We start from the raw sequence: 257,324 nt of genomic DNA, 5'->3' as shown, positions 1-257,324 counted from the left end.
CACTGAAGTGAGATGGTTATCCAGAGGAAAAGTTTTAATACATGTTTTTGAGCTTCCTGGTGAACTCAAAATGTTTTTAAATCAGAAAGCAAGACCGTGAACCAGACAAAAGGATTTATGTGAAAGAAAACTTGCACTTGCTTGCAGATGAAATTTCATTGTACTTTCCAAATCTACCTGACACCCCATTTGCACTTGCCAGAAGCCCATTCACAGTCAAAGTTGAAGATGTTCCTGAGACAGCACAAGAGGAGTTCATTGAACTTATTAACAGTGATGCAGCGAGAACTGATTTCTCTACAATGCCAGTTACAAAATTCTGGATCAAGTGTTTGCAGTCATATCCTGTTCTGAGACTGTGTTGCGCCTTCTTCTTCCATTTCCAACAACATATCTTTGTGAAACAGGGTTTTCCAGCTTGTTGGTTATCAAGTCTAAATAGAGAAGTAGACTTGTTGTGGAAGATGATCTTCGTTGTGCTCTTGCAAAGACGGCTCTGAGAATTTCTGATCTGGTGATAAAGAAGCATCTCAACCTACACACTGATGTTGGCTTTTTACACATACTGTTGCAAAATGTAGCAATGTAGTTTACTGTTGTTATATTAAGACTGTTACCCATGCTACACCATGCTTCAAGACAAAATTTCATTTATTTGTAATTAGAAATAAATATTTCACAATATAGAATTACATATTGTTTTTGCGATTAATCACTATGCTTTAATTATGTTCAATTTGTAATAATGAAAATACATCCTGCATATCAGATATTTACATTACGATTCATAACAGTAGCAAAATTACAGTTATGAAGTATCAACGAAAATAATTTTATTGTTGGGGGTCACAACATGAGGAACTGTATTAAAGGGTCGCAGCATTAGGAAGGTTGAGAACCACTGCCTTAAGATATCGCTGTTGAAACAGCTGCCTAGGAGAGCCATTGGGGTGCATGACAATGGCACCTGTCCGAACCCTCCCATGAACCACTGAAAAAAAGGGGGAAGGAGCGAAGGCTGCTGTCAAAGGGGTGTGGCTCCCCCCTCCAGAAAACAGCCCGGGAGTGCGAGGCAATGGCAGGCACCCCGCCCGCTCCTTCCAAGCCTCCCCTGAGCCGTCAAAATGAAAGGGGGGGTCTACTGGCAACGTGGCACACCCCCCCCAGAAGCAGCCCAGGAGTGCAGGGAATGATACCCACAGGCTTGTCTTCTATATTTGCCATTTATGGGTGTGAGTGCATGCAGAATTTGAAGGAAGCAACTTATATTCGGGTATTGCCATTTTCTCTCTCCCCCCCCCCCCCGAATTTTAAAGGTGTGGTTTATATTCGGGTGCGGCTTATATTCGGGCCAGTATGGTTTCACTTTTATATCTACACATTTTGGCTAGTCTGTTTGGGGTCATTCCACGCCAAATCATCTGGTGCCATGAGATACCTATGAGATAATCTCAAATTAATGTTTTAAGATTTTTTTGGTTCAAAATTCGGTGCGGGATAAATTTTTGAAAATTCCGATTTCCATGCCATTTACAAAAGGTAAAAAAGGTTAAGTCCAGTCGCAGACGACTCGGGTTGTGGCGTTCATGTCACTTTACTGGCCAAGGGAACTGGCGTTTGTCTGCAGACAGTTTTTCTGGGTCATGTAGTCAACATGAATAAGCCGCTTCTGGCGAACCAGAGCAGCACACAGAAACTCTGTTTACCTTCCCACCGGAGCGGTATCTATTTATCTACTTGCACTTTTGATGTGCTTTCGAACTTCTAGGTTGGCAGGAGCTGGGACCGAGCAATGGGAGCACACCCCATCACGGGGATTCGAACCTCCGACCTTCTGATCAAGAAACCCTAGTCTCAGTGGTTTAGACCACAGCGCCACCCGCATCCCCTCATGCAATTTAGGCTAATGCAATTTCTGCATCAGTTTAGAAAAAAATTCTTGTTATGCTTATTTTTCAACCAACTGGGCTTATTTTGTTATAAAAACAAAGCAATTTTTTTCTCTTTTAAAATAAGGCAGAATTAGGCATGCCTACCTACCTCAGGAGACCATTTCAAATATAAGGAGTCACCAATGATAAGGCCCCACCATTGTATCTCCACCAACCTCACCTCCAATGACTGCATTATAGCCTCTGTTCCCTACTCATGCCTCCTTACTTCAACTATCTTATTTTTCTCAGACTCCCGAATCTCCTTTGCCAAGTTTTAAAAACAGTGGGGACATTGGTTCCCGGGCAAGAGTTGATCACGGTGTGGATTTGCCAAGTGTGCCTTCCTCTTAGCACGTTTCTCCCTTGTGTCCTGAGTTTGAGTGTCTTCAAAGCCCATGACACCTTTGGTAAAGGCTGTTCTCCAACTGGAGTGCTCGCAGGCCAGTGTTTCCCAGTTGTCGGTGTTTATACTACATTTTTTTTAGATTTGCCTTGAGACGGTCCTTAAACCTTTTCTGTTGACCACCAGCATTACACTTTCCATTTTTAAGTTTGGAATAGAGTAGTTGCTTTGGAAAACAACAATCAGGCATCTGCACAACATGACCAGTCCAACGAAGTTGATGTTGAAGAATCATTGCTTCAACACTGGTGATCTTTGCTTCTTCCAGTACACTGATTTTAGTTCACCTGTCTTCCCAAGTGATGCGTAAGATTTTTTGGAGACACTGTTGGTGTTATCTACTGATGTTCTCCCCCTGGGCCAACAGGGGGATACTGTAGATAGTTTTCACTCAGGTCCACGTCAGTTATTTTAGGCGGGAAACCCTGGGTTGTTGTTGATACAATGTTGACAGCCGGCTCCTATAAAAGCAGGCCGGCTGAGCTGTTTGCTGTTCAGTTCTGTCCAGCTACAATAAAGAGCTGCTCTGGAGAAATCACTGTGTCATCTACTATGTTCGCCCACAACTTAACAGTTGGAATCTTTCAAGGAGTTGGAGATGGTGTTTATAAGTGGTCAACATTTTCCAACGTTACACCATTGAGTTGGATTTGTTGCCCTGCCCCCCGCACAACACATCCTGTACCAGATGAAGCAGGATTGCCACTTCTTGCAACGGCATGCAGCGGGTTCACTACCTGTACAGGTACTTCTTTGACTGGCAGGAGCTCTTCCATTTCGCCATCGACCAAGGGAAGTTTGTGGCCATGTTCGCAGAGGAGCCGCCCCACATCCAAAAGTGGGACAAGGACTACCTGCAGGGCTTCAGGTCCATGGTGGGTGGCTTCTGCTGGGGCCACTACAGGATCCTTGGGCCCTTCTTGCACCCGGTTTCTCTCTCCCACACAGACAGACACAAGTCCAACGCCTGAGGCGGAGGAGCCTCTTCATTTCTCCTCAGCGACACCAGAGGAGCAGAGAGAGAAGGAAGAGGGTGGCATTATAAAGGACTATTTTGGAATCCATTTGAATAAATGAATTTAAATGCTGGATGGAATGCAGGCAAAGCAGTGGTGAAAGGGACTTTTTTAATAAAGCAAAATTCCTTTCTAAAGAAGCAGATAGAAGCTCCAAAAGCAAGAGATATGAACAGAGATTACGAAGAATGAAAATAAAACCCCCGATAAACGAGGGAGCCCAGGGAAACTGCCGCCTGGTCTGCCAGGAATGGGCCTCCTTGGCGCCTAAAACTGAGGGGAAGGTAAAGTTTCGAAAGGCGGGAAGTTGGGAAAAGGCGGGAAAAGCCGTTTCCCTCAGAGCAGGCGCCGCCTTCCCGGCGGAGGGGCGGGGCCAGGGCTGTTTCGTCACGGGTCCTTGCCCCGCCCTCCCTCCGCCTCCCCGCTTCCTGCTGTGAGAGAAGGCCCTGGGGTCCCCCGCAAGGAGCATGCGCAGCTCCTCAGATTCTCCTCTGCCCTCTGTGCGCTCGGCTCGCCAAGGGTTAACTGGAGCCGAGCTGGAATCCTAGAGAGGCCAGGAAGTGGGGGGGGGGTCCCAGGTCCTCCAGAGCGGAAGCCCCTCCTCCTTCATCCTCCGCCTAGGCTGCCTGGTGGCCCCTCCTGGGATCCAGTGAGTCTCCTCTCTCTTCCCCCTTGGGGCGCCTGGGGGAGAAGGGGGGGGGTCCCAGGGCTGCAGGGGGAGGCTACTCAAGGAGGGGGGAGACCCCCAAGGCAGGGAGCATCCAACCCCTTCCTCTCTGTTCAAGCTGCTCCTCCTCTCTGCCTGCCAAGGGGGTCCCACCCTCCCCAGAAGAAAGCCTCTCTCTGTGGGCTCCTGCTCTCCATAAAAGGAGGAACTGGGTGTGCTCTGTCACCCAAGGTTTAAAAGGAACTAAGCTGGATTCCTAGAGAAGGGAGGACAGAAAGGGGGAGGGAGAGGCCCCCCAGTGCTAAAGCCCCCCCCCCCGGTCCTTGAAAGGGGGGGTGTTACTTGGTCATGGGTGAAGATTTCTTCATCGCTATATATGGTCCACACGGTCCCTTCCCATTCGACGATTGTAAATCCTCTCCCATCATTTGTATATCACAAAATATAAATGTGCAGCGATATCTGCGACATCCGTTTCATTATTCGTGGCCACTGTAGTGAGTTCCAGCTTCGTGAATTGGCTGGAAAAGAAAAAGGCAAAACAGGATAGAGAAGAATTAACAGATTAACAATCCACATTCCATAGTCAGACGCCCAGTCAGGAGTCCTTCAGGTTGTGCTTAGATTAAGTGTAAGAGTCATTTTTCCTCTTCTGCTACCAATGAAACAGCATAAAGTCTTGGTCTACTGATGAATTTGGAGGGGGGCGGATTTAAGCAAGGAGAATAATTGCTCTATTGATAAAGAAAAGTTTTTAATGTTTGATACCTTACTGTGTTTGATGTTCATCTTACTGGAAGCCACTGAGGCAACCCAGTCAGATGGGCGGCATAGTAGTAGTAGTAGTAGTAGTACTATTAATAATATTTCTATTCTTATGCTTAAATTTTTATTAGGCCAGCCAGATTGAGCCAGATTCTGATGGTGTGTGGTTTTGTTTCCTTCTGGAGATAATAACTTCTGCTTATATTTAAGTTTAGACCAGCCAGATTAAGAAAAATTCTGATGGTGTGTTGTTGTTTTTCTGGAGTCTTTATTAAAACAACTTACAATCACAGTAAGTTCAGAGTCTGGGCTTTAGTGCAGTGCAGCCTTGATTGCTAGCAAAAGTCACCCAAAGTCACCCCAGACACCCAAAAGTCTGGGGACATTTTTCTGATCCTGACAGAGTGCCAATTTTATAACAAAACAATGCATTTGCTTTGTAGGGTTTGCCAGCACCTCTAATTCAGACACAGCTTTGCAGAAGAAAAAAGGGACTCCTTCTAATCTCTTGGGAGCTTCCTGAGAGGAAAGATGGATGAGCAAGACTCTGCTGGACCTAAAGCAGGAAGAGGCCAGGCCACTGAAGATGGGAGCACTGAGGGATTCTGGGAAAACGCTATGCGGAAGATCCTATGTGAGGAGGACACCCTCCGCTCAGATGTGCAGAGCCAGCAGTTCAAGCAATTCTGCTGCCAGGCAGCCAAAGGACCCCGAGAGGTTTGCAGCCGACTCTACCACCTTGTCTGTCAGTGGCTGAAGCCAGAAAAGAACACAAAAGCTGAGATTCTGGACCTGGTGATCTTGGAGCAGTTCCTGGCTGTCCTTCCACCAGAGATAGAGAGCTGGGTGAGGGAATGTGGAGCGGAGACCAGTTCCCAGGCGGTGGCCCTGGCCGAAGGTTTCCTCCTGAGTCAGGCAGAGGAGAGGAAGCAGGCAGAGCAGCAGGTGAGATATATTTTCCTCTGGGTTTTCCAAAGGGGCTCCAAACCAGAGGGAGAGTATCCCAAAATGCATTACTGATGTCCGATCCCTTTATGGATCGGATCCAAGGAATGAGATCTGGCACCCCTAAAGTGTTTGGCTCTGCAAAATCCTTTCCTAATCCTTCTCTCTATTCTCTCATTTGAGTCTTTGTTGCTCTTTCAGGGAAAGAATCTGATGGCAGAAATGGGTCCTGATTCCTCTGAGGCAGAGAGGACTCCGATGGACACCAAGGAGAGACCACTAGGTAAGGACCGAGTTATTTCTTTCTTTGGTCACATTGTGGGGATTTATAAATTACTGTAATCTGTTAGTTCTTTTCTGCTGTCTGCGGAGGAGCTGCCGGCTCTGGAAGGGGGGGGGGGAGAGCAGGCGGGGGCATGGCTGGTGCGCATCCTGGGGGGGTGCATGGCGCATGTCCGGAAGTGGCCGCGATGGCACCCCACTGGCTAGTGGGGGGGGGGCGCTACACTCCCCTGCCCCTCTTGTCCTCCACCAGTGGAGGCTGTTGTGGCCAAGAACTCAAAGGAGCAGAGCAGATGTATTTTTACACAACTAAAATATGAAGTTTTACGAATGTCTCAGTAGGGTAGACTTCTTCAAAAGTCCACCTGTAATTAAAGATGCACTCCTGAACGTCAGAGAAAAGCAGGCATTCATGGCTTCCCACTTCCCTTTGTCTCTGGCAGGTGACCGGATGATGCCGGCAAGACCTCATGCGTCTTTTCATGGTGGAGAAGGAGAAGCAGCGGCTATAGAAGCAGATCAGGTAGGGGGCATGAGACTTGTAGGGAGAGAGGCTAAGGGGTGGGGCAACCAGAATGCTTGGAAGAAAAAAATGGGGCGTTCCACCCATTTACACAAAGATGAGGACCCATCATTAAAATAATAAACTAATTCCAGCGAGATGTTAAAATAAGCATTCATACCATTTGGAGCATAACAATCCCATTTAAACAACACAACAATTAACAGGCAGAAAACAACGGAGCGATGTGTGGTAGATCATCTTTATGGTGTCTAAGAGAAGGACATTTCCCCTTTTCTTTTAGGGTCTGGTGTGCTTTGAGGATGTCGCTGTTCATTTCACGGGCAAGGAGTTGGCGTTGCTGGATCCTGACCAGAGAACTCTGCATGAGGAGGTCATGGAGGAGAATCGTGGGCTCCTGGATTCTCTGGGTAAGGCTCTCTGAGGATCATCATATCTTTTTTGAAATTCCATCTCTCTCCTTGCGATGAATCTGCAAGGTTTGGCTGGAACTCAATAGCGCCACCTACACCACCTGGAAATCTAACGCCCCCAGAAATCACTTGGAAAAGGAGGGTGATTGGCGGTGTTGTCTGTGAATATCCGTCAGATTGGGTGGGGAGGTTGAAGTAGCTTCTGCCAGATTGTTTTTTGTATATTTCAGCTAATACCAGCCAACAAAGGCAGTGAACTCCATGGTACGAATTCCCATCTAATTCCCTTCAGTTATTCCTCTTTCACAGTTGTTCATTAGCAATGTTGAAGAATGAACAGTTGTGAATGGTTGTTCTTCCTGAGGCTCTAGTTAGTCTATCGGTATATGCTGTATTAGTGTAACAATACTACTCAATACCTATATAATAACTTCTTATAGCCTATAGAATATAATAACCTACTGTATTTTTCACCCTATAGGACGCACCGGCCCATAGGACGCACCTAATTTGGGGGGGGGGGATAAAGAGAAAAAATTATTCCCCCCCCCCAGCCGCAGCTTCAGCGCGCCCCGCGCTCCAGGCAGCAGGCTGCTATCCGCAGCCTAGGGAGCCCTGCGGGAACTTCTGCTGTGGATATCTGCCCGAAGGCTCTGCTTCAGCGTGCCCCGCTCCGTGCAGCAGGCTGTGGGAACTCCCGCAGGGCTCCCTAGGCTGCGAATATCTGCCCGAAGAGCAGGGTGCTCTGCTTCAGCGCACCCCGCGCTCCATGCAGCAGACTGCTTTCCGCAGCCTAGGGAGCCCTGCGGGAACTCCCGCAGGCTCCCCAAGCTTGCTGATAGCTTCCGGAAGCCTGGAGAGCGAGAGGGGTCAGTGCGCACCGACCCCTCTCGCTCTCCAAGCTTCAGCGAAAGCCTGCATTCGCCCCATAGGACGCACACAAATTTCCCCTTCATTTTTGGAGGGGAAAAAGTGCGTCCTATAGGGCGAAAAATATGGTACTTGGTCTATTACACTGCATTTTCCCACCATTTCTCCCTCTTTAAAAAATATTTTCTCTTTTTATTTCTTTCTCTTATCATATAATTTCTTTTTTTGTTAGAGCATTTATCAATTTTCCAATAAAAAACATCCAATCAACATATCAAATCATAATCCAATAAAAATAAAAAAGATCAATTCGTCTTCCAAATTGTAATTTCGATTTTAAGACTTCCCACAGTCTGAACCTCGAAGCATATCCAAATCTCAGTCCTGCATCTCATTGATATTTCCATATCTCGATTTTATCCCTCCAACCTTCTTTGTCTCTGGCTCTGCGATCCTCAATCATCTCAGAAAACAGATAACCTTTCATCCGTCGAGTGCAGATTTGTTTGTGTAATGTACCCTTTCAACTGTTTTTTGTTGTTTTTTTTTTACTCGCGCCACTTCATCTGGCTCCATCCATTCCGGGCTTTTGTCCAGCTCTCTGAAGTTTATTATCTTGGCAGATCCCAAATCATTAATCTTTCCCGTCCAGCTGTTGTCAAAACCTTCCTTTTAAGATTTGTAAATGCAGTATCCTGCACCTTATTCAGTTGTTCTGAAGCAGACTGTTTGCTGTATTGCAATATAGCAGTCATCTGGTGATCAATCAGCCTTCCTGGAAGCCACCCAGTCCCCGCTCCGGGCCCTAGAGGGGGGCTGCTAGACATCCATTTAGCCTTTTCTCTCTTTCATAATGGAAAAAATCTTTTGCAAACAGCTGCACTGTTTATTATCCAAAATATTGTCTCAAACCGTTGTAGTCAGCCAACAATTACAGTAATTCCTGTTTCTCTTCATCAGGGACGGATTTCAAATTTTTCGTAACTGCGTAATAGGGGAGCGCCATTTTAATCCTTTGTTCTCCTCTTTAACAAACATTTCAAGTCTTAAAAAAAAGAAGCTGCTTATGAATTGTAAATAGAAGTCCTTCTGCACTGCATTTTTTTTAAGAAGCAATTTAAGTTCTAAATGAGGCTTAGCATGAAAAACCAATTGTTGATCTTAAGAAAGGAGAATAAGAGCATATCAATCACCTCCGCAATCCACACACCATGATGAGGATCTCTTTGAAGTCCGAGCTTATACACCAGAGACTGTACATTCAGCAGGTCCCCCCCCCAGCTTTTTCCATTCAGACCATGTGTTTGTTTTTCAAATCTATTTTAATTCCCAAACAGATGTGTCTGGCTATAGGAGTGACATCGGAGAGTGCCAGCCGTGACCGTGCTCTTTGACCCCGTGTCCTGTTGGCTGCACCTTAGTGCACGCTGGCAATCTCGGACAATCCGCGGGTCTTTGAGACAGTCCTCCCCTACCCTGGGGAGGCTGCCACGGCTAATTACCCCCATATAAGCCCTGAATTATCAGCACAGCTGGGGTCCGATCTTGTGGGAGTCAGCCATTTCCCACCGCCGGAAACAGGAAGTCATCTTATCATATAATTTCCTTATGAATGAATTATCTTTCAATAACATACTAATATTTAAAACATAATTGTTTTTTTTTTCATTGCAGGGGGTGATGAAATGGAAATTAATAACAAGGGGGACCAAGAAAGAATCCACACCGTAGAGATGCCATATAAATACTCAGATGGTGAAGATAACTTTATTCCGAGCTCCCAGACCACTTCTCATCAAATAAATCCCATCACGAATAAACCCTATCAGTGCTTGGAATGTGGGAAAAACTTCATTCAGAGCATTCATCTCACTTCCCATCAAAGAAGTCATACAGGGGAGAAACCCTATCAGTGCTTGGAATGTGGAAAGACCTTCAGTCAGAGCTGCTCTCTCACTTCCCATCAAAGAATTCATACAGGGGAGAAACCTTTTGAGTGCTTGGAATGTGGAAAGAGCTTCAGTCGGAGCACTTCTCTCACGTCTCATCAAAGAATTCATACAGGGGAGAAACCCTATCAGTGCTTAGAATGTGGAAAGAGCTTCAGTCAAAGTGCACATCTCACTTCCCATCAAATAATTCATACAGGGGAGAAAACCTATCAGTGCTTGGAATGTGGAGAGAGTTTCCGTTTGAATCGTCATCTCACTTCCCATCAAAGAACTCATACGGGGGGGAAACTCTATCAGTGCTTGGAATGTGGAAAAAACTTCACTCAGAGCATTCATCTCACTTACCATCAAAGAAACCATACAGGGGAGAAGCCTTATCAGTGCTTAGAATGTGGAAAGAGCTTCAGTCACAAAGCCAGTCTTTCTTCCCATCAAAGAATTCATACAGGGGATAAACCTTTTCGGTGCTTGCAATGTGGGAAGACTTTCAGAAAGAGCTCAGATCTCACTTCTCATCAAAGAATTCATACAGGGGAGAGACCCTATCAGTGCTTGGAATGTGGAAAGAGCTTTAGTCAAAGTTCACATCTCACTTCCCATCAAAGAGTTCATACAGGGGAGAAACCGTATCAATGCTTGGAATGTGGAAAGAGTTTCCGTCTGAATGGTCATCTCACTTCCCATCAAAGAAGTCATACAGGGGAGAAACCCTATCAGTGCTTGGAATGTGGAAAGACCTTCAGCCACAGTAGCCATCTCTCTTATCATCAAAGAGTTCATACAGGAGAGAAACCCTATCAGTGCTTGGAATGTGGAAAGAGTTTCCGTCACAGTAAGACTCTCATTTCCCATCAAATAATTCATACAGGGGAGACACCCTATCAGTGCCTGGAATGTGGAAAGTGCTTCCGTCACAGCTGCACTCTCTCTTCCCATCAAAGAACTCACTCTGGGGAGAAACCATAGCAATTGCTGTGTTGTGATTGTATTTTAGGAGACTTTAATTTGTATCGCAACAGTGTTCTTGTGCTTCTTCAACGCAGCAGAGAAGTCAGCCTTGCCTCTCAAATCCATGGAGTGCAAACCTGGTGTCCAATATTATTCATACTATGTATCCAGATCTGCAAGGTGGAAGTCAACAGCCAAGGTGTTGAATTCAGACTTTTCTTTGTGGGAAGGTGAGGTCGAGGAATCTCTCACTACTCTTCTCCTTGATCCTTCAAAGTCTTTAGCCCATGCCAGGAGCAAAGAATTGCATCCATGAGGGAGAAAGAGTTCTTTGTGTATTACAGGTTGTGAACAGCAGTAAGCAGTTTGTTTGCTTCAGCCAAATCCAGTTCTCCTCTGCACACATATGATACATGGAAGGAAACACCGAGGGCCTTCTCGGTAGTGGCGCCTGCCCTGTGGAACGGGCTCCCAGCAGATGTCAAGGCAATAAACAACTATTTTATTTTTAAATGACAACTGAAGGCAGCCCTCTTTAGAGAAGTTTTTAATGTCTGATGCTGTATTGTTTTTAATATTCAGTTGGAAGCCGCCCAGAGTGGCTGGGGAAACCCAGCCAGATGGGCGGGGTATAAATAATTTTTTATTATTATTATTATTATTATTATTATTATTTAGCCAGACCATTTAGAGGACATCCCCTACAAGCGTCTTTCGATGCTAGTTTTTGTTTTGTTTGATTGTGATGTTGGCTTTTAACTAGTTTTTAACTTCATGTGTTCAGTTTTATGTTTTTGCCTTATCTCCCAGGTCCTGCACCATTGAATAAAACACACAATCCCGTAATGTTTAAAATGAATTAATAAATATGCACAATTGTTTAAGTTTCAAAGTGAAAAATTTCAAGCCTATAGCACAGTCGTCAAAACAACCATGTGAAATAAAAATAAAACATTTCAGAAGTTCCTGAAAGGAGGGATCATTGGTCCAAAGACGGGCCACAACGCTGGGCTTTGCTGCTGCCAAAGATGAGTCTCGCAGATCACGGTTCTGTTGGAGATTCATTCCCTGTGCCTGCAGTCATGGGATTGTTGTCTATCACATGATGGTGTATGTTTTCATTCCACAGTGTGGGAAGTGGCGGAGACAGGATGTTTTGGTATTACTGTGTTCCGTGATGTAGGAGTATTGTCCTTTGTTCTTTCTCTTTTTGCTGTCTGATGAGAAAGAGGAAGGAGCTAAAGCAGAATGCTCTGAGTGTATTATATGTAAATAAATGTAGATTAGCCAAAATGCTGTGCTACTGAGGTCTGTTACGCAAACTGCGAAGACTGTAGATCCCTGAATGTGCTGATGTCTCCCAAGGCATCAGTCGCTGTGATGTTCTGGTTGGAGAAAGCTTTTAAGCTCCCGATGAACCAGGAGGGAGAGAACATGCCAGTTGGGCATGTGTCTCTGCCAGGGTCCTACACAAGAGTAGGACGATCCTAACAGGTTCCTGTGCCTGGACTGGGACACCCAGCTTCTAAACTGGACTTAAACAACCATTGCAGGAATCATATCAAAAGGTTAAAGGGAACCTCTTCAGTCATCCACAACCCATGGGGAAAACCTCCATAACCAAAACCTGTTGTGGTTATCAGTTGGGACCAGCCTGCACCCATAGCGCTTGGCCCCTTTGCAGCAGAGTAACACGCAGCTTCCAAGTGCGCAGGAGTCCCAGGTCTGGTCCAGAGAATGGAAGGAAATTACAGGAAACATCCAAATACAGACAGAATTCTTTTTTTCTTGGTCCGAGGCCTGCTGGCTTAGCCCTGGGACCAGGTATCTGGGGTTGTGCATCTGACATCAGCGTGCAGTGACATCGGGCACTCATGCCCCGACTGGGCCATGCATGGCCCTGGCACAAAAGCTGTGGGTGCCCAGCCCCTCCATTGGGAGGATGTAGGGGCTGCCAGGGCCCTGGAGAGCCAGTGCCTATGGTCTGTTTTCAGCGAAATGGTTACAAATCATACATAAAGTAAGCATCTTTGCTTCAACACCAGTGATCTTTGCTTCTTCCAGTACACTGATTTTAGTTCACCTGTCTTCCCAAGTGATGCGTAAGATTTTTTTGGAGACACTGTTGGAATCTTTCGAGGAGTTGGAGATGGTGTTTATAAGTGGTCGACATTTTCCAACTTTACACCATTGAGTTGGATTTGTTGCCCTGCCCCCCGCACAACACATCCTGTACCAGATGAAGCAGGATTGCCACTTCTTGCAACGGCATGCAGCGGGTTCACTACCTGCACAGGTACTTCTTTGACTGGCAGGAGCTCTTCCATTTCGCCATCGACCAAGGGAAGTATATGGCCATGTTCGCAGAGGAGCCGCCCCACATCCAAAAGTGGGACAAGGACTACCTGCAGGGCTTCAGGTCCATGGTGGATGGCTTCTGCTGGGGCCACTACAGGATCCTTGGGCCCTTCTTCCACCCGGTTTCTCTCTCCCACACAGACAGACACAAGTCCAACGCCTGAGGCGGAGGAGCCTCTTCATTTCTCCTCAGCGACACCAGAGGAGCAGAGAGAGAAGGAAGAGGGTGGCATTATAAAGGACTATTTTGGAATCCATTTGAATAAATGAATTTAAATGCTGGATGGAATGCAGGCAAAGCAGTGGTGAAAGGGACTTTTTTAATAAAGCAAAATGCCTTTCTAAAGAAGCAGATAGAAGCTCCAAAAGCGAGATATATAAACAGAAATTACGCAGAATGAAAATAAAACCCCCGATAAACGAGGGAGCCCAGGGAAACTGCCGCCTGGTCTGCCAGGAATCGGCCTCCTTGGCGCCTAAAACTGAGGGGAAGGTCAGGTTTCGAAAGGCGGGAAGTTGGGAAAAGGCGGGAAAAGCCGTTTCCCTCAGAGCAGGCACCGCCTTCCCGGCGGAGGGGCGGGGCCAGGGCTGTTTCGTCACGGGTCCTTGCCCCGCCCTCCCTCCGCCTCCCCCTCGCCCCGCTTCATTCTCTGAGGAGTCCGCGAGGGAAGGCCATGGATCCCCCTCATGGAGCATGCGCAGCTCCTCTGTGCCCTCGGCTGGCCAAGGGTTAACTGGAGCCGAGCTGGAATCCTAGAGAGGCCAGAAAGTGGGGGCGGGGGTCCCAGGTCCTCCAGAGCGGAAGCCCCTCCTCCTTCGTCCTCCTCCAAGGCTGCCTCGGTGGCCCCTCCTGGGATCCAGTGAATCTCCTCTCTCTTCCCCCTTGGGGCGCCTGGGGGGGAAAGGGGGGTCCCAGGGCTGCAGGGGGGGGATACTCAAGGGGGGGGAGACCCCCAAGGCAGGGAGCATCCCCCCCTCCTCTCTGTTCAAGCTGCTGCTCCTCTCTCTGCCTGCCAAGGGGGTCCCACCCTCCCCAGAAGAAAGCCTCGCTCTGTGGGCTCCTGCTCTCCATAAAAGGAGGAACTGGGTGTGCTCTGTCACCCAAGGTTTAAAAGGAACTAAGCTGGATTCCTAGAGAAGGGAGGACAGGTGTCTGGGGTTGTGCGTCTGACATCAGCGTGCAGTGACATCGGGCACTCACGCCCCCACCGGGCCATGCATGTCCCTGGCGCAAAAGGTGTGGGTGCCCAGCCCCTCCATTGGGGGGATGTGGGGGCTGCCAGGGCTCTGGAGAGCCTGTGCCTATGGTCTGTCTTCAGCGTAATGGTTACAAATCATACATAAAGTAAGCATCTTTTGGAGCCCTGATAGAGATTCAGCTTAATAACAGTTTGAGAGTAGAGTTCTGACTTGGCTACAGTATCATCAACTATATGAAATGTTTAAAACAGTCACGAAAACATTTTTTGGACCAAAGCTCACCATTTGAAAAAGACCTTTTACAAAACAAAGAAAAATATTATCTATAATGTACAAACTGTTGTTAGATTGGGAAACAAAAGATGAGCTTGTTAAAGCGTCTATGAGAAAGGATATAAATGATAAATAATAATAATAATAATTGTGGCGTTTGCCTCCTAGGTGGGTCATAAGGAAAGGGTTAAATGAGTGTGATGTGATTGGCCAGAGAGAGGAGGAGTGAGAGTGGAGCTGTGTGGAAGTCAGTTGAGAGTTGAAGAGGGAAGAGGGAGGTTAAGTCTGAGAGAGTGAGAGGAATTGTTAGGTGGAGTCTGATAGATAGTTGGAATAATCAGTTTGAAGTTGTTAGAAACGCATAAGACAGTTAAGGAACAAAGATTAAGAAACTGCCAAGAAAAATTAACTGTAACCATAAGTTTGTTCATGCCTATAAATAAACTTGATTATTTGTTAATGTTGTGTACCCGTGAGAAACGGGTTGGTAGCAGCGAAGAAAGCAATCACAGTGGTGGCACAGGGTCAATAGACCGTCAAACGTCCGGGGACCCTGTGTGATCGCCACAATAATAATAATCTGAGCCTCTGGGAAAATCTGTGGATCTGTGGAAGAGCGATTTGAAGTACACAGCATGTAATTCTTTGAAGAACTACCTGAAAATGATTTCCCAATGGTATTTAACTCTGAGCAGACTTGCTAAAATAAGTGCTGGAGATGTAATGAAGTTGAGGGTACATTTTATCATATGTGATGGACTTGTAAAAGGGTAAGAGAGTATTGGGAAATGATATACAGCGTTGCCTCGGTTGTCGAACATTTTGGTTTTTGAATGCCAAAAACCCGGAAGTAAATGCTTCCATTTCCAAACACACCTTAGAAATCGAACAACGTCCGAGGCATTTTTCCATTTTCTCAATAGAATTTGCCAACTGCCCATTGCGCCCCGGTTGTCGAACGTTTCAGAACTGCCAGAACGGATAACATTTGACAGCCAATGTACCACTGTATCATGAATTGGGGGGGGGAAATGTTTAAAAGTACATTTCCAAAAAAACCCACAACCCCAGTGTTATTTTTGTTGGAGATAATTCAGAGGGAAATTCCCAGGTGTCAAAAAAGGCTATTCATGTACGCCACTGCCGGGGCCTGTCTTGTGAGCCCAAAGAAGGAAAATGAGGTCCCAACCAAAGAAGAATGGAAACTTAAACTGATGAGATATGTGCAGCTTGCAGACTTAATTTATAGAACGAGAGCAAGGATGCACGTTTAAAGAAGCCTGGGAAACGTTTACTGAATATATGGGTGTCAGGGGAGTGTCATCGGAACAGGGAAGGGAGGTAGAGGGGCCGTTAGGATACAGGGAGCCCCCAAAGATCTTGCAAAGCAGTTCCTCTTGCTGTGGTGGGGAAAGCCAAGCCTCCAGTGGGGAAGAGGGATCGGGGGGGGGGGGGATGCTGCTGGGAGCTCCAGCACCACACCTTGCCAGGAGGTAAACACGAATCTTCAGTCGCCCACCTTGCGCAGAGGGGTAAAATGCAAGGAAGGAAGAAGGAAGTGGCTGGGGTAAAAATGTTGGGGTAAGAACCAGAAAGAGCCACTCCTGGATTGAAGCAGGCATGAACTTTGGGGTTCTGCACTGTAGTTTTGCACCAAAATAAAACCTGTAAAAGACAGGTTGGAGTCCTGCCTGGTTACTCACAAGGAACCACCGCTGCCACCTGACAATGGGTAAAAATTGTGTTCATTTAAAAACGCTGGTAGCATTAAGATAAATACAACAGTGTAAATAAGTTTTGATGGATGCAATAATGGAATATTGAATGGTTTAGTTCATGTAAAATATGCAGGGATATATGGTATGTAAAATAAACCACCGAAAGAGAAGGGAGGACATTGATTTAAGGCTGTTTAAATGATTATTTTGAAATGTCATTTGGAAAATTTAACAAAAATTATATATACCGGTGTATATATATATATATATAATTTCGCCAGCAAAAGGGCAAACCATTTTAGTTTCTATTCTTGACCCTGTTTTCCTAGAGGGGGGAAAGAAGCAAGCGCCAAACTTACCCTCACCTGGGAGTCAGACCCACCCCATGCATTTTGGAGCATACAGCCTCTCTCCAAAGAACCCTGGGAACTTATAGTTTGTTGAGGTGCTGGGAACTGCAACACTGGGAAGGGGTAAACCAGTTCCCAGGATTCCTTGGGCACAGTCAAGTGCTTTAAATTGGGTGCACGTGACCTTATAAACTTTTATCCTTCTGTCTCCTGGCTAAATATTCCCCAAGCTATTTAGACTTTCCTTGTAAGGGATTCTCTCAGTCCCTGGCAGTGCTGTTTTTAATCAGGTGCTTTTTAATTATTTTATTTACTGGAACATCTTCCCCCCAAAAGAGAGATTCCCTGCCCATGTACATTCTGCCGTTGCCCCCGAGAGTTGATGCTGTGCCCTCTGAGCCCCCTGGGCTGGCCAAGACCCCCCTCCCTCCTTTGCCAGGAAATGTGCAGAGACGGGAAACCCACTGTCCAGGCCCCCCACCCACCCCCCAGAGACCAATGAAGAGACAGGAGCATTGAGAAAACCCCTTTTTATTATTATCTGCACGGGAAAAGATTTACTTCTTCTTTGAGACGCCCACAGTTCTGCCACGACGGCCGGTGGTCTTGGTGTGCTGGCCACGGACACGGAGGCTGGGGTGGGGAGAGAAGAAGAAGAGTTGGATTTGATATCCCGCCTTTCACTCCCCTCACTCTGTGAGGTGAGTGGGGCTGAGAGACTTCAAAGAAGTGTGACTGGCCCAAGGTCACCCAGCAGCTGCATGTGGAGGAGCAGAGACGCGAACCCGGTTCCCCAGATTACATGACTACCGCTCTTAACCACTACACCACACTGGCTCTCACCAGTGTGGGGTATCAGCAAGGTGGGGGGAGGAGAGAGATGACAGGCATGCCCTCCCCCCTCCAGCTCTGTCCTCATGACCCAATTTCTCAACCTACTAATGACTACAACTGGCAGGGAATTTGCCACCCAGCAAAATTTCTTATCCTCCCAGTGTCGCCCCACTGCCCCCCAACACCTGCTCGCCGCTGCTTGAACCCGCACGGACACCCTTTTCTTAGCCCCCTCCCTCTCGGCTACTCACCCCCAGAAGTGGCGCAGGCCCCGATGCGCCCGGATCTTCTTCAGCCGCTCCAGGTCCTCACGGAGCTTGTTGTCCAGCCCGTTGGCCAAGACCTGTTGGGGCAGAGGAAAGGGGTTGGCCATGGGGCAGTTCCCTTCTCAGAACAGAGGCCCTGCATCCATGGGGCAGAGGATACACAGCCGCCACCCACCTGCCCTGGAGGCAGATGTCCACCTAGCATGGCCTTTGGGGCTCGCATGGAAGAGGTCTAGGCAGCCACGCCTGGTCCTAGCCCCTGCTGAACTCAAGTGAGACAATTTCACACCCGCTTCTTGAGTCCCTTTTGCAGATTTTACAAACCATAAGGACCTAGGAAGAGCCCTGAGGTTGAAACAGGCCAGAGGGAACTCTTCTGGACTCTCAGCAGCTAACCAGGTCCCTGTTAAGGGAATCTCGCAAGCAGGATCCAAGCTGAAGAGTAGCTCCTGAGATTCCTAGCAGATAGCATGCAGGAGGATCATTGCCTCTGAGCAGGGAGGAAGTGCAGAAACGGCCTTCACTACAAATCTGTCCAGTCCTCTGGTAGCCAAAGGTATCAACGTTTGTGGGTCAAACTCTTTGTCTGAAGAGGCTCTCCTCCCCCTCTCAGCTTTTCAAGTCCAACCGTCGCCACCGTCCCGGGCATTCTCTTTGGCCAGGTTTCAAATTGACGGCCCACCGGCTGCTCCTCAGAGGAGGCAGGCGTCCTCCTGGCTCTCACCTGGCTGTACTTCCCGTCCTTGACGTCCTTCTGCCTGTTCAGGAACCAGTCGGGGATCTTGTACTGACGAGGGTTCTGCATTATGGTGATGACACGCTCCACCTGCGAGGGAGAGGGCCAAGAGCATCACAGATGCGTTCTGAATCAATCCTAAACATCAGATCGATTGTATAATAACTACAACAGACAAAAGCCCAAGTAGATTAATCATATTAAGTAAAACAAAGAAAGGTCAAGGTACATATATATTTAAAATCCTGTTTTATATTTCAGGAAGTACCAAAAAGAGAGAGAAAACACCAAGGTTTATCCCAACAGCAATGAAAAGTTTAATAATAAATAATAATTTATTTATACTCCGCCCATCTAGCTGGGTTTCCCCAGATGGAATCATTCAGGAAAGCAGGGGAGCATTAGAGGAGGCTGTTGGATTTAGCCCAGCATCCCCTTCAGTGGCCACCCGTTGCACCTGAACCACCGCAGAAGCCATGCCAGTCAGGACACCCAGCTGAACAAGGTGCCTCCACCCACAGCTCACCCTCCAGGCTTTCTGCAGGGACACCCAAGACCCATTGAAGACAGGACACACACACACACTCACCTCATCTTCGGTGAGCTCTCCAGCCCTCTTGGTCAGGTCGATGTCCGCCTTCCTCAGCACCACGTGGGCGTAACGCCTGCCCACCCCCTGAAAGCAAGGAGAGGGGAGGATCAGGAGAGCAGGACCAAAGAGACACTCAGAGAAAAGGCCACACAAAGGGATGCGACAGAGAGCATGGAAGTAGTAAGGCAAATCTGCTTACTCAAGACTGTGATGGGAACAACTGTGCAAATAATTTTTTTTGTGACGCAATGAGTGCATTTGTGCAGTAAGAGCTCGGCCTTGAGCTAGTTTGATAGAGGGAGAAAGGAGGCCCTCTGCTTTCGCCGAATCACAAACCCAGCCCCGGTCGCAGAGGCCTGCTTTTCCCCTGAGAATGCGACTTGGTTCCTACACAGGGGTTACGTAAAGGCGAAGGAACACCATGTCATTTACTGACCGTTGCAGGTCCCCCAATGGCCACCGCTGCCTCAAATGTCACAACTGCTGTGAGAGCGGCATTCCAGGGGGCGGGCTGGACTAGATGACCCACGGGGTCCCTTCCCGCTCTATAATTCTACGATTAACTGGAGGAAATGCGCAACAACCGCCCCATTACGGACCTTGATGGCGGTGATGGCAAAGGCGATCTTCCGCCGCCCGTCGATGTTTGTGTTGAGGACTCGCAGGATGTGCTGGAACTTCTCGGGGATGACGAGCGACTTGGGGAGGAGGAGAGAAGCAAAGATTTATTGAGACTCTGCAAAGGGCAAGAAATCCTGGCAGCTCTGCAAAGGAAACCATCTCCCCATTGCCACCGACACTGGAAGCTTGGAGGGCTCAGAGATGGGGCCCCAGACCCCTAAGAATGACTTAAGACCAGGCTTCCCACGCCCTGAGCGTGTGTAGAAAGTGAAGTCGGGGAAATACATGTTTGCAGGTGTAAACGATTTCAGGCCTCCATTTCACAGATGGAGAAACTGAGGCTGAGATGAGCCACAAGCTGCCCATTTCCAGCCTCAGAATCCAGAATTCCACTTCTCCCAGCGGCCAGAAAGGGAAACCTATAAGTACGTAATAGTAATAAGAAAAAATTCTTCTGCAGTTCCCAGAAAAAACATCGCTGACCGCAGAGACCTGTAGGTCTAGGGTGGTATATAAATTTACTGTAATGATAATAATAGCAGCTGCCACAGGGATTTCCACTGTTTCAGCCTCACCACCACCTGTGAGGAAGGCTAGCCTGACAGTTGCTGGAGCCACCCAACCAGACGGGCAGGGTATAAACAATAAAAGTACTATTGCTGTTATTATTAGAGTATGAGCTTGCAACCAGTAAGCACCAGAGCCCCAAGAGGGCTTGACCCCAGATGAAGCCCCTGCCCACAAATGTCCCCCATCTCCCTCTCTGCAAAGTCAAGACGCAGCACAGCAGATCCCACCTCCCTTGCAGGGCTGTCGCTGGAGCGACTTGAGGACTAGGAACCTGCCAGGCCTGTTTGCCCTCAGCAAACCCTCAGACTCGGTCTGACCCTTATGTTTCCCTCCCCCTTTGGTCTTGATTTATCGGCTACTTTAAAATGAGGCTGTATTTTAAATTGGTTCCCCCCCCCCTTCTCTTTTTCCCCTATTATGTTTTTACTGTGATTTTATCGGTGTTAGAAACCGCCCTGAGCCCAGCTCTGGCCGGGGTCTAAATAAATAATAAGAATAATTGTTATTATTAGCGAAGGAGGCTGAAGTGGGCTGTGCGATTGAGGCTCCTCGAGGGGCAGCGCCTGCCAGGATCAAGGAGGCTGCCCCCCACAGAACTCGGCCAGGCCCCCTCTCAGGCTCAGCGCCCCATTCGCCCCTATTTCCCAATGGGGGGGCTGATCATCACACGACTGGCCTGCCTAGCAGGCTCGTTGTGAGGCTCGCAGCTTCACCGGAGCTCCCAGCTGCGGCCACGCAGGCAGGAGTTCACCAGGTGCAGCGCTTCGCCCGTCTCCATGCTTGGGAGCGAATCTGGGGAACTCCCTCCTTCGCCCACCGGGAAGACCCCCCCGCCCGCCCTTAATAGCTCCCCGAAACCGGAGCCCATGCGGCACCCTCCCCGCGGAACCCCCCATTCCCGCTCCCGGCGCTCCCCCCGCGGCGGATGGCGGCGGATTCCGGGTCCCCCCCCCCCTCGGACCCACCATGGCTGCGGCGCCTGTTCCTCTCTCCTGCTGTGGCCGGAAAAGGAAGTAGGGCCGGCACCACGGCCTGCATATAAGACCCTCCCACCGAAGCGAAAACGACTTCCGGCGAAGGTGAGGGCCTAAGGGCATACCCACTTCCGGAACCATAGAGATAGAAATGCAGAGCCGTGATAGGGAAGCCCTTTGCTCAGCGACGTTGATCGGGTCGTCCCTCTTGAATAACCCCACTCATTTACAAATGTGTCAGGGGTGAAGCGGGTAAAGTGGGGTGCCGCCCCATTTCTGCTGGGAAATGCAATTACGTGCTAAGACGTTTTCTATATCTATGGTCCAGGGAGGAGTTCCTCCAGTTGGCTGTGCTCCGCCCTGCAATGCCCGAGTAGGAAACAAGGAGATGGAGTGGAAGGTTCCGTGAGAGCATATCTCCTCGCCGGAGGAAACTTGGCGTCCTTTTGGGGGCGTCATGGGGAGGAGAAGGAGGAAGAGGGGTGCTCGACGCCCCCCAACCCCTTCGACGCTTCCGCCGCCTCAGCAGCCGACGGAGAGGTCTCCTATCGGGTCACTTCCGCAAAGCGGCCGCTGGGCATTCTGGGGCTTGTGGTTCTTCGTGTCGAAAAACCGGAAGCCGTTCCCCTGGAAGCCCCGGATGAGGAAGGCAGCGGCCCCGGGCGAAGCGGGGCCCGAAGAACAGCGGCGGCGACAGCAGGAGCAGCAGGAGCAGCCGCAGCTCCGGGCGGGAGACATGGACGAGGAAGAGGCGGGGGACGGATCGGTGAGGGTCACGGACCTGCCCCCGTTTCCGGTCTCTGAGCCCCCGACTTCCGGTGTCTCATAAATAAAGGACACCCTCCTCTCGCTCCCCCTCTTTATTTTATTTCTCTTCAATCGCGAAAAGAATATTTGGGCTGGGGGTGGGGAATGTTCTGGTGACCTTTGACCCCGCCCCCTCAGCCCCTCGTCTTTGGCCGATGCGCATGCGCGGTGGGGCTTCCCCCTCTGCACCTGTTGGGCTCCTGCCTGTCGCTTTTAAGCCGACGGCGCCCCTTTGGGCTGCAAAGAGGGAAAGCAGGGCAGAAACGCAGCTGGACAAGCCATCACGGGGAAAGCGGGCTGAATAGTAGTAGTAGTAGTAGTAGTAATAATAATAATAATAATAATAATAGTATTTTACATTATTTGCACCTTGCCCATCTGGCTGAGTCGCCTCAGGCTCTCTGGGCAGCTTCCAGCATATACAGAAACATAATGAACCATCAGACGTTGCAGACCTCCCTCTCCTGGGCTGCGTTCTGCCCCTTGAAAGCAGCCTTTTCCCTGGCTTTTTTCTGGCCCATGTAGGACCAGTCTGGATAGTTGGCCTTGGTGAAGACTTGACGTTTTCATCCCCAAAAAAGTTTTTGATTTGAGTTTCCATTGAAATGAGGTTACATTTTAATGTTGTATTTTTATCTTGTTTTTAAGTTGTATTTCAATCAATTTGTTTTTATATTGGTTGTTAGCTGCCTTGAGCCTGGTCTTGGCTGGGGAGGGTGGGGTATAAATAAAATTTATTATTATTATTATTATCATCATCATCATCGTGGGCACCTGGTTGGCCATTGTGAGAACAGAAGGCTGGACTTGATGGGCTCTTTCTTGCGTCCTTAACCTTCCTTCCTCTGCCCTTTAGGGTCCGAGCGAGGAGGCCTTGCAGCTGAACCTGGGCGAGCTGGACCTGACCTCAGATGAGTTCATCCTGGATGAAGTGGACAGTAAGTTCTCTTCCTTCCCTCTCCTTCAGAGCTACTTGCTTTGGGAAGGGCCCCACAGGCAGGCACCACAGGTAGGAGACTGACCTTTGTTCAAGGGAGGGCCAGGAAACCGTTCCACCTCCTCCTGGAGGGGAAGCAGGGTTCAAGATCAGCGTTTTGTGACTGGCACAGGTCCATTTGCGATCTCTGGGTTCCCAGTTGGCGACTGACATCTCCACCTGCCTGAGCCCTTCCTTAAGCAGGTCAGCAGATTTGGATCAAATCTACTCTTCCAGGTGCCATAAGAAAGCTGCAGAGATAGTGCAGGATAGTGCGCACCCCGGAAATGATCTCTTTCAGCTTCTGCCTTCTGGAAGAAGGTCCAGGGTGATAAAGACTAGGACTAGCCGTCTGAGAAACAATTTCTACCCAAATGCGATTTTGGTTTTAAACGCATTGTAAGGACTCTCTATGGGAGTATATTGTATTTAAAAATGGGGTATCAGAGGTTTTTGGGGCTAACCAGGCTGGGATAGCTGGGATAGCAGGCTTGTTGGTTTTTGAATGTCTTACGTAGATTTTTCAGTTTTGTTGTTCTGTATGGGACAATGTCAATAAAGTGTATCGTATCAAAGAAGAGGTGATTTACTGTGTTTCGGATCCACCTTTTTCTCCAAGGTGTACATGGTGGCGCTGTGCTCTAAACTACTTTTCCCATGGGCTTGCCGATCGGAAGGTTGGCAGTTCGAATCCCCGCGACAGGGTGAGCTCCCTTTGCTCGGTCCCAGCTCCTGCCAATCTAGCAGTTTGAAAACACACCAGTTCAAGTAGATAAATAGGTACCACTGTGGCAGGAAGGTAAACAGTGTTTCCATGCACTCTGGTTTCCGTCATGGTGTCCTATTGTGCCAGAAGCAGTTTAGTCATTCTGGACACATGACCTGAAAAGCTGTCTGTGGACGAACGCCGGCTCCCTCAGCCTGAAAGCGAGATGAGCGCCGCAACCCCATAGTCTCCTTTGACTTGACCATCCAGGGCTCCTTTACCTTCTTTGCCTTACATGGTTCACTCCCCTCCTCCTGTGAGGTAGGTGATGAGACTCTGCGACTGGCTCACCCCGTGAGCTTCATCATGTCTGAGCACGGATTTGAACCCTGATTTCCCAGATCCTAAACCGACACTCTAACCCGTGGGTAGACAAACTAAGGCCCGGGGACCGGATCAGGCCCAATTGCCTTCTATCAGCGTGTTTTTACATGAGTAGAATGTGTCCTTTTAAATGCATCCCTGGGTTATTTGTGGGGCATAGGAATTTGTTCATCCCCCCCCCTCAAAATATAGTCCGGTCCCCCACAAGGTCTGAGGGACAGTGGACCGGCCCCCTGCTGAAAAAGTTCGCCGGCCCCTGCTGTAACCACTACACCCCACTGGCTTCCTAGAATCCTTCCGCTGTGGGGAATTAAACAGGTCGATAAATACGGGGAAAGGCAAACGTCTCTTTGAGAAGGATCTGAAATATTTCCCTCAGAGCTTGACTTTTTTCTGGGTGGTTTCATTTGATGTTTTAACGGGTTGTAAACAGCGTTGAGATTTTTTCCCTTTAAAATATAAAGCAGCATTTTGGGGGCAACAGGTTTTTTTGGGGGGGGGCTGCCTGCCTTGAAAACAAGGGGGGTGTTTTCCTCCTGCTCATGCCCTGCTCTGAGTCATGACCAGTGGGAAAACCTTCCGTCTTGGCACGATTGCTCTGTCACTCCCCCATCAATTTTTTGGGGGGTAGAGGCAGAGCAGCCGTGTCCCCCTCGTGTGCTGACCTTGTTCTTTCTCTCCCCCCCCCCCCCAGTTCACATCCAGGCCAACTTGGAAGATGCTCTGGTGCAGGAGGCGCTGAAGACGGTGAGAGGGGGGAGGTCTGCCGGGGCTGGGAGGTGGGGAAGGGACAGTGCCCCCCCCCAGGTGGTGACCCCTCCCCTTCTGTCCCGCAGGGGGTGGACCTGAGGCACTACTCCAAGCAGGTGGAGCTGGAGCTGCAGCACATCGAGAACGCCTCCATCAAGGACTGTATCCTCAGAAGCAGAAGGGTTGAACGGGGCACCCAGAGGTCCTCTAGCTGAACCCGTGCAAGGTGGAAAGGGCTCACCAGAGCCCAGGAGCAGAGCTGGCTTGGCCTGGCTTTCTGCACGGGGGGTGGGGTCTGTGCAATTTTGGGCGTGTACCCAAATGTTTTTTTGGGGGCTTTCGTTGGCTGTCTCCTCCCAGCAGGCATTTCTCCTTAGCGGCCTCATCCAGACATCAAGGAGAGCAAGAACATTGCATCGCTCCACACACAGATCACGGCCTGCGACGCTGTCCTGGAGGTGAGGAGGGTCCCCCTCTGTAATGATAATAATAATAATAATAATAATAATAATAATAAATATTTATTTATACTCCACCCTTCTAGGTTCAGAAAACTGGGCTCAGGGCGGCTAACAACAAATTTAAAACGCTTAATTGATGCTACAGAAAACAGCATAAAATACGGTATAAAACATGAAGAACAATAAATTCAAAATTCAAAATCAATTTAGGGGGAAAATCCATCCAATGAACATTAGATAATCACCAGGGTTAGCTGGCTAAATTAGTCCTATTTGGGCCAGCGAGGAGATCAGGGTAGAATTAGCTGTGGGATCCCAGAGCAGGTAATCTTCATAAAAAGATCTAAATTATGATTATTCATGGACCTTAAGGTCCTCTACGGGGCAGACCAGGAGAGGCGGTCCCGTAAATACGAGGGCCCTAAGCCACAAAGGGCTTTAAAGGTCAAGACCAGCACCTTAAAGGCACGTTAACTGTTTTTAATCTCTTCCTGCCTGCCTTGGGAAGGGGAGAGGGAGAGTCACAAAACTGTATTTCACCCAAGCACCAGTGTGGGGTGTTGTGCTCTGCTCTCCCTCTTCACGATGCCCCGATCTCTGCAGGGGAACAAGACCCCACCCTGTTCTCACCAAATCACTGTGAGGCTCCTCCCTCCCAGAATCATAGGACTGTTGTTGGAAGGGACCCCTGGCGGTCATCTAGCCCCACCCCCTTTAACACAATCATCTCAGCTAAAGAATTTCCGATAGGTGGCCATCCATTACAGCCATACCTCTTGTTACGTTCGGTTCAGGTTACGTCTTTTCAGGTTGCGTCCCGTGGCGACCTGGAAGTACCAGAAAGGGTTACTTCCGGGTTTCGCCACTTGCGCATGCGCAGACGCTCAAAGTGACGCCATGCGCAGAAGCGGCGAATCGTAGGATGCGCAGACACGGGTTGCGTTCTGCTCATGTTGTGAGCGGGACAAGATGTGCTATTATGGTTTTTGTGTTTCTTATATTGTGATCCACCCTGAGGGTGTAGGGTGATATGCAAAATTGATTGATTGATTGATTGGTTAATAACATCGTCGTCATCGTCCAACCACTTCTTCAAAACCTGCAAGGAAGGAGAGTCTACCGCCTTCCACCCCACGGTCAAGCAGATCTGGCTGTCAGAAAGTTCTTCCTGTTGCTTAGCTGGAATCTCTTTCGAAGCCACGGGTTCAAGTCCTGCCGTCCAAACAGCCCTTGATATATTGGAAGATGGCTCTCCTGTGAGCCCCCCGACGGGGACGCTCGGGGCAGGCAGCCGTCTCGCACTGTCTTTGTCCTCCGCTGCCCACCGGCAGCTCCTCATCGTTCCCAGAGGTAGACTTCTCCTGAGCGAGGAGGTTCTGCTTTAGGCATCCTGGCCGAGGGACATTCCCAGGGAGAGAGTCTGTCTCCCTACGTAGGTCTTGCCAGCGGGCAAGTGGACTCTTTGCTTCCTTCAGCCATTTCTCCCTGAGCACAACCCCGCCTTTCCTTCCTCCTCGCATGTTGCAGCGCATGGAGGCCATGCTGAGCTCCTTCCAGTCCGACCTGAGCAGCATCAGCTGCGAGATCCAGACCCTACAGGAGCAGTCGGTGGCCATGAACGTCCGGCTGCGCAACCGCCAGGCCGTCCGGGGCCGCCTCTCCCAGCTGGTGGATGAGCTGGTGGTCCCCAACATCATGATCAGGTCAGTGGTGCAGGTGGAGGGCGGGAGAAGCGCCAGGCAACACAAAGACTGAAAAGTGCATAAGTTCAGATCCAAGCAATATTCGCTGCTACTAAGTCTTTCGGTGGGGCAGCAATGATGCACTCTGGAACTCCCTGCCACTTGAGTTTCAATCTCTTTTTTTAATCTTATTTTCAATTTTTTGGGGAGGAGTGGGTGGGAGACGGGAAGTCCTAAGGGTGAAGGTATGACACACACACACCCTGCGTTGTCTTCCCAGCACCATCCTGGAGTCGCCCGTGACGGACCAGGCCTTTCTGGAACAGCTTCATGAGCTGAACAACAAGATCAACGCTGTCAAGGAGCAGGCTTTCCGTGAGACCATGGCCTGTACGGACGTGACCGACATCCTGGACAAGCTGAAAGCCAAGGTGAGGGGTGAGGGGACCCCCCCCAGCTGAGCCCCCCCCCCATGACCCCCCATTCAAGGTTGGCACCTTGGTGAGTTGTCTCGTCAAACGCAGCCCCCGGCAGGTATCTTCTATCCATTGGTTGAAGGGTGGATTTTTTGTTCTTCCGGTTCATCAACACCAGTCTTTTTGTTCCGTCAAAAGGGCATGGAGCATCCATCCATGCCCTCCAATGTATACCTGTTGTGTTTTAAGATTTTTCTGACATTGTAAGTAAGCCGGAACTGGTCTGTGACTCTAATAACAAAAATTAAATTCAATCACCCATGCCGTCCCTTAGCTAGACGGGGATGTAATTCAAAAGGATTTTTTCCTCTGCAAACATAACATTTTTCCTGTCCAGTTAATAATTTCTGTCACCCTGTCCCAAAAATTTACCAACGTGGGACATTGAACGAACGTCTTTTTTTTTTTAAGAAGCGCAGTCACAAGGGGAGCAGTTTCTTTTGTCCTTCCCAGAGTCTCCGTTTGGTTGTCATAGAGGCCAAGTTCCTGTTTTTATGTGCATTCTGTGCCCACCTGTCTCCCTCCGGCTAAAACCTCTGTTGTTATTACCGTATTTTTCGCTCCGTAAGACGCACCTGACCATAAGACGCACCTAGATTTTAGAGGAGGAAAGCCCTGTTTTTTGGGGGGGGGGGTCAGCTCACAGTTGTGTAGCTTCTTTTGCAAAAGGGAAAAGCCTCCTTTTTTGGAGGATCAGCTCAAAGTTGTTGAGTTTACTTTGCAAAGGGGGGAAAATCCTGTTTTTATGGATTCAGCTCACCGTTCTGCAGCTTCTTTAGGAAAGGAAAGGGAGCCGTTTCTACAGTTTCCTGACAGATAATCTAATCAGCCAGTCACATGTCACTGGAGAAACAAAGGGCTTCCCTCTGCAGAACATTCAGCAATGGAAGCCTGGGCAAGGGAGCCAGCGAGCGGCCACACATTCGCTCCATAAGTCGCACAGACATTTCCCCTTACTTTTTAGGAGGAAAAAAATGTGTCCTATGGAGCGAAAAATACAGTAGTTATTAAATTTCCACCGTGCCCTTCGTGATTGACCTCCTATGGGGAGAGGCCGTCCTCGCAGTCCTGAGCTTTTTAAGACTTTATGGGTCAAAACCCGCCCTATGAATTGGACCCAGAAACTACTTGGCAGCCAGTGCAGAAATTGGTCAATTCTGAAGTGAAGGGGGGGGGTTGAATGGGGAGCTGCTCACTCCTTGCTCTGCGTTGCCCTGGAAGTGAGGCTGGGGGCTCTTCAGGACGCAAGCCCCCCCCCCCGCCCTCAGTCCTCTTCCCTGACCTGCCCCCCTCTCTCCCCCTCCTGCCAGGCGGTGGCCAAGATCCGGGAATTCATCCTACAAAAGATCTACTCCTTCCGCAAGCCCATGACCAACTACCAGATCCCCCAGAATGCCCTGCTCAAGTACAGGTAGGGAAATGCGGCGGCCCTTCAGGAGTCTCCCAGCATTCCCTGCTGCTGGCTGGGCCAACAAGAGAGCAGCCTCCCAGAATCTCCTGCTTAGTTTCGTTTTCTGGCCACCCGTTGGGGACTGCAACTCCCAGCAGCCCTTGCTCAGCCTGATCGGAAACATCAGGCGCCTGTGTGTGTTTGTGTGACCTGTGTTACGACCACTTTCTTTATTTTCTTTCAGTCTGCAAATGATATGTAATTGACTACATTTATTCCATTTGCATAGCGCCCTTTCTCCAAAGATCCCAGGGCAGTGTTTGATGCATTACTGTATTTTAATATTTTGTTGGAAGCTTCCCAAAGTGCCTGGGGCAACCCAATCAGATGGGTGGGCTGCTGCTGCTGCTGCTATTGTTGTTGGGTGGGCTGCTGTTGTTGTTGTTTATTTTACACAGCATAATAATAAGATCAGCACAGTAATAGTCCCCCCAACTTTCTCAAAGGGTTGGTGCTGACCTTTAAAGCCCTAAATGGCCTCGGTCCTGTATACCTGAAGGAGCATCTCCACCCCCATCGTTCTACCTGGACACTGAGGTCCAGCACCGAGGGCCTTCTGGCGGTTCCCTCATTGCAAGAAGCCAAGTTACAGGGAACCAGACAGAGGGCCTTCTCGGTGGTGGCGCCTGCCCTGTGGAACGCCCTCCCATCAGATGTCAAACAGAAAAATAACTACCTGATGTTCAGAAGTCATCTGAAGGCAGCCCTGTTTGGGGAAGCTTTTAATGTTTGATGCATTACTGAATTTTAATATTTTGTTGGAAGCCGCCCAGAGTGGCTGGGGAAGCCCAGCCAGATGGGCGGGGTTTAAATAATAAATTATTATTATTATTCAATGCCCAAAGACCTGGGAATGTTTTTGTCTGGCACCTAAAGACATGCAGTGATGGTGCCACTGCAGAAAAGGCCCCCCTCTGGACCTCATGGGGAGGGGGACACACAGAGAAGGGCCTTGAATGGCAAACGCAGGGTCTGGGTCAGCTCTTGGCAGGCGACTGGTGTGCAAATCCCTCTGGCATCATCCTGGCTCCTGAATTTCCCAGCATGCCTTGCTCAGGGCCAGGTCTGGAAGCGAAGTCTCCCCACTCGCCATGTCCCCCCATCTCTTTCTCTCCCCTTTTCTCTCTGCAGGTTCTTCTACCAGTTCCTGCTGGGCCACGAGCGCTCAGTGGCCAAAGAGGTCCGGGACGAGTATGTTGAGACCATGAGCAAAATCTACCTCAGCTACTTCAAGTCCTACACCAGCCGCCTCATGAAAGTGCAGGTGACTCTCCTTTGGGTGACTCGTGCCACCGAAGAGTAGGAAAGGACCCCAAGGTCATCTAGTCCACCCCTTGCAACGTGGGAATATTTGTGGGGCTCAAACCCACAACCCAGAGATTAAGAGCCTCGTGCTCTGCCGACAGAACTACCTGATCTTAATCAATAGGAGTATAGCATCTAGATCAAGGGAAGTAGTAGTGCCACAGTATTCTGCTCTGGTCAGACCTCACCTGGAGTACTGTGTCCAGTTCTGGGCACCACAGTTCAAGAAGGACACTGACAAACTGGAACGTGTCCAGAGGAGGGCAACCAAAATGGTCAAAGGCCTGGAAACGATGCCTTATGAGGAACGGCTAAGGGAGCTGGGCATGTTTAGCCTGGAGAAGAGGAGGTTAAGGGGTGATATGATAGCCATGTTCAAATATATAAAAGGATGTCACATAGAGGAGGGAGAAAGGTTGTTTTCTGCTGCTCCAGAGAAGCGGACACGGAGCAATGGATCCAAACTGCAAGAAAGAAGATTCCACCTAAACATTAGGAAGAACTTCCTGACAGTAAGAGCTGTTTGACAGTGGAATTTGCTGCCAAGGAGTGTGGTGGAGTCTCCTTCTTTGGAGGTCTTTAAGCAGAGGCTTGACAACCATATGTCAGGAGTGCTCTGATGGTGTTTCCTGCTTGGCAGGGGGTTGGACTCGATGGCCCTTGTGGTCTCTTCCAGCTCTATGATTCTATGCTCTTGTTTTTGCCATAAAGGAATGCTAAATCATATTTAAAAAGCGCTTTGGTAAAGATCCCGTGACGCGTCTTAAGAGCAGTAATTGTAAACAGAGGAAAATCAAATACCAGAGAAATAAACTGTGAAATGTGGGTTGCGCTCGCTGAGCCTTGGGGACATAGCTTTTCCCTTTTCTTGTGAGGAATCCTATTCAGAATAAGGGAATTTCCCTTAAGAAAAGGGAAACGTTGACAGCTATGCTTGCGGATCCTGTCCAACTCTGCAATTCCATGATTTTAAGTACAGTTGCCCAAGGGCTGGAATAACAAAGTCCAAGTTAAAAAGTGGGAATAAATATTGCATTCACAAAAAGTGGGAATATCAGTGTTACCTGATTATCGAGTCTAGTTCCAGATTTTCCAGGCTCATCTGGAAAACGTGCATGCCGTAAAGGACGGCCAGATCACGTAAAATGTGCTTGGAGGTGCCAGTCCTCATGGAAATCTCAAATTACGCATCATTTCCTCCGTTGTTTCAGTATTCCCGAGTGAGTGGCGTAAGGTTTCGAGGTGCTTCCCAGCAAACTGCAATTAATATTTGAGCTGGCAAGATTACAAGGTTGCTCAATATACCTAAGCTGGTCTCATCAAAAGTATTTTGTTTTAATTTCGGATGACAGCTGTCTGTCTATTCCTTCTTTCTCTCTTTCTCCCTGCCCGCAGTACGAAGAAGTGGCCGAGAAGGACGACCTCATGGGGGTAGAGGATACGGCCAAGAAGGATATCCTTTTGTCGGGGGGGGGGGGGACCACACTTGCACTGAAGGGGCAGAAAAGCAGGATCAGCCCTGCCCCTTTCCCAGCCTGGCCCCTGAAAACGGGGTTGGAATAGATGACCTTCCGGGTCCCCCTCCAGTTGGGCTGGCTGCCAAACAGGAGCTTCAAGAGCTGCCTTGAACATTTCCGTCTTGTGAGGGGCTTGGATCCTGAGCAGAACTCTCATTATCGTCTATTAAATTTATCAGTCACAATTTTTTGCCATTGCAGCTCAGAAAAAGCCACAGGTGCGTCCATTAAAACTGGGCAGGGACTGCATTTGAAACAGCCCACCTGCTCCCAAAGGCCACCATTGGCAGCCAAAGACCTGGCTAGGAATGAAATAATAGCAATAACAATAACAATAATAGTAATAGTAAATTAATTATATGCACCACCCATCTGACTAGGTTGCCCTAGCCCCTCTGGCCAGCTTGAGGAGATGTCGTGATGGCACCAGGTGAGCCTCCCAGGGAGAGATTTCCACTAGTGGGGAGCCACCACCAAGAAGGCCCCGTTCCTGTGCTCCTTTGGAGGGGCACGCACAAGGTCTGGGTGGGGGTCCACCTCCCTGGGCACGTTTCTCCCTTGACTCTCCTTGCTGCCACCACGCTTTTTCTCAAAGCCGTCCCTCCGGAACCGCAACACCATTTTCACGCTGGGGAACCGGGGCAGCGTCATTGGGGGGGCCGAGCTGGAGGGCCCCATCATCGTCCCCCACTCTGCCCAGAAGAGCGACGTCCGGGTGAGTCCCCCTCTTTTAACCCCCTCCTTTCTGGCTCCTGCTTTGGGACTGGGCCCTATGAAAAACATCTAAATATTAGGGATTCTTGGAGCAGCTGTTTGCACCACTTTTGAGCATAGCTGTCAACGTTTCCCTTTTTTTAAGGGAAATTCCTTTATTCCGAATAGGATTCCTCGCAAGAAAAGGGAAAAGTTGACAGCTGTGCTTTTGAGGCTTATCATCATCGTTATTCAGTAAATTTGTATACTGCCCTTTATCCATAGATCTCAGGGCGGTTCACAACATAAATGCTCTGAAGCCCTCCGGTGGGAGGGAGTTCCACAGGTTACGTCCTTTTAATCGGCACTGATTCCACCAGTTCCAGAGTTAGCTCTCCTCCAAGCTGGGCAGGATTTTACAGACTCCAATTGTGTCGCCTTTTCCCAACCCTACAATGTCCCTTTTCGTGGGCTTCTTCCCATTTGGGGACATCGGTTGAGGACAGGCCAGATCCGGCAGCCAGCTCCTCCTCCTTATGGAGCCTCCAGCCCTAGAGGCAGTCTACCTGGTTCCCCAGGTTCATTTGCCCTTGTGAGAAGAGGCCGCTGGCCTGACCTAGCTGTCTTCTTGCAGAAGGAATAGATTGGGGTGCAGAGAAGCTCTGCCTGCTGCTCTCCTGGTCCTGATCCTGACCCTCTTCTCCCCCCCCCCCCCAGTACCCCTTTGAGTCCCTCTTCCGCAGCCAGCACTTCGCCCTCCTGGACAACAGCTGCCGTGAATACCTCTTCCTCTGCGACTTCTTCCTGGTGACCGGGACTCCTGCCCTGGACCTCTTCAACGCCGTCATGGGGAAGACACTCACCATGTTCCTCGTGAGTAGGGGTGCCGGGGGGGGCAGGCTGCTAGGGACGGAGGAAGGAAAGGGACACCCCCTTCACGTTCCCTTTTCCCGCCTCCCCGAAGCATACGCTTCCAAGGAGCGTGTCTTTGGAACTCCCTGCCTCTTGATGCACGGCAGGCGACTTCCCTGCGTGTTTTTCGGTGCTGGCTGAAAACATTTGGGTTTGTCCGCACAAAGAGTGGCTGGGGGAACCCAGCCAGATGGGCGGGGTATAAATAATAATATTAAAGTATACGTACACTTTGCATGGAATATAGCAGCACGTGGAATCCATTTATACAAACTATAGCAGATTAAAAATAAATATATATGGACCTGGATAATGAAAATAATAATGTCCATATACAGTCGTACCTCGGAAGTCGAACAGAATCCATTCCGGAAGTCTGTTAGACTTCCAAAACATTCGAAAACCAAAGCACGGTTTCCGATTGGCTGCAGGAAACTCCTGCAGCCAATCGGAAGTCGCAGAAACCTCGTCAGACGTTCAGGTTCCAAAGAACGTTCGCAAACCAGAGCACTCCCTTCCGGGGTTGCGGCGCTCAGGAGCCAAAACATTCGAGTTGCAAGGCATTCAACAATCAAGGTATGACTGTATTAGATTCGCTTATTCTTCTAGTAATGGAGTATGCCTTTCTTATATTGACTTTCTCGTGTTTAAGGGTTGTTAAAAAATTGGTGATAAAAATAAACATTCATGTTTAGACAACCCGGCACAGATGCTTAGAAACTGGATGTGAATTGCAACCTGTTTTGGTTTCTCAACTGTTGTCTATTTTTTTTTTTTTTTTGACCATATTACCGTTAAATCTTTTTTAAAAAAAAAATTCAAAGAACTTTATTGAAACTTGACATATATGCACAGTAACCAAAATTCCCAATGATTCCTTCACATAAAATATAATATCTAAATTACAACAGCTGCATAATTATACACTTAATTATAAAACCCACCACCCACCCTCTACTTCCCCCCACAGCAATTCGTCTTCTGTATATTTCTTTCTTCCTTTTTCCCCTTGCATTCTATAATAAATTATTTTTGTTAAATTCTGATTTTTCTTTCTTTCTTTATTGGTTTGGTTATCGCTTACATTTTTTATTCAAAGCCTGTTAACATGTCATTTTTAGAACAATATTTTGACATATAGTCTTCGAAATACTTCCACTCCATTCTTAACTTTTGATTTGATTGATATGTTATAACTAAAGTTAATTAATCTTATAATTGAAGTTAATTAATCTTATAATTCGGATGCGGGTGGCGCTGTGGGTTAAACGACAGAACCTAGGGCTTCTGCGGTTCGAATCCTCGTGACAGGGTGAGCTCCCGTTGCTCGGTCCCTGCTCCTGCCAACCTAGCAGTTCGAAAGCACGTCAAAGTGCAAGTAGATAAATAGGTACCACTCCAGTGGGAAGGTAAACGGTGTTTCTGTGCGCTGCTCTGGTTCGCCAGAAGCGGCTTAGTCCTGCTGGCCACATGACCTGGAAGCTGTATGCCGGCTCCCTCGGCCAGTAAAGCGAGATGAGCGCCGCAACCCCAGAGTCGGCTACGACTGGACCTAATGGTCAGGGGTCCCTTTACCTTTATCTTTAATCTTATAATTGAAGTTAATTAATATTATAATTGAAGTTAATTAGTATTTTTTTGTGAACTGCTTTAAAGTGGGGTTTTTTAAAACACACACACACACACAAACAGACCATCAGGGAGCGTATAAATTTGTTGAAACAAATGACTAAATTGTGGGTTTGCCCTTTGGGTTTGTCTCTCACTCTCCCCCCCCAAAAACGAACAACAACGGCAGAAGCACATGGACGCTTACGTGAGCGACTGCTACGACAGCATCGCTGTCTTCCTCAGCATCCATATCGTCCTCCGCTTCAAAGCCATCATGGCCAAGCGAAACGTCCCCGCCATCGACAAGTGAGTGGGGAAGGGGCCCCTTCCCGGGGGGGCGGGGGGTCATAGCTGTCAACTTTCAGATTTGAAAATAAGGGATCAGCAGCCTCACCTGTCCCCGGGACAGTCTACGGGATATCTAACAATCCAGGATAGCAGCGGGAAACGGTGCTGGAATAAGGGAATTTCCCGCAAAAAAAGGGAAGGTTGACAGCTATTGGGGGGGTGGGCATCCAGTCCAATCCAGTTCAGGGATCTCAGCTCAAAAGATCGCTGCCAGACGGCTGAGCACCTCCTCTCCATCCCCTCCTGCTCAACTGCTCCCCCAGCAGAGCAGGATTCCCCCTGGACCCGCCTGACAACGGAAGTCTTCCTCCCAGCCTTGCTCTCCTGCCGGGTTGAGGGCAATCTTCCCCCTGGCCAGCTGGACACTTCCGGTCTCCAGCTTTGAGGGGGTCCTAAGGTGCTGAATCTCAGGATATCTCCGTCAAATATAAATATTAAGTGAGGAATCCTGTCCGCCCTCTCTCCCCTGCTCCCCGCCCCGGACATGCAGGTATTGGGACACGCTCCTGGAGATGTTGTGGCCGCGCTTTGAGCACATCCTGGAGCTGAACATTCAGAGCATCCAGAACACCGACCCCCAGAAGCTGGGCTTCCTCGACACCCGGCCCCACTATGTAAGTCTGGGGAGGGGGCCCCCCACACCATTCGAATCCCTTCCGAGGGAATCGGGAACAGTTTAACGAGGGATATAGTCCAGGGTTTGGTTTGTTCTTGTTCTTGCTTTCAGTACATATTTTGCGTCTTGCGTATATTGATCTCTGGCAGGCAAGCAGCCTGATCAGCAGTAATGACTCTCCGTCAGTTTTATGTACGTTTATTTCCAAGAAAAGCGCATCCAGAGGACGGCTTTCTGCCTGATCTCTGCTGATCATTCTGAATCATCGTCCCTCCCCCAACAGGAAGAATGCCAAAATCCAGCTTTTCTTCCTCTTCCCTTCTGTTGCTCTCTGAGCTTCTCCCGTCTCCTAGTACAGGGACTGACCGGCTGGTCTGCCTCCTTCCCATTCCCAGAAGACACAGTCTCGGACTCTGGCTTATCTGCTGGCTGCCTGGCAACGCTCTGGCCACCTTCCAACTCTCCCTCCTCTCCTTGAGAGCTAAAAGTGTCTTCCCTGGGAAGGAGGGGGGCCGGGCTGTCCTTTCCAGACTCTGACAGCCCGCTCTCATCTGCAGAGTCAGCCCCTTGCTCGCTCAGCTCAATTTCAGAGGCCAACTCTTCCACTGCGCTCTGTGGGCCCATGTTCCTGACATTGTGTTTTTATGCTGCGAGCTGCCCTGAGATCTTCCGATGAAGCGGGTGGTATACCAATGTAATAATTAATAATAACAATAGCAATAACAATAATGCCATTTGAGGCTTCCCTCCTGACTCTTCAGAGCCTGGCCATGGGAAGAGCGAACCCGGAGGATGCTGGGCGGTTTGGTTTTATCTTCCTTAAAAGTTCTGATTTTGTTTGTCGACAGCATTTTGGCCAACCCAAAAGAGGCTCCCGCAACGTGGCTTCCCTACGCCTTAGGGGTGGTGAAGGCAGCCCCTGCACACACACACAAAAAAAACCTCAGGCTCACATCTCCAGTACACGACACAAAAGGAAAAAGGGCTGCGGGGGGATGAGGGGGAAAGCAAGCTCAGACGCCAACCTGCAGCCCCCTCAAAGTTGCTGGGCCTTGCCATTGCCCCTTCCCCATGAGCTTACCTGCAAACCGCCCCCCCCCCCATATTTTATTCAAGTTGGCATCCCTGGTCCTCTCTCTCTCCCTTTCATGCAACTGGAAAAGGCATCCATCTCTGGGTGGGAGTTGAGGGAAGAGCCTGACAGAACCGCTCCGGGGTGCACATTCCCTGCCCCCCCCCAGCATGCTCAGCTCCTAACCCTCTCCCTCCACCCCCAGATCACCCGGCGGTACGCAGAGTTCTCCTCGGCCATTGTCAGCATCAATCAGACATTCCCCCACGACCGGACGCTGACTCTGCTGGGGCAGTTGCAGGTAAGGTGGGGGCTAATTTAGTCATCATTACTTGTATTTAGAGCATTTGCACCCCACTCTCCCAGAAAGGGACCTGGGTTCAATCAAAACGAGACACGTAGGCTCTCAGTCTTAAAAAGAAAAGAAAAACAGCAACAGCATGCAAGGGAAAAGGTACAGGGAGGGAAGAGGAAAAACTAAAACTCAGTCAGGAGCATGTAAACAGGTGTCCCTGTTGATGTACGCTGGCTTATGTCTCCCTGGAAAATGGGGGGCTTTCAGTGGGCCAGGCCCCTGCCCCTGCCCCACCCTATGATGCTGTTGCTTCTTCTTTGGAGGGGGAACCATTTGAAGCACCCACCCCCTGTCTCTCTCTCTCTCTCTCTCCCCCTTCCAGACGGAGGTGGAGAATTTCGTCCTGCGGGTGGCGGCCGAGTTTTCCTCGCGCAAAGAGCAGCTCATCTTTCTCATCAACAACTACGACATGATGCTGGGCGTCCTCATGGTAAGGAGTGGGTCCCGGGGAGCTGGGCTCCTGAGCCCCCTGCACTTGGGGGGCCAGAGGCTGAGATCTTCCAGCCCTGGGGGGTCTCCTGTTGACGGGCAGATGGGTAGCCAGGGTTTCATTTCCTGATCCCGGTGGTTGGACGATGAGAAGCCTTGGTTCCTTTTTTCCTCCTCTCCTGAATTAGGCTGTTGAAACCAAGAGAGCTTGAGAACATGGAGCCGTAGACTCCCAGGGCTGGAAAGGGACACCCCCCCCCAGTAGCCATCTAGCCTATGATTTATTAAATTTACGTACTGCCCTTTATCCAGGGACCGCAGTGCGGTTTGCGGCATAGGACACAAAATACGTAGGCTGTGTATACATATGAACCGCCCTGACGTCCTTTTTTATAATTGACCTCACCTCCAAAGGGGGATTGTTGGGATGATAGTTATAATTATAATTTATTTATGCCCCGCCTTTTCCCCCTGATAGGGATTCAAGGTGGCTTACAGATAAATTATGCATTTTGTTTTTTTAAACATTGTGATTTTATGTTGTGAGATCTATGGGCATTGGGCATTATACAAACAAACCAAACAAAGGTGCTCTCCTCCATCGTCTCCCAAGACAGACAGATGCCAACCAGTGTCATTGAATATATATATATATAGCGGGCGCTTGGGTTGCGAACGTGATCCATGCGGGATGCACATTCACAACCTTCAGAGTTCGCAACCCGCGTCTGTGCACACGCAAGTTGCGATTTGGCACTTCTGTGCATGTGCAAAGCGCGATTTAGCACTTCTGCGCATGCATGACCGCTGAAACCCGAAAGTAACCTGTTCCAGTACTTCCGGGTTTCGATGGTCCACAACCCAAAAGGGCGCAACCTGAAGCGGCTGTAACCCGAGGTGTGACTGTATATACAGCGTACGCTTGGGTTGCGAACGTGATCTGTGGGGGAAGCACGTTTGCAACCTGCAGCGCCATGTCTGTGCACACATGGGTTGCAATTTGGCACTTCTGCGCATGCACAAAGTGCAATTTAGCTCTTCTGCGCATGTGTAAGCGCTGAAACCTGGAAGTAACCCGTTCTGGGTACTTCTGGGTTTGGCGCGGGGCGCAACCCAAAATTGTGCAACCCGAAACGTCTGTAACCCAAGGTATGACTGTACGTGTGTGTGTGTGTGTGTGTGTGTGTGTATGTATATATATATGGCGGTATACAAATTTGATTAATGTTAGCGTGGCAAAGGTGAAAGAGGTCCACCATTCTGCTCCTGAGCCACCAGTTTGCTCCCTTGGGGGGAGGGGAAAGCAGGAGCAGGTCATGTGGGGGAGAGGTCTGCCCCCTCCCTGCCCTGGCGGGGAGAGGACCAGCGAAGGGAGGGGGCAGGGGTAGCAAGGCCCCTTTCCCCCTGCCCCACTCTGTGACGCCCCTCTTCCCACCTTCCCAGGAGCGAGCGGTGGAGGAGAGCAAGGAGGTGGAGGGCTTCCAGCAGCTCCTGAACGCTCGGACGCAGGTAAGCAAGCGGAGTGCGCGGAGGGAGGGCGCAGTTGCACCCATACCTGTGCCCCTCCCCTGGGTGCTGTGGGTGGGAGATGAGCTTGAGGCCCTGTGGAGCCAGGCCGCAGTTTCCCCTCCCCGTCCTTTGGAGGGTTTGGCCCTCCTTCCAACATGAGGGCTAGGAACTTGAAGCCGATGCAGCACGCCACTGATAATTTATCAGCTGCCCTTGCGGGGAGGGGTAGTCCCTGGGGGGGGGGACATGTCCTGCTCCTTTGGGGGTAAAGGTAAAGGGACCCCTGACCATTAGGTCCAGTCGTGACCGAATCTGGGGTTGCGGCGCTCATCTCTCTTTATTGGCCGAGGGAGCCGGCGTACAGCTTCCGGGTCATGTGGCCAGCACAACTAAGCCGCTTCTGGCGAACCAGAGCAGTGCACGGAAACTGTTTACCTTCCCGCCAGAGTGGTACCTATTTATCTACTTGCACTTTGACGTGCTTTCGAACATCTAGGTTGGCAGGAGCTGGGACCGAGCAACGGGAGCTCACCCCGTCGTGGGGATTCGTACCGCCAACCTTCTGATCAGCAAGTCCTAGGCTCTGTGGTTTAACCCACAGCGCCACCTGTGTCTCTCCTTTGGGGGTACCTTGGCCCTATCCTGCACTCAGTTCTCACCTGTGGCTCTCACCTGCCGGCATGCAACAGCAGCCACAACCTAGGGAACAGCTTCGACTGGCCAGCTGAGTCGCCACAGGAGAGGCTTTGGACTTCATTCCATTGCCAAAGACACACCTGAGGTCCCGGTGCTAGAAACTAGGGGAAGCCCTTTAAAACGGCGCTGGAAGCACATGAATGGGGTGGCCATAGGGGGAGCTTGGTCCCCGAGACGCCTGTGGGGCTGGGAGGGCATTTGAGCTTCCCAGAAATTCCAGTGGGGCTCTCCAACAGGGGGGCGGTTGTGATCTGGGTCCCTCCGCAACAGTTCTCCACCTGTGGGTCTCCAGATGTTGGACTACAACTCCCATCATCCCTGAGCTCTGGCCTTGCTAGCTAGGGGTGATGGGAGTTGTAGTTCAACAACATCTGGGGACCCACAGGTGGAGAAAGGCTGCTCCAGAGGTTGACGGACTCCGGATCCCATCACCCCCTGGGTGGCACACTCTCATTGTCTGGGGCTTCTGGGAGGTGGAGTCTAGCGAACGGAGGGCGGCTCCTCTGAGGGGTTTCTTCCATCCTTCCTTCTCCCTCTCTCTTTCCCCTGCCCCTTTCTCCTTTCCAGGAGTTCATCGAGGAGCTCCTGGCGCCCGGTTTTGGGGGGATGATTGCCTTTGTGAAGGAGGCGGAGGCGCTGGCAGAACGAGGCCAGATGGAGAGGCTGCGCGGGGAGGAAGGTGAGGGGCCTGGCAGGAGCGGGGAGAGGCAAGGAGGCAGGAAACCGAGAGTTGGGACCCCAAGGGTCATCCAGCCCAACCCCCTGCAGTGCAGGGAATGTTTTGCCCAATGTGGGACTTGAACCCATGGCCAGGATGGATAAAAAAAAACAATTTAAAAATAAATTAAAAATCGGATTTTTTAAAAATTTAAAACATTTTTTTAATTATTATTTAAATTGGATTTCTGAAATAAAATGCTTTCAGAGCAAAATTTCTTTCTAAATATAGTTTTCTGTTTAAGTTACATTATAGTCCAAAGGCTATTCATCAGGAAACAAGGATTTGTTTTAAGTTTTTCATGTGTGCTAAAACTCAATCTAAGGAAATGATTAGTTTTCTCCTTCCAACAAAGTACAACAGAAAAATTGTCCACATATAAACAGTTAACTTACTAAACCTCACAATGATGTCAGTATTATCGGTCTGTGTATAACCAAATCAGTAATTTTTGATATGACTGTAATAACGACTCCGGAAATTTATTATTCCAAAAAGGAAACCTTCGTCTGGTTGTAAATATTGAGATTATACCAGAAAGAATGAGTCTTTCTGTAAAAAAAAAAAAAAAGATTTAAATCAAGTCTAGTGATTTAAATTGTGATTTAAATCGATTTGATTTAGATCATGGGTAGGCAAACTAAGACCTGGGGGCCGGATCCGGCCCAATCGCCTTCTGAATCCGGCCCGCAGACGTTCCAGGAATCGGTGTGTTTTTACATGAGTAGAATGTGTCTTTTTATTTAAAATGCATCTCTGGGTTATTTGTGAGGCATAGGAATTGGTTCATTCCTCCCCCCCCCCCAAAAAAAATAGTCTGGCCCCCCACAAGGTCTGAGGGACAGTGGACCAGCCCCCTGCTGAAAAAGTTTGCTGACTCCTAATTTCGATCAAATTCACCCTGCGCACGGCCCGGAGGCTGAGAGTCTCATTTGCTGCCGATGAGCGATTTATGGAGTCGCAGGGACGGAAGTGGGTTCACCAAAGGTCATCCGGCCCAACCCCCCCTCCCCCGTGCAATGCAGGAGCTGGTGTCCGCCTGACCTCTGCTTAAAAAACCTCCTGGAGGAGGAAAGTCCCTCTTCGATGCCCCCCAGCCTAATCTCCCCCCTTCCCCTCTCAGCCCGGGTGACGCAGCTGGTGCGCGGCTTCACGGGGACCTGGAAGGCGGCGGTGGAGTCTCTCAGCCAAGACGTGATGCGCTCCTTCACCAACTTCAAGAACGGCACCACCATCATCCAGGTGGGCCCCGTGGGCACGGAAGGGTTAATGGGTGCTGTGGGGGGGGGGAGGGAGGGGGCAGCCCCTTGGCTTGTGGAAGCCCCTCCCTGAGCAATTTCAGGAAGAGCCTGGTGTGACTTGACATTTCCATCCCCCAAAAACAGTTTTTGATTTGAGTTTCCGTTGAAATGAGGCTGTGTTTTAATGTTGTGTTTTAATCTTGTCTTTAAGTTTCAATCCATTTGTTTTTATATCGGGTGTTAGCCGCTCTGAGCCCGGTCTAGGCTGGGGAGGGCGGGGTATAATTAAAATGTATTATTATTATTGTGTGTATTATTGCAGCATCCAGGTTTTCCCCTAAATCTGCCCCCCCCCAAGGTTTTGGCTGGGGTCCCCCAGTTGCAGATCCCAGAAATCATCTTTAAAATCACCCAAGCTCTCTCCCCACCCAATTTCAAATGGTTCTTTCAAACACCCCTCTCCAAAAACCCCCAGCTGCTTCCTGCTTGTAGAATCGCAAGGGACCCCAGAGATCATCCAGCCCAACCCCCCATTGCAGTGCTTAGCACAGGGTGTTTATTTCTTGCTGGTGGGGGGCTCTCGGCTGTGCCCTTGTGTGTTCTCTGGGGGCGGGGTGCCTGTGACCTTCTCCCCACCCCGTGTCTCTTATCTCACCCCCTGACCCCCCCTCTCTCTCCCCACAGGGGGCTCTGACGCAGCTGATCCAGTATTACCACCGCTTCCACAAGGTCATGGCGCTGCCGCCCCTCAAAGCCCTCCCCGTCCGCTCCGAGCTCATCAACATCCACCACCTGATGGTCGAAGTCAAGAAGCACAAGCCCAACTTCTGAGCTGGGGGTGGGGTTTGTGCATGGCGGGTTGTGTGTGTTTTTTTGGGGGGGGGGGACGGCCATATCACTGCTTCCCACCCCCTCCGTGATCTCCACGGGGTGGGGGGCAGCCCTGTTTTGGGACCGCGTCTCCCGTTTGTCCCTTCGTCTTGCTTTGTACAGTGGAAATAAATTCTCTAGCGACTCACGCCTGCGATCATTCGCCTCATTGCCCAGAGGGGGAAAAGGGAGCAGGGAGGTTTATTTATGCGCAAGAGAGTCACAGCGCTGCAAGGGGGCCAGGGGTCATCTAGCCCAACCCCGAGAGAAGGGAGGCATGTTTGTGTGAGGAGGATGAGGACATGATAGGCTCCTCCATGCAGTTCAGCCTCCTGCTCTCGCAGCAACCAATCGAAAAAAGACAAGTCACGGAACTGAGAAATTGCACAAAACAAATGAAATACCCTGAAACGAGAAGTAATCGACTAGAAATATTATCTTGTGGAAATAAACTAAGTCATAAAAATCTAAAAGCTTAAGGGGAAAAATTAGAAAAACCTAAGAATTGAACAAAGCCTTAACGGGATGCCGGCTGCAAACTTCGTTTCACTGAACTATTCGGTTTCCTCAGAAGGAAATAGAAAAATCACAAACTTTAAATGACCAAAATTTCAAAAAAAGGGGTACAAACCCCCAAAATTCTGAAATGTTATAATCCTATCTCGACTGAGGTAAAGCAAAACGCAGTAATAAAGGATTAAGGACTGAAAAGTACAGTTTCGAATACTGAATTTACAAAAAAGGGGTTTGAAAACCTAAATGGCAAGTTTTAAAGAAAGCCCAGCTTGAAGAAAGCAAAGCACAGTAATAAAGGGTTGAGGACGCAAGTGTGAAAATTCTAGGGCTGCTTTTACAAAAAGATTTAAAAACCTAAATGGCACAAAGTCAAAGAAAGGAATACAGTGGTGCCCCGCAAGACGAATGCCTCGCAAGACGGAAAACCCTCTAGACGAAAGGGTTTTCCGTTTTTCAATGCACTTCGCAGGACGAATTTCTCTATGGGCTTGCTTCGCAAGATGAAAATGTCTTGCGATTCTTGAGGTTTTTTTCCACTCCCCACCCCCTTTTTCTAAAGCGCTAAGCTGCTAATAGCCTTTAAGCAGCTAATCCGCTAATCCCTTAAGCCTTTAATAGCCGTTAATAGCCCTTAAACTGCTAATAGTGCTAATAGCGCTAATCTGCTAGCTTCGCAAGACGAAAAAACCGCAAGACGAAGAGACTCATGGAACGGATTCTTTTCATCTTGCAAGGCACCACTGTACAAGAGGAGCTGTTTTAGATTTTAAACAAACTCAAGAACAGGCCTGAAAGGCTCCCATGGTCTAGATGTTACTGCTGATGTTAAAGACTGATCTTTTTGATTTGTATTATTTAGTTTATTTCCACAAGAAATAATGTTTCTAGTTGATTACTTCTCGTTTCAGAAATTTTCACGGTATTTGTTTTGTGCCGCTCCTGCTCTCACAGTGGCCAACCAGATCCCTGCGATCTGCCCTGAGATCATGTGATAAAATAAATTCCTAGCGTGGGAAGCCAGCGATCAGGATTCGAACTCAAGACCCGTCTCCCCCTGCTGTGGTTTCCAGCAACCGATATTCGGAAGCATTTGTTGCCTCTGCCGGGACTCTTCGCCATCCAAGTTGGTCACTTTGCCTTGTGGCAAGAGGTTCCGCAGGTTAACAGTGCCTAAGTCCTTTTTATCTGTCCCGAATCTCCCAGCCTTCATCTTCCTTGCTTGCCCACCGGTTCGCTGGATCCAGAGGCTGGTTGTTGTGGAGCGTTAGGAATCAAGCCCCCCCCCCTCCCTGCCCCACAGAGACCCCTGGGGGGGGATCGCCTCCCTCGACCCCCCTGCAGAAGGCTTTAGTTGACCCTCAACCGGGAGGCTGCATTATTTGCACATTGGGGCGTACGAAAGCGAAACTCCAACGGACGGGCAAAGGCGAGGAAATAATAACGGAGGCAAAGAAAGCAGCAAAATTATAGATGATCTATTAGGCACCATACAATTTCCACAATTAATTACAAAACATTACACGGTTGGGTCGCCTGCTTCCAGCACCAGGGGGCAGCCCCTCGCTTGCTTTTTAAGAAAACAAAAAAGCCAAGGAGGAGCTTTTGTATGGGGGGGGGAACCCCCTTTCAAGAGAGAAGGGGTGGGGGGAAAGAACTTTGCAGGCGGCCGAGAGAAAATAAATTTAATTTTTAAAACTTCCCGAGCACCAAAAACTGGGTGTGAAACTCGCCTTTCTCCATCTTCCGTAAAAATAAAAAGGCAGCAGGAGATGAAAATAGTCTCTTTTTCTTATATCCACTCCTTTAAATAATATAATTAATTTATTTAATTTTTTCTCTTTATAAAAAAAACAAAACAAAACACACAGTTTTCCTTTCTGGTCTTTGGAGCTGCTCTGGGGGCGAAGGGAAGTTGGGAAGGCAGAAGACACTTCTTAGAAGCACGCAGAACACGGGGGAGGGGCTTGAAAGTTTAGCAAGGGGGAGGGGGCTGAATTCCTGGCGGGACACTAATTTGTGCAAAAGGGGGGAACTTTCTCCCAGGGGCAGTGTCTAGTTTTAGAATCATTAAAAAAAACAAAGCTAAGATATGTTTGGGGCAATTGTTGAGGTGGCTAGGGTGGAGATGACCAAGGTTTGGGGGAGAGACGGCCATTGGGAAGCCAGAGCCCCCTCTCTGCTCTTGGTCTCTGAACTGGGTGGGGGGCTTTTGTACCAAGTTTGCCCCCACCCAGCATCGTTTAGCCCTTCTGGTTTCAGCAGTGAATATTCAATCGCTTTTGCCACCTTGTAATGGGAGCTTGAGTTCATCTTGCTTGGTTCCCATGCTCTGTGCATTAGGATGGAGACAAGCAAAGTTGTTCACTCCAGCTGCCTCTTTCCAGCCCACAGGCAGGTTCCTATAGTATCCGCCCCCCCCCCATTTCCTCCTGTAAATGTGGGGCTTAATTGGTGCTGTCTGTTAGGGGGTGAGGGGACTGCCCTAGAGAGCCCGGAAAAGGCTTGTGGCTTCCCTTTTGCAAAAAGCACTCACCTTTTGGGGAGCTGGGATGGGTTGTGGGTGCAAGGGCCAGCAGAGGGTGGGAGTGGCCATTAGGGGTGGGGGCAAAAGGTCCCTGTTATGGGGTGGGCAAGGGTCACGGGGGGAAATGCAACAACTGGATTTGGGACTGGGGAGTTACAACTGGGAAATTCTGCAGATTATGGCTGAATATACCCCCCCACCCCAATCCCTTCCTCCCCAAGGACCCCTGAAGGAATAGGGAAAAGGATGCTTTAGTGCTTTTTTTGGGGGGGGGGAGTCAGACAGCCGCGAGATCAGGCACGGGGTGGGGTTAGAGTAGTGGGTTCAGCTGGGAAAGAGCTACAGTGGGGAGGGGTCCCTGTGTGTTTGGGGAGGGGGCTTCGCTTTGTCACCCGCTACTCGTGGAGGAGAGGTGGGGAGGAGGAATGGCGATAAAATATGATCTGGCTTGTCCCAAACGGTCCACTTCTCTTTGGTCTGCAATGGTGCCCCGGACCCCCGATGCTCCTCGGTCTCCCATTGGTTGGCGACGGATCCGCTGCGTCTTGAAGGGGGGCGTGGAGAGAGGCCGGATCCTGTTCCGTCGCTGCTTGTGGGTGGGGGGTTCCTCTGGAGACCGAGGGCAAACGGGGTTGGGGGGTGGGCTCAGTGAAGTGCACAGGGGGTTCCCGCCGCCTTAGCCTCGGAAGCAGACCGGCCCCACCTCAAACCCAAACCTCTGGCCGGGCTCCCCAAAGTCCGCCACGCGAACGTCCGTCAAAGGCAGCTGCTCCACCTGGGGGGTGTGGACCTCCAGGACGGTCTTGTCCGATCCTTTCCGTGTCTGTGAGGGAGAAGAGACGGCGTGAGAACGTGAGGGCAAACCTGGCCAACGTGGTGGGAAACCCGCGAGAGGGATCCGAGTGCGAGAAAAACTTTTCCTCTGGTGTTCAGAAACATTGCTGCGAGACGAAGACCTTCAGAGGCCCAATGCGCCTAAAAGGTTTTGGTGGCCCCCGGGTGCCCCCCGCCCAGAGGACCCGGCTCCCGCCCGACGCCACCCAGCTGGGAGGACTCACCGCGCAGCCGTCCCGCAGGGCCTTGACGTAGGGGCTGCTGTCGTAGCTCAGCTCGTCCTCGTTGGCGCCCTGGAAGCGGAGGGCGCGCTGGTAGCCCCCGGGGGCAGGCTCCCCGCGGCTGTGCCAGCCGGCCGAACGCTGGCAGTGGTAGGTGAAGTTCTGCCGGGCCGAGACGCTCAGGAGGCGGAGGAAGGTGAGCTGCACGATGCCCAGGGGGTTGCCGTCGGCGTCCGAGTAGGAGAACTGGCGAGGGGGAGAAAAGGGTTAGGATATAGCTCCGTTCCACCTTAAAAGGGAACAGGCATGCCTGTTGTGTGTCACGTGCCTGTTTACTTCCAGCTCAGTCTGCTGGGAACTTCCGTTGCGTGTTGCTTTTGCTATGTCGCAGTTTGCTGGACACGAAGGGAAGCAGACATGTTTTTCCTTTGTTCCTGAACTATGCTGAATAAATGCTGTAAATATGCTTACACATTTCTCTGTCCACCTCTTGTACTGTGAGAAGATGTATTCACTCTGCTGACTGAGCGTGCACGGGTCTCTAAACGTATCTGAGGCTCATGTCGCTGATTGATGCTGTTCCAAGGGAGACCGGTGGTCGCTTGGCTGCTGGCCGGTGGCTGGAGCCAGCTGGGGGCCTGCCTGATGCCCCCGCCTCCCCGGCAGTATCCCAACAACAAGGTATCCCAACAAAAAGGAGTCAGGGCTAGACTGCTGCAACATACTCTGCCTGGGGCTGCCCTTTTGCTCCCCATCTCTGCTGTATTCAATAAACACACAAGACGTAACCGGCTGTATGTTTGAAATAATAATATCAGTTCATTCTCTAATCAGTTTATGCATAAGGTCCATAGATGTGAAAGTGTCTAGTCCACCTGTCTGTTCATAGAGTCCAACAGCCCACAACTTTCACAGAGTCTACTACTACTGATGAAGCCCAAGACGGCAAAACAAGGCTAATATCCTGGGAATCCTTGTCTTAGACTCTGTGAAAGGATTCTGCAACAACCTTTCGTGTGAAATAGACACTTTCACATCTATGGACCTTACGCATAAACGGATTAGAGAATGAACGGATCCACTGGGTCTTCTACTTTTTCCGTTGAACTTTATGAGCTGCTTTTGTTGAAATCTACAACTCAATACAATGACTAGTATATATTATTTTTTCAAACGTACAGCCGGTTACGTCTTGTGTGTTTATTGAATATGTTTCAGGTAACCAGAGGTTTGTTGTTGTTTTGCCCAGTCTCTGCTGGGCAGAGGTTTGGAGGAGAGTCGGGGGGGTGTTGCAGACAGGCTGGGACAGGGGTCCGCAAGGTTGACCTCGCCTGGGCTGGTTCACTCCAGCGGAAATCCCGCCGTGCGCCAGATCGTGCGCATGCGTGAGCGCGCATGCTCGCGATTTCCAGCGTCTGTGTCTACGCAGACGAGATTTCCAGCGCCACGGAAGCGGCTGGCTCAGTTCGGGGGTGGCTCACTGGCTGGTTAAATGACCCCTGTGGGCCGCTTGTGGCCCATGGGCCTGAGGCTGCCAACCCCTGGGCCAGGACACGGGTTCAAATCCGCCAGTCTGGGGGGCGGCCTCCAGTCACTGTCTTCTCTCAGCCTAGCCTACCTCTGTACTGGTGTTATATACCATCTATACATCATTTTCATATAATTTCCTTTCAAAAGAGAGCAATCTGTAAATTTTAAATCTGTTTTCCACAATTTTTCTCAATCTTCAAATAGCATGTTATGATCTATATCTTGTGCCCGTTTTATCATGACCGATTGCACCTCCTCATCTTTTGTTTCCCATTCTAGCAGAATACTAAATGCAGACTTCAGCAACTTCACTTTCCCTTCTATGACTTCCTTTTGAAATCTAGAAGTAGTGTAACTAAATCCTTTCTTGTATTATTATTATTATTATTATTATTAACCCCCTGGATCACAATTCCCTCACCTTCCTGCCTTTCTGGAATTGGCTGAACCAGGTTTGAGGTTTCTCTTTTTCCCACGTCGACATTTTCACCTGGGAAAAGGAGAGAGAGAGAGAGAGACAGAGAGAGAGAAATATACTGGAATGCAACCTTCATTTGTAAAGAATAAGAACGGCAGCAGCCATCATTTCAAAATAGGCTTTCCGTCACGTGAACATCGCACTCGGTCCAGTTGAGCATCAATCAAATCAACATCTGGAGGGCAGAGATTCAAAGAATCGCAGAATGGGAAGGGAACCCCAGAGGTCATCGAGTCCATCCGCCCCCCCCCCCGGCAGAACTAATCCCATTTATCTTACCTCTCGAATCTCCTGGCTGGGGAAGACACAGGTCTCTCCGCCGGCCGTGAAATTACAGTAGACCTTGAAGGAATCTCGCGAGCAGCCCTGGTTGGGGTCCACCCAGTATTCGCCTGGATATTATTATTTGGGGGGGTGGGAAGAAAAAGAGAAAGGAACATCAGAAAACCTTGCAGCAGCAGTTGGGTGAGGCCATAGGGCCCCCCCCCCATCTAATTCTGACAGTAGCCAAAGAACAAGGAATCGAGGTGGACTAACTCTGGGTCTGGATGTTCCCTTAAAGCAAAGGATTCCTCACAGCCGCGCAACTTTTTCTGAATGCTGCACGGAAAAGCACATGGACCTGACCTTTGGAGAGTTTGTAAGTAAACCAATTTTTAGGTTACCCAATTTATGGTCTCTCTCTATGCTTAGGGAAGAGGGGAACTTTGAAAGGAACTTGGAAGGGGTGTAATGGCCTGTATTTCCACACTGAACCGCTGCACGTTTTGAGATTTTAAATCCCTGCTGGGGTTTTCTCATCATCTTTGCCTCCAGGAATTCCCCTTTTCTATCTCTGCCGCCCACCTTGCATCAACAAGGCTAGGAATCCTGGGCTGCCTTCATCCCAAAGGATGCAGCTGGGCTCACTTATGCGAGTTACCCAAGGCTCTTTGTCCTTGCGAGGCAGGAATCGCACCTCCCACCTGCCGCTTTGGTGGCTCGGGCAGGATGGGCCGGGAAGCCTCACCCAGCGGCTTCTGTGACTCCTTGCAATGGCCTTGCCCACCTGTAGACATTGGACTACAACTCCCATCATCCCTTGTGCTTGCTGGGAGCTCATGGGAGTTTCAGAACAACTCAAGTGCGGCTGGACAGCCACCACTCTGACCCAGCCAGATGGGCGGGGTGTAAAGAATAAAATTACTATTCTTATTGTTGTTGTTACTCCTGTCCTCCAGGGGACCCTGAGCCCCCAACCCACCATCAGGCAGGTCCGGGTGACAGAGCAGCAGGTCCTGGCAGGTTCGGCCGGGGCTTTCCTGGGTGCCCAGGGGCTTCCTCATCTGCTCAATCTCCTGCCGCAGGGAGTTAAGGGAACCGTAGATCTCCTCCATGCCCTCCGAGGGCGCCTGGCCTGCCCCGTCCGACGGCGGCTGCTCCTCGGCCACCAGCTGGCTGCCGTCCACTGAACGCTTGTTCTTCTTGGGCCTCTGGATGGGCAGCGGCTGGATCACCTCTCCGGGGGGTCCCTGGGTGGGAGAATGTGAGAACCACCCATCAGAATTCGAACTCGAGAGCCCTCTCTCCCCTCCTGCGGTTGGTTTCCGGCAGCCGCCATTCAGGCCACGTTCCCCTTTGAGTCAAGAGCACGGCTGTGAACTTGCCCAATCCTCTCAGTGTGGGATGTGAAACACAAGAGCAGTCAAGTACAACATTCCTAGAGTGGACATGTTTACACATGGGGAGGAATGTTTGTCCAGCCAGCAGGTCAACTTCCTGTTTCCTTCTGGGCTGGGACAGACTTCCTCTGCATGGGACTAGAGGTGGGTGTGGCCTCACCTGTGCAGGTAACAACAATAGCACAATACCATCTCTCTTTTTTTTACTACATGCATTGAAGAAGCAACATCTGCTTAGCCAAAGATGCTCTCTTGGCCTCCAGCCAAGAGAGGACAAAGGGACTGTCTCCTTATGAGATAGTTTCCAAGTGTATGTTACTTTTCTAAGACAAGTCTGCCTTGTGGGATCCAATTGTGAACAGAATGATGTGTGAGTAAACCTTTTTATACTTTTATAGAAGATTGTGTCGTGTCTTATCTTTTATGAGGGAATAAGGGGGAAATACCAGAACAGTTGTTACAGAGGCTTTAGCGAGCCTGAGCAAACGCATCCGCTGCGAGGTTAAAAGAGGGGAGTGTTACTCTGCTAAAATTGTGAACTTGTTAACACAAGTTGGAAAGGCTATAATCAGACAAAATATCCTCTCCTGTATCTCTGAACATTCCCACATTCAGTAACAATAATAATAATAATAATTTATTTTTTGTACCCTGCCCATCTGGCTGGGTTTCCCCAGCCACTCTGGGCGGCTTCCAACAAAGATTAAAAAATACATTAAAACGTCACACATTAAAAACTTCCCTGGTGGCAAGGAGTTCCACAGTTTAACTCTGGAGAGCTTCTTCCTTTCGGCTCCCCTGAGGAAGGGTGGCTGAGTGGGGAAATCCCAGTTACCAGAACCCAATCCAACAGGTCCACTGCTCTTATTATTACCACAGAAACACAGGTTTGGAAGGGACCCCCAGGGTCATCTAGTCCAACCCATCTTCTGCCAAACGTGGGACTCGAACCCACAACTCTGGGATTAAGAGTATCAAGCACTACTGACTGAATATTTTCCATGAATATAATTTTTTTAAGACAACAACAACAACACAGTTTTTCAGGCCTTTCGAGTCAGGAGGGTTTCGCCTTCCCAGCTGGAGGAGCAGCAACAAACAGACGTTGGGGTGTGGGGAGGAAGTGGGGGATGTGTGGGGTTTTCTTACCGGCCGTCCAGGGGGACCAGGGACTCCGCGCTGACCTTTGGGTCCCGCTTGACCCTAGAAAAGGAAGTTGGCGGTGTGAGTGGCACGTGAGGGAAAGAGGGGCAAGCCCTCATCCCCCTCTCCTCCCAAGCGGGTGGGGGGCTCAATGTGTGGGGAGGCTCTTACCGTGGCTCCTTTAGGACCTGGGGGGCCGCCTGGACCCTGGGGAAGGAAGGAGGAAATGATATATTATGAAACGAAAAGGATGTTCAAAATAACCTTTGTAAAAAATACTAGAAGCTTTCCTTTTGGGAATTATAGGGACAGAACTACCCAAACGGTATAGGAACTTATTCATGTACGTGACTATGACAGCAATAATAATAATAATAATAATAATAATAATAATAATAATAATAATAATTTATTTGTACCCCGCCCTTCCCGGTTCAAAAACCAGGCTCAGGGCAGCTAATAACAAATTTAAAACACTTTAAAATACTTAATTATAAAAGCAGCATAAAATACAATATAAAAACATGATTAACAATAAAAATCAAAAATCAAAAACCAATTAGATATGTTACTTGCCCTCAAAACCGAAAGAAGTCCCAGCAAAGGAAGAATATGTACAAAAACTTACGGACTATGCGGAAGTGTCAAAACTTACCGGAAAAATAAGAAACTGGAAATGGTTTATTGAATATTTACAGATAAAACCATTGGCAGGATTATTGTCATAACCTGCGGTTCTATAAGGGTTATATATTTAAAGTAGAGGAAAAAATGAGCAAATTCGGTTAATTTGGATAGGCAGAAGGTATTAGAAATAAATTTGAGGAACCGCAGAAAGAGGGGGAAGGAAGTCAAGTTTTGAAACGTCAGAATGATTGAAAAATCTGTGAAATGTATGAATCTGAAAAGCATGATTTATTTAAAAAGGTGTTAGAAGGTGCCACACAGGGAGGGGGTGTGGGGAGGGCAAAGGGGGGGGCTCACTTACGGGCAGACCAGGGGGTCCTGCGGGTCCGAGGGGGCCGGTTGGACCAGGGATTCCCTGTGAGGGGAAACAGAGAGAGAAAGGGTCAGTCGAAACAGGCCAGGCCATCTCAGGGGACCCAGGAGTCCTAGCTGGCCCCCCGCCGGTCCCTGAAACCTTCCCCCCATGCTATAGGCACAGAAGACCCCCCCACCCGGCTTCTCCCCCCACCCTCCCAATGTCCCCATCCCCGCCCTTCACTTCTCTCCCTCTTTGTGGCGCCCGGAATCGGCTTCACTAGAAGATTTTGGTCTTGTTTATTCGTTGAGAAACCTTTAAAGGCAACAAAACCCGCAGACAGGTAACAGCGACAAATTATCTGCATTTTTATTCCTGTTCGTTTATCCACTGCCCACCCTTCACTCACCCTAAGGATACAGAATTTAAAAAATAAATCAAATTAAACAGCGAAAAGAAACAAGCGGTGGTGCAAAAGTGTGTTCGGAGGAAGACTCAGGTGGGTGTCGACATCTCGTAGGACGGAGGGTTGTTTCTCTGTGTAATCCTAGAGTTGGAAGGGCCCTCTGAGGGTCATCTAGTCCAACCCCCGCAGAGCAGAAATCCCAGCGACAGAATCTCCCCGGAATGGAGGCCTGGCCACAAATTCTCCTTCATCCTGTGTTTCCTGTTGGCGTTTCCCTGATGGCTCAGGGGTTAGGGTCCTCCGTTGTTTTTTATTCTGGTTTTATTTGGATCCTGCCCGCCCCACTTCTCTGCCCCCAAACACTCACCGTTTCTCCTTTCTGCCCCGCGGTGCCTTGTGGGCCAGGCAGGCCTCGGTCTCCCTTCTCCCCTTGCTCTCCTGGGGGTCCAATCAGGCCGATGAGACCGGGGTGTCCCTGTGGGGGGAGGAGGCACTTACTGGAGGGGCACCAGGGCAGGCGGGGGGGGGGGAATGGACTGGACCACTTCACAAACCACTGAGGGTCTAGTCAATCTCTAGATCCCAAGTCACTGAGGGTCTAGTCAATCTCTAGATCCCAAGTCACTGAGGGTCTAGTTAATCTCTAGATCCCAAGTCACTGAGGGTCTAGTCAATTTCTAGATCCCAAGTCATTTACGGTCTAGTCAATTTCTAGATCTCAAGTCATTTACGGTCTAGTCAATTTCTAGTTCCCAAGTCACAGAGGGTGTCAATTTCTAGTTCCCAAGTCACTGAGGGTCTAGTCAATTTATAGATTCCAAGCCACTTACGGTCTAGTCAATTTCTAGATCTCAAGTCACTTACGGTCTAGTTCATTTCCAGATAGCATGCAACCTGCAGCCCAGTCAATTTTTGAGGATCCCAAGCGACTTACGGTCCAGCCAATTTCCGCAACTTATGGTTATCACAAGCAAATTATGGTCTAGTTAATTTCCAGTTTGCAATCAAACTATGGTGTAGTCAGTTTCCGGATTGCAAGCAATTTATGACTTCATCTGTTCCCAGTTTGCAACCGACCTGCGATCTAGTTACTTTCCAGATCCCAAGCCACTTGTGGTCTAGTCAATTTCATTCTCCCAAGAGAAACCTGGAAAGCACCCATCTCAAGCTACATTTCCCCGCAGATTAAACCGGGCCTGCATTTGTCCATCTTTGCCCATCGAACACGGAAGAGAAGCTTCCTAGCCAGAGGTCTCCCTGACCTAGAGTCACTTTTCTATTGGCTGAGTTTGACGTTCACCGCTTAAGAGACCAAAGTGATGATGTGGCATGGACATCTTGGGGGCAAACAGAGAAGCAACTGCCCCCTATCCAAGGGGGGAACCCTCGCCTTACCTTCTCTCCTTTGGGTCCAGAGTCGCCTCTCAGCCCAGGCAAGCCGGGGGGGCCCTGCAGGAAGAACCGCAGAATAGTAGAGTCAGAAAGGAACCCAAAGGTCATCCAGCTCAACCCCCTGCAAGAGGCCCAACTGCTGGGACCCTTAGCTCTCTCCCCATAGGCTGTCACACCACCCACCACCACCGCCCCCGGCCATGGAGAAGACCCCAGACACTCACCACTGGTCCCGGGGGCCCAGCCTGGCCGGTCGCTCCTGGCTTGCCCTGTGCCCCCTGGAAGAGACGGGGAGGGGGGCAAAAGAGTTCAGTCGGGGTGGGAAATTCAGTGCCCAAAGGCGGCCCTTCCCAGCCTCTCTAGGTGGCCCTCGGGGGCCTCACACAGCCCCGCCCTTCAAAGTGCCTAGTGCTCCGCCCACTTTTGCTCTGGCAGCTGGGTACCAGAACAGGTTACTTCCGGGTTTCGGCGGTCGCGCATGCGCAGAAGCGCTAAATCGCTCTTTGCACATGCGCAGAAGCATTGAATCACAACCCGTGCATACGCAGACATGCCGCTGCGGGTTGCAAACGTTCATCCCACACGGATCACATTCACAACCCGAGTGTCCACTATACTGCCTTCTATTTTTTATCCTGATTGAACATACTTTATTTATGGCCTTTAGAAGCAACCATGTGAAGCGTAGAGATTTCAGCCACCTTCCATTCTGGTCTTTGCTTTATTTCAGGAAAATTAGAATCGATCCAACAACCAATGGATTATCTACTAAACATAAAAATACCCCGTAGACTAAGCATTGGCTGTAGCAGTCTCTACGGAGACCACCTTCAGCCATAATTTTGGCACCTCCGTAATAATAATAATAATAATAATAATAATAATAATAATAATAATTTATTATTTATACCCTGCCCATCTGGCTGGGTTTCCCCAGCCGCTCTGGGCAGCTTCCAACAGAATATTAAAAGCAACACAGCATTATTAAAAACAAAAACGAGATGGTTCTCGGATCGGCTTTCCTGATAACTGCAAAAACCTCCTTGCAACCTGCCGCCATGTTGTTTTGCTTCCTCCACTGCCTTCTTGAAGGTTGGACGTGGTCCCGCCAGAGCCCCCAACTCTGAGGGTCTGAGACCCCTCAGCTCCCCTCACCGTTTCCCGGGATCGGGACCCCTGAGCCAGGCCAACAAGGTGGGGGCCAAAGGTGGACAAACCACCCCAGAAGGAGAAGACATGGCTCCACCAGAGGTGCCACCCCCCCGACACCCCATACGCCCCCCACAAACTCTCCAGCGGTCCCAGGGTCCTGCAACGGGACTTGGTTGGAGGACCACAAGACACCAATCCTGCCCCACTGTTGGGGGTCTTTGAGGCTCCCCTGGTGCCACACGAGGGCCCCCCAACTGAGCCCGACTTCCGTGGACACACACATGTGCACCCGGCCCCTCCCAGAGAACCCAGGCGTCCGGGTCGGTCTCCTTACCACTGATCCGGGGAGGCCCCTCAGTCCGTCCGTCCCTGGCTTCCCCGGGGGTCCCTGAGGGCCCACGGGCCCCGTCTTCCCTGGGGCTCCCAGCGCTCCTGGCTCTCCCTAGAGAGGGAAGGGGAAGAAGGTCACAGGGGGTTGGGCTGGATGACCCTGGGGGTCCCTTCTGGCTGGACAAGTCCACAAAGCGGCCAATCCCTGCCCCCTCACTTTTGTTATGGAATTTTTTTGCATTTGCCCAGACACACAACCCAGTTGCTTTCCTTCTTGCTATTCCACGCTGCCGTTTCTACGGGGATATACGCTCGGTATTTATCACTCCTGTTATACCAAAATCTCCGAATGGATCCGAACTTCAATGTCTAAAACTCCTGGTAGAGGACAAGGATCTAGAGATCACGCTCAGGGTGGCCAAATTCTGTGCGACTGCCATAAAACTCAGGGAACAAGCTGTACTACCAAAATGACTAAGGTTTTAAATGACAATTTTAGGTTATATTTTAGTGCTCAAGATTTAATATATATTTGTAACTGTCGCTATATCTGAATTGTCTCTGTTATACCCAATTGCAATTCAATGTATTCCTGTTGTGTTTTATGATTTTCCTGATATTGTAGGTGAGCAGGAACTGGTGTGTGACCGTAATAATAAAATTAATTCATTCAAGCATGCCATTGGCACACACAGTCTGTCAGCCTGTTCTTACAGCAGCTAACCAGATCCCCCAAACGGCAAACCAGCAAGCAGGATTTATTCTGTATTTTGTGGTTTTTATATTGCATTTTTATGTTGTGAACCGCCTTTAGATCTGTGGAGGAAGGGTGGAATACCAATTATTATTATTAACTATAAGTAAGTAAGTAAGTAAGTAAGTAAGTAAGTAAGTAAATAGAGTAGTTCACAACTAAATAATACATTCACCGAACAGCATTATCATAGAATTGTGCCATCGGAAGGGACCCTGAGGGTCATCTAGGCCAACCCCCGATTTCACAGTTCAGATTTTCCATCTTTTGATTTTCACCCGTTCTTATACGACTTAGAAAAGGAAATGAAAATCTTTACCGATAAAAAACAAAAAAACCCCACCCTACCCAACAGTCCTTGAATTAAAATGCGGATGGGAGAGCTGTCCTACTTTATTGTAAGTGGGAAAGGGAATAAAGGGCTGGGTGGAGTTTTGGGGCTGCCAGTTCTGCATGAGCCCCAACAGTGAAATAAAAATAATAATTTATATTATTTACACTCCACCCATCTGGCTGTGTTTCCCCAGCCGGGGATTTTGGGTGAGGTGGGGTTGGGATTTGCATGGGGGAAAGCCAGCAGGGAGAAAATTAGGCACACACACACACACACACACACACACACACACACACACCCTCCAAAGCCACAAACTCCCCAGGCTGTGTTTCATCTAAAAATAATCAAAATTATGGTGGGAAGGGGTCTGTCCCAGCCTGCTGAAACTGCACCCAAGTCAGTCCTCACCAGCGTGGAATGGCAGACCAAGCTGTTGGACTATGCAGAGATAGCAAAAACGACCGGGGAAATCAGAAACTAGGAGGATCAAAACTTCAACGAAGAATGGGGGAAATTAATATTATACTTGAGAGACCACTGTGAGCATTTGGAGTCTATAGCAGGTCTTAAATAACTCTTGCAATGTTACATGGACTTTGGACATGTAACAAATTAGAGTGATTTACAATATGCAGTTGGAAAGGTTAATTAAAGAACCCGTGGAGGGAAGTCCAGAGATTCGGAAGAATCTTGTGTAATTTTTTATTATTTGTGATTTTGAATGTGAACAAATTTGTAAAACCAAATGATAATTGTTTTTTAAGAAACTGCACCGAAGTCCCTGAAGCAACTCGTTTTCCTGGAAACAGACTGTCAGATTTGTAAACAAAGGCCACTCTTGCACATTGAGATGATGATGACGATAATAATAATAATAATAATAATAATAATAATAATAATAATAATAATTTTACCCCAGTCACTCTGGGCAGCTTTCAACATATACAAAAACATTTTTGTCTCCTGAGAGGGAAGATCCGGAATTGTAGGGCTGGAAGGGAACCCCAAGAGTCATCTGTCCCAACCCCGTGCAATCACAGCTAACTGGTCCTTGTGGGGCGTTTGAGTTGTGCTTTCTGGGAAGAGCAAAACACCTCCGTCTCCCACAGCTGTTTAGCGATGGCGTCAGGTGTGCGAGTCGGTGCTTTGCTGTCCTAACAGCTAGATAAAGATCCCAGAACTTTGTTGTTCTGTTTCAAAAAAACAGAGCACCCGGTTTCCAAGCCCTCTTTGGCTGTTTATCTGTTTTGAGAATTTATAGCCTGCATTTCCATGAAATATATAATCAAGGTGGCCTAAGCGAGGGAGGGCTCCAACTTCATCTCAGCAGGAGATTTTATTTCTGTTCTTTCGCAGCCCCAAGCGGTTTGCAGCCATCGCCCGTAATCTTTTGAAATTACAGCCCAGGGGTTTGTTTTCTTTTTTTAATTGCCGCTGGGAGATGCATCCTAAACCAGCTACAAATCCCTCCAGGGGCAGGAGGAACAGTCTCGGGCCACAATCCTGCCACCTAGCAATTACTTCTGCGTGGGCCTCTCCGGGGCTTACTCCTGAGTAGATGTGCACTGGGATTGTGCTGCCCTGCAGAGTGCCAAAGGAGAGCGACCAGGAGGTGGAGTGGGCTGGGGAAATTCAAGTCCTCGAAGGAGTTTTGGGAGTAGGATTAGCCTGGAGGGAGGGAGGTTAAGAATCATAAAACTGCAGAGTTGGAGGGGAACCCAAGGGGTCATGCAACGCGGGAATCACAACCAAATCTCTTTTTTTAAACAAATGAAAGAGCAGTAAAAATATATTTCAATTGTTCTAACCCCTGGCCTGGGACCTTAGAGTGCAGGGCAAATAAATTCAAATATTACAGGAGCACATGGAAAACAGAAAGGTATAAGCCCCCAACACACACACACACACACACACACACACTGTTGTAAAGAAAAATCTGCCCTATGGTAATAATTTTAAGGTCTTAGATATATAATAAATGTTCATAAATGTACCGACCAAGCACGTACATAGATCAGCACAGGAGGACCGACCTGAAACCATTTTTGATTCCCAAACTGACCAAATGTTTTTTTCTGCAAGGAAAATGGAAAAGCCTCCCCATTGTCTTTTCCTTCACAAATCCTGTCTTAAGGGTATGTCTGTGTTTGAATAGGGTGAGCCTGTGACCTGGCTCAGGAACTAAGTATTTGTCATTACAAAAGACTGGCCAGGCTCCCCAGGAAATCCAATCAAGTAAGCATGAACAGGTAACCTGCCAGACAGGAAATAAACAACAACAGGAGATAAACAACACACTCAGATTTCTGCTGTAGACCGCCCTTTCTGTGATGTATGTATGATGTATGGAGGGGTGGTCTTGAGCTCCAGGGTAGGGAATTTAACATGTCTATATAAGGGCAGGAGCACCTTTGTTCTGTGTCTTCCTCCTTTCCTGCGGGTGAGGGGAGCACCCTCTTGCAACAGTTCAATGAAGATCAGGCTTACTAGCTGCTTTGCTTCTCAATATTCTTGGGTTGGCCTCTGTTATTTTCTCCTAACAATAGGGAACCCACGTAAAGACTCTAAATGGGCTCTTGGATACCCCTCTGATATCCCATAGTTTCTTCTTTAGGGTGGCCAAGCCATCTGCCTGTCCGGCTTCCCCTTCCATTTACCTGGCGACCAGGTAACTCACCTTGGCACCTTTCTCCCCTTGGCGTCCTTCGGGGCCTGGGGTGCCGGCCGGACCCTGTGGAGAGAGGAGGGGAGGCACCGGGCTCAGAGAGATGCCAAGCTGGCCCCCAGGCACAGGGGCACCCCACTCTCTGGCCCCCGAAGCCCAAGGGCCTGGACCCTCTTGAGAAGGGGCTTGTGGGTCAACCAGGCCCCTCCCTCTCCACTCACCCTCTTGCCAAGCGGGCCGGGGGGTCCGTTCTCACCAGTGGGTCCTGGAGAGCCCTGGAAGGGGGAGAAAGAGAAGGGGGTCACGCTGGGCGAGGAGGAGTGGAATTGGGAAGAAGACAAGAAGGGGAAGACGACTCTGGCAGAAGGACGTCTTGGGGAGCCAAGAAGGTGATGGAGACCCTTCACCGTTGGGGAAAGAGGAGGGTGGACTCGCAGGAGGCACCATGTCTGGAACCAAACCCAGCAGAAGATGACCCGGAACCTCTTTCCGGCCAGACCTAGAGCGCTTACCGCCTCTCCCGGCTCTCCGTCTTCTCCCGGGTCGCCTTTGGCTCCGTCTTGGCCCTGTTGGCAAGAGAGGAACAAAGTCACGGTCAGACCCCGGGTCAGATCCTGGCCCTTCCGTGGGGGCTCCTAGGGAAAGGGGTCCCATGACTCACCCGAGGTCCCATTTCGCCAGGGGGTCCCGGATCTCCAGGGAAACCAACTGGACCCTTAAAAAGTGAGAGATAGAGATTAGGCCAACCAAAAGAAAAAGTCTATAAGGATTGGGGGAATCTTTAAAGAATCTTTGGAAAACTCTGGAATAAAAGGAAACATCTTGGCAGAATTAGACTTACCCCTGTACTGTATAAATATAAGTTTGTAGGGAGGTAAAAAGAAATTATATAAGAAATATGTAACTGTAATGGATAGATAAAGTACAGTGAGATTAATTGGAAGTCAGTTTTAAATTTCTTCTCTGTAAGTTTTATACAGTGGTACCTCGCAAGACGAATGCCTCGGAAGACGAAAAACTCGCAAGACGAAAGAGTTTTCCGTTTTCTGAGTTGCTTCGCAAGACGGATTTCCCTATGGGCTTGCTTCGCAAGACGAAATGTCTTGCGCCTTTTTTTTTAAGCCGCCAGTGCATTCCTATGGGAAACCGTCAATACGCAGCGGTGCTTCGCAAGACGAAAAAACTCGTAGAACGGAAAAACTCGCAGAACGAATTACCGTATTTTTCGCTCTATAGGACGCACCAGACCATAAGACACACCTAGTTTTTGGAGGAGGAAAACAAGAAAAAAAAAATTCTGAATCTCAGAAGTCAGCTGTTCTGGCTTCTGGGATAGCTGCGCAGCCTGCATTCGCTCCATAAGAAGCACACACATTTCCCCTTACTTTTTAGGAGGGAAAAAGTGAGTCTTATAGAGCAAAAAATACGGTAATTTCGTCTTGCGAGGCACCACTGTAATTGTGTTCAGTATCAGGAGTATATAGGATGATAATTATATTAACCTTCTTGTATTTTATAGTGTGGTGGTTTGTTTGATTTTTCTGTTGTTTTTTGTTGGATTGTATGTTTGTTTACATGTATGTAAGTCTGTTTCCTCATAAATGTATTTTAAATTAATAAAGATATATTTAAAAAAGAGATTAAGCCCTCCTTCCCGGTTGCCCAGCTGTTCCTTCCCAACAGACACACGGCTTCGTTTTACCTTCTCCATCCCATTCAACGACAGCCCCCTTTCCGATTTTAAGGAACTTCCCCCCAAGAATGGAATGAAATCAAGTGGAGATAGAAACAGAGAATCACAGAATTGTGAGTCGGAAGGGACCCTGAGGGTCATCTAGCCCAACCCCGGCAAGGCAGGACTCGCCCCACTCTCTCTCTGCAGTACCACTTACGGGGTTCCCTTTGGGGCCGTCGTCCCCGGGGGGGCCCTTCCCGCCAGGGGGCCCGGCCACGCCAGCAGCTCCAGCCTCGCCTTTCTCTCCTCTTTCTCCCCGTGGGCCCTAGAGGGAGAGGAATGGTGGTGAGACAAAAGGGCTTCCAGCTCCAGGGGCAGTCTACCCTCCAAATGCCAGGGGCTGTGTAGAGGGAGGGGGATTCTGGGGACGGCAGAGGGGGGCTGGATTGGCCAGTGCAGGAGACACCAGAAGGATTTTCTTTGCCTGGTCCAGCGACCAAGCCCTTAAATTTGGGTATTGAATAGGGGCAGAGAGAAAAGGTGGTCACACTGAGATTAGGCAGTGGGTCGTTTGCAACTGTGGGAAGGAAGCGTCTATGGAGGGCCATGAAGGATTTTAGGGGCCAGGAGGGAAAATGTCAGTTATTAAAGTTCTGTACGGTGAACCTGGATCAGGGCCTGGCAAATGTACAAGTTCTGGTTTTCCCGTTTCTCTGATCTTTAGCCTGCTTCCCCACATTTTCCCACATTTATTATTTTTTTTCAAAGTCCTTCCCATCAGCATTTTAGTACAAATTTCTCCCCCCACGGGCATTTTTGCACGCCGTTTGTGCCTAACCCACAAATTTTGGCAAAGCGACTTCCTCCGGCACAAAGCCAGGAAGGGCAGGGCACAAATTAAATGAATTGATAACAATATTGCCCATTCAGGTAGGTAGCCATGTAGGTCTGATGCAGTTGAAATAAGTAAAAAAATTGTCCAGTAGCCCCTTAAATGTAAAGGTAAAGGGACCCCTGACCATTAGGTCCAGTCGTGGCCGCCTCTGGGGTTGCGGCGCTCATCTCGCTTTATTGGCTGAGGGAGCCGGCGTACAGCTTCCGGGTCATGTGGCCAGCAGGACTAAGCCGCTTCTGGCGAACCAGAGCAGCACACGGAAACTCCATTTACCTTCCTTCTGATTGGCAAGTCCTAGGCTCTGTGGTTTAACCCACAGCGCCACCCTCTAAGTAGCCCCTTAGAGACCAACTAAGAATGTTCTGGGTAGAAGCTTTCATGTGCATGCACATTTGGTGTCTGAAGAAGACGGTATCCGAAGAAGTGTGCAGGCACATGAAAGCTTTTACCCAGAACATACCTAGTTGGTCTCTAAGATGTTAATGGACAATTCCCCCCCTCCCCAATATTGCCCATTTTTTTTCTGTTGTTTTGCACTGATCTTTGCCCCCTCGTGTAGATGAGTTAGCTGGGGCACCTTGTTGAATTTCAAAGGGTGCTTCTTCTGCGCTTTGGTCCCCATATGGTTTTGGGGAGTTGAGGTGGTTTGCCTTCATATGGGGAGAAAATCAAACTCTTCTCCCCTGTCCCTCACCGGGACGCAGGTTTCACTCCTGTCAATCAATCCCATCGGGGTGCTGGGCAGGACAGGTGTTGCAATGGGGGTGGGAGAGGTGGTGGATGGGGCAGGTAAGGAGAGAGGGGGAGGGGGCTTCTTACCTTGCCACCAGGTTCTCCAGGGACACCAGGACCTCCCGGCTCTCCTGCCTCACCCTGAAACGACAGGAGGATATTTAGGGCAGTGTAGGTGTGGGTCTGGTCCTATCCAAAGCTCTTCCCATCCTCCATTCTTCATTTACTCCAAGCCAGTGTGTGTGTTTCTACTCATTCTGAATCTCAGGCCCTCCAGACCTCTCAACCTGGCCCCTGAGGTTCTCTCCAGGACACGCCCCTCACTGCAATATAATATAATATAATATAATAGGCTCAAGAGAACTTTCATCAGGCAGTGGGGGCAATTGGGAGGATTCGGAGGGGATCATGAATATCTGGGGAGTGAGATCCCTAAGTGGGTGGGTGGAATCTGTTTGAGAGACTCACAGCTCATCCGCCATCCAGAGAACCAAGAACCAGGAAGAGGAGATCAATACCCGCTCATCCCCAGATCCCCAAACACACACAGAGATCCTACTCATTGCATCATAGGATCGTACAGTTGGATGTTCATCTTGTTCATTTCCCATGCTCTGTGCATTAGTATAGAGACAACCGAAACCAGGAGTCATTCCCTCCAGCTGCTTCCTCCTCGTTCCCTTCTTGCTCCAGGGAAACCAGATTCGCTTTTCAGAACACACAGGGATACTGGCTCCCAGGACCCACTCCCAACTAAGCTCCCCAGAGGACCCAGGAGTCCTGTCTCCCAGCCACTCACCTTCTGTCCTGGGGGGCCAAGGTTTCCTACGCCGCCTGGCGGGCCTTGGGGACCCTGTGTGGGAAGGAAAAAGAGACCCCAAATTGTTAGACTAGAAGCCCATGCTGAATATCAGTTAATGGCTGGTGGTGGTATAGCAGTTGTGGGGGGTTGTGGAAGGAGAAATACACTCACATTTGCTCCAGAGGGTCCGGCTGGGCCACGTGGTCCAGGGGGTCCTGGGGGTCCCTGCATGGAGAAGTGTATTTATTATTAGCACCCGAGCCCCGCTCTGTGGGTCATCGACGCTCAAGTCCGACTCAAGGACCAATGTGCTGCTCTTAGCAAACACTTTTGACAGGCAGTAAAGGGAGGGGAGCAAGAGAGCCTTGTTGCTTTCATTTCCATAATATTCAAAAAAAGATGTCTCCCTCTTATTCTTAGGCTCCCAAGCTCAAAGGGGCGACACACAGTTTCACCTCTTCAAGAGCAGGCAGAGGACTTAGTCCCCACTCTCACCCTTCTGGTCTTCACACTAAGATCATAGAACCGCAGCAATGATAAAGGGACCCCGAGGGTCATCTAGTCCACCCCACAAGGCAGGAATCTCAAGCATCCCTGAAGCATCAGAGGGGATTGGTCAAGAGCAGGCAGAGGGATCTTTTATGTCCGTATCTGATCGGTGGCTAAAGCTGTAGCGGCTGGGAAGCCAGTTCCCATGTGGCAGCTTTGGCCTGCAGGCCACAAGTCAGCCATGCTTGGTCAAGGCAGCTAACCAGCCGTCTGGCAGATATGTATGTAAAAAGAGCCGAAGAGCTCCAAATCAGCTGGATCAGGACCGACAGGAAACATCAAGGCCCCCTTTCTGTCCTCACAGTGGCCAAATGCTCCAAAGAACCTAGGAGTCGAGATAGACTGCTTCTGGGCCTGGAGGTTCCACAGGAAGACGAGAAGGGCTTGGCAGCTGGGTTAGTTGCCAAAGAGCAAACCAAGGAGCCCAGTGGGAAACCTGCAATCCAGTTAGGAACCCCAAAACACCACCATTAGGGGTGCCTGCATAGGGACAGAACCATCTAAATTGTAGAGAAACTTATTTATGTACGCAACTACAGCGGCAGGAATGTTACTTGCCCAGAAATTGAAAGAAGAAGTCCCAGCAAAGAAAGAATGGACACCAAAACTTATGGAATATGCAGAAATAGCAAAACTTACCAGAAAAATAAGAAATCAAGATAACAAACTTTTTATAAAAGAGCAGAAATGGTTTATTGAATATTTACAGATTAATTGTAAACAGATAAAAATAGAGTTATTGTAATAACCTGCAGTTACATAATATATTTAAATAAGATAAATAAATTAGTAAATTAAGTGAATTTGGACATGCAGAAGATATTAAAAATAAATTTAAGGAACTGCAGGAAGAGGGGGAAGGAAGCCAAGTTTTAAAATGTCAAAATGATTGCAAAATCAGTGAAATGTATATATCTGAAAAGTATAAGTATAGAGAAAAAACACAAATATTGGGGTGCCTTGGAACAGAGAGAGACAGAGATAGAAAAGGGGCAGGGGGGCAGTACTTACCATGGGCCCCACGTCTCCCGTCTCCCCCTTTTCCCCAGACGGTCCAGGCAGACCCTGTCAAGAGGCAGGATCAATCGTGGTTATTTCTCATGACATCTCTCTCCCGCCTGCATTCCTCTGCAGAGCTTGAGGTGGGGTAGTACATGGTCGGTCCCCCCCCCCCCCCCGTTTCACCCCCACAACAGCCCTGTGAGGTAGGTTAGGTGGGGAGAGAGTGACTGGTCTAAGGCCACCCAGGGAGCAGAATGAATTGGGGGCAGGTTGGAGGGTTGGACGGGGGGGAGGAGCAGAGGTGTGACCCTCCGTTCAGGGTGTCCCTGGGCGTACCTGCAGGCCGATGGGCCCTGGGGGGCCATTAAACCCTCGGGTTCCCTCATCCCCCTTTGCGCCAAAGTGGCCTTGGGGGCCCCTCGCTCCAGGCTCTCCGTCTGCGCCCTGAAGGGTGAAAGACAAGAATTATAGAAAGGGCACCCAAGGGTCACCCAAGCTGGAACCCCCCCCCACACACACACAATGCAGGAATCACAACTAAACCAGTTTCCTTTTCTTCTGAAAGATACCCAATTCTTCACGATGGTTTCAAATTTCGTCTTGCTTCCTCCTTAGCGGGTCGCGCAAACCGCTCTTCTGAAAAATGCTTTTGACAGGTTATGGTGGGAAACTTATTAAACTAGTGTGGCTGCCTCCAAAAGTTTGGAGATTTAGCTGGAGGCAACCCTCTGTTCAGATAAAACTGGCCGCTAGATTGAATCAATATGGTCGACTGAGCATTTCATAACTGTGCTGATTTGGGGGGGCATTCTTAAAGTTCCCGAATGACACCAGACACAAGGTGGTAAAATGAACTTGAGGACTTACTGCGGCTCCTGGCTGCCCAAGAGGACCCAGTGGGCCAGGGGGTCCCGGTGGCCCCTGCAGGGAGGAAGAGAAAGAGGCGAATGGCACGGATGGAGAGGCAGGGGAGGAAGAGCCCCACCCAACGCATTTCGTGGCCCTGCCCCACAGGTCTCAAGATGACCCCGACTTACGTGCTCCCCTTTTGCTCCTTTGCCGCCCTTCTGGCCAGGATCGCCCACTTCGCCCTGCGGAGGGAGACAACGAGAGAGTGAGATGGGGTGGCCCAGCTCAGAGGCCGGGGCAATGGGCTGGGGAGACGCGCTCCGGACTCTTACCTTGTCGCCATCCTCACCTGGGCCCCCCGGAGGTCCTGCGGGGCCAGGTAGCCCGACGGGGCCCTGGACGCCATCGCGGCCTGCGGGGCCAATGGGACCTTTCTCGCCCTGGGGGAGAAAAGAGAAAGTGAGGTGGAGGCCCCCGGAGACTCACCCCGGAATCTCAACCGCCCACCCCCCTTTCCCAGGGGCGCCCCAGAGTTCTTGACCCCAAGCGCCACTTGCAGCTTCTGCGTCTCTTCCACAAAATTCTTGCCTTGAAGGGGGTTGGGCTGGATGACCCCTGGCAGTCCCTTCCAAGTCTACAATTCTGGGATTCTAATCAACATGACCCAGGAATTCGGGGAGTGTTGAGGGGTCCTTATTAAATTCCCCCTCCCTCCAGAAAAACTTGGGGGTCCCCTCTGCCGTACCCCACCATCTGCCCCTCTCCCTGCTCTGCTTGCCTTTTTCTGTACCCTCCCTTCCTCCCAAGAAGACCCATAAGTCCTGCCCCTTCCCCCATACTCACAGGCACACCTTTCTCCCCAGCCGAGCCAGCGGGTCCTTGAGGGCCTGGTCTTCCTGGGGGTCCGATGGGGCCACCTGGCCCGGGGCCCCCCCTTTCCCCTGGGGATCCCTGGAAGGCAAGATGAAAAGAGGGTCCTGAAGGGAGGCTGAGTGATGGAGAAAGGGGGCTCGTACCCAGAGCACCCTCTGCTGGAGCCACCCTGCACTACCCCAGCACAGTGGGATGCTCAAAGCTGACGCAGGCTCTTGCCAAATGCAAGATCCAACATGTAGATGACAGACCCATTTAGACAGCAATCCCCCCCTCTCCTGCGTTGACTCTCCATTATTGAAATGTTTCAGTGGGCTGCTTTATTCTCTATTTTAATTGCAGGTGCTCTTCTGTAGGCTGGGGGGAAAAGGCTGGCGACAAAAATTCCTCTGATGATAACCTTGCTGCAAAATGTGGAGAGCTGAATGTGGAGAGCTGGGGGGGCAATGAGAAACTGGGGAAGAACTTAAATTCTTAATAGATATGGGTGTGAATGTGGTCTCTTGGGCATGTGCAGAGCTCCATCGGCACGTCAGGAGGTGCCAGGAGAAGGGCAGAGTTGTGGCTGAGGGCGTGCGTTGGGTCGGTGCCTCAGGGCCGGGGGGGGGGGGGAGGAGACACTCACGGCGGGTCCTGGGGGTCCAGCGGGTCCCTCGTTGCCTTTCAGCCCAGGCCCGCCCTGCAAGGTTGGAGGGAAGAGGTTGAGGCCGGCCGACAAGTCGACACACAGACACAAAACACCCACCCCTTGTCCAGTCCTTCTTCCGTCCCCCGTTTATTTATTTGAAGTGCTGCAGAGACTTCTAAGGGCTACGCAACCTCACCAAAAAGGCAGAATAAGAGAATGGCACAGTTGGAAGGGCCCCTAGCGGTCATCTAGTCCAACCCGCCGCCCCCTTGTGAAGCAGGAATCACAGCTAAGTCAAATATAAACAGCCAGGTGAGCAAACGAAGGATCAGCGCCGGCAGCAGGGCCAAGGCAGCGTGGGAGGTGCAGGTCAAGTGGCAGGGAGTCCCTCTGTTCTGAAGTCAGTGCCAAAGAGGGCAATGTGGGGTTTTATTTTGCCTTTTTTTTGCTATGAACCGCAACCCTGAGATGCAACCATATAATTCTATTTTTCAGTAAAGAAGCTAAAAGAATCTTAAAAGGGTATAAGCAATTTAACAAATAATGACAATAATCATAAACCAAATAAACCAAAGTAATTCTATTTGGGACTCAAGGCACGTAAAATACAAAAAGCTAAAAGCATACAAAGGGTAATTGTTTAATTAAACTCTAATAGAATTAAAGCAAACCTGCTAAAATACAATAATAAAAACAGCACAGCACTATTGAAAAGCCATTTCCTAAAATAAAAAAAACCAAGAAAACAAACCCGTCCAGTTCCCAAAGTCCTGTGGTGAATTTTTCAATGCTCACATTCAAAAAATGAGGGGTCCTAAAAAGTTGCAACAGAACTTGGGAATTCAAAAGGTATTTGGGTGAAGTTAATATGACTCAGTTTTGCTTGGTGAGCAAAATGTGTGTAAAACTGAATAGAAATCATTAAAAATTATTGCCAGGCACTTGCAGTTATATTATATATTAATATTTGTATTTAATAATACATAATATAAATAATAATCATTTAGCAGCACCTGACATTTTCAGAAAGTAAAATTTAAATTCTCTGGTTTCCCGAAAGCAGTTTATGGGCTTCTTCATCTAATGTTTCCCCAGTCGCAAAAATAATAGCAGATTTTAATGCCTCACACCCCAAAACATATTTGTAAGACCCCTCACTGAAGAAATTTGCAAAACTGAAGCTTCGGGGGCCCCCCTAAAATAACACACCTTAAGTGTGGGAATAAAACAGCCTTCAGCTGCCAGCAGAAGAACAACAAGGCAGGAGCCAGTCTGGGTTCCCAAGGCAGGGAGTTCCAAGGTTGCTTGGGAGGAGCCACCACCAAGAAGGCCCTGTCCTGCCCAAGTCTTCCTGGGAGGGTGGTGGGACCAAGAAAAGCCCCCCCCCCAAAAAAAGATCTCAAAACCTGGGCAGCCTTATAAGAGGGAATACAGTTTTTCAGACAGCCTGGCCCTGAGTCATTTTTGCATCCGGAACAAACGGGTACCCAGCAAAGGAGTCGTTTGCTCCCTACAAGATTTTAAAAGGGGGGGGGCACACCCCAAGACAAAAAAGCCCCTTCTCTCTCTCTCTCTCTCTCTATATATATATATATATTTGAGACCACTCCATTGTAACTATCCAGCCACCCAAAATTTCAGCGCCTTGTGCGATGGTTTAACCCCTTTCCATTTTAACAGTACGAATTCTACAAACACCTTCCGTATCTCCTTAAAACCATTCCTTCTGCGTATTCCCCGTCTTACCTTAATGGCACGTGTTAATTTATCGTTAATAGTTATATCCCACACCTCTTTATACCATTCTTCCCTTCTATATTCTGCTTGCCCCTTCCACTTCCTGGCTATCATAATCCGTGCGGCTGTCAATAAACTTGTGAGCAAGTCCTTGCTAGCCTGCAAACCTTCCGTCCCATCGTAAATTGATAACAATGCTACCTCTGGACTTTTGGTCAGCTTTAACCCAGTGATTTCTGTTATCTCATTAAACACCCTTTGGCCAAAAAAAATTTGTACATATTTACACTCCCACCACATGTGAACAGAAGTCCCTGTTTCCTGGCATCCCCTGCAACAGACAGTGCTTAACCTGCGGAACTCTCTGCCACTGGAGAATCAGGGGGCCCTTTCCGTGCCAACTTTCACAGACCTGCTGAAATACTTTCTATTCTTCCCGGCCCATGCAAGCAAATGAAGAGGGACCCCCCCCCCACAAAAACCCCGTTTGTTTTTAACTTTTAACTTGTTGTGCTCTTACTGACTAGATTTGTATTGTTGCACTGTGGGTGTAGCCAAGAGGGAGCAGAGATGGGCAGCTGCCCCCCCCCAATCAATAAAAATCCTTAACTAAGTGAGGTTCTTACCCCCCCCCCAAAAAAAAACCCCAGAAAGCAGTGCAGGATTTGCGTATTTTTCTACCTACATTTAGCTCCTGGCAGTTTAATCTCAGCCCTCAGAGCAGGCACGACTGTTGCCCCGCAAAACGCCGGGGCCCCCCTGCACCCAGGCTACGTCTCCCCAGGCCAACCCATGGAAGGAGCCCCCCCCCCAAGTACGTACGGCAGTTCCAGGCAGGCCGCGCTCTCCGGGGAAGCCTCGCAGCCCAGCCGGGCCGTCCTTGCCGGGTCCTCCGGGGGTGCCGGGGTCGCCCTGAAACGCAGAAGGGGGCAAAGGACACGTTGACCCTGCAAAATCCTGGCCAGAGCCCCCCAAACCCCAGTCCCCCTCTTCTTGGGCTGGGGGGCCTGAATCTATCATGGCAGGATCCTCGAAGGGGGAAGGGGGGCAGGTATCCCGAGGCTCATAATTCTGGGGCGCACTGGGCGGGGCCTGGGTGCTAAGGGGCGGAGCCTGTGATACCAGGGGCGGGGCTTAGAGGGCGAAGGGGATTTCCAGGAAAGTTTTCTTGACCTTTGAAAGCACGGTTTGAGCTTCCAGCCTCCGCTTTTGAGCCTAACTAGCGCAGTGCTTGGAACCTCACAAAGGCACCCCAAAAAGGGGTTCCGCTTTGGATGTTTTCACCCCGTGAGTCCCCGGGAAAGGTAGCGGGTCCCTTAGAGAGGGGGGGCCCACATCTTTAAAGTTGTTAAATGTTACAGATATTATGCATAAATGCATCCTTTCAACTGGAAAGCTCAGGGAAGTTACCTAGCTTAAAAAATACCGTATTTTTCACTCCATAAGACACACTTTTTCCCTGCTATGGAGCGAATGCAGGCGGGAGGGCAGCCCGTCAGTCCCCTCTCCCACCTCGCGGAGAAGCCCCCAAGATCCACACACACGCTCCGCGCAGCTCTTTAAAGGGAGCGCAGTCCTTGGAGGCTTTTCCCTGAGGAGGGAGAAGGGACTGACGGGCTGCCCTCTGTCCCTTCCCCCAGCAAGAGCCGCTGCCAGGCTCTGCTCAGCGCTCCCTTGCAAGGGCTCCCTTTCGTCCCTCATCCCGCTTTGCTGGGAAGCCAGAAGAAGAGGCGCTGCACAGCTATTGCTCTTGCTCTGCTGGCTTCTCAGCGAAGCGGGAGGAGGCACGGAAGGGTTTAAAGCAAGAAAAGCGAGAGCCGTTTACATGCTCTGCGCAGAATATATTTTTTCTTGCTTTCCCCCTCTAAAAACTAGGTGCATCGTATGGTCAGGCGCGTCTTATGGAGTGAGAAATACAGTAATATAAAATCAACTCCTTTGCCAGTTTCCTCCATTTCAACACTATTTTGCCCTTCAAAAAACCGACTCTTTTCCCCGCCACCTGCCCAAGCACACCTCCTACCCCAGGAAGTGCCCAGAGGTGACAATTGCTGAGCTGATTGTTGGCCAAGGAAAGCCTAATCCCATCACAAGACTTGCCAAGGGGCCAGACATGCAAAGGAAGGTCTATTGTACTTTGGGCGGTGGGACTTCAGAGGTGTTTGCCTGTGCTAATCTTATACCTGGGTCTTGCCCTGACATTTCTGCTTATGCTAATCTTGTACCAAGGACTTGTCTGGACACCTTTGCCAAGCTTAAACTAGTGTAACCCCTGTCTAAAAGCTAAAGGAACCCCTGACCATTAGGTCCTGTCGTGGCCGACTCTGGGGTTGCGGCGCTCATCTCGCTTTATTGGCCGAGGGAGCCGGCGTACAGCTTCCGGGTCATGTGGCCAGCATGACTAAGCCACTTCTGGCGAACCAGAGCAGCGCACGGAAACGTCGTTTACCTTCCCACTAGAGCAGTACCTATTTATCTACTTGCACATTGTGCTTTCGAACTGCTAGGTTGGCAGGAGCTGGGACTGAGCAACGGGAGCTCACCCCGTCGTGGGGATTTGAACCGCCGACCTTCTGATCGGGAAGTCCTAGTAACCCGCAGCGCCACCCACGTCCCTTTAAGCCCTGTCTACCCCTCCCCTTTTGCGACATGTCAGTGATGTAGCAATGATGTATCGATGATGCTGTACGAACTGTATTCTGGGATGTGGTGGGAAAGTTTTAAAAGTCTTTGTCACCCCATCCTCAGGGTTCAAAATTCCTCTTTGAACCTGTTGCGCAATAAACTTTGGTGGCTGGACTCCTTCCTTTATTCCTGGCATTTTTTCTGGCCCATGTAGGACCAGTCTGGATAGTTGGCCTTGGTGAAGACTTGACGTTTTCCTCCCCAAAAAGTTTCTGATTTGAGTTTCTACTGAAACGAGGCTGCATTTCAATGTTGTGCTTAATCTTGTTTTTAAGTTGTAGTTCAATCAATTGTTTTTATATCTGGTGTTAGCCGCCCTGAGCCCGGTCTTGGCTGGGGAGGGCGGGGTATAAATAAAAATTATTACTATTAATTATTATTATCATTATTATTATTATTATTCCACAGGGACCCGCGGGCTCTGCCCAATGAGCTGGGTGACTGAGCAGCCTCGCACCTAGATGTTTCCCGTAACCCCACCCCCGCCTCCCCCTGCTGGGCTGCCCATGAGCCCCCCTCCAAAACCGCCCCCCATGCCCTCGCACCCAGACCTCGCTCCCCCTGCCCATGACATACCTTTGTGCCTTCCTTCCCAGAGGGTCCAGGCAGGCCTTGCTCTCCAGGAGGCCCAGGCGGGCCGGGGTGGCCCCTCTCCCCCATCTGGCCTGTTTCTCCTGCAGGGCCCTGCCAAGGAAACAGAGAGGTGTGGGGTATGGAGGGCACCCCAAGAGTCATCCAGACCAACCGCCGGCAATGCAGGAATCTCAGCTAAAGTGTCCATGAAAGGCGGCCAGCCAACCTCTGCTTAAAAACCTCCAAGGATTGAATCCCCTGAGCAAGGAGAGAGCCCTCCACAAACAACCCCTTCCCCACCCTGCAGATTTTATTATTATTGATATTGTTAGTGATTTATTTATTCATAATTTGTTGTTGTTGTTATTGCTGCTGCTTTTATATCCTGACTTTTCCCCAAGCCAGGACTCAATGTAACTTGCACAGACAATAATAATAATAATAATAATAATATCTTTATTGTCATTGCCCCCCTTCGGGGACAACGAAATTACTTGGCTGCTCCATAAAAACACTAATTAAAAAAAAATATAATAAAATACATAAAACACCAATTAAAAAAATATAGTAAAATACAGCAAAGGAGATTTGATGACTTTCAAAGTCCGGGCTTCCCATTCAGGGCCGAGATCGCTCTGGAGAAGAAGCTGTTCTTAAGACGGCTTGTTCTTGTCTTCATCGTCCTGTATCTCCGTCCCGACGGCAAGAGCTCGAAGAGACAGTGACCAGGATGCGATGGATCTTTTACTATGTCCAGTGCCTTCCTATGGCACCTTGTGGCGTAAATCCGCTCTAAGGTGGAGAGTGGGCAGCCAACAATGCTCTCTGCTGCCTTCACAACCCTGTGCAACCCCAACCTGTCCTGGGTAGTACAGCTTCCGTACCACACGCATAAGCCATAAGTAAGCACGCTCTCAATGGCACAGTGATAGAAGGCAAGCAGCAGTTTCTGCGGAAGATGGTTTTTCCTTAGTATTCTCAAAAAATACAGTCTCTGCTGCGCCTTCTTCACAAGCCCCCTTGTGTTGACACTCCAGGACAGATCCTCTTGTAACTCAATGCCCAAAAATCTGAACGTTGTTACCCTCTCCACACAGACCCCATCAATCAAAAGTGGCTGGACATTGCTCTTCTGTCTCCTAAAGTCCACCACAAGTTCCTTTGTCTTCCTTGTATTTATGAGCAAGTTGTTAGCTCTGCACCACTCTGTCAGCCGCTCCACCTCATCTCTATAATCCATTTCACCCTCCCTTTCAGAGATGAGCCCAATCACGGTTGTGTCATCTGCAAATTTGACAACCCTATTACTAGGGTGAGTAGCGACACAATCGTACGTGTAAAGAATATAAAGGAGCGGACTGAGTACGCATCCCTGTGGTGTTCCTATGTTAGTCTTAAGCATATTAGAGGTATAAGGGCCCAACCGAACCCTCTGGGTTAATATTAATATTAATATTAATATTAATATTCTGTCCATCTGACTGGGTTGCCCCTCTGAGTGGCTTCCAACCAATCAAGACATCAAACTAAACTGGCAAGAGTTTTGTTAGCCCAGAAATGGAAGCAAGAATAAATTCCGACGAAAGAAGAATGGCGGACAAAATTAATGGACTACGCAGAATTGGACAAAATGACAGGAAGGCTTCGAAACCTGGGGGACCAGAGATTTACAGAAGATTGGAAGAAGTATATTGAATTATTTGAAGAGCAACTGTAATCAACAAATTACGCTAGTAGGACTACAAAAAGTTTTGTAAGGAGAAATATACAAAGTGTTACAAAGTAGGAAAAGATAGAGATATTGGTTATGAGTTTGAAATGTAATAGGAAAAATAAGAAATGCATACTGAGAGATTAGATTAGATTAGATTGGAAAATTTTCAGACAGGACTGATGGAAGTCAAAAAAATTGAATCAAATTAAACGAGAAAGGTATTAAATATAATTGTTTTAAAGTCATCAAACTCTAAACAGAACTAAAACAATACAAAATACCAACATCTGTTAAAATACAGCTCATTAAAAGAGAACAGGCCCCGCTCTTGCCATCTTCTGACTGTCCCCTCCCAGGGTCTGGGGTTTTGGCTGCTCTCTGGTGCTGGGGAGGAGCAGAGCAACCCCCCATCTCCTTACCTGAGGCCCCACAACCCCCGGTCCTCCAGGGGGTCCGGTCTTGCCTTGGAATCCCTGTGAGGGAGAGAAAGAAGGGGGGGAGGTTACAACTGTGATAAGAATTTTAAAGTTTTAGATATATAATAAATGTACCAACTAAGCACATACATAGATCAGCGCAGGAAGACCGACCTGAAACCATTTTTGATTCCCAAACTGAGGAAATGTTTTCTCTGCAAGGTCAAAGGAAAATGGAAAAGCCTCCCCATTGTCTTTTCCTTCACAAATCCTGTCTTAAGGGTATGTCTGTCTGTGTGTGAATAGGGTGAGCCTGTGACCTGGCTCAGGAACTAAGTATTTATCATTGCAAAAGACTGGCCAGGTTCCCCAGGGTATCCAATCAAGTGAGCATTAAGAAGTAACCTGCCAGACAGGAGGTAAACAATGCACTCAGATTTCTGCTGTAGACCGCCCTTTCTGTGATGTGGGTATGATGTATGGAGAGGTGATCTGGAGCTCCAGGGCAGGGAATTTAAAATGTCTATATAAGGGCGGGCACACCTTGGTTCTGGGTCCTCTTCTGTCCTGCATGTGGGGGGAGGACCCTGTTGCAACAGCTTTAATAAAGATCAGGCTTACTAGCTGCTTCGCTTCTCAATATTCTCTGGTTGGCCTCTGTTATTTTCTCCTACAGATAGGGAACCCACGTAAGGACTCTAGGATACCCCATAAGGGAAAAGGGGCAGATTTTGTTTACAACACGACTCTCCCTTGGGTGGGATTCCTCCTGAATGACCTGGTGTCCACAATGGTGTCAGAAGTGGGATGAGATGTGATGGAGGAGTGAGGGGGATCCGTTGGAAAGCAGGGTTTTCGACGCACCAAGGGCCAGCCGTCAAATGCGTGAAAACCCCTGAGTGTGTGCAGAGCGCAAAAGCAAAAAAAAAGACACTCAGAGTCACTCAACTCTGAGTGTCTTAACTGTTGGGAAATCCTGAGGAAGCAAATGGTTCCAGGTCACCTAAGGGATCGCCTGAACCTTTATAGCTCAGCTCAATTCCTGAGTGCTGTTGGTCATTCCCCAAGTTGGTGAGGCTCATTTGACCACAATGAGAAGCCAAAGATTCAGTGTCATCGGCGCAGCCCTGTGGAACTCTCTGCCACTGGAGACCTACCAGCTTTTCAACGCCTGCTGGAAACCTTTTGATTCCACCAGGTGATTACGAATAGGTCCTTCTGCGATGGTTTGCTAGCGTTTGTTTTTAATTCTTTGGCTTGCTTTCACTTTTTTAATGGTTTTTACTTTTATATAATTGCAAACCACTGTGATCTAGTTCTATGGTAGGAATTACAGCGGTTATCTTGGTTGTCAAACGTAACCCATTCCGGAAGACCGTTCAGATTCCAAAACGTTAGACAACCGAGGTGCAAAGGGAGAGCGTCAATTTCAAGGGTGAAAACTGAAAAACATGCAGCAGAAGCCATTTGACTTCGAAGGCGCATTCAAAAATGGGAAAAATATGGTACTTCCGGGTTTTCGCATTCGGAAACCAAAATGTTTGGCTTCCAAGATGCTCGAAAACCGAGGTACCGCTGAACTTTCATAAGGAAACGAATGTTGCTCTTCGGTCAGCCAACAGATCCGCCTTGCAGCGATGTCGTCCGGTCAGCAGGGGAGAGGAGAGGGAGTAGGAGTAGGAGTAGGAGTAGGAGTACCAGGAGTAGGAGTACTAGGAGTAATAAGCAGAGAGTAAGCAAAGAGTAACTTACGACTTCTCCCCGCTGGCCAGGGTGTCCGGGCAGGCCGTCCTTCCCCGAGGGGCCCTGTGGGCAAAGAAGACAAGAGGGTCAGTGGGTGGCCGGAGGGGGGGGTGACCGGTGGGGGTGGGCAGAGTGTGGGGGCAAATAACCGAGAACTCACCGGAGGTCCTTTTGGCCCAGGGAATCCGTTTGGTCCTTGTGGTCCCGGTTGACCCTGCGGAAGACGCAGAAGGAGAAGGAAACATTGAGAAGCAGCTGGTGGAGCAGGAACCGCAAGGCTTCCTAAAATCATTGGGACCCCAAAGGGTTATCTAGACAAACCCCCTGTAAGAGGGGGGGTTATTGGGTTTTTTATTATGTATTTTGTGATTTTATGTTGTCACCGCCCTGAGGCCTGTGGGCACAGGGCGGTATACAAATGTGATATATAAGAATAATTTTAAAAGCAGGAATCCTTTTTGCCCAACATGTTTCTCGAACCCACAACCCTGAGATTAAGAGTCTCATGCTCTACCGACTAAGCAGACGGTGACGCAAGGGAAACCGACCCCTAAGTAGCAGCAGCACCCAGAGAGCAACCGGCAACGTGTAACAAAAGCCTTGACAATTTCAAAATTTTAGTCGGGCAGGGCCTGCCCTTGGGAACTCCCTGACACTTGATAGCAGGCAGGTGCCTTCGCTGTGCTCAAAACTTCATACTTAGGGGCTTAGAAAGTGGTGTGAGTTTTAATCTGCTTGTTTAACGAAATTATTGTCCTAAATTATTGCTGTGAATTTTTCTCGTTGACAATTTTATTCTTCTATCTTCTTCTTCCCTTCAAACCACGTTGAGGCTGCTGTTTGTTTGTTTGTTTGTTTACAGTCAAGCAGTAAATAAATGTCACAAAACAAATACATAAAATAAATAAACGTTGTGCTGGATCCGGATGCGCCATCACCCCCCAGATTCCAGAGCAGCGATGCCTGAGGAAAGGCAGCTGTGACCTTTGGAACTCCCTGCTACTGGATGTTCACATGTCGTGCGCTTTTAAATTTGAGCCTCGGTGCTCTCTTAATTCCCTGAGATTCTCACTGGGGGCTCCTTCCTCCTCCCCCTCCTCCATCTTTCCTTAACCCCCCCCCCCCGTCTTCCTTCCTGTTTACTCACCCGTTCCCCGGGGGGCCCGGCTGGTCCTTCGCTGCCCGATGTGCCCTGCATGAGGATGAGATGAAAAGGAAGCTTTTTAGAAACACAGAATCGCCCCTGCCAGCCCTGAGAGGACCCAGGAGGCCCCTGGAAAGGGAGGCTGAATCTAAACATATATAAAACACGCTGTGAAAATGCTTTTCTAAAAAACGTTTTAAGATATATATTGAACTTGCAGTTAGCTCAACATCGCCATCTAGTGTCCCATTTGTATAATGCACTTAAAACACACTTAAAATGTTATATTTGCAGCTGTATAGCTGAGTCCAGAGACAAAGAGCCCCATATCCCATAAACCAACCTTTGCTCCAGACTTCCCTGTGGCCCCTCGTGGCCCCCGCTGGCCTCGTGGCCCCTAGAAGAACAGGGGGCAGAGAGAGAGAGAGAGAGAAGTAAGTGATCCGGAGAGCCAGGGGGGCAACTCATCCCAGTGCAGCCTCCCTCCCATCTGAGGGGATCCAGTTCCGCCCTCCTTTCGGTCATTTCCGGGTTCAGCGCATGATTGCGCATGCATCAGTGGCGCCTAATACGGGGGTTGCCAGTATCGCAGATTCTCTTGGGTGGGGGGGTTCTCCCCTCCCCTCCTCCGCTCTCCCAATTAACCTCCGTCTCTGAAAATTATTGCAAGTGCTCTCAGGAGATTCTGCCCCCCTCCGCTCCCCCTTCCCCTCTCCCAATTAACCTCTGTCTCTGAATATTATTGCAAGTGCTCTCAGGGGAGTCTGCCCCCCTCCGCTCCCCCTTCTCCTCTCCCAATTAACCTCCGTCTCCAAGCCTCACCAGTAGGAGGGAGCACACACAGAGGAAGAACCACTGGGGTCCACCATCTGCCCCCCAGCATATCACCAGGACCTCCCCCCACATCTCAGGCTTGGGCCCTGGAATTTTGGGTCTAGGGTGATCCTGACCTGGCACCCCTTCCCATGGGTGGGAAGGACAGTATGTGTGGGTCCCGCCTCCCCACCCCCAACTGTCCATTAAGATGTGGGGAGTGAAATGGGGATAGGAAGGCAAAAACTGCCCCCCACCCGATTTGACCCACCCGACCTTCCTCCTTGGCTACTCACCGTGGGGCCTCTCTCGCCTCGGGGTCCCAACTTCCCAGAGATCCCCTGCAAGGAGGAACAAAGGCAGATGATCCACAGCAGGATCCCACAAACATTTAACCCCCCCCAGCCCCCCATTTCCCCTCTTCCTCCTTCTAGCTGTGTGACGAATCAACACAGTTTAGCTTCATCCTGCGAAAGGGGCTTAGTTCCCCCCCCCAGCTGCTCCAACACCTTTTGGCAGGATCGGAACTCGGGCTTCCTTTACAGCAGTCTCTCACTTTTGGGGGGGCCCTACGTTCCCTAGACTCACCCCCAGCTCCCCCTAACCCTAGAAAAAGCACTGGAACAGCCATCTGCACAACCCCCAAGGAAGACGCTGCCGCCATAAAATTCAGAAGAGTGGTGGAAGTCTTTTATAATATTTCAACTAGGACTTATATATCATAATGTTAGAAGTGTGAATTTGGAATCATTGATCATGAAAAGCATTTTTTCTCTTTGTTCTTTTCCGTTTTTGTTGGTTTCTTTTATTTTTCGTCTTTCTTCTTTTCTAGTCTGCGTTCTGGAAAATTGCGTATATTTTATGTATGGTTATGTATTGCTTCTATTTCTTTTTTTTTCCTTTTCTGGGGGGTAACATCTAATAAAATTTAAAAAAAACTTTAAAAAAAAAATTCAGAACAGCAGCAATCGATTCGAAACTATTTAGTTTAACGAATTTGACATCTTTCCGAAACCGCCCACCCAAAAGAGAAGTTGCTGGGGGGGGGCTGGGAGCTCCTCGAGGAGGAGGGGGCCACTTACCCGTCCCCCCTTTTCGCCGTTCGTCCCGGGGAAGCCAGGGAAGCCTTGAGAGCCCTGGAGAGGAGGAGGAAGAGGTGGTTAAGACAAGGCGGGAGAGGGGGGGGGGCTTTGGCATGGACCAGCCGGGACAGCGCAAGGGGTTGGACTAGATGGCATCAGGGGGCCCTTTCCAACGCTACAATTCTATGAAAATCGGAGTGGGGGGGGCAGAGAGTGCAGGGGCCACGAAGGAGGCGGGAGGGGGACGGAAACAACTTCTCTCCCTGCAAGGAGATGGAACGATTCCACCCCCGTTATTAGGGGGGCACAGCGTTGGGTAGTGGTGATGCCGCAAGGGGGCCGGTACAGATTCACACAGGGAAAATTTATCCCCCCTCCTTTGCAGGGGAAGGAAACGGCTCCCACGACCCCCAAATCATCATCCTTCGATTGCTCCACTTTTACAGAGAATCCAGGGAATATGGCCGAATATTGCAAATATTTGGGGTTTTCCGTGTTCACAATTGATTTATGGCCGTTATTTGTTGAAGGAAACACACTGGTGAGAAGATTTTTTTTGGGGGGGTGCAAGAGCAAAAGTAACTGGAGTCAGTAATAATAATAATAATAATAATAATAATAATAATAATAGTAATAATAATTTATTATTTGTACCCTGCCCATCTGGCTGGGTTTCTCCAGCCACTCTGGGCAGCTTCCAACAAAGATTAAAAATACACTAAAATGTCACACATGAAAAAATTCCCTGAACAGTAAGGCAGGTCAAGTACCTAAATTTGGAGGAATACTGACCTTAGGTCCCTGTCGGCCGGGATACCCAGGGAGACCCGGAACGCCCAGTTTCCCCTGCAAGAAAGAGAGACGTAAAAAATAAAGTGAGCAAGGAGACCTTATACCCCCAGGGAGGATGCCCTGAAACCCCGAAAAGGAATAAAACCAGATGAACTAATAATAATAATAATAATAATAATAATAATAATAATAATTGTACCCCACCCATCTGACTGGGCTTCCCTGCCGGACGGCTCCCAACGAACTATAAAACCACAGGGGGACCAGTCCACCTCCACCTGCAGCTGGACTAGATGACCGCTGCAGGGCCCTCAGAACTCTACGTTCTATCTCCACCACCCCCCAAACCCAGAATCCGCACCTTCTCTCCAACGAGCCCAATGGGACCTGGGTCCCCGTTGGGTCCGGTGCGGCCCTTAGGGCCTTCGGGGCCGTCTTCGCCTCGGGATCCTGGGACGCCGACTTCGCCCTGATCGGGGGGGGGGGGGAGAGAGAGAGAGAGAGAGAATGAGGCAGGAACAAGAAACAGGGGAGGGGGCTGCGGGTGCAAGGGGGGAGGGGGCTCGTCCTACTTACCCGGTCCCCTTTCACGCCCATGTCGCCCTTGAAACCAGGAAATCCTTCTTCCCCCTGCAGAAAATAAAAGGGGGGGGGGTTGGCATTAAGAAGACCCCAGGCTCTTCCCCCTACCACAACCCCCAGGTTGGATGAAAGGAATTTTGAGGTCTTAGAGAAATGTTAAATGTTCATAAGTGTACCAGCCAAGCACGTACACAGATCAGCACAGGAATTCCGATCAGCACAGGATGACCGACCTGAAACCATTTTTGATTCCCAAACGGAGGAAATGTTTTCTCTGCAAGGTCAAAGGAAAATGGAAAAGCCTCCCCATTGTCTCCTCCTTCACAAATTCTGTCTTAAGGGAACATTTAAGATATGAATAGGGCGTGAGCCTGTGACCTGGCTCAGGAACTAAGTATTTGTCATTACGAAAGACTGGCCGGGCTCCCCAGGCAATCCAATCAAGTGAGCATTAACAGGTAACCTGCCAGACAGGAGGTAAGCAAAGCACTCAGATTTCTGCTGTAGACCGCCTTTTCTGTGATGTAGGTATTATGTTTGTGGGGGGTGGTCTTAGGTTACATCCCTTCTGTGATGTATGTATGATGTATGGAGGGGTGGTCTTGAGCTCCAGGGAAGGGAATTAAAAAATAAGGGCAGGCACAACTTGGTTCTGGGTTCCTCCTCCTTTCCTGCGTGTGAGGGGGGCACCCTGTTGCAACAGTTGAATAAAGATCAAGCTTACTAGCTGCTTTGCTTCTCAATATTCTCTGGTTGGCCTCTGTTATTCTCTCCTACCAATAGGGAACCCACATAAGGACTCTATATGGGCTCTTGGATACCCCATAAGGGAAAAAAGGGGCAGATTTATTTGTTTACAACAATGGCCACCTGCCAGCGATTCCTTTGCTGCGATTGTGGGGGGTTGGACTAGATGACACCTGGGGGCCCCTCCAAACCCTACAGTTATGGGATTTCATGTTTTCTCCGTAGCTGAACAGAAATGTGGGTTTTGGGGGATGCTGCTGCTGTTTTCTGACCCACCACTTCCCTTCCCAAGAACCCACCTTTTCGCCTTTGTGGCCGTTGAAGCCTCGAATGCCGTCCATCCCCTACGAGGAGAGAGAGGGGTTTGGGGGGAGACATTATCCGTGGCGGGTCTTATATCCCAGGCTCCCGCCTCCCCCCCTCCAGCCATACCCGTCCTGTCTCTCCTACCCAACAGGTCCGGGCCCAAAACCGCGACACACGTCTTCCGGGACACGCTCCCGAATTAATTTGCGGGACTCGCGTGCGATCATGTCCCCCACCATCCCACCACCAAAAGCACTTTTTGGGGGATAAGATTGTGGTGCGAGATCACAGCACCCAAAATGACTGCCATTCTCTCATGCAAAAATTTTTTAAAATTCCCAGTTTTCCCAGGACAGTTACAAGGTGTGCAACCATTCTTACTACTATTATTTATTAGATTTGTATAAAAAGCTAAAGGTAAAGGGACCCCTGACCATTAGGTCCAGTCGTGGCCAACTCTGGGGTTGCACGCTCATCTCGCTTTACTGGCTGAGGGAGCCGGCGTACAGCTTCCGGGTCATGTGGCCAGCATGACTAAGCCGCTTCTGGAGAACCAGAGCAGTGCACGGAAATGCCGTTTACCTTCCTGCCAGAGTGGTACCTATTTATCTACTTGGACTTTGACGTGCTTTCGAACTGCTAGGTGGGCAGGAGCAGGGACCGAGCAATGGGAGCTCACCCCATTGCGGGGATTCAAACCACCGACCTTCTGATCAGCAAGTCCTAGGCTCTGTGGTTTAACCCACATCCCTTATTAAATTTGTATACTACCCACCAACTGAAGATCACAGGGAAAATATTTGCAGAAAAATACAAATTGCGGTGAAGGAGCGAGGGAGGGGCCCACTCGATTTATTTCATTCTGACTGCATATGCCACCTTATATAATAATAATAATGATAATGATAATAATAACAATAATAATAATAATAATAATAATACCCCGCCCTCCCTGGCCAGAGCCGGACTCAGGGCGGCTAATACCAGTAAAATTACAGTAAAAACATAATGGGCGGGGGGGAGAGACCAATTTAAAATGCAGGTTAAAATGCAATTTCAAATGCAGCCTCATTTTAAAAGTAGCCCATAGATCAAAGCCATAAGGGGAGGGAAACATAAGGGTCAGACTGAGCCCAAACCAAAGGCCAGGCAGAACAGCTCTGTCTTGCAGGCCCTGTGGAAAGATGTCAAGTCCCGCAGGGCCCTAGTCTCTTGTGATAGAGCATTCCGCCAAGTCGGGGCCAGTATTGAAAAGGCCGTGGCCCTAGTTGAGACCAGTCTAGCCACCTTGCATCTTGGGACCTCCAAAGTGTTGTCATTTATGGACCTTAAGGTCCTCCACGGGGCATACCAGGAGAGGCGGTCCCGTAGGTACGTGGGTCCTAGGCCGCAAGGGTGGCTTCAGGGGGTTAGGCTAGATGACCCCCAGGGGCCCCTTCCAACTTCTCTAAGGCTCCCCAAGGGGCCGCCCTTTTCCCCTTCTCCAATCGGAAAGGGCAGCCCTGTGCCTCGGAAGCAAAGGACGGCGGGAAATCCGGCCCTGCCAAGTCCCGCGAGCCAATCAGGCGCTTGCTTACCTTCGCCCCACGAGGCCCTGGGTAGCCAACTGGCCCCTGAGGACCAGACGGGCCCTGGAAGGGGAGAGCAGAGAGAGAGAGAGAGAGGAGGAGCCGGTCAAAGGAGAAATCACAAGGAGGGACTCTCCCCAAAAAAATGCCCACCGGAAGACCCTCAGGGATCAGGGCCTCTCAGCAAATTTCATTCCGCTCCTCCACTACCCCACCTGCACGACTTTTTTAAAAATTAGTTTTTATTAAATATTATAAGGAAAGAAAAAAGGAATAGAAAGAAAAATCAATACATAACACTGTAAACACATTTGTCTACGTATTGTCCAACATGCAGACTAGAAAAGAAAAGAGACGAAAGATAAAAGGAAAGAAAAAAAGAAAAAAAAAATACTTTTCCTAATCAATAATACCAAATTTATACTTCAAACGTTACAACATATAAATCCTAATTAAAATATTCCTATAGCTTTCCACTGCATTCACCACACGTCTCTTCATTTCACCTTTACACCTGTTCTTCGGTCGCTTCCTTTCCTTGAGCTCTTTCATAGTCCGTCAAATCTTTATGTTCTCTATATTCTTCACAAGGTTAGTCTAAGCACAACCAAACTTTCGCATTTGAGCCCTGCCTGTGTGAATATTCATTTAAGCATTCGCATTGTTTCTGTACCATAGTTTTGGATTTGTGTCTTATTAAATCCGTCAATTTACCAGCACGACCTTTAAGAGCTGAAGGGCAGGCTGAAATTCAACAGGTGCTGCCCGCTCCCCTTCTCCATGCCAGCCGAAGCTGGATTTCTGCCTGTGTTGGCTAAGAGGTAGGATGGGGAAATGACCGAACCAGCTGCCCTCCGCCCCTCGACGCCCCCGTTTTCCCGGCATATCTCTGGATTTCAGGCAAGGCCGAAATACCAAGTTGCTCAGGATGCAACCCTCTCCGTCCCTGCTCTGTGTCTGTGAGGGTCCCTCTAAGGGAGGCCTCTGCAAAGTGTGTGTGAACCTGGGTTTCGTAAGGGCCTAAGAACCTAACCGTCTAGTCCAGCGGCCAACCAGATGCCTGTGGGGAAACGGCAAGCAGTATTCGAACACGATTCTGGATTCTGGATTCAAACAACTGGCATTCCAGCTAGTAGCCATCAAGAGCTCTCTCGTCCTCCGTGAATTTGCCTAACCCTGTTTTGAGGCCGTCTAGGTTGGCGGCCGTCAATCGCCGTCTCCTGTGGGAGGGAGTTCCGCAGATTAACGGAGCACTGCATGTCTTTGTATGTGTGAGACTGCACTGCCTCCTGCTGGATGGAAAAGGAGGCACTGCTCTCTGTGTCGATTCCTCCTGCCACCTAGTGTCTGGAAAGGGCATAGCAGGAGTGCAAAAATAAAAGCATCTTTTTTAAAATGTACTTTGCTCTTCCTGGGATATTTTTCCACTTACGGTCTGGAAACTGAGCTGCTTGCCCGCCCTGGAAAGGCTTGTTCTCCCTCTTGAAGACCCATTGCTGTCAGCAGAGACCCAAACGGTGTCAGTGGCTCAGAGAAACCGTCTGCCACCTACGGCCGTTCGTGGGCAGGAGAAGCCTCAGGGCGCCACTCCATACTTCCCCCATCACCCCCCTGGTTAGACTGCTGCCACATGCTGGGCGTGGGGCTGCCCCTTCTCACCTGGTTTCCTTTGGTGCCTGGGTGCCCCTCTTTGCCAGGGTGGCCCTACGAGAAAGGGATTGGGGTGAAAGGAAGGAGGGAGAGAGCAAGAAGGAGTTGAGTTAATAATCCACGGGACTTGGATCGCTGCCTCCTTCTCGAATCCCACTATCTCCATGCCAGTCTGCCAGGGCCTTCTTTGCCCAGGGCCAGGGGAAAGCCCTTTGGGGACATGGGAGCTCAGCTGGAAAATGCCAGGAGGAGGCACAAAGGATGGGGCCGCAGCTCACTTCCTGTCTAATATGACTAGCAGGCTATGTGAAATGTGGGGGGTGGAATGATTACGATTATTTTATCATTATGCTCTGTATTATTATGCTCTGTATTGTGTTTTTATTATTATACTGCATAAATTATGTCCTTAATGTTGTACACCACCCTGGGATCAAGGGTGCTACCGTATGTAAATTGAAATAAATAATAATAATAATAATAATAATAATAATAATAATAATAACAACTACTACTACTACTGACCGTAGTTCACTTCCTGTCTAATATGGCTGCCACATCAACTCACTTCCTGTCTAATATGGCTGCCACATCAACTCACTTCCTGTTTAACAAGGCTGCCACATCAACTCACTTCCTGTTTAACAAGGCTGCCACATCAACTCACTTCCTGTCTAATATGGCTGCCACATCAACTCACTTCCTGTTTAACATGGTTGCCACATCAACTCACTTCCTGTCTAATATGGCTGCCACATCAACTCACTTCCTGTTTAACAAGGCTGCCACATCAACTCACTTCCTGTCTAATATGGCTGCCTTCCTGTTTAACATGGCTACCAGCGAATGCAAAGAGCACATTTCCTGTTCGAAACTGCCCCCTGTGGGCCCCAAAAGTGGCTGTCATGCCAACGTTTCACAGTTTACCCTGTGGGAGGCTGATCTGTGACACTTTGTGGTGCCACCAGGACAGAAGGGCCACCCTTTGGGTGGATCTCAGGGGCCTTATGGACGCCTGCTCTTTTTCGCAAGGGCCCCAACCCGCTTGCGTTGCTGGGTAGGCCGACCACGAAACTGCTGCAACAAGGTTGCATGGTTGTGACCATGGGTGGGTGAAGGTGTTGGTGAGGGGGACTGGCGTCCAGCATGGCAACTAGGAAAACCCCACCATAATCATGTTAACATTGTCCTCCCCTTGACAGAAACAGTGGCTTCTCAGCGTTCTCTCTTCACTGGGGACCCCAAGAAGGTAGAGGACACGGCCACCAGCTACTTCCTGTTAAACATGGCTCCCATCTTTGTTGGGGGGGGGCACTGAGCCACGGGAGGCCTGAGGCAGTGGTGAGGGGCAGGTACTTACAGGCGGGCCGTCAGAACCAGGCATCCCCGGAAGTCCAGGTTTCCCTCTGGGGCCCTGAAGGAGAAAATCCCATTAGCCCAAGAATGGTTATCCCAACCCTAAAACCCAAGCCAACCCTAAAACCCAACGCATCCCTAAAACCCATTCCATTCCATTCCAACCCAACCCTAAACCCAACCCTAAAACCCAACCCAACCCTTAAACCCAGCCCTAAAACCCAACCCAACCCTAAAACCCAACCCAACCCTTAAACCCAGCCCTAAAACCCATCCCAACCCTAAACCCAGCCCTAAAACCCAACCCAACCCTTAAACCCAACCCTAAAACCCAACCCAACCCTAAACCCAGCCCTAAAACCCAACCCAACCCTAAACCCAACCCTAAAACCCAAACCAACCCTTAAACCCAACCCCACCCAACCTAGCCCAGTGGCCGCCTCCCTGCTTTGGGGTTCGGCGCGGCTGCCCCTCTTGGTCAGGAAGCCGGGGTCCCTCCCAGCTCACCTTCTCCCCATGAGGTCCCATTGCACCTTGAGGTCCCGGCAATCCCTGAGAAGAAGGAGAAAGAGGAGAACGCCGGGTGAAGGGTTCGTGGAGACGCCCTCCTGAGCCCCCCACACGAGGACAAAAACGTTCACCCTCCCAGTTCTCTCTGGCGGCCCCTCGAATCCTTCCTCGCTCGGGGTGGTTCCTTTGGGGCCAGAAGGTCAGGAGAGCCTGCAGGATCGGGCTCAAGGGGTCTCATCCTGCTCTCACAGTTGTCGGCCGGAGGCCTCCTCTAGAGACATTTCCGGAGAGGGTCAAAAAGGCCCCACACCAAACCCGGGAAGAATTTCTATTTCCCAAGCAAATTCTCCCAATTTGATGCCTTTTTGTCTCCCATTCCATCTGAAGCAAAGAGAATCAGCCCGTTTTCAGAGAAGCAGGCAAGCTGCAGCTTCGAAGGAGCACTTCTTGAAAGTTGTCCGTTCTTGAATAAAGAGATAAGCTTGCAAATGTTGCTTCCCTCTACTTTTTGAACCCACAAGACACTCCACAGATGGGGAGTAGATGGAGCCATTCCCTCTGCCATCTCCCAGCTCCAAAAATCCACTTAGTAGAGGACATATCTGATATTAAACGGACAAGAGCAGATCATAGCCAAAAGGCTGATCCGGACACAGGAATCATAGCGTTGGAAGGGACCCCAGGGTCATCTAGTCCAACCCCCTAAAACGCAGGAATCAACGTTGGCTAGGAATCTATCTAGCAGCGTTTGGCGTTGGCTTCTCCCAACCTGAGGCCCTGGACTGCAACTCCCACCATTCCCTATACCCTGTGGGGCTGATGGGAATCGTAGTATGAAAAGTGTGGAGGGCACCAGGTTGAGGAACGGCAGCTGGAGCTTCTCCTCAAAACAATGCATCTGGAGAGGAAAGGGACCTGTGAGCCAGTCCTGATGGCCGCCGTAAGGATCCTCCCCATTCAGGGGCAGTCTATCTCCCCATTCCAGCCGGCCTGCGGACTTCATGCCGTGGGGGTGAGCGGGAAGGAGGATGTTGGGGACGGATCCAGCGGGGTTCACTCACCTGCGTCCCTGGTGTCCCCTGCTGGCCAGGGGGTCCCGGCTCCCCTTGAGGTCCCTGGTCGAAAACAAGAGATTCAGAGTCAGATTGTCACAGTCCGAAACTGGGGAGCATCATGGCCCAGGACACTCGTACCTACAGGACCACCTCTCCTGGGATTTCCCACAGAGGACCTTACAGTCTTCAAAGAAAAACATCTTGGAGGTCCCCCACAGGCCACAGGGAGGTTAGGCTGGCCTCAACCAGAGCCAGGGCCTTTTCGGTTGTGGCCCCAATCTGGTGGAACGCTCTGTCCCAAGAGACTAGGGCCCTGCGGGACTTGACATCTTTCCGCAGGGCCTGCAAGACGGAGCTGTTCTGCCTGGCCTTTGGCCAAGGCACAGTCTGACCCCCTCCTTTGGTGATCCTCACAGAACTCTAGCCCAATGGTTGCCATTAATTTCATTCTGAATTGATTTTAGAATGAATTGATTTTAGAATGTATTTTAATTACCGTAATTGATTGTGTTTTTATGGAAACTGTGTTGCTTTTATTGTTAGCTGCTCTGAGCCCGGCTTCGGCTGGGGAGGGTGGGATATAAATAAAATTTATTTATTTATTTATTTATTTATTTATTTATTTATTTATTATGGGGGGCAGGCATGGAGCCCCTCATTGAGCCCCCTCAATGTGCAGAAGAGGCAATGCAGAAATCAAGCATCTCCATCTTCCCTGCAGAACAGCTTCAAAAGGGGCGAGAGAGCAATTTACTCATTTGTTACACCGATATCCCCAGCCACTTTCCTCCACAGAAGAATACACTGTGTATTCTTAACACTCTCTTCATTTCCTAAAACTTATAGACTGCTTGACTGTATTAAAAAACAACAACCACCCAAAGCAGATTTCAATAGCAGAAAAACATACAATCAAGAGAAATCTACAACCCTGCTTTAAAACATAAAGTTAAAATACTAAGGCAGGGGGAAATTCACATCCACTTTTTTTTTTAAAAGCAACTATCAAAACAGGGATGTTTTCGGCAGTCGCTCAAAAGCGGACAGCCTCTTGGGATCAAGAGGCAGGGAGTTCCGAAAGTGTAGATGCCACCACAGCCAAATATTGAATTCTTACAAACGCAGAAAGTGTCTTGTGTGGCACCTTGTAGCCGATCGAAGAAGTGGTCCGGGTGGGGGGGAGGTGATCTCGTGGGATCACCTGCTCCCCATTTAGTCCTCACAACAGCCTTGGGATCAGAGACCGTGAACCGCCCAAGGTCATGTGGTGAAGCTCCTCATCTGAGTGGCGTTTTGAGTCCTGGATTCCCAGGGAAGTTTGGGATGGCAGCCCACCCAGCACCCACCACGAGGCACCCCGGGCTACTCAAAGTAGCACAATTAAAAGTATTGGTGCTGACCTTTAAAGCCCTAAATGGCCTCGGCCCTGTATACCTGAAGGAGCGTCTCCACCCTCATTGTTCTGCCTGGACACCTGGGTTCATCTCCAAGGGCCTTCTGGCGGTTCCCTCACTGCGAGAAGCCAAGTTACAGGGAACCAGGCAGAGGGCCTTCTCGGTAGTGGTGCCCTCCCTGTGGAACACCCTCCCAGCAGATGTCAAAGAGAACAACAACTACCAGACTTTTAGATGACATCTGAAGGCAGCCCTGTTTAGGGAAGCATTTAATGTTTAATATTTTAGTGTTCTGTTGGAAGCCGCCCAGAGTGGCTTGGGAAACGCAGCCAGATGGGCGGGGTATAAATAATAAATTGTTGTTGTTGTTGTTGTTGTTGTTGTTACTATTACTCACCAGGTTCCCCTTGGGCCCGTGGGGTCCATCCATGCCACGCACGCCCTGTCAGGAGAACAGGCAGAGACACAAGAGGCGGTTAGGGCTGGGGGGCTGGGGGTGTGGCTCAGTGGGGCAGGAAAACCCCCTCCCCAGCACTTACCGGAGGGCCTGGGATCCCTGGGGGTCCTTTGGGGCCAAGAAGACCTCGGGGGCCCTGAAGGAAAGGAGAGAGAAACGGTCAGGCCCTCACCTTCAGGGGGCTGGATCACAGAACTGTCAAGTTGGAAGGGACCCCTAGAGGCATCTAGTCCAGCCCTCTGCTTGGCAAGCATCCGCCGCATCACACTGCTGGACCATGTTTTGAATGCTCAACGTTTTACAGTGGATGCTTGGGTTGTGAACGTGATCCGTGCGGGATGCACCTTCGCAACCCCCAGCGGTGTGTCTGTGCATGCGCGGGTTGCAATTTGGCACTTCTGTGCATGCGCAAAGCGCAATTTAGAGCTTCTGCGCATGTGCAGCCGCCGAAACCCATTCTGGTACTTCCAGGTTTCGGCGGTACTTCCAGGTTTTGGCGGTCTGTAACCCCAAAAAACGCAACCTGAAGCGTCTGTAACCCGAGGTATGACTGTATTGTGTTTTTATGTCTGTTGGAAGCCACCCACAGTGACTGGGGCAAGGCGCAGTGGGTACAAATATTAATGTTGTTGTTGTTTTCTCCCCTGGACTGGAAATAGGGCTTGGTCTGGATTAAAAAACTGCAGTAGTAGTAGTAGTAGTAATAAAAAGACACAGTCCACTGTACGGCGTCAAAACACAGCAGCTACGAACCACCTTGATGTAATGTCCAGAAATGTGACAATACGGTGGACGCTCGGGTTGCGAACGTGATCTGTGCAGGATGAACGTTCGCAACCCCCAGCGTTCGCAATCCCCAGCGGCGCGTCTGCGCATGCGCAAAGCGCAATTTAGCACTCCTGCGCATGCACGAGCTCCAAAACCTGTTCCGGTACTTCTAGGTTTCGGCGGTCCATAACCCAAAAAAACGCAACCTGAAGCGTCTGTAACCCGAGGTATGACTGTACTTGAAATTATAATAATAATAATAGCCACCTTTATTTTAAGGGTGGGTGGGGCTTCCGGGGAAGAGGGAGGGGCTTAAGGCCTTGTTGGCAGGAAGCCAATGTGGCTACAATCCAGCGGTCAGGAGGAATGTGCCACTTCGGACAGGAGGTGAGGACTTGCCACCTGCTTTCCCTGCCCCCTCGTCACCCTCGTCCGTTGCTTGGGAGGACGAGGCCCCCGCCATTGGGATACGCAATAGAGGCCCCAGACTTGGCCAGAACCCAAGATCCCTTGCGGAAAGGGGACCATACGCACCGGTTCTCCAGGAAGACCGCGTTGGCCGACCTCTCCGTCGTCTCCCTGCATTGGGGGGAAAAGGGAGACAGAGTCACAAAGGAGCTCAGGGAACAACAGGGTCTCTGTGCGTGTGCAGAATTCATCTCAGGGAATGCTGCCTCTGCCCCTCCACCAAAAAACATCCCTGTGTATGCGTAAAGGCTCTGAAGCCCACCCACCCCCACCCCCACCCCCGCTAATGGTTGCGTCAGAGAATCTCAACTCCTGCTGTTTTTTAATGGGCAGGTCGCTAGTCCTCAAGGTTGAAAAATAATGCATATACTTGGTTTTTAACATCTGATGTTTTTGATGCTTTCCTATTTGTTGGAAGCCACAATTATCATCATCGTCATCATCTTAGAACATAGAAAGAGCCTATCCTTGACAAACTGATAACACCAACAGTATTTACTTGGACTTTTTCATTTTAACCCAGGTACAACTGGACTCGTTCTGGTTTTCTTTCTCACCTGTTGATCTTTGCCAGGGGTTACAATGGTTATCTCTGTTATATATACGTTATAAAAGGGTTTTTTATATATATAAAAATGCAAAGAGATAAGGTCAAAGGGCCTGCATAAGTCAGCGTCTTGGCCTCACAGTGCCTGCGGGAAATTGGGAAACAGGATTCGAACCCTTCTCCCTTCCTGTGGTTGCCAGCAGCTGGGATTCAGAAGCCTCGCTGCCTCCAGCCATTGAACAGCCCTTGCCCCCTCCAGGAATTTCTCTCATCCCCTTGTAAAGCCATCCAACTTTGGCGGCCATCATGGGGGAGGGAGTTCCGTAGGTTAACCTGCGTGAATATGGACTTTTGAAATCCATCCTCAACAATGAGGAGAAGCAGGACTAAGATGTGTAGATATGCTTCAGAGATCCAGACCGTGGGGAGATACGAAAAATTAATAATTATAATTTGGACTAGAAGAGTCCAAATTAACGACTAAACAACAATTTGGACTTTAATTTGATTTTTTATTTTAGCTTTTTTATTTTATTTGGAGTATTATGATTGGATATATTAATTGGATGTTTTTTATTGGAAAATCAACAAAAATGATTTTTTAAAAAATAATGAAATCCATGCTGAATCTTCTGACATTCCACTTCCCCGGACGTCCACCGGTTTGAGTCTTATGAGAGAGGGAAAATAACTTCCTCCCTTCCATGCACAATTTCGTAAATTTCTACCATGCCTCCTCCTCCTCCTCTTCCAGGCTTTTTCTCCAAGATTAGAAGCTCCAAACTTGGCAACCTCGCAGGGGTCTCGCTCCCCGACCCCTAGAATATTTCTGCTTTTTTCTACGCCCCCTTGACGGACGGACCTCTGTTGGATCAAACCCCACTGTATGTTCCCTGCACCCCAATTCTTTGCACCCGTGGCCAGTACTCACCCTCTCGCCATCTTCCCCGGGGGGACCAGGAACACCCTGAGATCCGGAGTCACCCTAGGGTGGGGTGAGAGAGAGACACACTGATCAGAAGAGACACAGAAGAGCAGACCTCCTGCACGAGGCCCCGCCTCCTTCACCCAAGGGATTCTGGGAACAGTAATTTGTCGGGAATCTGAGTACGTGCAGCTCCTCACACAGAGTCAATTAGGTTTGGCCGACAGCCAAGGCAATGTGAAGGAGTACATCTGCCTAGTGATACAGAGGCATGGAGACAGCTCCATGATTGGTCAAGCTCTCTCACGGGAATAATGATTAATGGCCTACTAATTGAAATGTGTGCTAGTACGAGTTTGAGAGTAGAAGTTGGAGGTTGAGAGTCGTGTATGAGAGAGTTAGCTAAAGATCCCTGTTCTGTTCTGTTCCTGTAAATAGTCCATTGTATATAATAAACACCTAACTACAAGTTCCTGGTTCCTGCTTTGTCCATCCTGTCTGCAGCCAAGACGCCAATTGCTTCCATGAATTCTGCGTTTACTCTGCTAGGTCTGGCTAAGGTCCTCCAACTAGTCAGTTGCAAAACCTCAATAGGTTTTGCCAATAGGTTATGGGCCCAGGACGCTTCCAATGGGGTCAGGAAACCCAAGTTCCTTTGGGCTCCGTCTGGGCCTCCAGAGGGATGAGATGCAGAAGCTCAACAGGTGCATTTAGTGAGGGTGGAAAGATTCACCTGTTGAACCTCTGCCTGCCAGGGAGTGGTCAGAAAGCACCAAGGAAAGCCTAAATAAGTTGTTGTTGTTGTTGTTGTTAGCCCCGTGGCAGCAGGATCACGCCCAAGCAGGGAGGGTGCATCTAGTCTAGGATCTTGTCCTCACAGTGGTCAACCAGGTGCCTATTATGGGATGCAGCAATTCTCCCCACCTGCGATTCCCAGCCATGATATCCAGAGGCATTTGGAAGGAAAACATAGCCATTGTGGATTGTAGCCATTATTTTATTTTTTAAAAATCCAATGAATAATAAGCTGGGAGCAGAAAGTTGTTTGTTTGTTTGTTAAAAGGTTGAATTAATTTAAATTAATGCCCCCAGGGGTGGGGGAAGAAATTTGATTTTATTTACAATTTAATGGGAAGCTGCCTAATTTGCACTCCTTGGAATGATGCCCAAACCAAAACGAATTACTCCTTCGATATTTGCACTTTTCTGAAATTCTCGACGCAATTCTCCACCCAGATGATACATACAAAAATGCACATACTAGAGGGTCTAAGAATGTTTGCCAAAAAAGGCATCTATTAGTGAAATATAACACACATGAACGTGTTAAACTAGAAAATATTATTCAAATATTATTCAAGGCGGTTATGAGAGGGCTGTTTGTCCAACAAAACTCAATAAAAAAGAAAGAAAAGGGAAAAAAGAAAAGAGATATTTTAGATGCAATTCTAGAAAAAGAGAAAGAATGAGAAATAAAACCTAACAAATAAACAGTAAAACAGGCAATTAGGTTGTTGCAAACACAATATTCAATGGTTATTAACGAAGAAATAGGATGGAAAATTAAACGATGCAAACAAAAATATTTCGAGCATGCCAGTAAGTCAGGAAAATTATTGGCACGGCAAATAAGGAAAAATGAGTCAAAAAATTATACCAACAAAATAAAGGCAAATGGCAAGATAGCAGAAAACCCAAAAGAAATTAGGGAAGCCTTTGTCAAGTACTTTGCTGATTTATATAAAAAGGGAACAGAAAAGATACCAAAGATAGAGGAATTTCTTAAAAAGAGTAATTTACCAAAAATAAAAACAGATAAGTTAGCAGTATTAAATGAAGAAACAATAGGGCAAGAAGTCTTAAATGCAATAAGGCAAGCAAAAGTTGGGAAATTGCCTGGACCGGATGGGCTATCAGCTAAGAAACTGAGTGAGCAGCTTGTGAACCCGCTAAAAGATCTGATGAATGAAATTCTAAAAATAGGGAAGGTTCCAGAGACATAGAAAGAAGCATATATAACACTAATTCCAAAACAAGAGTCAGATTTGATGTCAGTTAAAAATTATAGACCTATTTCTCTATTAAACAATGATTACAAACTGTTTGTGTACATCTTAGCAAACAGATTAAGAAAGGTTTTAGAGGAATATATTCATAGAGACCAAGCAGTGTTTCTACCAGGTAGACAAATGAAAGATAATATAAGAAATATTTTGAATATAATAGAATACCTGGAAGTTAGAAATGAAAAACAAGGGACCCTAATGTTTATAGATGCAGAGAAAGCCTTTGATAACATCTCTTGGGACTTTATGAAAAAAGACCTAGAAGAGATGTAATTTGGAGAAAAATATAGGAGGGGAGTCCAAGCTATTTACTCAGAACAAAGAGCAAAATTAATTGTAAATCAAGTGATGACAAAACAGTGTGAGATTCAGAAAGGGACAAGAGAAGGAAAACTCGAAGAATTCAACAGGGTAGCAAGCACAGGAAGAGAGTACAGAAGGCCACATTCTAGTCACATAGGGTAAGGAATACTCTACACCCATTCTCACCACTTTAATTTATTATGGTCCTGGAAGTTTTAGCAAGGAATATTAGAGAGGATAAAGAAATAGTAGGTATTAGGAAAAGTAAATATTAATACAAATTAAAAGCTTTTGTGGATGATTTAGTAATTACTGTAGAAGAACCAACGATATCTCTCCCAAAGGTAATAGAAAAAATACAGGAGTTTGGTCAAGTAGCAGGATTTAAACTTAGCAAGAAGAAAACTAAGCTACTTCTTAAAAATCAAAAAGAAGAAGAGAAGAAAGAACTATCCCAAGAGTTAGGAATTGAAATTCATAAAAAAGTTAAGTACCTACGAATATGGTTAATAACAAGAAACATAAATGTATATAAAGATAATTATGAGAAAATGTGGAATGAAATTAAAAGAAATCTAGAAATCTGGGGAAGGATGAATCTTTCCATGTTAGGGAAAATTGCAGCAATAAAGATGAGTGCTTTGCCAAAGATACTATTTCTATTTCAGATGACAATATATCCTTCAAAAAATGGCAAAAATATATTTCAAATTTTAACTGGAATGGGAAAAGACCGAGGATAAAACATAAGATACTAACAGACTTAAGAGACAGAGGAGGCTTTTCCCTCCCAGATTTGAAATTGTATTTTGAAGCAGCCTGTCTTGTTTGGATACGGGATTGGATAAAATTAGAAAAAGAAGAAGAGTTAGAATTAGAAGGACACAGCAATAGATTTGGCTGGCATTCATATTTATGGTATGGGAAAGGGAAAACACATAAAGGTTTTTCAAATCATATAATAAGAAAGTCATTAATAAGAGTCTGGGGAAAATATAAAGATCTATTAGAGTGGAAAACACCATGGTGGCTGTCACCTACTGAAGTATTTTCACTTAAGTCGACCAAAAAAGTAAGCTGGTTGACATATAGAGAGTTGTTAGCAGAAGAAGAAGGTAAACTCAAATTCAGAGAGTATGATGAACTAAAAGACTATTTACAAAGTTGGTTACGCCATAGGCAATTAAATGAAATTTTTAAGGAAGACAGTAGAAAGGGGTTTAGTTATACAATCTCCAGATTTCATAAAGAAATAGTGGAAGAGAATGCTAAATTGTTAAAAAAAAGCATATAGTTTATTAGAGTGGGAAACCAAGGATGAAGAGGTTAAATCAGATATGATTAATTGGCTCAGGATCTGAGACACAACATCCAACTTGAAAGTTGGGGGAAATTATGGAAAGTTGATATAAAATTCACAGATTGCATACTATTAAGAGAGAATTACATGGAAATTATGTATAGATGGTAATCACACCAGTGAAAATGGCAAAGATGTTTAGGAAAGAAAATAACAGATGTTGGAGATGTAAGGAAAAGGAAGGAACATTTTGTCATATGTGGTGGGAATGCAGATGCATTAAAAATATTGGGAAATGATATACAATGAATTGGAAAAAAAATGTTTAAAATGAATTTTGTCAAACACCCTGAAGCCTTTTTGTTTGGTATCTCAAACCAAGAGCTACCAAAAGAAAAATGGACATTATTTATGTATGCTACAACAGCGGCAAGAATCTTGATTGCACAATATTGGAAGACGGAAGAAATACCATCAAAGGAACAATGGCAAGAAAAGCTGATGAACTCTGCAGAATTGGCTAAGCTAACAGACAAACTACGAGAGAAGGACACAAAGGACTTCAAAAGAGTCTGGGAACCATTTACAGTCTATTTGCAGAAACAACAAAATGGACTGGATTCACTGGCAGGGTTTGAATAAAAGTTCACAACTTCATTTGAGTAGCAGATATTTTAGAGAAAGAATAAGGGATTCTATGTTTGTGTAGAAAAAGCAGGATACGATAAATAAAACTAAATAACTCAGCAGAGGGGGAGTTGAGGGAAGTCCAGAGGTACAATAATAATAAATCACACGATGAATGGGATTTGTATCATTAATTGTTATAAAATTTAATAAATATTTTCAAAAATATTATTCAAAAAATGAATTAGTTTATGTAGCATTTTTATTTTTAAAAAATCAAGGTGGTTTACAGCAACGAAAGCATAAAACTGTGTAATAAACGCCAGCCTAAAAAAAATTAACCCCTCTGGAAGGAGGCTTCTGCGTATTATCGAATGCCTGCACAGAACTGGCGGAATCGAAATGTTTTTAGCAGGAGTTTCAGAGTTGCCACGGAGGGCTCCTGCTGAATCTCCAGTGGCAGGGAGTTCCACAGGACTCCCTTGAAGCAAAGCCACCGCAGATGCAAAAGGGGTGTTCCAAGAGTTAGAATCGCAGCGACAAGAGTATTGTTAGCCCAGAAATGGAAGCAAGAAGAAATTCCGACGAAAGAAGAACAGCAGACGAAAATAATGGACTACGCAGAACTGGACCAAATGACAGGAAGGATTCGAAACCTGCGGGACCAGAGATTTACAGAAGATTGGAAGAAGTATACGAACTATTTGGAGTGCAATTGTAACCAACAAATTACGCTAGTAGGACTACAAGAAGTTTTGCAGGGAGAAATATACGAAGTGTTACAAAGTGGAAAAAGATGGAGATATTGGTTATGAGTTTGGAATGTAACAGGGAAAATAAGAAACGTATACTAGGAGATTAGACTGGAAAATTTTCAGACAGGACTGGTGGAAGTCAAAAAAAATTGAAAAAGATGTAAAAATATGTTTGATTACTGTTGAAAATGGTATGTTAAAAAAACTAATAAATAGATGATAGATAGATAGATGATAGATATAGATGATAGATGATAGATGATAGATAGATAGATAGATAGATAGATAGATAGATAGATAGATAGATAGATAGATGATGACAGATAGATAGATAGATGATAGATAGATAGATAGATAGATAGATAGATAGATAGATAGATAGATAGATAGATGATAGATAGATAGATAGATAGAATCACACCATTTGCAAGGGACCCCTAGGGGTCATCAAGCCCACCCTCCTGCAGTGAGCAATTCGGGTGGGGCTGCCGACCCCCAACTCGCAGGCTTCCCCGTTTCACTTACCCGGTGTCCTTTCTCCCCTGGGAGGCCTGGAAGCCCATCAAACCCGCGATCGCCCTGCAGGGAGAGAGAAGGGAAAGGTGACCCCCCCTTCTCACAAGGTCAGGGCGGCAAATCCTGAGGGGACGGCGCTAGTCCTCATGAAACCACGTTCCCAAAGGCCCTTTGTCTAGAATGGCAGGAGTGTCGGGTTGGAAGGGACCCAGCGGTCATCTAGCCCAACCCCCTGCAGCGCCCAGAGGGTCGCCTTACCTTGATGCCCGTTTCCCCGGGCATCCCCCGGGCACCGTCTGCTCCAGCACGACCCTGTGGGTGGGAGGGAGAGAGGCAGGTTGAGGGAGGGAGACAAATCTCATAGGCCCCCCCCCTTACAAAGGGGCCCATGGAGCCCAGCACCCTGGCCTCACAGCAGCCAAAGAACCCAAAGAATCTAGATAATAATAATAATTTTTTATTTATACCCCGCCCTTCCCGGTTCAGGAAACCGGGCTCAGGGCGGCTAACAACAAATTTAAAACACTTAATTGATGCTACAAAAAAACAGCATAAAATACGGTCTAAAGCATAAATAACAATAAAATCAAAAAACAATTTAGGGGGGATATCCATTCAGTACCAGGGCTAGCTGGCTAAATTAGTCCTATTTGGGCCAGCGAGGAGACCAGGGGAGAAGGAGCTGTGGGGTCTCAGAACGGGGAATCTTCATAAAAGGGGAGGGGGAGGGAAGGAAGGGGAATAAAAGATCAGGCCAGGTTCAAATTGAAAGCCATGCGGAATAGCTCTGTCTTACAGGCCCTGTGGAAGGAGGTTAAATCCTGCAGGGCCCTGGTCTCGTGGGACAGAGCATTCCACCAGGTCGGGGCCATCACTGAGAAGGCCCTGGCCCTGGTGGAGGATAATCTGACTTTCTTAGGGCTCGGGACCTCTAAACTATGGTTGTTCGTGGACCTTAAGGTCCTCTGTGGGGCAGACCAGGAGAGGCGGTCCCGTAAATATGAGGGCCCTAAGCCACAAAGGGCTTTAAAGGTCAAAACCAGCACCTTGAACCTGACCCGATACTCCACCGGGAGCCAGTGCAACTGGTAAAGCACTGGGTGAATATGCTCCCATAGCAGGGATCCTGTGAGAAGCCTTCTGCACCCGCTGGAGTTTCTGGGACAGCTTCAAGGGCAGCCCCGCGTAGAGCCCTCTCCCCTCCTACCAGGAGCCCTCTCGCCTCCTGCCGTTTTCCAAAAACTGGGATTCAGAAACCTCTGACTGCCTCTGACCGTGATGGCAAAGCACAGCCACGGTGGCTCGGTCCTTCATTAATTTGCCTAACCCTCTTTTAAATCCATCCACTTTGGTGGCCGCCATCGATGCCTCTTGTGGCAGAGAGTTCCACAGTTTCCACTGCATGAAGAAGCCCTTCCGTTTAATCCGCCCCAAATCTTCCAAAACGTCACCTTCTCAAAAGCTCACCCCAACTAACTTTCAAGCAAATCGATACTGTTATTTTTACTTTTATTCCGTGACTCCCGGGACCGTAGGATCGCCACACGGGAACGGGACCCCGGGGCTCATCTAGACCAACCCCACCACAACGCAGGGATCGCAGAGGAGGCGAAAAACAGCAACCTGCTTCTGTTGGTTTTTTTAAAATAAAAAATAAACATCAGAAGCAGAAACTTACTCGGCGTCCGGGCTTCCCTGGGGGTCCAGTCAGCCCCTGTGGACCTCGAGGACCCTAAGTGGAGAAACAGAGAGTCGTATCAGGGTGCCCCGTCTTGTCCCTAAACATTTGGGGGGGGGAGAGGAGAGAGGAAACCCTGGGACTTCATGAAAGAGGGGTGGGGAATTGGGGAGGGGTCCCGGCCCCCCGCCAGCTGTCTGTTGCATTTGAGGTCTGTAGCAGCCACTAGATTTTGTTTTTTGGGGGGAAGGAATCTGAGCTGGGGGGGGGGCAGCAGCCAAATGACCCCAAGAACATGGAGATGGTGGCAGTTTGCTGTTTTCTGCTGGTTTGGGGAATATCCCACCCCCTCCGACATTTCTCCCATGGAAACAGAGGTGTCCTAAGGAAAAGTGGGGGATTCTGGGGCCAAATCAGAAATCGGGACTCTCCCTGGGAAATGGGGACATTTGGAGGGTCCGATATGCCTTGCTGCAAGGACACGGCTTGGACCCGGGAACAAATCAGCAAACGTCCAGCTTGTACGCAGGTCCTCTGGGGTGGTGTGCAATGGGTCTGTGTGAGCCAGAAAACGATCGAGTTGGGCTCCCCAAGGATCCTCTAGTCTGACCCCTTGCAATCTCAGCTCAAGCAGGCCCAATAAAACACAACTTATATGGCACTTAGGACGTTCAGCTCATGTTTTAGTTGTTTTCTAAATGCCTTTGCAACTGTTTTACTGACGATTTCCTCGCCGTCTCGTACGATTCATGCTGAGCCTGCGATGTTCTGATGCGCGGCTGTTCTGTCTCGTTTGCCAGCCGTTTTATCAGAAGGAGGTCAGACGACGCAGGTTATGCTAAAGGGGGATTTTGGGGGGCGCAGGGGGGAGAGAGTGGGGCGCTGCCAGGGGGCTCCCAGCTCAGGTTGGGAAGCCGGCTTACCTGGGGACCAAAGTCTCCGTGCTCCCCCTTCACGCCGTTGCTGCCAGGTTGGCCCTGGAAGACAGGAAGGAAAAAAGACATTCTTAGCTCTGAAGGGCTGCGCATTTCATCTGGTTTGGTACGGCGATTATTTCTCCATTTGGGCTGCCCTTGGGAAGATAAAGGAACTAACAAATTCAGATTGGCTGTGTTTGTATCCCAGCTTTTCCTCCAAAGAGCTGGAGGTGGCGGACTCTGCGCCAGAGGTTACCAAACTGTGTGTCTTGACGCACTAGGGTTTCAGCTGCAGTGTGTCAGCGAGTCGTGTGAATCCTTCCCGGGGCTGGAAAGGGGTTAGTTTAACCTCCGGTTTGCTAGTAAAAGTGAATTACTGTGTTGTGAAATGATGCGAAACTGAATGACTGTGTTGCGAAGTGATGCATGTCACCAACATGAAGTTTGGAAAGCTCTGCTCTATGTAGCTCATTGTCTGGCGTATAGAACCCTTTCCACTGTCACACGGCTCTTCCTGTCAGAAGGTTCTTCCTGATGTTTAGTCAGAATCTCCTTTCTTGTAAGTTGAAGCCATGGGTTCGAGTCCTACCCTCTGCAGCAAGAGAAAACAAGCTTGCTCCCTCTTCCATGGGACAGCCCTTAAGATATTTGAAGATGGCTCGCATGTCTCCTCTTTCCCAGGATAAACATAGGCATCTCCTTCAACCGTTCCTCATCAGGCTCGGTTTCCAGACCCTTGATCATCTTGGTCGCCCTCCTCTGCACATGTTCTAGCTTGTCAACATCCTTCTTAAATTGTGGTGCCCGGAACTGGACACAATAGTCCAGATGGGGCCTGACCAAGGCAGAAGAGAGTGAGACTACGACTTCCCTTGACCTGGACACTAGACCTCCGTTGATGCAGCCCAGAATAGCATTAGCTGTTGACTCAGCTACTGCAATCCACTCTGTCTGGGGCTGCCCTTGAAGACGACTCAGAAACTTCACTTGCTCCAAAATGCAGCGGCCAGATTGCTGCCTGGGGCTCCCTTTAGATCTCACAGAAACCCCATTTCAGAAACAGACGCCCTGGTCGCCAGCTTCATTTCTGGGCCCGATTCATGGTGCTGAATTGCTTTTTGCTCCGACTGCATTGCCACACCTCACCACTGAGGGGGGATTCGAACTCCGGTTCCTTCCAGGGCTTCGTCCAAAAAAACTCAAACCACCACAGCACTGTTGGATTCTGAATTTATTGAGCCAGGAAACAAACCCAAGCACCTCCCCCCCCCCAAGCAAAATACTCACCAGGGGTCCAGGACGACCCGTATAGCCCATGGGTCCTGGGGGGCCACGCAAGGCCAGCTGCGGAGGAGAGAAAAGGGGAGGGAGGAGTCGTTAAGATGTTCGTACCAGACCATCAGTGGAAGAGCGTTTGGACGCGAGTGCTCCTGGGAAGGGAGAGGTGAAGTGAAGGCAGGAGGAAGGAGTTGGTAATGCAGGTGAGCTGTGCCTAAGCAAGCTGCCAGCTAGCTCTGCGGAGGCTCCTTTTATTAGCACAATATGCAAAACCAGCCAGATACATTTTGGACTGTGACCTTTACACATCCCGAGATTGAGGGGTTGTACAAAGTTATTTTGGCACCTGTTTCCACCGCGTCATTCTCCCCTTGCACAATGTATAATGAAGGAGACAAAGGTCACAGACAGGGCACGGCAGACCACTGAGAAAGCCAAAGGTTAGATAGAGGGCGTGATGTTCAGGCAGCTGTGGAAGCGTGCTCCACGCCCGGCAGTCATTCCTTCAGAGAGGACTCTTAAGAGCAGGGAAAGAGCCTTGCTGGCTCAGGCCGGGGACCCCCTTCTCGTCCAGCACCCCGTATTCTCACAGAGGCCCAATGCCCCGAAGAAACTAGGGATCCCAATAGACTACCTCTGGGCCTGGAGGCTCCACGAGAACATAGGGAAGGGCTTTCTCACTGAGGCCAGCATCCTGCTCGCAGTGGCCAAGCAGATGCCCCAGTACGAAACCCACAGGCAGGATCAGAGCAGAAGGACAGGCCCCTCCCCTCCTGGGGTTTCCAGTCAGTGGGATTCAGAAGCCCTCTCTTCCTTGCTCATCCTAACCCTCTTTTGAAGGCATTCAGGTTGGTTTACCCCATCCCTGACTCCGGTGGCAGGGAGTTCCACCATTTAACTCTGCGAAGAAGGACTTCCTTTCATCTGTCCTGAACCTTGCATCATTCAGCGTTATGAAAGAGGGAGAAAAACCTTTTTCTCTCTCTCCTTTTTCTCTACGCCAGGCATATTATATTTCATAAACTTCTGCCCTGTGGGTTCTTCCACGTTTTTCTCTAAACTGAGATGCCCCAAAGACTGCTGCCTCTCTTCACAGGGTCCCTCATTGCACCCCCCAAAAAAAACCCTCTTTCGGGGTCTTGGAGGACCAGTGTTAGGTCAGACAAGGACCCCCGCCCCAGAAAGGCAGGCAGAGAAATCTGGGTGGGCCACCAGGAAGTGAAGACCACCTTTCCCTGGACTTTAATAGGGGAAGTAAATTGGGGGGGGTGTCTTCGTCACCATCTTCATCCCCTCCTGAAACCGGACTCACCCGAGCTTGCTGCAAGATGGCCTGGGCTTGGGCTTCCTGGGCCGCCACGACTGGCCCCTTTCCACCGCCGCTGCTCCCAAATCGGAACTGAGGGAGGGAAGAGGCAGAGTTGAGGTTCCACCGAGAGGCACCTAAACACCCCCACATCCACACATTTGCCCCCCCCAACCCCAGTTGAAGGGAGATGTTTCCCTCAGGGCTGATTTCTAGGGGAGAGCCATCCGTCTGCAGCAGAATTGGGCTGTGCACAGCTCTGATTGGCTAGTGTTCATGGCGTCAAGAACCCCCACCCCAATCCCTGAAGAAACTGGCACTGGTTGGCTGCTCACAGCATCCTCGAGAACTACCCCATATTTAATTCCTGAGGATCCTAATTGTCAACCTCTGGTTTAGGAACTTGATACCGGCTGGCCTCTCACTGCCATCCCGACTCACCGGAAGCATCATGGAAGTGCCAGGGGGTCCGGGAGATCCATCTGAGCCAGGGATGCCGGGGCGTCCTGGGGGGCCCTGTTGGGGAGAAGGAGGGAGAGCAGAGTTGGGGCGGGAAGGGCGGCTCGCACGTTTGCACGTGTGTGTGAACGACGAAGCGCACTGTCGACAATCGGCCAGGGGCTCACGGCCACCCAAGCCCAGTTTAACCAGTCCAACCTAGTCCAGCATCCTCTTCTCCCAGGTGCCTCTTCAACAGGTCCGGCTGCCTTGATCTGGGCTTTTGCGTGCGCAGAGAGCACCGCGTGTGCCTGGCATTTCCCCGATTGCTGAGATGCAAGCACGCAGCGGAGGGGAGGTGGGTGCCTTGCCCCATAGAGCGCCTCACTCTCCTTTGCATTGGCTCCCAGGACGTTTCTGAGCACAATTCAAAGTGTTGGTGCTGACCTTGAAAGCCCTAAACGGCCTCGGTCCAGTATACCTGAAGGAGCATCTCCACCCCCATCGTTCTGCTCGGTTCAGCACCGAGGGCCTTCTGGCGGTTTCCTCACTGCGAGAAGCAAAGCTACAGGGAACCAGGCAGAGGGCCTTCTCGGTAGTGGCACCCGCCCTGTGAAACACCCTCCCATCAGATGTCAAGGAAATAAACAACTATCTGACTTTTAGAAGACATCTGAAGGCAGCCCTGTTTAGGGAAGCTTTTAATGTTTAATAGACTATTATATTTACCGTATTTTTCGCACCATAGGGCGCACCGGACCATAGGGCGCACCCAGTTTTAAGGGGGGGGGGATCAAGAAAAAATATCCCCCCCCCCAGTCCCAAAGAGCAGCGTACAGGCTGCACACAACCTCTCCCTGCCAGAGGGGTTGCGCGCAGCTATGGAACAAGCCAAAGCAGCGAGTGGGATGGATCCCGCTCGCTGTTTTGCCTTCCCCTTTAGCCCCGTGCAGCCTCTCCTTGCCAGGAGAGGCTCCGTGGGGCTAAAGAATCCATAGCCCCGTGCAGCCTCTCCTTGCCGGGAGACGCTGCGCAGGGCTAAAGAAGCCATAGCCCCGTGCAGCCTCTCCTTGCCGGAGGGGTTGCGCGTGGCTATGGCACAAGCCTGCATTCGCTCCATAGGACGCACACACATTTCCCCTCAATTTTTGGAGGGGAAAAACTGCGTCCAATAGAGCGAAAAATACGGTAAATATTCTGTTGGAAGTTGCCCAGAGTGGCTGGAGAAACCCAGCCAGATGGGCAGGGTATAAATAAATAAATAATTATTATTATTATTATTATTATTATTATTATTATTATTATTATTATTTGCAGGCGCCCTTCCTTAAAGGACATCCGTAAAGGAGAACGAGGCATCCTTCAGGGTACCAAATGACAGGAGTCAGCCAGCGCTGCATCACCCCAGCCAGCTGGGAGTGAACTCCTTGTGAGCAAAAGCAGGAGCACCAGGCCCAATGAGCAGAGCGGCTCAGTCAGCTCTTGCCCCACGGATCAGTTGCTGAGACCGAAGGTCCCCACCTCCCCACAGCCGTCTATGTCTCCGCCTCTCTAGGCCTTCCCCAAGCAAACAGAGACCTGACCCTCATGTCTGCCTCTGCTCTTCCCACTTCATGCCTCGTCTGGTCCTGGGAAACCAGAGGGGAGGGGAGCTTGTTGCAGCAGGAGGGGGAGACCCCTGTGCCTCTTCCCCAGCCGGACTCCTCTCTGCCTCTTGGCCTCCTCTCAGCTTCAGCTTCTGCCTCTGAGTCCGGACCTCTCTCTGCCACAGACTCTCCCTGCTCACTAAGCCCTGTCGCCACTTCAGCTTCCGACACCTCCTCCGCCTCCCAGTCTTCTCCCTCTGACGGCTCATCATTGTCCCACCCCAGATTCTGGGCCCTGAGCCTTCTTCCCTTTGGGGTGCCCCAGCTACTTCCTCCCACCCTTCCTCTGCATCCAACCAATCTGTGATGCTGAATTTTGCATCCAATTCAATCTGTGATGCTGAATTTTGCATCCAATCTGTGACGCTGAATTTTGCATCCAATTCAATCTTTGATGTTGAATTTTGCATCCAATCTGTGATGCTGAATTTTGCATCCAATTCAATCTTTGATGTTGAATTTTGCATCCAATCTGTGATGCTGAATTTTGCATCCAATTCAATCTGTGATGCTGAATTTTGCATCCAATCTGTGATGCTGAATTTTGCATCCAATTCAATCTGTGATGCTGAATTTTGCATCCAATCTGTGACGCTGAATTTTGTCTGCCTAGGGGCAGGAGCCACCTTTCAACGCCTCCTTCACCACATGCCCTTCACTCTCCCCTCTCCTTCGCTGGATCGCAGCCTTACCCTCTCCCCAGAGTCGCCGGGGGGTCCTGGGGGTCCCGTGGTCCCTGGTGGTCCGCTGATACCCTGTGGGGAAGGAGGAAGAGAAGACCATCACCCTTGCCCACCGGACAGGGGGCAAGAGATGGGGTGGAGGCCTCGTTCGCCCCCTTAAACCCCCCACCCCGGGGTTTTGCACGCCTCTTACCGGAGCTCCTTCAGGGCCTGGGGGACCTTCGACCAGCATCCCCTGCAGAGGCAGAAACACATGCAAGAAGAAGGAGTTAGGAAGCAGCCGCAGACCTGACTTGGCAAAGGGACAGGCCCCGTCCCTCTGCTCTCGCCCGTGAAAGAGCTCATTGTTTACACCACCACCGGCTACTCTCCCCCCTCCCCACCAACACACACCCAGAGCGCTATGCTGAGACGATAACGCTACAAAAAAAACCCGAGAACCCTGGGGCATCGCAGCTCCGCCGGTTGGATGCCTGCCTTGCGCGGTCGCTCAGAGGTCAACCCTGTTCTCCGGGGAATTCCGAAGGCTGCCCAAAAGGAGCCGAGAGGCCCCGATCCTGCCGAGATCTGCTGGTGAGGCCTCAGATTCCCCCCCCTGCCTTGGGAGCTTGCAAGGAAGATGGAACTGGGAGGGGTGGTCTTTGGAGGGGATGTTATTCCGGGGCAACTGCTGGTGCAAAAAGGGCTCCCAGTCCTGCAGTTACTGGGCGGGGGGAGCAAAATGGAAGCCCCCCCCCCATGCTTGCAGAAATTTATTTTCAATTCCAAACTGAGCCGTTTGCATCCTGGTTTTGTGTACTCAGGGATGCACTCAACGCAGCCTGTGAAATGAATGGAAACAACCAGGGCCAATGGGAACCCTGCCTTGCAGGGGGTTGGACTGAATGATCTCTGGGGGTCCCATCCAACTCCACAACCGTCTTAGGGGCTCCGATTTGTGTCAAGTTTACTCCTGAACCTTTTCTTCTCCAAATAACAGCGGAGGTTTAGGACCAGAGTTTTCTGTCCCCTAGACGAGCTATCTTCCCAATATTACTAATTAAATTAAAACCTACAGGGACATGAAAGATGTATTACTGGATCCATCCGATTCGTGGAGGGAAATAAGCTTATCAAGAGCCACCATGGGTTGTGTTTTCCAGAAATCATCTCTGGAATAATTCCTGGAAACTGGGGAGAGAGTCTTGAGGCTCAGATCCCGCTGGCTTCCCTTTGAGGAGTCTGGCCGGCCTTTGCCACAATCTCAACATTTTGAGACCTGGGTGGGGCAGAAGAAAGCCGCTAGACCTCATGGAGGCGAAGCGTCCAGCATGGCTGGGCTAGATGACCTTTGGCAGTCCCCCTCCAACTCAACAATTCTTCGAACCGACGGTGCTGGAGTTGGCTGGAGGTGCCTGTTTCCAGGGGTCGGGCTTGGCGAAAACCAGGCCTTGCGCACAACAGACGGACTTGTGCAAAACTTGTGCAGATTAGAAGCGGAGAGAAATGGCGGGATTTGGGAGACCTCCAAGCGAGCTCCTTTCTACAGTGGTACCTCGGTTTGCGAACAGTCTGGTCTGCATACGTTTTGGATTACAAACCCGTCAAACCCGTGTCCCGGTTTGCAAACTTTTTTTGGATTGCAACTCTCTTTTTTTTTTGGATTACGAACAATTTCTTTTTGGAGGCCCCACTGGCGAAAGCGCGCCTTGGGTCGCAACCTGTTTTGGTTTATGAACGGACCTCCGGAACGGATTACGGTTGTGAACCAAGGTGCCACACATCCATCGTGGAATTGTGGAGATGGAGGAGACCTCAAGGAGACAGGCAGTCCGTTGCAGCCTGCCTAGACCGGCCGATGTTTGGAGGGGCTGCCCCACATCTGGAATACCCCGGACGTAGCCGAGATTCGCCCCTCGGAAACGGCGGGATTTTCAAAAACCGGCCAAAATGTCTTTGCTAAAAAGGTTCGGCAACTTTGCCCAAAAAAGGCTGAGCAACTTTTGTATGGGGGTTGTCCGCCTTTGGAAAGATGGCGTCCTTAATGCTGAATTTTCTCTCTCACACACACAAAGTCCAAAATGACACACACGCACACCGCATCCAGACAGGCCAGGACCCCCTTCCCCTCCAGGAACTTACGGGTTCAAAGACGGCCGGCTCTCCCTTCTCTCCTTTGTAGCCTCTGGCTCCTCGGACGGCCTGGGGGAAGCAGACATGTAGCCGCACAGAGGGGGCCAGTCAACACAATGGCGCCAGGGGCTCAAACACACCCAAACCCAGCCCCTGGGTGCAAAAAGTGGGGTGTCCACACCCGAGGGGGTTCACAGAAGTAGTTCAGTGCGGGTGGGGAGAGGAGGGGCTCTCTGGGGAAAAGGAACCGCCTGCAATTGACCGGGAAGGGCCCTTCAAAGGCCATCCAGCCCACCCCTCTGCTATGCCGTCCCTGTGAAGCGGGCGGCTTGGCGACGTGGACTTAAAGCCAAGCATATGTTGGTGAGCAGCTGCTAAAAGGGCCGGAAAGGACTGAGATTCCCACATTGCAGAGGGCTGGACTGGATGACCCTGGGAGGTCCCGATTCCGATTTCATGATTCTGTGCTCATCTAAAAAGGGGAATGGCTGCCTCGCCGCCGAAAGGTGGGGCGGGAGGGGAGTCAAGCTGCCGTTTGTTTTTCATGGAAGCAAACAGCGAGGGCCGGAGCCGCAGGCGAACAAAAAGGGATCTGTTGTCAAAAATGGACTGAGAAAGAAGCAGGAGCGGCACGTAAATAAACCAGCTGGGGGAAACTCAGAGTAAATCTGTAGTAAGGTCTGAGTAGGGCCTTGAGTAAAAGTGGAAAAGGGGTAAATACATGAGCTCTGGCGGAGAACATTTTCCAGGTGCCTAAGTAGTAGACAAGGTTCATCCTACTCAGAGTAAACCCAGTGGAATAAATGGATGTGACTCCCCTTCAATGGCTCTACTCTGAGTAGAATTTAGCTGGCTAAAAACCTATGTGTTCATTATTTAAAAAAAAAAAAAAATTAAAGTGTGTGGGGGGGTTGCCCCTATTCATTCTAAATTTAGAAAGAAATTAACTCTATGTATCCTGGGTCTTCTTTTATTTCGTAAAAGTTATACACAGCGTGATTGTGACCACTGAGCCTCTGAATCCCACAACTCTTCCCACAAAATTCTACACATGAAGATTCGGAGGTCAAAAGGGGTGTGAGGTTTGGGGTCAAGGTGTGGGGAAGAAGGGGAAGGGGCTGCCTTCCAGGATGGCAGCGTGGACTGACAGTTACCGTGTCCCATTTGGGGGCTTCTGGCCCTCCCCCCAAACTGGTAACTGAGTTCCAGCGCTTGCACCATGCCAGGGAAGGGGAGACTGTCTGCAGAAATGGCCCTGCAGTGCGATGACATCATAGGGCACGTGATGACATCACAGAACAGGGAGGAAGCTTCCCTCCTGCCATTGCCGCAGCCGCGACCGAGGAAAAGATGGCAGCCCATTTCTATGTAGACTGTGTTGCAGGACACGTCAACAAGGAAGGAAATGACATCACAGGAAATGACATCGCCACACAGAGAAATGGCATCACAGGAAGTGAGTTGCACACATGGCTGGACAGCGTGAAATAATAACAACTAAAGAGCAACTTCAGAAAAGAGTGCAGCAGAAAACGGCAAACAACCCAAACAGGCAGCATGACAAATCATCCAGCACCTGCCAATAGCCGGAAATGATGTAATCAGACAAAGAGGAGGGTCACAGGAAGTGGGAAGGGTTGCAAACGGAACAGGAAGTGCTACCGCCACCCGGTGGTGAATGGTGGCAAAGGCAGGAGGAAGAGGTGACTTCAAAACAGGAAGGGGTGCGCAGGCAGCAGGAAATGGGCATCCTCAAACAGGAAGTGACCTCAGCAAACCGAATCCACAGCCACATGCCCGTCAGGAACCGCAAACCAAAGCTGTTGGGAAAGAAGGAGTGTCGTGGCGGAGAACCGAAAGAGGAGGAAACAGAAACGGGTTGCGGATAAAACACCAAAACAAGAGCAAGAAGACAAGGCTGAAACCATTCCATAAGCCAACCCCAGGCAAGAGGAAGTGACGTCACAGACAAGCACGAATAACAGGAAGTAGACCCAAGAGGACAGGAAGGCGTGGCAAAGAACGCCAGAGGGCCTCCAGGGAGGGGGCAGCACCCCACTTACGCCTCCGCCGTGGGGGGTCTCGGCCGAGAGCACAGGCCCCAGCTCCGACGGCTCGGCCCCCTCGCCATAGCTCCTATAGGCGTACTCGTACTCCAGCCCCACGCCGGGGACCTCCTCTTCGGTGAACACTTCTTCCTCTGTGGGACGTGGGCTGGGCGCTTCCTCCTGGTCCCCGGGCAGGGTGGGAACCCACGGATACGTTAGGGGGGGCAAACAGGGCTGGTGCCCACCCACCCAGGTGTCATTCTTGGGGGGGGGGTCTCCTGCCCCACCAGGCTGCCAGAGAGCAGCAAGGGGGCAGAGGGAGCTGCGGGAGGGGTCCAGCATTGCCTTGGGACTACAACTCCCATCATGCCTTTCCATAATTTCAGGCCCAGGGGGTCTTCCCTGCACTCAAAGCCCCTGAGCTCAGAGGGCTCTTCCCCTCGCCGTCCAATCCGCCCTGCTCTTCCTGAGAACCCAGGAGTCCGGGGCCTCAAGCCCACCGGGGCTCTCCTTCCCACAGAACCCAGGAGTCCTGGCTCCTCTCTTGCGGACCCTGCACTGCCCACCCAACCAGGGAGCGAATGCCCTTCCGACTCAGGTTGGCCCGCCAGGACGCGGGTGCTAGAGGCACATTTACCTCTCCCCGTGGCGACGAGGCAACAGGTAGGGACGCCTGCTGTGTGGGGCCCTCTTCCCAATAGGTCTCTTCTGCCTCAGGAGGCAAGGTGTAGTCAAGGTACTCGTGGGCTCCCCAGGGCTCCTCTGTGGGGAGCAGGCCCACGTCCTTGAGAGGGGGTGCAGCAGAGTGGTGGCAGCGGAGGAAAGAGTCACGAGCCGGGGAGGGGAAGAGGAAAGCAACGCAGTGTGTGGAGTTGGGTATGTACGGAAGGAGGAGGAGCAGAGTTGGCGTGTTAAGGAAGGAAAGGAAGAATGTGTTGATGGAGGGGCAGAGAAGATGCCCAAGAGAGGGGGAGACACGGCCGTCACATGGTGGGGCGAACGGACGAGTGGGAGAGGGAGAGGATCGAAAAAGGAAACAGGCCAGACAGGGAAAAGAAGGGAGAGGAAAAAAATATGCAGACATGGTTAGTTCATTCAAACTTCTCCTCTCGAGTCCCAGGAGGAAGGAGAAGGAGGAGATGGCCGTGGGTTGGTTTGGATGACCATGTGGGGTCCCATCCCAAACTCAGCAATTCTGCAAGGAGCGTTCCTCCTTATCCCGGATCATTTTCCCTCGGGGAGACAAATGGATCTCGAGGAGCAGAATCTCACCCCCCCCCCCACCTGCAAGCCGGACAAAGATGCCAGCAATTGGGGGGGCAGGTGTCCATTTGGGGGAAAGGGAAAGTGCAAGAGAAGTCTGAACTTAGGATAGGGCCCCTGGCACAGATGTGGGTTCTCGTTTCCCGGGAGGTTGAGGGAAAGTCAAATCTCAATCCAGCCGCCCCTCCCAAGAGAGGGTGGGGAGCCCTTCCGAAGTTTCGGGGGCCCTTTCTCTTGCGGCCCCCCAACGGCCCAGCATGCAGGATGTGGTACGGTTAACAAAGAGACACGTGGAGGTGGGGAGACGCAGACAGACACACAGGCAGACGAGAGGGCAGTGGGGTGGTTTTAGGGGGCCAGAGCAGCCAGCTTTGCCCGGATCCCAGGGTTGGGGGGCCAGGCGGCACCCTGCACCCCCTCCCCTGTGGCTCTACCTGCTGGTAGCCGTTCCCCGGCTTCCGGGCTCCGACGGCGCCAGCGTGGGCCTGGCCCCCCGATTTGCCCGGGGGTTTTTTCGTGGTCGCCTTGGCGCTGCCGGCCTTCCCGCCGGACTTCCCGTTGCCGGGGTACTTGGAGCCATTTTTGGTGCCGGTCTTGGCGGCGTAGGCGGGCGCCGTGCTGGCGAGCTGGCGTTTCTGGGGCTGCTTCGGCTTCGGTTTGGGCTTGGCGGGGGGCTTCCCCTTGGCCGGTTTCTGGCGGCGGCGAGGAGGGCGGCGAGGACAAACGACAACAGAGGACGGGGTGATGAAGATGGCGATGGAGGAGGAAGAGGGGAGGAGCAGGAAGCAAAAGCAAATGAGGAACATTGTGGCCAAACCCTAAACCGTGGTTAATCCCAACCACCGTCAGTGGAAGAGCTTCGTAAACTGTGGTTTGAAGCTGCCTTCTCTGCACTAAGCATAGTTGCCCCCCAGGTGGGTGAAGCAGGGTCCCCCCCCCGGGTTTGGAAAACACAGCAACACGGCTTCACCAAACACAGGATAAAAAACTTCTGAGCTGCTTCTGGTGGCCAAATTGAATATTTCTTATTACAATTTATTTATTTTTTTGGTTCCGAATGAATTCAGAGCTCCACAGATTTCTGCACAAAACCTGCCCCGTAAGATTGTGGTTTTCCTCATTCCAACTAGCCCACTGATTCCGCATTGCCCCAGATCCACCCGCATGTTTGGGTTTCAGCCACAGCCGCACTGCACCATGGGCTCTGCCGTTTCCAATGGACTACGTGGGATATGATGCAGCGCAACCGCGAGTGAACTCCACCATTCATTGCGGCATTTAAAATAATAATAATAATAATAATAATAATAATAAGGTTTGCCTGCAACTCAGCTACTATCTACCCAAGGATGGTCATGATCCTGCCACTCTCTGGCAATGGCTATTTCCCAACCCACACTCTCACAATCTGCCACACAATCTGCCTGGATAACTCCTCAGACTCTAGTCTCTCCTTGGCTGTTCATCTCTGGAAGAAACTAGCAGGGAGGGCGGGGTTTGCCCCCCCAAGTTGCTAAATTAAAGGCAAGGTAATGCATAGACATTGATAAATGGATGGATGGATGGATGGATGGACTGATGGACAGGTGGACGAGACAGACAGGTGGACTATTCCACAACCACAAGACAAGGACAAGACTCGGGTACGAGGACGGACGGACGGACGGACGTTTCTGGGGAGGAGCACCACAGCACCGCTCCCTTTACCTGCTCACTGGCTCCCCCCAGAGGCGCGGAGGAGAGAGGGCCCAATCCGCCCTCGCTAGGCCCGTAATAGTAGGGGTAGGCGTCATAGTCCTGCAGGTCCTCACCAAAGTACTGAGGGAGAGCAAGAGAAGCGGTTTCTTCAAAAACAGAACAAAAAAACCATAAACGGCTGCAGATATTTGCCAGTCCGGGGGGGGGGGGCAGAAGGCCAACCCCCCCCCCCCGCGGTTGAGAACCGTTCCCGCAGATGGGTGCAGGGTGCTCCTAAAAATGAGGGGTGCAACATCAGGGGGCTCTGAACCCCCTGAAGACACTCTCCTCTCTTTTTTAACTCCAAAAAATACTGGATTGGGGAAGTGGCAAGGGGTTTCCTGTGCCCCAGCCTTTTGAAACACCAGCAAGAGGGGGGGGGCGCTTTTTCCTGCGGTTTCAGTGGCACTGATCATCCCCCCCAAAAAAAGCAAATATGGGAGGGAAAGTTAATCCTAAGAAACCACAAAAAGGAAAAAAACGATTTGAGAGAGAATCCAGTTTTTGCCCGCTTCCCGACTGATAATTCACCAGGACTGCAAAGCTGATCTGTCAGTTAGTTGGTTAAATTGATCAACTACGGCTGGATTAACCTAGCTGATTAAAAATGCAGGTGGCAGAAACTGGAGCCTCTTTCACCAAGGGGGACAAGGGATTATTTTTCACTCTGCATATGAAAACGAATTAAGATTTAATCAATCCGTTAAAATGTCGCAGGTGGCTAATGGAATGAGATTTCTTTGATCAAATGGCAGCCGCACCACCTGAAATGTTCCAAAAAGTTCACAGAATTGCAGTTGTGTAAGGGACCCTAAGAGTCCAGCCCCCTGCAATGAAGGGATCGCAGGTAAAGTTGTCAACGGACAACAATGTGCTCAAATTGGTGTGTGAGAGAGTTTTTGCCCTTTCACCATTACGACAAGGGGAGCTCATTGCTAGTCCATGTTTTAAAGGTAAAGGTACCCCTGCCCGCACGGGCCGGTCTTGACAGACTCTAGGGTTGTGCGCTCATCTCACTCTATAGGCCGGGAGCCAGAGTTGTCCGCAGACACTTCCGGGTCACGTGGCCAGCGTGACAAGCTGCATCTGGCAAGCCAGCGCAGCACACGGAACGCCGTTTACCTTCCCGCTGGTAAGCGGTCCCTATTTATCTACTTGCACCCGGGGGTGCTTTTGAACTGCTAGGTTGGCAGGAGCAGCGACCGAGCAACGGGAGCTCACCCCGCCGCGGGGATTCGAACCGCCGACCATGTGATCGGCAAGTCCTAGGCGCTGAGGTTTTACCCACAGCGCCACCCGCGTCCCTTTTAGTCCATATTTTACCACTATATAAAAACATTCTCAATAATCGCCCCAAGGTAGCAACCTGCTTCCCCTTCAGGTGCAACATGGACACAATCCTGCACTCCAGATCCACTGGCAAAAGGGGGCGTTAAGAACTGCCAGGAGGCGAAATCGCAGTGCCAGCGAGGACACTTAAACACCCCAGAGCCTTCAGCTGTGCTTCCTGCATTGCAGGGGGTTGGGCTAGATGACCGCAGAGGGTCCCTTCCGACTCCGCAATTCCATCTTTGGGCTTCTCAAAAGGGGAGCCTGGCCTTGCTCCGAAACACAAGGAACCAACGAAACGCCCTGAGTCAGAACGAAGGTGGAAAATTCCCCGAAGAAGGAAGATGTGAGGCGGATTTTCGCTCTGGTTGACCTTAAGAATCTGGCACGTGGAAAAGGTGTTTCCTTTGCGTCATCGCAAAATACTTTCCTTTCCCTCTCCTGGCACAGTCCGGGCAGATTTAGTGTCCTAGGAAGCTGTTCTGAACAGAGTTGGACCCTCGTCCGCACAGATCCGTCTCTCCCAGAGGTCAGGCGGGGGTCTCTCCGAAGGCCCAACCTTGAACCAGGAGCCTTTGGGCATAGCTGTCAACGTTCCCCCTTTTTTTAAGGGAAATTCCCTCATTCTGAATAGGATTCCTCGCAAGAAAAGGGAAAAGTTGACAGCTATGCCTTTGGGATTGGTTAGAAGCACGTGGCCACTTCCTCACCTGTCTGCCCTCGACAACAGCCCCCCTCCCAGGAGGGCAGGCGAGGGTTCATACTGTGTTTCGAACACAGAACCGCCTCCTGGCTTCCTCCTCCCGGAAGGAAACAGAGCTTTTCCCGACTCCCGCTGCCCAGCAAGGATGCTGAGGAGGTGGAGGGGGGGTGGGACGTGGACCCCTTTCCTGAACCCCGGCTCCTCCGCCCCCCTCACCTCACCTCAGGTCTGCTGGGGTTCCTCTGGGCTTCCTGGGCTTGGGGCTTCTGGGCGGCCTTCACGTCGCAGTCGGGGCTGAAGTGTTCGCAGAAGTCGTAGGCTGCTTGGGGGCTGGAGGAGATGAGCAGCTGCTGGATGTCACCCTGCGGGGAGGAAGCCAAAGGAAGAGGTTGGAAGAGCCCGGCACCCGCAGGCCGAAGTAGCAGCGGGAGAGAGCGGAGAAGGCCACCCACCTCAAAGACCTCCTCGTCCAGGATGCGGGTGCCAAAGACGGTGATGCCGCGGGTGTCGATGGCCGGGAGGTTCCCGCGGGGCAAAGGGCGGGTCACTTTCTTCTTGCAGTCCAGGATCAGGGTCACCTGCTTCTTGCTGATGCTCAGAGCCACCCGGTGCCACCTGGATAAGGGGGGGAATCGCAGAGTCACGGAACTGCATAAAGTCGGAGTAATAACCCCCAGTTCCACGTGGCTAAGAAGGGCCGATATTCAGCGTGGCGCCACCTACAGTTTGGAACTCCCTCGAAATTACTATTATCATCATCATTATTATCATTATCATTATTATTATTATTGGAAATCCTCCCATCAGATGTCAAGGAGATAAGTAACTACACACCTTTAGGAGACACCTGAACTTAGGCAGCCCTGTACAGGGGAGATTTTAATGTTTGGTGTTTTATTATGGTTTTTTAAAAATATTTTATTTTTCACCAACCACCCAAACACAAACAGTGAAACCCCCCCAGGCAGCTGATATATTGTGTATACAATATTCAATAATATACATATTCAATAATAACATATTCAGATTAATTATATGTACACTTCTATATACCTTAACACTCCGCCTTTCACAAGGTTTATTTAACTTTTAACATTTTAATTGCCCCTAATTGTTCAAACCTACTCAAATAGTTCAATATCTTCTCCAACCAATCCTCCTCTTTCTCACTGACCTTAAACCCTTTCATTCTATGTACAGTGGCGCCTCGCAAGACGAAATTAATTTGTTCTGCGAGTTTTTTCGTCTTGTGAATTTTTCATCTTGCGAAGCACGGTTTCCCATAGGAAATGCATTGACGGTTTCCCATAGGAATGCATTGACGGTTTTAAGAAAAAGGCGCAAGACGTTTTCGTCTTGTGAAGCAAGCCCATAGGGAAATTCGTCTTGCGAGTTTTTCGTCTTGCGAGGCATTCATCTTGCGAGGTACTACTGTATCTTCACAGTTAGGTATTCTAAAATTATAATATTTTTCAGTTTTTTCCCTTGCTCTGCTGCATTTTTTCAATTACTCGCTATAACTTGTCTGGCTGCAATTACCATCAATTTTACCCATTTGCATTCCTCTTTTGTTTTTTAACTCGGCGCTACTCAGGCTAATAAGAACCATTAGGTGTTTTATTATGTTTTTGTGTGTGCTGGAATCTGCCCAGAGTGGCTGGGGAAACCCAGTCCGATGGACGGGGTACAAATAATGAAATTATTCTTAAATTATGATGAGGCCATGAGCAGGTCCAACGGTCAAGAAGGCGGTTTCTGCACAGCTTGTGGAGGAAAGGTGCCCATCTAGGAGAAGGAAAACTCTGGTCCCAAATCTCTGCTGCCTTGCCGGATATTTTCGGGAGAAAACAAGGCTCGGGAGCAAACGCTACACAATTCCAGCGTGGAGTCTCCCGTAGCTCGGGCAGGAGATTCACCCTGGGAGTTGTAGTATGGAGGCGCCCGCCTTTGCCTCTCGAGACAGAACCAACCACACATCATGGAATAAAGTCTGACCGACAGAGAATTAGACTGCCTGGGCTACGGTTCGAAGGTGCCGAGTGGGGCCTACGAATTTATTTTACCTTGTATTTCTCAGAATTTACTGTATTTGTCGCTGCATAAGAGGCACTTTTTTCTTCCTATGATGTAAGGGGAAATGTCTGTGTGTCTTATGGGGCGAATGCATGGTCCCTGGAGCTGAATTGCCCAGCGGCAAAAAGCAGTTCATGCTTCTTCTTTTTTTGAAAGAGGGAAGTGGGTGTTGAAACAAAGCCGCTGATCATTTGCCAATCGGGGAGAGAGATAAGGGACGCTAGAGATAAAGGAGGCTGCCTGGGAGGGGGAAGGTAAAGACAGCAAACTTGCAAAGAGGGGAAACAGGAAGACTAAAGCAATGAGGAGAGAAATTAGAAGAAAAGGAGGAGCAAAAAACTGCTCCAGCTAAGGAAAAGACACTAAGGCAAACAAGAGGGAAGGGAGTGTCTAAAGGAAGCAGCTGATCGGTGGGATCGTGAGAGAGATAAGGGAGGCTAGCGGAGGCTGCCTGGGAGGGGGAGGTAAAAGCCCATAGATCCTCAGGATTTTTGCATTGGGTCACCCCAAATTCACCATCAGATCACATAGCATGTCCATGGCTACAGCCTGCACCAAAAAAATCACGCATCCACTGTTGGCAGGGGCTGCAATGGTGCAAAAATGTGGTTACAAAGCACGGATCCACATGGATCCTCAGGATTTCTGCATTGGACTACCCCTAACTCACCATCAGATCACATGTCTGTGGCCATAGCATGAACCACACAAATCATACATCCACAGTTTCATTCAAAATATTTTTTTTCTTGTTTTCCTGCTCTAAAAACTAGGTGCGTATTATGGTCAGGTGCGTCTTATGGAGCGAAAAATACGGTGTATACCGCTTGGTGGTAAAGAGAAGATGAAAAAAACTGTTTACATGAAGAACAGAGCGATGGAGCTATCAGGAAAACACAGCTAAGAATGAACAACTATATTGAACCTTCAAAAAATAATTTGAGTCAACTGATGAACTCAAAACCAGATTAGAACACCTGCTAACATTGGTCTACCTAGAAACACAGGAAGACGCTTCCCGTGGAGTCAGACTTTGAGCTCCTCTGGATCAGTATTGTTTACACAGACTGGCAGCAGCTCTTTCAGGGAGGGTTGGACTAGATGATCCTTGAGGTTCTTTCCTACGCTACGATTCCCCACAAACAGAACCGTTTTTAGCAGGGGCCGAAAAGAGCCCAGCAAAGGCACCTGCGCGATGTTGATGGGCAGAGAGTTGCAACATGTAGGTCTCCAAAGATCGGTTTCTTGCAAACACGTCAGGATATTTCGTGAATTAGAAATAAAGAACTTGTAACACATCCGTTAAACGCGGGGGGCAAGAACGACCATTGCCAGGACAGGGAAATCATTGCAGTGATTGACTCCGGACCAGAGGCATAGGGCAATCTGGCAGAAAACATTGTTGGAAAAACTGACACAGAAATTACAGGTTGAGCAAGAGGCCAAAGGTTTGTATAAAGCACATATCTTAATTATTATTTTTCTTTCCCCCTCCTCTTGCTTTTGAATAAACTCCCGTAGACCATAGTTGATGCTGATACATCATTGTCAGGGGTTCAGGAGCAGAGGCACAGGAAAGGGAGGAAATGGAGAGCGAGGGGGAGGAGTCCGAAGGAAATGTCAGCGATGACAGCGGTCCGAGGTCTCTGAGTCTTTCCAGCGAATCGGAAGATTCACAGAAAGGGGCTCCCATGGTCAGGGCAAGGGGGGTGCCTAGGGGGACACCCCAGGAAGAAGGGGCCAGAGGGGACTCAGAGAGCAGCAGTTGGAAATCAGGACCAGCGTCCACACCAGAGTGCAGTAGGGGGGAGGAGTCCCAGGCATCGGGATCAGGCGGCGCGCTGCCAGCGGGAGGACATGAGGCAGGACTGGCCACGCCTCCATCGGGGAGCGAGGAAACGGTCGAGAGGAAGGTTGAAGGCTGGGCGCGCGCGCCAAGTTCAAATGTACAGGAGGGAGGCGCAGTTGGCAGCCCGGATAGGGAGCCAGGTCCCAAAGCCCGCCGAAGAGAGAGGGGGGAGTCAGGGGGGTCAACGTCTGCGTCGGAAGAGTCCAGGAAGGAAGGGACCCCGGGGGGTAGCAGGACCCAGAGGAGAAAGGAGAGACGGAAGAGGTGGAGTAAGGCTAGAATCTTAAACTGGTGTACAGGGGGCGGAGATTCAGATGGAGCTTCGCCGGTCTAAACCCTAGACGTAGAGCTGGGGCGCTCCGGCTTGAAAATGGAAACTGTACTTCAATAAAGACCTTTGTACATTACTACCGGCTAGCGTTGGTCCTCTGTGAGCTGGGACCTGGAGCCAGCTCTGACAATCATATATATTTATTTGTGGCCAACAACCCAGGCAATGGATCTTACTACGCATTATATTCGGTGTTTGTTAAAATTGTGGTGGTTTTCTCATACACACTTTGGCGAATTCTGTTGATGTATTTGGAGAGGATTCTCTGAATGTTTGTTTCATTTTTTATTTTTATATTCTGTAATTGCCGTGCGTTGTATGTGTTAATCATAATATCAAAGGATCGTGGAATGGCAGAGTTGGAGGGGGTCCCCTGAGGATCATCCAGCCCACCCCCGGGCCATGCGGGAATCGCACCAGGGATCGTGGCAAAGCACAGGCCTTCCCCCTGCAGTGGGGTGAGGGAGGGGGCAGAGAAGGAAGCCGGGAGGGGAGGGCACTCACTTGCCGTCAGCCAGGTTGACCCCTCGGAAGATGGGGTAGTCCTCTGGGGCCGGGCGCCCACTCTGGTCCTCATAGAGGAAGACGGGGGAGCGGCCCAGCTCCACGCCCAGCTGCTGGGTGCCATGCTGGTTGTAGATAGAGAGCAGGAAGGCCTGGAGTCCGGATTTGGGCTTCACCAGAGCCATGATGGAGAAGTCCTCTGGGAATTTACCTGGGGGGGGAGAGAGGGGAGGGTTTAAGGCGGGCTCCGCAACACCCAGCAAACCCCACAAAAGGGATGGTCTTGGAGGCTCCCCACATAATAATAATAATAATAATGAAATAAAAAAATTAAGGTCTTATATATATACTAAATGTTCATAAATGTACCAAGCAAGCACGTACATAGATATGGGGACCACATGTCTGGAGCAGCCCAGGAAGACCGCCCTGAAACCATTTTTTGACTCCCAAACTGACCAAATGTTTTCTCTGCAAGGAGGGAGGGGGTGAAAAAAAGCCTTCCTTGTTACAGGAATTGAGTAATCGCCATTTCAAAGGGTGACAGGCTACCAGGAAAGGCAATCGGATAAGGCATTATCAGATAACCTGCCAGAGAGGAGATAAACAATGCACTCAGATTTCTGTTGTAGACCGCCTTTCTGTGATGTAGGTATGATGTATTTGGGGGGTGTTCTTGAGCTACACCCCTTTCTGTGATGTAGGTATGATGTATGGAGGGGTGGTCTTGAGCTCCTGGGCAGGAAATTTAAAATGTCTATATAAGGGCAGGCATTACAGAAGACTGGCCAGGCTCCCCAGGATATCCAATCAAGTGACCATTAACAGGTAACTTGCCAGACAGGAAATAAACAATGCACTCAGATTTCTCTTGTAGACCGCCCTTTCTGTGATGTATGTATGATGTATCTGGGGTGGTGGTCTTGGGTTACACCCCTTTCTGTGATGTAGGTATGATGTATGGAGGGGCGGTCTTGAGCTCCAGGGCAGGAAATTTAAAATGTCTATATAAGGGTGGGCACACCTGGGTTCAGGGTCCTCCTCCTTTCCTGAGTGTGAGGGGAGCACCCTGTTGCAACAGTTCAATAAAGATCAGGCTTACTAGCTGCTTTGTTTCTCAATATTCCCTGGTTGGCCTCTGTTATTTTCCCCGACGGATGAAGAACCTACAAAAGGACTCTATAGGGGCTCTTGTGTCCCCCATAAGGGAATAAGGGCAGATTTTGTTGATTACAATAATAACTTTTACTATTTCTACTCTGCCCACCTGGCTGGGTCTAAGCTACGAGAAGCATTGGCACATTTAAAGTACAGTGCTCCCTTGATTCTCAAATGCCTTGGTATCCGAACAACTTGGAATCCGAACGCTGTGAACCGGGCTAAACTGAGGGGAAGGGATGGGAACTCGCCCCCCCCAACACACACACACACTCTTCGCTTGCGTACCTGGGAAAAGCTGGCGGGTGGGGGCGCTGATCTGCGCCTGCCTGGATATCCGGTAGGCCACATCGGGCCCCGATCCTGAGCGCCTCTTGGGGCAGAAGCCCGTGGTCTTGCGGACGCCCTCGGGCTGGTTCTGCAGCTGCAACACTTTCAAGACGTCCACCGGTTCGGCTGCAGGAGGGAAGAGACGGGAAATGGGGTGACAAAACTGGCCCGCCTGCCGCCCCCACCTCACCCCATGCAGACCCTTCCCGCTGCTCTAAAGTTGCCAACTCTTCCCCCTGGACCTGCTCCTCTGCTTTCAGGAGAGCCTGCTGGTCCGCTCCAAATATCCCGCTCCTGCTCATCTTTGGCCAAACTGGCACAGGAGCAGAGCCGGTCGGGAAAGGTGGCAACCCTGCGCGGCTCAGCCAAGCGGGGAGTGAAGCGAATCTGATTTAACACCCAAGGGCAAAGTTTTCACAGGCTCCGCGCAGCCTCCTCCTCCTCCTCATTCACACTATCGTGCCTGACGCGCTCTAACCACTGGACCACGCTACCTCTCCAACCCGGACGGTCCGGTCCTCGACCCTCCCAGTCTCGCTGCCCCCTCGGCGTGCCACAGAGGGGGTCCCCATGGAACAACACCCTCCCCCGCCCCCCAAATGTGGGGCCCTCCAAGAGGCTGCATGGGAACGGGGCTGGCATCTCAGGTGTGCCCAAAGCAATCGGCATTCCGATCTCCTCTCTCCGGGCCGTGAAAAGGGGTCTTTGTTTGGCGCTGGGAGGTGGATCCCGGCCAGGCGGACGCCGGGCACACGCCAGCGAGGAAAGAGGGAGGAGGAGGGAGGAGGAAAGGCAGCGGACAGGCAGCTGCACGCGCCGCGCAAGACGCCGCAGGGTGATCTCAGATAAGGCATCCAACCTCTGCTTAAAAACCTCCAAGGAGAGTCACGCCTGCCCTGCCCAGAGCTGCCAGGTAGAGGCACTGCCACCCCAGAATTTGGGGGCAGAGGTCCCCACGCCGCCCCTGCCAAAGCGCTGCCTGCTCGAAATCCACATGCATGAAGGCGGAGCGGGGCCTTCAACGCAAGACCCGTTCCGTATTTGTGAGAACCGGATCTTTATTTCAGGGTGGCAGCACCAACGTACGTTGGAACTCCTTGCCACTTGACAGCCGGCAGGCAGGCGCCTTCGCTGAGCTCTTTTTGGCACCCGCTTAAAAGAATATTTTGCTTAGGCAAGACTGACTGGGTGATTTAGAGAGCTGGTGTGAATGCACCACTGTGGGATATCTTTCACAAATCAATATAGCTTAGTCGGTAGAGCACAGGTCTCTCAATCTCAGGGTGGTGGGTTCGAGTCCTACTTGGGGTGCAAGATTCTTCCACTGCAGGGGTTGGACTAAATGACCACTGTGGTCCCCTCCAATTCTATGGTTCTTTTAAAGCTTTCTACGATTATTAGGATTATTATTGTACTATCTTGCCATTTTATCCTTCCTGCTGTAGGTGAGCTTACAGAACCAGCCACTGGACACAAACCTCCTTCTCCGTTGTGGCCACTTAGTTTTAGGGAAAGGGCCGCTAAGAACATGTTTTAAAATTACCATTTTAATAATTAAGGGATGGTTGCAGTTAATTTTCCCTAGCAGATAATCTTATTGCTTTTCTCTCTTCCATAAACTGCTATTAGGGTTGTTTGTTTTCTCATTTCCAATCAAGCAGTGAGCATAAATTTTATGAAACGGAATAACAGAATTCTAGAGTTTCTGGGGACCCAAAGGATCATCTAGTCAAACCCCAGAGTAGACAAATATTCATTCATTCACTCACTCACTCACTCATTCATTCATTCCCTGCCCTTCACCCTTTGGTGCCAGGGCAGGTCACAACAATTAAAACAGTTTGAAACAATTCACCATTGTAAAATTAAGGTGAGTTTTCAGAACACACACTGCAGAAATCAGAAGCAGCCAGGCCAAAGAGGCACAGTCTTCATCGTATCTTCTGGAAGCTATACAATTAAGGTGCCAGGATGCACCTCTGTAATCCAAAATGACCGTAACGGGTTGGAGAACTGGGCCCAGGCTAAGGAAATGAATTTCAACAGGGACAAATGTGAGATTCTGCACTCAGGAATAACCAGATGCACAAATAGAGGATGGGGGACACGTGGCTGACTAGCAGAACATGTGAGAAAGATCCAGGGGTCTTGGTGGACCACAAGCTGAAACTGAGTCCACAGGGTGATGCAGCAGCAAAAAAAGCTAATGCGATTCTAGGCTGCACCGAGAGAAGTCTAGTGTCCAGATCAAGGGAAGTGATTTTGTTGTTTTTTAGACATTTAGTCATGTCTGACTCTTCGTGACCCCCTGGACCAGAGCACGCCAGGCCCTCCTGTCTTCCCCTGCCTCCCGCAGTTTGGTCAGACTCATGCTGGTAGCTTCGAGAACACTGTCCCACCATCTCGTCCTCCGTCATCCCCTTCTCCTTGTGCCCTCCATCTTCCCCAACATCAGGGTCTTTTCCAGGGAGGCTTCTCTTCTCATGAGGTGGCCAAAGTATTGGAGCCTCAGCTTCACGTCCTTCCAGTGAGCACTCAGGGCTAATTTCCTTAAGAATGGATGCATTTGATCTTCTTGCAGTCCATGGGACTCTCAAGAGTCTCCTCCAGCACCAGAATTCAAAAGCATCAATTCTTCGGCGATCAGCCTTCTTTATGCTCCAGCTCTCCCACTCTATTCTGCTTTGATCGGAGCACACCTGAACTATTGTGTCCAATTATGGGCACCACAATTTAAGAAGGATGTTGACAAGCTGGAAGGTGTGCAGAGAAGGGCAACCAAGATGATCAAGGGTCTGGAAGCCAAACCTTATGAGGAGCGGTTGAAGGAGCTGGGTATGTTTAGCCTGGGAAAGAGGAGCATCATAGCCATCTTCAAATATCTTAAAGGCTTGTTTTCTCCTCGAACCCATGGCTTCAAGGAGATTCCGTCTAAACATCAGGAAGAACTTTCTGACAGTAAGAGCTGTCCAACCATTGAATGGATTCTCCTTCCTTGGATGTTCTTAAGCAGAGGTTGGATGGTCATCTGTCATGGATGCTTGAGTTGCAAATCCTTCATAGTACAGGGTTGGACTGGATGACCCTTGGGGGTCCCAACTCCACCATTCTATGATCTACGATTCTAGGGACCTCCATGGGCAGGGAGATACACCGCTCAGGTGCCGCCACCAAGAAGGCCCTCCCCCCTGGACCACCACCTCAGCTCTGCCCATCTCTGTACCCAAGGATGTCTGCAGGGAGGAAGGAGAAGGCCTCTCAGATATTTGGGACCTGAATCGATAGCAGTATAAGCCTTCGGCCACCATCCGAGCCATGCCTCCTTGGAAGTGTGTCCCTTTGTTGTTGTTTATATATATATATATATATATATATATATATATATATATATATATTATTTTACATATCATTCCCAACAATCATATAACACAATTTCTTCTTCTCTTATACAACGTTTTGGACTTCCATCAACCACATCTGAAGATTTTCCAGTCTTTTATCACTTAATCTACATTCCTTCATTTCCTTATTACTTTTAATTATCCCAAACTAACAATTCTCTTCCTAATCTTCTCTGCAATATTCCTCATAGTCCTCCTTATAAAAATTCTTTTTCAAATAGTTCAAATATTTATTCCAGTCCTCTGAGAATCTCTGGACCCGCAGGTGTCCTTTGGAGTGCAATGGGGCTTGCTCCCAGGTAAGTGGGGTTTGCCTTGTAAGGCCAGTAAGAAGCTGTTTTCCATGTGAGGGCCGCCGTCCTTTCGAGGCAACCTTTCAAGGGCCGGTGCTGGTGGTGGGCGGGGCCAGAGGGAAAAATGGGCGGAGCAACAGCTGTACATGCGGCCCTTTGTACAGTAAGTTAGTTTCCTGCATTCTCTCTCTGTGTCTTTCACCCAGCCAAGGAAGATATTCAGTGCACAACATAAGAACGCAATAAATTTCTGCCGGATTAAGCCAGTGGCCCATTTGGTTCTCACAGCGGCCGACCACATGCCCCCCAATGAGAAACCCACAAAAACGAGTCTTCCAATCATTCCCATTGTACTGTTTATACTGTCGTCGTTTCCCCCCGCACAGTTTTATATTATTTTTGTCAGAAGTCTTTTTTATTTAAGTGTTTATCTAAGTATTAATTAGGAAGATTAAGGGTTTTTTTTAATGCACGTAAATCTGCTTTTTCTTCTTTTTTCTGTATTCTTTTCTTTTTCCTTGATTCTTTTTCCTTTAATTTTCTTTTTGTAGTATGAGATTGTAAATTCTTTGTATATGTGTGTAATTTAAATGAATAAAGATTATTTTATATATATATAAAAAAGGAAACCCACGAGCAGGATTCGAACCCAAGGAGCCTCTCCCCTGCTGCGGTTTCTGGGATCCAGAAGCATTGCTACCCTGGATGTGGAGCCAGAGCACAGCCCCCTTGGTTAGCAGCCATCCATAGTCTTCTCTAGTGGCAGCAGGTTCCGTAGGTTAATGCTGTGCTGCGTGAACAAGGCCTTTCAGCTTCACGGGGTGTGGGTGAGTTTCAGCATCATGAGAGCCAGGCAAGGTTTCATGAGCTCCGGATGTGCTTTGAAGGTACCCGGCCGGAGGACGAATCTGCCGGCTGCCAAAAACTCCTTCGCTGGCATGGCCTGTATTTATTTACTGGGAGGCAGCCTCTGCACTGCTGGCTGCTCTCTGGAAACATAGAGCTTCCTTTTTCTCAATGGAGAAGCCAAAGCAGAAACCATGGATGCCTTGAAGCAGGAAGAATCTCCAAATATTGCAGCAGCCTAACCGTGAAGGTGGAAGGCAGGTCACCCACATCCCTCTCTTTATCTCTGGCGAGTAAGATTGTCTTCCATAAAGACGGCCTTAACAAGGAGTGACTGTGGAGGCCAATTCTGGATCCCCACGTCCTTCCACAGTGGGGACATTGGTTTCCAGGCGAGAGTTGATCCCTTGAGGGTTTGCCAAGCGTGCCTTCCTCTTAGCATGTTTCTCCCTTGCGTCCTGAGTTCAAGTGTCTTCAAAGCCCATGGCACCTTGGGTCAAGGCTGTTCTCCAATTGGAGTGCTCACAGGCCAGTCGTTGGTGTTTATACTACATTTTTAAAGATTTGCCTTGAGAGAGTCTTTAAACCTCTTTTGTTGACCACCAGCATTACACTTTCCATTTTTAAGTTTGGAATAGAGTACAGTGGTACCTCGGGTTAAGAACTTAATTCGTTCTGGAGGTCCGTTCTTAACCCGAAACTGTTCTTAACCTGAAGCACCACTTTAGCTAATGGGGCCTCCTGCTGCCGCCACACGATTTCTGTTCTTATCCTGAAGCAAAGTTCTTAACTCAAGGTACTATTTCTGGGTTTGCGGAGTCTGTAACCTGAAGCATCTGTAACCCAAGGTACCACTGTAGTTGCTTTGGAAGACGATCATCAGGCATCCGCACAACATGACCAGTCCAACGAAGTTGATGTTGAAGATTCATTGCTTCCACACTGGTCATCTTTGCTGCATCCAGTACACTGATTTTAGTTCGCCTGTCTTGTAAGTGATGTGTAAGATTTTCCAGAGACACCATTGATGGAATCTTTCAAGGAGTTGGAGATGGCGTTTATAAGTGGTCCATGTTTTACAAGCATATAGAAAGGTTGGTAGTGACCTTTGCTTCTTCCGGTACCGGTATATCCAGACAGGGGCTGAGTCCCCAAGAGCTCACCCCCAGATCACTAGCCAGCTCCTTCCTCCCTTTGGCCGAGCAACAGAGATGAACCAACGTCGCCTCTGTCTTGTCCGGATGGGTCTCCGGTTTCCTGGCCCTCATCCAGTCCCTTGCCAAGGTCAGGAACCAGTTCAGCTTATCCGCCGCCTCCCCTGCTTGTGTGGGCAATGCAGACTTGTAGAATGGGAGCGTTGGAAGGGACCCCGAGGGGTCATCTAGTCCAGCCCTCAACTGTCGCGACGGAAGCATCCCTGACAGGGGCCATCCATCTGTGTGTCATCTGTGCGTGGATGACAGTGCATCCCCAAACTGCAGAAGACCCCTGGCCAGTGGTTTCACATAGATGCCCAACAGAAGGGCGGGGGAGCTGTGTAGAGAAGGTGCAATCCTGCGGAACTCCAGCCCACAGGATCCTAATATCAAAACATCCTCTAAACGCCACCTTCTGGGGCTGATTGCAAAAAGAGACACACACCCTCAATCCTAACCCAGACAGAGGCTCCAGATTCCAGAAAGGCATCTTGGCTGATGGCATGGAAAGTCGCTGAGAGATGATGATGATGATGATGATGATGATATCATGCAGGGTGGGTGCAATCATCCCAGTGCTGAATCCAGGTCTAAATGGGACCTCCTCCAAGATCCCAGATCTGTGTGTCTGGATCCCAGCACAGATGTTCTGGGATCTAGTGGGGCCGTCAATTAAGCAATTCTTAAACTGCTGTGAGCTAATGAACGTAAAATCCTTCACTGGATTAAGCCCTGCTTGTGTGACAGATGTTATAATAATAAATAAATAATAAGCATAATAAAATAATAAAATTATTATTATTATTATTATTATTATTATTATGGCTACAGTAGACTGTAATCGAGAGATGAGAGGCAGCGTAGTTTGCTATAAATCTGCTCTAAGGCATCCTCCGCCCACCTGACGGAGGACTACAATTCCCAGCACAGGATAAGGGGGGGGGGGGCAAAGCCACTGCGGGCCTAGTGGTTAGAGTGCTGGTTCAAATCCCCACGCGGCCACGCAGCTCCCTTCCTCGCAACCTCTGCAACCTCCCTGGGCTGTTGTTGTGGGGAATAAACGCTGGGGGAGAGAAAGGCATGTGAGCTGCTTAAAGCTCCTTGCGGGGGGGGGGGGAGGTAAAATAAATAAACTACGGTACTAAACCTCTCTGGGATCCCTGCATTGCAAGGGGTTGGACTAGATGACTCTTGGGGTCCCTTCCAACGTTACATAAAATGAATACGTGCCCCCTCCCCGCCCAGAACTTGACCCGCCGACTGTTGTCATTCCCACGCGCTGTTATTTTCCTTTCCTGGAAATATATTTCGCCTCTTCTGTGACCCCTATCCTGAACTTTCCCCACTAACACCACTGCCTCCGACAGCCCCAGCTTTCTGGGGGGCGCCGGCTTGGCAAAGGCTGTTCTTTCAGCCGGGGGGGGGGGCGTCCGCAGCAGAGCAGAGCCGGTAGATCTGCGCGCAAAGACGCAGCGCGCGATCCGGGGGCCTCTTTGGCGCTGCACTGGCCCGCCGTCGGTTATGTGCCCGCCCCCCCCCCCCCGCGCTCCCCATCCCGCATCTGGCCAAGCCATCATCCCCCGGCGTGTGCCTCCCCCCCCGACTCCCCCCCCCGGCTCCTGATGGCTTCCCCAGACTTGTTATTGTTCCGAGGGAAATCCGAGCCGACGCCTTTGGGTGCCAAGTGGACGGGAGGGCGGGGGTGACTGGGGGGGGGAGCGGCTGGGCTCGAAGCTGACCGCTGAGAGAGACGGGGGCGCAGCAGAGAGCGAGGGGTCGCGGGTGGGGTGGGATAGGCACCCCACACCTTCTCGCCTCTCCACCTCCCCATCTCGTCTTGGCGCAGGAGGCAACTCCCAATAAAATATTTTAGGGGGCGGGAGGGGGCCGAAGACAATGGTCATTGCCGTTCAAAAGGTGTGTCGGCATCACGTCATGTGATCGATCAGGGGAGCGGGTCTTACCTGTCCTGTCCCCCCCCCCAAATATTTTATTCAAGTTGGCATCCCTGTCCCGGGGTGGGGGTCGTCCTGCTGCTGCTGCGACGGGGGGGGAGGGATGAGAAGAGGGCATGCAAGAGGCTCCCCCCATTCCTCTCTGCTCGTCGCCTGTTTGAGCCCCCACACCTCTCAGTCCTGGGGGGGGGGGGCTTGCAGGTTATATGCACCGTCCATTTTTTTACAGCGTCAGGAAACGTTCGCCAAACTCCCCCCCCCCCCGCACTGCACACAGGACCCTCAGGAGCAGTTAGAATCACAGAATTGTAGAGTTGGAAGGGACCCCGAGGGGTCATCTAGTCCAACCCCTGCAAGGCAGGGATCTTTTGTCCAAGGTGGGTCTCGAACCCGCGAACCTGAGATTGAGAGCCTCGCGGTCTGCCGACAGAGCTATTTTGCTGTTTTTCGTTATTCTTCGGTTCTTGTTCAAACTTGCATCCAGGAGTCGGACTGGGTGATCCTTATCCCTACATAGAATCCTGGAATTGTATAGAACTGGGCACACCAGTGGTCATCTAGCCCAGCCCCCAGAACCACAGGTAAGAAATCCTCAAGAGGCGTCTTTCCAACATCTCTAGTTCTAGGATCAATTTCCCTGCCCGGGAGTTGTGGGTTACCTGCACGCTTCTCCGCAGCCACCCCCATTTCATCGACACAACATTCCTGTGAGGCGGGTGAGAGGCTGAGAAGGACACAAAGTCCACCCACTGATAATAATAATAATAATAATAATAATAATAATAATACATTATTTGTACACAGCCCATCTGAATGAGTTGCATGAAACTTGTCACAGCTCCGCTCTCTTCACGCCTCTCCTGGTCCGCCAGGTTCTGCCCAACTTTTTTTTGGGGGGGGGTCCAGCACATGCATGTGATTTGACATGGCAGGGCGATGCTTGTACTATTGTGACCCAAGAAAATCCTTAATAAAAACAATAACAAGAGCAACAATAATAATGGAGAATATTGAGGCAGATCGGCCCCCTCCTTGAAATATTTGGGGGTGCACCCCTGGGGGTAGGGGAACTTGTTGCAGCAGGAGAGGGAGACCCCCGTGCCTTTTCCCCAGCCTGACTCCTCTCTGCCTCTTGGTCTCCCTCCCTTCTCTCCGTCTTCAGCTTCTGCTGCTGAGTCTGGACTGCTCTCTGCCACCAACTCTCCCCTCTCACTAAGCCCTGTCGCCTCTTCAGCTTCCTCCATCTCCTCTTCCCACTCTTCTCCCTCTTCTCCCTCATCCCACCACCAATCTCTGGGCTCTGAGCCTTCTTCCCCTTTGGGGTTCCCCAGCTGGTGCCCCCCCACCATTCCTCTGTGTCCAAGCACTGCCTGACACACACGCCCTCCAACGTTTCTCCAAGGAAAAGAGGGATGTCCAAAGGGGGACATTCCAGGATCAGATCAGAAACCAGGATGGCGTCTGTAACTCCGGGGCTGTTCCTGGAAATTGAGTACACATGGAAGGTCTGATGGCAGAGAGTGGAATATAAGATGATGACAATGATGACGATGATGATTACTTTAATTAATTAATTGTACCGCCCTATACCCACACGACTAAATGACTAAACAGCAACATACCCACACGTTTGTTGTTGTTGTTTGGTCATTTAGCCATGTCTGACTCTTCGTGACCCCCTGGACCAGAGCACGCCAGGCACTCCTGTCTTCCACTGCCACCCGCAGTTTGGTCAGACTCATGTTTGTAGCTTCGAGAATACTGTCTAACCATCTCGTCCTCTGTCGTCCCCTTCTCCTTGTGCCCTCCATCTTTCCCAACATCAGGGTCTTTTCCAGGGAGTCTTCTCTTCTCATGAGGTGGCCAAAGTATTGGAGCCTCAGCTTCACGATCTGTCCTTCCAGTGAGCACTCAGGGCTGATTTCCTTCAGAATGGATACGTTTGATCTTCTTGCAGTCCATGGGACTCTCAAGAGTTTCCTCCAGCACCATAATTCAAAAGCGTCAATTCTTCGGCGATCAGCCTTCTTTATGGTCCAGCTCTCACTTCCATACATCACTACTCAAGCTACCAGCATGAGTTTGACCAAACTGCGGGAGGCAGCGGAAGACAGGAGTGCCTGGCCTGTTCTGGTCCATGGGGTCACGAAGAGTCAGAGACGACTAAAGAACAACAACAGTGAATTGTTGGAAGGGAGCCCAATGGTCATCTAGTCCAACCCCCTGCATTGCAGAAACACAAACAATGGAGTAGCTTTGAATAGAGCTTGAGCTGACCTCATCACCTCAGTGCTCCACCATAGGATGTAAAAAAGTGCGCCCTGTAGGCCTGGAGGACGCATTGCACCCTCTGCATGGCCACTTGAAGGAAGAACTATGGAGCTTCAATCGGGGTGTGTGTGAACATATGCACATATGGAAAGGGGGTGTTCTGCAGCAAAATGTTGCAGCGCAGAGTCCTCAGGCAGTGCATTCAATGACGCCCTGTCCCCTGGTTTCCCTTCCAGGTCCCTGACCCCCTCCTGAGCAGCCAGTCAGCAAATGCTCAGCCATCTTTGGGTAGAGTTACCAGACATCCCTGGTTCCCGGGGACAGTCCCCGGATTTGCAAATCTGTCCCCGGACAATTACCGTCCCTGGAATGTCCCCAGATTTGCAAATCTGTCCCTGGTAAACATGACAGCGGCAGCCTCAGCAGCCCGGGGCCAGCCTGGTAGCGCAATCGGCTCTGGCTGGCTTCAGGAGCTGCTCACTGCCTTGGGACCTGCCATTTTTTCTCGCCAGAAGTCCCCATATGATGTGTCCTGTGCGCAACACATCATATGGGGACTTCCGGTGAGGAAACATGGCGGGCGCCATGGCAGCAAGCAGTGAACAGCTCCTGAATCCAGCCAGAGCCAACTGCGCTACCGGGCTGCCACTGCCAAAGGGGAACCAGGGACGTCCGGTGGTACAGATCTCCTGCCCCCTTCCCCCTTTGTTTTGACAGATTGGGGGAGGCTCGGGAGTTGCTGCCGGCCAGCCGTTGCCCAGTTTTTAACAACTCTGTGCATTTATGTTTCACAGGGTGTGAAAGAAGGGCTTTGCAGCTTGCCTGGCAGAGAAACCATGCGCCTCGCGCCCACCCTGGGCAACGCCTGCCCGCGACTCCTGAGCCTCCTCCGATCTGTCAAAACAAAGGGGGAAGGGGGCAGATCATGGGGGAAGGCTCGGGATATGCATGTGTGCTTGGGCCCGGGGTTTTTGGCCTCTCCATCCCCACTACTGACTCCCTGTTGCTTGTTGTTGTTGTTGTTTAGTCGTTCAGTCGTGTCCGACTCTTCGTGACCCCCTGGACCAGAGCACGCCAGGCACTCCTGTCTTCCACTGCCACCCGCAGTTTGGTCAGATTCATGTTTGTAGCTTCGAGAACACTGTCCCACCATCTCGTCCTCTGTCGTCCCCTTCTCCTTGTGCCCTCCATCTTTCCCAACATCAGGGTGTCTTCCAGGGAGTCTTCTCTTCTCTCCCTGTTGCTACTCAGCTTCAAAAAAAAAGTGTCCCGGATTCATTGGAAACAATCTGGTAACCATATCTTGGGGGGAAACGCAGGGTGGTGATACTTTCCACGATTTCCCCATCGATGTGATTCCAGCACTGCAGCGGGTTGGACTAGATGACCCTCAGGGTCCCTTCCAGCCCCACAACCCTACCTTTCTGTGATTCTCCCAGGTGTCTTTCCGCAGCTCTCCCTTCCGGCCCTGGGAAGGGCGACCAACAGTTTCCCAAACTGGTCCCTTTCCAAAGAGAGGGTGAGAGGGACGGACGGCTCCCCATTTGCCTGCCCCCCCCCCGTTCCTGCGGCTCCCTTCCCCCCCAGCCGGCTGCCCCTGCTCCTGGGGGGGGGGGGTTACCCTGAGTCTGGTGGGACTTCTCTCCCCTGACTACACTACAATTTTATTTTTTTAAAAAAAATCATTTGGCTGCCAAAACGGGAAGCGGAGGAAGTCCCATGAAATATCATTGGGCTGCGCGGGGAGAGAAAGAAAGAGCTACTGGGATCAGGGAGAGTCCTAGAAACGCAGAAGTTGGAAGGGACCCCCAGGGGTCATGTAGCCTGACCCCGACCCCCCCCCCTTGCGACGCAGGAATCGCAGCTCCCATTTTGCAAAACTTAGGAAAGAGGCGCGGGGAGAGGAGCGCCGGAGAGACGCGACGCGACCTTCTCCCGGGAGCCAAGATTCCGCTCCCAGAAATGACCCACATTCCCGCAGGGAGCGCAGAGCCGTCAACGTTTCCCTTTTTTTAAGGGAAATCCCCTTATTCCGAATAGGATTCCACGCAAGAAAATAGGAAAGTTGACAGCTATGATGGAGCACAAGCCCGCGCGCCACGCGCTCACGGAGAAAGCAGCCCCCTCCCCAAGCCCCATCCACGCTATTTTGGGAATGTCGGGGGTCTGGGGAGCGTCTTCTTACTGGGGCTGCCTCGCGACCCCCACAGCCGGCCGGGGAGGCGCTTGGCTGGCGGAGGAGGCGCGTTTTTCCAGCAAGGCGCCCCCGCTGGATTCCGCTGGCTCGTTTCTCAAAGCCTGGAAAAACTTGGAAGTGTCAAGCGGCGGGGGGGGCACCTGCTCTCCTCCTCCTCCGCCGCCGCCTTCTCCTGTCTGGTAGGACAGCAAACGCCTCTCTGGTTCCCCGGAGCAAACCTTCCTCTCTCTCTTCTGTGAGAATCAAAGCCTTGCAGAGTTGGAAGGGGTCCCCCCGGGGTCATCCAGCCCAACCCCCTGAGATGCAGGGCCAAAGAATCCCCGGCAGGTGGCCGAGGGAGCCTGTTGCGCTGGAACTGCTCTTAGGAAATTTAGGGAATCTCCAGGACGAAAACCAATAATAATAATATTCAGTGCTTTTGGGGGTACGCAAGGGTAGGCATACCCCTAAACATTTTGTGGCTCTTTGTACTTTTGTCCAATTACTGTCTTTATTTTCCCCGATTTGAATGATAAAATGGTGGTTTTCTGGAGTCCAAATGAGAGTACCCCTAAACATTTTAGAAGAAAAAAGCACGGATAATAATAATGATGATAATAATAATAATGAATATTGATAATGATGACAATGATAATGATAATACTTATACTCCGTCCATCCTACTGGGTTGCCCAAAACACTCCGGGTGGCTTCCAACAGAATATAGATGTTAGATTGTTAGCTGCAATTCCTGCATTGCTGGGGTGGGCTAGAGGACCCCTAGGGGTCCCTTGCAACTCTGTAAGAATATGATGCCATGGCTATGATTCTTCAGCAATAGAAGAGTCACCCCTTTCTTCTTCTTCATTATCATCATCATCATCATCATCCACCCTATACCAGGAGGTCTCAAAAAACATCACAATATATAAAATCAAAATAAACACAATAACCCAATGACACCCCCCCCCCAAAAAAAAGAGCCACATTTTCAAAGGGAATGGGATGTTGATCAGGTCAACTAAAGGCCTGGTTAAAAAGGAACCTTTTTGCCTGGCGCCTAAAGCTGTATAATGAAGGCGCCAGACGAACTTCCCTGGGGAGAGCATTCCACAGATGGGGAGCCACTGCAGAGAAGGCCCCGTTCTCTCGTGTTGCCGCCCTCCGGACCTCTCGAGGAGGCGGCACAGGAAGGAATGTCTCAGAAGATGATCTCAGGGTCCTGGTCTGTTCATACGGGAAGAGGCGGCCCGGGAGGTATTGCAGTCCTGAGCCATTCATGGCAGGTCTGATAAATTTTAAATCGCTGTCCAAATGGCCCTGGCATCTGCAAGGAACTCCAGAAGCTGCTATCCACTGAGTGAGATCATTGCTCCGGGGAACTCAATATAGCCTCCACTGGTTGGCAGCTACGGCTCTTTGGGGATGCTGTCAGGAGTGTGCAAGTCGGAGTTAACTTCTTATTAGCAAGAACACGATCCGCACAGGAGTGCCAGGCCCAGCAGCCCTTCCCTGGTGGGTCTTGCCCCATGGATCAGTGGCCAGAACTAAAGGTCCCAATCCATCTGAGACTGCGCCCGTGTGAAGCCAGCCTCTCCTGCCTTTGGAGGCAACTGCCCGATTCATAGAATCATGGACCCCTCAAGTTGGAAGGGACGCCGGGGTCATCTAGTCCAACCCCCTGCGAGAGGGCAGAGAAGGCCTTGGGGGGGGGTCCGATCCAACTTAGCAGGCCTTGGATTTTAAGCCTCGAAGGAGCTCTCAGAGGAAAGAATTTGAGTGGGGGGAGAATTCCTTGCTCCGTCTCCAAGAAGCAACAGCCAGAAATTTTGGGTAATAAAAGGATTTGGGATCAAACCAGACGGTCTCTTTCTTTCTTTCTTTTTGTTAAGTCCTGAGCGAGGATCGTGATTCTGTTATGGATAGCAATTCCCCGAAAAGGAAACCTGGCCCACAAAATTTCCTTTTATCTTTAGCTGAGATTCCTGCGCTGCAGGGGTTGGGGGTTGGGCTAGATGACCCTTGTGGGCCCTAGTTCCAACTCTACAATTTTGCACTGGTCATTTTGCATACTCCTCCCACCCGCCAGAACCCAGGTGTCCTGCTCAACAACACGCCCCCCCCTCCCGCCAGCTGCGTCGGACGACCAGCTGTTCGCAATTTCGCCGGCTGGAATTTGCAGCCGGAAAAAAACGACTTTTTCCAGGCGCGACCTGCTGAGGACGGGGGGTGGGGGTTGAGGGGAGGCGCCTCCCCCTTTCTTAGGAAGCCAAGGCCTGGCGGAGTCATTTGCAAGGAGCAAGTGTGCGGTGGGAGTCTGGGGTCTAGAATCTGCTTCCAGATTCCTTCCCAGGGGGAAAAATCGGGGGTGCAGCCTTGCTGGGGGAATCAACGAGGGAGTGCATTTCATAATTCAATCTTTAAACTATAATTCTATTTTTAAGCTATAATTCTTGCACTGCAGGGGGGTTGGACTAGATGACCATTGGGTCCCTTCCAACAGTTCTATGATTCTAAAAGCAGACAAGGCCGGCCGGGAGGGGCGCCCCCTTTTTTAGGATGCCGAGGCCTGGTGGAGTCATTTGCAAAAAAAAAAAAAAACCAAGCTGGAGGGGGGAATTAATTCTGCGGTCCAGAGTCTGTTTGCACATTCCTTCCCAGGAAAAAATATGAAGATGGGGGTCCCAAGCTTTGTTGTATTGTGGGGCGGCGCGGGGTGGGAGCAAAACCAGGCAAGGCTGGGGTGGGAGACGCATCCTGAGCCAGCCAAGGCTCCGCGTGCCCGGGCTGGAATTCCAAAGAGGCGACCATCCAAGTTCGAGTCCTAAACCCAAATTATTAAAATATATATATATACACACATCACAGCCTCCTTCTCCAGGCAACGGGCAGAGATGAGTTTAGCAGAAAGACCTGCCTCGGCTTCGGCCCCACAAACTGGATGAACGCGGAGGGGAGACGCCGCCTCGCCCGCGGTGGCTGCGATGGGACGTGTGAACCGTGGCGCGCGCGTGTGCCGGCAGGGGACACGCGCGTGGGTGGCCAGGCACGCCACCGCCTTTGACGCGCGCCTGGGCGGCATTCCTTCCTATTATATATCTATCCCAGACTATTTATAGGCCGCCCTCGCGGCCCCTTTCCAGCCTGGGGGGGGGGGAGATGCAAGGGTCCCCCCTCCCCGAGGAACCCACGTCCAGGTGGGGAGCAGAGAGATTTGGGGTTTAGAGTGGGGGGAAAAAGAGGCACCAAAACGATAAAGGGGTTGGAGTGACTCCCCTGTGGAGAAAGGGACTTTTTAGTTAGAGAAATGATAAGTAAGGATTTGAGAGAAATTTATAAAACTATGTCTGGCCTGGAGAGAGAGAGAGAAGTTTTTCTCCTTCCACACCGACTGGGCCCCGGACACACTGACCAGATGTTTGGAAGTTGTGGCTGGATGGTTTCGTGGGAGCAGATTGAAACTAAATCCTTCAAAGACAGAGGTCCTATGGCTGGGTCGGGATGGCATGGGGATGAGGGACCAACTCCCTTCTCTTGCGGGGGCCCAATTAGTGCCATTGCCTTCTGTTAAGAGTTTGGGTGTAATCCTTGACGCCTCCCTTTCCATGGAGGCGCAAGTTACAGCAACAGCCAAGGCGACATTTTTCCACCTTCGCCGCATCAAGCAGTTGGTCCCTTACCTTTCCCGCCCCGACCTGGCCACAGTGATCCATGCGACGGTCACCTCCAGGCTTGACTACTGTAATTCGCTCTACGCGGGGCTGCCCTTGAAGCTGTCCCAGAAACTCCAGCGAGTGCAGAATGCTGCAGCGAGGCTCCTCACGGGGTCTCTGCCATGGGAGCATATTCACCCAGTGCTTTTCCAGCTGCACTGGCTCCCGGTGGAGTACAGGGTCAGATTTAAGGTGCTGCTTTTGACCTTTAAAGCCCTTCGCGGCCTAGGACCCTCGTACCTACGGGACCGCCTCTCCTGGTATGCCCCACGGAGAGCCTCAAGGTCCACAAATAACAACACCCTAGTGGTCCCAGGCCCTAAGGAACTCAGATTAACCTCAACCACAGAGGCAGGGCCTTTTCAGCACTGGCTCCGGCCTGGTGGAACGCTCTGCCTCATGAGACCAGGGCCCTGCAGGATCTGATTTCTTTCCGCAGGGCCTGTAAGGCAGAGTTGTTCCTCCTGGCCTTTGGCTTGGAGTCAGTTTGATTCCCTCCCCCTCTTTCTTTTTTCCTTTCTCCTCCTGTGATGAGGCTGCATTTTAATGTTTTAATGTTGTATTTAACCTTGTTTTTATTATTGGTTGTTAGCTGCCCTGAGCCTGGCCTTGGCTGGGGAGGCCAGGGTATAAATAATAATAATCATCATCATCATCATTCATAATGCTGGAACTGGTGGCATTCAAGGAAGCTGAATGTTGGAAGATTCAAGACAGATAGAAGAAAGGGCTTCTTCATGCAGTGCAGAGTTAAACAGTGGAACTCCCTGCCACAATGGCCACCAACTTGGACGGTTTAAAAAAAAGGATTAGACCGGTTCATGGAGGAGGAGAGGGCTATGGAGAATTGTTCTTGCGCTGGGATCCACAGGAAGGTTTCCCATAATAGGCATCTGAGTGGCATCTGTGAGAACAGGATGCTGGACTCCACGGGCCATTGGCCTGAACCAGCAATTTCAAACACAGTAACTTCAAGAAAAGCACAGATCAAGTCACTCATTGATAGAAGCAAACCATTTGCCCATGTACAACGTTGCAATGCCTTTTGGTATGCTCTTAGAAGGTTGCATAATGTTAAAAGGGTTAAAAGGCCGTGAGGGAGGCGGCTGCGACTCTCCAGAAGGGACCCTGCACTTCTGAACCTTAAACGGATCAGGACCGCAATACCCCAAGGACCGGCTCTTCCCACCCGGACCCTGAGTTCATCACCGGAGGTCGGCCTTCGTGGGCCTCCTCCTCTTGTGGCCTTCTCTGCAGTGGCTCCCCTTCTGTGGAATGCTCTACCCAGGGAAGTTCGCCTGGCCCCTTCATCACACACCTTTAGGCACCAGGCAAAAATGTTCTTTTTGAACCAGGCCTCTGGCTGACCTGATGCAACATCCCACACCGTTTTAAAATGTGGCTCTTGGGGGGTGTTATTGGGCTGCTGTTTTTATTCTGATTATATACTTTGTGATCTTTCCTCTGGGTATAGGGTGGTATATAAACTCAATTAATAATAAAAATAATAACCTGCCCCTGCACGAGTGGGGACATGTTAATGTGATGTTCTTCTCCTTTTCTCCCCTCCCAGTTGCAATATGAGGAAAGGGAAGCGGATTTCTCTCTGGCCGCCCCTTGGGCTCCATCTGAGGCCCTCTTTTTATGAACCACAAAAGGGAGGGTCAGAAACGGCGGCCAGGAGGGCTGCAGCCAACACCTTTAGATGGAAATGGCCTGCAGGGCCGCTCTTCCTGGGCCAGCCTGCTGGGCTAAGGCAACCCTGAGGCGACTCTGGTTCCTGGAGAGACGCTTGGCTGGCTTTCCGAAGGGGTGAGGCCGGTGGTTCTGCCAGGAGACGATGGCAAGTGTGGCAGGGAGACCCAAGGGCAATCGAAGAAACATTTGAACTGAATCGCCTGGTTTTTTTAATTTGCAGAGTATGGGTAGATCTTTTCAAAACGAGAGCACTGGCTATTATCATTCTACAGTTCTCCGTGACATATTGTTGTGTGAACGGGGGTTTTCAACTCTGGAAAACGTGGAGTTGAGAGTTTGCCTCAAACTAGACAAAAAATAAATGAGATTATGCAGCCAAAGCAAGCTCACGCCCCTCGCTGAGTTTGGATGCCGACTTATAAGCACCCTTCTGCTGTGCCCAGCTGGCCTCGGATGCAGATCGGATGGGGGTTAGAGTAGATGACCCGTGGCACCCCCCCCCAACTCTGCAGTTCTGTGATCTGAACAGGCCTGGATTGCTCTGGCTGGGCGTTGCATCATTCATGACTCACAACAAGCACAAGTTTGTGGAGTCACACAGAGCTCTTTGTCAGGGACATGGCTGGGACCTGGAGCCAGCAGAAGGCAGCTCAGTGAGGTGGAAATGTGTTTTTTCCCCCTGATGTCATTGTCTCCGTCTGCGCACATTTCCTCTTGCAAGCAGCTTGGCTCTGGAGGGAGAGGCCTTCCACTATCCTTCCTGACAAAGAGCTCTGTGTCAACTCCGAAGTCTGCACGTCCCCACTGAGAGATGGTTGACCTGGTGTTATTCGAATATTTGTCTAGTTTTCAATTAGCTATTTTTAAACTCTCTGGTGACGCCTGGGCAGCAGCCTTCCTGGGAGTAAGGGCATGCTAATGTCCAACCACAGGCATGCATGAAGATTTTCCTGCCAGTATTCCCATTACAGGCAGGCATTCAACAGGAAAGCCTTTCAGAGTTTTGCCTCTCATTTAGCCGCTCCTCCTTCACACGAGGGAGAGAGGTTAAGGGATCCCAAGGGTATATATATGGGTGGGGTGGGGGCTCAGCGCTGCTTTGCCCCCCATCAGAGGGCCAAAATGGTGGGTTTTCAGGCCTCCTGTGGGGAAACTCAGTCCAGATTTCAACACGGGACGCCTAGGGCCTCAATGGTGCCATTCCATCAAATGGGTACGGCAGAGTTTTCAGGTGGCTGTCAAAAAGGAGGTCGGTGGGTCTTCTGCTTGCAAACCGGCTTGGCAGAAAGATGAGCCACTTATTTCTGGAGTCGCCTGCCAGGCATAAACCCAACAGGTGAAGTCCCCCCTACACTCTGATTTTATCACTAGGTTTATCCCCATAAAAACATCCGTGTGACAGACAGGAGACCAACAGGCACAGTTCCCACCCACCCCCTTGGCCAGGAGGAAAAGTTTCGCCGCGACAGCTATTAAATGCACAGGAGCTCTGCCCAGAAGAAAACATGGCAACCCAACCCTCTCTTGACACAGCTCATCCTGAGCTCTTTCTGGAGTCGGGCCCTGGAGGGGGGGGGGTCCAACTAACGGGGTGGGAGGGGAGGGGCATATTTTCCTGCCTGTCTCTTCCATGCATCCTTTTGCTAAACGTTGGGGGCAAATTTGCATTTTGGCATCAACAACCCGGCTTAGACTGTTCTCTTTGCCAGCTGTCCAAACCTTTCCCCTCCCTGAAACTCAACAAAAAGGGGATCCGTGGCCCCCAAATCCCCCCCCCACAACAATCCTGCTTATACTCAGCATTCTGGGTTCCTGTAGGCTGCGGGGGGGGGGGGCTGAGAGCCCCTGAGCTGCCCAGACCAGGATCTATTATTTCCTGAAAGCCCCATTGCAGCACATACGTTCAAGATGACGCAATTGCGGAACTGGGACCACCAGGGGTCATCCAGCCCAACCCCGGTTTAAAAAGAAAAGCCACCGTTGAGCAGCTCTTAGGTGATGGTGGGTGACAATGATGAAATCATGCGCCAATGAGTTCCGAAGGTTGCTCATGGCATCCCAGGAGCAAGGAGGGCCTTGCCGCGCGCGCCCCCTTCCGGTTGCAGGAAAGCCAGCGCTAGTGCGCCCCCTGCAGGTAGCTGCCCGGGAGACCTCCAGGGCATCCTTGGCTCCTCTGAGTTCAAAAGGATCCCTGGAGGTCAAGCGGCCGGCAAGACCCTCCCCAAAGAAGGAGCTGTCCAGCCTCTCTCTGGGGCCGCCTCCCGCAAGGGGGAGCCAGCCCCCCAGCTCTCCTTTGCTCCCAGGGACCAAGCCTGATGACAGCAACACCCCCTTGCCCCCCCCCCCAAGGAGGTCCGGGGCAAACCGTGAAATACTTATTGAGGAGGAGAAGGAAAGGGACGGAGCAGGGCACCTCTTAGAAATGGGGTGCATCGCACAGCCCCACTGCAGCCCGCCCCCAATTTAAGTGGTGGAAAGCAGGAAAAGTCGCTGCTTTAGTGCAGGGGGGGGGGTCGCTTTAAGAGGCAGCTCTTGTGCATTAGAAACAGACATAAGTCCGGCAGGTGCTGCGGGCATCCCCACACCCGGGACTGCACCGGTTGATCTCCCGCCTGTCTGTTCCCCGCAACCTGGGCGGGACGAACGCGCAGAAGAGGGAGAAATTCTTCGAAAAGTGGTGAGGACCCACTTATGGGGGTTTTTTGTAGGGGGACAGGCGTCCATACCCTCCCCTCTTGCCTTCTCCTCTCTGACGCCTAGGAAGCAGGCAGAAACCCGCCCGGTGCCGTACGGCAACCCCCGTCCGTTTTGCGGGGAGGCTGCGCCGGTTGGTCTCCTGCCTGCCTGTTCTGCAGAATGTGCAGAAGGCGGGGGATAAATCCGTCGATTTAGGGGGGACAAGGGTGCCCATGCAAGCGCCTCCTCGCCCTGCGGGGGTGTGGGGAGCGGGGGGGGGGCTCTCGGCGGCCAAGGAGCTGCTTCGGGGGCCGCCGCCCAAAGGCAAACAACCTCCGCCCGGGCGGGCGGCCGCGCACACTCGCTCACTGTTCGGGCGCACAAAGGCCGCCCTGTCTGGGCAGAGCGGGGGGGGGGGGGGCGAGGTAGACCGGGCAGCAGCGGAGGAGGAGCAGCAGGAGCGAGGCAGCGGCGTCCGCAAAGACCCCCCTCCCGCTGCAGAAAGACCCCTCGCCTCTTCTCCAAACTGGTCTTCGGAGACCCCCCAAAAAAATCCCCACGGCTGAAGGGGGCTCCTGCGCAGTAGCCAAAGGAGACTGACCCCCAAGCCAACGCTGGAGGACACCCGCCCCCCCCCCGCAACAGCAAAAGGTGACTGCTTCCCAGAACTCAAGACTAAAAGGAGCCCCCTGCAGAAGGGTAAGGGGACTGACACCCCCCCAAAAAAACAAGGGGGGATGGGAGGGCTGCATTAGGAAAAAAAGGAACTGACAGCCCCCCTCAGAAAAAATCCGAAGGCTTAAGGGCTCTCCCTCTGCAATAGCAAAAGGGGGTACCCTCCATACAGGCACATTTCAGCAACAGCCCCCCCCCAAAATCAGCGGGGACCCTCAGACTAACTCGGAGCTTCTCCAGCGCTGAGATTTCGGATACGCACTTCGGAGGCGACCCTCCCCTAATCTCTTTCCCGGCATGGTTCTTTGGGAAGGGGAGAAATAAACGTATTAAACAGACTCCACAGGGTTTTTTTGGGGGGGGCGAAAATGGCGCAGGTCACCCCGTCACCCCCGTTCCCAAAAGGTAATTGTTTATGGCGAGATGGGGGTTCATGAAATGTACACCCGACGTCAGCCCATACCTCTAGGGCCACCTTTTGGGGGGGGGGGAGGATAGACGGAGCAACAGAGCCAGATCACCACGTGGCGCTGGGGGGGGCACTGCCACCTGGTGGGCGCGGGGCGAGCTGCATAAATTAGGGGGGGCAGATGGGATGGGATGAGTGACAGTCGGGGAGCGTGTCCCCCCAAGTCACACCAGCGCTTCCTCGAGCAGGCTGACTGTAGGCCAGGTAAAGAGACCTCTTGCGCCCCCCAGGAACATCTTGCAGCTCCCCAAAACTTGGGAAACCTCCTCTGCAGTTAAAGCCCCCCCCCCAGTGCCCCCTTCCACGTCCTGGCAGCCTGTTAAACTTCCAGCCCCGCAAGAGCCTCTCGGTGCGCGGCTGCAGCGACACCTGCAAGCGCTCTTGGCGCCGGAGTCCTGAGCGCAAAAACTCGCTTGAATCCGGCAGTGGGGAGTTTGGTCCTGCTGCGGCGCCTCACCTGCCCTCCTTGGCGGAGGGACCCCAACATATCGCCCCTTTTCGCCGCCACAAACTCGCCCGCCACCGTTTCCAACAGGAGGTCTCCGTGCGCCCATCACCCCGGCCTCCCGGCTGCTATCCTCACCTGCGCGCCATCGCCCTTCTTCCCGTGGGGGACCCCAACACACACACCCCAATTCCAAGAGGGGTCTGCAGAAGAACCGTCAGCGCCGAGTCCCCCCCAGCCGGGGTCTTCTGCTGCGCCAAAATCCGGACCTCCGCCCTAGACGGCGCGGTCTCCCCAATTCACATCCATCCAAATTGCAACCCCCTGGACTCTAAGCACCGACCCCCCACTCTGTCCAAAGAAGAGGGCGCCCCCAATTCTGGAAGAAGAAAACTGACTCCTTCTTCCTCGACGGGGCGCACAAGCCAGGCCCCCCAGCCGGCGCAGGAGACCTTCGGCGCGGGCTGGAAAGCGCGCCGCACCCGCCACTCCGAAGTGCGTCCGGCGCGCTCTTACCTGCTCGGGCGGCCAGGCAGGGCAGCAGCAACAGGAGCAGCCGCGCCACCTCCATGGCGAGCGGGCGGGCGGGCGGGCGAGCGAGGGGCGACGGTCAGCGGCGGCCCATGCGGACGGGGCGGGCGCGGGAGGAAGGCAGGCAGGCAGGGAGGCAAGGCCGGCGGCGGGCGGCTCGCTCCGTCGGTCCTCTGCGCCGTCTGGCTGAGGGAAAGGGAGGCGCGGCCGCTCTCTCGCTCCAGCCCCGACCCCGCCGCAGCCCCAGGCAGCCTGGCTCCCCCTCCAGCCCTGCCTCCGGGCCGCCTGGACGGCCCCCGACACGCCCCGGCCGCCGGCCCCGGACGGCGCGGCCACTCCCTCCCGCCACAGACCGATCGGAGCCGGCCAGGTGTTCCATGAAGCTCCACCGGTTGGATTTCTCCCCGGCCTGCGGGTATCAAAGGCAGGCAATGTCGGCCAACAGCAGGAGCCCCCACCAATCCTAAGCCCGGCCTGTCCCCTCCCCTCCGGGACCCCCTGGACTTCCAGGGGTCGCCCCCCCTCCAAAATCCTCTGCATCAGTTTATAAATCTCTGTCGTGACGCCCCCTCCCCTCCCCGTCTATCTTGCCAGCTTCAAACGCCTCCTCTGGTAGGAAGGTTCTCTGGTCGGCTGGGTTTATCATTAAACATGGTTTAAAATAACTTTGCGCGTCATTCTTTTACCTTTATTGTGCACATACTTGATATTTTCATATAACGTGCTTGTGTGTTTGTGTGTGTCATTGCTTTGGAGAAAGCACTCTGCACATGCCCCGGGGTGCCCTTATTGCTCATGCCTCACACCCGCTGGCTCCTGTCCTTATCTACAGACCAGCAGCATTCCCTCGGGGCTCTGGGCAGAGTGAGGTCGCCTCCCAGCCCCAACCTCCTGAGATCCTTTTCCTGGAGCTGCTGGGATTCGAACACAGGACCTCCTCCCTTGTGGGCACAGCTGGTTCCCGCTGCGGCCTCTGGACTCTCACCTGCAGCTGGCCTGGGAATGCACCAAGCCGGCCTGGGTGTCCAGGCAGGACTGTCGACCTGGCAGCCCCTTCCAGGCGTTTTTTTGGACTACAACTCCCATCAGCCCCCAGAAGGGCAGTGCCTGATGGGAGTTGTAGTCCGAAAGAGCTGGAGTTGGGCAACCTCCAGGCTCTCTGACTCTGAACTGCTAGCAGTGGTTCCTGGGGGGTCCCTCCCAACTTGACAATTCTATGCTTTTTCTCTCCGGCTTCATTTAGGCTCCCTGGAGAGTCTGGGATGGGCTTTTATTTTATTTGCTATTTATTACATTTGTAATAATCAGACAGCATCTTAAAAAGCAGAGACATCATCTTGCTGACAAAGGTCTGTATACTGAAAGCTATGGTTTTCCCAGTAGTGATGTATGGAAGTGAGAGCTGGACCATAAAGAAGGCTGATCGCCGAAGAATGGATGCTTTTGAATTCTGGTGCTGGAGGAGACTCTTGAGAGTCCCATGGACTGCAAGAAGATCAAACCTCTCCATTCTAAAGGAAATCAGCCCTGAGTGCTCATTGGAAGGACGTGAAGCTGAGGCTCCAAGACTTTGGCCACCTCATGAGAAGAGAAGACTCCCTGGAAAAGACCCTGATGTTGGGAAAGATGGAGGGCGCAAGGAGAAGGGGACAACAGAGGATGAGATGGCTGGACAGTGTTCTCGAAGCCACCAGCATGAGTTTGACCAAACTGCGGGTGGCAGTGGAAGACAGAAGTGCCTGGCGTGCTCTGGTCCAGGGGGTCACAAAGAGGCAGACACGACTAAACAACAACAAGCAAAGCACAAAATGGAATCCTAGAATTGGAAGGGGTCCCAGGGTAATCTAGTCCAACCCCCTGTGATGCAGGAATCTCACAAAGGATCTCTGACAGACATCCACCCAACCTCTACTTAAAACCCACCTCTGGAGGGAGACTGTCCCACCATCCTGTCAGAAAGTTCTTTCTGATGTTGAATTGGAATCTCTCTTCTTGGCCCTTGGAGCCACGGGTTCGAGTCCTACCCTCCAGAGCAGGAGGAAACCAGCTTGCTCCGTCTTCCCTGGGGCAGCCCTCGAAAGATGGGAAGAAGACGACTCTCCTATCTCCTCTCACCTGGAGATAGATATATATATTTATATATCTCTGACTGAACTTCAGGAAGAACTTTCTAGTGGCAAGAGCTGTTCCACTGTGGCAAGAGCTCTACCATCCTTGGAGGTTCTTAAGCAGAGGTTGGGCGGCCATCTGTCATGGATACTTTATTTTTTTAAAAAACATAATTGTTACAAAATATAAGCAAAATATTGCAAATACCTACATACCTATTTCAAATGAGCACATATGTATGAAAAAAGGAACAAAAGAGAAAAGAAGAAGAAAAGTGGGAAAATAAAGAGAAAAGAGGAAGAAAAGTTGGAAGAATTTCTTCCAAGTTTATTCTACAAATATCTCAATACAAACATAATAATAAAACTTCCTTGATTGACATCCATGGCTTACACTGCACTTCCTATACACATTTTAAGCAAGGTTGTATCTGTTATTCCGTATTTTTCCCATACAAGGTCACACAAATACTCTAATCGATAAGTTTCCTAAATCTTTCCTAAATCTGTCATGGGTACTTTAGTGGCGATTCCTGCGTTGCAAGGGGTTTGACTAGATGACCTTGGGGTGTCCCAACTCCAACCATTGTATGATTCTTCACGAAGGGCCTGCCACAGAGCAGGAGGTGCCCGTTTGGGAACCACCGCTCCACGCAGTGCCAGGGGCCGTATTCCCCCAAGGGAGCCTATGGGTCTCAGGGAATGTGGGGTCTCCCAGGGCCTTCTCCTTGCCCAACTCGGCCACACCGCCACATCTGCCAGGCAGGAGCGCCTGGGTTCCACGGTGCCTGGCACAGGAGTCCTGCCCTGCCCTTGACCACCGCTTTTGCCCAGGGAAGCCATCTCTGGGCAGGCTGGGCGTCGCTCCCTCGCAGTGGCTTCCCTGGCCAGCTCCTAAAAATGGCACTATAATCAGGGTCCCTGTAATTAGCCTCTCGGCCTCCTCTCTCTGCGGAAAGCGCAAGGAGCAGCTCAGCTGGGAGGGGGGCAGCGTGTGGGATGCGAAGAACAGAAAGGAGGTGCCAATGGGGCACATTTGGGGGCGGTTGGGACCTGAGGACTCTGCATGGTGGCAAGTCAATCTGGTTCTGCATATCGGGCCCCGGAGCCCATCTCTGACCACGTGCAAGAGAGGCCCAGGGGTATTTTGTTTCATTGACTGGATTTCTACAACACCCTTTATGTGTATATATATTTGTGTGTGTGTGTATAGATATATATAAGGGACGCGGGTGGCGCTGTGGGTTAAACCACTGAGCCTAGGACTTGCCGATTAGAAGGCCGGCAGTTCGAATCCCCGCGATGGGGTGAGCTCCCATTGCTCAGTCCTGCTCCTGCCAACCAAGCAGTTCGAAAGCACATCAAAGTGCAAGTAGATAAATAGATACCACTCCAGTGGGAAGGTAAACGACGTTTCCGTGTGCTGCTCTGGTTCGCCAGATGCAGCTTAGTCATTCTGGCCACATGACCCGGAGGCTGTACGCCGGCTCCCTTGGCCAGTAAAGCGAGATGAGCACCACAAACCCAGAGTCGGTCACGACTGGACCTAATGGTCAGGGGTCCCCTTACCTTTATATATATATATGCTTTGTTTATTTGGTTTTCAAATCAATGTTTCACAATCACATATCCAATATACAGTGGTACCTCTGGTTGCGAATGGGATCCGTTCTGGAGGCCCGTTCGCAAACATGAGCGGAACACAACCCATGTCTGCACTTGCGCGGGTCACGATTCGCCGCTTCTGCGCATGACGTCATTTTGCGCGTCTGTGCATGAGAGAGTGGTGAAACCCAGAAGAAACCCTTTCCGGTACTTCTGGGTTGCCGTGGGACGCAACCTGAAAATGCTCAACCTGAAGCAAATGTAACATGAAGTATGACTGTATGACTGGATACAGAATTGACCTGTGCCTCCATGGACAGCTGTGAGCCCAAAATGACTCCCAGGCTGCACACCTGGTCCTTCAGGGGGGCACAGGTACCCCATTCAGGACCAGGGAGTCCCCCACCCCCACCCACCCCCTGTCCCCCCAGAACAGTACATCTGTCTGGTCAGGATTCAACCTCAATTCCGAAGGGCATCTCTGCGCACTTGTAGACAGTGACTGGCCTTTGCCGTTTCGCGGCCCCTTCGCTCCTTCCCTCCTGGCCAGCCAGCCTGCAATTTCCACCCTGGCCTGGCCCTAATTGCAGCCCTGGAGAGCTGCCTGGATCCGGCCAAAAGACGTCTATCTATATCTGTCATATGGGCCCACCTATTTTCTCTCCCTGGGTAGCTCTGAGCAGCCCAAGGCCTGGTTGTGGGGCTGGCCAGCTTGGGGTGGGGCTGTGGTGGAGAGGGGCAGAGGGCAGGCACCCCACCCCCCACAGCTGCCCAGGCTGAGGGAACTGGCCAGAGAAAAGCAGGGCCCCCGTCTGCCCAGTGCTAGAGTCAGCCGGAGTTCCTTTGGCGATTCTGAATTCTGTGACTTCTGTTCACACAGAACTGCAGTGCCCTATTAAAATGTGGGGTTTTTTAAATTTTGATTATGGATTTTGTGGTTTTTATATTTTGATTTTATTCTGTAAACTGCCCAGAGACCTGTGGGTATAGGGTGGTATATAAAGACGAAGAAGAAGAAGAAGAAGAAGAAGAAGAAGAAGAAGAAGAAGAAGAAGAAGAAGAAGAAGAAGAAGAAGAAGAGTGGATTTGATATCCCGCCTTTCACTCCCTTTAAGGAGTCTCAAAGCGGCTCACATTCTCCTTTCCCTTCCTCCCCCACAACAAACACTCTGTGAGGTGAGTGGGGCTGAGAGACTTCAAAGAAGTGTGACTAGCCCAAGGTCACCCAGCAGCTGCAGGTGGAGGAGCGGAGACGCGAACCCGGTTCCCCAGATTACGAGACTACCGCTCTTAACCACTACACCCCACTGGCTCATCTAGTCCAACCCCCTGAAAGTCAGGAATTGAACCCACAACCTTGGCGTTATCAGCACCCCAACCTTGCCAACTGTGCTCTCCCAAGCCCACATTCCCAGCTTTTGGGGAAGTTTTTAATGTCTGATGCTGTGTTGTTTTTAATATTCGGTTGGGAGTGGCTGGGGAAACCCCACCAGATGGGCAGGGTATAAATAATAAATTATTATTATTATTACGTGAGAGGTAGTGTGGCACAATGGTTAGAGTGCCTGATAAGGACTCGGGAGAGCAGGGTTCGAATTCCCACTCCACCCTGACGATCTATGTCAGGGGCAGGCAACCCAGTCGCCTTCTCAATCCGGCCCCCCGGACGGTCCGAGAATCAGTGTGTTTTTACATAAGTAGAATGTGTCCTTTTATTTAAAATGCATCTCTGGGTTATTTGTGGGGCCTGCCTGGTGTTTTTACATGAGTAGAATGTGTCCTTTTATTTAAAATGCATTTGTGGGACATAGGAATTCATTCGTCGTCGTCGTCCCCCATATAGTCCGGCCCCCACATGGCCTGAGGGATGGTGGACCGGCCCACGGCTGAAAAAGGTTGCTGACCTCCTGTTCTTACAGTGGCCAACCAGAGCCCCCCCTCCAAGGGAAACCCTCGAGGAGGATTCGAACCCAAGAGCCCCGGCGTCTCCTCCTGGGGTTTCCAGCAGCCGAGATTCAGAAGCATTGAGCGTCCAGGAGGCAGAGCTGAGCTATCCTAGCCAATAGCCACTTCCTCCTCTGCCACCTCGAGAGGCAGTGTGGTGCAATGGTTAGAGGCCAGGGGTTCCAGTTTGCACTTGGAGACCAGGCACCCCCCCGGGTGACCATGGGACCTGCCCCACCTCTCAGGGTCGCTGTGGGTCTTGAACGAGGGCGGCGGGACAGGAATGCAACAAACGCGTAATACGTCCGTGGGAAGGTAGAGGGGCTGCCTTGGCACATAGAAACTGCGGAACTCCCCGCCACAAGAGGCAGCGAGGGCCACGAAGGTGGCTGGCTGGAAGAGGAGCCTTAGACGCATCTGCAAGAGCCAGGACACTTCGGTATCCCTGCCCCCCTCCCATTTTATGCCTCTGGGGTGGAGTCCCCCAGGATGGCGAGGCCAGGAATGTCCTCTCGGGAGGCGGCCAAGCGCCCGGGCTATTCCTGGCAGCGGGCGGGGTGGGAGCGAGAGGCCGCAGAGCTGCCTGGAGCCAAGTGGGACTCAGCGGAGGAGCGCCTGGAAAAGAGAATTTTTTTTGCATACGGGGAAGATGTCCAGGAGAGCCGCCGACACTCCGCGCAGACGGGATGAGGGTCGGATATCTGCATTTTTTAAAGAGCAAAACTCTGTCCAAGCCAGCCGCGCCCCCCCCCCCCGCCCCGTTGTGTCGACACGCTCTGCACATGTTCAGAGGCAGATTGCGCGCGCGCGTATATATATATCAGGGCTGGAAGCTCGATCCTAAATGGGACCAGGGTCTCCTAAATGCATGGGCACACTCTGCACATGCTCAGAGGGCAGAGACTAAGCCCGGTTGCGTGCGCGCGTATATATATTATCCATCCTCGTTGTTGTTGTTTAGTCATTTAGTCGTGTCCGCCTCTTCGTGACCCCCTGGACCAGAGCACGCCAGGCATTCCTGTCTTCCACTGCCCCCCGCAGTTTGTTCACCCATGTTATTAGCTTCGAGAACACTGTCCAACCATCTCATCCTCTCTTGTCCCCTTCTCCTTGTACCCTCCATCTTCTCCTTGTGCCCTCCATCTTTCCCAACATCAGGGTCTTTTCCAGGGAGTCTTCTCTTCTCATGAGGTGGCGTAAGTACTGGAGCCTCAGCTTCATGATTGTCCTTCCAGTGAGCACTCAGGGCTGATTTCCTTCAGAATGGAGAGGTTTGATCTTCTTGCAGATCATGGGACTCTCAAGAGTCTCCTCCAGCACCAGAATTCAAAAGCATCAATTCTTCGGCGATCAGCCTTCTTTATGGTCCAGCTCTCACTTCCATACATCACGACTGGGAAAACCAGAGCTTGAACTATACGGACCTTTGTTGGCAAGGTGATGTCTCTGCTTTTTAAGATGCTGTCTAGGTTTGTCATTGCGCTTCTCCCAAGAAGAGGCGTCTTTTAATTTCCATCCCCAAAGCCAGCCAGCGGCCCAGCAAATGCAGGGACACGCTCTGCACGCGTTCAGATGTGCGCGTGTATATTTTGGATGGAAGCTCCCATTTCAGAAGGGGCGCAAGGCTTTTGCTGCGCCCCCAAACGTCTTTTGGGAATGTTGAGTCGGGGGAGATAAGGATATGGGGGGGGTGCTTCCCCTTTCTTGCCCCCCCCCCCACTGAACAGCTGCTGCTGCGTGGTTGCGCTTTGAACGGTGTTGCTGCGTGCGTTTCTCCCATTAGAGAGAAATATATTCCTATATTTTTTCCTGGGTGGGGGGATTTCAAAGGAAGGTGGGGGGTCACTCTGCACCCACCGGCGCCCCCTCGCTCTTCTCCCCGCCTCCCACCCCCTCCTGCCAGGGTCTGCGTGGCCTGCCGGGCCCGCCAGGTGAGAGGGGGGGCAGGACAAGGCCCCCATTGATGGGGCGGAACAAGCCCGGCTTTGTGCCGCCTCCTGGCGGGCGGCGGTTTGCAGGCCGGCCTGTGAAAACAGCAGCTCGGGGAGGGACTGAGCGCCATTCATGAGCCAGGATGGAGCCCGGGGGGGGGGCTGGTGAGGCAGCAGCGAGGAGGGGGGGCTGGGGGTCAGCCCAGGCCACGATTCCAAGCTGCGGGGAGGGAGAGAAATTGCGCCAAGGGAAGCCACCAAAAGACCATTTTGCATTTTATTTTTTTTGAAGGTGGGGGTCCTGCGGATTTAGGCGGGATGCTTCCTGTCGAGATCTGTTTTGGCGAGGCGGGAGGAGTCGTGTCCATCCTTGGGAGGTTTAGAAATATGTCAGGAATTTCGGGGGGGAGGGAGAAAGGCTGTTCTGCAAAAGAAAAAGCAACTTTCCCTTCCAAGTGGGAGACGTAATTTCGGGGTTGGGAAAGAGGTGCCTGTCCCTGGAAATGGGAACCCTTCATCCTGCATGGGAGGGGCTGCCCCCCCCCGTGTCTTAAATCTGCGGGAGGCAGGCTGCGGTGAACCGGGCAGCGAAAAAATGCTGCGGCGCTCTGCGTGCGCTCAGAGGAAGCAGTCTGGGTGCTGCTCCGCGCAGACGAGCCAAACTTTCTTTCGAAGCTGTTGCGCCCCAGTTAAAGGTTGTGGGGAGGTGTGGGGCGCACATGAAGAAGTTATAGAGTAGTGGGGCAGGGAGCGCGCCCCAGAGAGACTGAAGGAGGGCGATGATGATGATGAAGAGAGGAACTAGCCCAAACCCCCGCAACGCATGAATAAAAAGTAACCAGTGCTTCCCATCACTCTTTTTTTTTCAGCGGCGGCGGGGGGAGCCAAAAAAAGGACAAGAGGGGAGAGAAGCAAGCGCCCCCCAGTGGACGCCAAGAGAAACTCCAGTTGGTGTTTAGGACCCAGGAATGGGGCTGGGCTGGGAGAGGGCGATCGGGTGACACGGGGGCGGCGTTACCTGGAATACCCTCCTTTGCAGGGTGGGGAAAGGAAATGAAGGTGGCAGGTGGGAGACTAAACAACGCCGCCCCCCACCCAAAAAACCCCCCCTCATATACAGCTCGTCTCATAGGGCACGGCTGCCCCCTAGTGGCGGAGGGGGAGACTGCACTGAGAAAGCCAGGCTGTGCTGGACTCGCATTAAGACGGGAAGGGGCTCAGGCCAAAGGGACTCTGGGAGGGGCTGAGCAGATGCTCTCAGGTGAACCCCCCCCAAGGAGGATTCAGGCACAAAATGCTTCTCCCCTCCTGCGATTTCCAGAAACCAAATTTGCTTCTCTTCCGAAGCAGTTCCCGTCAAATCCTTGTCTCCTGTGGAAGGGAGTTCCACAGTCCCATACACGGCAGGAAGGGCTTTATTTCACCTGAATCTTCCATCATTCTTCTTCCTTGGAAGTCCCCAGCCCTGCAGCCTTCCTTCCAAGAGGAGACACTCCTTCACCCCAGGGCAGCCCTTTCCTGAACTTTAGCTCTACAACATCCTTTTTAGGCGAGAACAGCATTAAGATCCTTTATAGGCGAGGAGAACAGCATTAAGATACTGGCAGATTTGGAATAATTAGAGCTGAGACCATGACGCCTGCAACCCCCCCCCCCATCACCATGGGATTTGAACCCACAGCCCTGGGATTAAGAGTCCCGTGCTCTGCACTCTTCTTTCCTAATGACCTCCAGCACAGGGGCTGCCCTCTTATACTGCCACTCTGCCTTAGGAAGAGGTCTGCAAAAGGGACACAAAGGTTGGCAATCCCTTGCAGACCACCACGGTCAGTTTGTGCGTCCGTAGCAGTGACCAGAGCAGGAATGGCCGCTGGGAGGAGCAGAGATGATGAATGTTAATTGAATTTGTTTACCGCCATATGCCCATAGATCTCAGGGCGGTTCACAACCTAAAATTACGAGGGGTGCCCTGGTTGCTTCTGCGCGGCCAGAGGCCTTCGTCTGCCCCGGCTGCAACATCTCTGCCTCTACTGCAGCAGCACTTATTATTAAATATACCAAGAAAAAAGCACACCAAGCTCTCTGGCCATATAAGTTTCAGTAGTGGGAGTGGTCCCTACTCACACATCAATAGCCAATTGTAACAAAAACTAATCCATTCAAAAGTATGTACCTCGGGTTACATACGCTTCAGGTTGCAGACTCCGCTAACCCAGAAATAGTGCTTCAGGTTAAGAACTTTGCTTCAGGATGAGAACAGAAATCGTGCTCCGGCGGCGCAGCAGCAGCAGGAGGCCCCATTAGCTAAAGTGGTGCTTCAGGTTAAGAACAGTTTCAGGTTAAGAACGGACCTCTGGGACGAATTAAGTACTTAACCCGAGGTACCACTGTATTCTGACAAGGATTACAAACTCAAACAGAGATTACAAACTCAAACTCATAAGGATATGTATAACACAATAATTTGCTACAGAATCAGAGATAAGTGTTTATGAGTAGAGATAAGTTTATGTTAGTCCATAGTCAGATTCGACATGGAGGTCTTAGTTTCAACCATAGAGCAGAAGTCAGAAGTCAATTATGGATCAGAAACCAGGTCAGGGGCCTCTTTCGATGTATTCACCTTCATCAGCTAATTTTTAAGGGGTCGTGTAAGTTTTTATAGGGTAATATAAGTGTGGGTAGATTGACTATTGATGTGCAAGTAGGGACCACTCCCACTACTGAAATTTATATTGGCCAGAGTTCTTGGTGTGCTTTTTTCTTGGTCTACCACAGCGGTGACAGCAGCAGGGACTGCAGCCTGCTAACCCTTTGACTTCACCCATGAAGTCGCCCTCCATTGAGAGACAGATGCCAATCAACTATGACCACGTCCGCTCTTGCCTTTTTGCTAAACTAGAAACTCTGCCTCGGTCATTTCAGTTGCCCTTGCCCCACCCTGCAATATCAACCCTGAAGCGAGGCAACCAGAACCGGCACAGGATTCCAAATGAGGCCGCCCCAAAGATTTGGAGAATGGCCTTATTAGATGGGCAGATTTATTTCCAAGCCTCTTCCTCAGGTTCCCTTGCATGGAGGGGGGTTTGGCCCCCACCCAGGAGGTCAACTCCTTTACTGAGGCCTCGTTACTGGTCTGCCACCTCAGGTTTGGACCCCACAGGCATTATATAGGGTGGGCCTGCAAACCACCGCGGGCCCCACTCAGCCCCCCCCCCCCGGATGTTTCTGGGAAGCCCGTGATGCACAGGGGGGGGAGCCCCCCCCATTCCCAGGCCCCCTGCCTCTTTCATGCATGTTCACAGGCCCTCTGCGTGCGCTCAGAGACTCTGCTGCCCGTTGGCATGCAATCCCATAGAAAGGGTCTGGGAAGCAGTTTTGTTGCTCCTACGCCAGAGTCGGGGGGGGGGGAGAGACTGATAAATTAGTGGAGAGCACACACACACATGGAGAGGGGGGAGAGGGAGCCCCCCCTCCGGAAAGAGCAGCTTTTATTAAAATCAACATGTTCCAGAAGCAGAGATTCAAGTTGGGGTGTGTGAGTTTAATAACAGAAATAAAATTAATGGGGGGGGGGGGGAAGCAGCGAATGAATATGGGCATGCTGAGGGAGGGAGGGGGAGGCCAAATAGAGAGCCGAGCCATGCATGTGGGTCACCGCCAGCCCCCCCTGACCAGGACACCCCAAGGAGAATGGAGGAGGATTAAAGACCCAAAGGGATATGGGGGGGGGGCACTGGGTTCCTCCCCACCGACCTTGAGAAGGTCAGACGCCTAGGTGGGGGAACATGAACCGCATCAACCGAGCTCTGCCCCCCCCAAAAAATAATCATAATTTTATTATTTATATGCCATCCATCTGACTAGGTTGTCCATGACATTCTTAGGGAATGGAGGAGGCAAAAAATGGGAACATCCTCAGCCTTGGTTTTTTTTTTGGGGGGGGGGGTTCCTGGCGTAGAGAGAAACACATGCATGGAGGGGGGCTCTCTATTTTCCCACCCTCCCTCCCCAAACTCCACACCTCCTTGCATAGATGAGGAACAGGGCCACGTCCAAAGTGCTAAACCAGAAATTTTAGGGGGTGAGGGGAGAAAGAGAGGAGAGGGAAAGGGGTTTGCTTAGGCCTCTACCGGGGGGGGGGGGGGCAAGAATCTAGGAAACCGCATTTTCTGATAACCATTATTGAGGTAAAAACTCGACCCCTTCTCCCTACAAGCTTAGCATTCCCCAAATACTTTAAAAACCATTTTTTCTTTTTTTTAAAAAAAGTGCCCCTACTTTGGGGGTGAGGGGGCTGTCGGCGGGAGGTTACAATGCCCCTCCCCACATTCTCTAAAATACAGTCTGTCGCGGGAATCCTCTTTGGGGTCGGGAGCTGCACCCCAAAAGCCCCCCGCCCGGCCCCTCACAAGCACTGTTTGTCTCCGTGGGGCAGAGGGAAGACCTCGCCCCAAAAGCCTGCAAAGCTCAGAGGTGGGCAGGGGGGGCTGCGCAGGAGACCCACGGCAAAGAGAGGGCTGCCCTCCAAACACAGTACCATGCCTTTAAAAACCCCGTTGAGGGAGGGGCAAGGAGGTGCTCCCCCAAAGGTAAACTGCCCCCCAACAGCCCTGGAGTGTGTCAGGGAGATCTGGCCAGAAAGCGACCCCTCCCGTGTCCCAAACCCCTAAAAATCCATCCGTGGAGGAAGCCAACGTCACCTCACTTGGGGGGCTCTTCTGGAGGCGGTGTGGGGTGTGTGGGGCAGACGTGTCGGGGGGGGGGGAGAGGCAGCTGATGGGATGGCCGTTGTCGTGGCGAAGAGAGAGGCGAGTGAGGGGCACCCAGTCCGGCCCCTGCCGCGATCCCCACAATAGCGCCCCCTTTCTTTCTGTCGGCAGGAGTGACTTGGGGGGAGGAGGAGGAGGGCGGTCAGGACATCTGGTGGGGGGCTTCCAGCATCTCCATGAGGAAGGTGTCGATGGGGGTGTCCCCAATCAGCTTGAAGAAGAAGAGGTGCTCCAGGCACTTCAGCCCAATGGATCGCAGCGCAGGAAGACGCAGGAGCAGCTTGGCAAACCTGGAACAAGCGGGGAGAGGCGTCAAAGTCCCCGGCTGGCAGCGGCGGAACTCCCTGCCACAGGACGCAAGGGGAGCCTCCCTCGGCGGCCGCCCTGCCCCCCCCAAAGGCCACTTTCTGGACCTTTCCACGGGAGGGGAGCGAGAATATCCCAGGGGAGAGAAGTTATGGAACTGGGATTTAAAATTTACGGCATGTTACACACTGAAAGAAAACTATGTGAAAATGATGTGCTGCTGGTATTTAATTCCCGGTAAATCAGCAAAAATGCATAAAACGGGGTCAAACGTATGTTGGAAAAGGAAAAAGAAGGCAACTTTTATCACGTGTGGTGGACATGGAGGGTATGTGAAAATGATGTACCGTTGGTATTTAACTCCCAGTAAATACCTGCCCACCTAGCAGTTCCAAAGCACGTCAAAGTGCAAGTAGATAAATAGGTACCGCTCTGGCGGGAAGGTAAACGGCGTTTCCGTGCGCTGCTCTGGTTCGCCAGAAGCGGCTTAGTCATGCTGGCCACATGACCCAGAAAACCTGCGGACAAACACCGGCTCCCTCGGCCAAGAAAGCGAGATGAGCGCCACAACCCCAGAGTCGGCCACAACTAGACCTAACAGTCAGGGGTCCCTTTACCTTTACTTTTCCTTTAAATTAGCAAAAATGCTTAAAACAGGGTCAAATGTATGTTGGAAATGTAAGGAAAAAGAAGGCAATGTTTATCAGACAGAGGGCCTTCTCGCTGGTGGCGCCCTCCCTGTGGAACGCCCTCCCCACCAGATGTCAAAGAGAACTACCAGATTTTTAGAAGACATCTGAAGACAGCCCTGTTTAGGAAAGCTTTTAATGTTTGATGTATTACAGTATTTTAATATTTTGTTGGAAGGCGCCCAAAGTGGCTGGGGAAGCCCAGCCAGATGGGCGGGGTATAAATAATAAATTATAATCATCATCATCATCAAATGTGGTGAACATGTAGGATAGTAAAATAATTTTGGGAAATGATATATAATGAATTGGGGGGGGGGGGAGTTTAAAAAACCCCCGAAACTTTTCTTTTAGGAATCCTAGCTGCCGAAATTAGAAGGGAGCATAAAATACTATTTATGTATGTGACCACGGCTGCATGGATGTTATTGGTCCAGAGATGGTAAGAAGATAAAGTCCCTACCAGAGAAGAATGGCAGGTGAAGTTAATGGATTATGCCAAATTGGCAAAAATGACAGGAAAAAGCAGAAATCTGGAAGGCCAAAAAATTCCAAACAAGGAATGGGGGAATATTCTAATTTATCTCAAAAACCATTGCCAACAAAACTGTTAGTGGGACTGGAATAACACTTGAGGCATAATGGTGAACTTTGGACATAAGGAGATGTAAAATATTTGTTGTTGTTTAGTCGTTTCCGACTTTTTGTGACCCCATGGACCAGAGAATGCCAGAATATTTGGATTATAATAAAAGATGCAGGAGGAAATGATTAACAACATCAGGACCCACAAAGGGGAGGGTGGAAGCCCAGAAGATTCCCTGGAATCTTGTTTTTATGTATTGGGTAAAGGTAAAGGGACCCCTGACCATTAGGTCCAGTCATGGCCGACTCTGGGGTTGCGGCGCTCATCTCGCTTTATTGGCCGAGGGAGCCGGCGTACAGCTTCCGGGTCATGTGGCCAGCAGGACTAAGCCGCTTCTGGCGAACCAGAGCAGCGCACGGAAACGCCGTTTACCTTCCCGCTGGAACGGTACCTATTTCTCTACTTGCACTTTGACGTGCTTTCGAACTGCTAGGTTGGCAGGAGCAGGGACCAAGCAACTGGAGCTCACCCCATCTGTGGTTTAACACACAGTGCCACCCGTGTCCTTATGTATTGGGTATGTGATTGTAAAATTTGATGTGAAAACTGAGTAATAAATATCTCAGGGGGCTTTGCCACAGGCGCTGTCTGCGGGGCCTTCTCAGCGCAGCCCCTCACCCCAAATCCCCGCCTGCCCGTACCTGCCCTGCTGCTCAGGATACTTCTGTTTGCAGTAGGACTCCAGGGAGGCGTAGACCTTCTCCCGCAACAGCTCCACCTCTCCGGGGTTGGAGAGACCCTTCGCATCTGCCGGAGAGGGAGACGGAGGCGCTCAGGAAAGGAGAGGGAATCAAGACCCTCCACGGACACAGGCCTCTTGCAACCCCCCCCCCAGGACGAGGGGAAGGAAGGGGGCCGCGCACCCCCTCCCCTGCTGCCCCAGGACCCTCCTCTGCCGCTCACCGGGATTGAAGAGGATGATGGCCCTCAGGCAGCCCAGCTCCGTCTTGTCCATGCGCATGTCTCGCATCTTGGACACCAGCTCTGTCAGGACCCTGGCGGGACGGAGGGAGAGCGGGGGGGGGTCAGCAGCAGCAGAAGAGAAAAGGCCCACCTACCCACCCCCATCGAGGGCGGCCGCCCCCCTCTCCCACCCGCCCGGGCACCTGTCAAAGATGGCCCCCACGCCGGCGCTGTGGGCGCTGTTGCGATGCACGTGGAGGCCGGTGGCCAGAAGGATGCCGTCTTTGACGGAAATTGAGCGGTGGGAGAAGGAGGCAATGAGCAGCTCGTTCCAGCCTGGAGGGAGAAAGGAAGGGGGGGTTAGTAATAATAATAATAATAATGATAATAGTAATAATTTTTATTTATACCCTGCCCTCCCCAGCCAAGACAGGGCTCAGGGCGGCTAACAACTGATAAAAACAAGATTCAAATACAGTATTTAAAATGCATTAAAATGCAGCCTCATTTCAAGGGAAACTCAAATCAAAAACGTTTTTTTGGGCATGAAAACGTCAAGTCTTCACCAAGGCCAACTATCCAGACTGGTCCTACGTGGGCCAGAAAAAAAGCCAGGAAGGGGGGGGGGGGATTCGCCTAATTCACGGGTGTCCAACCGGTTGACTGCGATCGACAGGTCGATCCCCAGGTGACTGTGGTTGATCGCGGGATCCTTATCGCTCGCGTTGTTTAGAATCGTGTCTCCGCTCCCTCGCTCATTCCCTGTCTCGCGTTTAGTGGGCGTTCCTGTAGCACTGCGTTCGCCTGTTAGCGGCAATTTATTGCAATTCTTCACACTTACTGTTTAAAAAAACCCTCAACAACTTTGGGACCCCCTCCAAAAAAGTCGGTAACTTTGGGAAGCCCCCGCTAAGAAAAGGTCAACAACTCTGACCTGCTCCCCTAAAAGAAGTTTGACAACTTTGAACTCCCCCCCAAAATAATGGGTAGATCACTGCCTTTTTCCCCCCCTGGGAGTAGATCGCAGTCTCTTGGGAGTTGGACATCCCTGGCCTAATTCAAAGCATTCCATGATGGTGTCTCCAGTGGGAGGGAGTTCCATAAGTTGAGACTCACACAACAGAAAATACTATTTAGAAGTTATTGTACTCCCCATCTAACGTAGCCCTTTGCTGGAGACGTAATATGGACAGGGCTTGTTGGAAATAAGATGCTTTTACTGTGCCCCACACTTAGTAAGTTTGGGGAGGAAGCGCTGGAATATATCAACAAGACGGGAAATTTTTTCAATATTCTTTCGAACTACACAGTGGAACCTCGGCTTTTGAACGTAATCCGTTCCGGAAGACCGTTCGACTTCTGAAACTTTCTACAACCGAGGCGCAATTGCAGGTCGGCAAAATCCATTGAAAAAATGGAGAAACGAAGCCGTTCCGACTTCGGAGGTGCGCTTGGAAAACAGAAGCATTCACTTCTGGGTTGTTGGCGTTTGAAAGTCAAAAAGTTTGACTTCCAAAGTGTTCAACAACCGAGGTTCCACTGTATACCCATTGTATGGAAACTGAGAACGTGGGACAGAAAAAAGGGATTCTCCATGCCCTAATATGCCATAGGGACCCCCAGTATATTCCAAAGGGGCCACAGGTGAAATTATATAAATTATACAATAATAAAAATTAACATGTAATTGTAAATCTCTTTACAAAGAGAACATCTCCCGCCTTCTGGCGGTTCCCTCGATGCAAGAAGCAAAGATACAGGGAACCAGGCAGAGGGCCTTCTTGGTAGCGGCACCCGCCCTGTGGAACGCCCTCCCATCTGACGTCAAACAACTCTCTTTTTTCCTTTCTCCTCCTGTGATGAGGCTGCTTTTTAATGTTGTATTTCAATCTTGTTTTTAAAGTTGTATTTCAATCAACTTGTTTTTATTATTGGTTGCTAGCTGCCCTGAGCCCGGTCTTGGCTGGGGAGGGCGGGGTATAAATAAAATTTGTTATTATTATTACCTGACATTTGACATCAGAAGGCAGCCCTGTTTAGGGAAGTTTTTAAAGTTTTTAATGTATTTTTAATCTTTGTTGGAAGCCGCTCAGAGTGGCTGGGGAAGCCCAGCCAGATGGGCGGGGCATGAATAAATAATAATAATAATAATAATAATAATAATAATAATAATAATAATAATGTAGGATGGGGGTGGGGGGCAACAGGAAGGAAACAAGGTCGGAAAAAGGTTGAGAAACACTGCCCCAATGGTGGCAAGAGAGACTGAAAGGGGTGAAGGGGAAGAACAGGAATGCAATTTGCCTTCACCCAGGGCTTGGCAGCTTACGGAGGCAGACTCTATTTGGATAAAATGCAGTGGTATTTGGCCCGGGCGTCCGCAGAGGGTCCTCTGCCCCTCCCCCCCTCACTCACCCGCCCGGAGCAGGATGACCTGGTCGTCGAGGGGCAGCTCGGAGAAGTGGGGGATCCGCTTGGCCCACTCCACCAGGGTGAAGAGCTGCTTGTCGGCCGCCTGGCAGATGTTGGTGACGGGGTCGTTGGGCTGCAGGGGCAGAGAGAGGGAGGAGGCCGGGACGGTGGGTGGGCAGGTTTCCGTCAGGAGAAACGCCACTCCCCCCCCCAAAAGAAGACACCCCTGCTGTGCAAGAGACCAGGACCCCCGACCCACCCCTGCTCGGCCCCCCACACCCACTCCCCGACCCGGCTGGGGGCCCCGCAATACCCTTCCAGCCCACCTAGTCCAGCACCCTATTGCTGTGATTAAACGCAGCCCTTCATCACAAGAGCTCAGAGGCCAGCCTGAAAGCAGCACTCGAACCCAAGACCAGCGTTCTCCTGCGGCTTCCGGGCGCATTTGCTGCCGCTGACGGTGGATGCCGAGCGTGGCCTTTGGGGCCCCCTCCAAAATGAACCCAAATCTGGCGGCAGCAACCCTCTCCCGCTGCGGCAAGGAGTTCCGCAGCTGAACGACGCACTGCCAAAGTATTCCCGGCGAACCAGCTGCCCTCCACCGCCCTGGGGCACCGCCTCCCGCGAGCACCCCCTGCCCCCCACCGCGCCTCATTTCCCTCTCCCCCCGGCGGGTATTTACCTCGTTGACGTCAAACGTCCGGGGCGAGCGTTCTGATCCCGCAGCACCACCACCCCAACTCACCGAGCTGCCCCCCGTGGCGCCGCTTCCCTCGACCCCCTGGTCCGACTTCTGCTCCACGGCCAGCTCCGCCTCCAGGATCTTCTCCACTGGCATGTCCTCGTTGGCCCCGCCCCCGGCCAGGTCCCCCTCCCCGTCCTTGTCCTTCCCGCGCTGGCGCTCCTCCTGCACCGCTGTGGGGGCCCCCGGGAGAGCGGGGGGAGAGAGAGAGAGAGAGAGAGGCGGGGGTGAGGGGCGAGACGAGGGCGGGTCCCAATCCCCCCCCCCAGGAGAGCAGAGAGAGAAGGGAGAGGGGAAAGTCGAGGAATCACCCCAACCAAGCACAAACTTCATCCCTCTCTCTCTCTCCGCCTCTGGGTCAAACCCGTCGGCTGAGAGAGAGAAGGGGGGGATTCTGGGTAGGCGGGACGGGAGGCGCCACCACCGAGGAGGCCTGGTGGGGCGAGGCAACGCGACCCCCGCCACTGCTCCCCCCGAACCCAGAGGGAGCACGGGCGGGGGTCCCTGCCGGGGGGGAAGGGGTGGAGGACGAACACAGAGATCAACCGCTGCCGCCACTGGGCTGTTGGAACTGCTACCCCTGGACTGCCTGGACCGCTCCCCCCCCAGTCCCCCCCCCCGCCCCAGTACCCTGCGGGGGTTTGGTTCCACGGCTCCCGTCAACCTCTGGGTTGCACTGGCCAAGAGTTCGAGTCCAGCCAAATCTGGATGATGCTGATTTGAGGGACGGAAGGCTCTCTCCCCAGCTACCTCAGGGACCTACGCTGTTCCGCTATGCCCAGAACTGCCTCAGACGGTGGGCTGCACCTCCCTGGGGGCTCTCACACCTGCCCTCCTTCTCCTTAACCTTCTGCAGTCAAAGCAGCCGCCCGCCGGCGCGAGACAGGAGTAGGAGCAGTGAGTGAAAGGAGGGTGGGCAGCCCGTTCCCTGCACAAGCCCTCGCTCAAGGAAGCTACCCTCTGGCTACGAGTCGTCAGCAAGCGCTACGTTCTGGCAGGCGCCGATCGCAGAACAGAAAGGGACCCCGGGGGCCATCGAGCCCCACCCTCCGCAATGCCAGAACCACAGCTAAAACAACAGGGCAGAAGAGTCAACTCATGAGAGTGGCGCTGAGCCAGCCAGGAATGGGCGCGGCACTTTTGGTCAGTCCCGTGTCCGGTTCTGGGCATCCCAGTTAAAGAAGTGAGGGGGCAGCTAAAGCCGCAGAGGACAGAACTGGGATCCAAAATGACCTTAACAGATTGGAGAATTGGACCCAGGCTAACAGAATGCATTTCAACAGGGACAAACGTCAGGCTCTGCACTTAGGCAGGAAGACCCACCTGCACAAATAGAGGATGGGGGACACCTGGCTGACTAGCAGTACGTGTGAGGAGGATCCAGGGGTCTTGATGGACCACTAGCTGAACCTGAGTCCACAGGGTGATGCAGCAGCAAAAAAAGCTAATGCGATTCTAGGCTGCATCAAGTCTAGTGTCCAGATCAAGGGAAGTGGTAGTCCCACTCTATTCTGCCTTACTCAGAGCACACTTGGCGTACAGTGTCCAGTTCTGGGCACCACAATTTAAGAAGGATGTTGACAAGCTGGAAGATGTGCATAATTTATTATTTATACCCCGCCCATCTGGCTGGGCTTCCCCAGCCACTCTGGGCGGCTTCCAACAAAATATTAAAATTCAGTAATGCATCAAACATTAAAAGCTTCCCTAAGCAAGGATCAAGGATCTAAAAACCAAGCCTTATGAGGAAGGGTTGAAGGAGCTAGGGATGTTTAGCCTGGGAAAGAGGAGACTGAGAGAAGACATGAGAGCCTTCCTCAAATATCTTACGGGCTGTCACATGAAGGAGGGAGCATGCTTGTTTTCTCCTGCTCTGGAGGGGAGGACTCGAACCTGTGGCTTCAAGGAGATTCTGATTAAATACCAGGAAGAATATTCTGAGAAAAGGAGCTGTTATACTGCCTCTCTTGGGATATGGGAGCTTTTTAAGCAGAGGCTGGTGGCCATCTTTCAAGCTGTGATTCCGGCAAGGCGGGGGTTGGTCTAGATGACCCCCTGGGGTCCCGTTCCCACTCCACGAATCTACGAGGAAGCCGACTCCCTCCCTGCAGCCCTGACTCTCTCCCCGCCCCCTGCAGCCCCCCTGCCTGCCTGTCCCTGGGAGGCCCCTCCCCCTGCTGCAGCCCCCCCTGCCGCCCCCTCCCTCCCTCCCGCTACCTTCGCGCTTCATGCCGGTGGCCAGGCATTTCTGGTAGCGGCAGTACTGGCAGCGGTTGCGCTGGCGCTTGTCCACGATGCAGTCCTTGTTGTCGCGGCAGGTGTAGCTGAGGTCCTTCCGGATGGTCCGCTTGAAGAAACCTTTGCAGCCCTCGCAGCTGTAGACCCCGTAGTGCTTCCCTGGAGGGAGGGCGCCGGACGGACGGGGTGAGCGGGGGCAGCAAGGGGGCCGGGCGGGGCGGGGGGTGGAGGAGGAGGAGGAAGGCCAGCTCCTCGCCCACCCACCCACCCTCCCCACCCCCAGGGCACCTCCAACGCCCTTCACCTCCCCACCCAAGCCAGACCCCAGGCTCAACCCATTTTGCAGGGTCACAGAACTGGATACCAGGGGGAGGCACCCGGCCCTTGCCCTAAAATGCGGGAATTTCCTTGGCCTCAAAATCTCCCCAACCTTATCCCCCCGTTTCCCAAAGCATCACCCCCCCCCCGGCAGCCCTTGGCCAACCCTTCCTTCTTCCTTAAATGCGCCACGAATCCAAGACTGTATTAAAGGTAAAGGGACCCCTGACCGTTAGGTCCAGTCGTGGCCAACTCTGGGGTTGCGCCGCACATCTTGCTTTACTGGCCGAGGGAGCTGGCGTACAGCTGCTGGGTCATGTGGCCAGCAGGACTAAGCCGCTTCTGGTGAACCAGAGCAGCACACAGAAACGCCGTTTACCTTCCCGCCGGAGTGGTACCTATTTATCTACTTGCACTTTGATATGCTTTCAAACTGCTTGGTTGGCAGGAGCAGGGACCGAGCAATGGGAGCTCAACCCGTCGCGGGGATTCGAACCGCCGACCTTCTGATCAGCAAGTCCTAGGCTCTGTGGTTTAACCCACAGCGCCACCTGCATCCCTAAGACTGTATTGGACCCCCTAAAAATCCAGCTTAGCCCAGTTTGGAGACCGGGAATCCCACACGAGGCAGCGGGGCCAGAATACACCCAACCCTGCTTGTCTTCCTCTGGCAGGACCTCGCCCGGATCCCGTCTCTGTGCAGAGCCCAGAGTGACAAAATACCTCCCTCCATGACTATGGGGACACAGAGAGACCCGCCCCTTGCTTGCCACCCCAACCACTAAGGCATCTTTGCATTACTATTATTATTATCCTTTTGCTAGCCCTAAAAGCAGCTATGATGATAATGTCACAACATTATTTAAATCCCACTAATAATAATAAGACATTATTTAAACACCCACCTATTATTATTATTAATAATAATAATATGGGAATTTAGGGGCTGTTCCAGCTCCCTCTCTCGACTCCCCCGTCCAAACAAGCTAGAGACTCCCCCCCCCCCGCTACCCAGCTGCCTCGAGCCCTGCCCCCCCCCGCCAGAACTGACTGACCGCCCTGCCCCAAACGCCCGCCCCCCCCCCCCCGGAGACACCGACTCCGCCGACTGGGGCTCCCGCGAGGTCCGCACGCACACCTGACGACCGGTCGCCGCAGATGGCGCAGAGCCTCTTCCCGGGCATGATGGCTCCGTGGGGGTGGCCGGCCACCACCCGCATGCCCAGCGGGGGCTTCACGTCGTCCGAGCTGCTGACCGAGTGGAGTCCGGACAGGTTGACTGTGGAGTTGATCTGCGGAAGGAAGGGCCAGAGAGGGCGCTCAGTCGTGCGGCATTTAGACTGGCCTGACTGTTCACTCAAGGAGCAGCGATCGGGATGTAAAGCGCTGAACAACTGAGGTCTCATTACCCGCCGAATCGCCTCCCCCCAATGCGCCTTAGTTCTTAGTCTATAATAATTAATAATAATAGTTTATTATTTATACCCCGCCCATCTGGCTGCGTTTCCCAAGCCACTCTGGGCGGCTTCCAACAGAACACTAAAATATTAAACATTAAAAGCTTCCCTAAACAGGGCTGCCTTCAGATGTCTTCTAAAAGTCTGGTAGTTGTTCTCTTTGACATCTGGTGGGAGGGCGTTCCACAGGGCAGGTGCCACTACCAAGAAGGCCCTCTGTCTAGTTCCCTGTAACTTGTTCTAGTTTATTGACAGTCTGAAAGTATTGCTGTCAATTTCTCTTAGCGAGAATTTTGTTGTTACGTCTTTCTGTAAGTCGCTTTGAGGCTCAGTTGGGGTTTTTTGTGGGGGTTTTTTTACAATCACGCAGGGTATATGAACGAGAGGAAATGAAATAATTTTTCATTTTATTACTGACATATTAAATTCCTTGGTTGCATTTTCTGCCATGGCTACCCAAAGCAACTTACAACCCCACAGCACATGCATATATTTGATTTTTTTTGTGGGGGGGGGGGTGATACAATGCAAAATACAAAAATAAAAGCCAAAGGCCTGGTTGGAGAGGAATGTCCGTCCCCCCGGGAGCCTGAAAACGTGTAATGAAACTGCCAGGTGAGCCTCCCTGGGAAGAGTGTTCTGCAAATGGGAAGCCACCACTGAAAAGGCCCTGTTCTCAGACTACCATCCTCCTGCCTATCCATCTGCCTGCATTAAATTCTATTAACGTTTTTTATGCCAGTTTTCCTTTTTCCTAGGCTGTTAGCTGTTCCTACTTATCCATAAGCTGCCTTGATTCCCATCAGGGAAAAAGGGAGGGTATAAATAAATATTATAACAACAACAGCAATGCTTTGTAGGTCAAAAACAGCACTTTGACTTGGGCCCGGGAACTAAGCGGTCGCCAAGTTTATTTACTTGTTCTTCTGTTTATTTATTTTCCATTAGAATTTGTATACTGCGCTCCATTTGTAGCTCTCAGGGAAGCCCACAACATACAATTGCAATATAAAAAACAACAAATAATAATAATAACAATCTCTTTTAAAAGGGCAACGGATGTCAATCAGCCAAAGGCCTGGTGAAAAATGATAATGAAGGCATCAGCTGAACTTCCCTGGGAAGAGTATCCCGCAAACAAGGGGCCACTGCAGAAAAGGCCTGTTCTTGTGTGGCTGCCACCTGGACCTCTCATGGAAGAGGAACACGAAGAAAGACCTCAGAGTTGGGTCCCGGGAGGTTTATAAGGCCTGACCTGAACAACTTACGCAGACAGACCCACCCCATGCCCAACCACATCTGCCTCATAATAATACTAATAATAGTAGTAGTAGTAGTAATACTACTACTACTACTACTAATAATAATAATAATAATTTATTATTTATACCCCGCCCATCTGCCTGGGTTTCCCCAGCCACTCTGGGTGGCTTCCAACAGAATATTAAAATACAATAATGCATCAAACATTAAAAGCTTCCCCAAACAGGGCTGCCTTCAGATGTCTTCTAAATGTCCGCTAGTTGTTTATCTCTTTGACATCTGGTGAGAGGGCGTTCCACAGGGCGGGTGCCACCACCGAGAAGGCCCTCTGCCTGGTTCCCTGTAACTTGGCTTCTCGCAGTGAGCGAACTGCCAGAAGGCTCTCGGCGCTGGACCTCAGTGTCTGGGCAGAACAATGGGGGTGGAGACGCTCCTTCAGGTATACAGGACCAAGGCCGTTTAGGGTCCCAAAAGTCAGCACCAACACTTTAGATTGTGCTCAGAAATGTACTGGGAGCCAATCATGGCGCAGAAGGCACAGATCTTGGCTTCCAGCCCGTTCGCTCCCCTTCACCCAGCTCCCGGAGGGCGGCGGTGGTGAGCAGTCTTACCTGGGGGCTGCTGACAGGTCCGTAGCCGATGGAGGGTGTCGCTGGGAGTCCCGGGGACCCCATGGAGGAGCTGATGACAGGGAAGGGAGAGCCCAGGCCGCTGATAGAGGTGGTCATGGCGGAACCGATCATGGAAGGGTGCAGGGGAGCCGAGGGCTCTGGCAGAGGGGACGCTCCGGTGCCTCGCAGCGGTGGGGAGGAACTGAGAGAAGAGCTATCCGGACTCCGGCAGCCTGGAAGGAGGGGGGAGAGAGCGTGAAAGGTGACTCTCACCCCTCTGTGCTCGTGAAGACCGGAGAGAGATCCAAGTCTGAAATGAGCCCCCGCAGCCTCCACCCCTTCCGGCGTTTCCCCAGAACTGCTCACTCCGGATATTTTGCAACCCTGCAAGAGGCGCCACGAGACTCAAGGGCTTCCTGGCCGCCCGCCTCTGGTGGGGAAGGAACCCCGGAGACCGGCACCCAGGCGCCTTCCCTCCCTCCCTCCAGTGCCCAGTCAGAAGCTGGAGCTCGGAGACAGCCAAGGAAGCCAAATGCTGGGAGGTTGAGAACAGTTTGATTCTTTTTATGGAGCGTCCAGTCCCAGAGGCAGCCTATCTTGATTCCTAGATTCTCAACGCCCCCCTTGGCCTGATCCTGCAGCAGACTCCTCTTACATTCTTATGTTCTACTCTCTTCACAAACAGCTTCACGAACAGAGGAGAGGGAGCTGGTGGATTGAGCAACTGCCACTTCCTCCTTCCTTCAAAACAAGCTGCGACTTTGGGATCGTTCCCACACAACTTGCGCACCCCCACGCAGCTTCCTCCCCGCGGCAGGGCCCGTCTGCCCCGGACTCTGCCCCCTTCTTGTTCCCAGTAGTGCGACTCACGCAACACGTTGGCGGTTAATATACACAGAACAATAATTATACATACTTTATCAACCTTCTGAGAAAAATACAAAACATTACACAGAGCCACAAAGACTTGCGAACTACCCAGCCTAAAATGAACCTGTAATGTCAGGTTTCAATAGATTTTTCAAATGCTTAACTCAGGTTTTTAGATAAGTTCATGAAGATACCAACAAAAGGTAAGTTCACAATACCGAGATGCTAGTAGAGTTGTAGATAGAGACAGGCCGCTCTTCTGTACTACAGAAATTTGATTTTATGTATAATGAATATGTATTTTTGATTTAATTGATCATTTAGAAGTGCATCAAGCTATTTCAAATAAGATTTGGTTTGAATTATTATCAGTGAATATCAATATACGTATCAAGACTTTGAGATTAGACCACTGAAGAAGCCCGGAAAACTATCTTGTGAGTGTGCTGCCTGCAAGCCCCAGTTAAAGGGCCCCATCGGGGGCGAACAGCAGCCTTTTGATTACTTGGACTGCCAGGGCGAAACAGCTGCAAAGCCCTTCTTGTTCCTGGCAGAAGAGCACACAAACCCCAGCCCTTCTGCCAGGAGCCACCTGCGCAGCAGACAGTCTCCAAGCGTCCTGTGGTGGTGAGTTCCAGGGGGCCCAGGATCTCCCGCCCCTCACAGGGATCGGCACAAGGTTATTCAGAGCAAGGTGTGCATTCCTCTTTTGAAAGCCCTCCATGCTTTGGGGAGCATGGGCGGAAGGAAATGGGGCTGGGCTGCTTTGAGATGGGGAAATGGGCAGAGCAGCCATTGGGACCGTCTCTGGAGACCACTCAGACCAGAAGGACATCAGCAGAGCCTGGCTGCTAGACCAGGCCAAAGGGGGCCCATCTATCTTGTCCAGCCCCTGTTCTCACAGTGGCTGATCAAATGCCCCAATGGGGAACGAGCAACCAGGAAGCGCCTCTCCCCTCCTGAGGTTTACAGCAATCAGTATTGTATCACAATGCTCACAACTCACAGATATATAATCTAATCGCCAAATGGCACCTTAAACCTGGGTTATGGTTGCCACAATGGAATGTCCAGGCACCTTTTATTTTACCCCAACGAGGTTTGTTGTTTTTATTGTTCATTTCATTTATTTACATTCAAAATAACAAATCTCAAAGGCAGCTTGCGGCACGTTCACGCATCAAACAAAAACATCCAGGATAAAACTAATTCAGTCTTCCAAGGGAAATATTTCAGATCCTTCGCCAAGTGACATTTGGCTTTTTTCATATTTATTTACCTGCTTAATTTATATAGCTGCCCCACGGCAGAAGGACTCTAGGAAGCCAGTGGGGGGTAACGGTGAGAGTGTCAGGTGAGGGCCTGGCTCACGGAGTGAACTTTGGCAAGTCGCAGCCTCTTCTCCTACCTCGCAGGGTCGTTGTAGGGAATAACTGAGAAGGGAGGGCGTACCATGTGCTCCGTGGAGAAAAGAGTGTGATATAAATGTGGTAACTACAGCCCACTGTCTTCCTAGAATACTTTAAAATATAAACTGATATAGAAATGAAATGAAAGATAATACATTTCATTGGGGGGGGGGGGAATAGCGCCTAGACAATCCGTTGTGTGGCAACCAAAACCTAAGTTTAAAAGCGACATTTGGGTGATCACCTTATACACCTGAGCTTCTAACACTGGTGTTAGGGAGACTGAACTCTCCCCCCACCTTCTACATATACACCCCTCCCCTCACAATCTCAGTTTGGGTTTTGTTGCTTCTCTGGTGGCAGAAAGGACCTTGGGCTGCAGTTAAATCTTGCCTCAGGGCCCCTGTGCGTCTATGTTGGTGCAACATCTAACTGCCTGGGAGAGCTCAAGGGGTGCAGAGCAGAGGCCCACCATGGCCTGATCCTGCTCCTCCAGCATCTTCTGCAGCCCAAAAGGAGGGGCAAGGCGAGGGGGCTGCTCTGAGAGAGCTTCCCTAATCCCACTCGCAGGGGGTTGGGCTAGATGACCCCCTGGGTCCCGTCCAAGGCTGCAATTCTAGGATTCTTGTTTTTAAGCCAGGGAAGCGAGGAGGAGGAAAACTGCACCGCTTGGGTCTCTGCCTAATGCTGCTGCTGCTTCTCTTAGTTGCAACCCTTGTGCAGAGAGGGCGGGAGTCTTAGAAGACATCTGAAGGCAGCCCTGTTTAGGGAAGCTTTTAATGTTTAATAGGTTATTGTATTTTAATATTCTGTTGGAAGCTGCCCAGAGTGGCTGGGGAAACCCAGCCTGATGGGTGGGGTATAAATAATAAATTATTATTATTATTATTATTATTATTATTATTATTATTATTATTATTATTATTATTATTGCCAGAAGCAGCAGCAGGACTTCCCAAATCATTACTATTATTGTCGTTATTAATTAAATCTCGCGCTTCACCCGGAGATCACAGGCAAACAACGGAAAGGCAAAATGCACAATAATGCAGAAGGGAAAACAGAATCAAAGTAAACCCTTATTATTCTCTGCACCGCGAACACGGCGCCCCAAATCGCAGCATCCCTCCCAGGCAGATGCCCCCCCCCGTCCCTAATCTCCTTTTGGGGTGCGAAGTGGGGGGGGTGAGAGGACCCCCTTCTGTTTTGGGGGGGGCTAATCACGTGTCCGTGGGTGGGGCCCCCCTTTACCTGCTCCGGCCCGTCCCGGGTCTGCCATGGCTGCTCCGCGGGCGGATCCCGAGGGAGGCCGCGACCCCGACCCCGCCGCCTCCGCCGCCAGGGGCTCCGGGCCTCGTCCCGACGCCGACGCGGCCTCCCCCCTCCTCCTCCCTGGGCCTACCCACAATGCCCCTGGCGCGCAGGCCCAGGCGCCCCCGCCGCCCCTGCCTCGGCCTCCGCTGGGCCTCTCCGCCGGGCGCCGCCCGCCCCGCAGCCGCCTCCTCACCCACCATGCACCGCGGGGCCACGGCCGCCGCCGCCTCTTCCTCCTCCTCCTCCCGGGCGAAGGGGCCTCGGGGACAGGGCCAGACTCCCAGCAGGCACCGCGCGGGGCCAGGAGAGCGGGCCGCCGATTGGACGAGGGAGAGGGGTTTACCCGGCAGGCACCGCGCGAGGGGGGGAGAGAGAGGGGGGCCGCGCTCCGCCCGCCCGACAGGCGCCGGGCCAGCCTCCCACAATGCACCGGGGCCTCCCGGATGCGAAGCGTTTCCCGGCAGGCGCCGCGGCCCCCGGGCGCTCACAGAAAGGGGGCGGGGCGGGAGGGGAGAAGGGGCGGGGCCTCTCGTATTATAATACAATCTCATCATATATCCTATAGAAACATTTGAATTATATCATGTTATTTTATACGCACATGTATGCATATTATTTAATGCACTCATATATCTATATATATATATATATATATATATATATATAGATAGATAGATATATATATAGATATATAATATACGCATGCAAAAGTGTACTATTATACGTATATAGCATTATAAATACAGGCACGTATATAATAACCTATTTGAAGCCGGTTTCTCAGAACGGCGACGCCTCGCTCTGCCCTTAACAATCATGGCGCCCCTCGTCCGCGGAAACGGCCGTTAAACTCCAAGCGGTCGCCATCTTTGTCGAGGGCAGGGTCCGTCGCCACCGGTGGCCGCCATTTCCCCCGTCCCTCCAGTTATCGCGGGAGGGAGGAAAGAAAGAAGGTGCGCGGCCGCCATTTTTGTCGCGGGCAGCAACGCTCCGTGGGCGCCATCACAGGGATGGGCAAAGGGGGGGATTATTACCACTTTTTTTCAATGGAGGGAGGGTGGAGTTCCCGCGAGGTTTGGGGCTTGGTGGGCGGGGCTCTGCTGCCACGTCAGGCTTCAGGCAGGAGATAGCGGAGCCGGAGAGAGCCGGGTGAGAATCCTGCTCGCGGGGGGGGGGGGGGAGGGATTACCGGGGGGGGTTTCCTCGTGGCCCATAGGGGATCGGGAGCCTGGGATGGGTGGTGGTCCCTCTGGGAACTCCCCCCCCCCCGTTTGGGGGCGGGTGGGGCAGCCTCCGTGTCTGCAGAGGGACCCCACCCCTCCGTGGACCCCGCTTGCTGCCCCCTTCCTCGCCAGGGGGTGGACTAGATGCCCCCTGGGGTCCCTCCCCACTCGCAGCCTCTCCCTCCCCTCCCTGAACGAGGACCACCCCTCCCCCCCAGTCTCCCTGTGCTTGGGGGTCCCTTTTCTTTGCTGCCCCCTCCCTCTCCTCCCAACACGTGTTTCCCCCTCTCCTTCCTTCCTGAAAAGCCAGCCCTGGGGCGGAAAACGCAGCCGCCCCCTCCCTGGGGGGCAGGAAAGAGGGGCTGGGCTGAGGGTCCCAAGCCAGGGCATGGCTGCGGGACAAGCATCCTTCCCAGGCTCTGATCCTGCAAAGCATCTTGAAAAGATCTGAGTTTTTGACATGGGGGGAGCAGAGAGATGCGAGTAGACCGGCTGCTTGAGCCCCCCCCCCCCCATGTGGGTCAGTGTCTTTCTTAAAACAAGCAGCCCAAACAGAAAGTCTAGTTGCCCTTTGGGGGTCAAGGCGGCTCTAAACTCTTGTTTTTCACATGACGAACTGTGATTGAATCTCAGTTAAATATCTGGCTCGTTTAGACGACAACCTGAATATCTTTGAGAACTTAGAGGAGGAAAGTCTCTGAATCCAGGGACAGTCAATTTTATCTTAATGGTTACACGAATCGTTCACAACAAAGGAATATTATTCCCAGCAATGAGCGGGGGGGGGGATGGTAAGAGAAGACGAGCGACAACAATTAGCTATGCCGTCCTTCGCTCCTCCCACTCGGGCTGCACAGAAAAAGCCATTTGGTTCCAGAAATCCATTCCGATTGTGCAGATAAAGTATAATGGATAGAATTCTACAGGATGAGGTCTGAGTGCATGAAAACAGACCAGATCCAAGGATCCCCAAATGCTGGATATGTTCGGCAGCATCCTGGCACCCGGGCATCTTCACATGGTTGCCGGCGGTCGAAAGCCGGGGGCAAAATGCGCCTGGCACCTGGCTAATTTCGAAGGCTGGTGTGGTTGTGCAGCCCTTGACCCTCCTTCTCCCCACAGATCCGGCGCCATGGCTGCTAGCAGGTTGTTCGCGAGCCCCCAGCCCACAGACGTTGCCACCGCCGTGGTGCTCTGCTTGTCGCTGCTGTGGGGCGCCTCCGCGCAGCACGAGGGCTTTCACGGCCACGCTCACGAGGACTTCCACCATGGCCACAGCCACGCTCACGGCCATGGCCACACGCATGAGGATATCTGGCACGGCCACGCACATGACGACGGCCACACGCACGAGGGTATCTGGCACGGCCACGATGACGGCCACGGGCACACGCACGAGGGTATATGGCACGGCCACGCTCACGAGGACCACCACGGACACAGCCACTCGCACGGGGGCCACTCGCATGAAGGCTTGCACCATGGGCACTCGCACGAGGATTTTCACCACGGACACAGCCATGGGCATGAGGGCCACCACCATGGGCATGGCCATTTCCACGACGGTCCTCTCCACCACAGCAACTCCCACGAGTCTCCTGCCGGCGGCCCCAGCAGGGCCCAATCCTTCCCTGGGAACGAGAAACCTCTGCCGAGGAGGGAGAAGTTGGAGCCGCTGCAGTTGTGGACTTACGTGAGTGGTTTCCAGCAAGAGGGGACAAAGGGGCTTCCTGGATCCCCTTCCCCGGGCTCTGGGTGGGGTGGGGGTCTTTTGCTCTTTCTGGGGACGGGAGAGGCTGGCAGCGCTTTCCTCTCCGTGTTGTCTTGGAAGCAAGTTCCACATATCCAGTGGGGTTTCTTTCCTCATAAGTGCCTTCAGCAGGGGGGCCGTACAGAGAGCTGCCAGTGGGTTGATGGTGAATTCCGTGCCATCCCTTTTGCCCATTTTTTTATTATCCATTTTATTGTCCATAAACAGCAACACCCTAGAGGTCCCGGGACCTAAGGAAGTCAGCTTAGCCTCAAGCAGAGCCAGGGCCTTTTCAACACTGGCTCCGGCCTGGTGTAACGCTCTGCCTCATGAGTCCAGGGCCCTGCAGGATCTGATTTCTTTCCGCAGGGCCTGGAAGACAGAGTTGTTCCGCCTGGCCTTTGGCTTGGAGCCAATTTGATTCCCTCCCTCTCTTTCTTTTTTCCTTTCTCCTTCTGTGATGGAACTCCTATTTGGGGACTTCCCTGGCTTTTTTCTGGCCCACGTAGGACCAGTCTGGATAGTTGGCCTTGGTGAAGACCTGATGTTTTCATCCAAAAAAAATTTCCGCTGAAATGAGGGTGCATTTTAATGTTTTAGTGTTGTATTTTAATCTTGTTTTTTAAGTCGTATTTCAATCATTTGTTTTTATATTGGGTGTTAGCCGCCCTGAGCCCGGTCTTGGCTGGGGAGGGCGGGGTATAAATAAAATGTAATATCATTATTATCTGTTTTCAGTCTGCAAAAAGAGGGGCCCTCGCGAGCCCCGCGTTGCAGCGGCCTGGCCTGGCTGGCTCAGGAACTCTGGGGTTGGGCCAAGGGGCCCCTGCTGGCTGTGGGGGTGACCCTCTCTTTCTCTCCCCCCCCCCACCCGTAGGCCATTGGCGCCACTCTCCTCATCAGCGCTGCCCCCTACTTCATCCTCTTCCTCATCCCGGTGGAGTCGAACACCTCCCAGCACCAAGCCCTCCTCAAGCTGCTGCTCAGCTTCGCCTCGGGGGGGCTTCTGGGCGACGCCTTTCTGCACCTCATCCCTCACGCGCTGGGTGAGTTGAAGGGCAGCCCCCTGGTCCTGTCCCTCCACCCTGCCTCTTCCCTCCCCTCCTCTCATCCGAGTGAGCGGCGATTCCGGCGGGTTGGACTGCATGGCCTTCAGGGGTCCCTTTCACTCACCTGTTCCTTCTCCCCTCCAGAGCCGCACTCCCACCACGGGGAAGGCGCAGGACACAACCACGTGAAGCCGGAATCCCACGGGCATTCTCACCAGGGTAAGAACTCGGCGCTGGGGGACGCGGAGCTTTTTGCACTACAATTCCCAGCAGCCCTAGGGAGCCCAAAGCAGCGGCCATGGATGATGGGTGTTGTAGCCCAGTGACATCTGGGGAGCTCAGGTGGAGAAAGGCTGAGTCATCGCAGGAGAGGGCAAACATTTATTCATTTATGAGACGATAAAATAATCTTTATTGTCATTGCCCCATACAGAACAACGAAATTGAAAAAATCTACATCTAAAACTGACAAGCCTGCTATCCCAGCCTGGTTAGCCCCCTAAAAACTCTGATACCCCATAGTTAAATACAATATACTCCCATAAAGACTACCTTACACTACCAAGAACGCATTTGGATAGAAACTCTTTCTCCGGCGGCTAGTCCTAGTCCTTATAACCCTTCACCTTCTTCCAGAAGGCAGAAGCTGAAAGAGATCATTTCCGGTTGTGCACTATCCTGCGCTATCTCTGCAGGTAGTTTAGTAGTTTACCTGGACAATTTGCACTCCACTCTTGGTTGAAAACGTGCCACACCTGAGCTCAATTGAAACAAGACAGTCTTACAATTTAAAGGATGGATGGTGGTCAATAGATTGAGGTTGAATCCTGACAAGACAGAAGTAGTGTTCTTGGGGGACAGGGCAGGTGGCGGTGGAGGACTCCCTGGTCCTGAATGGGGCAACTGTGCCCCTGAAGGACCAGGTGCGCAGCCTGGGAGTCATTTTGGACTCACAGCTGTCCACAGAGGCGCAGGTCAATTCTGTATCCAGGGCAGCTGTTTACCAGCTCCATCTGGTGCGCAGGCTGAGACCCTATCTGCCTGCGGACTGTTTTGCCAGAGTGGTGCATGCTCTGGTTATCTCTCGCTTGGACTACTGCAATGTGCTCTACATGGGGCTACCTTTGAAGGTGACCCAGAAACTACAACTAATCCAGAATGCAGCAGCTGGACAGGTGACTGGGAGCAGCCTCCGAGACCACATAACACCGGTCTTGAAAAACCTACATTGGCTCCGAGTAGGTTTCCAAGCACAATTCAAAGTGTTGGTGCTGAGCTTTCAAGCCCTAAACAGCCAGTATATCTGAAGGAGCGTCTCCACCCTCATGCTTCAGCCCTGACGCTGAGGTCCAGCGCCGAGGGCCTTCTGGCGGTTCCCTCCCTGCGAGAAGCAAGGTTACAGGGAAGCAAGCAGAGGGCCTTCTCGGTGGTGGCGCCCGCCCTGTGGAACGCCCTCCCAGTAGATATCCATGAAATCAACTTTCCTTTTCAACTGTATTTTTATTGCTGTGCATCAGTAACAACAATCATTAAATAATTATTTCTACCCCACCCATCTGGCCTGGTTTCCCCAGCCACTCTGGGCGGCTTCCAGTACATATAAGAAAACATAAGAAACATTAAAAACCTCCCTATCTAGGGCTGCCTTCGGGTGTCTTCCAAAGGTTGTGAAGTTATTTACACCTTTCAACATAAGATGTAATAAAAACTGGAGAAGAGAGATCAGAAACAAACCAAGAGAAAAGGGAAAAAATACTTTTTGAAGACGTTTGAAGGCAGCTCTATTTATGGAGGTTTTTAAGGTTTGAGCTTTCATGGTGTTTTTATAAAAAATGTTGCTGTAAGCTGCCCAGAGCGGCTGGGGCAGCCCATTCAGATGGGTGGGATATAAGTAATACAATTATTGTCATTATTATTAAAATAGAAGCCACCCGGGGCAAGGGCCTGATCCTTCTGCAGTCTCTTCTTTCTCATCATCTTATCATCTCCATCCCCCCCCCCCTGGCCTCCTTCCAGGTTCTGAGCACCAGCACATGATGTCGGTGGGCCTCTGGGTGCTGGGGGGTATCGTGGCCTTCCTGGTGGTGGAGAAGTTCGTCCGGCACGTCAAAGGAGGCCACGGACACCACGGACACAGCCATGGTGGGTGCGGCCAAATCTGCCCCGGGGCCAAATCTGCCCCCTGCGCAAGTTCCTCGTTTATTCGGTTCTTTGTTCGCTTTATACACAGCCCTTTGGCCAAAGATCTCGGGGTGACGGGCAAGATAAACTTGCAAAAGGATGAAGGAATTTGGGGAAATGATCTACAACGAGCTAAAAAAAACCCGTTTTAATTAACCTTTTCCCCAAAACCGGCAGCCTTTCTCTTGGGGATTATGGGCGTGGAGGTACCGAAAGATTTAAGGAGATTATTTATGTATGGCAGCGAGAATGTTGTTAGCCCATTCTTGGAAAGGAGAGAAGATACTGACAAAATTGGAAGGGCCGACGAAACTGTTAGAATATCCCGAGATGGAACCATGTAGATCAAAAATTCAACAGAGAATGGGCTAATTATATCTCGAAGATCACTGTAAATATCTAAAAGATCATGGTAAACATGTAAAATCGTTGGCAGGCTTTGAATGATTCCTGCAACATGTCCTAATCCTTGGATGCGTTGGATAATTGTAAAATAGATTATGTTTAATATGTATAGAAACAGGTTGAGGAGGAGGGAAGTTTCAATATGGGAACAATTTACCATATTTCCAGCTTTTCTGTTCTACTTTGTTTATCTACATTATCAACGGAGAGTTGCAGCTGCGATTCATTGCATGAAATTAATAAAGATTAATTGAGGTGGGGGGAGATAAACTTGTTGCCGTGGCTTTATCTGTTGGGGGGCAGGGGGTGTCTTCCTGGCCCCCCTAAAACTTTCCTTTCCTCCCCCCAGTTCCCAAAGCCAAGAGCAGCGACGACGAGGCAGAGAAAGAGCCTTTGCGGGGAAAGACGTCCGAGAAAACCTCAGCCCCCTCCCAGGGGAAGCAGAAGCCCCCCGACTCGGGTGAGGTGGTGCATTTGGGCGAGCCCTGGATTTTTTGGGGGGGAGCGATTGGGATTTTCTAAAATGTGGGATCCAGGGACACAGCCCCCCGACTGACTTTCTCTTCTCTCTCCTCTTCTTGTCTCCCCCCCCCCCAGCCATGCGTGTGTCTGGCTACCTGAACCTGGCCGCTGACTTTGCCCACAACTTCACAGACGGGCTGGCGCTGGGGGCGTCCTTCCTGGCGGGGGGCACGGTCGGGGCCGTCACCACCCTGACGGTCCTGCTCCACGAGGTGCCCCACGAGGTGGGCGACTTCGCAATCCTCGTCCAGTCCGGCTGCAGCAAGAAGAAGGTAACGGATCTCCCTGGCAGAGACGGGTCGAAATATGTATATTATAATAATAATAATAATAATAATAATAATTTATTACTTATACCCCGCCCACCTGGCTGCGCTTCCCCAGCCACTCTGGGTGGCTTCCAACAAAATATTAAAATACAAACATTAAAAGCTTCCCTAAACAGGGCTGCCTTCAGATGTCTTCTAAAAGTCTGGTAGTTGTTGTTCTCTTTGACATCCGGTGGGAGGGCGTTCCACAGGGAGGGCGCCACTACCAAGAGGGTCCTCTTCCTGGTTCCCTGTAACTTGGCTTCTCGCAGTGAGGGAACCGCCAGAAATCCCTCAGCGCTGGGCAGATAGGGTCTCAGCCTGCATACCAGATGGAGCTGGTATGCAGGCTGAGACCCTATGGAGCTGGTAGACACCTGCCTTGGACACAGAATTGACCTGCGCCTCCATGGACAGCTGTGAGTCCAAAATGACTCCCAGGCTGCGCACCTGGTCCTTCAGGGGCACAGATACCCCATTCAGCACCAGAGAGCTCCCCACACCCACCCGTCCCCTGTCCCCCCAAAAACAGTCCTTCTGTCTTGTCAGGATTCAACCTCAATCTGTTAGCCGCCATCCATCCTCCAACCGCCTCCAGACACTCACACAGGACTTTCACCACCTTCACTGGTTCTTATTTGAAAGAGAGGTAGCGAGGTTGAGCCTCCTTCGAGAGGGGCAGTCTACCTCTGAGCACGAGGTGCTGGGCAAGAAGAGCCTTGGGTGAGACTGTCCTCCTTTTCTCCCCTCCGCCAGGCGATGAAGCTTCAGCTGGTGACGGCACTGGGCGCCCTGGCGGGCACCGTCTGCTCGCTGCTGGCGGAAGGCGTGGGCGAGGCGGCCACGGCCTGGATCCTGCCCTTCACGGCCGGCGGCTTCATCTACGTGGCCACCGTCTCGGTCATCCCCGAGCTGCTGCACGACTCGGGGCCGGTGCAGTCGCTGCTGGAGGTGCTGGGACTGGTCGGCGGAGTGGCCATGATGGTCTTCATCGCCCAGTACGAGTAGAGCGGAGGGGGGAGGACGGGGAGGGGGCCAGGCGCCCGTTTGGGGCAGCGGAGGCGGGACCAAGGAGAAACGGACAGCCCGGCCCCCCACTCCCTCTCCAGCTCCATCTGGGGTCCAGACATTTCAGCCGCTGCAGTGCACCTCCCACCCTCCAGGAGGCGCTGTGTTGGTTATGCAGGAAGAGGAAGTGGAGAAAACGGCCAGTCTGGGACTTCCCGGGAGGCCAGTTCTTCTGCTCCAATTGGAGATAGCAAAATGCCCTTTTCTATAGGGCACAGGGTGGTGGGTAGGAAGAGAATTTTAGGGTTCTCATGTGTGTGTGTGTGTTTGCGTGTCCGTCCTCTTGGCCCCGAATTGTTGGGGTTGGGGGCTCGGAAGCAAGGACCAGGGACTTGGAGGACCAGGGTGTGGGATATGGGGGAGACATGATTTGGGAAGGTGGGGGGTTAGGAGAAATCATGCTTTTTTTGCCGGAGGAGCATAGTTGCTGGCAGCCAATAATGGAATAATTCGGCGCAGCTCTGAAGGGGGGAGCTGAGGGCGTCACAGTGGGGACCCCCCTGCCCCCCAAAAGGGAACCAAACTGCGCCCCATAGGAGAATTTTCCAAGGGGATCTTTAGAAAAGCGTTTCTGCTACTGTAAAATATGACTCCTGGAAGTCTGTTCTCGCGGCCGAAGCCGGGGCAGAAATCCTGATTTATACTCCGAGGAAAAGGTGTGGGGGTTTAGGAACGGACTTTCCGTGTACACGTCATATATATATTTCTTTTCTCTCTCTTTTTTTTGCAATTTCTTTTGTAGGGTGGAGGGGTCTTACTTTGGGGCGACGGTTGTACCAGGGAGAAATGTGTAAAGGACAGGAATAGTGGCGCCTGCAATTAAAACTTACTTTTGCCCTGGAAAAAAAGGGAAAAGGCTTTGTGTACAGTTCTGCACTTGGTCATCAGGGGGCGATGGAGGTTCCCCAAGGCCACTGGGCCAGCCTTGGCCGCCCTCCTTGAAACACCCAGGCGCTGGGAACTACAACTCCCATCATCCTGCTCTGAGCTCATCTTGCTCAGGCCGACAGAACGTGATTGGTTTCCTGCTTTGCAGTGGGTTGGGGTAGATGACCTGCCGGGTGCCTCCCATTCCTGCCACCCTGTGATTCCTCGCCAGCACCTGAACTTCTTGACCAGGGAGCCGTCGAGCTGGGATTTTATTTTAAAAAATCAAAATTCCCTTTTTAGGGGGGGAAGCAGGATCCCGCCTTGGCAGCAAAGTAAACAGAGGTAAAGGAATATTTTGGGGGGAGGTAAGCAAGGGACGTGGGTGCCGCTGAGCCTTGGGCTTGCCGATCAGAAGGTCGGCGGTTCGATTCCCCGCAAAGGGCTGCGCTCCCCTTGCTTGGTCCCTGCTCCTGCCCACCTAGCAGTTTGAAAGCACGTCAAAGTGCAAGTAGATAAACAGGTACCGCTCCGGCGGGAAGGTAAATGGCGTTTCTGTGCGCTGTTCTGGTTCGCCAGAAGCGGCTTAGTCCTGCTGGCCACATGACCCGGAAGCTGTACACCGGCTCCTTAGCCAATAAAGCGAGATGAGCGCCACAACCCCAGAGTCGGCCACGACTGGACCTAATGGTCAGGGGTCCCCTTACCTTAAGCAAGGAATGACGCCAAGCACCTAACCACTGAGCATGATGACCCTTTCCCAAAAGTTGGGGGCTGAATGACCAATAAGCAGGTGGGGTGTCTTGTATGCCCAAGAAAGACACAAGAGACTGGAACAGTCATCATTTCGCAGTCCATGATCTGCTTTGCCAGGTCACAGGTTTGATTTCTGTCGGCATTTCCAGGGCCCTCCTGGCTCTGGCGTCAGAATGGTCAAGTTGGAAGGGCCCCAGGGTCATCTAGCCCAACCCCCTTTTCCCTCTGTCCCCCATCCAGCTTGAAACCATCCCAGTCCCAGCTTTGCTTTGCAAGTGTCTCTCATTGGCTCAGCGCTGGGGGAGCAGCTGCCTGGCATGCAGCAGGGCCCAGGTTCAATCCCCAATGGCAGGGCTGGGCAGAGATCTCAGGCCGCTAGTCCTTGCGGTGCAGAGCCAGTGCTGCAGCAATGGATGGAGCAACGGCCTGTCTCAGGTGTCTGTATCGCAGGTGTTTCTGTTGTCGCTCAAACCGCCCAAAGCTCAGGTCTGAAGGAGCCCAGAAAACCCAGCCTAATTGCATCCCTGTCTGACGAGAGAGGAAGCCTCTGGAGCCGGGGTGGGCTTGAGCTGCCCACCCAGAAGGTAGAAATTCAACAGGGGAAGTTTCGAATGCTGAATGCCTGTTAAAAGGTGGAGGAAGGGACACACACGCTCCTGGTAAAGCTTGCCAAAGACGCGGGCCGAGTCTCCTGCAACTTGAACGTATGGAAGTGTCGCCCACCCACTACTTAATAATAATAATTTTTACTATTTATATCCTGCCCGTCTGACTGGCTTTCCCCGGCCACTGTGGGCCTCTGACAGTACATACAAAACGTATTATTAAATATGTCTTTTAAAAAAATAAGCGCTTGGGTGGAAATTCAACAGGTCCAGCCCTGCACGAGCAGCACCTGTTGGATCCCCTCCTCTCCTGCTGCTGCAAAGGATGGAGCGGGGGAAACACACACATCCGCTGACCCGCCCCAAGGACCCAGGAGTCCTGGCTCCCTCCACCCTGGAGGACTGCGGCAGTAGAGACGGCGGTCCAGAAGGGCCTCCACGGCCTGAGCTTCCGGTGCGGGGGCGGAGCTTCCTCCCCCCACGGAGCCTCACTTCCGGTCCTTCCCCCACAGAGCGATGGCCGCCCACCTGCGGCTGCGAGGGACCCTGGCCCTGGTGACAGGTCCCTTCTCCTGGGGGGGGAGGGAGGCAGGAGTTCAACAGGGGCAGCGGGAGGGGGGTATTTGGGGGTGGGGTCTGCCAATGGGGAAAGGCAGCATATTTCAGCCATCAGTTCAACAGGTCGAGCTCATGCCTTGGCTGCCTTTCTCTCCACCCCCTCCATCTGCTCCCACGGTCCAGCTTCCAGGCCAGTCTGGACTTGAACCCAGGCCCCAGCCCCAAAAGCACGGTTGATGATGGAGAGGAAAGGGGGTGGCTCTACCTGTTGGATTTCCGCCTCTCGGGTCCTCCCAGGAGCCTTGACCTTTCAGCCGTTTGGCAGTGACAAGCCCTGAACGTAACTTTTTTATTTAAAAGAACTGCACCCGTTCCATTTCCGCCTGACGTGGAGCAGTAAAGGCAGAGGGGTTGCTGGGGAAGAAGCCCGTCCGGGGAGGGTGACCAGGCTCCTCTTCCTTCTTCCTCAGGGGGCGGCAGCGGCATCGGCCGTGCCATCTGCGCCCGCTTTGCCCGCGAAGGGGCCCAAGTGGCCATAGCGGACTGCGATGAGGCCGGTGCAGCCCAGACGCTTCGGGGGCTCCAGGCAGGGGACCACCAGGCCCTGCGCGTCGACGTGGGGTGCGCCAAGAGCGTGGCCGACCTCGTGGCCCAGATCCAGGTGGGCATCTGCGGGGGGTGGACTAGATGAGCCCTGGGGGTCCCTGCCCTGCAATCCCCTGGCTCTAACTCTGCCAAGCCTTGCCCTGAGTCGGCATTCGTCCTCGGCACCCTGTGCGTTTATTGGCTGCCTTCCTTCTCCTCCGCTCCCATGCCATCCTCACCAGAGCCCTGTTAGGCAGGCCAGCCTAAGGTCCTTCAGGGAGCTTATCATGGAATTGTAGGGTCAGGAGGGACCCCGGGGGGTCATCCATCCCAACCCCCTCTGTTGCGATGTTGAGGCCCGAATCCTTTTTACCTCCTGGGGTGCTGATTTCCTCCCTCTGGCCTCCAGGCCCGCTTCTCCCGCCCGGCCAACGTCTGCGTCAACTGCGCCGGCATCACCATGGACGACTTCCTGCTGAAGCAGTCGGAGGAGGCCTTTGACGCCGTCCTCAGGGTCAACCTCAAGGTACTTGGCCCCCGGCAAGGGAGGCGTCCCCGGGAGGCCCCTCCCTCCATCGCCTTGCTTATAGGCTCATAAAGGAACCCAGTGGTCATCCATCCCAACCCCGTCCTGCTCAGTCTCTTCCTTCTCCGCAGGGGACCTTCCTGGTGACGCAGGCCGTGGCGAAGGCGCTGGTGGCAAGCGGGGCTTCGGGGGGCTCCATCATCAACCTGGGGAGCATCGTGGGCAAGGTGCAGTGACCCCCCCTCCTAATGACCTCCTTGCCCTCTGCCCCCCACTGCCATTAATTCAATGCAAAATCCATTTCCCAACTCCTGTACGCTGCAAGTGTCTGGCATAATGGGGACCTGCCTAAGCTAGGTGGCTTTCAGGCAAAATTTCTACTATCTCTGCTGCAGGTACCCAACTGCGTCCCCAACTCCGTACTTCTGTTAGAAGCTGGTGAATGCCCAGTTTCTACTAAAGCGTGGTGGGCTGCCCTAAAACATTGGCTCAGGATTTCAGTCTTTGGTCTAGGGAAGGGTTTGTACCAACACCTGACCAATGAGGAATTTGTCAGCAAATGGCAGAAAACCATGGCTAGAAAAGCCACCTCTATTGGTCTGTCACCCGCCCCCCAACTGTATTACCTGGGTTATGAAGGCGCCCAAAAGATGTTAAAGCAAAGATTATGGGATAATGCACACAGTGACTTGCGATCTCGATCACACGCAGCCTGTAGTCCGCTGGCAGTAGGAGTACAATATGGGCATGTCTTTAAGTTAACACCTTACATTAAAAACCTGACAGTGCCAAACTATCGAAGGCTTTTCACCAAAGCCAGACTAAAGGTCTTTCCTTCTGCAGTGTTGGATGGCAGGTTGAGAGGAGTTCCCTACCAGGACAGACTTTGCTCGTGTGCCCAAGACATTGATTCCATAAAACATATTTTGCTGCACTATGCGAAATACGAGCAAGCCAGGGCTGAACTGATACTACCCTTGCTGGTCCCTTTCCCGGGAAAATCAGAGGCTCACTATGTCAGGTTCCTACTGGAAGACCGGACAAATGCCAGAACATTAGCAGTGGCCAAGTTTTTATCGGTGGTTGCAAGAACCAATGATCCCTATCTTTAAGTCTGAGCAAAATGCTTGTTTAACCTGGAGGTAGGCTGTCTGAATTGTGCACTGCTTTGTAATGATTTGTTGGGTCTCTGGACCATAATAAAGATTGATTGATTGATTGATTGATTGATTGATTGATAGATTGATAATTCAGTCCCTGTGCCTCCGCCCTTCTTCTCTTCTTCCTGCCCAGGTGGGGAATCTGGGGCAGGTGAACTATTCAGCCTCCAAGGCTGGGGTAGAGGCCCTCTCCAAGACGGCAGCCAAGGAGTTGGCCAGGTAAGCCAGGCTGGGGGGCAGAGGGAGAGATCGGGGTGGGGTGGGAAGGAGCCCCCATTCGCCTGCCCTTGTTCCACCCCCACAACGACCCTGCGAGATCGTCTGCGCCGAATAGTCCGCAGCCAGCGAGCGTTGCGGATTTGAACCCTGCCCTGTCCCGGGTCTAACCACTAGGTGACGCTTCCTCTGCTTGCCACTCTGCAGGTACGGGATCCGCTGCAACACGGTTCTGCCAGGGTTCGTCCGCTCCCCCATGACGGACAAGGTCCCCCAGAAAGTGCTGGACAAGGTGGGTGTTTTGGGGGGGCTGAGGTCAGGCCCCACCCCGGCCGGCACCCGCCCCGATCCCTCCCTGACCCCTGTCCCTTCTTCTCCCCAGTTTGCCGCCATGGTGCCGCTGGGACGCCTCGGGGAGCCCGAAGGTCAGGTGACGCAGTCCAGCAATATGTTTGCGCTTCCTTTGAAGGGTGGGGAGGGGGCCTCTGAGCGCCTGCAGAGTGCCCTCCCTCCTCCTGCTGGGCGGGGAGTGCCCAGGCGTCATAGAACGGAGGAATCGTGGCGTTGGAAGGGACCCCAACCAAAAAATGCGAAAAATATCTGGGGTTTTTTAGCGATGCCTCTCAGCTGCTGCCTGTCAGGGATTTCTTACTGTGCTTTTATGTTGTGAACCACATGAAGGGCAGTACAGGATGCAAATTTAATTAATAATAATATTTTCCCCCTTGAGCTATGGCCCTGCCCCCTAATGTGGGGAATAATAAGAATAAGAATAAGAATAAGAAGTTTTCTTTTCTTTTTTAAAATTTTTTTACCAACAACTAAAACACAAACAGTGAAACCCCTCAGGCAGCTGATATATTGGGTATACATAATCAATAATAACATATTCAAATGAACTATATGTACAATTCTATATACCTTGACACTCCTCCCTCCACAATGTTTATTTATCTTTTAACATTTTAATTGCCCCAAATTGTTCAAACCTCCCCAAATAATTCAATACCTTCTCAAACCAATCCTCCTCCTTCTCACTGACCTTAAGCCCTTTTGTTTTATGTATCTTCACAGTTAGATACTGTGTTTTAAAATTACAATATTATTCAGTTTTTTCCTCCATTGGTTCACCGCTTCCTCTTCTGCATTTTTCCAATTACTCACTATAACCTGTCTGGCTGCAATGACCATCAATTTTGCATTCCTCTTTTGTTTCTAACTCGGTGCTACTCGGGATAATAAGAGCCATTAATTTCCTCCTTCCTACACACAATTCCCGATATTTCTGTACCAATAATATCGCCTAAGGGAGTTTGGGGGAGGAATGTAGCTTTGCCGCAATTCCTACCTTGCAGGGGGTTGGGCTGGATGACCTCAGGGGTACCCTTTCCAGCTCTACAATGCTGTATAGATTGAACAGGAAATAATAATAATAATGCTATGAGAAGGTCCCTGGCTCCGGCCCCACCGGCAGCTGGGGAAAGACCCGCCGTTGCTTCCGGCCAGTGCCGACAAGACTGGCTTCGCTGGCCTAAATCTCTCTGAGGCTGCGGAGGAGAAAGGGGCAGGTTTCTTTACCTGGGAGGGGGCTGGCGGCGTCTGGGGGGCTGCAGACGTTGGGAGGAGGGGGCTTCACGGTCTCCTCCGTCTCCCGCCAGATGTTGCCGAGGTTTGTGCTTTCCTGGCCTCCGACGACAGCCGCTACATCACCGGCGCCAGCCTGGAGGTGACCGGTAAGTGGGGCGAAGGGGGGTTGATTTGGGGGCCCTTTGGGGTGGGGGGCTCCCCTTGGACACCGGCGCTGGTGGTGGAGAGCGGTGAGAAGGGACCCCAAAAGGTCTCCCGTATTTGTGATAACTTGGATCTTTCCACGTGGACTTCGGAACTCCCTGCCACTTGAAGGGCCAGGCGCCTTCGCTGCATTCCTTCCAGCGCCCACAGAGAACATTTCCATTTTAGACAACTCTACCCACCCAAAGGAAAAAAACCCAGAATGTTTGTTCTTTAAAGAGTTTGCATAGCTGTTTCCCACCCTGCATAGATTTCATGAAATAGATAAATTCTCCCGTCAGACATGTAGAATAGCTGGTGCATGTTTGTCCCTTTATAGCTCGTGGTTTTTATCATCTGAACGTTTTTGCAGAGAGTTTGATTGTTTTATCCCCTCTGGGAATGCGTGTAAAGGTTATGGAACAAAATTAAGTGAATTGTTATTGTTATTATATTATATTTTATTTTTTAATACCCTGCCTATCTGAATGGGTTACCCTGGGCAGCTTCCAACCATCTCCACAGGGTCAGCCACTGACCCCTTTTCTTTCTCTTCCTCCAGGGGGTCTTTTCATCTGATGCCTTTTCCTGCCTCTGGAGAAACCCGCCCCCCACCCACAAGGAAACCACACTCCCTGGTGGCCCCCCCCCCACTTTCAAAGGAAGGACTTTGGGGGGCAGGGTCCTCCTTCGCCCTGTCTTGGAGAAGCTCCCGGCTAACATATTTGAATGCAAGATTTGGGGAGGGGGCTTAGAGGCAGGGGGGCCTCTCCCCAGAAGAGGGGGGGGGTCTTTTGCACAAGGAGCGAGGCTGAGATCTCGCCAGACTTCCACTCCGAGGATTTCTGTGCCTTGTTTTGGGATATATATCATCGCTCAGATAAATCAACGGCTTCTACAAATGCGCAGGCGATCAAAGTACCTCTTTGAGAAACACTTTAATGCTGTGAGCCACCTTGAAATAGGGAAAATTAAGGGAAATTTAAGGGAAATGCAGAAATTGTTGCTTGAGGACTGCGGGAAAAGACACTTTATCACCCTGAACAAACACTTGGCAGGGTTACATAGCCTCAAATATATGTGAATGGGAACAAGATATATAAGAGACGTTTTACAATCGACTCTCTCCCATGTATTCTGCCAAGTTGTCCCCCCCACCCACCCAGGAAATATCTCTGGGGGTGACTCTTCTTGCAGCAGATATGATCTTACATCCACGAAAACGTCTTCCATAATATGATGGTCTGATTCTATGATAATAAATATGCTGAGTCTGCTCAGTTTTCTTATACATTTATTGCATTTATCAGCTCGGGGGGGGGGTATATCTGGTTATCCTGTCGCGCAGGCCCCCCCCCCCCCAATTTAATCCTCACCCCAACCCTGCAAGGACTGGCCCGGTCACCCAGCTTCATGGTGGCTTGCGTTTGTGTAAGAAGCGCCCCAGGAAATCGCACACCCACAAACACACACACTCGCCTCCCCCAGCCTGGAGTGGTCCAGTCCAGCACGATCTGTACCACGTGAGCCGTTGGGGTCTCACAACACCCCCCCCCCAAAAAATGTAAGCAGCCCTTCGTCTCAAAGCACCCAGGCTCAACTTTAGAACCTGAGGGACTAGTGTGCCTTTATCATGTGCAGAGTGCCTTTCCTACATCGGCTGCAATGATCCTCTTTTAACGTCCGGGCTTGCCCTTCTCGTAGGCAGCGGGGGGTGCAGTTGTGATCCCGGACGCCTGGGTCCCCTTTTGCCTGCTAATCCTGGGGGGGGGGGATATGGGTGGCTGCCCAGTTGTGAGCCTGCACTAATGAATGTTTGCCCAAGGGATTATTGGGGTGTTCTGGGAAGGCAGCCCTGATTCCTCTGGGGGAGAAAGAGGATTAGCCGCTGAGCGGGTTGGGGGCCCCTGTCTGCACCCCCTGACCCAAAGGCAGCCCTGCTGGGCCTTCCCACCCTGTCCAGGGAAGGAAGGGTCAGCGGACAATGTGACCCAGCAGACTCTTCTCATGCCTGGGAAACCGATTTCAATGCAGAATCTGGCCCACAATCCCCCACCAGAGGTGCGCATTAAACACCCGTGCGCAGAGGAACTAGGAAGCGCCTTCTTTGGGGAGGCCCAAAGGACTCCTGGTAGACTGCCTCTGGACTTGGAGGTTCTAGAAAAAAACCGCAAGCGGGATTCGAAAGCAAGCCCTCTCCCCTCCTATAGGGTCCGGCAGCTGGGATTCAGAGCCGAACCATCCTGCCTAGCAGCCATCTTCCTCCCTGAATTTGTCTCATCCTCTTCACTGCCTCTTGTGGCAGGGAGTTCCAAAGACAGTCCTTTTCATCTGTCCCGAATCTTCATGGGATGGGCCCGAGTTCGAGTCTTACTAAAGAGGGAGAACATCTCTGCCTTCTCCTTGCTATGCACAGTTCCCCAAAATTATATCGTGTCTTCTGTTTCCTTGCCTTTCCTCTTAAGCTAAAAAGCCGCCCCCCAAAAAAACATTTATTCTTCAAAGGGAAGTCACTCTTTTCCGAACACTTTTTCCAGCTCTACAATATCCTTCTGAAGATGGGGCAACCAGAACTGCACCTTGGGCTGATTAATATTCTGTTATTTTTTTATTCTGAATAAATTTCACTAGGTTTTATGGAGAACAATACAAAAGTTAATACCAAACATATTTTTCCTTTTTTGGGGGGTGTTTCCAAACCAATACTTTGAATATTCTACAGCCTTTGAGATATGTGTTATTGTTTCAATTTTCCTTGTGTTTATTTTGCGCTTTTATCCTGAATTTTTATCTTTCAAACCTTCCTGAGATCTTTGGACAAAGGGCAGTATATCAATTTAATACATAAGAATATAACGTATATGTATCATTATGTAAAGATTTCATATATGTGTTGCAACATTAATAATAAATAAATGAATAAATGGAATAAAAATAAATTTAATGCATAAGATGCTGTTGCACCAGACTCTCCTTCCTCGGAGGTTTTGAAGAGCTTGGACGGCCCTCTGCCATCGATGCTCGAGCCCAGATCCCTGCATTGCAGGGGGTCAGACTAGACCACCCTCAGGGGTCCCCCAATAACCCTGCCATTCTATGATTCTGCTCTGTCAGTTTGCAGAGGTCCCTGCCAGGGGTGCTGATCTGGAGCCAGGGGTGCCAACTTGAATAAAATATTCTTGGATTGGAGGGGGAGCGGAATAAGCGACGCCCTGCGTAATCCATCCCATGACGCGCGCTATTTGAATGGCAAATCCTATCTACTTTTTCTGGGTTGCCAGCCCCTTAAAATATTTCCTTGGGGGGCGAGCAAAGGGACCTCAGCCCCTTAGAGTTGGCTGCTGTGTCTGGAGCTAGCGAAACGCGCTTGAGTCGCTCAGGAATGGAAGTTTTTTTTGGGGGGGTCCTCAACGTTGCTTGATCCTGCGCGCGAATTCCTTCTGCGGAGACGCAGAGATGCGTTTTGCAGAGGTCGGAATTGCCCCCCGCAGCCGCAACAGGATCAGGCCAGAGAGGGGGGTCCTAACATCACCCGAGAAGCAGCGGCAGCAAGAGTCGCCCCCCCCCCCGAGACACACCCCCCCCCAGCAACTGGAATTATTCAGATGCTCTTCCTGACTCAGCCAGAGGAGTGGGAAAGGTGGGAGGGGGCATATTCACAACCTCTCCCCCCTCCTCCGTCCAAAGCGATTTGATCTTGCCGGGCAGCAAAGCTCCTCCGCTGACCCCCCATCGGAAAAGGGTTTGCGGGGGGCGGGGATCTTCCCTGACGCCTCTTTCTGCGTGCGAATCTCTCCTCTGGGGAATATTTATAATTTAGGGGAGGAAAGGACTTTACACAAGAACCTTGAATGACTAGATCTCCCTTTCCTCCTGGGCCATTTTATTTCCTTCCTGGGGGGAAAAACCACCTTCATCTAGTGGTCCAAGGCAGGAATCGCGGCTGTGGGGGCGATTCTTCCGCTGCCTTGCGGTGGGTTGGGATGGATGACCCGCGGGCCCCTTTTCCAGCGCTACAGTTTCCGTGATTCTGTCCAAGGCGCAAAAGCCTTTTTGCTGGGACCTTTTCTCGAAAACTTTGTGTGTGTTGCGTGACGCCGGTTCCTAGCAAGCCTCGCTGAGGGAAGAGCTCTTCAGAGGGGCGGGGGGGGGGTCTTGCCCCCATCCCGGTGAGAGTCTGCCCTGGTTTTTGCCCATCGCGCTGCGATGTGGTATCTGGGAGAGGGTCCGAAGGCGACTTTCTGGGGCTCACCCCCCCCCACGGGCTTGGTTCTTCATTCCCTTTGAGGCCGAGGTGGGGAGTGGGGAGTGGGCTTCTTCCTCCCCCCCCCCATATTCTCTCCCCCTAAGCGGGGCCTGTGTGCGAGAGAGACAACCGCTTTCTTCTGTCGCCTGAATTGAATTGGGGGTGGAGGAGGAGGGGGGATTAGGGTTAAGGGGAGAGGGGGAGGCAGGAGGGGAGGGGGATTAGCCGGGGGTCTCACTCTCCACCCCCCCGGCCCAGCCCAGCCCCTATTCTCCGGCCTCCGCTGGAAGCCTCCGGCTCCGGCTACCTCCCATTGAAAGGCGCATCACCCCGGGCAACGGAATGGGGCGGGGGAGCGCAGGCGAGGATGGAGAGACCAGAGGCCGCCAGGGACTCCCGCCCCACACCCACCCGACCCCCCACCCCCAGCTGCAACGCGGGCTGGGTGCTCCCTGACCCGCTGGGGGGTCCTCGGCCTTCCTCGCCCTCCTGCCCCCCACCAAGGCCTTTCCATGGCATCCTTCGGCGTCTCCGTGGCAACTGCATCCGCCCCCCATCCCGGCCACGGTGACCCCCATCGCCCTGGGTGGCTCTCCAGCCCACCCCCCTTTTTTTCTACCCTGCCCATGGAGGGAGGGGAGGGGGCTTTCCCCCATTGAGGCGGCCGCCCCCTATTCAACCTCCTTCTCTCTCTTCCCCCACCCCACATAACTGGGGCCTATTGTGGGTCCAGCTGCACAGACAGGGAGAGGGCGAGGCCGGGACGCTTCGCCCCCCAAAGGCCGGCCGAGGGGGCCGGGCAGGCGGCTGGGCCGGGCAGCGGGACCCCCGAGAGGAGGAATTGGGGGCGCAGAAATGGGGCAGGGCTGTGAGTAGGTCCTGCCTCGCCCCAAAATCTCGCTTCGGGGTTGCCTAGAATAACTCTTGCCCAGCGAGAAGGGGAAAGTTAGGGTGAGTTTAGGGGTCGGCTGTGGGGCAGCATTGGGGTCCCTGGTGGGGCCAGGCGCGGGTTGGGGGGCGACGGGAGTGGGGGGGAAGGCATCCTCAGCAGAGGGACCCCAGAGGATCGGGGCCCACGAGGTTGGGGGGAGAGGAGAAACAGACTTGGGGGGGGTGCGCTTTGCTTTCTCAGGAGTTTCCAAGACTTCAGAGATGGCGCCAGATGGGACCGGGCGGTGGGGAGGGAGGGGGGGAGGGAGGGAGGCTGGACCCCGAGCGCCATCTGGGACACCGGACCAGCCCCCCCCCCAAGTCTGTCCTGGGGGCGGGAGGGCAGGGAGACCCCCCTGGAGTGACGCAGCAGCCCCTCCGAAGCATCAGAAAGAGATGGAAGACGGAGACGGAGGACGAGAAAGAGAAGCGCCTGGACCGAGGGAAAGGGTGGATTGGGGTGAGTGGAGCTGGGGGGGGGCTCTTGCATTTCGGGGTGCGGGGGGGCACAGAGAGAGAGAGACCACCCCGTTCCTCTGACGGGAATCTGGTTTCTAACGGGATTAAATTCCGTATGGCTGCAGCCCGCCCTGGGAGCTGCCGGCGAAGGGCGGGTGTTAAATTTAATGATTAGCGATTATTTTAAAACAATGAATAGCTAGTTCATTAACTAACTAATAATGAACTAACGATTAGAGAATCAATTTAATGATTGAAAATGAATTGGAAAAGTGGCCCGGTATTTTTTTTAGAAAAATAGCCTGTTCATAATTAATTAACGATTAATCAATCAATCGATTGATTGATAATTAAATGAACAGCGGACGTATTAGAACTCCCGGTGTTTAAAAAAGTTAATAGCTAGCTGATAACTAATAATTAATTGACGATTATTCAATCAGTTAATGATTCGTCGATTGATAATTAAATGAAAAGGGACCTTATTGGAACTCCCGGGTTTTTCCATCTATCGCCGCGTCTCTAAATAAATAGCCCCGCTCCCTCTTTCTGGCGCTAATGGCGAGGAAGCAGAGATATCGAGGCTGCCTAGATCGGGGGGGGGGTCCCGGGAACCCCCTTTGCAAGATGCCCCCCTACCCAATTTGCACACCCCCGATAAAGGCGGCCTCTTCTTGCATCGGAGAGGCGGGAAGGGGGATAGAGGGGGCGTCTAAAACCCCTCGGCAGCCAAATGTCCCAAGGAGGTTTTTATGGGGGGGTGAGTTCCCTAAAATTGGGTGTGAAGTTGGGGACCCCTCACCGCCCTCCATGAGCTTTGAGAGGCTTTTCACCCGAGAAAGCCATAGAGTCGGAAAGGGGTCCGAGGGTCATCCAGCCCACCCTGTGCGTAGGGGGGGGAGGAGAAACCCCCCCAAAAAAAACAGTTCCCACCAGCGAGAGGATTTCTGATTTCACCAAGACCCGGGGAGAAATGGGGTTGGGATGCTTTGCATTCAAGAAAAACCCCATTTTTATTTTTATTTTCCCCGCATTTTCCCTTTTAACCAATTATTTGGAGAAAGGAAGTTGATTCCCTGAAGCGGCCTTTCATTTCCATCAGGGTCTCCCTCCCGGTTTGATCGATCTTCCCGGCAAAGTCGGATCCTTCGGGTGCGTAGCCGGTTTTTTGAGGGGGCGCTTTGCGCAGGAAGCGGGGAGTCCTATCCCCGCCGCGTGGGGGAACCCCAGGCCGCAGGGAAAGTGTGAGACCCCCCCCCGCAAAAGTAGGAACCCCCTAGATCGGGGGGGGGGCGGCGGCGAAGGCCAGCCAGATGCGCGAGGAGGGGGCGCACTCAGCCCGCGCCCATCCCTGGCGTTGCGCCTCAGTAACTGAGACGCAGAGATAGGCTGCCCATGAACGGGGAGGCTCCACAGGACTCAGCACCTCGCTGGGGGGGGGGGGATTGCACAGCCCCCCCCCAAACCACCGCCACAACTAGGAGTAGGAAGTTCCAGAGTCTTACGACGGCGGTGGCTCTCATCCCTGATTCTTGTGGCAGAGAGTTCCACAGTTCCACGGGAAGAAGGGAATGATTTTATCCGTCCTGAATCTTCCAGCGTTCAGGATTCCGTGATTCTAGATCCCCCCAAGTGACCTTTGAGGACCAGTCGCTGCCTCCGCGCAGAGCTGCGGTGAGGAGGGAAGGAAGAGGTGGGGAGAAACAGGACTCGAACCCAGAACTTTCTGAGGGTAAGAGCTGCTTGGCTAAGGCGGTGATGGACTCTCCTTCCTTGGAGGTTTTAAAGCAGAGTTTGGATGACCCTCTGTCCCGGATGCATTAGCCGAGATTCCTGCTTTGAAGGGGGTTGGTCTAGATGACCGCTTGGGGTCCCGCCAACTCTATTTCTGCACAATTCTGCGTGAACCATCTTGAGCTCCTTGCAGAGAACATGTTGGGATATACAGCAAATGCAACAAACGGATAAATATATAGCCCCTTCCTCGCTTCCCAGGGGCAGATTGAATTAATGGGATTTCCCACTTGGGAGGGAGAGCAAAGTTCAGCCCTCAGAGCCGCGTCTGCGGATGGGAATTCCTGAGACCCAAAGCGGGTCCATTTGCTTCTCACACTCTGTGTGTCTATAGATCTACGTTTAGAAATACCCTGCTTTTCCAGATTAAAAGCTTCCTTGTTTTATCTGATTACCCAGTTTATATCCCTCCCTTCCTCCGTCGGAGCCCAGGGCCGCATGGAATAAGGGAATCGTAGAATCGTAGAGTTGGATGGGACCCTGCGGGTCATCTAGTCCAACCCCGTGCAATGCAGGAATCTCAACAGATCTGGGCAACCTTCCCTTGGCCACAGGTTGGGGACGGACTCTCCTTCGGTGGCGGTTTTTCAGCAGAGGGTGGGGCACCTGCAGGAGGGCTGGGCTAGATGACCTTGGGGGTGCCCCCAACTCCACAATTATTTTCATTATGCAATGTTCCTCCATGCTCCAGCAAATTACACCTGCCTGCCCTCTGCCCTCTGCCCTTCACCCTCCCTGGCTAGCAATACGTGCCAGGGATGGGTGGCAAGAAACAATGCCGGGGTCTCCCGTCCGGTGACAAGACTCCCATAGAGCATGTGCGAAAGTCACGAAGGCTGCGCCCTTGTTCTCACCACTAGGCCGGCTTGTCTCAGGGATGATGGGTGTGTGGTGGGGGCTGCATTGGCGAGACACCCCCCAACTCCCAGAGGCTGCCTGGTTTACATTTCCCTTTTCCTTTTTGTTGTTTTTTTAAAATATATATATCCCTTTTCTGCCTAATGTCTCAACTAATGAAACTGATTTGTAAAAATGTTACATTGGGGGGGGGATATGAGAGAGAGACATTGCACACTTTTGTAAATCAAGAAAATCTTCTATATATATATATATAATTATTATATTATATACAATTATATACTATATTATAGTATATAGTGTATTTACACTATATACAATTACATATTATATACAATTATATATATCTATATATCTATATCTATATCTATATATAGCGTTAAAAATTTTCAGCGTGTAACACTGTGTCTAACAAGAAATAATGAGAAGAGACAATAGAAGAAAAAAGGAAGAAAAAGATGTAAGAGGAGAAGAAAAGAGGGAGGGAGAGAAAAAGAAAAGGAAGGAAATAGAATAGCAGAATTCTAGGATAAATTATTATTGTGTATTAGTAGTAGCAGTAATGATGATCATGATGATAAATTACGACATTATATATGCATAGCCCTCTGTTGCCATTATATCCTAATTTTAAACCCACCCACCGCCTGAGAAAGGCCCCTCCGGCCGGCTGGCCTCTCTCCCGGGGCTCCTTCCTCTTTCCACCCAACTCCTCCTCTTCTGCGGCTTTTTATCCCAAACGGTGTATAAGCCTTCAGAAAACACAACACACCTACCTGCTGGGGTTTGTACCTTGGGGGTTCCCTTCCAGCTCTACAGTTCTGGGGTCCTATGACGCTATGATATGAATGAAACGAAGAGAGGCTTCTCAAAAATTAAAAATCCCAAAAGAACACAAAATGCCCCCCCCAAAAGAGCATCTTCCGCTTGTCTCCCACATATGCATATAACAATGATTCAAAAGACTTAAATTGTCCAGAATAGCTCCTAGCTGTCATTAATATCCAGCTCCCCCCCCCCATCTTGCTAGATGGCGTTTCCCCAAATTTCCCTCCCAGGGACCCGGAATTCATCTTTAAGTCCAATACAGCTCTTCATATCGTCTTTAAATTATTCCCCCCTCCCCCCCCCCGTTCCTTGAGCTGAGTTTCTCCCCAGTGTTTCTCTCTTGGATGTGGGTCGGGGGGGCACGTATGGACGAGACACCCCCTTAATAATAATAATTTATAGAATAATACTTTATTATTTATACCCCGCCCATCTGGCTGGGCTTCCTCAGACACTCTGGGCAGCTTCCAACAAAATATTCGAAGCCTGGCCCCAGCCCAACGCTCTAACCACTATGCCACACATCCTGGGAGCATCAGAAACATCCAGCACGGAGGCGAGACCTGCGAAGCGTCCTTCTGAATCGCCTTGTGTCCGTCCGCAGGGCACTTTTGAAGCACGCAGCTGCCCCTGGGAGAACCCTGGGAACTGTAGTTCCATCGCTCGTGGAACTATAACTCCCAGCACCCAGAACAAACTGCATTTCCCAGGGATCTTTGGGGGGGGGGTGAGAAAGTGCCTTTAAATGTAGGGTGTGGAAGAGGGGCAGCCAAGGCCAACTCAGAGACGGAACCTGAGAATCGTGGAATCATAGAATTGGGAAAGGCTCCAAGCGGCCATCTAGTCCAGCCCCCTATAAATAATCCCTAGCAGTTGGTGACCCAAAAGGAAATGGGTTGAGAAGGAAAAGCTTTGCTGTCCTGCCCGCTGACAAATCCCCCTGCCGCTGTCCCAAAAACCCTGCAGGAGAAGCTCAGGTGTGAACTGGATTATTTATTTCCTTGTATTATTATTATTATTATTATTATTATTATTATACCACCCTATACCCGCAGGACTATTTATTCCAGGTATTTATGCACTGCTGAATAGTCATAACATTCTAAGTTTAAAAAAGAGAATTGCAGAGCTGTCGATTTGCAAGGGGCCCCAAGAATCATCTAGCCCAATGCAGGAATCTTCCCAGAGGTCATCCATCCGAGCCCCGCCCGCGCTCAATGCGAGATGCAGCCACAGCGCCCCCAATTGCTCCTATCTGTCCTGCAGCCCCTTCCTTTAAACGCCTCCAGAAAAAGGGGCGCCTCCCCACCTGCTTTCCTCTCCCAGGACTTCCCCTCCGCTGCCCCACCAGAAACTCCAGCTCCCCCCGCCCCGCCCGCCCCCGACGCTCCTGAGCCCCGGGCCGTGATTGTCCAAACGCAATTCTTGTCTCTCGGCCTGAGAGTTGAGTCTGGACATCGCGAGCCGGAGGTTTGATGCCGACAAAGGTCATGGAAGGACAGAATCGCAGAGCTGGAGGGGACCCCACGAGGGCATCCATCCCAACCCACTGAATTGCGCGGGTCTCAGGGGCAGAGAATGCCGGTTTTGCAAGCGGAAGGTGGGCGGGGGGCAGCGTTGCTGGTCTGGAGACCGTCCTTTCGTTGGGATTAACAGTTTTAACTGGATTTTGAATAAACGTGCAAGCCATCGTTCCCTCTCTTGGTTTGGTTGTGTTATTATTTTACTGAGCGGAATGTGCAAAACAATGTTTCCGAAAATGTTAATAAAAATAAAAGGATTACAAAAACAAACCAACATGCAATCTCTCTCTTTATGGTGGGGGGCACTAGCTATGAACCGCTCAGAGGGGCTGGAGGAACCCGGTCTGATAGGAGGAGAAGAAAAAATAATAAAATTATCATTTAGAATGAGTATGATTATTGCGGAACCCGAGCGGCGATGGCCCCCCAAATTTAGGGGACTCCCCTAAGTCATCCGGATTCGTGTTTAGCCCCGCATCAAACCTGTTTTGGGGCCCGAGAGCGTTCAAGATTGGGAGCAACGGACGGCCTCTGAGCATGCACAGAGTTCCTTCCCCGCAGGGCTTAGGGCGCCCCACCAGCCAGACCCACAGCGGGGATAGGGAGCCAAGTCCTTTGCAAAAATGCCGCCCCAAATAGGGGTTTGCTTTCCCCGAGCCCAACTCTGCGCCCCCCCGAGCAGAGAGGGGGCTGGGACCTTTGGGGAGGGGTGGGATAGCGGCTGCTCGAGGAGCCGCACAAGGCAGCGGACCCCCCCCTTCCCGCCCCCTATAATCCCTGCCCAGGCCCCTTTCAGTGGGGACAATGGGGCAGGCAGAGCCTGGGTGGTCCCCCCGGCCCCTTTCAAACTAGCTGTCAGTGTTGGCCAAAGACGCCCTGCCAAGCCTGTCACACCCTCCCCTCTCGGGGGCTGCGCTTCCTTCCCCACAGATTTTCCTCTGGGGTCGGTGGGGGGGGGGCGCCTGTCTGTCTTCCTCCCCACAACCCGCCACTTGCGCTCTTTCGCGATGATTTGCCGCAGACGGTTTCTGTTCTTGCCGCAGAATAAGGCGCACGGAAATGAGCAAGCCTCCGGGTGCCACAGGTCTCTTCTTCAGCCAGAGAGAGAGAGAGGATTTCTGACCAGACAGAGGCCGGCCCATGCCTGCACCACGCGCCCCCCACAGAATTCTGGGAACCGTAGTTTATTAAGGGCACTGAGAAGGGCAGATCTTCATGAGGAACTATAGTTCCCAGGATTCCTGGGGTGGAGCTTTCGGGGCTTGTGTTCAGACTGGCCAGGCCAAATCTCCCCAAAGCCCGCCTGCCCTTTAACCAAGGCCTGCTGGACTACAACTCCCGACAACCGGCGCCAGCGATGATGGGAATTGTAGTCTGTGATCACCTTTCACAGAGGGCAACCAGGCGCCAGGACTGGGAAGAGCCACAAGCTCAGCTCTTGCCTCCCCCTCCTCCAAAATGAGACCCCCCAGCCCTTATCCGGTTCCATCAGAATGAGAGACGCACACAAATCTGCGAGCTTTCGGATGCCACAAGTCTCTTCTTTAGCCTGGGTTCCGGAACTGGAATATTAATAGGTAATGTGTGAAACGTGCAGGGAAGTAATGAAAGAATCAATTGAATAATGATTAAACTACAGCAACACAACAACAAGATGGGTGAAGGGGAGTGGGGAATTTATAAAAATGTCTAATATAATATTTCTAATTGCCTTGCATTTATATATAGCAAAGAGAAGTCTCTAGCAATTAGGTATATTTTAATCTAGTCAGCTATATAATAGGCTTATGTTACGAAACGAATGTGGATTTTGAATTTGATGTTTGTAATTCTTTTTCGGTTTTGGAATAAAGTTTTAATAATAATAATAATGTCTCTTCTTTAGCCGAAAGAAAGGAACAAGAGGATTTTACATCAGACAGAAGCAGTGTTCTTGCCATGCATCTCAAGAAGATTTCTGACACACTTATCTGGGGAGGGGGGTGTTGTCAAGGTGTTGTTGTTGTTTAGTCATTAGTCGTGCCTGACTCTTCTGACCCCCTGGACCAGAGCACACCAGGCACTCCTGTCTTCCACTTCCTCCCGCAGTTTGGTCAGATTCATGTTTGTAGCTTCAAGAACACTGTCTAACCATCTCATCCTCTGTCGTCCCCTTCTCCTTGTGCCCTCCATCTTTCCCAACATCAGGGTCTTTTCCAGGGAGTCTTCTCTTCTCATGAGGTGGCCAAAGTACTGGAGCCTCAGCTTCACGATCTGTCCTTCCAGTGAGCACTCAGGGCTGATTTCCTTCAGAATGGATCGGTTTGATCTTCTTGCAGTCCATGGGACTCTCAAGAGTCTCCTCCAGCACCAGAATTCAAAAACATCAATTCTTCGGCGATCAGCCTTCTTGATGGTCCAGCTCTCACTTCCATACATCACTACTGGGAAAACCATAGCTTTTACTATACGGACCTTTGTTGGCAAGGTGATGTCTCTACTTTTTAAGATGCTGTCTAGGTTTGTCATTGCTTTTCACCCAAGAAGCAGGCGTCTCTTAATTTCGTGGCTGCTGTCACCATCTGCAGCGATCTCTCACCGCCTCCATTTCTTCACCTTCTGTTTGCCAGGAGGTGATGGGTAACCACCCCCAGCCCAGTTTGACCTCCCTATATTTCCCTCTCCCCTCCATCCTCTGTAACAGTGCTGGTCTCAGGCCTGGGAGCCCAGGGTTCAAATCTTCCCATGAAGTTCGCTGGGTGTGTGACTTTAGGGCAGCCGCTGCCGCTCAGCCCAGCCTACCTGGCAGGGTTGTTGTGACAATAACAGTGGGGATGCGGGGAGCCCCATGGACTCCTGGGCGCCTGAGGGTCATCCAGTCCAGCCCCCGGCAAGGAGCCTAATAATAATAATAATAATAATAATAATAATAATAATAATAATAATTTATTTGTACCCCGCCCATCTGGCTGGGTTTCCCCAGCCACTCTGGGCGGCTTCCAACAAGGATTAAAAATACATCAAAATGCCACACATCAAAAACTTCCCTGAACAGGGTTCCTTGACAGACGGCCGTTCAAATTCAGGCAAAAATTCAGGCAAGCCTGCCCAGATATTTAGAAAGTAGGCATGTATGATTATTAGTTACAGGTAGGTAGCCCTGTTGGTCTGCCGTAGTCGAAACAAACAAACCAAAAATTCCTTCCAGGAGCACCTTAGAGACCAACTAAGTTTGTTATTGGTACCTGCGGGTCTCAGGGCGGTTCAGAGGATAAAATTACACACACCCCCCCCCACAGAATACATAATCAAAATAAACGCAGGAACAACCCAATAACCCGCCCCCGCCCCCAATAAATCTGTTTTTGGACGATTGTTATTTCAACTTTTCAAAAGTGCCAAGTTGTCACAGTCGATTAACTTCATTGATCATCTCATTAACCTTATTGCTAATCAATTTTCTTCTTTTTTGTGTCTGACTCTGTGCACGATTGTAATTACGTGCTTTTTATTTTTCCAAAAAAGAATATGTGTTTTAAAATTGATAGTCTTATGGTCTTTTCCTGTAAGCCGCTTTGAGGTTTTCCGCAGTCAAGCGGTTTCTGGGTTTTCCCAAATAAATCGCAAGCACATAAGTAAATAAGTAAAAAGAAGTGAGTAAAATCACATCTCTTCTGCTTTTGATTATGCTCAAGGCTTCTTCATCCTTTTCGCCGCTCGGAGGCTGAGTCACAAATCGAGCGGAAAAAGAAGCAGAAGGAGGCGGGGGGAGATTGGGTCGCGGGGGTTGGGATGGATGACCCCTGGGGGTCCCACGCAACTCCACGATTCTGCGATTCAAGGAAAAGCGTCGCTTAAAAGCTGCCCCAAGTGACCCGGGACGGATCCATCCCCGGCGCAGGCTGCTGTCCACCCGGGAAAGCTGTCTTGGGGGTGGGGGGTCCGCCCCACTGAAGTGGGGGGGCAGGGTCTGTGCCCTCCTTCCTCTCTTCTGGCCCCTTTCCGCCCCCAGCCAGCCACCCCACCGGTGCAGCTCCCGGGCTGCACCGGACGAGCAGCCGCCTGCCTGTCCCGCGCGCGGGCGGGGGAGGCGGGGCGGGGGGTGGGGAGACCCCCTTCTCTCTTTCGGTGCTCTGTGACGTCAGCGCGGGGGCGGGGAGAGGAAGTGACGCGGCCTCGGAGGTTCCCACCCTCTCCCGCCTCCGGAGGAGGAGAAGGAGGAGGAAGACGAAGCAGGAGACGGAGAGGCGCCTCCGGGGATCCCGGGGATCCCAGCAGGTAGGGGGGTCCCCCTCCCGGATTGGGGAGGGGCCAGAGGGAGCCCCGGAGCCCCTCCTTGGGGGGCGGGGGCGGAGGGGTCTCGGGGGCGCCCCCGTCCTGCCCCCGAAGGAGAGCCGAGCGCGCCTCCCTTCCAGCCCCGGAGCCTCTTGGCTGCAACGCTGCTCCGATTCGGAGCTGGTTTGGTTTCTCCATCCCCTTTGGCAAAGGACTGGGGGGTCTCTGAGCACGTGCAGAGTGCAGCTCCGAATCTTCCCGCGGAATTCCCCCCCCAGTCCCGTTCCTCCGCTTCGTGAAGTTTGAGGGAAGGGGGAGGGGGGCTGGTTACCCCTGAGCACGTGCAGAGTCCGAGTGTGCGCGCTTATCTTTCATATACAGACGTATCACAAGAGTTCGTTGTCGATCTGTAGACAGAACGGCGGCGGCAGCAACCTCAGAATGGTTTGCGCAGAAATTAATAACATCCCAGAATCATGGGACGGTATACCTGGAAGGGTCATCTAGCCCAACCCCCTGTAACGCGGGGGGGGGGGTTATTGTCCGACGTGGGGCTCGAACCCACAGCTCTGAGATCTGTCAAATCTGAGACTTTCAAAAAGTGGGAGTAGCAAGAGATTAAAACTCCTTTATAAACAAGGGGGAGCAGTGCCTCTGAGCATGTGCAGAAGACCAAGGGGTTAGGGGTAAGCCCCTTTGTGTTCTGCGACTGGAGAACACACAAACAACCCAGGTTCAACCCAGTTTAAAAAATATCAGTATAGTGGGAGCAACCCCCCTCCCCGTGTTTGGACGAGTCCAAAGAAACCCAGAGGGGCTGCCAGGCTGGGAACCACCCCTGTGCCTGGCTTGGTACATTCCCAGCCCTGTGCGCTGGTGCTGCTTTTGCCCTCAGCTCCCTTCCACTTCTGGGCTTTTCCACGTTTGGGGCACCCGGTCGGCCCCTGGAAGAATGGACAGGGCGGGGCTCTCACGGAGCCGGGGTTGGACTGGATGACCCTCGGGACCCCTTCCGACCCGACAATTCACTGAGAATTGAAACTTCGCTTCTCTTTCCTGCCTCGAACCCGCAGCCCGCCATGGCGACGCCGGCCAACGTGCAGAGTGCCAGCAAGACCTGGGAGCTCAGCCTGTACGAACTTCACCGGACGCCGCAGGTGAGGAAGAGGAGAAGGCCTGGCGCCAGGGGGGTGGGCCTGGGTTTGGGGCCGGGGCCACGAGGGAAGAGCCCCCTTTCTCTTGACCTTCCCCACCCCTCAAATATCTGGGTCTGGTGGGAAGATCTTCTAAGTCCCTCTCCAGGTCCCAGAGTTAAGGGGATCACAAATTAGGTAGCTGTGGCGGTGGGAGTTTTTGTCATTTATTTTTCTTAATTGCCTTAATTGCCTTCAGTACTTTAGCTAAAGGAAAAACACAATTCACAGGGCATCTTGCGCTAACATGCTTCCTGCTAAGAAGTTGTCTACCTTCTTACCTTTAAGAGTTTCTACACCGTTTAATACGTTGTACGCTGTCCTGGGCATTTTTGTGTAGGAAACCAACAACTCTTTGACTTGTCCAAATCCTTTGTTTATATTTATTTCTCTCCGCACTGCTGTTTTGGTTTTTTTACTCATTCTCCATTGCATTTTTGTGCTCGTGCTGATCATTTCCATGCTGTCTGCTGCCTGGAGATTTTGGAAGCATTAAATTAAGCGGTTCACAAATGCTTTGGAATGAATAGATTCATAATAATAGATTTCCCAGCAAAAAACCCGGGGTGGTTGCTGGTGGGCTTCTGGAATCACAGAATCATAGAGTTGGAATCTCAGCTGAAGCATCGCTGACAGGCGGCCAAAGAATTGTAGCTGGGAGGGGGCACCCCAGCGGTCATCTAGCTCAACCCGCTGCAAGGCCAGCCCCGCTCCCGTTTTGCTCCCTGGAAGCTCAGCGAGGAAGCTCTCTCTTTTTCAGGAGGCCGTAATGGACGGGACGGAGATTGCCGTCTCCCCGCGAAGCCTCCACAGCGAGCTGATGTGCCCCATCTGCCTCGACATGCTCAAGCACACCATGACCACCAAAGAGTGCCTGCACCGATTCTGCTCTGACTGCATCGTGACGGCCCTGCGGAGCGGGTGCGTGGGGCCCGGGGGGGTGGCATTCAGGGGGGCGGCGGAGAGACAGGTCCCAGAAAGGCCCATCCTGAGTTCCCGCAAGTGAGCTGGTCCCAAGCTGTCCGGGGCTAGCGGCGAATTTGGCCCGACCTCAAATGGATACCTGGTCCGAAATCCATGATCCCTAGACAGCCTAGGACCCACGTACCTACGGGACCGCCTCTCCTGGTTTGCCCTGCGGAGGACATTAGGGTCCACAAATGACAACGTTTTGGAGGTCCCAATCTGCAAGGTGGTTAGCTTGGTCTCAACTAAGGCCAGGGCCTATTCATCACTGGCCCCGACTTGGTGGAACGCTCTGTCCCAAGAGATCAGGGCCCAGCGGGACTTGACATCTTTCCGCAGGGCCTGCCAGACAGAGCTGTTCCACCTGGCCATATTTGGTTTGGACTCAGTCTGACCCTTCTGTTTCCCTCCCCTTATGGTCTTGATTTATCAGCTACTTTAAAAGGAGGCTGCATTCTAAATTGCATTTTAACCTGTATTTTAAATTGGGTTTTTCCCCCCTTTTCCTCCCCTCCCCTCTTTTCACCCTATTATGTTTTTACTGTGATTTTATTGGTGTTAGCCGCCTTGAGCCCGGCTCTCGCCAGGGAGGGCGGGGTATAAATAACATTTATCATTATTATTATGACTGACCATTGCATATCTCTTGAAGCAACAGTTAAAAAAATATATGCAGTCCTACCTCGGGTTACAGACACTTCAGGTTGTGTTTTTTCAGGTTGCAGGCTGCCAAAACCCAGAAGTACCGGAACAGGTTACTTCCAGGTTTCGCTGGTCGCGCACAAATCACAACCCGAGTGTCCACTGTAAATTAAAACTTAATCACTTAATATAACTGAAAATTACTATTTAAGGCCTTAATTATTATGATAGCACAGCTTGTTCCCCGAGTTTTATGGCAATCGCACAGAATTTGGCCACCCTTAACGTGATCTCAGGATCCTTTTCCCCTACCAGGGATTTTAGACGTTGAAGTTTGGGTTCATTTGGAGATTTTTGCATAAATACCAAGCGTATATCCCTGTAGAAATGGCAGCGAAACAAGGCATGACGGTTTCTACCTCCATCAAGCCGCAGGGGCAGACTCGTTCCGCATATTATGGTTTACCCTCGAATCTGCCCTGCAATAAGGCAGATGGCAGCACGTTGAATCTAGCGAGGGTAAACGACCGTCTGTATTTGGGCATTTGTAATTTTGACAAATAATTTGCTGGGGTAAATCCTCTCCCATTATCTTTTATTGCTGGGTGTTTATTCATCTCACTCACGCAGCACGAAGCAATGGGAAGCAGCAGCTCTTACTGCCAGAAAGTTTGTTCCTGACGTTGCGTAATAATAATAAGGATGATGATGATGATGATAAATTTTATTTATACCTTGCCCAGCCAAGACCGGGCTCAGGGTGGCTCACACCAAATATAAAAACAATTGATTAGAATACAGCTTAAAAAACAAAATTAAAATACAACATTAAAACATTAAAATGCAGCCTCTTTTCAATGGAACTCAATCAAAAACTTTTGGGGGGATAAAAACGTCAAGTCTTCACCAAGGCTAGCTATCCAGACTGGTTCTACATGGGCCAGAAAAAAGCCAGGGAAGTCCCCGAATAGGAGTTCCAACACAGAAGGAGAAAGGAAAAAAAGAAAAGAAAATCCTCTTTCTTGTAATTCGAAGTCACGGGTTCGAGTCCTACCCTTTCTAAAGCATGGAGTTCCAAGCGCTCTTCAGCCCCGCGGCCCTTTCCTGCTGCTTCCGTGCGCTCAGCCCGCACCTTGATTTCGGTTTCCCGGTTTCCTCCGCCGCAGGAACAAGGAGTGTCCCACCTGCCGCAAGAAGCTGGTCTCCAAGCGCTCCCTGCGCCCCGACCCGAACTTTGACGCCCTCATCTCCAAGATCTACCCCAGCCGAGACGAGTACGAGGCGCACCAAGACCGCGTCCTGGCCAAGCTCAACCGCCTGCACAACCAGCAGGCGCTGCGCAGCAGCATGGAGGAGGGGCTCAAGATGCAGGCCATGAACAGGTATGGGGGCTCAGGCTGGGGGGGGGGGTCTCCGGCCCTGGCCCCAAGAGAGATACACCTCCTCTCGAGATTCGCAGCCAGGTCCCAGCGCAACCTTGTTCTTGGGGATCACTTGTCTGGAGGCGGTTGGAGGATGGATAGCGGTTAAGGGATTGAGGTTGAATCCTGACAAGACAGAAGTACTGATTTTGGGGGACAGGAGGCGGGCAGATGTGGAGGATTCCCTGGTCTTGAATGGGGTATCTGTGCCCCTGAAGGACCAGGTGCGCAGCCTGGGAGGCATTCTGGACTCACAGCTGTCCGTGGAGGCGCAGGTCAATTCTGTGTCCAGGGCAGCTGTTTACCAGCTCCATCTGGTACGCAGGATGAGACCCTACCTGCCCGCGGACTGTCTCGTCAGAGTGGTGCATGCTCTGGTTATCTCCCGCTTGGACTACTGCAATGCGCTCTACGTGGGGCTACCTTTAACTGCAGTTAATCCAGAGTGCGGCAGCTACAATGGTGACTGGGGGCAGCCGCCGAGACCATATAACACTGGTCCTGAGAGAACTTATTGAGCTAAGATGGCGGCGCGTGTAGATGCTGCGGCTGGTTGCTCCTCAGCTCAGAATTTGGCTTTTTTGTCTTGCCAAAATAGACTTGTTTATAGTCGGCAGGACATGTTATCTATTCGACTACGGAGTGAGTGCTGCACAAATTGTGAGTGTCTCCGCATCTGCAAGGGAGATTTTTTGACTTCAAAGACCTGGGGATCAAAGAGACACAGGAGAGACCGCAAACAGAAGAGAGGCTGTAGAGGAGGAAGGCGATTAAGGCAATTAAGGCTGAAGACACAACATTATAACTTACCGCTTCCCAGCATTTTCTATGCGAATGTGAGATCTTTGGTGAATAAGCTGGAGGAGTGGACTCAGCCATAGAACTAACAGGCTATACAGTGTTCCGCCATGATAGAACAGAGGACTCTGGTAAAAGAAGGGGGGGAGGTTTGTGTGCATACGTGAATAACAGCTGGTGCACAAACCACGCCGTGATAGCTAGCTATTGCTCTCCAACTGTGGAATTTATGACACTTAAATGCAGACCTATATATATCCCCCGAGAATTTACAGCAGTACTGATAACTATAGTATACATTGCACCTGATGCGAACATCAATGAGGCAATGGGTCTTCTGCATGATGCCATTAGCAGGCAACAAGGCAAGTACCCCGAGGCTGCATTTCTTGTATGCGGAGATTTCAACCAGGCAGATTTGAAAGTGGTCCTACCTAAATTCTATCAACACATAAAGTGTGCAACCAGGGGAGAAAAGACTCTGGACAGGCTGTATACAAATGTCAAACAGGCCTATAAGGCCGAACCATTGGCACATTTAGGCCAATCTGATCATGTGTCCCTGCTCCTGACTCCTGAATATATCCCATTGAGGAAACAGACTCCAGCTATAAAGAGGGACATTACAATATGGCCAGCTGAAGCATCCCAACAACTACAAGACTGTTTTCATGACACCGATTGGGAGGTATTCGCCCAACAGGATGTAGAGACTCACATTGAGCAAGTGTTGGACTATATTAGGTTCTGCACTGACAATGTAACACGGAGGCGCCGGATAAAGATCTACCCAAACAGGAAGCCCTGGATGACAAGGGAGGTCCAGGGGTTGCTAAAGGCAAGAAATACTGCCTTCAGAAGTGGAAATAAGTCGCTGTACAGCTCAGCTAGAGCCGATCTAAAGAGAGGTATCCGTGTAGCAAAGGAGGCATATAGACAGCGGCTGGAGAATCATCTACAAAGTAACAACACCAGGCAGGTGTGGCAAGGTGTACAAGAATTAACAGGGTATAAATCCAAGGACTCCCTGGCAGACGAGGGAGGGGCATCCCTCGCTGAGGATTTGAATGCCTTTTTTGCCCGTTTTGAAGTAACATCTGCAGCAACACCTGCTGAGGCTTTACCAACACCACCACCACTCCCTGTGAAGGCTTTGCCATCATCACCACCATTACCATCATCAGTACAAAGGAATGTAGTAGTCTCTGTGGAAAAAGAAGAGATGAGGAAGGTGTTGAAGGGAATCAACCCAAGGAAGGCCAGATGGGGTAGCTGGAAGGGTATTGAGAGACTGTGCAGATCAACTAGCAGGAGTTTTCACTGGGATTTTAAATCAATCCCTAGCCCAGGCTATTGTTCCATCCTGCCTGAAGTCCTCTATTATCGTTCCAATAGCAAAAAAACCTAACCCGGAAGATCTGAACGATTTTCGTCCAGTAGCACTCACACCTATAATCATGAAGTGCTTTGAAAAGCTGGTACGAAATTATGTCATTGCCTGCCTACCAGAGGGACTGGACACATTCCAATTTGCTTATAAAACGAAAAGATCGACAGAGGACACTGTGGCGATTGCCCTCCATGCCGTCCTTGCACATTTGGAGCAGCGGGGGGGTTATGCCAGACTGCTTTTTTTAGATTTTAGCTCGGCATTTAATACCATTCTACCACAACGTCTGATGTCTAAACTGGAAGATCTGGGGCTTCCGTTATCACTTTGTGGGTGGATATTGGACTTTTTGTCAGACCGCCCCCAGAGGGTTCGGTTGGGCCCTTATACCTCTAATATGCTTAAGACTAACATAGGAACACCACAGGGATGCGTACTCAGTCCGCTCCTTTATATTCTTTACACGTACGATTGTGTCGCTACTCACCCTAGTAATAGGGTTGTCAAATTTGCAGATGACACAACCGTGATTGGGCTCATCTCTGAAAGGGAGGGTGAAATGGATTATAGAGATGAGGTGGAGCGGCTGACAGAGTGGTGCAGAGCTAACAACTTGCTCATAAATACAAGGAAGACAAAGGAACTTGTGGTGGACTTTAGGAGACAGAAGAGCAATGTCCAGCCACTTTTGATTGATGGGGTCTGTGTGGAGAGGGTAACAACGTTCAGATTTTTGGGCATTGAGTTACAAGAGGATCTGTCCTGGAGTGTCAACACAAGGGGGCTTGTGAAGAAGGCGCAGCAGAGACTGTATTTTTTGAGAATACTAAGGAAAAACCATCTTCCGCAGAAACTGCTGCTTGCCTTCTATCACTGTGCCATTGAGAGCGTGCTTACTTATGGCTTATGTGTGTGGTACGGAAGCTGTACTACCCAGGACAGGATGGGGTTGCGCAGGGTTGTGAAAGCAGCAGAGAGCATTGTTGGCTGCCCACTCTCCACCTTAGAGCGGATTTACGCCACAAGGTGCCATAGGAAGGCACTGGACATAGTAAAAGATCCATCGCATCCTGGTCACTGTCTCTTCGAGCTCTTGCCGTCGGGACAGAGATACAGGACGATGAAGACAAGAACAAGCCGTCTTAAGAACAGCTTCTTCTCCAGAGCGATCTCGGCCCTGAATGGGAAGCCCGGACTTTGAAAGTCATCAAATCTCCTTTGCTGTATTTTACTATATTTTTTAATTGGTGTTTTATGTATTTTACTATATTTTTTTAATTAGTGTTTTTATGGAGCAGCCAAGTAATTTCGTTGTCCCCGAAGGGGGCAATGACAATAAAGATATTATTATTATTATTATTATTATTATCTGCACTGGCTCCCAGTACGTTTCTGAGCACAATTCTAAGTGTTGGTGCTGACCTTTAAAGCCCTAAACGACCTAAGTCCAGTATCCCTGAAGGAGTGTCTCTACCCCCATCATTCTACCCAGACACTGAGGTCCAGCGCCGAGGGCCTTCTGGCGGTTCCCTCACTGCGATAAGCCAAGTTACAGGGAACCAGGCAGAGGGCCTTCTTGGTAGTGGCGCCTGCCTTGTGGAAGGCCCTTGGCGCTGGACCTCAGTGTCTGGGCAGAATGATGGGGGTGGAGACGCTCCTTCAGGTATACAGGACCGAGGCCGTTTGGGGCTTTCAAGGTCAGCACCAACACTTTGAATTGTGCTCAGAAACGTACTGGGAGCCAATGTAGGTCTTTCAAGACCGGTGTTCTCTTTGACATCTGGTGATATTATTAATATAATTAATAATAATGCAAGATTTAAAACATGCAATAGAAATCAGAGCGGCTATTTCCTTACTGTGCTTTTGCCGCACTTTCTTCTTCCAACCGGCTTTGGGGAATTCTATAAACCTGTGTCCTTTAATAGACCATATCTTTATCCTTTTAATGCTTAATTGTTTTTTAACGGCTGCTCTCCCACCCCAAAGTTTTTTTAGCTCTTTCTGCTTCAGGTTTGAGCTGCCCTGAGTCCCTGTCAGGGAAAGAGGCAGGATAGAAACGAACATAACCATAACTGTACAATGGAATCATGAGGCAGGAAGTTCCGCCGGAGCTTTTGCTGGTTTTATTTGGTTGGTGTGTGACGCTCCCGCCTCTTCCCTCCCGCCTCCAGGGGGCAGCGCGCCCGGAAGCACCCCCAAGAGTCGGACAACAACACCTTCAGCGGGGCGGAGGACAACTGTGACAGCCGCTCCCACCTCAGCAACACCTCGGCCCCCAGCCAGATTGAGGCCGGGCCGAGCTGCAAGCGCTCCCGGGCCTCGGACGAGTCTTGCGCCGAGCCGGAGACCTCGCACGAGGGGGGCCGCCGGAGCCCCGAGCCAGGGGCCGAGTCCGGCAGCAGCGAGATCGAGCTGGTCTTCCGGCCCCACCCCGTCCTGGTGGAGAAGGGAGCCTACGCCCAGACCAGGTGAGCAGCGGGCAGTGGGGGGCTCGCAAGCACACCCACCCCAGTGGGAAGCCGCCTCAGGCGCTGGGGAAGGTTGCCGGGGGGTCGTTGGGCTGGAAGGGTCCCCCGGCGGTTATCCCGGTGGCTGGGGAAGCCCAGCCAGATGAGCGGGGTATGCTAACAGAGAAATCCGACGGCAAAAAACAAGGGCACCAGCCAGGAAGAGCAGAGCAAAACAGCAGCCAGTCGGCTTGGTCTTTATGGAAGACTGTTGCGACAGGACTCCCACCTGCCACCAGGTGGAACAAGATGGAAGCCCCGAACAAAAGAGCACCCAAACTTTTATTAGCTGCTAACCCCCATGTTTAGGGGGATGCGGGTGATGCAGTGGGTTAAACCACACAGCCTAGGACTTGCCGATCAGAAGGTCGGTGGTTCGAATCCCCACGATGGGGTGAGCTCCCGTTGCTCGGTCTCTGCTCCTGCCAACCTAGCAGTTTGAAAGCACTCTCGGGTGCAAGTAGATCAATAGGCACCACTCCGGCGGGAAGGTAAACGGCATTTCTGTGCGCTGCTCTGGTTCACCAGAAGCGGCTTAGTCATGCTGGCCACATGACCTAGAAGCTGTACACCGGCTCCCTCGGCCAATAAAGTGAGATGAGCGCTGCAACCCCAGAGGCGGTCACGACTGGACCTAATGGTCAGGGGTCCCTTTACGTTAATCCCTATGTTACACCTCCCCAAACTACATCAGGTTACATCATGAAAGGGGATGTCTGGTGGCAGTAATCTGAGCACCCTGGACCCTGCCCCATGGTTCCCCTCGCCCTCCACCAAACACCCATCAAGTGAAACAAAAGAGATATTTACATTTCTCTGTTTCCCAGCCAAGTTAATAATTATTTGTCTTCATCTGGGTTTGTTATTTCTGGAATGGCTACCTGTCTGGCACTCAGGTATCAGGATGCCAGGGATTATCCCTCAGGCAGAGGGGCTGCTGAGCTCACAGGTCTATATGAATTTCTGAAGTTTTCCCAGTGAGCCAGAACATAAATGCATTGATCAGCGAATTCTTACATTTGGTATCGTGCAGCAAAGGCCCTTTGAGTAGATAGGAAGAAACTGTGATGAAGTGTTTTGTGGGGAGAAATCACAAAAGTCACAAAAGTGGTTGTGCTGATTTTGGTAGTGGACTGCGTGTGCATGATATCTGCTGGAGGGGAAACCCCCCCAACTTATACATAAATTCCTGCAACAGGTATAAATAATAAATTATTATTACTATTATTACAGGCAGCCCTGTTTAGGGAAGCTTTTAATGTTTGATGTATTTTAATATTTTGTTGGAAGCCGCCCAGAGTGGCTGGGGAAACCCAGCCAGATGGGCAGGGTATTAATAATATATTATTATTATTATTATTATTATTATTATCATCATCATCATCATCCAGTCCAGCCCCCAACCCAGCCTCTCGTTCCAGCATCTCCAAGGAAGGGGATCCCACCGCCGAGTCCTAAGACCCACCCCCTCGGGCCCACAACCTCCTCTCCACACCCCTAACTCTGCCTCCCCCTTCCCACCAGGTACGTCAAGACCACGGCCAACGCCACGGTGGACCACCTCTCCAAATACCTGGCCCTGCGCATCGCCCTGGAAGAGGCACCGGGGGCCGGGGCCGAAGCCCCCGCCCTGGAGGACGTCAGCGAGAAGCAGTACACCATCTACATCACCACAGCCGGGGGGGCCTTCACGGTAACAGGCAGGGGGATGCAGGACTTTATTTGATACGATGCAATAAGAGCATAGAAATATATTTAACGGTTAATCCGTATACCGTTTGCTTGCTGAAAGGGCTTCTAAGCTGTTTGCAGGGGTAAAGATCAAATGGCGCGTCGTTCAAACCCACGACGGGAGGGGGGCTCCGTCTGAGCCTTAAAATAAACGGGGGCTGCAAGGATTGTTTGCACTGTCAAGGGTCATCTGGTCCAACCCGCTGCCATTTGCCCAACCCAGCACTCGAACCCAGAACCCTGAGATTGGGAGTCTCTTGCTCTACCCACCGAGTTGTCCCTGGCCCACAAAAAGTGTAAAATGTAGTGGGGTTAAAAGACAAAAATGAAAAGGAAGCTGTAGGCTTCCTTAATTTTATTTTATTTTATTTCTATCTTTTTCCTTTTTATTCTTTTTGTCTTTCTCTCCTCTTTTACTCCATTTATTATTATTATTATTATTATTTATTTATTTATTTATTTATTTAGTAGTAGTAGTTCGGTTTTCATTCGTTTCATATGAGATATATATATATACGAGAAGCTCCAGGTTTCTGTTCCGCTGCCGGCCGGTTGCCAGTGCAGATGGGGGAATCTCATATTTTGCCAATCTATTTTTTGGTGGTGGTGGGGAAAGAATTTTTATTTGCAGAATTATAACGTTACAAAACGCATATCCATATTTAGAGATTTCTCTGAACTCCCTGGGTCCTTTTCTCAGCCTTTCCAACTGCATATTATCCCACAATCCATATTTTACATCTCTCCGTCTAGCCCATGATAATTACATTTCGCCAATCTCATTATGCTGCGAAATAAAACCGAACGTTTCTGCAGGGAAATGGCCTGCCCCACTGCAAGCTGATAGCCATAGCGGTCCGCTTTTCCCTTTCCTTGCGAGGAATCCTATTGGGAATGAGGGTATTTCCCTTAAAAAAAGGGAAACGTTGACAGCCCCCCTGCCCGTCTGTGGTGAAAGGGGGCAGAAGGGGGGGGGGCTTCTCTTACTTCTACACTCCCAACGCCTCTCCTTTCTCCCGCAGACCCTGAACGGATCCGTCACTTTGGAGCTGGTGAACGAGAAGTACTGGAAGCTGAGCAAGCCCCTGGAGCTGTACTATGCCCCCACCAAGGAGCAGAAATGAGGGCCGAGGACCCCCCCCCCCAAGACTGTTGGGCTAACAGGAAAAGAGGGGGGGCACCGGCATGGCCCCCCCCGGGGACTCAGACGACGAGGAGGAGGAAGATGAAAGCGCTTTGCAAGGGGTGGGGGGTGCCCAACTGGCTGAAACTGCCCCCCCACTCCACCGCTTCCGGCACACTTAGCCCCCCCACCCAGAAAGGACTGATGCCCCCCCCCCAAAGAAGGCTGGGGGGTGGGCGAACGCGATGGCACCCCTCTCTGTTCTCCAAAGGATGGGTGCCCCCTCCCTTGACTTGGGGGGCAAAGGGGGGTGCTGCTGCTGCTGCTGCTGCTTGGACCAGATGTTTCTCTCTGGCCTTTTTACAGCTGTTTTCTCCCCCCCCCCCCTTTTTGTGGAATTTAATTCATCAAGGAGTTTTTTTGCCTCTTTGAAAGACTGGAGCTTCTCTCTCTCTCACACACACACACTAGGAGATGGGGCCGGGCTGGGTGGGCATGCAGACCCCACAGTCACAAAATTGTAGGGCTGGAATGGAACCCCAGAGGTCCTCTAGTCCACCCCGTGCAATGCAGGAGTATCAGCTAAAGCATCCATGCCAGCTGGCACTAATAATACATGAAATGTAGTTTATTTAACCCGTTAGAGAGGAGCCTGGCATTACTTCCGACCTCAGTCATAGAATCGTGGACCCGGAAGGGAACCGCAGAGGTCATCTAGCCCAACCCCGCGCAACGCAGGAATGTGCAGCTGTTCCTTACGGGGCTGGAACCTTGGTGTATCTACCTTGAAAGCCCTTGCCTTACCTGGGCAGTTGGAGCCCCTGGCCCTGCCTCGTAATCCGGCAGGTACCTGCCGTGAGGTTTTGAGCAAACGGCCCTCCTCACCCCTTCTCTCTCTCGGGCCTCTGGCAAACTCTGGGAAATCTCAAGTTGCTAGATCTCAAGGAACTGGATATTTCCCCCCCCCCCTGTGCTCACTATTCCAAAAACACCGGGGTGTTTTGCTGCCACAAACTGAGAGGTATAGCCAGATCAGTGACAACACAACACAGGAGACGGGTCCCCTTTTTCACGTGTCTCCCCACACCAAATGCTGTGTGAAGGTGTGGGAAATTGCAGTTTAACTCTGCAAAGGCAGCTGTGTTGGACACCTGCTTGGAAGGGCGAAGGGTCCGGCAGGGACGCAGCCCTGTGGCTGAGGGGCAGGACACCTGCTTGCACTGCAGAATGGAGGCCCTGCTTCAAACTCTATCACAGACCTCAACACACACTCAGTGCTTGTGAGCTTAGCAGCCGCAAAGGAACATTTCTCCCCCCTAAAAAATAATGTTTTAAAAGCTGAGCTGCCCGTTTGGTTCTGGAAACGGCTCTGGGGCTCCTTTTAAAAAACCCCTTCTGCTTAGGAAAGGCAGCAAGATGCAGTTGGTTGAGAGTGGGGGAGAGGCCTCCACAGCTGAGTGGTTAGAGCACCGGGGGGTTCTGCGTTCAAATCCTGCCGGTGGCATCTCCAAGCAGGGCTGCCGAAAGCACAAAACCTGCCTGAAATTATGGAGTCAGAATCGGCTGCCAGAGTGGGCGGCCCTGGGCGGCAAGGAGCCCAAAGCCAAAGAGAGAAACAGCAAAGCGCGTCCGAAGGCATTTCGCCCTTTATTTTTGTGTCAACAAATCTCCTTTAAAAAATGAAGCCTGAACGCACGACGGCAGGCAGGTTAGGAAGACGAAGGCAGAAGGTCCTTGGAGAAAGGGGCCTGCTTTGCGAGGGCAGAGTTGGAAGGGACCTCCAGGGGCCATCTAGACGAACCCTCTGCATTCAGGAAGCGCAGCATAACAACAGCAAATAAGAAATGGTTGGAATGCAAAGTCCTCTTTCGCAGGTAAATCTTGTCACACGCACAGGAAGGTGAACCCTTTGAACCTGCACCCGGGCGACCTGAGCTTTCTCCTTAGTTTTTATTTTAATGAAAAGTCTTAATAAAAGCATATATAGAGATGTGCACACAACCTCTCTTTAAAAACCTGGAGAAAAGGAGCCCCACGGGTGGATTAAAAATAAGAGTTCCTCTCCCACAGAATCAAAGAATTGTACAGCTGGGACCCCTGGCGGTCATCTAGCCCAACCCCCTGTCTCAGCTTGATTGTAACCAATGACCGCCAGGGGGAATAGAGGGGGGGCATCTTTGCACAATGCACTACAGCGGGTTGGTCTAGAGAACCTCCTGGGGTCCCAGCCCCACAGTTCTGTGGTTCCAGTCAGCTGCTGCAAAGGAGAAGGCAGCGACTTAGACGGGTGAGAGGAGGAGGCAGGGTGTGGGGAGGGTGCTGGGTTCAAGGGACCCCCTTGGGGCTTCGGGGGGGGTGTCTCCGGAGGGTCTTTGAAGCAGCAGCAAGGCCAGAGTTGGTAACTTCGCTTTTGATGGTTTAGGGTCTCCCCAACGGATCCAGGATGAAATCGCCGACGAAGGAGTTTGGGGGGAGAGAGGTGTCTTCAGAGTCAGGCTAGCGACCTGCAGAAAGGGGTGTGTGTCAGAGTTTAGAAGTTCATGGCAGAAAGTGGGGAGTAAATGATTTTTCTATTTGGGGACCCCCCCCTCTGTGGTTCTGTCTCTGTCGCAAGCCAAGCCCCCCCATCTTACCACATCTGGGGGGCACCCAGGTATAACATCTGGCTGTGTAGCCCTCCCTGGCAGGGTTGTTGTGGGAGACAGGGTGGTGGAATAATAATAATAATAATTTTTTATTTATACCCCGCCCTTCCCAGTTCAAAAACTGGGCTCAGGGCGGCTAACAACAAATTTAAAACACTTAATTGGAAAAGCAGCATAAAATACAGTGTAAAAACGTGAATAGTGATAAAATTCAAAGTTGAGAAAGTTAGGACCTGCGAGAGGCCAGTGTTTGAATCTCCACTCAGCTGTGTAATTCACGGGGTGACCTGGGGGGGGGCACAATCTCTCTCTCTGCCTACCCTACCTTGGAGGGACGTGGGTGGCGCTGTGGGTTAAAGCCTCAGCGCCTAGGGCTTGCCGATCGAAAGGTCGGCAGTTCAAATCCCCGCAGCGGGGTGCGCTCCCGTCGTTCGGTCCCAGCGCCTGCCAACCTAGCAGTTCGAAAGCACTCCCGGGGGCAAGTAGATAAATAGGGACCGCTTACTGGCGGGAAGGTAAACGGCGTTTCCGTGCGCTGCGCTGGCTCGCCAGAGCAGCGATGTCACGCTGGCCACGTGACCCGGAAGTGTCTCCGGACAGCGCTGGCCCCCGGCCTCTTGAGTGAGATGGGCGCACAACCCTAGAGTCTGTCAAGACTGGCCCGTATGGGCAGGGGTACCTTTACCTTTACCCTACCTTGGAGGGTTGTTGTACGGGGCGAAATGAGGAGGGGGGAGACCCCTGCAATAAGGAGAGGAGGGCAGGAGAGATTTCCCAGAGGCTTCTCACATTGCTGGCTCTGAAAGCGGGGGACCCGAGTGGACCCGATCCTTGGAATAATTGGAGGGGGGGGGACTTGAAGGCTGGCTGTGGGATCTTTGCTGGGAGGGAGACCCCTGCCCTCTCCCCCCTCAAAACAACTGCCCTAACCCTTAAAAAATTACCCCCAGTGCTCAGCCAGAATTTGTGGCCCTAAGAACGTGAGCGCAGCCTGCAGGATCAGGCCAAGGAACATTGCAAGGCTGCCCAAGTTGGCTTCCTGTGGCAGAGAGTTCCACAGTTTAACTAAGAGGGAGGGAGGGGAGGAACTCTTACCATTTGGGTAGGTGCTGCCATCAATGGGGGCGTAGCCTGGAAGTGGGGGGAGAGAAAGAGGGAGTCAGCAAAAAGAATGGACCCCACCCAGAGGAGAACCCCGGCCAAGCACCCACCTGAGGGGTCGCCCAGCAATGGGGCCCAAGCTGACGAGAGCTCAGAGGTTTCAGTGTATAAATCTTAAGGAATCGGCAAAAAGCAGGTTATAAATATTAAGGAACTGGCGAAAAGCAGTGTATAAATCTTAAGGAATTGGTTAAAAGCAGTGTATAAATCTTAAGGAATTGGCGAAAAGCAGTGTATAAATCTTAAGGAATTAGCGAAAAGCAGTGTATAAATCTTAAGGAATCGGCAAAAAGCGGTGTATAAATCTTAAGGAATCGGCAAAAAGCGATGTATAAATCTTAAGGAATTGGCGAAAAGCAGTGTATAAATCTTAAGGAATCGGCAAACAGCAGTGTATAAATCTTAAGGAATTGGCGAAAAGCAGTGTATAAATCTTAAGGAATCGGCAAAAAAAGGTGTATAAATCTTTAGGAATCGGCAAAAAGCGATGTATAAATCTTAAGGAATCGGCAAACAGCAGTGTATAAATCTTAAGGAATTGGTTAAAAGCAGTGTATAAATCTTAAGGAACTGGCGAAAAGCAGTGTATAAATCTTAAGGAATCGGCAAACAGCAGTGTATAAATCTTAAGGAATCGGCAAACAGCAGTGTATAAATCTTTAGGAATCGGCAAAAAGCGATGTATAAATCTTAAGGAATCGGCAAACAGCAGTGTATAAATCTTAAGGAATTGGCGAAAAGCAGTGTATAAATCTTAAGGAACTGGTGAAAAGCAGTGTATAAATCTTAAGGAATCGGCAAAAAGCAGGTTATAAATCTTAAGGAGTCGGCAAAAAGCAAAACGCCATCCCCCCAGCTCATGTTCTCCTCTGGCCCTTACCTTCGGGGACTCTCCTCTTCCAAAGGACGGTGCCCACGGCAAGGAGTAGGATGCCGACCCCCAGCATGGCCGCCGAGACCCCCACTTTCCACCGGAGGTCCAGAGCCAGGCCTGGCGCTGCGGGAGAGACAGAAATGGCAGGGAACTGTTAAATGTGGGTAGCCTTCCTCGCCTGTGGGGCGGGAGGTCTTCTGATCACCCACCCGCCCACCCTCTTAACCGCTTGGATCTGTGGGGCTGGGGCTGCCACGTAACACCTGTCCTGACTTTGTAAGGAATCAGTATTTCAGTGAGGCAGCTCCCGAATCCTGTGGAACTCCCTGCCTCTTGATATTAGGTGCCTGCTAAAAAGCATTCTGCAGATGTGGGTGCGTGTTTCAGTCTGCTTATCACTCATCATGGATTTATAAGTTTTTACTTATTGTTCTATTTTTTCCTTCCTTGGGGTTTTTAAAGCAGAGGTTGGTTGGCCATCCGGCAGGGAAGCTTCAGCTGAGATTCTGGGGGTTGGACTAGATGACCCTCAGGGTCCCTTCCAACTCTATGATTCTTACTAACTGCTTGGAATCGTTTCCCCCCCCCCAAAAAAAGCGGCGTATAAATTTAATGAAATAAATAAATGAGGCCCCTGAAACAGCAGGACGAAATGTTTCCCCTTTTGAGAAGAGAGGGTTTGGCCTGGGCTCAGTGGCAGGACACCTGCTTGGAGTGCAGAAGGAGGGGCAGTGCTGCCAGTCTGTGCAGACAAGGCTCAGCGAGATCATAGACTCCTAGGCTTGTGGGCTTGGAAGGGACCCCCAAAGGCCATCTAGACCAGCTCCCTGCAAGGCAGGAATCGCAGCTGGACTTTCAAGTTAGTTGGTGGCTCATTGTGGTCACTTAGAAGGGGGGGGGACGAAGAGACATTCTGCACATGCACAGAGGCATTTGGGGAATCCAGTGGGAGGCTGCCATTCTCTTTCAAAGCCATCCAAGTCGGTGGCAGGGAGTTCCATAGCTGAACTCTGTGCTGCGTGAAGCAGCCCAGCCCCCTGTCCGCCGCCGTCACTCACCCCAGTCCTTGGTGAGGGTTTCATTCAGGCTCACGTGGGTCACCTGGCAGGTGTAGGTGCCTCCCTGCCGGGGGTCCACGGGGAGGGTGAGCAGAGTTTGGTAGGTCCAGTCCCCGTTGCTGGAGGGCACTGCTGGCGGGCCCGTCCCGTTCTTCAGGGGGGCCCCGTTCCACCGCCAGGTGACGGTCACGTCTTGGGGGTAGAAGCCCCACACAACACATGCCAACATGATGGACTCTGGGGTGTTCTGAGGGATGACAGGGAATACCCGGACCTTGGGGGGAGCTGTGAAGAGGGGGGGTACAGAATCAGAATCAGAATCCGCATTAGATCGTTCGAGGGTTGGCTCAGCTGCATGCCTCCTGGTGGGATAAGCTTGCCATCACTTGCCACCCCACTTGCCTTCACTTGCCACCCCACTTGCCTTCACTTGCCACCCCACCTGCCTTCACTTGCCACCCCACTTGCCACCCCACTTGCCACCCCACTTGCCTTCACTTGCCACCCCACTTGCCACCCCACCTGCCTTCACTTGCCACCCCACTTGCCACCCCACTTGCCACCCCACTTGCCACCCCACTTGCCTTCACATGCCACCCCACTTGCCTTCACTTGCCACCCCACTTGCCTTCACTTGCCACCCCACTTGCCTTCACTTGCCACCCCACTTGCCACCCCACTTGCCACCCCACTTGCCTTCACGTGCCACTCTACTTGCCACCCCACTTGCCACCCCACTTGCCTTCACGTGCCACCCCACTTGCCTTCACTTGCCACCCCACTTGCCTTCACGTGCCACCCCACTTGCCTTCACTTGCCACCCCACTTGCCTTCACTTGCCACCCCACTTGCCTTCACTTGCCACCCCATGTGCCACCCCACTTGCCTTCACTTGCCACCCCACTTGCCACCCCACCTGCCTTCACTTGCCACCCCACTTGCCACCCCACTTGCCTTCACGTGCCACCCCACTTGCCACCCCACTTGCCACCCCACTTGCCTTCACTTGCCACCCCACTTGCCTTCACTTGCCACCCCATGTGCCACCCCACTTGCCTTCACTTGCCACCCCACTTGCCACCCCACTTGTCACCCCACTTGCCTTCACTTGCCACCCCACTTGTCACCCCACTTGCCTTCACTTGCCACCCCACTTGCCACCCCACTTGCCTTCACTTGCCACCCCACTTGCCACCCCACTTGCCTTCACTTGCCACCCCACTTGCCACCCCACTTGCCTTCACTTGCCACCCCACTTGCCACCCCACTTGCCTTCACGTGCCACCCCACTTGCCTTCACTTGCCACCCCACTTGCCACCCCACTTGCCACCCCACTTGCCTTCACTTGCCACCCCACTTGTCACCCCACTTGCCTTCACTTGCCACACCACTTGCCACACCACTTGCCTTCACTTGCCACCCCACTTGCCACCCCACTTGCCTTCACTTGCCACCCCACTTGCCTTCACGTGCCACCCCACTTGCCACCCTACTTGCCTTCACGTGCCACCCCACTTGCCACCCCACTTGCCTTCACGTGCCACCACACTTGCCACCCTACTTGCCTTCACTTGCCATCCACTTGCCTTCACGTGCCACCCCACTTGCCTTCACTTGCCTTCATGTGCCACCCCACTTGCCTTCATGTGCCACCCCACTTGCCTTCACTTGCCACCCCACGTGCCACCCCACTTACCTTCACTTGCCTTCACGTGCCACCCCACTTGCCACCCCACTTGCCTTCACTTGCCACCCCACTTGCCTTCACGTGCCACCCCACTTGCCACCCTACTTGCCTTCACTTGCCATCCACTTGCCTTCACGTGCCACCCCACTTGCCTTCACTTGCCTTCATGTGCCACCCCACTTGCCTTCATGTGCCACCCCACTTGCCTTCACTTGCCACCCCACGTGCCACCCCACTTACCTTCACTTGCCTTCACGTGCCACCCCACTTGCCACCCCACTTGCCTTCACTTGCCACCCCACTTGCCACCCCACTTGCCTTCACTTGCCACCCCACTTGCCTTCACGTGCCACCCCACTTGCCACCCTACTTGCCTTCACTTGCCATCCACTTGCCTTCACGTGCCACCCCACTTGCCTTCACTTGCCTTCATGTGCCACCCCACTTGCCTTCACTTGCCACCCCACGTGCCACCCCACTTACCTTCACTTGCCTTCACGTGCCACCCCACTTGCCACCCCACTTGCCTTCACTTGCCACCCCACGTGCTACCCCACTTGCCTTCACTTGCCACCCCACTTGCCTTCACTTGCCACCCCACGTGCTACCCCACTTGCCTTCACTTGCCACCCCACTTGCCTTCACTTGCCACCCCACGTGCCACCCCAGTTACCTTCACTTGCCTTCACGTGCCACCCCACTTGCCACCCCACTTGCCATCACTTGCCACCCCACTTGCCACCCCACTTGCCATCACTTGCCACCCCACTTGCCACCCCACTTGCCTTCATGTGCCACCCCACTTGCCTTCACTTGCCACCCCACTTGCCACCCCACTTGCCTTCATTTGCCACCCCACTTGCCTTCACTTCCCACGCCACTTTCCCCACCTGGCGTCCTCCAGATACAACCCAGGTGTTTGGGGCTGCCCCCCCCCGCCCCGGCGCCCCCCACTCACTCTTCCTGAGCGCCGAGGGTCCCCACATCGGGCGGACCTGCCCCTGGCAGCGCTGGGCCTCCCCCTTCATCTGCGCCCCCAGGACGGCGTTCAGGTGGTCCGCGAAGTAGGCGGTGAGCTGGTCCCAGGGGTCGTAGGCGCCCAGGCCGCAGGGCGCGAAGCTCCCGCGGGATCCCTCGAAGCAGATGAAGGGGATCTTGTTGAAGGCCACCGTCCAGTTGAGCCAGAGGGCGCGACCCCCGGCCGAGAGGAAGCAGTCCTCCTGCAGGTGGACGACGAAAGCACCTGCCGAAAGGGTTAAGGGATCGAGCGGTGGGTTATTTGCGCCCCACTTTTTTCTCAAGGCCGAGTCTCCCCTCCCTCTTCCAGCCCTGCGAGGTCGGTCGGGCTGCAACTTCCGCGTCCAACGAGCCCCAGATCTCTCGATCCTTTCCGCCCCCTCCGCAGCCTTACCTGTTGGCAGGTAGCTCAGCGCCAGGCAGAGGCTGGCCAAAGCCGCCCCGAGAGGCCGCATCCTGACTCCGCTGGGCGAGGAGGAGGAAGAAGAAGGATCCGCTTTGCAGGCTCTGGATCTCTCTCCGCGCTCCTAGGGATCCCGTGTCTCGTTTCTACTCTCTCTGACCGGCCCCCGGGTCCCAGCGAGAGATCTGCTCTCCTGGATCCCTTCGCTGTAGTTTATGGGGATTTATTTTTTTTTTTGCGTGGGGGGGGGGGCAGTGGGATCCCTTTCTTCCTCCAGAGGAGGGTCGCTATCTCTGGATCCCAGCTCCTCGAGGGGATTCCTCGGAGAGAAGGGTCTCCTCTGCTGCAACTGCTGCTCTGGCCGCCTCCAGGGGAACCGACTCTGCCCCCCAACCTCAGCCCCACACTAGGGGAAGGGAGAAGCCAGAAATCCCCCGTCCCGCGGGGAGCCAATGGGGAGGCCGCCCGCCGCCGCGTCATCAGTTGCCGAGCAGAGAGGAGCCGTCGGGGTTTTTCAGGAGGAAAGTCTCCGAAGGGCAGAGCGAGGGTTGCATTTTATCCTGGGGCCACAGACTAGTTCCCTGGCGCCCCCTCTCTGCCCCCCATCCCGGCTTCTCGGGGTGCAAAGAAGAACCAGCGAGGGGCGTGGCCTGGGGAGAAGGGGCGTGGTCCTGCGCAGAGTCCCGAGGGCCGGGCAGCGAGGCTTGGAGGGCCGCAGGTGGGAGGTTTCCACACACGCCCTGCCCTAAAAAACCCCCAAAACCCATAGAAATTGGGTTGGAAGTTGGAAGGGACCCCCGAGGGTCATCCAGACCAACCCGCTGCGATGCAGGAATCTCAGCTGAGGACGCACAGCGGGCCAGACCCGGCCCCCGGCCCCCCAGTCGCCAGTCGCTTGAGTCAGAGCTCCTGTGTGGTCGTTGCTTTTTGCATTTTGCAGAACCACCACCAGCCCGAGGGGATCCGAAACCGCCCGGCGCCGCCAGATATAGAATCAGGCCCCCCTCCCCCTCCGCCTCCCGCTTCCTCTTTCCCTCCCCTCCCCCACTGAGCTTTGGCTCGGGTCCACTTTCGCTTTCGCCCTGCAAAGGAGCCGGGCGCAGCGTCGGGAAGCCGATTCTCGGGTTCCGGGGGGGGGGGCTGTGCGGGGGGGGGGAGGTATTTGGAAAAGGTGGGGCGAGTCTCTCTTTTTTTAAAAAAAGCCAAGGTACCACTGTATATTGTATTGGAAAAGGTGGGGCGAGTCTCAACACCGCCAGGCGTTTTCAGCCCCTGTGCCGTGGCCTCCATGGGTGCCTTGAATGATGGGGGGGGGGGGCCAGGGAACCCTGGTCTCTGTCCCTCTTTCCTTTTCCCCCTCCCCAAAGGCCCCCTCGCGTTCCCGGTGTCCCCATCGTCTGTTCGTGCAGCTGGTTCTTCCTGCCTAAGTCTAGAACCTGACATTTGCCCCTGTTGAAATTCACTTTATTAATTTCTCTACAATCTCACCGCATAGGATAAAAAGTCCCTTATTTTTCCTTACATTTCCAACATATATTTCAGCCGGTTTTATACATTCTTGCTATCTGTACTGGCGTTATGTACCATCTATAATGAGTTGAAGAAAATGTTTAAATTAACATTTGTAAAAAAGCCTGAAGCATTTCTGTTAGGGATTGTAGGGAAAGACCTGCCAAGGAAATTAAAGAACATATTTATGTCTGTGACAACAGCGGCAAGAGTCCTAATAGCACAAGGATGGAAGAATGAAGAAGTCCTGACAAAAGAACAAGTGGCAAGAGAAATTGATGGACTATGCAGAATTGGTGAAATTGATGCACAAACTACGCGACAAGGACAACTGTGACTTTAAAGAAGAGTGGGAACCTTTTACAAAGTACTTAAAGAAATGACAAAATGAGTTGGACTCCTTGGCGGGTTTCGAATAAACATAGACAAATTTATTTGTTAACATAATAGATAGATAACTTAGAGATTTTTACTTAGCAGGGAACAATATGTGTTGATAAATCAGAAAGAGGAACTGAGGGAAGTCGTAGGGGGGAGGGAGGGGAAAATGGGGGAAAATATAATTGTTGGGATAATTTATTATGTGAAAATAAAAAAAAATAAAAAAGAAGAAGAAAAAATAAATTTATTTTATTGATCTTCCTTGCAAATACAGTATGAAGTCACTCACTTTTGTTTTCTTTAAAAAACAACTTGTAAAGCAGAACTCTTTAAATAAGCTGGAATCAGGGCATTTAATTTTTTTGCAAAATAAACAGAAACCCCCACAAGTGAAGCTTTTCCCAGATCTCCCAGCCTGGTCATGTTGTTACATGAGAACAGCAGGGCCAGGAAAAAACAAAGAAGAAACTAAAGCGCAGGTGTGTGTGGAGCTATTTTTTTGAGACAGGGGAAAGGCGCCCCCCCCCGCCCCCCATGCAAGAAGATCAAAGTGAAGGGGAGGAGACCGCCTTGCAGCCCCTTGCAAATTTGTCAAAAAAAGGGCATGTACTGAAAAAAAAGAGAGACGATGCACGTACTTTGGAAAACCCAGAAAAACTTCAATAAAAATTATTTTTTTAAAAAAAGAAAACGCCACGGATTTTGTAACATAGCTGTCAACTTTTCCCTTTTTTTAAAGGGAAATTCCCTTATTCCGAATAGGATTCCTCGCAAGAAAAGGAAAAAGTTGACAGCTGTGTTTTGTAACTGCCTGCCCCTCCCCCCTTCTAATTCCCCCAGGCCACGCCCCCTTAACCAAGCTCCGCCCCCAGCTCTGCTCTACGCTCTACCTGAGGAATTCTACCTGGCAGGGAATAACGCACCTTCTTTGCCTGTACAAGTCACATCCACGGACCTACTCCCCATCTTTCTGGCCCTGACCCCCCCCCCCGCAAGGGCACCCCCCTCCCCCGCCCCGGGGGCTTCTGCCTCAATTCCCGCTTGCAACGCCAGGAAGGACGCAAAAGAATAGTTCCAAAATCTGGTTTTTTCTTCTTTTTCCCCCATTTTATTTTTTGCACCCCTGGCAATAATTCCACCTGGCACCCGGCGTCAGGAACGCAAAGGAAAGGGACACATCGCTGAGCAGGAACAATTGCAGGTGCAGCGTCCGTAAGGTCCGAAAACAACCCCCCCCCAACAAACCTCCCCCCCCCCATCTTTCTTTCTGGCTCCTTCCATCTCTCTGCTCTCCCTCTTTTAAAAGTTGCAATGACTCTTTAGTCCTGCGTGGGCCTCCCAGTCTCCCCCCGCCTTTTAAAACTAAGAAGATGCCCACTGCCTTTTTATCGTGTTGCCCGGCAGAACCACCCTGCAAGGTCCCGGGGAATATTCAAGCCTTCCCCATAGCTGCTGTATGAAAGGGCAGAAATTCAACTGGTGGTGACGCTCCCCCCCCCCCAAAAAAAATCTCCTGTGCTTGCACATCACCGATAGCTCAGTTGGTAGAACGACTAACCTAGCCAGCTAGCCCTGGGGATCATCTAATGTTTATTGGATGGATTTCCCCCCTACATTGATTTCTGAATTCTTAATTTATTGTTATTCACGTTTTATACTGTATTATATGCTGTTTTTTGTTGTTGCATCAATTGTTTTAAATTTGTTGCTAGCTGCCCTGAGCCCGGTTTTCTGAACCGGTAAGGGCAGGGTATAAATAAAAAATTATTATTGTTGCTGTTAATCTCAGTGTCATGGGTTCGAAACCCACATTGGGCCAAATATTCTTGCCTTGCAGGGGGTTGGGCTAGATGATCCTGGTGTCCCTTCTATGATTCTATGATGCTAGAATGTAGAAAAGGGAGAGGGGTTCTGGGGATTACTTCTGCCCAGCTGCCTTCTGCAAGCTGAAAAGGGGCAAACTGCACTTCTTTGCTGTAATGGACAGCACTCTCAACATGCTCAGAGGCACCATCGCTTCACAAGTGCCTGAGCTCAGCCCTGCCACACACACAGAAGAAAAATTGCGCTGCAGGGCCCAGCTGCCCATTGTGAAGAATCGCGTGGTACAGTCCTCTCCTGCCGCAGCAATTAGCAGGTGATGGTCTCTGTACTCCACAAGGAGGTCCTGTTAAAGGGTCAGTGGAAGCCCAGGAAGGTCTCTCATTCCCCTGGGAGCGGCGGAAAAGCTGGGTGCTGATGGGCCAGAAAATAGATCTGGGGCCAAGTCGTGCCCCTGTCCTGGTGAGAAAGACCTGTAGCTGGGAGGAGCAGGAATGGTGGTGCTAGCGATGTGAGCAGTGGGGTGAGTGATGGTTGTGGGGCTAGCAATATTCAGTCTATGTAAGTTTCTTGTTCTAACCGAAGGCCATGACAAACCTGCAGCAACAGTGCCAGTGCTAGCAGTGGGGCTGGTGGCGATAGCGGTGTCAGAAGTGGGGTTGGTGCGACAGCGGTGTCAGAAGTGGGGTTGGTGGCGATAGCGGTGTCAGAAGTGGAGTTGGTGGCGACAGAGGTGTCAGAAGTGGGGTTGGTGGCGATAGCGGTGTCAGAAGTGGGGTTGGTGGCGACAGAGGTGTCAGAAGTGGGGTTGGTGGCGATAGCGGTGTCAGAAGTGGGGTTGGTGGCGATAGTGGCATAGCTGTCAAAGTTTCCTTCCCTTTTCTTGTGAGGAATCCTATTCGGAATGAGGGAATGTCCCTTTAAAAAAGGGAAATGTTGACAGCTATGCTATGATAGTGGTGTCAGAAGTGGGGTTGGTGCCGACAGCGGTGTCAGAAGGGGGGTTGGTGCGACAGTGGTGTCAGAAGTGGGATCTGAGCCAGCACTGCTTCATCCAAACCTGCTTGGGCTCCTCTCCTCTGCTCCTCCCACCCCCTCATTTACCCCACTGCTTCTCTAGCGGTGATAACTTTAACGGGAACAGAAGGAGCTCACTCACATCACTGACCCGCCTCACCCAGGACTGCTCACACTGACTGGCAGCCGTTTCTCTCCGGGTTCACAGACTGGACTCTCTCCTGACCCTGCTGGGAGCCAGTGGCAACGGAGACACACGTGAGCAAAGCCGGGCGGACAGATGTTCGCGGCTCACTGAATGCAAATGGGCACACACACGCACACACAGATTCTGGCACCGAGGGGCAGTTCCCGTGGGGGGGGGGCGAGGGGGTGACTTTAAAGGTGATGCTCCTTCTCCTCCAAATCCCTCCTTCAGGTCGACTCTGGGGATTTCATTCTGGAAAAGAGAAAGGTCGTGGAATCACAGAACTGGAGGGAGGGACCCTAAAGGTCATCTAGCCCAACCCGCCGCAATGCAGGAATCTTTGATGGTTGCCCAGCAAGGAAACAGATGAATGAAAAGGGAACCCCGCGACCTTGCAGGGGTTGGGATGGATGACCCTACAAGTCTTTGGTTCCCCCTGCCCCAGAGCTGCAGCCTCCTCCTTCCCCAAGGGGCCCAGGGGCCTCCTCCAGCTCTACCTGTGCGTTTGCAGGATACTGCCACCAGGACCACCCCTGCGATGGCAAAGAGGACGCCAACCCCAAAGGCCAGGCCGCACAGGATGTTCTCCAGGAGCTCCGAGGGGACGGGATCTTGGGGGACTGCAGGAGGGAGGGAGATGGGACAGAGGGTCAGTCGGGGGGCGGGGCGGGTGAGAGCACAAGGGTCATTCGGGGCAGGGTGTGGGGAGAGAGGGAGAGAGCAGGGCCTCACCCCAGAACGTCTGGATGCTGAAGGTGTCGCGGGGACTCTTGATGTTGCAGCTGTAGATGTCTCCTTCCTGGGGGGTCACCTCCAAATAGGAGAAGAGCTCGAACTCCAGGTCCTCCACAGGGACTGCCGGAGGGGTGGAGACCCCCTGGGTCACGGGCTGACCTTGGTACGTCCAAGTGACCTCGGCCGCCGGAGGGAAGAGGTTGGTCACTGAGCAGACGAGGGTGTTGGGCTGGCCCAGGTGCAGCGGCTGCAGGGGGAAAACCTTCACCTGAGCAATACCTGGGGGGGGCAGAGGGTGGCAACTTGAGAACGTGGCCTTTTCAGTGGTGGCTCCCCATCCTTTTACTTACATTACTATTTGCATTTTTTATTCTACTTATTATTATTTTTATCGTAGCATATTTTTCTGTTTGTCCCTCCCTCCATCCCCGCAAGGCAAAGAAACCCCCTCACCTTTCGCTTCCGGCATAATTGCGAAATAGTACGAAAAGTTGCTCAGCACGTCGTTGCAGAGCTGGTTCAGCACCCGGATGTGACTTTCGGGGGTCCGGGTCCGCACCCCCGGCTGGAAATCGGGGAGGCGGGCGTGCCAGGCGGACTCCGAGGAGTTGAACCAGAAGAGCTCCTCATTGTCCAGAGTTTGGAGCATCTCAGGGATCAGGGCATCTTGCTGGCACAGGTAGACCTCAGAGAACAGGTGGGCAGGATCCTCTGGGCAAGAAAAAGAGGGAGATTGGTCGACCGCCGCCATCGAGGTGGAGATAAGAAGCCGTCCCAAATCATAGCTCAGTCAGTAGAAAATGAGGCTTATAATCTCAGGGACACGAGTTCGAGTTCCACGTTAGGCAAAAATTGCAGGGGGTTGGACTAGACAGCCCTCAAACTCCACAATTATTTTGATTCTGCGATGTGCCTCCATGCGCCCCTCCATGTGCCCGTCTTCTGCTGCCTGCCCTCTGCCTTCTGCCCTTCACCCTCCCTGGCTGGTAATATGTGCCGGCGATGGATGGCAAGAAAGCATGAACTTTTGATTTGAGTTTCTGCAGAAATGAGGCTGCATTGTTGCATTTTAATCTCGTTTTCAAGTTGTATTTTAATCCATTGTTTTTATACCTGGTGTCAGCCGCCCTGAGCCCGGTCTTGGCTGGGGAGGGCATGGTATAAATAAAATTTATTATTATTATTATTATTATTATTATTATTATTATTATTATTGCTATTATTTAAGCTGGGGCCATCCAACCTCTGCTTGAGATGGCCTTGTGAGGAAGCTTCTTCTGCTTGCAAACAGCCATTGCTGTCAGAAAGTGCTTGTGGGGTGAAACAGGGGTTGTTGAGCTCGGGTTGGACTAGATGACCCTGGGAACCCCTTTCCAAATCTATCGTTCTACGAGTCTGTGGTTCCGCCAGAGTCCTGGTCTGACGGCGCTGCCACAAGCGGGGAGAGGAAGGAAGGAACTTCCTCAACGCAAGTAGGGGTTTTTAAAGCACATTTCCCCCCTCTGAACACCATTTGCCCCTCCCCCTTCCACAGCCCCCTCAGTTATGGGGGTTTGGGATTATTCGGGGATAGGGGAGAGAGGGGGAAACCAGGTGCCAAAATACTATTTACATAATTGAGAGGTCCTGGGCTCGAAGGAAGTCAGATTATCCTCCACCAGGGCCAGGGCCTTCTCAGTGATGGCTCCGACCTGGTGGAATGCTCTGTCCCAGGAGACCAGGGCCCTTCAGGATTTAACCTCCTTCCGCAGGACCTGCAAGACAGAGCTATTCTGCCTGGCCTTTAATTTGAATTCAGTCTGATCTTTTATTTCCCTTTTCTTCCCTCCCCTTCCCCTTTTAAGAAGATCACCCGCTCTGAGACCCCACAGCTAATTCTCCCCTGGTCTCCTCGCTGGCCCAAGTAGGACCAATTCAACCATCTAGCCCTGGGGATTAGCTAATTCATTTTTTATTGTTATTCATGTTTTTATACTGTATTTTATGCTGCTTTTATAATTAAGTGTTTCAAATTGGTTGTTAGCCGCCCTGAGCCCGGTTTTTGAACCGGGAAGGGCGGGGTACAAATAAAAAATTATTAGTAGTAGTAGTATTTGGAAAAAGGCTGTAAACAACTGTGCCTTCACAGGGGGTTGGGCTAGATGACCTTCATGGTCCCTTCCAACTTGCCAATCCTGTGAGTCGAGAGTGTGCACACGGGTGTCAGATCCGAGTTCAAGTCACACCAACAGGCTGCTCGGAAGTCTCTCCCCCCCCCCCCCCAGTTTAATTGCAAAAGTGAAACTCGGAAGGGATTTTAAAATAAATAAATAAATACGGGGTGGCCTTTCACCTGAGCTCCAGCGAGCCAAGGTCACCTGAAAGTCACAAAGGAGACGGCATCTTCTGGGCGGGGGGCTGAAGACCACCCAGAAAAGAGTTTGGAGAGGGAGATAGCTGCACCGGTTGAATTTCCGCCTGGCAAATGTTAGCAAGTACACGGTCCCTGCCAAGGGAGGCTCGCTGCCCGCTCGTAAGAACTCGCCAGGGCTAGGGGAAAAGCACACAACCTGAAAGCCCCTCACCTCCCCCCCAAAAACCCCACACCTTCGTTTTCACACCCCACGCAGGCAGGGAATAGGGAGACGCATTTTTGTACCTTGCACTTCGGCCGCTGCAGCCGCCGCTGCCCCCCAGAGCCAGGCCAGGGCCGCCAGACCCCAGTTGCACCTCCCGGGACCCATCGTCCTCGCTGCCCCACGGCAAATCTCCGAGCCCCACAGCTGAGTTCCCCCAACTCGCAGCAGCTTCGGGGATTGCCTCTCCCAGGCAGCCAATGGGGCTTCGTTGCGCTCCGTCGTCATCAGTTGCCAGGGAGAGGCTGTCGGGTTTCGGCTCTGGAGCCCAGACGGGCTGCTTAGGCTGCGGGGAGAGAGAATCGCAGGGACCCCTGAGGGTCATCCAGCCCAACCCCCGGCAAATGCAGGGAGCCCAGCTAAGAAATCCCCGGCGCATGGCCCGTCTGACCTCTGTTTAAAAGCTTCCAGTGAACCGTAGATCATTCTGAAGATGGTTCAGCGGCCAGGTTGCTGACCTGGGAAAAACGGTTTGAACGTATTGCACTGATCCTGACCCAACTGCAGTGGCTGCCAATTAGTTTCTGGGACCAATTCAAAGTGCTGGTTTTGCCTTATAAGGCCTTGAATGGCTCAGGATAACAACAACAACAACAAGAATAATAATTCACTGGGGAACAAAATTAGGTTAGCAGTTGTTCTAACCTAATTTCAATGCACTGATTTCATATCTGAAGTTGGTTTTGTTCTGTAAGCTCTAGGGTTTTGGGGTGTTTTTTGCAATTTTTCACTTTTCACCATAATTTTACAATGCAAGAATTCAATATTTTATTAAACACATAGCCAAAGTAGTACAATATGCGTATAAATGTGTGAGTGACTTATATAGCATTGAACATGACATGTATAACATTGAAAATGACATTGAAAAGAACATATAAGAACAACTGAAAAATCTCATGCAACAGAAAATGGAAAAAAAAATGTTCCCCAGTGAATAATAATAATTATAATAATAATAATTATATCCTGCCCCACCTCAAAGCCTGCCTCTCCCCCTATGAACCAGCCCAGGCTCTGCAATGCTCATCTGGTCCTCTCTTTTTCTGTGCCCCCTAAATGGGCACGAGAACAGGGCCTTTTCTGCAGCGGCTCCCCATTTGTGGGATGCTCTCCCCAAGGAAGTTCGCTTGGCACCTTCATTAGACACCTTTAGGCACCAGGCAAAAGCATTCCTCTTCCACCTAAGCATTGGGCTGGCTAACATCCCATAAACTTTCACATGTGCTTGTGGGAGGGGGTTATTCTTCCATTCTTCTTCTTCTTGGTATATATTTTGTGGGGGGTTTTAATGTCACATTTTTATGCTGCAAACTGCCCTGAAATGTATGCCCAAAGGGCGGCACACAAATTCAGTGATAAATAAATAATAGATCAAAGAGCCACGGGAGTTTTAAGAGTCACCTCAGGGTCATATAGTGCAGGAATCGGTGGGTGGGTGGGTGTGATCTGGGGCATCACACAGGAAAATGAAGAATGCTGAAGGAGCTCCAGGGACCATAGCTAAACAGGAAACCCCCCCTCCCTACCTGCCCTTGTTCCCCAACAACTGACATTCAGAGGTAGACTGCCTCTGGCGCTGGAGGTTCTATCCTCCATGAATTACTGCAGACAAGCAAAAGGAGACCGTGCCTGGCTCCAGCAAGCTCTGTCCCCCGTCCCCTGCCCACTTCCCTATAGAAATCCACCACAGGGGGCTCAGGGCGGGGGCAGAGTTTTGCTTTCACTTCCCCGTCCTCTTCTCGGAGTTTCCCTTTTGGTCAGGCCCTGTTTGTGTGTGCCTGTTATAAAAGACTCAATGAGTCACGAGCAGGAAGTGTGCTTGGGGAAATTCCCAAGCTGCCTGCCCTGCGAACCTCCTAGCAACTTACTCCCGAGAAGCCCCATAAGGGACCTTGTTGAGAGGCGATGTAAACTTGCAAAGCCAAGTTACAGGGAGACAGGCAGAGGGCCTTCTCGGTGGTGGCGCCCGAGATAAACAACTACCTGACATTTAGAAGACACCTGAAGGCAGCCCTGTTCAGGGAAGTTTTTAATGTGTGACATTTTAATGTATTTTTAATCTCTGTTGGAAGCCGCCCAGAGTGGCTAGGGAAACCCAGCCAAATGGGCGGGGTACAAATAATAAATTATTATTATATTATTATTATTAGTCCAAGAGGAAAGCTGCAAGAAAACCCAAACCGGCTGCCCTTTCCTCCTCTTCTTATCTGCTCTTTGAAACCTATGTTCCTACAGAGAATTTTTGGGGAGAAAGTACTGGGCTATATATCAATTATATGACTGTGCCGGGAAAAAGCTAAGATTTTAAAGAGGAAAACATTCTTTTGAATTATATACCCATCATGTGGAGATTGACAGCGGAAATGGATTATTGTGGCCAAGAGACTGATGTTTCCTGCTTGGCAGGGGGTTGGACTCGATGACCCTTGTGGTCTCTTCCAACTCTATGATTCTATGATTCTATGATTCTATGTGGATGAATTGGAAGAATAAAAACAAGATCCTCCTTAATCAATGGATTGGCGATATGATGGAGGCGGGCTGGGGGCACCCTGGGGCTCATCTAGACCAACCCCTCGCTGGCACAATTCTCCCAAAGCCTCTGTGGCCGGGTGCAGCGGGAGGACAGAGAGAAATTAAGGCAACCGCTGAGTGATGGGTGCAAATTGATTAAAAGCCGCCTTCGATTTTAGCAGGGCTGCCGTATGCCCACCCACTCAGAGGGCTTTCAAGGGGGCGGGATGAGACGAATTTGTGGCCATGGTGGCTATGGCAGAGATTTGTGGAGTTGGAAGGGACCTTGAGGGTCATCTAGTCCAACCCCCTGCAACGCACAGATCGCAGTTAATAGGACATAAAAATTTAAAATACCCAAATACAGACGGTCATTTACCCTCGCTAGATTCAACGTGCTGCTATCTGCCTTATTGCAGGGCAGATTCGAGGGTAAACCATAATACGCGGAACGAGTCTGCCCCTGCGGCTGAATGGAGGTAGAAACTGTCTCTCATGTTGCTACGCTGCCGTTTCTACAGAGATATTCGCTCGGTATTTATCACTGTTATACCAGAATCTCCAAATGGGTCCGAACTTCAATGTCTAAAACTCCTGGTAGAGGACAAGGATCTAGAGATCAAGCTCAGGGTGGCCAAATTCTGTGCGACTGCCATAAAACTTAGGGACCGAGCTGTACTACCAAAATGATTAAGGTTTTAAATCACAATTTTAGGTTATATTTTAGTGATCAAGATTTAATATATTAATATATATTTTTAACTGTATTGTCTCTGTTGTACCCAATTGCAATACAATGTATTCCTGTTGTGTTTTATGATTTCCCTGATATTGTAAGTGAGCCGGAACTGTGACCGTAAGAATAAAGTTCAACGAGGACATCCATTGTAAGAGGCAGTCTACCCCGGAGGAGAGCAGCAGGTGGCTGCTGCTGCTGCTGGACTTCCCTCTCCGGACATCTGCTTGGCCATTGCTGCTGCTGCGGGGCCCTCTTGGCCAGGAGCCCTCCCTAGCCTTAGTCCCCTCCTCTGCATCTGTCTAATTCCAGCGCCGCCTCTTGTGGCAGGGAGTTCCACAGTTCAACTCTGTATTTAGCGTATATGGAAAGCTGTTGCTGCTGGGAGCCTCTCCGCTTGTGGATTCGCCCCGCTGCTGCAGTCGCGCACATGCATAAGTGCAAGGAAAGGAAAGGGCGCTCTTGATTCCTGGACCTGCGAGCTCGCGCGGGACTCGCCCTCCTGCAGCAGCTGCCCCGGGCAGAGAACGGGCTGGCCTGCCCCCGCGCATGCACCCTGCCCTTCCCCGCGCCCTTGCGCCACCGCGCAGAAAGGGAGTCGCGCCGCAGCGAAGCCCCAGCGCGCATGCGCCCCGGGCGGGAGGGGGAGGGAGCGGGGCGCATGCGCAGTGGCCGTCCCCGGGCGTCGCGGGAGCCATGCTGACTTCACCCCCAAAGCGAGACCTCGGCGGGGGAGGGGGCGGCGCTCCATCCGGACCCCCCGCCATGCGGCTTCGACCAGGCGGATTATTTTTCTCCCTCCACCAGTTTGGCGCTTTCTTCTCGGCGGACGGGCAAAATCGCCTCATAGATTGACCCCCCCCCCCCGCCTTGAAGATCATCCGGGCATTTTTCTGATGGAACGGTCGCGTGACGGCGGGGAGCCAATCAGGAGACGATGACGTGGGCGTCACTTCGGATTCCCGCCCGGCCATGGCAGCTGAAGCGACCGTTGAGGGGAATTTTTTTTATTATTAAATGGGTGTTTTATTTCTTATTATTTTGTCAAGTCGCGGGGGCCTAAGTTTGACCGGAATTTAATCAGGATGGGCCTCGTCGCACCGGGGCCGCCAAGGTCGCGCGCCTTCTTCCTTCTCCCGATGGCGACCAATGAGGTGAGTCCTTTCTGCCCACGTGACGCTTCTGGACGAGTGAAGGCTCGGCTGGCTGGGGGATGGGGAAGGAGAGGGATCTGCCAGTCAAGTCGCTGCTCCCGCCTCCGGTGGCGCAATCTGGCCAATCCGAGGCGGCGACGGGCGGTGGCTGTTTAAAGGGCCAGCTGCCTGAAATGAAGGGAGAAGTTGGCTGTCACGTGGCACCTGACAATGGGACCCCCATTTTTTTATGTGGGGGGAGGAGGGGCGTCTTCGGAAGAGGGGGGGAGAGGTGTCCCCCCCTCTGTCTTGTGGCTCATTCCAGGCTTCTTTAAAGCTACAATGATGCAGAAGCTTCTAGGAATTGGGGTAAATCTCAATATGACAGGTGGGGTTTTGTTTTGCAATGATGGGGGGGGCTTTGGGGGGCGTCTCTTTGCCTTGCTTAAGTCGGGGTGTGTGTGCTTGCATCGGGGGGGGGGATTGTTCGTCTTTTAAAGCAAAAGGGGGGAGTTTGGGGGACTGTCTTGCAAAGGAAAGGGGTGGGGCTATCCTTTGGGAAGGGGGGGACGTGAGCCCTCAGCCCCCCGCGATATTGGGGGTGCCTGGGAGAGTGTCCTGGGCAGCAGAGTGTGGGCTTGACCTTGGCACCCGCCTTTGTTTGACCTTGAGCTGCTTTCTCCCTCCAAGCCCCCGGTCCCCACGTGGAGGAGGCCAGGCAGCCTCCCTAAGTAGGCGATTCAAAAGAAGGAGCGAAGAATATCAATGTGGGGCTGTTGTTTTTTATCTAGGGCTATGTGAGAGAAGGGCGTTTTAGATAATCTCAGAAACTGGAGGCTGCTGGAGGTGTGTGTGTGTGTCCTGCGCAAGCAGGGAGGTGAGTGGGAACAGCAGCATTTCAGCCATGGTGGGCGAGGGGCAGCTTTGCCTGGTGTGCTTTCCTGCGCCTCCAAAATGGCTGCGGTGAATGTGCTGTGTCATTCCTGCCTGGTGATGGAGGAGGAGGAGGAGGAAGAGGCCTCCTCGCTGGAATAGGGCTGGGCGGGAGCGCAGTGGGGCTGGCGGAGGAAAAGGAGGAAGGGGCAGGATCTGGCGCGGCCCTCCTGCGCTAACCCTCCAGTTTTCTCCCCTTTCTGGAGGCTGTCAGCTGGAAGGCTCTGGGTGCCCGTGCAAAATGGCCGCTGCGGAGAGCAGGACAGGCCTCTTGAGCCCCGAGTGTGGGGCGGCTGGGTATTAGGGGGTGCTGCCTTCCCCCCCCCCCTTTGGTGAACAGGCCAGCGGGAGGGAGAAGCCTCCTTTCAGCCCAAAGTGGCGTTTGGCCTTTGCGCCAGGATGTGACTCATCCTCTCAAAGGCCCGTCCCTGCTTCTCCTTCCAGAACAATCCAGGAAAAGGGGGGGGGGCTGAGGATATGCCACCAGGTTGATTCCCCCCCCCCAGTTCCATTGGATCTGGTGGATCCCTGCAGCTGCGAGAGCCTCTTTTTTTCTGTCCTTTGCTGCAGAGAGATCCCCGCCTGGAAAGAGAAGCACCCTGGGACCTGCCCCCTAGATCAACCGGCCCCCTTTCCACGCCCTCGGGAGAAGGGAAGCCGGGCGGAGGCAGGCGCGGCCAGAGAGGCTCCCAGCCTGGGCCCTGCCTGGGGTGTGGGGCTGTGTTTAGGGCTCCTGCCAGCACCACCACCACCACCCCATGGCATGGGGCCAGAGCCTGGGGGAAGGCCACGCACCCCACACCCAGGGGCTGGAGTCCAACGCCAGCCTGCCTCCCAGGAAGGGGCCTGCTGTCCTCCAGGCCAGGCCCTTGCTGCAAGGAGTTAGGGGTCTGAACTTGGCTCCCCCATTTCCCCCCTGGCTGAAATGTTTCTCTGTTGGGCCTTGGGGACACTTGGGCCCCACTTGGTTTTTGGACGGGATTTTGTGGGCGAAAGCGATAGGCTGCATTGTGGGCGATGGTGCCCCTTCTTTGGGTGGTCAGTGCAGAGGGGCTGCCCCTTCAAAGGCGGGTCTGGCCTGGGCTCCACTCTGGCACTTGACCTTCGCCCCTGGCAAGGCAAAACGGGGCCATTGCTGTGAAGCCTTGTGGCGCTTTTCTAATGGAAGCTCTGCGGTTGGCTTGGCTTCTCCTCAAGGTCCCCTCACTCTCGGCGCCTTGAACTCCTGCCTCGTTCCTCACGTGCAAACGGTGACGCGCGAGGGGGAGAAGTGGGGACTTTGGGCGTCCAGGGCGCCATTTCTCACGCGCAGGGCCCGGCGTGGCGGTGCCTGGACCCTGCTGTGGGGGGACCCCTCTCCAGGCGGCGTTTTGGAGCGGGACTCGGGTGCTTCCACCCCACTGTGAGGGGTTCGCCCCTCGATGCCTGGCTGCTGCGCTGAGGCGACGGGGCTTTTCTTGTGTTGCTGTGAGGGGCTCTTGTTTTGGCGGGAAGAACGACCTGAGGGACAACGTTTCTCTCTTTTTTATTTAAACGCGCCCTGCCCTCACTTTCGCGGCCGCTCTGCCCGTGCGGGGAAGGAAGGGCGAGGATATTTTCCCGGGCCCGGGGGCCGCTCGGTCGGAGCTGCCGCCGCGGCTCATTGTTCGCCCTCTCCGCGCCCTGCTTTCTCTGGGCTGCCACAAAATGGCGCTGCCGCCTCTCTCCCCCTCCCTTCCCCCCGCGGTGAGCAGAGAACCACAACAACCAACGGCCGCTTCCCAACCGCCGCCCCGCCCCCACGTGACAGGGCGGCCAATCGGGAGGCAACGAATGGCAGAGTCGTCCAATGCGCGAGCCGGCTGCCGGGGACGGCGGAGCGGGGAGGCACAACAGGAGGCGGAAAGGGGGAGCGAGATGGATGGCGAAGTCGCCCAATGGGCGGCCGGCGTCGGCCTCTGCTCCGCCCAGAGGGCTCTCCCGAGCCGGCGAAGGGGCGTGGCTTGGCGGGATGGTGATGTCAGCTGCTCCGCGGGCCAATGGGAGCGCGGGGAGCCTCTCTATAAGGGCGGTCGGGGGCAGGCCGAGAGGCGCCATTTCGCTGGAGCGGAGGAAGGATCCTGGCCTGGGAGCGGAAGAGAGTGCCGGACAGGGTGGGCGGACTCAATCCAGATCCATCCTCGCCGGGCGGCCCCCTAATCGCCGGTCATCGCTGTAGGCGCCAGCTCGGTGGACCCTCCTCCCGGCTTCCGTAGCGTCCTCGTCTCCCCCCACAACATCCGCCCCCACCTCCGCGGCGGAGAGCAAAGGTGGAGCGCGGCCAGTAATCCCAGTACAATCCAGTGCCATCCGCGCCTCGGACCGCGACGACTCGCCGGGGGAGCGGCGCCTCCGGACGCGGCGGCCTCGGCGGAGACGGGCGCGCCCTATATTGCCGGCGCCCCTGCGCGGTGGGAGCCCGGCGGGGGGCTGGCCGGAGGGACCCCCGCCCGCCCCGCCTCGGGGTCCTGCCGCTGCCAAGGCCGCCATTTTCCTAGCTTTCCCTGCGCCTAGTGGTTGTTGGCGGGGCGAGCGGCCCCCTCCCCGATGGGGGCCCCGCAGTAGCCGAGCTCGCCTGCCTCCGGTTGGGCGGGGGGAGGCGCGGCGGCGATGCGCCCCTGAGCCCGGCGCCGAGGGCGTTTTCTTCCCCCCGCGAGGCCGAGACCGCCGAGCAAAGTGGGGGGGTTCCCCGAGGCCACGGAGGCGCCGGCGGCTGGAGCGGGACCGTCCCGGGAGAGAGCCGGGCCCCCGGGAGGAGCTGCCGCCTCTGGCGCTGGAGCCGCTCCTGCAGGCATGTTGCAGAACGTGAACCCCAACGGCAAGTACGTAATCGGGAGTGCGCCGGGGGCGGGAAGGGGCGGCCGGGCCAGGGGGGGTCGCCTGGGGGGGGCAGCGAGCCCTGCGCGCGCCTTGATCCAGCATACCTGGCTGTGTTGTGTCACATGACGGGCGTCGCTTTTGAACTCGCGGTGCCACTTGCCTGCCTGGCTGCGTGGAAAGGAGAAGCGTTGGACATCGCCATTGCTTAGCAACATTTTGCGTCGCCCGTCTTTCCTCTGGGGAGCCTTTGCAGTGCTGCAGCTCCAGTGCGATCTTCTTTTCCTCTTATTTCAAACCCGCCCCCCCCCCCGTTATTCGCTGGTGTGAACCCTGCAGCAATGTGTTGTGTGAATTATTTGGATGGCTTTAAAGGGATTTGAGTTGCCTTGGGAGCTGTCTTGTCATGAGACCCTGTAGTGCCTTGGGGGCAAGCCAGGCTTTTGTGAAGCGCTCCTCTCTCCCGGGGTGGCAGGCCTGCTGCCCTTTGATGCCCTCACTCTGTTTACCAACACGCTCATTTCCCAGGGCTGGTGGTGGAGCCGCAGGTGTCCTGGGTGATGGGTTGGCAGCTACTGTTGCACGCTGGCCTAGGGCACTAGCACAGCAGCCTGTGAATCTGTGGCTCTGTATTCAGAATGTGCCACAGCTGGATCTGTGGGCCAGGAGACAGATCAGAATTCTGCAATGTTGTTTTTTCAACTCAGAACCCACCTTGGCTTAACTGCTCCTTGCCAACTGGCTGGCCCCATTGTGTGGAGGCCTGGTCAGCCATTCATTTTGTTGTCTCCCTCGCTCTGATTGGGCAGCACCACGGCAACCGGCAATGCACTCAGTCCTTTTCATCTTATGAGCATGTTGATTATGGAGCAAGCCTGGTGTCTCTGATTTCCCAGATGCCCCCCCCCCATTGGTCCTGGGGGAAGAGTCCCTGTTCTCTGATTCAAAACACCAATCCTGGGCATCTTTGGAACTGTTTTAAGATGTTGTCGCTGCTCTCCGGAGTGTGCCTAGTTTGCCTTGGTGGGATTCCTGTTTACTGGGCTTCATGACGGGGAGTGTGTTTGTGGGCAGCAAGTGTAGTGTCGCAATCTGGAAATGCCAGTGTGCTGAGGTGCGAGGGGGGAGTGGGTGCAGATGGCCCAGCACTTAGCTTGGCCTGGTCTCTGGAGTTTCCCCTGGCTCTGGTTGGGAGCTGGCTTTGCTGCCTTGCTGCGCTTAGGGATGTAATTTGGTGTCTCTCTTCCAAGAGGTGACAGAACGGGCATCTCGTGCACTTTTGCACAGACGGGGGGGGGGGGGCAATGCTAACCCTCCTCCATGTTCTACTGGCTGGCTCATGTGAGGGAGGAGAGAGCAGTAGGTGGCGAAATCCAGACCCCGGCTCTTGCTTTAACCGCCCTTCTCTCCCTGTCTCGCAGGATCCTTGGGGAGGGCAATGCAGGTCTGGTGGGTCTGGCAGTCGAGTCTGCGCCCGGGAAGCGGATCCGCAAGCCGTCGCTTCTCTACGAGGGCTTCGAGAGACCCACCATGGCCTCCGTCCCGCCCCTTCAGCTGGCCCCAGCCAACCCTCCCCCTCCGGAGGTCTCAAACCCCAAGAAGCCGGGCAGAGTCACCAACCAGCTGCAGTACCTCCACAAAGTGGTGATGAAGGCCCTCTGGAAGCACCAGTTCGCCTGGCCCTTCCGCCAGCCTGTGGATGCCGTCAAGCTGGGTCTTCCGGTAATGAGCTTCCTCCTTGCCTTGTGGGGGGGGGGCTGGGGGCGTGAGGGAGATGAGCACCTGCGGGCGGGTTCTGCTGTGTTAATGATGCCCTTGTTGCTATGGTTACTGGATCACTTCCTGCCTCATCCCATGAACTAAGGTTCCTGTTTGTATCTAGCGTGCTCAGCTAGTCTTCTGGATTATTGAGCTGCTAAAATTCAAGGTATTTTGGGGAGCTCCTTGGGCTGCTCACCCCAGTCAGCAGCATACTGAGGGAAATGTGCCTCCTCTGCTGCCTCAGCTGTGTCTCTTCCCCCAACAATCTTAAGGCTGTTGGTTTGGCCAGGGATTTCACCTGGAGCAGCTCCCCTGATCCCCCCCCCTCATGTCCCCTACAAAGGTATGGATGAAACAATACAGCCGCTTTTGCGCTCTCACGCTGCCCCAAATCTAATCTTGTGCCCTGAATGCGTTTTGCAGATTCCCATCCATGACTTTGTAGAAGACATCAAGTGACCCCCAAATTAAAGGCCAGCACCTGTGGCAACTAAGGAGTTAAAGCCCAGAGGTAAAAATCCATCTAGGTTTATGCTTGCCGAGCTTCTTCGTGCACAGTAGGGGAGCTGAGGGGGTGCTTTTTAGGCAGGGCAGGCCTCTCCAGCCTCGCTGTCCCCTGGGGAGCGTCCCTTAACCGAGGGCACCCTCTCTGCACCCCAGGAGAAAAGGAGCAAGAATCCCCTCTTGGCCTAGCAGGCAGAGAAGCGTTTATTTCCTGCTCTTTGTAAGGCTGCCCAGGAGTCCCTGCCCTTTCCCCACTTGTAGCCAACATTTGACAGGGACCTTTGGATGTGGCGTTGACCAGGAGCCTGGGTAGCCCCGTGGTCGGTGTGGCCTCTGTGCCATGCACTCTGGGGTGACCATGTGGCTTTGCTTGCTGTTCTCTGCTCCCAGGACTATCACAAGATCATCAAGCAGCCAATGGACATGGGCACCATCAAGCGGCGGCTGGAGAACAACTACTACTGGAGCTCAGCCGAGTGCATGCAGGACTTCAACACCATGTTCACCAATTGCTACATCTACAACAAGGTGAGGGGTTTGCGCGTGTGGCGGGAGAGGCAGCAGCCGCAAGGCTGGAGGATGACTGGGTGGGGGAGAGGCTCCCGAGTGCGTGGAGCGTCTCCAAGTGACGAGGACGCGTACACAGACTCTGCAGAGCAGCCTTGATCACGGCTTCTCTTGGTGCAGCCCACAGATGACATTGTGCTGATGGCCCAAACGCTGGAGAAGATCTTCTTGCAGAAGGTGGCCCAGATGCCTCAGGAGGAGCAGGAGATTGTGATCACCGTGGCCAAGAACAGCCACAAGAAGGGGGCCTCTCGGGCTGCAGGTATTGAGGGGGTGGGCTTTGGGGCGGAAGCGGCTAGGGCGCCTGCTGGCTTGCTTGGGTTCTACTCCAATTGGGGGCCGTCTGGGGCAGGCTGCCCCCGGTTTAACAAAGAGCCACTCTTCTTTTTCATCCTTCCAGCACTCCTGGCAGCAGCCAACGCAGCTGCTCAGCAAGTGCCGGCCATCTCTTCCGTGTCCCACGCCCAGCTCTACCCCACAGACATCCCCGCCACCGTCATCAACATCCCTCACCCGTCAGTCATCTCTACGCCTCTCCTCAAGCCGCTCCACTCCACTGCTACCTCCCAGCCGGTGCTGGCGGTGCCTGCCCCAACGCAGCCGGTGGCCAAGGTGAGCCTCTGCGAGCTGGCAGCCGAGGGAGGCGGGTGGGGGCCTTGAGATTTGTATGGGGTTCCCCCTCTCTCCTCCAATCTGGCTTGGAAGCCTAAGAGCTGTGCTTTTGCCCCCAACAGAAGAAAGGAGTGAAGCGGAAAGCGGACACGACCACCCCGACCCCCACGGCCATCATCGCCACCAGCGGCGGAGAGTCCTCTCCCTCCGCAGCCCTGCTGGAGACCAAGGCAGCCAAGATCCCGGCCCGGCGGGAGAGCGGGCGCCCCATCAAGCCCCCCCGCAAAGACCTGCCTGACTCCCAGCAGCACCAGACCTCCAAGAGGGGCAAGCTCTCGGAGCAGCTCAAGTACTGCAACGGCATCCTCAAGGAGCTCGTCTCCAAGAAGCACGCTGCCTACGCCTGGCCCTTCTACAAGCCGGTCGACGCCTCCGCCTTGGGCCTCCACGACTACCATGAGATCATCAAGCATCCCATGGACCTCAGCACCATCAAGGTAGGCGGGGGCTTGGCAACCACAGAGAAGAAGGGGAGAGGAGCAGCGGGTGGGGGGGGGCCACAGGAGAGGGGGGCTTCCAGAACATGGTTGTCTTTTGTGTGCTTTGGAATTTAGGTAAAATCCGTCTGCTGACTTCTTGCATATTCACCATACAAGCAGGTGCTTCCACAATCTAGATTAAATAGATTTGTTGGAGGTACGAGTGGCCTGTTTCTGTCCCAGGGAGAAAACGTGCCCTCTGCTAACCTTTCAGTGCCAGCCGTTGAACAGGTTCTTCTTAACTGCTGCCATCTCCGCCCCAGTGGGCTTTGCAGTCAGTGCTGAGGGGAGGAGAGGGGCCATAGGGACATGCGTGAGCATGGGTGCGTGGCAGAGGGGAGTCATATGACAATGCCAGGGCTGGCAAAGCAGGGCTTGAGTAGGGCAAGCAGCGGTGGGGAGACCCCACCCAAGTCCCACTGGTTTTAGTGTGAACTGGCCATGTATGTCTTTAAGTGACTTTCTGCAGTCGTAAGGGCAAACTAAAGAAAGAAAACACCAGTCTTGGGGGGCTTTTTTGCTGCTTGTGTGTAGCAAAGCTCATGGTCCTCCCCTTTTATTTACCTACCTTCTGTTTCCTTTTCTTTTTCTGTGGCTTCAGCGCAAGATGGAGAACCGGGAGTACCATGACGCCCAGGAGTTTGCTTCTGACGTGCGGCTGATGTTCTCCAACTGCTACAAGTACAACCCCCCTGACCATGACGTGGTGGCCATGGCTCGGAAGTTGCAGGTGAGTTTGATGGGAAGAAGACAGAGGCCAGTAGCTCTTCCTCCCTCCCTCCCTCCCTCCCCCCATGACCCAGCCCCTCAGTAGCAGAGCTCGAGTCTTTGCTGCTCTCCCGCAGGATGTCTTCGAGTTCAGCTATGCCAAGATGCCAGATGAACCCATAGACATCAACCCCCCCTCCACGTCACTCCCACAGCCGGGCCTCCTGATGAAGTCCTCCTCGGACGATTCCTCCAGCGACGATGACGACGACGACGACGAAGAGGAAGAGGAGGGGGATGACGACGAGAGCAGCAGCGAGAGTTCGTCGGACAGCGAGGAGAGTTCCGACTCGGAGGAAGAGCGGGCCAACCGGCTGGCTGAGCTCCAGGAACAGGTGAGGCAGAGCGAGCAGGGGCCAGAGCAGTGAAGCCTGCAAGCGAGACCCCCCCCCCCAAAGTGGCTTTGAGCCACTGCTGATCCCGGCTATGGATTGAGGACAGGGTGCCTGCAGTTGGTGGGGTTGGGAGCCCCCTAACCGTGTCCCTTTTGCCCCCCCCCAGCTGCGGGCAGTGCACGAACAGCTGGCGGCCCTTTCTCAAGGCCCGGTCTCCAAGCCCAAGAAGAAGCGGGACAAGAAAGACAAGAAGAAGAAGAAGAAGCTGGAGAAGCGCAAAGGGGGGAAGGCGGGAGGCGAGGAGGAGGTGGCCCGGCCCCACCAGGCCCAGCTCAAGAAGTCCAAGAAGGCAGCTGGCAGCGGAGGTGGCAGCAGTGGTGGCAAGTAAGTGGGGCAGGCGAGGGCATGGCGATGGGGTCGGGGTGGGGGGAGCAGGGCGAGCAGCTGGCTGATGACTCTCTTTCCCCGGCGGATCGACCGTGGCGAACTCCTTGCAGAACAAGCCAAGATGTCTGACGGCTGCTGCTGGCTGGGTCCTGCCCAGTGCGCCAGCGGTGGGGCCCCTGGGTCTAAGGCGTGTCTCCCCTCCCCAGGAACTCGAAGAAGGCCAGCGCCAAGGCCCTCCCTCTGCCGGCCCCTGTGCTCTACGACTCGGAGGAGGAGGAGGAGAGCAAGCCCATGACCTACGACGAGAAGCGCCAGCTCAGCCTGGACATCAACAAGCTGCCGGGGGAGAAGCTGGGCCGGGTGGTGCACATCATCCAGTCGCGGGAGCCCTCTCTGCGCGACTCCAACCCCGAGGAGATCGAGATCGACTTCGAGACCCTCAAGCCCTCCACCTTGCGGGAGCTGGAGCGCTACGTCCTGTCCTGCCTGCGGAAGAAGCCTCGCAAGCCCTACAGCGAGAGTGAGTGGGGGCCATGGGAGACAGGGCTTGGCTGGCTGCTAAATGGTGGTATTCAGTACAATGGCAATGAGTCCTAATGCATACGGATAATCCGGGACTTGCAGACTGCCAGCAGGGAGACTGGGGAAGAAGTGGCGCTGGAAGGGGAGGGGTGGGGTCTCTGTCTTCCATGGACTCCCTCTCTGTTTCCCCAGCCAGGCGCCCCACGACCCCTGGGAGAATGGGGGGCCTCAGCCCCACCCCCAGCCCTGCTTGGGGTCCTCTTGGGGGAAAGAGAAATGGGAATCTGATGGTGATACCCCAGGGATTCCTGCCAGGGCCTCAGCTCAACCCCCAGCCCTGCCTGGAGATGGGGGTCCTCATGAAGACCCCCTTGGGCTTTCCCTTCCCGCCAAGTTCTTAACCAGAGGTACCGCTGTAATGATTTTTGCAGCCATGTTCTGAAAAGGGGTAATGGAGGTGTTTAGGGGTGTCAGCTGCATTGAGGGCGCAAGGGGAGCAGCTCCCCAGTAAATGCCTTTCTTCTTCCTTCTAGCCCTGAAGAAGCCGGTGGGCAAGACGAAGGAGGAGCTGGCCCTGGAGAAGAAGCGGGAGCTGGAGAAGCGCCTGCAGGACGTCAGCGGGCAGCTGAACTCTGCTAAGAAGCCCCCCAAGAAAAGTAAGCCCTGGCTTCTGATTCCTGGGCCTGGCTCTCTCCTGTCCTTGACCCTCTGGCATCCTTCACCTTTGCCCTCTCTCTCTCTCTCCCTGTGCAGCCAACGAGAAGCCGGAGTCCGCGCAGCAAGTGGCCGTCTCCCGCCTGAGCGCCAGCAGCTCCAGCTCCGACTCCAGCAGTTCCAGCTCCTCCTCCTCCTCCTCGGACACAAGTGACTCTGACTCCAGCTAGGCAGGCTGGTGGAGGTGGCAGCAGCGGCGGCAGCATCAGCCGCCGGGGGGTGGCTGGCCAGCGGTGGCAGCCTGCTCGGAAGAGGTTCTGCAGGACCAGAACTGGCAAGAGAGCGGCGCAGGCGGACGAGCGGGCTCCCCTCCACCCCCCCTCCAGCTGGGCGCCCGGGGCGGAAGGGCTGCGGCCGGCTGGCTGGCGGCTTCCCTGTCGTCCCGCCCCCCCTTGGGGCCGTGGGGCGAGAGCTGGCCCTGCTGTGTTTGTGCTGTGGCATGGGGCACCCCGACTCTGTACAGTTGGCTCCAGCAAGCGTGGGGGGCAGCAATTGGGGGGGCAGTGTTTTCCTGTTTTGGTTGAATCTTAGGAAACAAACTTGTGGTTTTTATAAAAGCATTTAGCAAGTTTTGGTTTTGTGACGCTCCGTTCCTGGATGGGCAGGTTGGGGGCGAGGAACTGCGCTGGGGTGTTTGTGCCCCACCAGCTTGGACTTGGAGCCCTGAGGGGGAGACAAGACTCTTGTGGGGAGAAGTTCCTCTGGCACTCCCCCTCGCAGGCACTCAAGAGGTTCCTTTATTTATTTTTCTTTGTTTCCCGTCGGTGGCTTTCCCTGGGACCTGGAGTGAGTGCGACCGTTGACGTCCCTGGGCAAAATCGAGACAGCATGTTCTTTGCCCCTCAAGGGAGGCTGGTTGAGGGGGGAGGGCACCCCGCTTGAGGTTTTTTTTTTATGTTGACTGTATATTTTTTTTCTACTGTTCCTTTTATTCCCCTTGCCCGTGTCCACCTTCCAGGGCTCTGTTTCATCTTATTGTATGTTAAGCCTTCTGGTTCTTTAAACATGTAAATAAAAAAAAATATTATACAGGCTGGTGTGGATTGAGTGGGGAAGAGGGCAGCGCTGGTCACGGACAACAGGCAGCCTTCCTGTCAAGGGTCTCACTGCCGCCAGGTCAGGGATCTTGCCCCACCTGCTTGCAGCCAGGGCTTGGCTCCTCCGCCTTGTGGGGTCTCCTGAGCAGCCCCCCTTCCTGGAGGAGACTCTTTAAGGGCCATCTAGTACTGCTCTGCTAATTACCCCTGGTTGCTGACCATCACCGTTCAGTGGGGCTTCCAAAGATGCCAGGGTGAAGCTTCCGTTTTCCTGGGGGGAAACCAGAATATCACAAATGTGCGGTTTCAAATCTTCCATTTGCCTGCTGGCTGCACTGCTGTCACAAACCCACTTGAGCAGCTCAGCTTCCGCTGTGTAGGGGGACGGTCTTGGAAGATGGTTGTTGCAGAAAAAGCACTGGCTTCAGGGTCAGAAAACTGGAGCAAAGGTGTAGGTACTTCCTCACCCATCAAGTTGCAAGTCCCTCCTGCAGGGGGCAGTGAAGGTCTCTGGCTTCTGTCCTTCCTCGTTTCCCATAATAGGCCTCTGGTCAACCACTGAGAAGGGATGCTGGCCTAGATCTGCCACTTGCCTGATTAGTTACGGCCTAGAGCACTTTGGTAAGCCCAGGAAGAGTCAAGAAGACAGGCGGTCTGAACAGTTCTCCCCCTTGCCCACAAATTAATGGGTGGCACAGAGCAGAATTTTGAGGTTCCCCGTCAGCTTGACACTAGCTACCCCTTTTTGCTGAAGGCCAAAGGTGGCTGCATTTGTAGACAATCTCTGGACCTAGGAGCTAAAAAGGCCAGCAGAACAGTGGAGAGCTTGGAGCCCCTTCCCTGGTGGTGAGGCTGAAAGCTGCAGTGGGGAACCTCTGCTTTCTGACCACCACTGCTGTACTGACCCTGCTGTGCACAGGAGGGCTTTGCCTGAAAGGAATTCTGGGGGAAGGGGCTGATCCAGCCAAGCCAAGTGGGGTCCCCCCCCCGCACGCCCATGTTGCCCAAAGACCCCTTGGCCCAGCTCCGCCCTCACCAGGGATATGGAGAAGGGAATTGATTTGGAAACTGAAGATCTAGTGATATAAAATACATGAAATCCTTTTCCTTGTTCCTTTTTCCTGGGACTGAGGGCTGCACTGTAGCCGGCTGTATGTGTGTCAGGGAAACCCAGGCCCCACCCATTTCCCCCCCTTTGGCCCTCTGCCTGAAAGGGAGTCTCCTGCCCCACAGAGTTTGCCAAGGAAAAACAGCTGAGTGGAAATGACACATGGAAACCCCTTTGTAAGAGACCCCACCCACAGCAGCTTGCTAGATGCCTCTGAGATGCCCCATGTATCTGGGCGGAGACATTCTTGCAGCCCTCTCTCCTCGCTGGTGAAAATCCAGAGGCAGGCTGGAGGTACTGGGCCACCGAGAGGATAAGGCTCTTGAAAGGGAGCTTCTCCACTGAGTCATCCTGCAGCCTGTTTGAAATCTGTAATCCTAGGACTTGTGGGTAGCAAGACAGAGTGTCCTCCAATAAAATAAAATAATATAAAGGGGCAAAAATGAAGCTCTTCACACAGCTTGTGGGATCATTCTCAACTGGAGCCCTTGCATGGTTTTCAAAATGGAATACAAATGTTTGGAGGGTTCAAGAAAAATTCTGGAGCTACCCCATGGTGGAGTGCAAATCCCAGGCAAAGGAGACTGGCAGTGCTGGGGGCTGTGCCTTCCCCAAGGCCAAGTCTGGTGGTGTGATTCAGCGGGGCCCCTGCCGTTCTCTTGTGGTAGCCAAAGAAGGTCCCAGCCCTCAAGTGGACAGATCAGTCGGTAGAGCATGAGACTCTGAATCGAGGGACTGTGAGTTAGAGCCTCGCATTGGGCAAAAGATTCTTGTCTTGCAGGGGGTTGGACTAGATGCCCCCGGGGTAGCTCCCAACTCTCCAGTTCTATGGTTCTATGACGGGGAGGAAATGGGAGAATGCACAAGGGGGGGGTTGAACAGGTCTTGCAGGGGGTTGAACTAGATGGTCCGTGGGGCAGAGGGAGAGGGGGAGGACGACAAGGGGGTGTCAAGACTGAGGAAGGCGACAGCATGGGGAAAAGGTGCAAAAAGTATTCCGCCCAGCAGCAGCAGCGTGCCTTTGCCCTTTCCCCAGCCTTTCCCACTCACCCGCCCGCCCTCCGGCGCCTAGTCCTTCCTCTCCCTCATGTCCCCGACGCCCCTGCTTTTCCATGCAGGGTACATCCTCGTGCATGAAAGGAAAAGCATCTTGTTTCCTTTTATAGCTGGGAAGGTGCCCGGCAGCAGAGAGAGAGAGGAGCTTTCTGCAAACCTTTCCACGCACCCTCCCGGCCTCGTTAAAGCCAGAGAGTGCCAGCTGCTAGAGAGAGAAGGGGATGCCGGATACTGACTTGGGAAAGGGGGCGCGGCTTAAGCAGAACAGCTGTCCCGTCCCCTTTGCAGCCACAGGCTGCCCTTGTCTCCTGCAAGGAATCGGGTGCGTGCAAAGCGCCTCGGGGTGCAGCAGGATTTGGGCGGTTTGGGTGTGTGTTTGTGCAATGCAATAGTCAGCTTCGTGCTGAGATCAGCTTCGTGCTGAGAGATCCCTGCCTCCGCTCATAAACACGGTTTTAACAATGAGTCCATAGGTGACTGTGGAGGCAAATCCTGGATCCACACGTCCTTCCACAGTGGGGGCTTTGGTTTCCAGGGGGGTGTGGATTTGCCAGGCGTGCCTTCCTCTTAGCACGTTTCTCCCTTGCGTCCTGAGTTCGAGTGTCTTCAAAGCCCATGACACCTTTGGTAAAGGCTGTTCTCCAACTGGAGCGCTCGCAGGCCAGTGCTTCCCAGTTTTCGGTGTTTATACTAAATTTTTTTAAAAATTGCCTTGAGACAGTCTTTAAACCCCTTTTTGTCAACCACCAGCATTACACTTTCCATTTTAAAGTTGGGAATAGAGTAGTTGCTTTGGAAGACGATCATCAGGCATCCGCACAACATGACCAGTCCAACAAAGTTGATGTTGACGAATCATTGCTTCAACATTGGTGATCTTTGCTTCTTCCAGTACACTGGCATTAGCTCGCCTGTCTTCCGAAGTGATGTGTATAAAAATTTGGAGACACAGTTGATGAAATCTTTGGAGGAGTTGGAGATACCATTTATAAGTGGTCCAAGTTCAATTCCACCCACTTTGAAGACTTTGGCTGGTCCACTTGCTTTCTTGTTTTTCATTTGGTTAATAGCTTTTTTGGATTACGATAAAAAAAAATTGTAGGCCCCGTTGACGAAAGAGCGCATTGGGTTAGGTTACAACCTGTTTTGGTTTACAAACGGCCCTCTGGAAGAGATTATGGTTGTAAACCAAGGTACCACTGCACTGCAAGCTCACCTCTAAATTGTTTCTGTGGAATTTGAGAGGACCTCAGCAGCTCCCGGGGAGTTTTTTCCAGTGCAGTGCAATAGCTTCCTTATCTTTTAGAATTGTGGTTTTATGCCATGATTTATTGACCCATAAATGGTCTTTGTGGCTTCAAATAAACTCTGTGCATCATGAGTTAGTTCGAGAACTAAGCTGTTCGAAAACTGAGGTACCACTGTATTTATTTTCCCCAATTTGAACTGTATTCATTCCCCCCCCCCCCCGTGGTGATTTTCTTGAGTCAAAATGAGAGTACCACTAAACATTTTTTTAGAAAGGAAAAAAAATGCACTGAGTTATACCATAAAATTGTATATCAATAGAAAGATAATTTAATGAAAAATGTAATGCGATAACTTTTATGAAGGATTATTTATTGCTATGGCAGTCATAAAGAAGAACCGTGAAACACACAGAAAAAAGGAGCTATACAAGTTAAAGGTAAAGGGACCCCTGACCATTAGGTCCAGTCGTGGCCGACTCTGGAGTTGTGGCGCTCATCTCGCTTTATTGGCCGAGGGAGCCGGCATACAGCTTCTGGGTCATGTGGCCAGCAGGACTAAGCCGTGTCTGGCGAACCAGAGCAGCGCACGGAAACGCCGTTTACCTTCCCACCGGAGCGGTACCTATTTATCTACTTGTACTTTGACGTGCTTTCAAACTGCTAGGTTGGCAGGAGCAGGGACCGAGCAATGGGAGCTCACCCCGTAATCGCGGGGATTCAAACCGCCAGCCTTCTGATCGGCAAGTCCTAGGCTCTGTGGTTTAACCCACAGTGCCATCCGCCAGTCTTAAATTGGTTTTAAGGTTAAATTGCCGTAAATAAATAAGTGGGTTTTGGGTTGCACTTTGGGCACTCAGTCTCTAAAAGGTTCACCATCAGTGTGCTATTCAATTACGTAAGCGTAACAACATTTTTCCCCCCAATAATATTTATTAGAAGTTTTATAGTTACAGAAAGAAAGTATAAGAGGGGGGGGAAGCAATTTTTTTTTTTTAACAAACAATACATCAAAAATAGAAAGAGAAAACAATACATCAAAACAACAAGAAAAAACAAAAACATTTAAAAACACATCCAAATTCTATATCTTTATCTTTCATTTACTTGTTTCCTCGACTTCCTCACACCTCCCTTTTTTGTATTCTAGTTCAAATTAGCTAATTCAGCAAATCCTTTCCCTCTTTCTCATTTTTTTGTTCTATAATTTATCTTAACACAATCTAACTTTAAATTTTCCACTTTAAACCCATTAACAATCAGTTTTTACTTAATTCTTTATAACATTTCTGCTAAAACCATATAACTTCATTCCAGTATTTTTCTAACATTAATTTTGCAATGTTTCTGTAAATATACTTTAAATTTTTTCCAATCTTCTTCCATCGACTCTTCTCCCTGCTCTCGGATTCTGCCAGTCATTTCCGCCACTTCATCTGCCATTCTTCCCGGGTGGGTAGATCTTGTGTCTTCCAATACTTTGCGATGAGTATTCTTGCTGCTGTTGTAGCGTACATAAAAAAGGTTCTATCCTTCCTTGGCACCAATTGGCCGACCATGCCCAGGAGAAAGGCCTCTGGTTTCTTCAAGAAGGTATATTTAAATACCTTTTTCATTTCATTATATATCATCTCCCAGAAAGTCTTAATCCTTGGGCACGTCCACCAAAGGTGAAAGAAAGTACCTTCAGTCTCATTACATTTCCAACATTTATTATCGGGCAAATGATAGATTTTTGCCAGCTTGACTGGTGTTATGTACCACCGGTAAATCATTTTCATTAAATTCTCCTTTAAGGCAATACATGCCACAACATTTATACCCTGCCCATCTGGCTGGGTTTCCCCAGCAATTCGGGCCGCTCCCGACAGAGTATTTTTTTAAAAACCAATGAAGCATCAAACATTAGAAGCTTCTCCATACTGTCCTCTAATTGTCAGATAGTTGTTTACCTCTTTGACATCTGGTGGGAGGGTGTTCCACAGGGCGGGCGCCACCACCGAAAAGGCCTGGTTCCCTGTAACTTGGCTTCTCGCAGTGAGGGAACCGCCAGAAGGCCCTCGGTGCTGGAGCTCAGCGTCCAGGCAGAACGATGGGGGTGGAGACGCTCCTTCAGGTATACAGGAAAGAGGCCGTTTAGGGCTTTAAAGGTCAGCACCAACACTTTGAATTGTGCTCAGAAACGTTCTGGGAGCCAGCGTATGTCTTTCAGGACCGGTGTTATATGGTCTTGGCAGCTGCTCCCAGTCACCAATCTAGCTGCTGCATTCTGGATTAATTGCAGTTTCCCGGTTACCATCAAAGGTAGCCCCACGTAGAGCGCATGGCAGTAGTCCAAGCGGGAGATAACCATCGAGTCCAACCCCCTGCCAAGCAGGAAAACACCATCAGAGCACTCCTGACATATGGTTGTCAAGCCTCTGCTTAAAGACCTCCAAAGAAGGAGACTCCACCACACTCCTTGGCAGCAAATTCCACTGTCAAACAGCTCTGACTGTCAGGAAGTTCTTCCTCATGTTTAGGTGGAATCTTCTTTCTTGTAGTTTGGATCCATTGCTCCGTGTCCGCTTCTCTGGAGCAGCAGAGAACAACCTTTCTCCCTCCTCTATGTGACATCCTTTTATATATTTGAACATGGCTATTATATCACCCCTTAACCTCCTCTTCTCCAGGCTAAACATGCCCAGCTCCCTTAGCCGTTCCTCATAAGGCATCGTTTCCAGGCCTTTGACCATTTTGGTTGCCCTTCTCTGGACTCGTTCCAGTTTGTCAGTGTCCTTCTTGAACTGGACACAGTACTCCAGGTGAGGTCTGACCAGAGCAGAATACAGTGGCACTATTACTTCCCTTGATCTAGATCTATACTCCTATTGATGCAGCCCATAATTGCATTGGCTTTTTTAGCTGCCGCGTCACACTGTTGGCTCATGTCAAGTTTGTGGTCAACCAAGACTCCTAGATCCTTTTCACATGTACTGCTCTCAAGCCAGGTGTCACCCATCTTGTATTTGTGCCTCTCATTTTTTTTGCCCAAGTGCAATACTTTACATTTCTCCCTGTTAAAATTCATCTTGTTTGTTTTGACCCAGTTCTCTAATCTGTCAAGGTCGTTTTGAAGTGTGATCCTGTCCTCTGGGGTGTTAGCCACCCCTCCCAGTTTGGTGTCATCTGCAAATTTGATCAGGGTGCCCCTGAGTCCATCATCCAAGTCGTTGATAAAGATGTTGAATAAGACCGGGCCCAAGACAGAACCCTGTGGCACCCCACCAGTCACTCTTCTCCAGGATGAAGAGGAACCATTGATGAGCACCCTTTGGGTCCGGTCAGTCAGCCAGTTACAAATCCACTGAGTGGTAGCATAGTCAAGACCGCATTTTACCAGCTTCTTTACAAGAATATCATGGGGCACCTTGTCAAATGCCTTGCTGAAATCAAGGTAGGCTACATCCACTGCGTTCCCTTCATCTACCAGGCTTGTAATTCTGTCAAAAAACGAGATCAGGTTCGTCTGACATGACTTATTTTTCAGAAATCCATGCTGACTATTGGTGATCACAGCATTCCTTTCTAGGTGCTCACAGACTGTTTGCTTAATGATCTGCTCCAGAATCTTCCCTGGTATTGATGTCAGACTGACTGGGCGGTAATTATTTGGGTCCAAGTGCCACCTAGCCTTAGTACACCCCTGCCCTGGGGTCCCTCCCAACTCCAGGTCTATGATTCTATGACAGAGAGAGGACATGGGAGAATGTATGAGATGTTAAAATACAAGAGTTCCAATAGTTGCTAAAATTCTACTGCACGAAATTATACCATGATTTGGGGTTCCGAGACACATAGACAGCGACGGGCTCACACTTCACCTCCAACGTCGTTCAACAAGTAGTTAAAGCTCTAGGGGTAAAATGGAAATTACACACCCCATATCACCCCCCTTCCTCAGGACAGGTTGAATGAACCAGCAGCTTAAGTCTCAGCTGGGAAAACTCTGCACAGACTCTGGAATCAAGTGGGTCAATGCACTTCCCTTAGTCTTACATAATCTCAGGGCATGCCCTCGTGGGAAATTGAACTTATCTCCTTATGAATTACTTTTCGGAAGACCCTCCCCTGTATACAACACCCAATTTCCCCCATCCGAACTAGAAGTGGGTGAGTCTGAATTAACCAAATATATAATACAGCTCCAGAAGCAACTGATTGTTCTCCACAGATACGCGACCGCGAGTCAAAACATACCTCTAGACGAGAACATCCATCTGTTCCAACCAGGGAACTGAGTACTGGCAAAGACTTACCAGAAGGTGCCCCTACAGCCCACCTGGGAAGGACCCTACCAGGTACTTCTAACTACCCCAACCTCCGTCAAGGTAGCAGAGAAGTCGGCCTGGCTACACCATACCCGCTGCAAACCTGCTTCTCCACCCGACTCCGCCACTGACAACGCACCCTGCTCTACTCCCCCATGAGCGACAGAGGACGACACTGACATAGAGGTGAACCAACAGACCGGACCAGATCGGGGCACAAATCGAGCCCAACAGACCGGACCAGATCGGGGCATGAATCGAGCCCAACAGACCGGACCCGCATCACCACCATCACCGACTCATTGGACCTCCGAAATTGTCTCAACAACGGACAACCGGGAGCAACCCCCGATCCACCTCCGCCTCCGCAAGACACCGCTTCACGCTGTTTGACAGCTCGCCCTTTGACAGCTTCGCCTTTTGACAGTTCTGCCTTTCACAGCCTGCTGCTTACCACCACCCTCTTCCTGACCACCATGCTCTCCACCAGACTCACCACGCCTCCTCCTTTCCCCGTCTGTCAGAGCTGGCTCTAGGTCCCAGCTCACAGAGGACCAACGCTAGCCGGTAGTAATGTACAAAAGTCTTTATTGAAGTACAGTTTCCATTTTCAAACCGGAGCGCCCCAGCTCTACGTCTAGGGTTTAGACCGGCGGGCTTTGGGACCTGGCTCCCTATCCGGGCTGCCAACTGCTGCACCCTCCTGTACATTTGAACTTGGCGCGCGCGCGCAGCCTTCCACCTTCCTCTCGACCGTTTCCTCGCTCTCCGATGGAGGCGTGGCCAATCCTGGCTCATGTCCTCCCGCTGGGCGTGCGCTGCCTGATCCCGATGCCTGGGACTCCTCCCCCCTACTGCACTCTGGTGTGGACGCTGGTCCTGATTTCCAACTGCTGCTCTCTGAGTCCCCCCTGGCCCCTTCTTCCTGGGGTGTCCCCCTTGGAACCCCCCTTGCTCTGACCATGGGAGCCTCTTTCTGTGAATCTTCCGATTCGCTGGAAAGACTCAGAGACCTCGGACCGCTGTCATCGCTGACATTTCCTCCGGACTCCTCCCCCTCGCTCTCCATTTCCTCCCTTTCCTGTGCCTCTGCTCCTGAACCCCTGACATCCATCCCCCCCTCGAAGCCCCCCCTTCCCCCCTCCCCTCCTTCAGGTGTGGGTGCTAGGTGCTCCGTCGTTGTGGGGGTGAATGGCGGATACAGTTCGTCCCCCTTGGCATGCATCCAGCTGGATAAGTCCGGCTCGTCCTCCGTTCTCTCGCCGACCTCGATTTCCTCTGCTTCCATCTCTTGGCCGCCGTGCTCGAACCCAAGGTCCTCCCCCAACACGTCCATGTCCGTCTCTCCCCCGGTCACCTCTGGGGCCTCTGCCTGCCAAGGACCCCTCAGCCACTTCCTGCTCCACTGCTCCTCTGGTCGATCGTCCCACCAATAAGAGCGGTCTGAGGCAGACCCCGAGGGCGATCCCTCCGGGGAACGTGTTCCTAGGGCCGGTTCTTCGTCCGAGGTGAACCCCTGGAACGTGCTGGCTGAAAGCGTGGGTGTGAAAAGCCAGTCGTCGAAATACGCGGCTGGCATGGGCCTGTGTGGGAACAAGGCATGAAACTCTTCCTTGAGGAGAGGCTCGTCCAAGGCATAGTCCGGCACCCAACGGTTGGCGCTGGCCGGGGTACCTTCGCTGGCGAGAAAATATTCTACTCCCTCTTCCCCCCATCTCGAGTCTAAAATCTCTGTGACCTGGTTGATGGGTTCCCCTCTTGGCGACCCCCTCCTTGTGGGCATCTCCCTGAGCAGGTCTGGTGCCGTGCCCGGCACCTGAAATCTGTGAGGCGCTTTGTAGGGCGTGAGCACTGATCTATGGAACACTGGGTGCATTCTGGATCCCTCCGGAAGTGTCAACCGGAAGGCCACTGGGTTGATCTGTGCCTCGACTTGGTAAGGTCCTAGCTGCTTATGTCCGAGTTTCTTCTTAGCTAACGATCTGGTCGGCACTGCCTGGGCTGCTAACCAAACCCAGTCTCCCACCTGTATGTCTTCCCCAACCCTTCTGTGCTTGTCAGCCTGCAGTTTGTATGCGTGCTTTGCTAGTTCTAACTGCCTTCGAAGCTGTTCGTGAACTTCCTGCAACTCTGACGCTAAGGCTTCCGCTGCCTGTGGCTCCCCCTCCCCCAGTCTCTCTAATCCCGGGAAGGTTCTGGGATGCCTCCCGTTGTTGGTGAAGAACGGTGTCACCCCCGTGGACACGTGCTTCGTGTTGTTGTAGGCGAACTCAGCGAGCGGCAGGTAGTCCACCCATGTTGCCGGCTGCTGATTTGCATAGCATCTCAGGTACTGCTGCATGATGGCGTTGACTCGCTCCGCTTGTCCGTTGGTCTGTGGGTGTCTTGCCGACGCTAGGTTGATCTTGACGTTCAGGAAACCCATTAACTTCTGCCAGAAGTTCGAGATGAACTGTCGCCCCCGGTCGGACAAGATAGACCGTGGCAGACCGTGAACCCTGAACACGTGGTCTATGAACAGTTTGGCGGTCTGTTCCGCCGTGGCCACCTTCGCGCACGGAATGAAGTGGGCCATTTTGGTGAACATGTCCACCACCACTAGCACAGCCGTCTTGCCTCTCGAGCTGGGTAAATCCGTGACAAAGTCCAGGGCCACCCTCTCCCACGGTTCGCTCGGTGTCTGCAGCGGTTCGAGCAGTCCCGCCGGTGGTTTGTGCACTGACTTGGCCCTTTGGCAGGTGTCGCACCTCGAGACGTAATCCGCGACTTCCCCCCGCATCTTGGGCCACCA

At 51.7% G+C, this 257,324-nt stretch overlaps 11 protein-coding genes across 26 annotated transcripts; 6 read left to right on the top strand and 5 right to left on the bottom strand.

The window, feature by feature from the left end:
- The first annotated feature begins 3,800 nt into the window (after positions 1-3,800).
- On the top strand, positions 3,801-12,011 carry LOC310670312 (uncharacterized protein). 3 transcript variants are annotated; one of them, XM_083425466.1, is made up of 7 exons: positions 3,801-4,002; positions 5,229-5,730; positions 5,914-6,013; positions 6,456-6,535; positions 6,819-6,945; positions 9,493-11,159; positions 11,401-12,011. In XM_083425466.1, the coding sequence occupies exons 2-6, from the start codon at positions 5,317-5,319 to the stop codon at positions 10,734-10,736; spliced, it is 1,965 nt and encodes a 654-aa protein (XP_083281592.1). In that variant the 5' UTR covers positions 3,801-4,002; positions 5,229-5,316; the 3' UTR covers positions 10,737-11,159; positions 11,401-12,011. The 3 variants fall into 3 exon arrangements, with proteins under 3 accessions (XP_083281592.1, XP_083281593.1, XP_083281591.1); XM_083425467.1 differs by lacking the exon at positions 3,801-4,002 and adding an exon at positions 4,477-4,651 and having other exon boundaries at positions 5,932-6,013; XM_083425465.1 differs by lacking the exon at positions 3,801-4,002 and adding an exon at positions 4,477-4,651.
- Positions 12,012-17,132: 5,121 nt separating this feature from the next.
- Positions 17,133-21,362, bottom strand: RPS18 (ribosomal protein S18). Its single transcript, XM_083426784.1, has 6 exons — positions 21,202-21,362; positions 19,645-19,743; positions 19,043-19,129; positions 18,442-18,543; positions 17,703-17,794; positions 17,133-17,250 (listed from the first exon to the last, which is right to left on the bottom strand). Exons 1-6 carry the CDS (start codon positions 21,349-21,351, stop codon positions 17,175-17,177), a joined length of 606 nt encoding a protein of 201 aa, XP_083282910.1. The 5' UTR covers positions 21,352-21,362; the 3' UTR covers positions 17,133-17,174.
- Positions 21,363-21,654: 292 nt separating this feature from the next.
- VPS52 (VPS52 subunit of GARP complex) lies at positions 21,655-42,942 on the top strand. The gene is made up of 20 exons (XM_083425038.1): positions 21,655-21,976; positions 22,874-22,955; positions 24,778-24,830; positions 24,920-24,995; positions 25,224-25,291; positions 26,822-26,997; positions 27,257-27,407; positions 28,763-28,863; positions 30,034-30,166; positions 31,603-31,660; positions 32,306-32,439; positions 33,135-33,290; positions 35,128-35,246; positions 35,779-35,902; positions 37,182-37,277; positions 37,654-37,761; positions 39,204-39,269; positions 40,533-40,644; positions 41,807-41,925; positions 42,609-42,942. The coding sequence occupies exons 1-20, from the start codon at positions 21,668-21,670 to the stop codon at positions 42,753-42,755; spliced, it is 2,388 nt and encodes a 795-aa protein (XP_083281164.1). The 5' UTR covers positions 21,655-21,667; the 3' UTR covers positions 42,756-42,942.
- A 1,139-nt stretch (positions 42,943-44,081) lies between these two features.
- COL11A2 (collagen type XI alpha 2 chain) lies at positions 44,082-144,141 on the bottom strand. Its single transcript, XM_083424546.1, has 67 exons — positions 144,034-144,141; positions 121,662-121,829; positions 120,216-120,426; positions 115,911-116,073; positions 115,680-115,820; positions 112,124-112,381; positions 111,064-111,210; positions 110,442-110,606; positions 108,388-108,447; positions 106,460-106,501; positions 106,276-106,338; positions 103,941-104,015; positions 103,506-103,592; positions 102,203-102,259; positions 100,922-100,975; positions 99,999-100,052; positions 98,579-98,632; positions 98,330-98,383; positions 92,760-92,813; positions 91,348-91,392; positions 90,128-90,181; positions 89,986-90,030; positions 88,201-88,254; positions 87,137-87,181; positions 86,634-86,687; positions 85,283-85,327; positions 83,633-83,686; positions 82,049-82,093; positions 80,997-81,050; positions 80,782-80,889; positions 80,421-80,474; positions 79,629-79,682; positions 78,843-78,887; positions 78,077-78,130; positions 77,737-77,781; positions 76,750-76,803; positions 76,599-76,652; positions 74,850-74,903; positions 72,720-72,827; positions 70,281-70,370; positions 67,719-67,772; positions 67,064-67,171; positions 66,553-66,660; positions 66,409-66,462; positions 66,239-66,292; positions 65,708-65,815; positions 65,381-65,434; positions 63,992-64,045; positions 63,818-63,871; positions 63,106-63,159; positions 61,609-61,716; positions 60,378-60,431; positions 60,229-60,282; positions 59,938-59,991; positions 59,729-59,782; positions 55,968-56,075; positions 54,706-54,759; positions 54,485-54,538; positions 53,457-53,564; positions 52,690-52,743; positions 51,873-51,908; positions 51,708-51,761; positions 50,141-50,408; positions 49,177-49,289; positions 48,841-48,909; positions 46,893-47,135; positions 44,082-46,657 (listed from the first exon to the last, which is right to left on the bottom strand). Exons 1-67 carry the CDS (start codon positions 144,086-144,088, stop codon positions 46,511-46,513), a joined length of 5,511 nt encoding a protein of 1,836 aa, XP_083280672.1. The 5' UTR covers positions 144,089-144,141; the 3' UTR covers positions 44,082-46,510.
- A 10,942-nt stretch (positions 144,142-155,083) lies between these two features.
- RXRB (retinoid X receptor beta) lies at positions 155,084-172,035 on the bottom strand. Of its 4 annotated transcripts, none has more exons than XM_083426165.1 (10): positions 171,784-172,035; positions 167,994-168,226; positions 165,801-165,954; positions 164,324-164,503; positions 162,110-162,279; positions 161,368-161,497; positions 159,156-159,288; positions 158,953-159,044; positions 158,691-158,796; positions 155,084-156,698 (listed from the first exon to the last, which is right to left on the bottom strand). In XM_083426165.1, exons 2-10 carry the CDS (start codon positions 168,123-168,125, stop codon positions 156,551-156,553), a joined length of 1,245 nt encoding a protein of 414 aa, XP_083282291.1. In that variant the 5' UTR covers positions 168,126-168,226; positions 171,784-172,035; the 3' UTR covers positions 155,084-156,550. The 4 variants fall into 4 exon arrangements, with proteins under 4 accessions (XP_083282291.1, XP_083282290.1, XP_083282289.1 ...); XM_083426164.1 differs by having other exon boundaries at positions 162,047-162,279; positions 171,784-172,002; XM_083426163.1 differs by lacking the exon at positions 171,784-172,035 and adding an exon at positions 171,524-171,754.
- A 387-nt stretch (positions 172,036-172,422) lies between these two features.
- On the top strand, positions 172,423-180,940 carry SLC39A7 (solute carrier family 39 member 7). 2 transcript variants are annotated; one of them, XM_083425834.1, is made up of 8 exons: positions 172,423-172,735; positions 173,932-174,502; positions 175,437-175,605; positions 175,753-175,827; positions 177,625-177,750; positions 178,544-178,654; positions 178,792-178,988; positions 179,781-180,940. In XM_083425834.1, exons 2-8 carry the CDS (start codon positions 173,942-173,944, stop codon positions 180,030-180,032), a joined length of 1,491 nt encoding a protein of 496 aa, XP_083281960.1. In that variant the 5' UTR covers positions 172,423-172,735; positions 173,932-173,941; the 3' UTR covers positions 180,033-180,940. The 2 variants fall into 2 exon arrangements, with proteins under 2 accessions (XP_083281960.1, XP_083281959.1); XM_083425833.1 differs by lacking the exon at positions 172,423-172,735 and having other exon boundaries at positions 173,768-174,502.
- Positions 180,941-182,808: 1,868 nt separating this feature from the next.
- Positions 182,809-188,415, top strand: HSD17B8 (hydroxysteroid 17-beta dehydrogenase 8). 2 transcript variants are annotated; one of them, XM_083426679.1, is made up of 9 exons: positions 182,809-182,882; positions 183,349-183,539; positions 183,873-183,989; positions 184,121-184,216; positions 185,283-185,368; positions 185,573-185,657; positions 185,748-185,790; positions 187,024-187,098; positions 187,698-188,415. In XM_083426679.1, the coding sequence occupies exons 1-9, from the start codon at positions 182,837-182,839 to the stop codon at positions 187,712-187,714; spliced, it is 756 nt and encodes a 251-aa protein (XP_083282805.1). In that variant the 5' UTR covers positions 182,809-182,836; the 3' UTR covers positions 187,715-188,415. The 2 variants fall into 2 exon arrangements, with proteins under 2 accessions (XP_083282805.1, XP_083282806.1); XM_083426680.1 differs by lacking the exon at positions 185,748-185,790 and having other exon boundaries at positions 182,811-182,882.
- A 13,472-nt stretch (positions 188,416-201,887) lies between these two features.
- RING1 (ring finger protein 1) lies at positions 201,888-215,787 on the top strand. The gene is made up of 7 exons (XM_083426480.1): positions 201,888-202,030; positions 203,101-203,184; positions 203,981-204,141; positions 205,995-206,210; positions 210,612-210,908; positions 212,472-212,640; positions 213,701-215,787. Exons 2-7 carry the CDS (start codon positions 203,107-203,109, stop codon positions 213,800-213,802), a joined length of 1,023 nt encoding a protein of 340 aa, XP_083282606.1. The 5' UTR covers positions 201,888-202,030; positions 203,101-203,106; the 3' UTR covers positions 213,803-215,787.
- LOC310670788 (HLA class II histocompatibility antigen, DM beta chain) lies at positions 215,430-223,359 on the bottom strand. 2 transcript variants are annotated; one of them, XR_014507630.1, is made up of 6 exons: positions 222,639-223,359; positions 222,186-222,470; positions 219,540-219,824; positions 218,488-218,604; positions 217,143-217,577; positions 215,430-216,771 (listed from the first exon to the last, which is right to left on the bottom strand). XR_014507630.1 is itself a non-coding variant. In XM_083426549.1 (6 exons), the coding sequence occupies exons 1-6, from the start codon at positions 222,697-222,699 to the stop codon at positions 216,298-216,300; spliced, it is 792 nt and encodes a 263-aa protein (XP_083282675.1). In that variant the 5' UTR covers positions 222,700-223,080; the 3' UTR covers positions 215,430-216,297. The 2 variants fall into 2 exon arrangements, 1 of the variants encoding a protein (XP_083282675.1); XM_083426549.1 differs by having other exon boundaries at positions 215,430-216,305; positions 217,542-217,577; positions 222,639-223,080.
- Positions 223,360-227,838: 4,479 nt separating this feature from the next.
- On the bottom strand, positions 227,839-231,086 carry LOC310672750 (class II histocompatibility antigen, M alpha chain; the record flags this gene model as incomplete). The annotated part of the gene is made up of 5 exons (XM_083430399.1): positions 230,936-231,086; positions 228,751-229,008; positions 228,295-228,576; positions 228,060-228,182; positions 227,839-227,846 (listed from the first exon to the last, which is right to left on the bottom strand). Exons 1-5 carry the CDS (start codon positions 231,018-231,020, stop codon positions 227,839-227,841), a joined length of 756 nt encoding a protein of 251 aa, XP_083286525.1. The 5' UTR covers positions 231,021-231,086.
- Positions 231,087-234,822: 3,736 nt separating this feature from the next.
- On the top strand, positions 234,823-246,804 carry BRD2 (bromodomain containing 2). Of its 8 annotated transcripts, none has more exons than XM_083429617.1 (12): positions 234,823-235,319; positions 240,488-240,788; positions 241,722-241,859; positions 242,019-242,160; positions 242,299-242,510; positions 242,633-243,007; positions 243,651-243,779; positions 243,895-244,152; positions 244,319-244,536; positions 244,746-245,059; positions 245,595-245,717; positions 245,815-246,804. In XM_083429617.1, the coding sequence occupies exons 1-12, from the start codon at positions 235,315-235,317 to the stop codon at positions 245,943-245,945; spliced, it is 2,346 nt and encodes a 781-aa protein (XP_083285743.1). In that variant the 5' UTR covers positions 234,823-235,314; the 3' UTR covers positions 245,946-246,804. The 8 variants fall into 8 exon arrangements, with proteins under 8 accessions (XP_083285743.1, XP_083285745.1, XP_083285748.1 ...); XM_083429619.1 differs by having other exon boundaries at positions 234,836-235,319; positions 243,973-244,152; XM_083429622.1 differs by lacking the exon at positions 234,823-235,319 and adding an exon at positions 235,490-235,667 and having other exon boundaries at positions 243,973-244,152.
- The last annotated feature ends 10,520 nt before the right edge of the window (positions 246,805-257,324 follow it).

This window comes from Podarcis tiliguerta (assembly GCF_965153285.1).
Source record: "Podarcis tiliguerta genome assembly, chromosome: 2".
Lineage (NCBI taxonomy): Eukaryota > Metazoa > Chordata > Lepidosauria > Squamata > Lacertidae > Podarcis > Podarcis tiliguerta.
Note: the sequence above shows the minus strand (reverse complement) of the source record. Positions and strands in the feature narration are given on the sequence as shown.

Coding starts and splice junctions, on each gene's coding strand:
- RING1 (XM_083426480.1), top strand. CDS start 203,107: ATGGCGACGCCGGCCAACGTGCAGAGTGCCAGCAAGACCTGGGAGCTC. Junction 206,211..210,611: donor AAGATGCAGGCCATGAACAG/GTATGGGGGCTC, acceptor TCCCGCCTCCAG/GGGGCAGCGCGCCCGGAAGC. Junction 210,909..212,471: donor GGAGCCTACGCCCAGACCAG/GTGAGCAGCGGG, acceptor CCTTCCCACCAG/GTACGTCAAGACCACGGCCA.
- RPS18 (XM_083426784.1), bottom strand. CDS start 21,351: ATGGTTCCGGAAGTGGGTATGCCCTTAGGCCCTCACCTTCGCCGGAAG. Junction 19,130..19,644: donor TTGCCATCACCGCCATCAAG/GTCCGTAATGGG, acceptor CCTTGCTTTCAG/GGGGTGGGCAGGCGTTACGC. Junction 17,251..17,702: donor GGCCTGCGCCACTTCTGGGG/GTGAGTAGCCGA, acceptor TCCCCACCCCAG/CCTCCGTGTCCGTGGCCAGC.
- BRD2 (XM_083429616.1), top strand. CDS start 239,043: ATGTTGCAGAACGTGAACCCCAACGGCAA. Junction 239,072..240,487: donor AACGTGAACCCCAACGGCAA/GTACGTAATCGG, acceptor CCTGTCTCGCAG/GATCCTTGGGGAGGGCAATG. Junction 245,060..245,594: donor TCGCAAGCCCTACAGCGAGA/GTGAGTGGGGGC, acceptor TCTTCCTTCTAG/CCCTGAAGAAGCCGGTGGGC.
- SLC39A7 (XM_083425833.1), top strand. CDS start 173,783: ATGCTGGATATGTTCGGCAGCATCCTGGCACCCGGGCATCTTCACATG. Junction 178,655..178,791: donor GCAGAAGCCCCCCGACTCGG/GTGAGGTGGTGC, acceptor CCCCCCCCCCAG/CCATGCGTGTGTCTGGCTAC. Junction 178,989..179,780: donor CCGGCTGCAGCAAGAAGAAG/GTAACGGATCTC, acceptor CCCCTCCGCCAG/GCGATGAAGCTTCAGCTGGT.
- LOC310670788 (XM_083426549.1), bottom strand. CDS start 222,699: ATGCGGCCTCTCGGGGCGGCTTTGGCCAGCCTCTGCCTGGCGCTGAGC. Junction 222,471..222,638: donor GCTGAGCTACCTGCCAACAG/GTAAGGCTGCGG, acceptor CCCTTTCGGCAG/GTGCTTTCGTCGTCCACCTG. Junction 218,605..219,539: donor AACCCTCACCAAGGACTGGG/GTGAGTGACGGC, acceptor TCTCTCCCGCAG/CGCCAGGCCTGGCTCTGGAC.
- RXRB (XM_083426162.1), bottom strand. CDS start 171,551: ATGGCAGACCCGGGACGGGCCGGAGCAG. Junction 159,289..161,367: donor GGTCATCCTGCTCCGGGCGG/GTGAGTGAGGGG, acceptor TTCTCCCTCCAG/GCTGGAACGAGCTGCTCATT. Junction 156,699..158,690: donor TATCCTGAGCAGCAGGGCAG/GTACGGGCAGGC, acceptor CGCTTGTTCCAG/GTTTGCCAAGCTGCTCCTGC.
- COL11A2 (XM_083424546.1), bottom strand. CDS start 144,088: ATGGAGGTGGCGCGGCTGCTCCTGTTGCTGCTGCCCTGCCTGGCCGCC. Junction 78,888..79,628: donor ACGGCGAAAAGGGGGGACGG/GTAAGTGGCCCC, acceptor TCCTCCTTGCAG/GGGATCTCTGGGAAGTTGGG. Junction 67,773..70,280: donor GCGGCCTGCCTGGAACTGCC/GTACGTACTTGG, acceptor CCAACCTTGCAG/GGCGGGCCTGGGCTGAAAGG.
- HSD17B8 (XM_083426679.1), top strand. CDS start 182,837: ATGGCCGCCCACCTGCGGCTGCGAGGGACCCTGGCCCTGGTGACAG. Junction 182,883..183,348: donor GACCCTGGCCCTGGTGACAG/GTCCCTTCTCCT, acceptor CTTCTTCCTCAG/GGGGCGGCAGCGGCATCGGC. Junction 185,369..185,572: donor GCAGCCAAGGAGTTGGCCAG/GTAAGCCAGGCT, acceptor GCCACTCTGCAG/GTACGGGATCCGCTGCAACA.
- VPS52 (XM_083425038.1), top strand. CDS start 21,668: ATGGGGAGGAGAAGGAGGAAGAGGGGTGCTCGACGCCCCCCAACCCCT. Junction 39,270..40,532: donor TCCTGAACGCTCGGACGCAG/GTAAGCAAGCGG, acceptor TCTCCTTTCCAG/GAGTTCATCGAGGAGCTCCT. Junction 40,645..41,806: donor GAGGCTGCGCGGGGAGGAAG/GTGAGGGGCCTG, acceptor TTCCCCTCTCAG/CCCGGGTGACGCAGCTGGTG.
- LOC310670312 (XM_083425466.1), top strand. CDS start 5,317: ATGGATGAGCAAGACTCTGCTGGACCTAAAGCAGGAAGAGGCCAGGCC. Junction 5,731..5,913: donor GGAAGCAGGCAGAGCAGCAG/GTGAGATATATT, acceptor CTCTCATTTGAG/TCTTTGTTGCTCTTTCAGGG. Junction 6,946..9,492: donor TGGGCTCCTGGATTCTCTGG/GTAAGGCTCTCT, acceptor TTTTCATTGCAG/GGGGTGATGAAATGGAAATT.